At 48.7% G+C, this 274,737-nt stretch overlaps 6 protein-coding genes and 1 long non-coding RNA gene across 24 annotated transcripts; 3 read left to right on the top strand and 4 right to left on the bottom strand.

Annotated features, from left to right (window-relative positions):
- Positions 1-4,673: 4,673 nt before the first annotated feature.
- On the top strand, positions 4,674-68,735 carry LOC115650868. Of its 3 annotated transcripts, XM_030561381.1 has the most exons (9): positions 4,674-7,634; positions 7,749-7,842; positions 54,795-55,307; positions 57,788-58,255; positions 58,991-59,109; positions 59,714-59,808; positions 61,715-61,836; positions 65,092-65,189; positions 68,364-68,735. In XM_030561381.1, exons 3-8 carry the CDS (start codon positions 55,024-55,026, stop codon positions 65,186-65,188), a joined length of 1,185 nt encoding a protein of 394 aa, XP_030417241.1. In that variant the 5' UTR covers positions 4,674-7,634; positions 7,749-7,842; positions 54,795-55,023; the 3' UTR covers position 65,189; positions 68,364-68,735. The 3 variants fall into 3 exon arrangements, with proteins under 3 accessions (XP_030417241.1, XP_030417243.1, XP_030417240.1); XM_030561383.1 differs by having other exon boundaries at positions 4,674-7,842; positions 57,791-58,255; XM_030561380.1 differs by having other exon boundaries at positions 4,674-7,842.
- Positions 11,353-50,140, bottom strand: BAK1 (BCL2 antagonist/killer 1). Of its 7 annotated transcripts, none has more exons than XR_004000235.1 (7): positions 49,968-50,140; positions 38,660-38,767; positions 25,001-25,136; positions 24,703-24,846; positions 21,383-21,563; positions 14,717-19,564; positions 11,353-13,022 (listed from the first exon to the last, which is right to left on the bottom strand). XR_004000235.1 is itself a non-coding variant. In XM_030561384.1 (6 exons), the coding sequence occupies exons 2-6, from the start codon at positions 38,727-38,729 to the stop codon at positions 19,460-19,462; spliced, it is 636 nt and encodes a 211-aa protein (XP_030417244.1). In that variant the 5' UTR covers positions 38,730-38,767; positions 49,968-50,140; the 3' UTR covers positions 13,237-19,459. The 7 variants fall into 7 exon arrangements, 2 of the variants coding, with proteins under 2 accessions (XP_030417244.1, XP_030417245.1); XR_004000238.1 differs by having other exon boundaries at positions 18,929-19,564; XR_004000237.1 differs by lacking the exon at positions 11,353-13,022 and adding an exon at positions 13,237-13,897.
- A 25,234-nt stretch (positions 68,736-93,969) lies between the features above and the next one.
- Positions 93,970-179,168, top strand: ITPR3 (inositol 1,4,5-trisphosphate receptor type 3). 3 transcript variants are annotated; one of them, XM_030561376.1, is made up of 58 exons: positions 93,972-94,384; positions 110,363-110,433; positions 123,220-123,341; positions 128,654-128,740; positions 129,975-130,133; positions 130,770-130,868; positions 131,044-131,127; positions 131,582-131,728; positions 132,486-132,581; positions 133,564-133,614; positions 134,746-134,888; positions 135,488-135,587; positions 136,021-136,181; positions 138,005-138,146; positions 138,977-139,138; positions 140,052-140,224; positions 141,158-141,277; positions 142,213-142,395; positions 143,181-143,432; positions 143,971-144,115; positions 144,396-144,543; positions 145,420-145,616; positions 145,868-145,997; positions 146,820-146,877; positions 147,137-147,302; positions 147,917-148,081; positions 149,669-149,737; positions 150,972-151,097; positions 151,861-151,983; positions 152,766-152,966; positions 153,642-153,893; positions 154,444-154,569; positions 155,093-155,218; positions 156,120-156,240; positions 157,154-157,338; positions 157,890-158,038; positions 158,249-158,357; positions 158,724-158,814; positions 159,376-159,545; positions 160,801-160,975; positions 161,287-161,468; positions 161,918-162,118; positions 163,487-163,597; positions 164,158-164,253; positions 165,000-165,101; positions 166,355-166,441; positions 167,160-167,270; positions 167,940-168,132; positions 170,127-170,252; positions 171,124-171,296; positions 171,576-171,740; positions 172,272-172,464; positions 173,184-173,279; positions 174,035-174,159; positions 174,620-174,785; positions 175,742-175,902; positions 176,478-176,639; positions 177,440-179,168. In XM_030561376.1, the coding sequence occupies exons 1-58, from the start codon at positions 94,296-94,298 to the stop codon at positions 177,506-177,508; spliced, it is 7,992 nt and encodes a 2,663-aa protein (XP_030417236.1). In that variant the 5' UTR covers positions 93,972-94,295; the 3' UTR covers positions 177,509-179,168. The 3 variants fall into 3 exon arrangements, with proteins under 3 accessions (XP_030417238.1, XP_030417236.1, XP_030417237.1); XM_030561377.1 differs by lacking the exons at positions 93,972-94,384; positions 123,220-123,341 and having other exon boundaries at positions 110,380-110,433; XM_030561378.1 differs by lacking the exons at positions 173,184-173,279; positions 174,035-174,159; positions 174,620-174,785; ... (1 more) ...; positions 176,478-176,639; positions 177,440-179,168 and having other exon boundaries at positions 93,970-94,384; positions 171,576-171,745; positions 172,272-172,379.
- Positions 179,169-179,281: 113 nt separating this feature from the next.
- LOC115650866 (ubiquinol-cytochrome-c reductase complex assembly factor 2) lies at positions 179,282-188,380 on the bottom strand. Its single transcript, XM_030561379.1, has 4 exons — positions 188,201-188,380; positions 180,775-180,849; positions 180,283-180,352; positions 179,282-179,460 (listed from the first exon to the last, which is right to left on the bottom strand). Exons 1-4 carry the CDS (start codon positions 188,336-188,338, stop codon positions 179,363-179,365), a joined length of 381 nt encoding a protein of 126 aa, XP_030417239.1. The 5' UTR covers positions 188,339-188,380; the 3' UTR covers positions 179,282-179,362.
- LOC115650867 lies at positions 185,442-187,274 on the top strand. Its single transcript, XR_004000234.1, has 3 exons — positions 185,442-185,777; positions 186,700-186,811; positions 187,120-187,274. It is a non-coding gene; the product is annotated as an uncharacterized LOC115650867 (long non-coding RNA).
- A 2,855-nt stretch (positions 188,381-191,235) lies between the features above and the next one.
- Positions 191,236-225,465, bottom strand: IP6K3 (inositol hexakisphosphate kinase 3). Of its 2 annotated transcripts, none has more exons than XM_030561374.1 (6): positions 225,147-225,465; positions 209,176-209,597; positions 196,791-196,998; positions 195,198-195,376; positions 194,325-194,500; positions 191,236-193,148 (listed from the first exon to the last, which is right to left on the bottom strand). In XM_030561374.1, the coding sequence occupies exons 2-6, from the start codon at positions 209,372-209,374 to the stop codon at positions 192,672-192,674; spliced, it is 1,239 nt and encodes a 412-aa protein (XP_030417234.1). In that variant the 5' UTR covers positions 209,375-209,597; positions 225,147-225,465; the 3' UTR covers positions 191,236-192,671. The 2 variants fall into 2 exon arrangements, with proteins under 2 accessions (XP_030417234.1, XP_030417235.1); XM_030561375.1 differs by lacking the exon at positions 225,147-225,465 and adding an exon at positions 222,692-222,753.
- Positions 225,466-254,309: 28,844 nt separating this feature from the next.
- On the bottom strand, positions 254,310-268,300 carry LEMD2 (LEM domain containing 2). 7 transcript variants are annotated; one of them, XM_030561368.1, is made up of 10 exons: positions 267,200-268,296; positions 266,781-267,163; positions 265,734-265,774; positions 264,827-264,902; positions 263,389-263,465; positions 262,640-262,719; positions 259,624-259,769; positions 258,227-258,328; positions 258,028-258,130; positions 254,310-256,513 (listed from the first exon to the last, which is right to left on the bottom strand). In XM_030561368.1, exons 1-10 carry the CDS (start codon positions 268,225-268,227, stop codon positions 256,363-256,365), a joined length of 2,187 nt encoding a protein of 728 aa, XP_030417228.1. In that variant the 5' UTR covers positions 268,228-268,296; the 3' UTR covers positions 254,310-256,362. The 7 variants fall into 7 exon arrangements, with proteins under 7 accessions (XP_030417228.1, XP_030417227.1, XP_030417232.1 ...); XM_030561367.1 differs by having other exon boundaries at positions 266,781-267,238; positions 267,275-268,296; XM_030561372.1 differs by having other exon boundaries at positions 266,781-267,376; positions 267,416-268,296.
- Between the last annotated feature and the right edge of the window lie 6,437 nt (positions 268,301-274,737).

Here is a 274,737-nt window from a genome sequence, read left to right as displayed (position 1 = left end):
ATAGAGGTATGCTGATTTACACTAGCTCAGAAGCTGGCCTGGTGCAAGTATGTCTTCTCTGTGTGCAACAGTGTGTGAGTGAGAAAGAGAACATGCTGTCTCTGTGTGAATGGGTGTCTGCAATTTTAATGATCCATGTGGTGCATATCAGAACATTTATTAACCAGAGGCTCTCTGTGATCTCCTGTCCACTTCCCTCTTAGCCAAAATTGGCAAAAGCCTCTTGAATCTAAAGTAAAGACATTACAAATGCATGTTAAATGGCAGATGGAGGGCGGAACAGACCTAGAAATCAATTTCCATTAAGAGGCTGTCTACAAGGGATGGAGAATTAAACACTAATTCACTTTTGCTATGGGTCATTACCTGAATTTCATGGTCTGAAGCAAGGTTGATGTCCCTTGGGGGAGTGTAATATTTCCATTATAACACAGACCCAGTCAGATCCTTTAATTTTATTGCGCTCAGAAAGAGCAGAAAAAAATTACTGTTTTGTGAAGAGTGGGGAGAAACCCATATTCTTAGAGTACATCTACACTGCAATAAAAAACCCGCCGCAGTGAGTGCTTGGCTACACTGGAGAGTTACAGCGCTGGTGGTGGCTTTACAGCACTGTAACTTACTCCTCATCCACGCTGGCAAGGCTCCTACAACGCTGTATCTCCCTGGCTACAGCGCTGGTTGTACTCCACATGGACGAGAGGAATAAAGAGAACAGGGCTGGTGCTGCAGCACTGGAGTGCCAGTGTAAACAGTGATTAATCTTACTACGCTGTAACTGACCTCCGGAATTTTCCCATAATGCTTTTAACTAAAGAACTCTCTTTGTTTTGTTGGGAACTCGGGGCTCCCGGAGCGGCTTATCTAAAAAACAAACACAGCAATTGTCTGCTGGAGCAGAGGCAGACAGGGAATGTCCACAGCTAGTGTTTGCTTGAGGAGAGAAACAGCATGGCTGGTGGGGGAGGGAGTCCGTCAGAGCAGCTGCTTGTCTGGTCTGAAGGCTATTTGCATTTAAGAGTGAATGAGAGAGGGGTGGGGGAAGAGGTCGGAATTTGCAAGGCAGGGAGCTGACACAGTGTCGGCTCCAAAAATCCACTCTCTCTCTCTCTCCCCCACGCTCTCTGTCACACTCCATCCCACCCCCTCTTTTGAAAAGCACGTTGCAGCCACTTGAATGCTGGGATAACGGCCCATAATGCACCACTCCCAACACCGCTGCAACTGTGGCCACACTGCAGCGCTTTCCCTACACAGCTGTATGAAGACAGCTTTAACTCCCAGCGCTGTACAGCTGCAAGTGTAGCCAAACCCTCAGTCTCAAAGACCAGGTCAGATGACTCAGGCTTATGAGGCTCAGGCTGCAAGGCTAAAAATAGCTGTGTAGATGTTCAGGCTTGGGCTGGAGTCTGGGTTTTGAAACACTCTCCTCTCACAGGGACTCAGAGCCCGGGCTCCAGCCTGAGACCAAATGTCTACATTGCAATTTGATAGCCCTGGAGCCCAAGCCCAGTGAATCTGAGTCAGCAGACCTGGGCCAGAGGCAGCGGCACCTCGGGTCTTTTATCTCAGTGTAGTCATTTCCTTAACTGCTGTAAATCAGCGTAGCTCCATTGAAGGGATGTGTTTCTGTAGTGTAATTATCACTGTAAAATAAGAGATACAACACATGCATTAATTGAACAATAGCTATTTGCATCTCATTGTGAAGCCCACCCCTCTGAAAACCTTGCAAATGGAAAAGCCCATCATTCAACAATGCTGCTATTGTGCATGACAGAGCAGTTTCTAATGTGATCAGCCGGTTGGCTGCTGATGTTCCATTGGAATAGTAATAATGCAGAGCACTGACTAATGCTTCCTTCATGACTACATTGGGAAGTAACCTGTCAACAATTTTTAGCAGCTAGTATTTCCTTTCCATGGATAGGGTACAAAAAGATCATTGTTCAGAATAATTCTCTGCTTGATGGATTTCTGTATAACCCAGATCAGGGGCAGGCAACCTGTGGCATCGGTGCTGAAGGTGGCACATGAGCTGATTTTCACTGGCACTCACACTGCCCAGGTCCTGGCCACCGGTCCAGGGGGGATTCTGCATTTTAATTTAATTTTAAATGAAGCTTCTTAAACATTTTAAAAACCTTAGTTACTTTACAGACAACAATAGTTTAGTTATATATTATAGATTTATAGAAAGAGACCTTTGAAAAACATTAAAATGTATTACTGGCATGCAAAACCTTAAATTAGAGTGACTAAATGAAGACTCAGCACATCACTTCTGAAAGATTGCTAGCCCCTGACCCAGATCATACCTAGGCCTGGTCTGTCAAATTCCTAGCCCACTTTACAGATTAGGATGCTGGTGAAATTAAATATTTGATCTCAAAAATTAATGGCCCAGTTCATGAGAGCCCTGGCTTCGCTGGCACAGGAGCTATAAAACCTCTATAACTGGCCATGGAGAATTTCCCTGTGTAGGCACATAACTGGCGTAATGGCACTATGCGACTCACCCAGCAGCTGCCCATGTAGGGGTCATTTTGGGGACATTTCTATAGAAAAGCAGCATGCACTGCCACACTTCAGCTACCTCTGACTCCTGAAATAGCCCCTAGGATCCACAGGCAGCTGGGTAGACATAAGGACAGCCCCTGAGACTGCTTTGTCTTCATCGGGGATTGGGCCAATCCCAGAATCAGAGAAAATTTCAAGCAATTATTAGGCAGTTTTTCCAGAGCGGGAATTGTGAATTTGTAAAATACAAGTGTAACACATCCTGCTACAATGTAGTGCTGTCTCCTTTCATAGAGGTTTATGAGCCCATTACTGGGTTTGTGCTAACAGAGTTGGATCTTTTAGCTCAGGCAGGACAGGCTCATGCTTTTAGATCCAGACCTCCAAGGTTCAATCCCCATCCAGGAGCATCGGGTCATGTTACACAGGTATTCACCTTGACTATCTGATACAAAGAGTTATGCGCATACAATCAAAAAAGAGGAAGACACCATGTAATCATTCAAAATGTTCTAAATTTTAAATGCTCCCAAGAAGCCACCTGCAAATCAGCAACACAGCAAGAATTAGTCAGGGACACTGTTCAGAGAATGATAAATAAACTGAGAAAAACATGATCTGCTTTACGGATGGTTCATTAGGAGGAAAAGCAAAATTGGTCTAATAAATAATCTTTTAAGAATTATTCTCCCAGCTCTATCACTAATGCACTGTTGCTATAGGGTACATTAGGGATCTTTACTGTGAATCATTGAGGAATGCAATATTCCCATTTCTCCTGAGAGATCAAAGTCCATTTATCTCAGTGCTCCCAGTTCCCAGGGGATCATAGGTATCAGAGACAGGAAAGAAGTATGAGGTTGGTGAATCCATTGATGTGCATGAGAGAGGGAGCAGGCACTAGATATTTACACTGAATCTCAGCCAAAATGCTGGGGGTTTTCCAGGCAGGTGACAAAACTACAAGTGTCAAGCAAAGAAAACTCATCCTATTGCTATTAAATAAAATAATGATGACAATAAAAATCAGTGCAGCATCCTAGGCTCATGTCAGCTCGTTTCACTTCCCAGTAACTAACCAGAAAAGCCCACAGACTTTGACCTGTGACAGTGCCTAGATACGAATGGCTGGGGGCTGAGAAGAGCACATTTCCAAATGTCATGCCCAGGGACTATCTTTCCACGCTCCTCACTGGGTCTTTGGAACAACCAGAGAAGGGACAATTGTAAGAAAATTCTGACCATGATTTACATGGAGCCTGGTGCTGGCTAAGAAAGGACTTTGAGAGCCAGATCCTCAGCTGGTGTAAATCAGTGTAACCCTACTGAAGTCAATGGAGTTGCATAGGTTTACACAAGTTGAGGATCTGGCCTCAAGAGCATAGTGAGTGCTGTGTGGATACTCAAGCACAATCAGTCATGCTCAGAGTCACGCACCTCACTGTCAAGTCTCAGTGCTTTGATTCAAGGAACCTAGGGACAAAACAGGGCCTTTACTAGTGGAAGTCATGTTGTGATGCTACGCATCATGCAGAACCAGCGTCATTTAGAGCTTGACTGTAACCACTTTGCCCATTGCTGCCAGTCCATTCCTCACCTCCACATTTGGCACGGATTTTGTTTCCGGAGGAAGCAGGTAGCCTCCAGTCTGCAGCAGTTTGCCTGACTCTGTGGTTTCTGTCAGTGTAACTGTTCTTGGCCATTTCTCATTCAGAACAGCCCGTGGAATTAAAAGTCTCTCTGAAGGGTAGAGTCTAGTGGTTAAAACAGGGGGCACTGAAAAACCAGACTCCTGGGTTCACGTCCTGGCTCTATTATTATTTGTACTGCTGTAAGGCTCAGGGCCCCTAGTAAACAGACCAGAACACCATTGTGCCAGGCACTGCACAGTAGAACCTCAGCGTTACGAACACCTTGGGAATGGAGGTTGTTTGCAACTCTGAAATGTTCATAACTGTGAACAAAACGTTCTGGTTGTTCTTTCAGAAGTTTACAACATTGACTTAACACAGCTTTGAAACTTTACTATGCAGAAGAAAAATGTTGCATTTAACCATCGTAATTTAAATGAAAGAAGCACAGAAACAGTTTCCTTACCACGTCAAATCTTTTTTTAAACTTCCACTTTACTTTTTTAGTAATTTACATTTAACACCGTACTGTATTTCCTTGTTTGTTTGGTTTTTTTGTGTTTGCTGCTCCCTGATTGTGAGGTGCGTGGTTGAGTGGTCTGTTCGTAACTTTGAGGTTCTGCTGTATAAACACAGTCCCTGCCCCAGGGGTCTAGGAGCATTATCTAGTGGTTATAGCAAGAGACTGTGAGTCAGAGGACCGGTTTTATTCCCATCTCTCTCATGGACTCCCTTTGTGACTTTGGGCAAATCACATTTCTTCTCTGTGCCTCAGTTTCACCCGCTTCAAAATGGGTGCAATAAGTACCCACTTCCCAGAGGGTTGCCATGGCTAACTAATGAATGGCTGTAGGATGAAAGGCATTACAGAAGGGCAAAGTGTTTAATTTTTGCTAAGCAAGGAAAAAAAGAAACAGGTTCAGGTTTCTTTTCTTTATTATGATGAATGTTAACTGTTTAGTTGGGATTTTATTGAGAGCATCGTTTTTTCTGAACTGCTGTTTTGACGTCTGTTTATTTTCTTTCCATCTGAGCCCAGCACTGACCAATGAAGTCATTGTTACAATGCACACATAGTGTAAGTTCTATACTTTGGTCTAAATATCTTCTCTTCCTGCTTAACCCAGTTATCTATCTAATCTAGCTACTTAACCTAACTACCTACTTCTGTTTACGCATCTCCTCTGTCTACCTGCCTGTGTACATACGCAGTCCAGCACCCGCTTACCCAAACTATCTACTGAACCTAGCTACCTACTTAATCTGTTTAACCTAATTTAATCTAGCTACCTAGCTATTCTGTCTACATGCTTCTTTACACAACCCCAACTAATCCCTGCCTACCTACCCACTTAACCTATGTACCTACTTAATCTACTTCCCTGCCTACCTTTATACCTAATTATCTATTTACTTCCCTATTTAATACTATTTACCTACCTGCTCTGTCTACATAACCTATCTAGCTAATCTACCTACCTAATCTATTCTAGGCATTTATAATGTGCCCATCACTGTAGCATCTAGGCAGCAATATCTGTATATGCCAATTTAAGTTATACCTGAAGCACTGCGTACTTTCTCCCTGTTGCCCCATGCCAAGGGGGAGACGGTTTTCACTGTCCAGCATGCACCAGCCTGAAATCATTTCTCTGTGCTAATGAGCGTTAAGCTGCAGTTTTTCCTTTTGCATAGTACATCTGACCTGCTGAGATCCAAAGATGCCATTTCCAGCGAGAGATGGGTCTGAGCAGCAGTAGTTCAGATCTGGGATCCGAACAGCCTCAAAACTCAGGGCAGCTCAGATCCAGAGGTTTAGTTTGGCCCATGATAGAGACAAGCCACCAGTCACAACACCCAGATCTGGGTTCAGACTTGCCCAGCATTCATGGTTCTTGGATCTTGAATTCTGGCCCAGGCCACTGTCTGTTTAAATTATCAAAAAAAAAAAAAAGTTTAAAATTATGTGGCCTTTTATTTCTGTTGGTTACTTAATTAGGAGCAAGAGAAGAAACCCAAGCTAGTGTTAGAAGCAGGAGGCAGGATGGATTACAGAGATAGTTGACTTTTTTATTAGTGCAATTTATCTTTTGTAAAATTTAACCTTCCCCTGAACAAAAAGTGAGTGGTGGCAGGGTAGCATGTGTATACTAAACATGTCAGCTAAGTCAGTCATTCAGAATGAGATTGCATGACCAGGAATGCATTGTAACCTCACTTGGTTTTCACTGTTGGCAGCTCTGCGATAAAGGTATTTATAGAAGATGGGACCAGGGGCTGGGGGATATTGTAACCACTAGGTTTCTGTGGTTTAATTTACCGCTGTTAGTGGGGAGGAGCCTGAGCCCCACTTCTCTGCACCAGCAATTGTTAAGTGGAGCCCAGAGCCCCCTGATTCCCAGAGATTCATTCTGTGCTTCACCGGCAGAGGGGATTGGCTTTCTCACCTGCCGTACCGCCTCACACTCTGTTCCTTCAGCAGCACACAGTCTTTATCCCCTACTTTTATTACAGGGTTTCCAGAGGTAGGATCCCTAAATCCAGGCTCCAGTAATATGTCTCAGTGGAGGCTGGAGTGAACAGGCTTTGATGCTACAGTGATGGGTGCTATAGAAAACCCAGAGACAGAGAGAGACCCTTACAGGGTCCTGGGGGTGGGGCCTAACAGGGGATGGGGATCTGTTGAGCAGCTCTGATTCACAGCTAACCGAGCGAGAGGATGGTGGGCTTTGTTTTATATTCAGGCTAGGCGGTGGCATCTGTCCCCAGTGCCCAAAGCTGCGAGTTACACGCTTCAGTCACGCCCACCATACCCTGGCGTAGTGCACTATAAGGCCAGCTTCCGATTTGGTGACTGTATTAATTGTGTGTTCTCCCCACTAAGCGTGTGTGTGTGTGTGTGCGTGCGTGCGTGCGTGCGTGCGTGGGGGGGGGGGGAGGGAATACAAAAGACTGAACAGTCCTGCTACTGGAGCAGAGAAACAATCCCACTAGCCATGCAGAGCTTGGAGAAGAGTTGATAGCGGAGCTCAGTACAGGCGTGGCAGGAATGTCCTACAGCTGGCACCAGGGAACAGCGTTTGCTGCAGAGACCCAGATCCTCAACTGGTGTAAATCAGCGTCTCTCTTTTGAACGCAGTGGAGCTATGCCAATTTACACCACTTGAGGATCTGGCCCCATATATAAGTACAGGATGAGAGCCAGGAGAAAGTTGTTTCTGGCACAATGGCCAGGCTGCATTTGCGATCACTCCTGGCCATGCATCTGGAACCACTCGTCTGAACTTCTATGCGCCCTAATTCCCCACCCTGACTCAGCAGCGCGATATTACCAGCCTGGTACAAAGTCCTCCCATAGGCTGCTTTCGCTGACTCGGTCACCCCTCTGAAGCTGTAAGGCCACTGGCTGCAGCATATTGCACTGGTGTGCATGAGCCAGACACAGGCTCTCTGCCGTTGCACCAATAATCTCACAGCCAGGATGTAAGCCAGCCCTGGGAAGGCTGCTCCCCAGGATTATCAATCCAGCAGCACGTGTGCACAGTTCAGCTAATTGACTCTTACTCTGCCCTCTCTCATTTTCTCCCTTGCTTCAAGGCCTTGAGACGAAGTATGTGGACATCTTGAGATTCCAGGCCCCAGGGAGTGGCTCTCCAGTGACCAGAATCTCTTCCGCCCCTCACTGTAACAGGTGAGTATTAGGTCTGCTGAAGAGAGGTGATTTGTAAAGTACTTCTAGCGGCTGCTGGGCTGGGAGCAGTCTCCTTGTACTGAAAGCACTTCTGCCCCATTCCTTACAGCAACTACGACTGAGGGAGGCAGGGACCGTGGTACTGACGAGTTTCCCCTCCTAGCCTGTATCCCCCACTGGGAGATACAGGCTGGGACTGGTGTATCTGGAGGCACATACCAGCCGAAGTTCTAAGGACCCATGAACGCAGATCAGGAGACTTGCACTCCATAGCCACGTGGAAATCACTGGTGCAAAAACAGATCCATATGGATGGGGCTGGGAAGCAGCTTCCTCCATCTCAGAACCCACTATAATGGGCATAAGTAGTGGTTCTGTGACTGTTCCGTATCAAAGGGACGTGGTGGCTGCTATGACCCGGACAAGCCAGAAAGCTAGAGCTAAAGCAGTGCCAGTGATGGAACATCTAGAAAAAGGGCTGGGGTGCCAAAGAGTCAGTGCAGAGCTAGCACCAGGCCTTCAGCTTCAATGATCCCACCTCGCTGAGTGACACTGAGAGAGCTGTGTTTTTTCCCTTCCAAAATCCCCCACAAGCTCTTTGAGCAGCTACAGATGCTGCCAGATCCAAATAGCATCAGTTGGAACGACTGGCGCAAGCTGACATCCAGGCTGGGCATGTGCAGGATGAAAATCAGATAACTTGAAGGTAGGACCAGGTCTCAGTGAGGGCAAGTACAGTACAGCACTCCTGCGTTTGTGTTAACAGGAAGGCAAAGGCCCTGTATTTGAATGCTGTTCTGTGGTAGTTTAATACTAAAAGGAGAGGTAGGGAAGGGGGCAGAACTAAACAGGAGGAGCCGAGAGAGCTGGATTTGATATTCAGGAAAAATAATGGGGAAGGCTGTGTATAGTAAATAGTTAAAGTACTTTACAAGCGCTAAGTACCATAATTACAGTCTCCTGTGACCAGGACCGGCGCTAGGGGTTTGAGCGCCCTAGGCAGACAGCAATTTTGCCGCCCTGCGCGCTGGTCCCGCGGCTCCGGTCGAGCTGCCGCAGTGGTGCCTGCGGAGGGTCCGGTGCTCCGTGGCTCTGGTGGAGCTGCCGCAGTGATGCCTGCGGGCGGTCCACCGGAGCCGCACGAGCAGCCGACCTTCCGCAGGCACGACTGCGGCAGCTCGACCGGAGCCGCGGAGCACCGGACCCTCCGCAGGCAGCACTGTGGCAGCTCCACCGGAGCCGCCTGCCATCCCCTCTGGCAAAACAGCGCCCACCATTTATTCTGGCGCCCTAGGCGATTGCCTAAATGGTAGCGTCGGCCCTGCCTGTAACCTAGTCCATCCCACCTCCCTTCACTCAACCCCACCATGCAACCCCTCTCTCCATCATTTCACACCTATCAGCTACTCGTAGGTATTATTGCCAACCAGGCTATCTCTTCACCAGGAAGCCAGTGGCAGCTCTGGGTCTTGCATGTGTTGGAAAAGTCCCTGCATGGCCTGCCGCCAATAACACTGGCCACTTGGAATTATACCCCCTTGTGTTCCTCTGTCATTGGTTTTCACCTGCAATTTCCCTTGATTGTCTTCAGACAGCAAAGTGTGGTCCTCTCAGAGATAAGATCCCCATCCTGACAGTAGGTAGAGCTGAGGGGGTGATCATACAGCACATACTTATGCAGCTGTCCTTGGTCCAGCCCTGCAGAGTGTGATTATAGGGCAATGGGAACCATGGAGGCTGGTGCACCAGATCTCTGCCAGACAGGAATTGGGCCCAGAGGACATCTCCATCTGTCTCATTCTAGGCTTCAGTAATTACTGGAATCCAGATTTCCGATGGGGCCGAGCACCTGCAGCTCCAGTGGAAGCCAAAGGTAGCTGTGGGTGCTCAGCACTATTCAACATCAGGTCCTATATAACAAGTCTGGGAACAAGAGTTCTGATATTCTGAAAAGGCAGGCAGAGCCTGAGACGCTGCCCTTACAGTGAGATGATGGGATTACGCTGTGGCTCCTTCACACTGCATTGCTGGGATTCAGGTGGCACAGAGTCCAGCTGAAAGGCCATTCAGGGCAAGCAACCAAGGGAGGAGGGGCCCCTACCTGGGCATACTCTGACATCTGGGTCCCTCATCTATAGGGCTCTGTAGTCTAGTCTTGCTGAGGGCACCAGCAGCTCCATAGTCGACCCTGATGTTAAAGGATGTAGAGAGAGAGAACATGCTCCTGGAGTGATAGGTGAATTCAGGGGCTGATTCAGGTCTCTTACTGGTGTGTGTTCAGCAGCTCTGAGAACCTAGTGGAGGTTAAGCATCCAAAACCAGAGGAACATAGAATCATTGACCACTCTTAGAAAATGTGGCGGTTTGTGCCAGGACCTCTAAATATTCACTCTTTGTAGGTTGGGACAGAATTTGCCCCCTCCCCAGACCAGCTTGGGGGGGATTTCGTCTGCAGCTGTGGGTCACTTTCCAGGATTTGCTCTCTCTCCATCATTTTCTTGCCATTGCAAGGCCTTGAGCACTGGTGCACCTCAGCCCCTCCCATTCTCTGCCTGTGGAACAGAACAGCCTAGTCTCCTCAGAGCTGTAGTACTTTGGTCTAACGTCTGTGGTTGGGTTTGGTGTGTGGGTGCTGGGTGATGATGGTGGCCAGTGATGTACAGGTCAGACATGATGTTCTGGTGCTCCCTTCTGGCCTTAAGCACTATGGATTTCAATAAACACTTTTTCCAGACAACAGGCAGAATGGTGAAGACATCGACTGAAATAGCTACTGCTTCAAGCTGGGTGGAATGTTAATGATGAAATCTGCTTCTCCCAGCAAAAGCTGTGGCAGAGTTTTTCAAGGCAGTCTAGGGGCCTTAAACTTGGTTTTATTTAATGAATGTGTCTAAATCCCCTTTGAAAATCTCAGGCCATGTTTTGTCCTGTGCAGGCTTTGCATCTGTTTCCTGTGATTATTCAGACTAGTTCAGAGTCTCAGCTAACTTGGGCAGCTAGGATTCTCCATGGAAAGTCAGCCTGTTAAACAACACTCGCCATAAACCTGAACTATGAACTGACGGATCCTCCACGGCCTGATTCTCAGAAAACAAGTGAAGAGATGCACCAGAGAAATAGGATTTTGCAAGGATCTTCAGTTAATAATTATTCCCCCCCGTGGACTTGCCTGTTGGCTTCTTCACTTTTCGTCTGCTTTTCTGTCAGCCTTATGGACGACTGGTTATACTCTAGATTTCAGCTAGCTGACTCGAGGCTGTGGGGAGAGGCTAGACTTACCACTCCAGTGCCCTGAGTGGTTACCCTTCTGAGTGGAGGTTCCCTTGTGGTGGGAGAGGAATTTGATCTCCACTGATCAGCTCCAATGCCCATTGACAATGGGAGGTTTGGCACTGACTGCAAAAGGCTGTTGGATCAGGCCCCATGTTCCCATTCACTGCTGGGCTACGCAAACACACAACCACTCGCCTCCCCACTTGGACCGTTGTACAGAAAGAATGACATCCTTGGTCAAATTGCCATGGGAGAAAAGTTTTGGCTCAGAAATGAATCTCTCCCCTGTTTAATTTTAGCCTCTTGTGATATGAACAGTTCACACTTGTATAGAGCTCAGAGTGCTTTGTAAGGGCAGGAGAGGGTTATTTATCCCCGTTTTATAAATGAGGATACTGAGTCACTATGGGGATGCGACCTGCCCAAAGACAGAGGGAGTCAGTGGTAGAGCTGGGAGTGGAATTCAGGTTGCTTGAGTCCCAGTCCTGCACTACCCCATCTCCATTTGAGCCTTGTAATTCCCCACTGTCTCCCCTATTCCACTTGGTCCAAATGCAGTCGTGTAGGAAGGCTGGCTGCTCTGACTGGTCTTCCTTTCCGCAGGTATTTTGCATGCCAGCAAAGCCCAGTGGCTGCCATCTTAGAGGTCTTAGAAGAGCAGAACGGGAGCCTGAGGGATCTCTACAACATCATGGTGGCCATGGGCAGATTGGACTGCACCTTGGACGGAACAAGCAGAGGGCACTGTTGCAACCTGGCCGCCAGTGCCCCCAGCCAGGCAGGCATAGAGAGTCCTTGGAACATGAATGGCAAGAGCACGGGCAGCCCACAGCCTGTTCCCCTGGAAAAAGGAGCCTGCCGTCAAGAGCTTATGAAAACCAGGGGCTTGAGCTGCAGTGGCTGGTGCTCCCCAATCTGCACTGGCTCTCCCCTCCACTTGAATTCTGGAGGCAGGTTGCATAGTTACTAAGGGGGACTCTGGAGTGAGCTGGAAGATTCTCACCTCTGCACCATTGGGAGCAACAGGAGCACAGATTGCCCTACAATTCCCTCCATGTTGGCTGGACTCAGCTTCTCCAAGCGTGGATGCTTGCACCACGTTACTGCCTGTGGTCACTTCCCAGCCATCCTGGTTCTTCCCTGACCTCGGGGAAGCCTCGTGTTCTCTCCCGCCATATGGTTAGTGAGGAAGCGTGGTTAATGAGGCTCATCAGTGAAGCAAAGTGTCCAAGGGAGAAGACAAGGGAGGGCACCAGACTCCTGCTTCCAGGCAGCAGAGGGGGATACATAGAGGGCAATCTCTGTCTGTCAAGGGCATGTTGTCATTCTGCTTAAAGCTCTTGTGTTTTGGGGACAGCGTAGGACTAAGCATTCTCTGAGCTGGAACTCTTCCTCAATGGGTATGGGTATGCATCTCCCTTGTGTCCTAGCTCTGCTCCTGTTAATGGAAACAAGAATGCTCCTCCTAGCTTGCCCAAGGCAGCCCCTTAATTTGACAGCACTGCCCTGTTGGGAGTGGCTCATGACATTGTAACTGCGACAGCTCCAGAGCATCAACTATGCAGCTTTGGATTTTTTTTAGAAAGCTGGTACTTTGTGCAAGGGTCTCTCCCTCAGTGAGCTCACGGACTTGCTGTGGAGCTTAGGAGATGACATAAGGGCATGGGCAGCCATCCTAGCCCATGCAGCAAGTGTAGGGAATGGAAAGGGTCTGGCTCTAGTACACACGGCATTCCAGAACCCTCGCTGCAGGTGGCCCATGTCCAGTTCACAAGCTGCAACTGCCTTGCTCAACCAGGCATCCTTAGGTCTTCGTAGGCTTGGTTAGGCCAGACTTGCAACCATGATGAATTCCTCCTCAGCGCACCCCCACGGAGGGAGGGAGAATCATTATCTCCCGTCTACAGCTGGAACAACAAGCAGAGAGATTAAAGGAGAATCTGTAGGAGAGTAGGGAACTGAACCTAAGTCACAGGCTAACACCCTAACCACAAGGGCATCCCTCCTCCCACTCTGAGTTGGCAAGAGCTGCAGAAGTGGAATAGAACTCCAAGAAAAGCCTCAGTATACATACGTACCTATGAGATGCGTGCATACACACCAGTATGAGGGAGAGAGAACTGCAAGTGCACATAACTTTTATTTTGGAAAAAAAAATGTTTTTTAAGGACTATTTGCAAGGAAATAGTTTTCCAGGAAAACAACCCAGTGCGTTCCAGACACCTCTTGCCCCTGAGCTATTATTAAAGATGGTTTACATACATGGGAGGGATCAAAAGGGGATTACCCATGTCTTCTTCAGGGGTACAACCACCACCATACTGAGAGAAGATACTTAAGAAGTTTGGCCCCCTCGTCATTTGAGGCGGCATGATGTGTGTCTTACTGCTCCCCATATACTGTGTCCCCATATCCCTTCACTGGAGGTCCCCTGCTGCCCCCAGTCATATTGGGGCAGTCAGGAATCACTGGAGGGCTCAGAGGAAGTGATCTGTGGAACAACAGGCTTTCCGGAAAACATTAATAAAGCAAAACAGTCGGATAATAGCTACAGTATGGCTTTCAAGTATACATGTAACCCCTCCCACCATCCCTCACGCATAAAGTTTCACAGAGGGCCGCCACCAGTCTTGATTGTCAAGGGACAAGTCCCCCTCTAGGACAATGTTGAGCCCTTCCCCGCTCTGCAAGCCAGAAGGGCAGGACATTACAAGCTTCCTCCTGAAATCTGTCCGTCACCGCACTTGCCCCCATTCTTGGCCGTCTGGAATTGGGGATGTGGCTGCAAGGAATGGGTGAGTCAGGCATGATTCTGTAGCTCAAGCTAATGCCCTTGAACTCCTGACCCTCTTCACACATCACACTGAATGCTCTGATTTCGGTTTCACCTCTCCCTGCTTTTCTATTTTTGTTTCCACTCCAATCAAGAATTCAGATGCCTAGTGCCACTCCGCTCCCTTAAGACCCTTCCTCGGGAGTCCTCAGCAGCCACAGAGCCACGTCAGGGACAGGAAAGGGGAGTGAGGCGAGCATGGTAGCTCTGACAATCCCCAGCTGATGCATGGCTTCTAGGGGACCAGAGCCAGCTGGCAGGGTCTGGGGGGGCTGCTGTAAACTGCTCTGGGACCAAGGCAGAGAATCAGGGAGCTATAACTGGCTTCCTGCCAGCCACCTGTCTGCTGCCACTGAGACTTACCGCTTATGCTGGGCCCTGTGATGGCTGGACATTCAGCAGGAAGGGGCGACAGATGGGAACCCTGTGGGCATGCCGTACTAAGGAGTCCATTAGAAGCATCCGGGGAGGGCAGATTACTGAGCACAGCCCCCTGGGAGAATCAACCCCTGCCTAACCCCCAACAGTCAGTAAAACCTCATGGTCCCTGGTACCAACAATTGGGGCTAGAACTGAAGCTGGGAAGCGGGGATTGTTCCTCATCCACATCCCTTGCTTCAGTCGATCTCCTAGTCAAATACCTTTCCCCTCTATAGCTGGCTGCCAGTTCAGAACCTGAACAACACCCAGCAATCTGTATTAATCCCTCCCCTCTCACTCCCGTGTAAGAACTAGATCACTGCCAAACATTCCTCTTCCAGCACCCACCTGTCTCCTCCTGAGCACCTCACTCGGGTCCACAATTCTGTCTGTCCCCACTGTGGGGACAAGCATGCCATACGAGGTGTCGCTTTTGTAGTGGTTTGGCCACATCTACCCACAAGTTAGTACCATGTGGCTAGGAGTATTACAGTAGAACTCTGCAGGGAAACCCCTGCTGTTCAGTGCAGCAAACACCCACATTTTCTTAACAGGAACAAGGAGGAGTTAGTGACAAGGCAGGCTGTTAGCCTCTAGCGTACACTCTGTTAAGGACTCCAGTCAACTTCATCACCACCCGCAACAGGCATCTTTACACGCTGGCTGCTTTCACCGCAGTTTGGTGGTTTGGGATTATTACAAGGACTGTAACCCCCTTCGTAGGGCTTTCATTTCCTTAAAGCAAAGAGGGCTCCTTCCAAGGAAAAAAAAGGGGGGGGAGGGGGAAATTGGTGGCATTGCTTAACCCAGAGACTGAAATGCTCTGTGCACAGCACAGGCAGCCAGGGGTGTCATTTGCTGTGGGGCAGGCGGGGCAGTTGCCTCCCCTCCCCCAGATTTTTCATAGGTCTGTATGTCGCACACACACACCAATCTTCCCAGCTTTGCAGGCTAGAATATAATCACATATAATGTTCTATATGCCAACACAACTTTGCTCCATTGCTTGCCTCTTCCCCCCAACAGTTTTCTGAAATAACACCCCTGCAGACAGCCCCACTTCAAGCTTCCTCTGCTGACACAGCTAATAAGGGCCAATGGTAATGGAGATTAAGGTAGACACCCGTCCACAGCTCTCTGGACTGAGCTCACCCACTTGTTCTACACAGTTTTTTTGGTCCTCTCTCTCTCCCGCGCTGGTGTCGAACCTGCAGGGCCAAGGAGAAAAGGCTTTCCTTGCCCATTCCCAACCCTGTCCCCAAAAGCATCCAGTGCCTCCCTGACCAGCAGCCCAATTAAAAACAGATGAAAACGACAGCTCAGAACACAGACCCTAAGGCAGCTCCTAATGAGTGCTGGGTTTAGCAGATGAAACGTGGGGCCAGCTGGACCAATGTAAGATACTGTTAAAAATCACACAGCAGCTTTCCCCACTGGATTCTATCCCTCTTTCAAGGTAGGTTCCAAATAGACTTAAAACTTAAGATATCCCTCCTACTTGTGCAACAGTGCCAGCCAGAGACTGAATACAGTACTGCAGATCAGCAATTCATTTAGCAGCACATATTTGTCTCATCTCCCAGTTGAAACCTGCCTTTTGTCCACTTAGAAATTAGTGCTAGCAACAGGGATGATTTTCTAGTAAGGTTACGGGGGTAACAAGCAAATGCCCCAATACGGTCCTTGCAGTGGGTTGAGTTTGACGGTGCCCTGTTGAATATTTTTGGAGGTGGCAGAGAATAAAAGCGGTAAACAAAGCAAAGGTTCAAGTTTTAAAGATTCCCTTCTTGGGTCCCATATCACTGACTCCACTGGGACTTGATCACTTACCATAAAGCATCTTATTAAAAAAAAAATCTACTAGCCTTGAATCTGGTTTCTGGGAAATTGATTGAAACAAAAAACAGATAATTCACACATCTGGCAGATTCACAGATTACAAGGGCAGAAAGGATCATTGTGGTCATCTTGTCTGACCTCCTGGATAGCCCAGGCCACAGAACTACTCCAAAATAATTTCTAGAGCAGATATTCTAGAAAAAAACATCAAATCATGATTAAAAATGGTCACTGATGGAGAATCCAGCATGGCCCTTGGTAAACTGTTCTGGATCAAAATGATAAGTCAGCATGGTTCTTACAAAGGAAAATCATGTCTCACTAATCTACAAGTGCTTGGAACATATCAATAGAGCCTGTTGTCATAATTTATTTAGACTTTCCAAAGGCCTCTGACAAGGTCTTGCACAAGAGGCTATTAAAGAAACTAATTAGTCATGAAGAATCCCTGGCATGGGTCAACAAGATTAACAGCAGATGCCTCCAGGTGCTGTACTAGGTCTGGAGTTCAGTGTCATCTGGAAGAGAGGGTAAGCGCTGCAGTGGCAAAATTTGCAGCTAATACCCAGTTATTTAGGTTAGGCGAGACCAGAGAGAACACCGAAGAACTCCAGAGGGACCTAATCAAGCCAGATGAACTGGCAACAAGATGGGAAGTGATGCTTAGTGTTGATCACTGCAACGTAATGCACACTGAAGGGGGGAGGGGAAAGAGCTCATATAGCGTACAGGGTTCCAAATTAACTGTATCAACTCAGGAGACGGGCCTGGATGTCACAGCTCAGTGAGACCTTCACTCACTGTGTAGCTGGTGAAAAACAGCAAACAAGATGGCAGGATGTATAAGGAGTCAGATGCAGCACGCTATGGAAAATATTCTAATGTCTTTAAAAATCTGTGGTTTGCAGATACTGTGTGTAGTACCGGGAACCCCATTTCCAAAAGGATATTGCATAACAGGAGGAGGTTCAGAGACGGGTGAAGAGAATGGTCAAGGGCCTGGAAGAACACTCATAGGAGGGGAAGTTTGCTACCATTTTACCTTAGAAAGGAGAAAAATAGAAGAGAACAAGTATATCAAATACTGAATGGTCTAGAGAAGGGGAGCTAATGTTCTTTCCTGAGCAAGGAGACATTCAATCAACAAAAGCTGGGTCATTCTAACCGCTAAAAGGAAATACCATATAGACTATAATTAGATAGAGGAACCAGTGCAGATGTTGCTGAGGATTAGCATTTAGCAGGATTCAAAGAGGGCGTGGGAATTTAGATGGATAACAGGAATAGACCAAATTACCACATTTAATGCTAATACAAATTTCAGAAGGGATATTAAACGTCATGCTTTGAGGTTAAAGCCAATCTCTTAACTATTAGGGATTAGGATGAGGCCTTCATGGGGGCAGATTACCCCACGTTTTCCTACGGCGGGCTTCCTTTTTCCTCTGAAGCACCAGGCCACCGTCTGAGCCAGGTTACCAGACTAGACAAGGCACGGGTCTGATGCACTCTGGCAATCCCTACGAGATCCACCACTGCAACTGCCTAGAAGAGTAATCACAGCATCCCTTTACCAGCCATCCCAGCTGCCTTCTCCCATCCTACTCCAGTAAACTGTGCACTGCAGCCAGCAAAGGTTCACGACACAGGCAAGAACGGAAAAATCCCTGATAACGCTTGAGATACTTTTAGTCTTAGTGTTGATGGTGCTTCTATCCAGTCTCCAGTATAAAATTAAGTAGCTTTGGCCCTAGCTACAGTAGCCTTTAGACAGGAGCCATGTCCTCAGCTTCAGGGCACTGAAGCCATATATTAGCTGATAACTGGCTCTCCCACTCTCCTTTGACCAGAAGATAGTTTGGCTCCCTCCCCACTGTCTGGCCGAAAAAGTGCTAGAAACGGAGTTAGCAGGAATTGAGTCTAAACCCAGTCTGAGGCCCAGGTGGACACAGCCTAAATCCAGTCACAGTTTGCAAGCTTTACAAAGTAACCTGAAGTGGGAAGCACAGATGAACCCAAGCCTCAGATCCAGATTTAGAAACTCCACGCCCACTGACAAAAGCTCAGAGGATTTCAAAGCGGGGGCTCTGCTTTGCCATCACTCTGAATAACTGCCAACAGGGAGCGGTTTACAATCTCCAATCACGGACAGAAATACAGGAGTCAAATGAGAGGGGCCCCGCCAGACGGATTCTCCATAGAAAGGTTTGTGGATGAAGACCATCATCTGCTGTGCCTGTAAGCCAAACACTGCAGACTTGGGATGGTGCATTACAACCCAAAACGTTCACTCTTGATTTACCCCAGGATTTTTAACCTGACCATATTTTAGTGTTTGAAAACCAGCCGTTCCCTTATACACCTGCTGCCACCCTGAAGTTCAGGCTTCTGCGTTCCCCAAGGAAGGGCTGGCAACCAGGACCACTAGCACAGTCCTAGCATGCTGCTCTGTTAGGTGTCTGCGATGTCCCTGGGAGGAAAAGCAGATCTCCAAATTCAGATCCTGACAGGATCAGTCTGTCATTTTGTCTGGGGGCAACTGGATTTTTAGTCATGATTGTCACATACCAAACAGTGTATTTGTTTAGAGGTGGACACAGAGGTTCTTTTAAAGTAACCGGAAAACTAAGAAACTGGGTTTGGTAGGCTGGAAGCAAGAGAAGGTAAGAGCAAAACCCCCCTGGACTCTCCAGCACTGGCTGACCCCCTCCAATGACTTACAGGCAGAGACTAACGGCAGTGGCTATAATCCTGTTATGCGAAGGCAGGAGAGATCTGGGCTGAGATCCATTAGCGGATGTTCTGTGCCTTTCCCTGGGAGGGCTCTTGAGAATGCTACTGAGTGGATGCGGGAGACACGTGCATTACTTTAACAATGTTTGTTCCTCTAATGGGCCTTCTCCAGTTTCTGTACAGTGCAGGAGCCTGTAACCCTCGCCCATCGCTGCATGCTGGGAATGTCATCATGCTGATGTTCCTGACTGCTGCATTCAACCTTTGGATGAGATAATTCAATCCCTCCCCACCCCCCCAAAATCCCCCCATTAACGCCTCTCTGTGTAGTCCTTGGCAGTCTCCCCACGGATGGCAGTCTCTCCGTGGATGGTGCTGTCTCCGAAGAGGAGTCATCATTTCCAATCTGCTCTCCCTTGTTTGTTCCCTGAGCCCCTCTCTCTCAGTAAATGTCTTTATGACGGAGTGGAATATTGAGAGAGAGTTTGGCCAGATCGCCGGCCTCGGCCTCCACTCCAGTCATGGGCTGAAGAAGCGTCGTACCACCAAATGACCCAGCAGGACCACGACCAACACCCCCATCATGTACAATACGTAAACATTATCCAACTCCAGTGCTGCCACCTAGAAGGAGAGAGAATTCGTAGGTGAAAGACACAGCAACAGGATGATCTAATTGCACTAGTGTTTCTGGCATGCCTGGCACTCAGACATCACCTGGGTTGCTTTTTGCACAAACTTGGCAGCACTGGCTTCATTAAAATATGCTCATGCTCCACCCTGCAACTTAATGAGTCAGATTCTGATCCCCCTTTACACCATGGTAAACCCACAGAAACTTCAGATCTTCATCATCCGTGAATAAGCGTTTTCATCCATCAGCCAGCTCTAGGGTACACACAATAGGCATGCCTGCTGCAGCTAAGGGGTCCCATCAGCCCTTTACTTTCAGTACAGCAATTTCAATATAAAAACATAAGAACGGCCAGACTGGCTCAGACCAATGGTCCCTCTAGCCCAGTATTCTGTCTTGTGACAGTGGCCAGTGCCAGATGCTTCAGAAGGACTGAACAGAACAGGTAGTGATCCATCCCCTGTCATCCACTCCTAGCTTCTGGCAGTCAGAGCTAGGGACATCCAGAGCATGGGGTTGCATCCCTGCCCATCTTGGCTAATAGCCATTGATGGATCTATCTTCTATGAACTTATATAATTTTTTTTTGAGTCCCATTATAGTTTTGGCCTTCACAAAATCCCCCTGGCAAGGAATTCCACAGATGGACTGTGCATGATGTGAAGAAGTACTTCCTTTTGTTTGTGTTAAAACTGCTGCCTACTAATTTCATTTGCCCCTTCTCATAACACAAGAATTAGATTCTCTGTTTCTTGTGTTATGAGAAGGGGTAAATGACACTTCCCTATTCACTTTCTCCACACCATCCATGATTTTTACAGGCCTCTATCTTATTCCCCCCACCCACCCCCACAGCTGTCTCTTTTACAAGCTGAAAAGTCCCTGTTTTTTTAATCTCTCCTCATATGTTAGTTGCCCTTCTCTGTACCTTTTCCATTTCTAATACATCTTTTTTGAAATGGGGTGACCAGAACCCCATGCTGGTGTGGGTGAACCATGGATTTACATAGTGGCATTATGATATTTTCCGTCTTATTATCTATCCCTTTCCTAAGGGGATATAGCTCTCATCTCTTCTGTTATCGGACACTCACTAACATGGCGGGAGAAGGACCTCACTCAGAGCTACACTTTCTACGCTGCCCTCAAATTTGGAGTGCCTCATTTTTCAGATGTCCAGCTTTAAACAACCAGGGCCTGATTTGCTGAGCACATTCAACTCCCACTGGAGAGAACAGGAGCTGTGGGCGCCTAGACTTCCTGAGAACTGAGTTGGTTGTACACACAGGGAGGGTGCTTAGGGTACTAGACATGGGCTGGGGAAACCCCGGTTCAATTCCCTGCTCTGCCACAGGCTCCCTGTGTGACCTTAGGCAAGTCCTTTAGCCTCTGTGTGCATCAGTTTCCCACCCGTACACTGGAGATAATACTACTGGCCTGCTACACAGAGGTGTTGCAAAGGTAAATATGGAAAAGTTTGTGAGGTGCCCAAATATCATGGAGATGGAGGCCATGTAAGTACCGTAGATAAACAGATACTGGTGTTTAAGTGTGGATTAAGTACCTAATTTTAGGTTCCAAGTTTGAACATTTTGGCCTAACTCCTGAAGCATCTCCGCAGCTGGCTGCATTCTGATGCCTCCCACTCTGCGTCACAGCACCCCTAACTGGTCAGAGCTCAGCTGCAAGCTCCTCTGACCCAATTTGACCAGCAACACTGCTCACAAGCCCACCTAAGCGAGGAATCGTGCTGACCCGAGCCTGGCCCAGCTGCCCTGCAGATAAAAAAAAAAGCCAGGCTCACTTACCCATCCTCCTTGGTCAGCAATCCACTGGGCGATGCGGTTGCGGAGCACGAATTCTGCCACGTAGCGAGCAATGCTCCGGAGGAAGCCGGTCACCCCGTGCTGGTACACATGAATCGCCATCCGGTAACCGAACCCCAGCAGCGCAATCACCCTGCCCCAGTTAATGCCGCTGTCAAACAAGCTATAACAGAACCAAACCTCCTGGTTACAAAAAAAACACACAACACGCTGGTTCTGGTGCTTTGCCGCCCCCTGTTGGGCTGCTCCGTCCACTCACATTACCCTGCAGCTGGTGGACAGGGGTTCACAGGTGTATCCTATGCACCCCCGGAGCACTCTCAGCCCTCAAGCTACATCCTACCCTGACAAATTTAGTAACAGCGTAGTGGTGAAAAACAAACACAACTAACTGCGCAGTTCTGCTCTCCCACACACTCAGCCACAACCACTAACAGTTTGTGCTCTGTGAGCTGTAGCTATCCTGGAAGGAACATACTCGCCCTGGGGCTTTATCTATGCAACAGAGATTTGCAGGTTTAAACAAGACTGGCCCAGGCATATTAGGACATGATTTTTTCTTCGCCTGGATGCATGAAAATTAAATACCTCCCACGGGGCTGGATTCTGATCTCACTTTAGCCTGCCAGCTCTTTAGGGCAAGGATGGACTTCCAACATATATCTGTGCAGCATCAACCCAACAGGGTCCCAGTCCTGATCTGAGCTTCCAGGTGCATACAACAGCTGTTTACATGGGGTTTCGCATCAGTGTCACTATACTAAGTTACTCCTGATTTACATCAGAGTATGTGGGACGAGAATCAGGCCCCAGGTTTTAACCTGGGTGTCTGTCATGGCTATTTCTGTTCGCACCACTGCAGAGAAACTGTTCTAATGCAGGTATCTGTCCTGCCCCACAGCATAAAGATGAGGATCTTCATAGTGCAGATGGGGGCCTTCCAGAGCATCATGGAAAGAGACGAGTTAGTGGAGATGGAGGAAGGAACAACACTGAAAAGGCAGGATGGAGAGTGAGTGACAGAGATTAATTTACCTGTTTGCTGTGCGTTAACTGCCTCAGGATGGCAAAGCGTGGCTTCCCGAAGAAAGGGAGCAGGAAGAAAGGACAGAAGAGACAGTTAGGCAATGTACAGCGTGTGCCCGAGGGCAAGGCGAGGAGAGGAGTGTTGGCGTGGAGCCTGTCAGTGTCAAGAAACTGCCTCCCCTTCCCAGCATTGCCGTGACACAGAGCTAGCATTTGTACAAGGCCTGGCCTAACAAGGGAGGAAGTGGATAGGGAATTAGACTGGGCCTCAAGGTTTAATCCCCAGCTCAACCTGAGGCAAATTGCTTCATCTTCTCTGTGCCTCTGATCCCCAGCTGTGACAGAGAGCTAAGCCTTCCCCGCATCACAGAGGGCCTGCAGGGATAGAATCCATTGGTGGTTGTGAGGTGCTCAGATACCATGGTGATGCAGGGCATGAGAGTACTCAGGCAGAATGAGGCCTCTAGGGGCTATCACACAATTGGGGAGATAGCCGAGGGGCAAGTGGGAAGGGAACCAGTGTCTCCTCAGGGGCCTTTGGGTTCACCAGACATGCCTGCTGTCTTCCCCTTCACCCAGGGATAAGCCACCTTACCTGTGGCCAGGCAAGCAGTAGCAGCAGAGGGGTGAAGTGCTTTCCTCTATCTCCTCTCTGATATGGGAGGGACAGCTAAAGGACACGTGGGGCCACTGGACTGTACGAAATCCAGCACTCTAGGAAGCTGTCCTGATCCCCCTGCATCTCTGCAGCCACTTCAACACAGCAAGCATTAGTCAACGCGCCAAGTCCGTCGGGCTGCTCTTGAAATCGAAAGGTTTCCGGACACCACAAGTCCATTGCTCTGTTTTAGACACAGACAGCAATCTTCTCCCCTGCATCCAAGCTATTCTCAGTGCAAGGGGCACCAGGAAACCGATGAGAAAGTCTATTAGGGTGACCAGATGTCCCAATTGTATAGGGACAGTCCCAATTTTAGGGTCTTTTTCTTATATAGGCTCCTATTACCCCCCACCCCATACCAATTTTTCACACTTGCTGTCTGATCACCCTAGAGTCTATGCCAGTCCCGGTGTGAGTTACAACAGCCTGGGAGACTGAGGACTGGTGTAACGAAGTGGAGCTCTGCCCTTCCCCCTTCTCAGGGGTGGAACATGCCTAGCCCAGGAGCCAGCACCATCAGCTTTATGCCAGCTCAGAGTTCACACAGGGATGGTTAGTTACAGCCAGAATCCAGACCCTTTTGCATAGCTCAAGGAGCTGGGAGGATCACATGGGAAGATCTAGCCCTGTGCATTTTCTGCACTACCAGAACAGGCTCCCTCTCCAACCACTGACCTCTAAGAAAGACTCTCCTCCCACTGCAGAGAGCAACCTAGATGATCAGAGTCCCAACTCCTCAGACTCTTTGCTTTCACTTTTCAACCCCCACCCTCACTCCCGGCCCCGCAACAGCAGGGCAGGAGGACTGTGGAGTAATGAGGTCTGCGTGGTACCTAAGATCAAAGGCTAGACTGAGCTGGTTCAAGGCATCTGATTGTCAGAGGCACTGAGGCCTGCAGGGCCCACTGCCTGAAGCTGTGTTTGTTTAGCACCAACTGGAAATCAGGCCCTGCGCTTTTAACCGTCAAGCCTTTCTGATTGTGAAGAAAAACTTTCCCAATGGGGGCTGACGCAGGGCTGCCCAAGAATGAAACAGTGACTATATTCCCCTCTTGTGCTAGTTTTACACCAGTGTAACTCCAGACATCGGTAAAATCCCTCCTGATGTCACAGAGAGGAGAGTCAAGCCCCACAGCTCTGCCAGCTCAACTCGTGTTTTGTTGTCATGATAAGGCTTGAGAGTGATGGGGCAGATTTTCACCACAGGAAGCCAGCAGGCCATCCATCCTTCTGCATGCTCACTAGCATGTGCAAAGACTGCCAGTGCATTTGCAAACGGGACTGAAGACCCATTTACACACTGCCAACATCTGACATGGATGTATGATGACAGGCGCAAAAGCAGACAGGCGGAAAATGCGGGCATATTTCAGACACTGCTTCATGAAATGCCAGCCTTCCATTGTGAAGTAGTTCACGGCTGATACCAGCTTCTCCGGGACTGTGGGCTGGGGTTAGGGGGGAATTTGAGTGCCAGTTATCCTGGTATTGTGGGCAAAGCTTGGGTAAAACAATGCCAATTTTCTCTCCTTTGATTTTCACCCTGCGTGCCAGTCGGACCCTCTCTGTGACATCACCAGCGTTCCTTGGGAGTGCTGGGAGCTGGCTGCCTTACCTGGAGGCTATCTTAGTGAAGTACTCGTAGGCATTGTCCTTTGTGGGCTGCAGGGTCTTCAGCATGTTCCGGAACTCTGCGTCATACCGCATGTTGATGTCATCTCCGATGATGGCCAGGCGCCTGCCCACCTGGTTACTGGTGCTGCCAAGAGGATGGAAAGCATTAGAGATGGGCCCAACTTCCATGCAGGGCCAGGAGGATGCAGGTGCAGGCCACAAATAGGGTGTAAATCCCACCCTGAACATGGATTGTGTTGGGTGATGTACGATTCAGTCTGTAATTGGAAGAGCTTTACCTGCCCGGCTCCTGCTGGATCTCTGCAATCTCGGGGTCCATCGGCACCTCCCCTCCGCCCTCTTCCCTCTCCTGCTGGTAGCGGTAGAAAGCATAGCTCCGGAACACCTCCTCGGTCTCCTGGGCCACCTGATCTTCTGAGGGGGAGACAATGATTGGCAGGGTCAGGCACGCAGCTCCTCCAGGGTGCGCAGGAGTGAGGAAACTCCTCCTTATCCTCATGCTCTTATAAAACTGGGGAAACTGCGGCCTCTCCCATATCCTTTGAGACAGTGTGTCCCCATGGCACTAACCCCTGCGCTGCTGCATTCTCTGTCGTTCTGATGGACCAAATGACCATCGTGCTCCTTAGATAGCAAGCCCTTCGCACCAGGGACTGGCTCTTCAGATTGGTCTGCACGGATCTGCTGTGATTTGGGGGCTCTAGAAACCAGCAGAAGAGTCCTCTGAGGCTTGAAGCACTGTCAGATGCCATGTGAAACACCTGGCCTTGCCCTCTATGCAGAGCTGCACCAGTGTGATTAAATTAAACCAGTGCCAAAGGCGGTCTGGGTGCCCTTATTCTGGCTTGACCTAGTGTTGTTTCAGTTCAGCTGAAGTCAGTTAGAAAGGCGTTTAAAATTAACTGAAATTATAATACTCAGATATGCTTTTCATCTCTGTCTCTCATACAGAGGTCAGTATCATCATCTCTGTTTTACAGATGGGAAAACTGAGGCACAGAGTAGGGATGTCACTTGCCCAGGTTCACCCAGCAGGCCACTGTCTCCTGAGTCCCTGTTCAGTGCTCTCTCCACTGCCCCACACTGCCTCCCATAATAAAGCCACTCAAACTGAAATAAGCATTTCCACACATGACTTTGTACCGATATAACTAAATCAGTTTAACTAAACCAGTGCAATTTTTTAGTTAGACACGGCCTTAGGACCAAGCCTCGCTACAGGATCAAATGAGAACTGAACTTGGACCTTGGAGGGAGCATATCAGTGGCAAATAGGGTAAGAAAATTAGAGATGTTCAAGACAAAACAAGTCAAGGGCTAACTGGGAGACCGTTTAAAAACACAAGGATTCCCATATCAAAGATACAATCACAGACCATGGGGCTCCCACCCCAAGTTACATGCAGAGAGCACGCTCCAGAAGGAGAGGAATTCAAACAGATGTGATGCAGTCACATCTGGGATAGCCTCTGTTTTCTGGAAGCTCGACTTGAGTCTTGGATTTTTCAGAAGTGCTGAGAACCCACAGCTTGCTCGCACTGATTTCAACTGCAGCTGCAGGCGCTCAGCACCTCTGAAAATCCAAGCCCCAAGGTGTCCAAAATCAGGCACTGAAAAAAGCCCTAGAGGCTGCCAAAAAAATCAGTGGTCAAATTCAAAGGTGTTAGCTTTATGTTTTATTGCTTTTAAACAAACATGCACCCACACAAACAAACCAAAGAAAACTTTCTTATGAGTGGCTTTCTAAAAATGAGGTGTACAGAAGAATTTTTATCCCCGAGAAGCAATGCCAATTCTCATGATTTTATCACAGGTTTCACAATAGTTGATATCATTCTTAAAGACCCAGCTGCTGGAGTCAGGTGATTATGTACAAAAAAATAGTTTCTGGCCTTTGTGTTTGTGGAGAAAAGCTTGAAAATGCAGATTCCTAACTGTTTCAGAGAGTTAGTCAGGGAGTTTATGGCCAAATGGGAATGTTAGATCATGCAGTCTGATCTCCTTTGTAGTACAGGCCACCAACACACCCTGCACCCGCACACTGACCAGACAACTGAAATGAGACCAAAGTATTACAGCTCCCAGGAGACAAGACTATTATGAGCCACAGGCAGAGAACAGGAGGGACAGAGGTATATCAATGCCCAAGGCCTCGACAAAGGCCATGGCTACACTGGCACTTTACAGCGCTGCAACTTTCACGCTCAGGGGTGTGAAAAAACACCCCCCTGAGCGCTGCAAGATACAGCGCTGTAAAGCCTCAGTGTAATCAGTACTGCAGCGCTGGGAGCGCGGCTCCCAGCGCTGTAAGCTACACCCGTAAGAGATGTGGTTTACGTGCAGCGCTGGGAGAGCTCTCTCCCAGCGCTGGCGCTCTGACTACACTCACACTTCAAAGCACTGCCGTGGCAGCGCTCCCGCAGCACTGCCGCGGCAGCGCTTTGAAATTTCAAGTGTAGTCATACCCAAAGGCAAGGAAAGATTGAGAGATGCCCAGATAATCCTGGCATGTGATCTGTGCCCCAGGTGAAAAAAAAAACAACCCAAGTTCACTACCAAGCTGACCTGGGGAGAAATTCCTTCCTGACCCCACATATGGCAATCGGTTAGACCCTGAGCCTCAGTTTGCTCATGGCCTGTTTATGTCCACTTGTTCTTGTCCCAAAAACGTCCTTCCGCTTAAATAACTGCACCCTCCCTGGTATTTATAGAGAGTAATCCTAGCCCCATCACCTGCTTTATTGCTACATTAAAAAAGCCAAGCTCTTCCAGTCTTCTCTCATAAACTAGCCCCTCCATTCCCCTGATCATCCTAGTAGCTCTTCTTTGCACCTGTTCTGGTTTGAATTCATCTTTCTTGAACTCAAACTGTATGCAAGATTCCAGATGAGGTCTTACCAGTGCCTCCTACAAGGGCATTAATCCTTCTCCTCATATAGCTTACGGTCCAAAAAGACCATTAGATCACCTAGCCTGACCTGCATGTCACAGGCCATTTCATTTCACCCAGGTACTGCTGTAAAGAGCCCAATAACGAGTTAAATTAAAACATTTCAGTCCTCTGAAGTCTAAACCATTATGTGCCACCAGCATAGAACAGCAAAGACTGAGGTGCATCAATATAGCAGCCCATTGTAATGGCAGGGATTGATTAGGTGAGATGGGTCAAGTTCAAACACCGGGAGGCAAATGAAAAGAATTCAATATTGATTAGTTTTAAAAATCTCATTCTGTGATTTTTTTTTTTGGAGGGCAGTGGCCTAGCACAATTGGGTCCGGGTCCAGGACTAAGACTTCATGCCAATAATAATTTTTGAACACTCGAGGTTGGCCCTACTGCCCATATATATGCCTTGTTGTTTGTAAGTGCGAATGTCTCAATGTGAATTGTTACTGGAATCATAGACGGCTATAAATATCTGGCGAGCGGGAGCCAACCCATCAACCCAGCTCAGCATCTCTCTGCAGCCACTGCAGGATTGTTCCCTACAAGGTATTTACTAACAATACATCTGGTCTAGTTATAAATAGCCCAAGCGATGGGGCTGCCACCGCTTTCCCTGCGAGGATTCTTGTACAGCTGTATAGATCCGCCGGGTGAGTGTGGACAATGAAGGCTTGCCTAAGCCATTTTCGTGCCGTCCCTTCCTATTTGATCGCTTGCTATCTGAGCTCACTTACACCAGTTTGTCTGGCAGCTACAAATGTCATCTGGGTTTCTGTGTCCTTTGCGTGACCTGGTGACGACAAACGGAAGAAAGCCGTGCTCTCACACAGCATTGCTTCAGATGCTTTAACCACTCAATTCCACATACATACTCACACCATGTGGCTTCAGCAGCATTCCTAGCATCAAACCAGGGGCAAAGAATGTTTCCTTTCTATTGCTGAAATGTCTCTCTGGAGCACTCGAGCCTTGATCCCTCTGCATAGAGGTGAATTTTAGCATGACTTCAGGCCAGTCACTTGACTCCCAAAGCCCCAGATAATTGGGCTGCTGCAAAACAGGAACCTCGCTAAAACCCAGGTGATGCATCTGAAGCCGAGCTGCCCTGCAGAAAGGCTGCTGCTCGCCCTTCCAAACATCCCTACCCCTGCTCTGCACCAGCGGGTATCCAAACCCTCTGCTTTGATAACAAAGACAGAGGAGAGATAAGTCACTAGTACAGCAGGATAGGTCTGAGGCTCAGCCGGACGTAGGGGGCAGGGGGTGTTTTGGATAAGCCTGTGATTATTTCTGGACACAGCCGCTTCTTCTCCAGAATCACGATTGTAAACAGTCTGGGCTTGGAATGCCAGGTATTCTGGGCTCAAAGCATAACATGCAGAGCAGTAATGTCACCTGGCTGACTGTGCGAGGAAAAAACAAAGCAGGCCCCCACACACGCTCAGGAAGTGAGCCAGCAGGGTAAAGGTGGCTGGATCCATGGAACAAAGGCTGGGATAGAGTTTCCCTGTTGTTATTATGGTGGTGCAGACAGGCATTCTCGACATTGGCAGCTCCCACGCTGGAAGGAAAAATCTAGTGGACATGAGGCCTGTGTTAGGGCTTGTCTCCATTTGGAAATTTACCATAACAGCTATTCCAGAATCAGAATGTCCACATGTAGGGAATCCCCAGCTAAGCATGGCAGCTCTTAAGAACCAATGGTAATAGACACCTCATAACGCCCAGTATTACATAGATCAGGGTCCCTATGGTTGACCCCAACCAACTAATTTGTGCTAAGTTACAAATTGCCTTGTCTATACTATGGTTAAACATGTTAAACAGCACACCTTGCCTAGTGAAGACAAAGGTATTGGCTTAATTAAGACTATTCACCTGCTTAAATATAAAGTACATGCATAAGCATTTGTAGAAAGAGAGTCTGAGGTAATGGCTACACTGGCACTTTACAGCGCTGCAACTTTCGCGCTCGGGGTGTGAAAAAACAGCTGTAAAGACAGCGCTGTAAAGCCTCAGTGTAATCAGTGCCGCAGCACTGGGAGCGCGGCTCCCAGCGCTGCAAGCTACACCCATAAGGGACGTGGTTTACGTGCAGCGCTGGGAGAGCTCTCTCCCAGCGCTGGCGCTGTGACCACACTCCGCTTTGAAATTTCAAGTGTAGCCGTACCCTAAATGCCAACACAAGGTGCAAAGCAGTGGAGTACGGGGCCCATATACATTTAAACTCAGGTCTGGGCATGGGCCATTCATATGCATTTCAGAGGGGCCAAGCACTTGCAGTTCCCATTGACTTCAGGCGGATTTGTGGGTCCTTAGCAAGTCTGAGAAATCAAGCCAAGATCACTCCAATAACACAATTATGGCTAGGAAATAGATAACTGGGTAACTGACAAATGGATAGACGGATGCAGACAGTGAGTCAGAGACACTGTGAGGTTACACAAAATTTAGGTTGTGTAAATAAAGGGACAGGGGGGGTGGGATGATAAACACACACACCCCAACTCTCCCCGCCGATACTTTCTGAGGTTGTTTTTGATTCAGCGAGAACAGATTTATTTGGATGTAAACAATTCCCGGACTGTGGCAACCCGGAAGGCAAGGGTGTAGTGCTGGCCAAAGGGGAACCACAAAACGAAACTGACTGACTCATAGTTTCAATGAAACACAGAAGAGTAAATAAACAGCATGAAAAACAAAGAGGAGATAGGCTGAAAAAAACAAAAAAACAAAAACCACTTTCTGTTTTAATAACCCCAGATGTTATTACTAGTAACACAGGGGCAGAAGTATTCTGGGACAGGGCCCGTCTTTTTGTTCTGTGTTTGTACAGCCCCTAGGGGGTCCTGGTCCAGGACTGAGATCCTAGGTGATCCAACAATATAAATAATAATCTTTTTGAAATATATATTTTTCAAATGCTACCTGACATCAGTGTAACATCAGCAGGTCTATAATTGAGAAATCTCCTCAACACTTAAAAAAAAAAGATATGCCGTGTCATGACCAGCTCCCAGTACATTCTGAGTCAGATTCTTGGCATGCAGTTGCTCTGCACAGCATGCTGCTTAGAGGGGGATTGTGCAAAGGTAGCTTAGAACTCAGCTCCCCTTTGGCTCTGCACTAGAAGGGGATAGTGCAATGTGCTTTACTTCAGCTGGCTACCTGTGGATCAAACTGCAGCCAGGGATCAATGTGGCGTGGGGGCATCTTGGCCACATCCCTTTCCCGGTAGCCAAGCCCCCTTTTCCCTGCTATGCCAGCAATGGGGAGAGGGAGCATCATAAAAGCCCCTACCGTGGCTCTACACCCCCCCATCTTGCACCGGGGTGATTCTCTGGGGCACCTTCAAGGCTACAGTCTCCCTGCAGAGTGGTGCAAAACAGATACTCTGTGAGGAAGAATCGAACCCATTGTCTTTTAGGCTATGTCTACACGACAGACCGGACAGCGGCACAACTGTACCGCTGCAGCTGAGCCACTGTAAGGTCCCCCGTGTAGCTGCTCTACGCCGGCAGGAGAGGGCTCTCCGATGGCATAATTAAACCACCCCTAACAAGCAGCGGTAGCAATGTCGGCAGGTGAGCGTCTCCTGCCCACATGACGCTGTCACCAGTGCTTTTGTCGGTGAAACTTATGGCGGCCGGGTGTGTGTGTGGTTTTTTCACACCCTTGACCTACAAAAGTGCTAGTGTAGACAAAGCCTCAGATTGTTAACTCCTCAGGGCAATGACCTCATCTGGTATGGCCACAAGAACGCCATCAGCATATAAACAAATGACCTACTCCGAGGGTGTCTTTTCAAATGTTGGGAGACATCAGTCAAGAACAGCCCTAATGCACTAAAAGGTGCATTTGTTTATACAAAGGCTGTTATCAGAGGGCAGCTACAGACCAAACTGTACCTGCTGCAGCTTCCCGCCTCCCCCCCCCCGGCCCCCCAGTGGATGCATGGATGCAACACAATCAGGACTAGGACTCAGGAGCGCTTGGTCTGATTCTCAACTCTGCCAGTAGCCTACAGGGTGGCCCTGGTAAAGTCACCCCACCGCTCCATGCCTCAGTTTCCCCATCGTTAAATTGGGGACAATGATGCTGACCTCCTTTGTAAAGTGCTTTGAGAGCTACTGATGAAAAGTCCTATGCATTATTATTAATAACCCTGGTTTAAACGAAATCAGAAGTGGGCCAGCAGTTTCATTCGACATCATGTCAAATACATCTCAGGGGGGGACCGAGTAAGAATCTGGCAGCTATACAGTGGAAGGGGTTTCCCTTTCAATGTACTACATGGAATGGTCTCTTCTGGCCTACCTATGTTAGTGAGCGAATGCCAGATTGTCTTTGCCACAAGGGGAAATTTCCCCTGTATGCTGGCTCTCCCTTGGTGGTGCAGCAGAAGTTGGGACAATATTTGCTGCATCTTGATTTCTTTAAATCATCGCTGTGATTTTCAAACTCCGCTTTTTAGAAATCTGCGCAACACCAAGGGAACTAGATAGCTCAGGGGGCTGGAAATGTAATGTGGAGGTGAAAGATTGACTCTAGCCCACATTAACAGTAATTTAAAGTAGCTGCCAACTGATAGATGTGCGATGGTCTACGTGAAATGAATTTGGTGGTTCTCAGTTCAGTTCCCAGTGGACAAGCGTCCCTATCATAAAACCCACCACCCACCAGGGAGACTAGTTGAGTCCGGATCAGGGGCAATTTCAGCAGAGGCCAAGGACTGAATAAGCCATGGGGACTGATCCATCTTCTCACCCTAGAGGAGATTCCTCTAGGCCAGAGTCATGCTGGCATGGCAATGCGGGACAATCTTGCACAAGGGATGACTGGAGGTCATCCTTCTCCAGAGCTGTCAGGCTGGCACAGAACTGCACAGCGAGGAGTAAGCAAAGCCCTGGGGCTGCAGTCCGAAGACTCACCTTGCTCTGCTCAACATTTGATTTCAGTTTTGGGTGGATATTTTTCAGTCCTCACGCGGCCTCTGACTCAGGCAGGTCACTTCCCCTTGCGCTGAGGTAAGTGCTAAGTGTTTACTCATTTGCCTCTGCCAGTGAGTTCACCGCAGAACAAACCGACACAGGAAACAGCATGCATTAATATTGCTGCAGAGCGCTTGGACGTAGAGTGGGGTGCACAGCCTGGGGGAGGGGGGAAATTGGTTGTATTACTGCACGGTAGTAGATGGGCCCCGTAAATCTTGCCTGGACATACTCTTCCCCTATTGACAGGACAGAAATAACTTGCTTTCTTGTGCCTCAGAGAGCTGGGAGGCGGGGGGAAGGGATAGCTAGCTCCACAGTGCTGATACTTTGGCCAGATCTCTCTCCTTTGCCCAGCAACAGCCCTCCATCCACTCCAGAGGGTGCTGCAAGAGAGCACCATGCAGCGACCTATTTTGCTATCCTTCACAGGCTAAGAGAAAGAAGGGACCATCAGAGGGCTCATAAATAAGGCTGCGAGTCTGTTACAGAAGTCACGGATTCCATGACTTTCCGGGAACTCCATGACCGCTGCAGCGACCAGTGTGGCTGACCCCAGGGCCGTCCCGGGGCCAGCCACCCTGGGGCCAGCCGCCGGGGCAGCTGGAGTGGTCCTGGAGGCTGCCTGAGCAGTGGTCTCTGGGGGACTTGGAGCAGCGGGTGGCCAAGGGTAATCATCCCCCACCGCCAGAGCAGGGGCCAGCTGTTGCCCCCCTGAGCAGCTAAGATTTAGTCAGGGATATTTATAGTAAAAGTCATGGACAGGTCACAGGCCGTGAATTTTTGTTTATAGCCCATGGCTTGTCCATGACTTTTATTAAAAATACCATGACTAAATCTTAGCCTTACGCATAAGCAGGATCACTGCCCTGAAGCTGGTTTCCACAGCATGGTCACGCGAAGGATAGGTATTTGGGGTATTTTCCAGCCACTTGTAAATGGTCTTTCTAGACCCAGGTATGACATGGGTAGGCTTCAACCACCACAACTGAAGCATCAGGTCTTGGCTATTCCTGGAGGTAGGATGCCAGACTAGATAAGAATAGCCCCTTCCATACAAGGATCCCAAACGGTGTTACAGACATTCATGATTTATGCCTCACTTCTCCCAATGGTTTGCATATTACCTTCATTTTACAGATGGGAAAACTGAGGCACAAAGAGGTCAAGTGATTTGCCTAAGGCCATACAGCAATTTGGTAGCAAAGCCATGGCCAGAACCCAGAAGTCCTAACTGTCAGCCCTGTGCTGTATCCACAACATGGTGCTTCCAGGTGGATCTATGGCTGATCAGATCTCTGATCAATCATTCCGACCTCTAAGGAAAAACATTTAGATTATACTGACCGTTGGCTGGCATTTTCGCCTTTGCAAGGTGACTAGTTCATTCCCAAACCCTGTGTCCCACTCGACAGCCACAAGCAGTGCAAGCTCAGCCTGTCTCACAGTCACAAAAATGACCAGATAGGAACAGACCTAGCCAGCCTGGCCTCTTCCTGCATTTTCCATTGCTTTCTATAGGAGCCAACAGCTTTCATTAAAAAAGTACCCAGCTCCCATTCCCACCTCCTTCCATGGTGGGGTGTCCTGTGAATTGGGGAACAGTCTATAGTTTAGACTGGACTTTTTCTGCCCTGTGCTGCTCACTCCAACCCGCTCCCTCCCCCTTAGCCTCATACCACACCTGCCCCTCTTACCCTCTTTTCCCCTGTCCTATCCTCTTTACCCCTCTCCCTTCCTTTTCTTTCCATTTAGCTGGTCTCCTCCTAAGGGTATGTCTACATCTACAATTTTGCAGCGATGGTTGTTACAGCTGTATTAGTACAGCTGTATAGGGCCAGCGCTGCAGAGTGGCCACACTTACAGCAACCAGCGCTGCAAGTGGTGTTAGATGTGGCCACACTGCAGCGCTGTTGGGCGGCTTCAAGGGGGGTTCGGGGAAGGCGAGAGCAAACCGGGGAAGGAGACCAGCTTCGCCGCGGTTTGCTCTCGCGTTCCCCGAACCCCCCTGCAAACCGCAGGGAAGGAGACCTGCTTGCACGGAGGTTCGGGGAACGCGAGAGCAAACCGGGGAAGGAGACCAGCTTCGCCGCGGTTTGCTCTCGCGTTCCCCGAACCCCCCTGCAAACCGCAGGGAAGGAGACCTGCTTGCACGGGGGTTCGGGGAACGCAAGAGCAAACCGGGGAAGGAGACCAGCTTCGCCGCGGTTTGCTCTCGCGTTCCCCGAACCCCCCTGCAAACCGCAGGGAAGGAGACCTGCTTGCTCGGGGGTTCGGGGAACGCGAGAGCAAACCGGGGAAGGAGACCTGGTTGATTACCAGAGGCTTCCTCAGGTATGCTGGGATACCTGCTTATTCCATGGAGGTCAAGAAAAGCGCTGGTAAGTGTCTACACTTGATTACCAGCGCTGGATCACCAGCGCTGGATCCTCTACACCCGAGACAAAACGGGAGTACAGCCAGCGCTGCAAACAGGGAGTTGCAGCGCTGGTGATGCCCTGCAGATGTGTACACCTCCTAAGTTGCAGCGCTGTAACCCCCTAACCAGCGCTGCAACTTTGTGATGTAGACAAGCCCTAAGTATCCCCCCACTCCAATGGAATTAACATGCCATTTGCTGCCATCACATGGTTCTGCTTGTGTGTTCTGCCTGTTCGCCCACCTGTCTGTTGTGTCTGCTTAGACTGTAAACCAGGGAGAACAGGGACTGTCTGCTACTCTGTTTCTAGAGCTCCTAGCACAATGGGACCCCCCCTGTTCTTGGCTGATCCTTAGGCACTAGCATAATAAACATGATTAATAGTAATATTCATGACCTAGTCACCCAGCCTCCCTCTAGCTAAGTTATAGCTGTATCTACAGAAAAGCCATCTCTAGCCCCAATTGCTCTAACAAGGCGCTAATGTCAAAGGCTCCCTGGGTACATTTAAATGCAGATTTGACAAACACCTCTGGTCAAGGGGAAAAGCCACCCCTTGCACAGAGCTGTGACTTGTTCAGGGCCCCACAGGGATTTGGTAGCGTCCTGGTTTAACCCCTGGACACCAGTGCCTCCCCAGACCTTAACTATTGATACAGATTGCTGCACCAATTGTGTATTATGGGCTGCTGTGGTGCTCCCAACCCCAAAATCTAAGGTGATACTTTAGCCATGGGACTGCAGAAGCCCTTTGAGCCAAGGTCAGAGCTTTGATCTTCCACAATGCTGCCTGATGGTGCATCAACTGAATTGATTCATTTTAGGATATATTCCTCATTTCATTTGCCTTCCGACAGGTTATATCTATGGAGTATAAATATAACTTGGTGGTAAAATCCTACAGAACATCCTATTTTGTGTGTCAGCAATCTGATTTGCAGGGCCGGAAGAAACAGACAGAAAATCCTGTTTGGGTTTTTGTCCCAAGCCTATAGAATTCAGGAGAATATTAACCCTGAGTTGAACACCAGGTCATCCTCTCTTTCTGCAGGTGGCCTTGTAAATGGAGAAGTCATTGAGTCATTGCAAGTCTGACAACAATGCCACGATAACAACTATTTATACAGATCATTTCACACTCAGTGCAAGGTCCTATTGCCAAAAAACTTAAAAAGCATATAAATGAAGGACCCAATCCTGCAATCATTATTATATGTATATTACTGAGCTAGTATTAAAATAGACAGACATAAATTAGGAACTTTGGACAGTTTGAGATTAAACAATTCCCACTTTGTCTAGATGGGGTCCAGCAAATTGCATAGCGGATAATGATATTTACCTTCTTTGGTAAAGTGCTTTGAGAACTCCATACAGGAGCTCAATAATACTATACAAACAACGTTTTCTTCAATCATTTCCTTAGGGGAATTGAAAGAAAAGAGAGGAGAGAAAAAAGACATGAGAGTAAGAAGAGTGCACATATAATCCTCCCAAGGCCACACACAAACAGTGCTAGTTCATCTATCTCAGCCACTATTACCATAATATCTGGGCACCTCACAGTTTTTACTGTATTTATCCTAGCAACAGCCCTCTGAGGTAGGCAAGTGCTACTGTGTTAGGATTACCCGATTATGATACAGAGGGACAAGATACTTTTCAAAAAGTCCAGGCAAGGCAGGCAATGAAACCTAGGTCTCTGGACTCCTAGGTTAATGCCTTGACCACCGGACCATCCCTTTTCTCTGGTACGATACCTTGCTCCCATTTACACAGGATCCTTTCCATATTTCCTAGCTTGTTTCTCTTCTGTAGCGAATTCAGTTCTTTTGCCTTTTTTAAGCAACCAGTGATGCTTTAACAACATAGGGGACCTGCCAGGAGCAACCCAGGATAGGCAAAGATGCTGGAGCCCTATTCATGCCCTAAGAGACATTTGGTAGTACAGGAATAATTCAGAATGATCCTCTGGGGGGAGAATTATTTTTTTTCTGAGCAGCAGATAAATCCCTTAGCTCCCTACCAACAGCAAAAGAAAAATGGACAAAGAACCATGAGGAAAATCAAACCCCAGAGAATTTAATCAAACCAGTCGCTAAAGGTTTCATTCACCCAGCAACCCCACAGCATGTCTCTGAGGGAGACACACAGCTCCATTTCCAGGGACATCAATGCAATTTTCGCCTGAGACGGGAACTTAGGTTAACTTCAAACACTAAGTTATATCTGGATGCACATAGAGACAGAGCTTCCGCTTAACTTCACTGGGAGCAGAGCAAGGCCAACACTGAATCCCACAGAGAGGGGGAGAGAGAGAGAGAGAGAGAGAAAGAGAGAGAGAGAGTGTGTGTGTGTGTGTGCATGCACGCGTACACGTACAGCCTGATTCTACAATTGTTCCTCAAGCAAAATCCCATGGGCTCCAATGCAGGCTCTGCACAAGGACTGCCCTGATTTTATTTTAATACCTCACAAGCTTCAGTAAGGCAGGGACTATCTTATTATGCATTTGTCCAGCACGCAGAACAATGGGGTTCTGAACCTAGCTGGGCCTCCAGATGCTACCGCACTGCAAATAATAATATAATTGTGACAGTGAAACAGCTCTGAACTGGCTGTGAACTGCATAAACAGTTAGGTGTCATTACTGAAGTGGTGTTATTGATACAGCTGCAGTGACTCATGCTCATGTACAAGTCTACCTGTAAAACAAAGTAAAGAGTCACCCATGCTTAAAAGATTGCAGCGCAGAGGAATTCTGTCCATTTGGGACATAAATGAGGAGCAGATCCTTTCGATTTGTTTTGGACTTTGTTCTCAGAACATTTTCAATGTTTTGCCCCATAAATCTGCTACTGTGGATATGACAAGCCACATTTTGGAAAATCATCAGGGTTCAGTTTTACCCAACAGTTACGTTCTCAGATTCAACTCAACTGCGCTGCCATTAAGCATTGCCTGGCCTGGCTTGGGTCTCTTTAACATGGAGTACATTTGCCTACATGGATGGGAGGAGATAATGGCAAGGACGCTAGGCAAGTGCTGTGCAAGCTTCCCATCCATCACTCTGCCATTGCACCTCAATCCTCTGTGTCCCACTGCTATTGCAGTCTTCCCCCTCACCCTCCCCCCACACCCCGAACTCCACCAACGCACTTCAGTCCTGACCTGCTGCAACTCCCTTTGCTATTCCAGACCTGGACGCCCTCCTCCATACACACATACACTGCTCTGCCAGTGCATCTCACTTCTGTCATGCAGCCCTCTGGTATTCCAGACCTGGGCGGGCAACAGGCAGATAGAGCCACACACACACGCACTCCACCAGTGCACCTCAGTCCTGATCTGCAGCACTAGATACTAACTCAGTGCTGAGCATCTCCTGAGCAAAGACTTGACCGGTGTTGCCACAGACTTGAAACCAAGTCCCCAGAGATTAAACCTTGACCGGCCCATGTACCTCTCCCCCTCCCCTTTTTAAAGGAACCGGACAGGATACAAATATTATAATCAAAACAGAAAGGAATTTAAAAGAGAGATACATTAAGCCCCAGTTCATAATAAGAAACCTTGTTACCCGAATTGAGCCTCTCACTGGTCCTGCGTCGATGACGGTCTGGTGGGTCGCTGCTGTTCCCAGAGGCCATGGCGGAGGGGAGCTTGAGGAGAGGGGATCCGCTTTACCCTGCAGAGGGAGAAACAGGAGTAGGCAGGGTGAACTGGGCGGGACACTGAACCAGATTGCTCAGTGAAGGGCTCTGGGGAGCGGCAAGCTGTGACCAGTCAGTCTGGTGATCCCAGAGGAGACAACTGGAGACTCAAGGTCTGTTCTTTGGCCTTGGATCCTTATACACCTCCAGGGACAGTCTTAGGCCCCAAGATAATTCTATAATTCACCTAGAGTTTCTCCTCTGAGCACTTTGCCTCCTGCCTTTCTTTATCTCTGCACATCTGACAGCCTCCTGGCTCCTCCCCCTCCCATCCCACTCTCAAATCCCCACCCACACCCACACCAAGGTTCTTCGATCTCTCCGGCTGGATAGCATTAGTTCCCTAAAACACATCCTCAGGCTCCTCCTCCATCTACAGGATCACTCCCATGCCCACGAGGGCTGCAGGACAGAAGTGAGATGCACTGGCAGAGCAGTGTATGTGTGTATGGGGGAGGGAGTCCAGGTCTGGAATACCAGAGGGCTGCAGGACAGAAGTGAGAGTCTGGCAGCTCTCCCTACCTGGCCTTGTCTCACGAGGAAAATTTATCACGCTCAGGACAATGAGGTCCCCCCTAGTACTCTTATGAAGCACCTCATGACCACACACAAAGGTGCTCCTCCACGAGCTTATGCTCACCCGATACCATCTGGACTGAACTTGCCTTCAGCGAGGCTAGTTACCATTCCAGTCTGTACCATTTAGTCCCAGTGTGGATGAAGGTCAATGGTGTTGTACCACAACTGGTTTCAACAGTCCTACTTCTAGCGCACTGGCGACCTTTCAAAATCTGCTGCAATACATTGCTTTTGGGGAGCTGTGCCGCAGAAACTGGGGGACAGATTGCCAGAAGGCACTGCAACCATGACAATTTAGAGCGGTGCGAGCACAGATGCAGAGCAAGCTCTTAAAATGGTTCCACACAACCAGCTCGGATGCACTGAACTGGTGTAGCGTAGAGATGGCCATTGTATCCCCAGGAGAGGTTTTGAACTGTTTTCGTCTCTCAAGTGCACCCAAACAGTAGGCCCATTCTGGGTCTTCTTAGTTCCCCATTTCTCTTTATTCCGGAACTACTATTTCCTCCTGTTCATCATCTCACAGATCCCCTTAAAAAATACTATGATTAAAAATTCATTAGAACCCAAATCCCCGAAAACCCAGTCATCCTAAACCCAGGCCCAAATTTTACAGCTAGTGCAAATCTCTAACCACAATGCTTAGCATGTATACAGCTCTTTATCAATACTTCATGAACCTGCCTGCCAGGAGGGTATTCGCTCAGCTTTTGCAGTGGGAGAAACTGAGTCACAGGGAGCGCTTGCCTGAACTTGCATGATGAGTCGATTTCAGGGCTGGGAAGAAAACACAGCTAGTTCCTAGTCACCTGCTCAGTGCAGGGGTTCCCAAACTGTGGTCCATATACCACTGGTGGCATGTGAGCTTGTTGGAACTGGTACATTGTATCAGGGCTGTCAGTCCCTGGAAGCGGTACTGGGACAGAGCCAGAGGCCTGTTCCATGATATGGCCCCCTTTAGGCAAGATATTCAGGAGAGTGGCAGACTAATTGAGGAGGGGAGGGGAAGGTATTGATCAGGTGTCCACCTCAACATGATAAAACCCAGGTGTTAGGTGACCCCCCAGGAGGAGAGAGGCAGTCGGCCTGAAGAGGAGAATTACAGGGGAGCATCAGGTCAGGAGAGAGGCTCCCTGGGATGGGAACTAGAACAGAACAGAGACTAGTGGGCTGGGGAAGCCTGCCTGAGTCACAGCCCACCCCAAGGAGGCAGGTTGTGGAATTCCTTAACCAAGAGGAAAGAGTTGTGAGTTCACAGCAGAAGGCCTGTAGGAAAGATTCTTCTAAGAGGCCAGGGTGTTTAGTGGGACTGGCAAAGCTCCTTGGGCAGGGAACTGGGAGTCTTCCCAAGATTCCCCCAGCTCCCTAAATCCCCTCTGAGGCTTTGTCTACACTGGCACTTTGTTGGCAAAACTTTTGTCGTTCAGGGTGTTAAAAAAACATCCCCCCCCAGAACGACAAAAGTTTTACTGACGAAAAGCGCCCTTGTTCGTCGACAGGAGCACTCTCCTGCCAAGACAGGCGCTGATGCTCATGGGAGTGTGTGTGGAAGTGTTTTGTCAGCAGCTAGCTCTCTCCTGCTGACAAACAGCAGCTACACTGCATGCCTTTTAGCAGCAGAGCCATGTCACTAAAAACCTTGTAGTGTAGCCATGGCCTAAGCCTTCCCTGCCCATTTATTTACACACACTCTCTCTCTCTCACCTGACCCTAGGGTGACCAGATAGAAAGTGTGAAAAATTGGGACAGGAGGTAGGGGGTAAAAGGCACCTATATAAGAAAAAGCCCCAAATATCGGGACTGTCCCTATAAAATCAGGACATCTGGTCACCCTACCTAACCCTAACCTCATTAGACCTGGGCAAGAAGTGTTTTTTCTATCTTTCCAGGATTTCAAAACTTTCCACCAGACAAACTGAAATTGTTTGCAAAATAACAAATACAGTACATAAATAAAAATGACTCACCTGCCCTAAAACAGCCAACAGCACAGTGGTTAGGGCACTCACTGGGCCATGGGCAATCCTATTCAAGTTTGTGATTCCCCATCCCCATCCTCCTCTCATCCCCGCTCCCTAATTTTATCAGAAATTCCATCCTAGACCTAGAAACTTCTATGTTGCTGTGACAAGTCTTGGGTTTGACACATTTTTGGTAGAAAATGTCACAGCGTTTCAGTGAAAAACCCCCACCCTGTCTAAACCTCACATCTTCTAATCCTCCCAAAGGGACTCCCCTAGCCAAACGCCCATCTCTTCTAATTCCCCCAGGCAGATCTTCACCAGCCACATACAAAACTTATTTGACTAGGTGTCTCTAAATATCTTAATTAACCCTATTAAGACCTAAACCAAGAGGGCACAAAAAGGATAAATGTGCACGTGGTACTTCAAACATCAGTTCTTCACGAAGGTGTCACGTGAACAATAAACTCTGAACTACAGCACTAGTACACACTTCTGGGCTAGATTCTCAGTGGCTGTAAATCAGAGTTGCAGTGTTGTCAATGGAGCTACCGAGGCATCTTTAAGGTGCCACCGGACTCCTCGTTGTTTTTGTGGCTACAGACTAACACGGCTACCCCCCAATACTTGAGGTATACAGTAGCTGAAGAGAAACATTTGGGAAGGCAGTGTGGCCTAGTGTAAGTTGTACCTAAGTTAATAATATATTGGTTCTTTCTGTCTGGTATTGGTTAGCCATGTTGGATAACGATGCACTGCCACAATAGACGCTGTGCAGCGTAGCAGTTCAGGGCTATGACCCAGTTTTCCAACCCTTACAGAAGGAGAAGTCCAACAATAGAGGTGTGAAATACAGTCCATCATTCACCTCAACGAGGTGGCAATGGGGGGAGCAAGGGACTAAGGGAATGCAAAGCTTACTTATCAACAGGGCTTAGGAAATTGCCGAATGCTCATTTGCATCTCAATGCTCAGAAGACAATGCCGGCTGACAGGTACTCCTTGCTAGGTGCCTTGGGAACAAACAGAAGGCTTGGACTGTGCCGGTAGGTGATGGTTTTTCCTATACTCCATCCCCATCCCCTTCTCTGCTACCCCCTCCACCTCAACTTCAAATGTGCAGCGAGGGTGGTTCAGTTGTGACCCATGGGTTCCTCTTGCAGCACGTCTCCAAGAGGGCTAGGGAGAAGGGAAAGGCTGCGTAGGGCAGTGGCTCTCAAACTTTTGACTGGTGACCCCTTTCACACAGCAAGCCTGAGTGCGACCCCCCCCATAGACATTAAAAACACTTTTTTAATATATTTAACACCATCATAAATGTTGGAGGCAAAGCGGGGTTTGGGGTGGAGGCTGACAGCTCGCGACCCCCCATGTAATAACCTCACAACCCCCAAGGGGTCCCGCCCCCCAGTTTGAGAACTCCTGGTATAGGGGATGGGAGGGTTAGAGCTGGGGTTCAGAGTACAGCATGGAAGGAGGGCTAGCCTCACCACCGCCACATGAGGACTAGTCTCCCTAACCCTCTGCCACCTGGCTGCAATTCTCAATGACTAACCTCCCCCTGCTGGTTTCTGCTCTGGAGCTTGGGTGGAAATGAAGCAAGCTGCCTTTGAATTTAGAGTCCCCATCTTCTGAGTGAGGAAACCCCTCAGTGACCTCCCTCACGCCCCAGCCAGTTCTACGGAGGTTTATAAGGGGTTTAATAGAGCTTTTTCATATGAAGGGCTCAAAATGTTTCACAAGGGCACAGTGAGAATAATTTCCCCTCTTTTATAGATGGGGAAGCTTAGGCACAGAGACTGGAAGTGATTTGCCCAAGGTCACAGAGTGGCTCTGGCAGAATGAGGAATAGAAGCCAGCAGTCCTGACTCCCTGGCTCTAGTCTAGACCAGCAGTTGCCAACCAGGGGTAAGCGCACCCCTGGGCGTACTCAGAGGTCTTCCGGGGTACATCAACTCACCCAGGTATTTGCCTAGTTTTACAACAAGCTACAGAAAAAGCCCTAGCGAAGTCAGTACAAAGGAAAATTTCATACAGGCAATGAGTTGTTTATCCTGCTCTATGTGCTATACACTGAAATATAAGTGCAATATTTATATTCCAAGTGGTTTATTTTATAATTATATGCTACACAGGAGAAAGGCAGCAATGTTGCAATACTAGAGGCTGTGACACTTTTGTATCTTTATGTCTGATTTTGTAAGTGAGTAGTTTCTAAGTGAGGTGAAACCTGGGGGGATACAAGACAAAATCAGCCTCCTGAAAGGGGGACAGTCGTCTGGGAACGCTGAGAGCCACTAGTCCAGACCTTGCTCCTTCCCCTCCTGGAAAAGGGCAGGAAGGAGAACTTCCTGCATGGGTCTCAGCTAACACTGCTCCCTGAATGGGTAACTTGTTTCATCTCTCCAAACGGAGTTAGCTTAGGGCAGGTCTACGCTTAAAACGCGGCACTGATGCAGCTGCATCGCTGTAGCACTTGAATGAAGCCGCGCTACGCTGACGGGAGAGAGCTCTGCCATTGGTGTAGTTAATCCACCTCTGCGCGAGGCGCTAGCTGTGTTGGCGAGAGATCTGCCACCAACACCACACTGTCTACACTGCTGCTTAGGTGGGGATAACGGCATCGCTCAAGAGGTGTGGATTTTTCACATCCCCGAGCGACATAGTTATACCAAAGTAATTCTATAGTGTAGACCTGCCCTCAGTGCTAATGGGGGACACAGCCTGATGGACTTGGAGAGTGGAAAACCCCAGGCTGGGCTGCAGCTTGTGCCTGCCCCTTGGCAGACTGCTGCTGAGCTAGTGCTGAGTGTCAGGGCAATTCTACCATGCTGGTATCGACGGACACTCTCTTCTATTCCTCCCATTGATTCATGCATCATTAGTTGCTGCTTGGATGCTGCTCCAAAACATGCACCCCCTGAAGGACCTCAGTTTAAAGCAGTGATACTCAGACATTAGTGGTTCAGGAGCCAAATTAGCTATCAGTGTTACCCAAAAGAGCCACAGTATTGTGAATTCATTGTTTCTTTTACTATAGTACTATATATCCATATCTAAACAGTATGACGGGAAATAGTTATATATCATTCTCACAGCAAAATGACTCACAAAGTATTATTACACCTTTACCCCAATATAACGTAGTCCTCGGGAGCACAAAATCTTACCGTGTTATAGGTGAAACTGCATTATATCGAACTTGCTTTGATCCACCAGAGTGCGGAGCCCCGCGCACCCCTCTCTGAGTGCTGCTTTACCGCGTTATATCAAATTCATGTTATATCGGGTCACGTTATATCAGAGTAGAGGTGTATTTCATCAACTGCAACTGGTTAACAACATAGTAAAAGGATCCTGATTGGTTAATCATTAAATCACTAGGTGTTTTAATATCATGTGCTGCAAAGAGCTGCGGGAGACGCATTAAAGAACCACGTGCGGCCCGCGAGCCTCATTCGGAGTCTCACTGGTTTAAAGGTTCCATAGGTCACAGGATACATGAAACACCCAATGCACAGGAGAGGCAGGGAGGAGGCCGGGTACACTGGACAAAGCACAGAACTAGGAGACTTGTGTTCTATCCCACACTCAGCCACAGATTCACCTTGGGCAAGTTATGTCCCCTCTCCGTGCCGGAGATTCCCCATCTGTAAAAAGTGATAATGAAACTGACCTCCTTTGTGCATTGTTTTGAGATCTGTACCAGCAGTTTAGATCCAATTGCAGAATGGGAAAAAATTTCCTAACTGTCAGGGTGGTGGTTAAGCACTGGAATAAATTGCCTAGGGAGGTTGTGGAATCTCCATCATTGGAGGTTTTTAAGAGCAGACTGTCAGGGATGGTCTAGATAATACTTAATCCTATCTTGAGTACAGAGGACTGGACTAGAAGACCTCTCGAGGTCCCTTCCAGTCCAATGATTTTATGGGGAGACGGAGATTGTAAGGGCTTGTGTACATGAGAAACTGAGCAGTAAAACCAGGCCAGTTTAATTACACTGCTGTAGTTATATTGGTAATTCCCCAGTGGACTCTCTTAATTCCAGAGTAATTATGTGTCTTTTTCTGGTATAGCTTAAGCTGCTTCCAAAGCGACATAAGTTAAATCAGAAAAAGCCACTCTTATTCCAGAATTAGACTGTCGCCATGTGGAGTTTTGCCAGTTTAACTATAGGGGTGTAAATTCACACCGTATCTTACACGGGCATAACTTCCCGTGTAGATATGCTCTAAATTCCCTGCTCCATGTAGCAGGGATCAGCTGAACAAAGCACACACTTAATGCTCAATCCATGATCATAGTATAGCTTGATCAGAGAGCAGAATTTTACCTGGAGTTTATAAAGCACGTTGGCACCTGTGTGATGACCGGGGCTTCTTAAAACCAAGTTTAATATTAAACAGTAACAAAAACTGAGGGGAAATTCCTCAACCATCTTTTTGCTCTGTGTTTGTACCGCACTTAGCAGAATGGGGTTCTAGACCATGACTCAGCCTTCTAGGGACCCTGTGGTAATAAAAATAACAGGACTTGGAAAGAACAAAGGACCAGATCATCAGCTGGTACAAACCTGTGTAGGCCAATTGAAGTCAATAATTGAACCCAATGGACACCCAACGGCTGCACTCACTCCAGATTGGTTTAACTTTAAATATAGACTCACAGAAAAGCAGAGCTGGCGTCATTCTGGTTCAGGTGCAAGAGTAGGGGAGAACACAGAGTTGGTTGGTGGATCTGGCCACATTCGAAGAATGACCCACCACTGGTAACACCTGCAGCTTGTTTGGTGCAGGTCTTAACCATAGATTCTAGCCCAGTCCTGAACACTCGTCATCCTTGTCCACCCTTGCAGCTCAGTTGTGTTTAATATCGGTCCAGCTGCACTCATTGCCAACACCCTCTACTGGCAAGGGGGAATTCTTCTAGCGTAGAGTAGGTTTTTGCATCTGAAAGATTCCTAGTCTCAGCTTGTCCTCGCTGATGCTATTTCTGCATTCATGACGCAGTTGTTTGCTCTTATTTTTCATGTTTACCCTTTGCAAAACCTATAAGGAAGTGAGCCCTTTTTGTCAGGCTGGTTCCTCTTCTGCGTATCATTTCTAAGAAGGGAAAATTTCAGTTTCTTTTCTTTTTTTTTTCCTCCCTTGGCTTTTTCCCATCACATCGCATTTCTTATGCAGATCTCTTCTCTACCACAATAAAGTCATTCACAGGTGTGTAAGTCACATTCCTCGAACGCATTGGGAACTACCAACTGCCACTCATACTTTTGGAACAACAATCCACAGCCAACTGCTGCTAATACGCATCTTCCCCAGTGGCAACAAAGAGGGATGAACTAAGATCTGAACAAAATCTTAGGCTGACCAGGGTTCCAAGCACCAGAAGAGCCTCCTCTCCTCCCAAGTTTGACCATTTCGAAGCTAATCTGGAGTTGGACCAATCTAATGGGGACCAATCCCTATGGCCCTGAGAAAGAGTAGTGGAGGACCTGCCACCCACGTTGTCAAGAGGTCCCTGGGCTCCCGGGAACAAGGGCTTCAGACACCTTGTGGCCCAAAGAGTATGGCCAGGAACGAGCTGGGGGAGGGAGGCCTGAGAGTACAATTCCTCCAGCATCTATGAGCGCCAGGCTTGTATAATTTTTGGTGGGGCCCAGACGCAGAGCCATCCCATCCATGGGACTGACTGGGGCAACACCCCCCGCCCAGGCCCTGCGCTTTGGTGGGCCCTGTGCTTCAGGGGGATGCAAGGTACAGGGTAGCCTGGAGGGTTAGCAGGGGGCCTGGAACCAGCAGCAGCAAGTGACTCGGCCTCAGCCCGCCCTGCCCTGCCAGCTCCCAGCATTGCTCGGGGAATGGGAGTGGAAGCCGGAAAGAGGCAAGGCAGGGGGAGGGGCTTGGCGAAAGGGGTGGAATGGGGGTAGGGAAGAGGGGTCGGGCTGGGGCTGTGTCGCTTGCTGCTGCTGGCACCAGGCCTCCTGTTAAACTCCCAGGCTGCCCTGGACCCCATGTCCCCCAGAAGCAGGGGGCATCCCAAAGCGCAGGACCTGGGGTGGTTGCCCTGGTCCATCCTATGGATGGGACGGCTCTGATTAACTAAACATTGGTGGAGCCGGGCCCACATTCCTGATTATTGGTGGAGCACGGGCATCACGGGCCCATATAACTCGCCGCCTATTCCAGCATCCCCAGGATTTTGGTTTGCTAGGAGCTGTGTTTAGCCTTCACTTGCTACCGAGGTATTAATTACCTCCCAGCTCAACAGCCCTAACTTTCACGAAGGGTTAAAGCCACAGTGACATGTGGGCGTAGCAGCACTTCAGAGATGGCAAAGCAGCTTATCTTTATTGGTGAGTAAAACAGACCTTTGCCTTGAGTGCATTTCCCCTCCCGCTCCTCCATTTTGCGTAAAGGTTTCGGTGAGTTTCCTGTTCTTCCTGGATCATATGTCCCTTGCTTGCCTCCCCATCCGCCAAACCCATTCAGGACCTTTCCCCTAGACCAAATCCCGGCTGAGGCTTCCCCACCCACCTCAATAAAAGGTGATGTGGAAATTCAGCCACTGGCCCTGCACTGAGGAGAAAGGCCAGCATGGCGGCTGGAAACCATTGCATATCACAGGTAAGGGGGGGATCCACAGAAGCACAGAAGGGGAAGGAGAGGCAGAGAGACTTTCTGAATAGAAACTGCAGCTCTGAACAGAAGCCGGCTCACCCTCTTCTGTGGGAGCAATAAAACTGCCATTGGTGCGTCGTACAGTCTGATGCTTTTTCAGGAAGTGCACACATATCTCTCGAAGGAAACATGTTCTAGGCAAGGCCCTTCGCCCACACAAAGGAACTTGGGGCTGATTCCACCACTGGATGCATAGTAGACAGAAGGGTAACTAAACACTTGCCTGCAGTGTGTGTACAGTGTCTAACACCCTAGGCCTTGGGGCAATGCTGCATTACAAATGAATACTCCTACTGCTAATATTATCCTAGGAAGCACAACTCACAGCCACAGGGCTGGCAAACTAGGGTCACCAGTCACCACAGCTCCTGACTCTAGAGAAGTAGCCACTCCAACAGCTTCTCCATTCCCATTTAGGACCTGCTCTGACAGAAAGCCACACATCTGCCCCCTCTGCTCCCTTCCTGTCTGCACGCTCAGGCCAAACAGAGAGCGTGCTGGCCCATGCAGCTAGGGGGCCCCCTGCACTGCCACATGGGAAGGTGCTGAAATGTTTCATTAATTTCAAAACTATACACGTGATTGGTTATGTCTGGTAACTCAGCGTGGGAAGACAGTGCCCGCGGCTACAGAGACACAGAGAGTCAGGGGACTGCAGATTTCTGCAGCATTAACCCAGAAATGCATCCCAATCCAAATTTAAAAATAATTTGGGTGTATTTAAGCCTTTAATCCACCTTTATTTACTTGTTTTATAAGAAAGCACTGCAGGGCTGTCCCGATTCCCTGCTGTAGGTTGTCATGTTTTGGCATGACTATAAAACACTGCAGAATATATTTTAACAAAAGGGTTCCACGCCCCCTCTTTCAGCAGTCAATTTACAGTGAAATTGTTGGCCCTGATCCTGCAAATACTTATTCACACATCTAAAAGTAAGCACTTGAATGGTATTAACTCATCTGCTCATATGCCTAATTCACGCACGTGCAGTTGGTATTTTGTTAACCTCTGAGGCTAGGACAAGAAGCAATGGGCCTAAATTGCAGCAAAGGCAGTTTAGGTTGGACATTAGGAAAAACTTCCTAACTGTCAAGATGGTTAAGCACTGGAATAAATTGCCTAGGGAGGTTGTGGAATCCCCATCCTTGGAGGGTTTTAAGAACAAGTTAGACAAACACCTGTCAGGAATGGTCTAATTATTACATATTCTGGCCTTGAGTGCAGGGGACTTGACTAGATGATTTCCTGAGGTCGCTTTCAGTCCTACACTTGTATGATTCCATGACCAAGGCCCTTGATTGTCCTGACCAGTTACACAAGACTATACATTCCCAAGCACTTTCTAGTTAACCCTGACAACACCAGGGCATTAGCCCCATTTTATAGGTGGGGAAATGGAGGCTGGGAGACTCACCCATAGTGACACGCTATCCCTGCGGCATACGTGTTCCCTGTGCTAATCACTTCTCCTCCACACCCCCAAACAAAACCAAGATGACAGCGATGCCCCCAGAGCTGTCACTGGCCTGAGTGGCACCCCCACGGTGGAGCCCTGCACCCTTGCCACGCAAGCTCCTAGGCACCAGTGGCTGGATCCCTACAGATTGCAGCTGTTGCTTTATTCCTGTGTCGTCCCGCCGGTAAAACAGGCCAATCCTCCGCTCCCGGGCCCCAGCCCCAGCCCGGTAGCTCCGGTGTCCCAACCCAGCGCCCGAGCCAGGCCCGGCGCCCTCCCAGAGCAGCAACCCCCTGCTCAGGCTGGGGCTCTCCGAGCAGTGGGCGCCCCGGGGCAGCTTCCCAAGCCCCACCGGCTTCCCCCGGGGACGCACCGGGCCACCCGCCAGCTGGCTGGACCCCTCCCTTCCCCTTTGTCCAGCGCGCGGCTGGGATGCTGCATCCCGAGGCGCTGGGCTGGGAAAGGGGAGGAAGCGTCCGCAAGGTTCGTACTCACCCTCTGCCGCCTCCCGTCTGCACCGGGGCTTTTCAGCGCTCGGGGTAGGGGGTGCGGCTGGAGCTGCCCCTGTGCCCTACTTCATCATCCCCGGCTTCCTCGCCTGCTTCTGCATCGGCTTCCTTACCCTAGGAGTGGGGGGCGCCGATTGCATGCGAAAGGAAGGAGTGGAGATAACGAATTGACCATAGATGCAAATAAGGAGACAGCTTCAGCTCCCTCTAGAGGCTCCTTCTAGCCCAAGCTGCTCACGGTGCCTTTCTAAAGCTTCTTCCACAGTGGCTGGGAGCTGGGGCCATGCGGATTTGCGATATGTGACGTGAAGGGGGCTGAATCAGCCACTGCCTTCCCAGGAGGAACCTTTCTGGGAAATAGCTTTCTTCAGGGAAAAGCAAACACAACGGTGTCATGCATCAAGACACCAGAAGCAATTCTTCTGCTCTACTCTGTGCTGATTATGCCTCCGCTGGAGTATTGTGTCCATTTCTGGGCGCCACATTTCAGGAAGGATGTGGACAAATTGGAGAAAGTCCAGAGGAGAGCAACAAAAATGATTAAAGGGCTAGAAAATGCGACCTACAAGGAAAGAGCAAAAAAAAAAAATAGGGTTTGTTTTGTTTGAAGAGGAGACAACTGAGGGGGGAGGTGGTAACCCTTTTCAAGTATGTAAAAGGTTGTTCCAAGGAGGAAGGTGAGAAATTGTTCTCATTAATCTCTGAGGATAGGACAAGAAACAATGGGTTTAAATTGCAACAAGAGAGGTTTAGGTTGGACATTAGGAAAAACTACCTTGCCAAGGGAGGTTGTGGATTCTCTATCATTGGAGGTTTTTAAAAGCAGGTTAGAGGAGCGGTTCTCTGAGTCAGGACCCAAAATTGAGTTGCAACCTCATTTTAATGGGGTGGACAGGGCCAGTATTAGACTTGCTGGGACCCAGGGCTGAAGCTGAAACCCAAGCTCCACCCCAACCCAGGGTGGCAGGCTTGGTCTGCTGCCCCCCACTCCCAGGGGCATGTCATAACTTTGTGGTCAGAAGGGGCTTACGGAGCAATGAAGTTGGGGAACCCCTGGGTTAGACAAACAGCTGTCAGGAATGGTCTAGTTATTACTTAGGCTACCTCTACACATACAGCGTTGCAGTGGCAAGGGATGAAGATGCTCTGTGCCAACAGGAGAGCTCTCCCATCAGCATGAAGAAACCACTTGCACAGACAGCAGAAGCTCCCAGAGAAGATCCCCTGCCAACATAGCACTGTGCACATGAGTGCTTATGTCAGTGTAATTTATGTCACTCGGGGGGTGGTGTATTCATACCGCCGAGCAATATAAGCTATGCCAACAGAAGCTATATTGTAGACATAGCCTACATCCTGCCTTGAGTGCAGGGGTCTGCATTAGATGACCTATTGAGTCATTCCAGTCCTACACTTCTGTGATTCCTATCCTGGCTCCGCATGGGCTTCCTGGGACCACCCTTTCCTCGGGGTGCGAGACTGTGCTAATGGACAAGAATGCAAGTGACTGGAGGAGGTGACAAGAAAAGGGGGACCGGACAGCACCAGTGAGAGTGACCCCAGCTGTGGATGGGGAGGAGGTAGAGAATAAAGGAGCAGAGAGTAGGGGAGTTGAAATCTTGGAGGATGAGTTTGCTGTGAAGCTGAGGAATATTAGGAAGCTGCTGAAAGGGACAGAGTTTGGGGAGCGATATGGTTGCTAGACTTTTTCCCACTATATATTTGTAGGCACCTAGCATAACAGGGCCCTGGATCAGGGTTCGGGCCTCTAGGTCACTGGTTCTCAACCAGGGGTAGACACGTGCCCCTTCCAGGGGGTACATCGACTCGTCTAAATATTTGCCTAGTTTTACAACATGCTAGAGAAACAGCACTAGCAAAGTCAGGACAAACTAAAATTTCATACAGACAATGATTTGTTTATACTGCTGTATATACTATACACTGAAATGTAAGTATAATAGTTATATTCCAAATGATTTGTTTTATAATTATATGGTAAAAATGAGAAAGGCAGCAATTTTTTAGTACTAGTGTGCTGTGACCCTTTTGTATTTTTATGTCTGATTTTGTAAACAAGGACTGTAGTTTTTAAATGAGGTGAAAGAAATCAGACTCTTGGAAGGGGTACAGCAGTCTGGAAAGATTGAGAGCCACTGTTTTAGGTGCTACCTCAATACAAATAGCTAATAGCTAAAAGCCTGTACAGTGGCTGTGACAGGGCAACTTCCTGCAATAACTTGGGGAGACCATATTGTATTAAGTGTATGAGCGGTTTATGTATCATGGTGGGCCACAGCTGCCCCACCAAGTGAAAACAGTAGGGGATGATTCAGGCAAATCACTGAGATTTTAACACCCCAGAGAGGTACTTCCTCCTAAGAAGCCTCATATATTCTGGTTCAAACTGGGTTCTCCAGGGACCACCAGGTAAAGAAAGGACTTTTGGGTAAATAGCCTGAGCTTAAACTAACCTAGGGCTTCGTTCTGTTTCCTGATCTAAAGACTGAGACGAACTTTTAACTACAGGGAAAACCCATTTGTGGGGTTTGAAGGACTGACACCCACCACCAGGGCCCTCGGTTGGATTTGGGGCTGATCTCTGGTAGGCTTTTATCATGCGTGTAGCTTCTTCTCTTGTTTTTAGATGTTTTTTCTGTAATGCTTCCACCTTAACAACAAATGTGTTTGCACAGAAGGAGCTGTGTGGTTCCTTGTAACTGCAGGCAATACATTGGTCACAGGAACGCACAGGTGCTGGCCTCTTTCAGCAGACCGGCTTGCTGGGGATATTACACTGTAGAAGACAGGGACCTGTGCAGCCTTAAAAACCCAGGTCCGGAGGGAGTGAGACACAGGTCCCTGTCCAACAGGGGTGATGGCTGGGAGCCAGAAACCTTTAACCCGATGCCCTCGAGAGGGGCCACAGAAGGGAAATACAGGGGCGGTTAGCCTGAAACGGTGACAGTGGCATGGGTGTAGTCCATAAAGTCATGTGTGTGTGTTTGAGAAAAAGCAAGGCAAAGCTGAAAATGGCTGAGAACTTAAAGATGGGATGGCAACAGACTGCAAACGCCAGCGATGATTGAACCTGGTGACGTTCTGTACAAAAAGAGCTCTCAGCCACTCTTATTGCTTCCTCCCTTCACACTGACTCGGACATTCTAGGCTCCAGAATGATATTGAGGGTTATTGTGTGTGCTGGCTCTGTGGGTGTGTTGATCGGTGTGTGGATTGGGTTGTGCTGGGAGAGTTGTGTGGATTTGTGCAGGTGGCAAATGAGGGATGTGTGCTGGAAGCAGGGGCTATGAGTATTTGGGAGAGTGTCTGCTGGTTGTGGTGTGATGTGGGCGGTTGTGTTGACTTGCATCTGGGGGTGTTGTGCTGGGAAATTTGTGCTCATTTGGACAGTTGGCAGCTGAGTGCACGGGTATGGCTTAGGGCCAAGTAATCCACCCTCTATGCATTCTCCCTCAAACAACCATTGAATTGTTGCATGCAAATTAGCTGTAGAGTAAGGGTGACCAGTTGTTACCTTTGTACAATTGTCTCTAGATGTCTTGGCATGTTATAGATCCATGCATTACTGTAGCTGTATGCCACACGGGTGTAATTCATAACGTCAGAATGGCTGTGAACTTAAAAACTGGGTGGTAACAGACCGTGGAAACCAGGGATGATTGAACGTGGTGATATGCTAAGGAAAAAGAGCTCTCAGCCATGCTTGTAGCTGCTTCCTGCACTTCTCACTGACCCAACAGACGTTTGAGGCTTCAGATTGACACACACAGCAACACTCCTAGAATCGTCTACAGATAAAGGAAATAAATGGAGGGCAAAACTAGAGTAATAAGTCACTTCGGGGAGATTTTGCCAAGAGCTCAGGTCAGATTTCCACCTGCAATAGGGGCTAGATCTTCACCCAGAATCTTCCTTTTGTTACACTAAATTGCTAGATGTTTTTGGTTCCTAAATGAGAGCTGAGCCCTTTTGAAAATTCTAGCCATAAGGGCTGGGGGGAGGGAGAATAAATTAATAAAAATCTAGCAAAAAAAAATCAAAAATACCAACTCTAGCCCAAGCAGCAGTTTCACCCCAAAAGGGAGCAGTCCAAGAAAGTCCATGGAATCTACTAGGGATTTCGCTATTAATTTTACATGGACAGTGCGTGGAGGAGCAGTATGAACAGTGACAAATAATAATAATTGATTCCTATATATTATTATCGTTTATTAGAGTCACACCAAGGAACCCAGTCATGGCTCAGTATCCCATTGTGCGAGGTGCTGTACAGACATGGAATAAAAAGATGGTCCCTGCCCTTACAATCTAAGCAGGGCCGGCTCCAGGGGTTTTGCCGCCCCAAGCGGCGGGGAAAAAATAAAAAGCCATGATCGCTATTGGCAGCAGCTCCACTGTGCCACTTTCTTCTTCAGCAGCAATTAGGTAGCAGGTCCTTCCCTCCAAGAGGGAGTGAGGGACCAGCCACCGAATTGCCGCCGAAGAGTCCAACGTGCCGCCCCTTCCCCTTGGCCGCCCCAAGCACTTGCTTGCTGAGCTAGTGCCTGGATCCGGCCCTGAATTTAAGTGATATAATAGTCGTTACCGATAGATTAGCTGCATCCCTCCCCTCCCCCGTGGAACTCTAGAACTCCTGGGAACTGTTGCCGGGGACGGGGGATGTTTGAATTTGAATCCTTGGTTCTAAACTGTTGAGAAACCTCAGCCCAGTTGCCTTTGTGATCCCCCCAGATCTCCTCACCCCGGGGCTGAGAGAAATGCATCCTCTGACCATTCCCCCTGTTTCCAGCAGGCTCTCGGTGCGCCAGCTCTTCAGGAATCTCTTTGGGCTCAGGCAGAGCGCGCAGGAGGGCCCAGAAACCAGAGCAGACGCACAAGAGCAGGGGAACGTCGGGGACCTAGAAGAAAACAGCTCCCTGGTGCCTGCTGGGGCTGAGTCTGAGACCGGCGAGCCAGCAGGCAAAGAGCTAACAGGCAACCACCCGACCAATGAGCTCTGTGGAGATGCAACGGGCGACCGTATGGGGGAGATCCTTGGAGAGCTGAAGGATATCAGTCTTGGGGGCACCCCTTCCAGCCATGGCAGGAGATCCTCTCCTATGCTGAACCCCACTGGCATGGAGATGGGAGACTCTGGTGACTGGGCCTTGTCAGACCTCTCTGAGAGCTGTAGCTGCATTGACACCAGCGTGGATGAGGAGGAGAAGCAGAGCATGGGAAGTGGAGCAACAGGAGAGCCGCGTGGGCAATGCTCTGAGACAGGAGATGCAGGAGGAGCATCTGCTGAGAGATGGCCCCTGGGGAGGTAAGGCATTGATCATACAGGTGGCTGATGGGAGGCAGGGAGTAGGGATGGGGCGGCAGATCACACAGTAGTGAATGAAAGACTCTGAAGCACTATGGGCAAAGTATCAGAGGGGTAGCCGTGCTAGTCTGGATCTGTAAAAGCAGCAAAAAATCCTGTGGCACCTTATAGACTAACAGACGTTTTGGAGCATGAGCTTTCGGGGGTGAATACCCACTTCGTCGGATGGGCAAAGTGTAACTCCAGTGGCGTGAGTGGACCGAATCCAACCACTTCTGTTTGTAATTAGTCATAAGAATATTCAAGGTCATGTGGGGACAACTTTGCCGCAGCTACTTCCTGGGCACTAGTGCCATGTAATAGCATTGCATTAACATGTTGATTTAACTGTTCAGTGAGTTCACTTTCTATTTCCTGGTTTCAAAGGTTTGAGTGCAGCTGACCTTGACGTGCTGGAAGGGCACAAGGCAGCTCCAAGAAATCTTATTTCTGCATGAGCAAGTTTGTTGTCTGTGGCTCAGTCTAGCTAATGGCAGATCTGAGTTTTAGACCTGAATTTTTTTCCTCTTAAAACGGCCCATCGCTGCATTAACACTGGTGCTGCCCTGCTAGTGGGCACTGGCTGCTGGTGTCTAACCACTCTGCTGTCCAGACCTGCTCTGAGCAGCTATGCTAGCATCTCCACCACTGAAGCAAGGGGGACAGATGTTAAGATAAATACCAGTCTAGATACAGCCTTATAGAAAACATACTTATTGCTCAGTTACAATCCTACATTTCTCTTGTGCGGCTATCCTTAATCCAGTTCAGTGGCTGGAAACAAGGAGGAGAACTCACATCAACTGATCATCCAGCTCTTCATGGGCCATCAGAACCTGCCCCTTGGTCCACAGAAGAGTTGTGAGAGACTCTGCTCTAAGCCTATGAGCTTCCCAGTAATTCCACCCCAGGGGAAAGCTACGATTCAAACAAGCGTCTCCTCTCACTAGTAACATGATACATCTGCAAATGGGTGTAGCTGGAGTGTGTGTCAGAGAGAGGGGGGGAAAGAGAGAGGTATCCAGGACGAGAGGAAAAGGGTTTGGAAGTGTTAAGTATGAAGGGGGGAGAGGTACTAATACCACTGGGAGATGGTGTTAACAGCTGAAGGTAATTGAGATCATCAGGTCTTTGAGATCCCATCTCTTCTGTATCGATTGTGAAGGGGGATCCATGTACAATGCAATGCTTTGCTGACATGGTGAAGGCCCAGTTTGGTCATGCAGTGCGATGGCACTGAACTCTGCTGGAGCTCAGCAACGTCCAAGGTCGTTGCATGATTCAGGAACTTGGTGCTAATGCTGCTTGGTCTTATCTTCATAGCAAGACTGAGCTGTCTTTTAACTGCCTCAGAGCAATTCCGTATTGTAACAGAGATCCCCCACGCACCCTGGCCCTGGTTCTCCATTGCCCTGGCTTTGCAGAGGCACGTATGCCAGTGCAAAGAGGGTGGCAGATGCTCCCAGATCAGAATGGCAGTGTTTTATACCCACTGTGGACTGGTGTAAATGGTGGGGTGTGGGACTGTGGAGAGTAAGGGTCCCTGATTGTCATGATGCAGAGGGGACCTTAGAGCTGATGTGGAAAAATGTCACCCTGCAAAAAGCAGCCTGCACAACAACTGAGAACTAAGACCAGGTCTCCATTAGAGAAGGTTTGCTGGTGTAGCTACACTGACAAGCGTTCCTAGTGTAGATGCAGCTCATACTAGCAAAAAAATCACAAACCCTACTCACCGTTTCCCCTCCTATGCTGGATCCCGGTGGCTTGGAGATGGGAGACTCTGGTGGTTTTGTCAACACTGCTGTGAGCCAGTGTGAACCAGCAAATGTTTCTAATGTTGACCTGGCCAAACTCATCGGTGAAACTGTAAAACCATCAGAAATGGGACTACTTTCTTTGTTTTCTTATTATTGTTGCAAGGAATGAATTATCTCCCAGTGGCCAGTGGAGTTGCTTCCTTTTAGACTATTTGCTCTAACAATACCTACAGCAAAAGTAATATTTTTAGCTTCCTTATTTAACCAGTATCCCTTTTTAGAGCAATTTGCCCACATATCTACTGACCTTTCTTTTCCTTCCATCTTGTTGTAAGAGTTCAGAGTGAAGAGCCTTCAAATCAATGCCAGATGACAGGGGTGGGGAGGGGGAATTCCAATAAATAAGTCATCTTGCTATGACCGAATGTTTCGTGAGCGCCCACCATTTCTCTGGTTGCTCCATTCTTGCATAGCATCTCAGCTCAATTGGCCTTCCGCCTCCCCCGCAGAACTCTGGAACTCCTGGGCAGTTCTGAATTCTGGAGGTGGCCATATTTCAATTTGAATCTCTGGTTCTAAACTGTTGAGAAACCTCAGCCTAGCTGTCGGGGTGTCCTCACCAGATCCCCTCCTGCAAAGGCTGCGAGAGATGTATACTCTGACCGTTGCCCTTGTTTCCAGCAGACCCTCGCTGTTCCAGCTTGTTAGGAACCTCTTTGGGCTCAGGCAGAGTGTGCAGGAGGGCCCAGAAACCAGAGAAGATGCTCAAGAGAGGGAGGACTTCAGGGACCTACAAGAAAACAGCTCCCTGGAGCCTGCTGGGGCTGAATCTGAGACCAGCGAGCCAGAGGTCAAAGAGCTAACGGGCGACCACACAACCGATGAGCCCCGTGGAGATGCAACAGGCAACCGCATGGAGGAGATCCTGGGAGAACTGAAGAATATCAGTCTTGGGGGTGCCCCTTCCAGCCATGGCAGGAGATTCCCTCCTATGCTGCACCCCAGTGGCATGGAGATAGGAGACTCCGGTGGCTTTGTCAACACTGCTGTGGACAAAGATAAAACAGCCCAGAATCCGTGCAGCGGAATCTCTGGCAGGGAGGCAGAGAGGATGGGAGAAGCGTCTGGTGACACAGGAACATGGGGAAAGTGAGTTTGATTGTTAGCGACACAAGGTCGGATCCTGGCCTCACTGAGATAGGTGACCAAACTCCCAGTCCCCTTCCCACATAGATCTGGGGGACTATTAAATGGGACAAGCATTCAGCCTTTAGATAGTGGAGAGGTTTGTGGGTTGCCTCGGGGTACATATGAATTTGTTGTTGGCCCTATTGACAACTGGAAGCCTGTCGGATCCTGGGCAATGGTCTCTTTATAGGGGGCCACTAGTTTGGGCTTTACAGAAGATCACTAAGCAAGCAGAATCTTATTTGCTGTTCACCCACTGCAATAGGCTGTCAGCTCCAGCACAGACTAGCTGGGCTATAGAAATATCCTGAGATGTACAGTCGCCGGGCTCCACTCCTGACATTGTGAGTGAAAGGCCCGGTTCTGCTTCCAGCTATGCCAGTATAAATGTGGAGTAACTCCATTGTAAATCTGGACTAACACCACTGATGTTCATGGAGTTGCTTTGCACTTAACCTGGTGTACATGAGCGATCAGCGTTGTGGCCCCTTCCAGTCCTTGGCCTCTTTAGGTCAAGGCCTTCAACAAGTGGGACAATTAGTGCCGGTTGTGCTGGTGTTTTAAATGTGATCCTCCTCTTCACTTTGAACTGCGCAAAGGCCTTGTTCTCGTGGTTGGAGTGAGTGAGCATGTGGTCACTTGAGTGCCATCCTGTTCATGAGCACCCAACCATGCGTAACTGTGTTCTGGGTTCAGGGCTGGGACCTCCCAGGTTCTGCATGCTGACAACGAAGGAATCACACTGACTGCAGGACCCCTGGCAATGACCCCCAAGGACTTCCATGCCAAGAAGGAGCGAGAGCGCCTCCTGAAAGGTGAGGAATCGTAGAGAGGCTTCAGGGAAAGGGAATCCCTCCTGATCCATTTGGAAATTACATCTCTTGAGAATTGTCAGGTATTCTGGTAGGTAGATGAGGTTTCCAGATACCTCTGTCTATTCCTTCATATCCACGCTGATCCCTGAATCTTGAGAACTCAGTTACTCTAGGCACTCTGTGCTGTATTGGGAAAGTCTCTGGACTCAGTCCAGTGGACATGGAAAGCAGGTCTCAGCATTGAGGAGGAGAAGCCACTGTGGCTGGGTCAGAAGCAGAGTAGAAGCCCTTTCCATAGCCATGAAGAATCCAGCTGAGACCTTGATCTGAGTACATTTATGATCCTTATCACCACAGTACATGGCCACCTTTATAACTCATTTTAGTTAATTTTATATGCCGTCATCCGTTTAAATATGAGGGGCTGAGCTCTCCACTGGCCTCACACCGTTCACTTCACTGGAGATATGCCAGCAAAGAGGTTGGCCCTTGGTCAAATACTGTATCTGGGACATATATTACCCTTCCATATAGGACAGCGTAAGGATATACGATGAGACCGCTCAGAGGATTCACTGCTTTATTTGTGGGGTTTTGTAAACAGAGGATCTAAATGGAGGATCTCCAAAGGCAGAGCTGTCTCCATGGAACAAACTCATCAACATGTACAAGCAGGGACGGAAGCTTCCTGTTCCTAAGGTTGGTTATATAATACAGAGCAGTGGGCTAAACTAGCCGTGAGGTACTTTCACTTTTACTTTACAAGCAGGAATAAGCAATCACCCGTATGGAAAAGGGACTGTTAAAAGGACAGCCTGGGGTTCTCCTTTATTCCCTCGTGCTGATCCCAGATATCATTTCCTCTGCTTCCAAATTCAAATCAGTGATTTTTACATTATATTTTCACAACTGCTAATGCTATAAACCCAACTGGGATCAGATAATCCTGCTGGATCCTCTCTGCCTCTTTCATCCTTGCCCCTAACTGAGATTCTGCTCTGAGGACCTAGCAATATTTCTAGATTATGCCCCTGAAGTTCCTGCTAGAGATGACCTAAAGCCTCTGCTGGGTTATGTAACTGCAAGATGAGTGGTCCTCACAACACAGCTGGCCTTCCTGATTGCAAGAGGGAGGTGCCTTGAAAAAATGAATGCTAAAACTGAAGTAGTGCAGTGTAGTGGTTAGAGTAGGGAACTGGTATTCAGGGCTTTTGGGTTTTATTCTCAGATCTGGTACTGACCCTCAGTGACCATGGTCATTTAACTTCTCAAGGCATCTGTAAGATAAAGATACATATATACATACATACATTCCAAACAGTGCAAGGGGAGACACAACAACTCAATCTGATCCTTCTCTGAGGCCTTCAGTTCAAAGGGTGGCCAAATTCATAGCACTGGACGCTGTACAGTTCCCACCATTGGGCATTACCTCCATTAAATGTCATTGCAAGGCAGTTTGAGTGACACCAAAAGGGGTTCTGAGATGGAGGCGAGTGGTTTGGTCTCACCCAGATAGACTATAACTGGGTCCAACTGAGCCCCATTTCTCTACTGCAAGGAGTGCTACATTTGACCCTCAAGGCCCCACTCTTTCTCAGACACTCAAATATGCACATCTCTGTCTGACTAGATTTCTAGGTGCTGTCTTCAGCACTTATATGGCCCCTTTATCATAATATCTGGGCACCTCGCAGCACCCCTGTAAGGCAGAGCAGTGCTACTACTCCCTTTTTATAGGTGGGAAACTGAGGCACAGCGCGATGAAGTGACTTGGCCAGGGTCATAGAGGAAGTCTGTAGCAGAATGAGGACTTAAACCCAGGTCTCCTCAGTCCTGGGTCAGTCCTCTAGACACTGGACCATCCATTCTTTGCTGCTGCTTTCCTCAATACAGTCTGCAGTACAATATGTTTGTTCAGCCAAGAGATTTTGTCACTTTAAAGCTGACACAGGAACTGGTAGAGCTTCAGGAAGTGAACTCAGGGTAGCTGAGGAGTTAGCAATTCAGTAAAGCAGTTGTGTTTGAGTGTTTCTCTGCCTGGGTGTGGAAATGTCATAGCATTTGGGTACAAGACAATGAAGAAGTCAGGCCCCATCTCTGCTGCATAGCAGGTTGTATTAAGACACCATCTTCAAGAAGTGATCTGTTGTCCATTGCCACACAGCATGGACAGGGGCAAGGTTTTTAAAATGGTGCAGAGAAAATGTCATAGATCAAAGGATTTTTTATAGGTTTCCCCTGCCCACATCAGCCAGCAGAACCACCTTATGGGGTCTGAAACTGTTTGACAAACTGGGGGAGATAGGAATTTCCAGTGGTGAGAACAGGGGACTGGGAGTCAGAAGACTTGGCTTCTGTTCTGAGGTCTGTGCCTCAGTTTCCCCATCTGTAACAGAGATAATAATTTATTCTACAAGATAAACTATATTGAGATCCTTTGATAGGAATCTCAATATAGAAAGACAATGTGTTTCAAGGTCAGCTCCTGAAAATAGTTTCCTGACTTGATCCAAACTGCAGTGTAGATAGTGCCTTGATACAATTCCCTTTTCTCTATTCTCACCTGTCCTCAACCTCCATTTTCCTGCACTTCCACCTCCAGGAAAACCCAGTGCAGCTGGAAATGGAAGAGGGATCCACTCTGAATCTAACTGTTTATGAATTTGCAACATCCGAGCCTCGTCTCATCTCTTCAAAATCCTCCAGTACTGCTCTGATCTGCAGGTGAGATCCATGATGCTCTTCAACAAAGAAAGCAAGCATAAACACAACCCCAATCAGACATTGTCCAAATTCTGTCTAGTTTCACAAAGTCGAACCGTATTTAAGGATTTTTTCAGGACAAGCAATGCAGTTACCTATGCAGTTGAGAGAGTGTGCTGAACTGGAAGCCGAAGTATGGTTATACTTTCTCTGACCACTAGATAGCACCATCTGACTTAAAAAAAACATCCAGAGATGGGCTAGAAATGTCTTTAGTACAGATGAGTGGTGTAAATTTGAACAGGTTCCATTAGAGAGGGGGAAATTGATCTTCAAACTCACAAGGGCCAAATAATCTATTTCCCAAAATAGGCTGAATAAATATTTCCCCATGTACATTAGTGAATAAGCTATCCTGGTGTTCAAAAACACTGAGTACAAGACACTGTAATATAAAACATTGTGATGCTGGCCTGGCTAGCTGTTTGGAATTTGTTGTCAACAACAGGGCTAAAGGGAAATCACAAACTGAGAGTAGTAGGGATCCTGACGCAGTCATGAGCAGTTCCCATTCCATCCAGTAGAGGGCAGCAGTTTACACACACACTCACCCGCACACACTTGTCTCTATGGCAAGGGTGGCCAACCTGGGGCTCCGGAGCCACATGCAACTTTTAGAAGTTAATATGTGGCTCCTTGTACAGGCACCATCTCCAGGGTTTTAGCTACAGGCACCAACTTTCCAGTGTGCCGGGGGTGCTCACTGCTCAACCCCTGGCTCTGCCACAGGCCCTGCCCCTATTCCACCCCTTCCCATGCCCTTCCCTGAGCCTGTTGTGCCCTCGCTCCTCCCCCTCTCCCCCCCAGAGCCTCCTGCATGCCACAAAACAGCTGATCAGGAGGTGCGGGGAAGGAGTGGAAGACACTGATCGGTGGGGCTGCCGGTGGGTGGGAGGCGCTGGGAGCAGGGTGGGGAAGCTGATGGGGGACTGCTGACATATTACTGTGGCTCTTTGGCAATGTACATTGGTAAATTCTGGCTCCTTCTCAGGCTCAGGTTGGCCACCCCTGCTCTATGGGAAGCAACCTAGAGGTAAATATGTGAAAATTTCTCTGCAGCTTCCCATATCACTCTAAGCTATAATAAAAACACTGATCTCATACAGTGGGCAGCATATTAACCATGTGTTTGTATTTTGGGGCTGGAAATGCCTCTGTTCTGAATCTGTACAGCACTTGGTACAGTGGGGTCCTGGTTCGTTACTGGGGCTCTAGGTGCTACTGCAGTACAAATAATAAAATAATTAAGATGTTATTGCAAAAAAAAACAGTGCTTTACCAGGCTGCACATGTTTAATTCCCCTTTACCATCAGCCGTGGTCAGACCATAGGTATTTCTGTCCTGTGCAGGGTGCTTCTTGATAAGGATTCATTTCAGACGATGGGTGAGGCAGAACAGACTCTAGCTCACTTTCCTATAACTGCATCTGCAGGAAGAAAGGACAGTTTGTGTCAGTCAAGTCACATGATCTGACTTGATGATGCACAGGGAGTTGATACCATTATTAAGAAGGTGCTGTTTTTAAAGTCACTGATGACAAGTGCTTTAGGAGGAGTCCGGCTGTATGTCATTCCCAGATCTCCGGCTCTGAAATGAACTAGTTGGTCTTAGACATCCAAAATATATAAACCATGAGCTCATGCACATCCTGGCATTCTAAGCAGAGAGGCCAAGGAATAAGTGGGCCAGGGAGGGCAAAATCCCTTTTTGTCGATGGTGGGAATCTCAAAGTTGAAGTTATAATTGCTGTGCTGTATCTAGGCTCTGGCTGAAGAGAGGAAATCAGTCTCCAGGCCCAGCACTTTTCACTTACACTAAATTTGCCTAATCAGTTAAAAACACAACAGACCCAGGCCTCCCTCCTATAATAGCTGTACTCTATTAGTCAAGTGATCTCTTTGCCCATGTCCAAAGAATCCATCCGAAGCCAGGCTGTGCTTTTCAGGCATTTGGAGAGCATCACTATTACCTGGTTAGAACAAAAGAATTTATAAATACGCTTTGTGATATTCTGTTGTACAAACAAGGGAACAAAGTGGGGGTGTCTGCTGCCACGTGCATCTATTGTGTGGCAGCTAAAGCCATGTACATTCCAAGTGTCCAAGTCCTGTAGAAGTTCTTTGTACAGCCACACAACAACTGGGTCTGGAAAAGGCCTGCTGGATCATTTATCATCTCCTTTCCTCTCACCTCTCAATGCAAAATTGTTTGCTATAGTCTATTCCCCAGGGCTTTTATCTGTTTTGAAATGTCCCAAATATGGGTCTCCCACCCCTTCCTTTGAGGGATGAACCTAACATCTAATGGAGTTTCCTTTAAATCAAGCTAAAGCATGAACTGCTACGTCTTTGTGGGCTGAGAATGAAGGCTGATTTGGGAACCACGTAAAACTGCTCCCTAGACTCCTGCAGACACACAAACAGAACTCTAGGCTCCTCAGCATAGGCAGCCTTCGGGGAGACGTCCTACAGGCCAGTAATTTGGGAATCTCTTTACTGAGCTAACGACCCATTAGCTCCTGACCGCCCTTGCTGATGCAGGCAAGGTAGTTAGTGCCTTCAGTTGCTCTCAGGCTGTGGGACAGTCTGACCTTACTGTTTAGTAGGTGTATTGTCTGTTAAGTGTCGTTTTATCTATGGCCATTGTCAGAGAGCTGGAGCCTGCCCAGACACTGACTCTAGGGAGCTTGTTTCTAGGTCTGCTAGCTGGCAGCAAGATTATAAAGTCTGAAGGTGTAGAATGGGTATGGGAATTACCCACTTGTCAATGGAGGAGAAACATACCAATACACAGACAATGGGCCCAATTCCGTTCTGGGTTACAGCAGTGCACATCTAGAGTAACTCGCTGGACTGCAGTGGGGAGGTTCTGGTTCTCACTGCTCAAGATCAAAATTTGGCTCTGTTCCTCTTCTAATTCAGCACATTCAATAGCTGTCATGTTTATTGCTGGAGGCAGCATGTTCTAATGACTGGGAGGAAAGAGAGAGTCAGGAATCCTGGGTTCTAATCCCAACTCTGCTACTGAGTCACTTTCTTTTAACCTCGTCTGTAAACAGGGGATAATATTTAGTTTGCAGAGGATTTGTGAGACTTCATCCACTAAGTGTTTGGACAATGCTAGATAAGTGCAAAGCATTATTCCTATTTTCTTTAGAACGTGTAGGGTAAATTCCAGTGATTGTTTCTCCTGATGCACTTATTTCTCCAATCCAGGTTTCCTGATGGCAGCACTGGGGAAGCTGTTGGCCACTTCGGGAGAGCCCAGGTAGACCTGAGGACAAATGGACTGGGAGCTCCTGAAGAAGACTGAGGTCAGTCAGGAACAGAAGGGCATTCTGGACTGAGTCACTGAGTTACAGCCCCCAGGAGCGCTGTGAGATTGTGCGCTGGTGCCCTACACATTCCCTTTTCTCACGGGGCTGCTGTTTGTCAATCCAAGTTACACTCTGGTGGTAAACAGCTCTTCTGTATGTGGCATTTTGAGCGTGCAAAATGCCAGCCCCATGCCTAGATCTCATAGGCTGGGTCTACACTGCACATTGCTGGCAGCGTGGTGTAAGTTACGTGTGGCTACATGCCACAGTGAAAAGCAGGCTGCGTCCGCACTGTGGCATGTCAGTATATGCATCAGTGAAAGGCTCTGGCAGAGGCAAGACAGTGGGAAAAGGCTCCTTTCCCCTCCGCCTCCCCTCTGCCAGAGCCTTTCCCCACTGTGGGAGCCTTTTCCTGCAGCAGGAGCTGTCATAAACAGATAGCTAAAAGTTAATGTCTCTTTCACCTGGAAAGGAGTAACCTGAAACACCTGACCAGAGGACCAATCAGGAAACAAGACTTTTTCAAATCTGGGTGGAGGGAAGTTTGAGTGTGAGTTATTTGTCCTTTGTCTTGGGTCTGACCCTCTCGGCCCTGCAGCGGGGGCAGACTCCAGCAGCAGGGAGGCCGCGGGACGCTACACTACTAAATATAGCAGTGTAGATGGGGGAAGCACTGCTTGGCTTGTAGAGGGCCACTTAGGGTACATACCGTAAGGTTCAGGCATGTCTTTACTCACCTAAGCCATGCTGTTGAGAGCCATGCTGGGCAGCTGCTGAGGTGTTACTCTGCACGCTGCCATAAGGAATGTGCAGGGAGATGCACTCTTAGAGCTTAAGGGCGGAAGAAACCATTAGATCGTCTAGTCTGACCTCTTCAGGCCATTGTATTGCACCGGTTACCCCGGGGAAGCCCCAAAACTTGGGTTAAACTAAAGCATTTCAGTCCTCAGCAGACTGCATTGTTGCATGCAACAGGCAGAGAAGAGGAGAGAGCGAGGTGCTACCAGTGGAATGGCGAGGGATTGATTAGGTGGGATTGTCCAGACAGCGTATGCTCTTCTGGTTACATCAGCTGACGAGGAGGCAGGACTCCTGGGTTCTATTCCTGCCTCTGCTGCTGTTGACTGTGTGACCAAGACTGAGTCGTGATGGCCAAGGCTTTCAAAAAAGGGAACCTCGAGTTAGGCTGTAATTATATACTTAGGGACCCAAGTAAATGAGCTGATTTTCAATGGTGCTGAATGCCCAGAAGCTCCCACTGAAGTCCATAAGAGCTCAGCACTTTTGAAAATCAGGCCACTTATTTAGGTGACTAAGCGTTGAACTCAGGAGCCTAAGTTTAGGCCTCCATTTATTAAAATCTAGACCTCAACTACCCATGCCTCAGTTTCCCCATCTCTGCAATGGGATATATAACAGTTGTTCTTGTCGGGCGTGTTGCTGGAGTTAGTGCAGTGTTTATAAAACACCTAGAGATCCTGGGAGGAAGTTCAGCATGCTATAAAATGATTGGTGAAAGAAAGCAGCAGTCCCCAGGAGGAGGAAGTGCGGTGAGTTTTCAAATATCAGTCTAAAAACGGCACCGTGCTTCTGGTTCAATATCACTCCAATAGCCAGAGTCCAGCGGTGGGGCGAGACCGCAGCAGGTAGGGATCAGCAAGCTCCCTTACAAAGCGAGGACGGCTGGGAGCGGGAACAAAGCTACTTCCTCCCTACCCCACGTGGGAAAAGCCCATCTAGAATGCAGTAAAGCATAGGGCAGCAAAGCTGGGCTCCTGTGCCCAATGCTGGGCCCTGTGCGGGTGGGTGGGTGTGGAATTCTTTGGAGGATTTTGTTTCTCGATCAAAGTGCAATTGTTCGTCTTTTCTCTGGTAGCTGCGCTGGGGGGGAAGGGAAGTGCCCAATTATCATTTTAAAAAGCTAGTGCGGAGGCGGCTGCTTTGCCTTGTCTCATCCAGAACGTGGCATTTAGGTTTTTTTCCCGCACACGAGCCTTGACGCGGCTGGCTCGCTGTGTGATGCGCGGGCAGCGGCAGTTTGCATAAGAGCTTGTGATGGCACCTGGGGACTTACTGCTAAGGACGATTATAGCTCTGTCTGCCCCTCCCCTGCCTCAGCCAATCAATGCTCTTCCTCCCCCCCCATCTAAACTGTGTTCCAGGAGTGCGGGTGTGGTCCTGACGCTGTGCGCAGCCACAGCACCTGTCCTCTGAGGCTCTCAGAGGGCTCTGTACATAGTAATTAAGCCAGTGACATGGATAGGTGTGATCCTCATGTGCAGATGGTAAACTGAGGCACAGAGGTTAAGGGCTGGGTTTCCAGGGGCCCAGAAGCCAGCAGGGACCCGTCAATGTTGGTATTTCTGAAAGTGAGGCTATGTAGCAACTACGGCAACAAACAGTCAGTGGGACTAGAACCCAGAGCCCTTCCATGCCCGTTTTCACCATCAAGGGCGGAGCCGGGGGCAAGTGCAGAAGGGGATGAGCGTGAGCACCAGACCAACCTGAGGGAGAGGAATCCTTTGGCCTTGTCAATGCTAGTAACTGTCCAGCCCATTGTTTAGCACTGGTGCTAGCAGTGGGACATGCCAGTAAAGTCCAGGCTCCGCACCCTTTTCTGGCCACAGTCTCAGGGCCCAGTGCTGGGAATGCCTGAGCCCAGTCTACACCGACACTCATGCCCCTGCTCATAAATGGCAACGAAGCGAAATGGCAACGAATGGAGGGGGAAGTGAAGAGCCACAGAGAAGGGGAGCGACTCTTCAGCTGGGGGCTGGAACGAGCTGGAGGCAGTGAGGTTCAGGGGAGCTGGTCCACATGGCTGGACATGGAGAGGAGAAGGCTCTTGCACGATTGTGGGAGGGGAGTGAGGAGGCCATTGGCTGGTGAGCAGAAGGGGAAAGGGAGAGACTACAGATTCGTAGACTTCCAGGCCAGAAAGAACTAGTGTGACCATCTCAGCTGACCTACTGCAAACTATAGAACCTACTTCAGTAGAGACTGACCATCCCTATTCATACACATGAAACTGGCCCTAGGAGAAGGAGTCACTTCTCAGTTCCCTTGTGTGCCAGGGGCTGGTGGGATTGGGCAGCAGGCTTAGCTATTGGTCAGACAGCTCTGCATTTGCCAGTGTGATTCGGTAACACACTTTCTCTCTGCCCTGGCCAGAGCCTTTCTCCTAGAAGAGATGGGACAGTGGCCCCAAGACCAAGCTTATGTTTTGAGTCTGCAAGCCCCCTTCATCTGGCAGATGAAGATGAAGAAAGAAGATTGAGACCTGTTCTTTGGTCCCCACCAGGCTGGTGTCTGGGACAAGGCCTGTTAGCTGCAAGCTTGTTCCTGTTTCCTCTTTCAGTGTCTATGCCTTCCCCCTTTGAATGTTTATCCCCTTGATTCTCCCATCTCTGCCACCTGAGGGATGACCCTATCTGTACTAGGCTGGAATCCACTGTATTTTTAGAGTAAGTGTTTTACATTGATTGATTGTTCTCAGTACCCCCTAAACTCACAGACTCCACCCTCCTTATTAAATGCAGTTCTGTGTTGAATTAATTTCCTTCTTGTTTTTTTTTCCTGGTTCTTTGTATACTCTGTGCTCAAAAAATCATTTAGAAAATTGCAGGGAGCATAAAGATGGACAAATCTCTCCTGCCTTCCCCACTCATGGCCAAGTTTAGAGAGGAGAAAGATCTATTGTTAGGTTATCAGGTCCATTTCCTTACCAAAGTAGGATTGACTAGGGTTACAGAGCATCTTCCATTCACTTTGAGAGAGTGAACAGGGAACTCCTCTGTTTGCTTTGGGGGATCTCCCCCAATTGCAGAGTGAGAAATGAGATCTCCTCTTCCCTGACTCTGTCACTCACTGAAGAGAGAGGTATCCCACCTCCTCCATTTGCTGATGGGTAGCCCGGGTATTAGGGAATGACAGAAATCCATCCCTCTTGTTGTGGGGACCCCTGCTCTGTGCTGGTGTGGAGTCATTGCACCATCAGCAGTGTGCCACCATTGCCAGTCAGACACCTTTATGCACAGGTCACTGTGACTAATGGTGTCAACAGACCGCAAGCCTGGGAGGTGGCAGCTGACCTCGCTTCATCCTGCACTTCCACCTCATGTTTTAGCAGCACTGGGTGCTTCAACCAGTGACCTCAGGCAAGTGTTCTCCAAACTCTGCCTCAGACTCCTAACTGGGCCAATCTCTGGCTCTTCCGGACAGGCTGCGTGAACTCAGCTGCAGCAGCTGTTGGCAGCCCAAGGCCCGTGCTAATCTGGGAATTCTATGACAGGAAGCACACGCCCAGCCAACCTGCCAGAAGACAAAGCCTGCAATGTACACATCAGCTCCCAAGGGTGTTCCTGTGCAGAGCTGCGGCTATTTTTGAACATTTCCCAGCCCTAGTGCCATGCTGGTTTATTTCCAGGGGCTCCATGGAGGCTAGGGTACGAGGCAACCATGCACCTGATTTTGCCATGTAGCTAGGATGCAGGACTGTTGTGCTCCGGCATGGACAAGGCACCCAGATGGCTCTCCATTTCTATCAACCCCTGCCCCTAAAACAGGGCCCCATATATTCTATGATGCTGCTGAATTTCCCACAGACACCCTCCCTCACCGCAGAATCATGCTCCACCATCTAAACTTTCAATGGTTTCAAAATATCTTACTTAGTTGTTAGGGCCACAAGGAACCTTCTAAATGTGCATGTCATTCCTGAACCTGGCAACAGCCTGAAACAATAGCTTTGAGAGGTGTGAACTATCCCCCTTCACCTACAGGGGGCGTTTACTCCAAAACCAGGGACAGCAGTTTAAACGGCAACCTGGTTCATTATTTCACTGCTGCTCATTTCCGCAGAACTATCCAGCCAGCATGAAACATCTCATGTTCCCAGCCTGCCTCCCGGGGTGCCAAAAGCCCCAGGTAACATCTTGCTACCTGTCAGAACCTCCAGCCAATGCTTCCAGAGCAGTTACGTGCCATCAGTGCAACAATCCGCAGCGCATGGAAAACTAGCGATTGAAGGATAGAGACCAGAAATTGAATTTGACAGAAACATAAGTCACTTCTACCCTGCTTGTACTTTGGGCTGGTAAACACCCCCAGTTTGTAATTGACCTGGACTTCCAGCGTGCTACATCAGAGTGCTAGAGAATCCAGGTGCAGAATGCTGCGGTGACCACAGGCCCTTAACCCTAAGGTAACCTTTAGGGAGCGACACTATGTGCTCCCACAATGCTTTCTCTGGGATACAGCTGGGTTTAAGGCCTGGCCTAGCTTTATCTCCAAGGAATCTACCTCCCATGTTGTGAAACCATTTTGTGGCCACCCGGCTATTTGGTTGGAGGCAGAAGTGTAACATCCTCCAAGATCCGCACTGACCCTTCTGTCTTGGAGAGACACCTCGCTAGTCCCAAGAGCCCTCTGTGCACAGAAGGATGGGGCTGGGATTCATTGCTGCAGCAATAGCTCTCTTACTGTCAAGTGGTAAATGCAGTGGTACTTAAATGGGAGCCTAAGGTGATCGGCTAAGATTGATGGCAAAGGGAAACGGTATGGCTTCATGGAATCCATCTGGAGGAAACTCTGGTGTTTACCTTGTATGACTCTGACTTCTAGCTCAGGCTTATGCAATGAATAGAGCATTCCCTCAGGAGCATCTCAGGGCTGGGAAGTGAAGCTCTGTGCTTACCTGAAGGCCCTGTCCTGATCTTTACTTATGCGGCAGTAAATCTGGAGTAGCTCCAATCCAGAAAGTGAGGTTAGTCTGAATTTACATTTGCCTAACCAAGATCAGAATAGATGGCATTTTAATGGTAATACCTAGCTTGCCCAAGGTCACTCAGCAGGACCCATGGCCAGGGGCGACTCTATGTTTTTTGCCACCCCAAGCACAGCAGTCAGGCACCTTCGGTGGTGTTTCTGAGGGAGGTCTGCTGGTCCCGCGGATTCGGCAGCGGTTCTGTGGGTGATCTGCCGGTCCTACGCCTTTGGCATACTCACAGCCGAATTGCCGCCGAAGCCGTGGGACCAGCGGACCTCCCACAGAAACGCCACCGAAGGCTGCCTGACTGCTGCCCTCACAGCGACTGGCAGCCCGCCCCTTGCAGCTTGCCGCCCCAGATATGCACTTGCTGCGCTGGTGTCTGGAGCCGCCCCTGCCCATGGCAGAGCCAGAAATAGACCTCAGGTTTCCTGAATTCCAGTCCAGTCCTCTATCTCTGTCAAACCTTAGTCCCAGATTTGGACCTTAGCGTCCAAAATATGGGGGTTAGCATGAAAACCTCCAAGCTTAGTTACCAGCTTGGACCTGGTACTTGCTGCCACCACCCAAAAAATTAGAGTGTTTTGGGGCACTCTGGTCCCCCCGAAACCCTTCCCTGGGGACCTCAAGACCCAAACCCTTGAGTCTCACAACAAAGGGAAATAAATCTTTTCCCTTCCCCCCTCCAGGTGCTCCTGGAGAGATACACAGACACAAGCTCTGTGAATCTAAACAGAGGGAGTCCACGCTTTGTAATTCCAATCCTGGAAACAAAAGCACTTTCCTCTTCACCCAGAGGGAATGCAAAATCAGACTAGTAAATCTAACACACACAGATCTCCCTCTGACTTCTTCCTCCCACCAATTCCCTGGTGAGTACAGACTCAATTTCCCTGAAGTTTCCCAGAAAAGAAAAATGCCAACAGGTCTCAAAAAGAAAGCTTTATATAAAAAAGAAAGAAAAATACATACAAATGGTCTCTCTGTATTAAGGTGACAAATACAGGGTCAATTGCTTAAAAGAATATTGAATAAACAGCCTTATTCAAAAAGAATACAATTCAAAGCACTCCAGCAACTATAGACATGTAAATACCAAAGAAAAGAAACCACATAACTCACTATTTGATCTCTTTGTCCTTACACTTGGAAACAGAAGATTAGAAAACAGAAATCACTTCTCAAAGCTGAGAGAAAAGCAGGCAGACAGACAAAGACTCAGACACAAACTTCCCTCCACCCAGAGTTGAAAAAAAAAATCCTGTTTCCTGATTGGTCCTCTGGTCAGGTGCTTCAGGTGAAAGAGACATTAACCCTTAGCTATCTGTTTATGACAATCTCAAACTGCCTTTTAGCCTGACATAAGGCCCACCTCTGTGGTCCTTACTTGGGCATAACTCTCCTTGCCTTCAGCAAGCCTTTAGCAAAGTCTCTCACAAGAGGCTATTGAAGGAATCAAAGCACCACAGGTGAAAAGCAAAGCACCGTCATTGATTAGAAAATGTCTAAAGACAGCATTGGAATAACACTTGTCAAGACAAAAGCTGGCTTCCACTCTCGGGCTGATGAAGTTTGGTATATCTGTTAATGGCCTGGATAAGGGGCGAGCAGTGAGATGGCAGAGTTTGGAAAGGACACGCTGTTATGTAGATCAAAGCCAGAGGAGCCGGCGAGGAACGTCAGAAGGTCTAAATAAAGCCAGGTGAATGGACAAGCTGATGGCAGATGCATGGTAAAGCAGATTGCAGTGAAAAACTTGAGTTCATTTCAACAAGATGTCATTGAGGCTAAGAGCTCAAAAAAGGATTGGACATTTATATGGCCAATGAGAACAGTCCTGGCTATCTTACATGGGTTTAAATTTATAAAGGATAGATGGATTTATAACAAAAAGGCAGTATTGCTTAGTGGCTTCAGCACCAGACTAGGATTTGGGAGACCTTTGTTCTATTTCTGTGGCTCACTTGCTGGAAGATTGTAGGCAAGTCACTTCCCTGTTCTGTGCTTCAGTTTCCCCATCTGTGAAATGCGAATATTGACACTGAACTCCTTTGAAAAGTGCTTTGAGAGCTACTGACAAAAAGTGCTAGGTAAGAGCTAGGGTTTATTTCAAATCCTCCTGCACTGGGATATAAACCAACAAGAAAGATTTTCCTGTGAACAGATTCCTCTATAATGATTCACTACAGGGGTTCATGCACCTTCCTGTGAAGCAGATGCTGTTGGTCGCTCTCAGATGGGATGCTGGACTAGATGGACCTCGAGTCTGATCCTTTCCTGATGGGAATCTTTCCTGACAAAAGACAGTAGGATTTGACCTGTGAACTTTACAATATAATACCTTGCTCTTATCACTAGATCTCCCAGTGCTTTACAAAGTATCATTAATCCCATTTCACAGATAGAGAAACTGAGGCACTCAGGGGACGGTCACTTGCACAAGGTCACCCAGCAGGCCCAGACCAAGACAGACCTGGGAACTGATTCCAAATCAACTGCGCTAGCCACTAGGTTATGCTCCCTTCCAGTGAAATTTAGACTTTGAAAGGAATGGTTGTGGAATGTAATTCTCCATTTAACAGTCCCTTCTGCACTCTGCTCACCTGAGAGTCTGAAGGCGCTTGTCATTAACAAAGTGGTGACAATGTTTGCTTTGCAAGTAATTGTGTGTCAACTAGTATGAATGTCAAGGTTTGGCACTCTTGAGCCATATGTTCCTATGGGTGTTAATTGGAAGTAAATGTACTGAGTTACTCCAAATTATTCCACCACGAGTGAGATCAGAATCTGGCCCATCTACTTCACAAGAAGCTGTAAGATCACATAGCAATCCTACATTCTGTAAAATCTATTTTAAGAACTTGTTGTTTACAAACATACATGTGACACTTGAGAGCAAATCTGGGACATAAACAAATGCTATGTAATATACAGCCCTCTGTAAACCTCATTTGTTTCATGTGTTGACATAACTAGATTATCAAATGCTGGAGCACATAAAACACATGTAACATCTTATTGAGAAGATCCATGCTGCAGTGGTAGGTGCCACCCTGAGACATAGGAGAACTGGGTTTAAATCCCTTTACTACCATAGAATTCTTACATGACCTAATGTCATGAAACATTCAGTCTCTTTGGCCAGGTCCTCAAAAGTACATAGGTACCTAACTCCCATTGAATTCATCAAAATACCTGTGTGTCCCTGGAATGTGTCAGGGTTCAATCCAGACCAGTGAGGAGTTGTCACCCCTGCCACTCTCAGGGCGTCTCAAGTGTTATTCTGCTGCCGTTCATAGTCCTGACACATGCAGCCACATATAAGTCACATGCTGGCTTGCACCGCCCAGTTACATTTTGCAAAGTGACCCCAATACCTGCCTGTCTCAAATTTTCCCCAAACTGTCTCCCTGCAGAATTCAGCCCTCCCACTGAACGCTCAGAAATCCATTGCTCTTTTAAAGAGACAAAGTAATAAACTGCAGTGTATTAACTGGGGTTTGACAAACATTCTTATTTCAATCACAGCACTGGATTGGTTTATAGTGTAAAAAATAAAACAAGTTTTATTAAACAAAAAGTTAAGTGATACCAAGTATAAGGAGTAAGGATACAAATGGTTACAAAGAAAAGTAAAAATAAGTATCTAAGACTAAAATGTAACATCAGCCTGTTACAATCTTTGCTTATGCAGGTTTCTCATCTATATTTGATTCCCAGATGTTTAAGCCCCATTGGTTGAAGGACCCAACGGTCTGTGATTTCAAGACCTCTGGCCTCTTGAATCCCCCAAGTGATGGACCTCCATGGGGTTCTCTTCCCTGTCTGTTTATACTCCGTCAACCTTTGTAATGTATTCTTTGAAAAGCCAGCCCAGACCAAGCTTCTCTCTCTTGCTGAGGTGTAGATACCCTGCTGTCGCCCCAAAGCTCATTGGCCCTGCTTCAAGAGGTAGGAAGGCTCCTAGGGGTGCAGTCTCCATCCCCCTATATTCAATTGGGGCTTCTATTGTTTCAATTTCTCTCAGCTTAATTGACATTGGAGACAGGTAAATAGCTGCCTTTACTCCTGTCTGGGAGAAAACCTATTGCTCTCTGTGTTTGCTCGCAGACTTTAAAGCATAATATCAGTGAGTAGCCATAATTTATAGTGTTAATGCAACATTTCACAATGATATTTAATCCCCAGTGTGTCACATAAAAGACATTGCGTTGCGTAATACAGTAACATTGTATAGAATTAGTTGATTCAACTGCTTATCAGTTGAGGTCCAGACCCCCCTGTTTAAATAGCTAAGAGGCTATCTCCCCCATTCATTAGTTTGATGGCTTTGTTTAGCTTGTTTATAGATGTACCTTCATTGTCACTTCATTGATGATCAGGCTGGTACAGACAAGCAAATACACATTTCTTTGTCCAGGGCAGACTGGGCTTATTCATTGCTCACCAAGCACATTTTAAGAACATAATTCTAACAGGTATTTATAACTCTGTGCACACCCCCTACATATACCTTGCAAGAATATTAATGATCAGTGAGTTATTAGTTTTCAAGTGCTATATTATTGGACCTTTTGGGGATATACTATAACAACAATGTGTTAGGTGTGGTGAGTATATCAAGCCCCACAAGAATTCCTGACACAGAGTAGTGAACCACCAATTGACCTCTGTGTCACAGTCTCACACAAGAACAAATTTACAACAGCTGAGTATCTGGCCCAATATTTTCCAGTAACATTCCTACTTTTCTATGTGTACACCCCAGATTTCCTCTTTCCAAGGCATTCATGCAGAAATAAAATCTTCAGATTCAGTTCAGATGTGCACCTGATGATGTCCCAACCTTGATCGGTAGCATGACAACTGGCTGCTGTGGAACTGGGTGTAATTTAACCAACAAAAGATTCTTAGGAAAATAATGGGGAAAATAATGAGCAGATGCACTGTTGAGAAAAAGATCCTGTTTTCAGGCAAATTCTTCATGTCGTGCTTGAAATGAAAAGTCATGCAAATGCTGGAGGCAAGCTGCAAAAGAAAACAGACATTGTTCAGTAAGAGCGGAAGAGCTCAGTTCGTCTACATAAGTGAGCTTGTAAAATATGCACCATGGCCCTTCTATAGTCTTTTCCACATGGGATAATAGCCTACTACTGCGGCAGGCTAATGACACTACTTCTTTAGAGCAAAAAGCAGAAGTATGTGCTTTCATGCTAAAGGCGCTGAATTTAAACCCTGTTGTGGTGGGGCACATTACACTAACACACTCTGTTTTATTCCAAATTTAAATCCACACCTCCACCAACAAGATATTGACTGATAACATCCACAAGAACATGAGGCAAAAGCATGACAGCACCAAAATGTTCCCATTGGCTGAACATATCCTGAGGGCTGGACATTTGCACCTAGCAACTTCAGAGAGCTGCGTATGCAGGCCACTTGGGTAATAAGAGGAGGATGGGAAACAGACATGAAGTTTAACCCTTGGAGGGCTGAATCTGAGCCATCTCAATTCCAGCCGATTAGCATCTCACTTCCTATCATTTGGCATCAGTCCTGGCTGTCTTCCTGCTCCACCCCTGAACAAAAGGAGAGTCTTCCTTTCTCTTCCCAGATGAAGGCCTTGGATTCTCCTAGTGTGGGATCTTGCAAACATAACTCCTATGCCCTCAGGTGGGTCATCAGAAACAGGGATCAAACCCGGGAACTGTGGATCTCAATGTCTGAGCCACTACTGCCTGAACTGAAAGAGCCGGCTCTTAGGCTGGGTCTGCACTCATGGCAGCACGCACAGTGCAGGTATGACACATATAGCTCCATGTCACAGTGAAGGCTGGCTGTGTCCACACTTGTCACTGTGCAGAGCAGCTACACTGCCAGAGCCTTTCCTTGCCGTAGTGAAAGGCTCTGGCAGGTGGAAGGCAGTGGGGAAAGGATCTGGCAGTGGTGAGAACTTCTTGGGCATGTAGAGAGCCCTTCTAGGATATGTACTCTGAGAGTACAGCCATGTAAGACACTTTACTCACCTAAGCCATGCCTCACCATCTACACTGCTGTTTATACCCGTGCTAGCTGGGCATGCAGTGTTTGTACTCTAATGCCACAGTAAGTGTAGCTGTTCCTTTAGCCATGGTTCTGGCAGGTATATCAACCTCCATGTGGCTTAGCCCCACTAGAGGGGGACAGAGTGCCATACCGAGTAGGTATAGCGCACATAAACTAAGCAAGATTGGGTCTGCTCGATATTTGCATGGGAGATGGCCAAGGAAAATCCAATGTGCTGCTACGGTGCGTGTTTAAAGCCCTAACAACATCTTTTCTATATTCCTGACCAGAACTGTGGAACAACCAAAGGACCAGCCCCCTGAAAATCCATCCCAGGTTTTATAATAAGCGCAGTGCAGGGTGGGAGAGGACCGTGGGAATTTAATCGTTGCCAGATGCATGGCCAAGCAGTCGGACAGGATCAATGAACCTCAGTTATTCACCCCTCAATCCATATTTTTACACTGCATTCATCACCCTAGCAGAACACCTGCTGTGGACTAATGATACCTCACCAGCAAGTGCTGTGGCTTGGATTGGAGCAGTTCCCAGTAATCTGAGACACAACTGTGTTGTCTCTCTGAATTAATAATGAGCTAATGTCCCAGCACAGTGCTAGGGTTTGCGGTGCTACCAGAGGCCTTCAGATGAGATGTTAATGGTAGTCCTGACTGCTTGGGGCCATTAGAGAGAACATGGTGCTTTACAACTCGGTGTGATTCATGTCCCAGTTTGATATTCCAGTTGGGGCAATTGCGTTCTGCCACCACACAGCCTGACACCAATAACCGTGCTTCACTTCCTGTTCTAAAGAGTTGTGAGTGCTGCTGGATACCTTTCAAACAGCTGGTGCCCCCTGCCCAGCTGAGGCCAGATTTTCAGGATTTCGGCAATCCACAATTAGAGCCAGCTTTTCTAAACAATTTTCTGCACCCAGCATGCTGGGCTCTGAGCCCTTCTGAGAAGTCTGCCCAAACTGCTGTACCTTAATGGTAAGTGAAGGGATCTTTATCTAGTGTTGTTTTCAAAATACTTTTGGATCTGGTGGGCTGGAAGGTGCTGTATAATATGTAACATTAATCCATTACCCACAATCCAGTTTTAAAAGCCATCCGTGGTTCTTTAAATAAAAAACTCCATATTTCCTTTTCTAATAGTCTCTGAAACATGCATGGGAAGCTACTGTTCCTTCTGTTAGCTTGGGACTGTCTCCTATGGTTTACAACAGTGATATTCAGACCTCAGTGGTTCAGGAGCCAAATTAGGGATCAACATTATCCCCAAAGAGCCACAGTCATGTAAATTCACTGTTTCATTTACTCTATTATTCTCACAGCAAATTGACTGACCAAGTTATTATTTTATCAACTGCAGTGGATTAATAACATAGTAAAAGCATCCTGATTGGTTAATCATTAAATCACAGTGTTTTAATATCATGTGCTGCAAAGAGCCACAGGAGACACATGAGCCTCAGTCTGAGTATGGCTGGTTTATAGCATCTTCAGAACTTCCTTTGATTGACACATGGGTCAGTAAACAGTCGCTCTCTCCTCCTATTCCATGCTGGGCTCTAGGGCTGGTTAGCGACTCGGCAGTTGGGGAATAATAGCATGGCTAACTGTTCCTTATGCATTAAGGATATGGTTTTAAAAAATGTTCATAGGATTCTTTTATGGGGAGTTAGATTACGAGCTGGAGCCAGGGCATGGACATCAGGACTCCTGAGTTCTATTGTCAGCCTGATTGTGATGACAAGCAGTGCCTCCATTTACCTGTTGGTACAAGGATACATACTGTTCAGGCATAGGTGCTGGAACTGGGGGTGTGCTGGCTTGAAGTAGTCATTACAACACAAACACATGGTTTCTGCCTTCGGTACTCCCCCCCCCCATTCAAATGGTTTCAGCACCACTGTGCTCAGAGATGCTGGGAGGCTTAGTAAACTGGAAAGCACTGGAAGACCTTTGGACAAAAGAGGCTGTCACTGTGTAGACACAGTAGTGCCAAGCCATGAGTCAGACCCCAACAAATCATGAGAATGATTTAAAATCATAAGACTGAAAAAATAATAATTTTGAGGTTCTTTTAGTTCACCTTATTGTTTTCGAGCCTTTAAATTACACTTGGGGCCTTCAAGCTTTTTTCTACAGCCACAAGGACTCTAGAAAATGGAAGTTGAGGCTCACTCCTAATCACTGGGCTCTAGGAGGCAGTGCTTTAAAAACAACAACAAAAATCACAAGAGTGATTAAATCACCGGAGCTGGCAACATCGCGGCTTCTCTGCTTGGGGACTGGATATGGATCGGTTTGGTTTCCAGTTCACAGCTTGGCCATACAACAGCCTGGTCCAACTAGGAGATAGGATTGTAGGATTAACAGCACCTGTGCTTGATTAACTTGCATTCTCATTATAAAGCAGGCAGGTTTCCAGCTTGAGCTGAAGGGAATTCTCAGCTCATATCTTTGTGTCTGCTAAGCTGAGTTTAAAGCACCCTCAAGCCTGGGTTAGAGGTTCTTCTGTGTGGATGGAAGCAGGGGGGAAGGAGCAATGGTGGGCTATAGTCCAGGTTAATGTTGTAGTGAAGATATACCTTAGGAGGCAGGGCATAGCCCTTAGCACCACCAAAGCTAGCATCTCCCTTGCTAACTTATGAAACATGCATTGCCCTGGTACAGCATGATGTCTGCTATCAAGTGGGGCAGATGGGGAGCAGGGGCCACCACAGATCTGAACTAGGATCTTCACACTTCCCCTTTCCTCAAGTTCTCCTGCTTCTCTCTTTGTTGAACAGGCTCCAGGTGGGAAAAAGAGCCCCTGAGTACATTGATTCAGCCCCGCTTAATTAGGTGGGATGAGGCCTTTAAAGTAGTCCATCTGTCATTCTGCCTGAAAGGGGAGGGGCTACTTCCTGTGGGAGCCAGCTGTGGGGCTTTGTCTCACTAGCCAGCAGCCTATGCCACCCCCTGTCAAGAAAATGCAACAAGTAAGTGCCCTGACTCAAGGCCAGCCTGGTTACACAGCATGGACTCTCTGCCCCAGAGAGATGAACAGGTGAGACCCACTGAGCTAATGTGCACAGCTGTGAGTACTTTGGTCCCTCAGCCTGCTCCCTTTGTGGGGCTCAGACCATTGCAGGGTTTTGGGGTATGCATGCCCTTGCTAAATGGCTGATGCACATATGTGTGGGGGAAGCGTTTATCTGGGGAAGAGGTCTGAGCAGCATTTGTGCTTCAATATTGCATGTGGTGCTTTGAAAACTGACCCCTACCCTGCTTATTTAACTTGTGTGTAGGGCTGGGCTGTGTGTAGGGCTGGGCTCTGATGTATCTTAATGTTTTTCTAACCAGAGCCTGAGCAATAAACAGCATAGGATTCTCCTCAAGGTGACCTCAGAAGGACCAGATGTAAATGCACCAGCTCCTTTCATGAAGGACTGTCGGTGTATTGTTCTAATGCTCTCTATTCCTTACTGCGAATGGCCAAATCTTTTCCCATGCTTTCCAAAGTAAGGAGCCACTCACCAGGAGAGGATGGTGATCCCCAGGTGGCTGCTATGGAAGACAGGGACTGATATTTAGTGGCCTGCTGTAGAGATTCTTGTCCTAGACCCATTAATAACAGGACAGAGAGAGGGTCCTGGCTTGTACTAGCCAAAAATTCACCTCTCAGGGGCTGCTGTGTGCATCTAGCTATTGGCCTGAGGGATAGCTCAGTAGCTTGAGCAGTGGCCTGGTAAACCAAGGGTTGTGAGTTCCATCCTTCAGGGGGCCACTTAGGGATGTAGGGAAAAAGCAGTACTAGGTCCTGCTACTGAGCATAGGGGGCTGGACTGAATGACTTTTTAAGGTCCCTTCCTGTTCATAGGTGTATCTCCAGTTAATTTTCCACAAGCTAAATATGAGTCAACAGTGTGATGCTGTTGCAAAAAAAGGGAATGTGATTCTGGGATGCAATAACAGGTGTGTTGTGAGCCAGACATGAGAAGTCATTCTTCCGCTCTACTCTGTGCTGGTTAGGCCTCAACTGGTGTATTGTGTCCAGTTCTGGGCACCACATTGCAAGAAAGATGTGGAGAAATTGGAGAGGGTCCAGAGAAGAGCAACAAGAATGATTAAAGGTCTTGAGAACATGACCTATGAAGGAAGGCTGAAAGAATTGGGTTTATTTAGTTTGGAAAAGAGAAGACTGAGAGGGGACATGATAGCAGTTTTCAGGTATCTAAAAGGGTGTAATAAGTAGGAGAGAGAAAACTTGTTCATCTTAGCCTCTAAGGATAGAACAAAAAGCAATGGGCTTAAACTGAAGCAAGGGAGGTTTAGGTTGGACATTAGGAAAAAGTTCCTAACTGTCAGAGTGGTTAAACACTGGAATAAATTGCCTGGGGAGGTTGTGGAATCTCCATCTCTGGAGATATTTAAGAGTAGGTTAGATAAATGTCTATCAGGGATGGTCTAGACAGTATTTGGTCCTGCCATGAGGGCAGGGGACTGGACTCAATGACCTCTCGAGGTCCCTTTCAGTCCTAGGATCTATAAATATCATCTAGGCATGTCTGACTGTAGCACCATGTGAATCTCATGCAGGGTTCTCCCTGCCAGCAGGTGCAGGATCTTTCCAGTCTCTTGCTCCTTGGTAACAGTTTGTGCCCTTTTGGGAGTACCTTAGGTGATCATAAATTGACCGCAGTGGGAATTAGCAATAATGTACAGTATGTCATGCTCTTGTGCATGCTCAGTATGTCATGCTCTTCAAAGTCTTGTGCAAGACTGAGTGAATTAATTAGTCCTCACAACCTCCTTGTGAGGTGAGTGGTGTTAGCCTAGTTTTATCATTGGGGAAACTGAGGCACAAAATGAAGAGACTGGGTATGACCTGACAGAGCTGGGACTAGAAGTCAGGTCTGTCTGACTCCTAGCCCTGTGCTTGTTCCTTCAGACCATGCTGTGGGAGCTCAGCTGGGTGAGGTCAGGCTCCAGGGGGTCCTCAAGAATCATGCAAGTGGGATGCAGTGTTCCAAAAGTGCTACGGGGGTCCAGCTAGGGTTCCATGAAATCCCATGGCAAAAGTCCTCCAGCTACACTAGCACCAGGATCTCTTCCTAAGGCCTTGTCTACGCTGGAGATTTGTCCCATGTCAGCTGTCAGGGTGGGTGCAGCAGTGCTTCATTTGTAATGAAAGAGGTCCAGGGGCTCAAGCAATTTTTTTTTTTAAACTTTCATATCTGATGCAGAAAGCCCGGAGGCACCGGGGCTCTGAACGGCCGGGCCCGGGGGTGCCGGGGTTCTGACCTGACACAAATTAAGCCCTGGGTTGCAGTGACACACACCCCTGTGGTAGACCAAGCAAGCCATGACTCTCAGCAGAGTGGCTACCCCTGCTGGAAATGGCAGTGAGTTCTTCCAATGCAAGTGTCCTTGTTTGCACTAGTGAGATGGAGGCATATCCCCAGAGTATGCAAGGCCTGTGCATAACTCCTATGCCTCTCAATCCCACCCGGCAGTATACTACTCCCACACAGTGAGCCAATGCTCCTTTTTCCCCTGATGTGACTCCAATTTACACAGAGCCGCTCTGTGGAGCCCAATGCCATAAAACAGCTGCATCAGCCCATTCATTCCCACAGTGCATTTCCTTTCATCCCCACATCAAAGAGGCTCATAAAACCAATCCCAAATGCAAACCTTGGAGGCCGTGCTTCCCACGGGGCTACTTAACCACCCTTGTTCCTGGCACCTTGCTGCCTGTGGAAAGCTGAGCTGAGAGGCAGTATCTTTTTCCTTGAGCTCCCGCATCTTACCTGCTTTCCCCAGGGAGTGAGTGAGTGGCTCAGCCTGCTGGGGGGAAGCCTGACCCTAGGCCCGTGGAGCAGTAACCCAAGCTACTCAGTAGCAGAGCATGTGGTTATACCAAGGCTGTAATTTCAAGTTTGTTTGGCAGTCACGAGTATAAAAGTTACCAGGAGAAGGGATGAATCTAAAACTGGGTATTCTAGATGAAGTTTTAAGGCCAGAGAGAAGGGAGGAAATTGAGACCTCCCAGGGCTTGTCCACACTTGAAATGCTATCCCTGCAGCAGGTCAGTGTAGATCAGGGGTTGGCAACCTTTCAGGAGTGGTGTGCCAAGTTTTTATTTATTCACTCTAATTTAAGGTTTCGTGTGCCAGTAATACATTCTAACATTTTTAGAAGGTCTTTCTCTAAGTCTATAATATATAACTAAACTATTGTTGTCTGTAACGTAAATAAGGTTTTTTTAAAGGTTTAAGAAGCTTCACTTAAAATTAAATTAAAATGCAGAGCCCCTCGGACCGGTGGCCAGGACCTGGGCAGCGTGAGTGCCACTGAAAATCAGCATGCGTGCCATAGGTTGCCTACCCCTGTTGTAGATTCCTTCCTGTCAGCATAGGTAGATTCTTCCATCAGCATAGGTCGGGGTAGGCAACCTTTGGCACACGGCTCGCCAGGGTAAGCACCCTGGCTGGCCAGACCAGTTCGTTTACCTGCCGCGTGGCCAGGTTCGGCCGATCGCTGCTCCCACTGGCCACGGTTCGCCACTCCAGGCCAATGGGGGTGGCGGGAAGTGCTGCAGGCTGAGGGACATACTGGCTGTGGTTTCCCGCCACCCCCATTGGCCTGGGACAGAGAACCACGGCCAGTGGGAGCCATGATCAGCCAAACCTGCCAACGCGGCAGGTAAACAAACTGGCCCAGCCCACCAGGGTGCTTACCCTGGCATAGGTAATCCACCTCAGTGTGGATTTTTCACACCCCTGAGTGATAGAGTTAAGCAGACTTAATTTTCTAATGTAGACCAGACCTTCACTTTCCCTCTCTTCTTAGGCCTGGTCTATATTAGAAAATTAGGTTGGTTAAAGGATGTTGGTCAGGGTGTGAAAAATTCACACCCTTGAGCGGTGTAGTTAAACTGACCTAACCCCCAGTGTAGCCAGCAGAAGAATTCAGAACAGCTCCTTCCTGAGCTCTGAAGCCGTGAGATTGGAACGCATGCTTTCACTGGAACTCTCCCACCTGTTATGGTGCCCACGACCTGCACTTAGCACTTTGAGTGCACTTCCCATTCACTCCTCCGATAAGAAGCGTTTTCATTGCTGTATGCTGAGTGCAGTCCAGGCGATGGGGCCGGTGCTGGCCCCTGGGATATAGAGGAAATGCTAATTGACTCAGTAATCAATCTCTCCGTGCTCACGGGAGAGCTGTTGAGAGAAGCAGTGTTATTTTACCCTCCAAGCTGGCCCTGTTCAGTGTGGCGCTCCGTCATTTTCTTCTTGGGAATAAATTATGTTGATCTAGAAATGGCAGGTTTTCAAGAGAGCTCAGCTCCCACTTAGGCTCCATAATAAGTAGCCAAGTTGGCAGCAATGCTCAGCTTGTTGAGAACTGGGCACTTCTGAAAATCTGGCCATAAATGTCTAATGAGTGTAAAACCATCAGGTTTCAGGGCATGAGCCGACGGGCCGGGGTGAGGAAGACACTCTCTTTCTGAGCAGGTTGTTATGTAATTTTCAAGCTTGCAGGTATCTTGCCTTCTAGTGAAGCATCTGATCCTGTCAGCCATCAAGGACAGGATACGGGCCTATATGGACCCCTGGTCTGATCAAGAATGGCAGTTCTTCTGTTACTACCACTGTCATTTTATATTTGCATTACAAGAGCACCCCACAGGCCCCAAATAAGCCTGGGCACTGTGCAGTTTGTGCCTCGGAGGGCTTGTAGTCTGAAGACAAATGACTTGTGAAGAGTGAGAGGAGAGGGTACAATCAAACCCATGCAATTCTTACCTGTGTGCTTGCAATCTGTGTGTGTTTGTGTGGTGGGAGAGCTAGGATGGAGTGGGGTGAGGGGAGTGTCACTGGAGGACAGGAGGAGGTGGTAGAAGAGGCAGTGGGAAATATGGGGGTGGGATGGAGGTAGGATATGCAGAGGCTGACAAAGGAGAGGATGTGGAAGAGAAGTAGGAAGGAAGGGGGACAGGAAGGGCTCAGGGTTGTTAAAGGGAGATCTTGATTAGGGTACAGGTCCGTGAATGTAAAGCAAATACGTTAGATGGGGAGCCAGTCAAGTAATCGGTGAATCAATTAAACAGGAGCCAATGAAATGGCCAGTGATCAACAAATCAGGCAGTTAGGCGCAAAGTAGTTAGGCGTGTCCGCATTGGCCCTGGCTCCCATTGGCAATCAAATCAGGCAATTAACTTAGAGCGATCTGCTGACTGTCAGCCAGTGGAAGAAGTGTGCTGAGAAGAAAGTTACCAGGGGAAGTGTCAATGGTGGGGTCGGCAGGCTGAGGGGTGAAAGGTGGGTGGAGGGGCAAAGAGAGGAGGGTTGAGTGATTTCCCTTGTCATCCTGTCCCTGCTGCTGGCTGCTCCCTGGTTAATAGGGGAAGGGCATATGTCAGTTCTCCACCCCATTGGAGAGCTCAGATTGTATTCACCTACCAAGGAAGTTACACACACACACAAGCAAATCGTTCTTGGACATGTTTGCTTTTGATAACAATGCTACCAAATTTACATGCCGATTATGTGTGGCTGCCCAGCTCCGGGCAAGCTGCCCGCAGGACCTTGGTGGTTCCAAGCCTAGAATTCCCTGGTCCAATCACCAGACCCGGCCCAACCAGGGAGTGAGACCCTCTGTGCCAAAAGAAGCTGGCTATGATTTCCGATAGCCGCTTTTTAATGCTTCCCCCAGCCTCATCCCTTTCCACCCAGCTGCTGCGCCCGTCCCAGGGCTGACCCAGTGTCGCTAATGGCAGATGCTAATTGTTTTTTTCTGTTCCATACTATATTTAATTTCCCACTATTATTTTTGCCACTTTTAATCATACAAAAGCCTAAATTTCCCCAGGGAAGGTTATTGGTTCAACTATGGAAATTTACCTGCAACTTGCATAGAGCTAAGCCGACAGGGGATTGAGTATATTTTTAAACCCAAGTACAAAGTGTCATCAGTACTGAATTCAATTAACCCTTCACAGCGTGGGAAGATGAGAATTCTGGTTCATGGTTTCTCTTCTTCTGCTCATCAGTGGCTAGGAGGTGACACTTCATAAACACAGCTCTTCCCCCTCTCATAATTTCCTCACTTGGCCTGACCCCCTTCCTCCCCAGGGCTGATCTACCTCTCCCGATTGCAGCTAGATCATCTGATTCCCAATTCCCAGCTTCCGGGCACATGTTCCCAGCCAAGCTACATTCTGGACATGGTGTTTGTAAACTGCCAAAGGGAATGAAGTTAGCTGGTGTGTGTGTGTATGTGTGACATGCTTGTGTACTGTATGTATTGTGCCCCCTCCAGTAGCTAGTCTGCTCAGAGCATAACAGCTTTCTGTGGCCACCTAATGAAGTTACTGCTTTAGCTCAAGTGGCAGAGGGCTGTGCTCTGGTGAGGTTTGCACCCTGCTGATGACTAGTGGGAGGGGCTATTGTTCATGGCCATAGAGATCAGTGCAAAATCGGGATAGTTCAGGGGCTGATCCCGACAAAAGTTCTGAGCAGCAAATGAGTGACAGGGCTGGATAATCTTCCTGGATTCCTGACAAAGCATCCCCTATCTGCAATATCCCTAAAACACAAGCGTCTACCAGCAGGAAACAGCCATAAATTAAGAAATGGACCTGTTGGAAGCTTGAGGGACTTTCTGGGTGAAATTGACAGGAGAGAAGAACTTGAATAAGAGAGCAGTGTGCTTTGCCAGGAAATGTGTGTTTTCTCTGCACCATACTGATATCTGGGTCTGAACTAGCGCTCCCTCTCTGCCAGCCTGACTTCTCCTCCTGCCTTAACCAGCTGATCAGATGACTTTGTCCCCCAGGATATTTCATCAGGGTATGTTGCCATGCAAAAGACCCCTTAGGATGCTACAAATCCTACATTATGAGTGAGCAGAAGGAGCAGATGGGATGGTTGGGAGGAAAGTGGCCTTTGTTTAGATGATTAATCAAGTGACCACAGGGGATTATTAAACTCTGCACAAGGAAACATTGATGATTTCCCCCCCTCATACCCTTTTTTTAAAAGGAAAACTATATTTGGTTTCTCCAGTGTGCAGCATTGTAGAAGTTCAGATCAACCCCCTTGATGGGATGGCTAGCAGGGATCACACCTGCAACCTTCAGCATTGACAGTAGCAATTCCATTAGATGGAAGTTGCAGTGAACTTTTATCCTCTGTACTGGAGCAGCCCACTAGAGGGATGCAATGCACCTTTGCCAGGAGGTTTCATAACCCATTTATGTGTGTTCATGCCCACAATAGATCTGCTGCAACAGATTTCTTGGACCTTTCCTATCCTCCCCTCCCATCTTCCTCCACTCCAGCTGGGCCACCTCTTTGTCTCTTCAGATAGCATCACTACTGATGGCGCGAGAGCCTTCTTCCATGCAGCTCCTCAGTGTGTGCAACAGCCTTCCCTGACTCTTTCTCTCTTACTGTCTCTCCTAATTCCCAGGTGGGATCAGAAGGGAATGAGGCTAAAATAAACCTCTGGATCCAAGTAGCTATGAACTTTGCGCCAGTCTGGATCTGTCTCTTCTCCCGCCCTCCACTGTTCTCTGAGAAGTGTTTTGGGGTGGGAGGGCAGACACTGCTTGCGTGAAAGCTGCCACACAGAGCCCTGCCTGATTTCACTGTATGTCTGGGCAGCAGCTGAGCTCAGAACGTAGCCAAAGCCAGTGGAGTGGGAGAGAAACTTGTCTCGCAGCCGAAGAATCCCGCTTTTATGTGCTCTTATTGCCAGAGAATTCCTTCCTCTCTGACTCTGATACGGATACAAGGGCCCCAGTGTCTCTTCCTGAAACAAAGGAGGCTGCAGTTACTTTCTATTTCCTATTGTGAGCTGCTTGGCTCTTCCAGTGCCCAGCAGTTGCTGGCTGAGTGACTTCAAGTTATTTGTTATACATTCAACCCTGACTTATTGCACCAAATGGCTAGAGCCAGGGCATTGGCCTGTGTGCTGAATTGTCCCAGGCGAGCTTAGGAAGACCTTATACCTCAGGTGGGCATTTATCTATACCATCTCCTAGCACATGCCTGCACTGGCTCGGTTTCGTCTGTGGTCCCTTTGGAGTGGCTAGTGGCCCAGTGTGATGCTATCGGGGAGCAGTCTCTGCACAAGTCCTGTTCAGAGGTTGCAGTTTGTTCCTGTTTCCTGTGAGGGCTGGCACATTATGGACTGGACCAGTGATCTCCAGAGCTAAAAGCATGATCTGCTCCTGCTTGAGATAAAAAGTCAAGGCTCCAGAGCTGGGGCTATTGCTGACTCCTGCCCTCAGAGGGCTGAGTACAGATGAGGAGCTGTAACACACGCTGACTAGGGGGAAGGTTATTTGGCCCCAATCACCCCGCTCCCTCTTTGGTCTCTAGAGGTATGTCTACGCTGCAGCTAGGAGCAAGGCCCCCAGCCTGGGTAGACACTCATCCTAGCTCACTAAAATTAGACACATGGATGGTGGCAGAGCCGAGGCTAGCTTGCAGTCCAGGGGGTGAGCTTGACAGCCTGAGCCACAATGTCCGTGCTGCTGTTTTCAGTGCATTAGCTCAAGCAGAGCTAGCAGGAATCTGTCTGGGCTGGGCAGCTTCATCCCTGCTGCAGCGTTGACATACCCAACTAGTTCCTTCGCTTTCCCCTGTAAAACTATAGATCCATCTGCTCATCATCTCTTTCCTGAGCACCACACACTGGCTCTAGGTGTTAAGGGCACAATGGCTTTGGATGACAAATACCCATTTTGGTTATTTAGTGCTGTGAAGGACCATTTCCAATAGGCCCCCCCTTGCCCTAAGGGCTCATGTTAAGGTATCGCTGTGTGGTCTGGAATGCAGTTTTGTTCCATATTCAAAGACCCACCTCTGCTTGGCAACCCGCTTTCACTGTCCCTTCAGACAGGTGGCCCCCTGTCATGTTCCCATCCTACAGCCTTGCCCCACCAGTGAGCGCTTCCCCCTTGTTCCCTCCCCGACTCTTTGCTCCTGCTGCTTTGACTACACAGCGCAGCCCATCACGGACTGGAGGCAATGGACAGCCTGGCTGTGGTCCCAGGCCTTTAAAAGGTTTTTTAGCTCCAAAGTGGTCCTCCATGGCCACCTCTTCCCCTCGCCTGTGTGGGAACATGTTGGATGAAAAGTGTCTGTGGCTGAGTCCATGCAGATGCTGGCGGCAGGAGCAGGGAAGGCGCCTGGCTACACAAGGCAGTGGTGTGAGAAGTGACCAGCTTAGCAGGGCATGCGGGTGGACGGAGAGAAGCCTCTGCCAAAGGAGCCTCTGGGGCGCTGGGCGAGGCGGGAAGGACCCGGTGCTGAAGCAGCGGCCCATGGAGGGGTGGATTGCACCACAGGAAAGGAATGTGTCTGCAACTGTGCCAGTCATGGAGACCACACCTTGGAGCTGGGGGATGACTCTGCTGTTACTGCACTGAGTCACCAGCCTCGCATCCACAGCCGTTTCCTTTCCGGGAGGGAGAAACTCCGTGCTATATATCATGTGGCGTAAAGGGGGAGGAAGGAAACTCTTATTTATAACTGCCCTATCTCCCCCAGCCATGGGGCCTGGGGCCCAAAGAATGGCGGGAGTGGGGAGAGAGCGCTGCTGGCAGCAGGAAGGCAGGCAGGGCATCCCGTGGTGTCCTGTGCCAAGGGGCTGCTCTGCTTTGGTGCTCCTGGCCTAGTTTGCTAGAGGTGCTGGCCATCTGCAGCTCCCATTGACTTCAGCTGGAGCTGTGGGTACTCCGTGCCTCTGAAAACCAGGCCTGTAGAGTGAAGGAGTGCAGAGGTGAGACAGGGCAGGGGGCCCAGAGGTGGCCCAAACAATGGCAGGTTTGTGTCCTGCCTCTTGTCTTCTCCTCCTCCTTTCTATTCTTCCTTCACGCCCCGCCTCTTCCACCAATAGCCCCTGTGCACTCGCTCCCTGGTCGCTCTTCTAGAAGCAAATTGAGCCCCCCATCCTCCCCGCAAGAATAGTGGTTCCTTTTAAAACACAAAATGAGAAACTAGACCCCTATGATGAGGCTACTTTCCTCACCGCTACCCAGCGCCAACCACAGCCCCATCAACTTCTTAGCCCGAGCCAGGCCACGGAGGTTTGAACTATCAAGCTGTTGGGTCTGAACCCAGGGTCCGCAGTGCTAGAAGCATGAGTCATTACAGCATGAGTTAAAGAGCTGGGCTCTGGCGTGGGGAGCAGCAACGTACCCCCGCTCTCTTGGACTGGGGACACACAACCCATGCGTCCAGTGGCTCACACCTCCACTTGGCCGCTCATCTGTCTGACCAAGGAGCTAACTTCTATTCAGACCCAAAGGGCTTAAGGCCTGCCCTCGGTCTACCTGGCTATGGAGTAATGGGCCCGAACCTGGCCCTTTCCTTAGCCCAAACTCCTGCTGAAGTCAGTCAGTAGGGCCTAAGCATCCATTGGGAGCCCTGGGTCCTCTACTATGCTCTGTGCATACAGTACATCCTCTGCTCTTGTCTCCTGCATTTAATCCCGTATCTTAAACTGAGACCCGAGGGGTGCAAAACCCACCCAATTTCATATTCCCCCAGCAAACTGGCATAAAAATCCATCAGTCTGAAAGTGAATAAGCAGAGATTCATTAGGCAAGAGTCACATGACAGGCAATGCCTTTCTGAGTGATTGATAGCATGTCTGGGGTGGTGGTTATGATGCAGAGGGCTGATGGCTCAGCTCCTGAACCAACAGACAAATACAGTGATCTCCTAGAAACTGCCTGCCCGCAGTGCTGGATTCTTGTTTCAAATAGTTTATTAGTGGCTGTTGAGGCCCTCCATTACTGAATGTCATGGGATGAATATGTTTGTATCCAGTACTGACATATGTGAAGCTTAAGATTTGCACCAGCAGAGCTTGAAGAGGTTTAACCCCATGGGGTGGGGAGGCTGAGACTGTGTAGCTTTGGATTTTGTGGATCTGATCTGTCCTACTGTTGAGGGGGATGTGGGGTGACTAGAATCCTAGGTTTTGATTGAGGATAATCTTTGCTCCATAGATTAACCATTTAACTGGAGAGCTGCCCTCTAGGATGCAACATGGCCCAATTGTTAGAACATCAAGTTGGAGAAGCAGAGGATTTGGGGTTTACCCATAGCAGAGCTGGGAAGAACACTGTGTTGTGTTGGATAAGTCATGTCACCTGCATCAGAGCCACAGTTTCCCTATCTGTACAATGGGTATAATGAGCCTTTCACAGCATTGTAAAGGGCATTGATTGTAAGTGCCGGGTGTCTGAACCTGTTCTTTGATGCTGTGAACAAGACTGTGCTAGAAATGGGGTATGACTGTCTGAGCTTGATCTTATTTATAATATTTTAAATGGTTTCTGCTTCATGTCCCCTATTCTCTTGGTGAGCAGAAATCAGGCCAGCTTTGCATTGGTTCAGTACAATATTTTGCACTTCTGAAGTGAGTTTCACGTAGAGATCTCAAAAGCACATTGCAAATGCTGATTAACCAAACCCTATGTGAGTGACTAACGTCATGAACCCCATTTTGCTGAGGCATGGAGAGATCACGACTGGCCCAAGGTTACACAGCAAAAGAGTGATGGGGCGAGGAAGAGAATCCAGGAGTCCTGTGCTCTAAACCCTAGAACAATATATTCCACCTGACATGATGTCTGAGAGGCTCTTTCCCCTTCTTATCAGAGCAGTTGAGTATTTGTGGGCAAGCTTTCAGTGTCTGATTTCTGGAGGTATTTTCTCTGAGCCCATGTTGAGAAAATTTCACTGCAGCTAAAGCCAGGTAAGTTTCTCTCTGATACTCACCTCCACCACCCTGGGATAGGGGATGCTAAATTCGTCCTGTGCTGAAAAGGCAGCTAATCCTGCTGGACCTGAACTCACAGCTTCCCTGTAGGAATTGCACTAGATTTTCCCTGTTCTGCCAGGGGATTTGTCTGTTTCCTAGCAGAAGAAAACAGCATTTTAGGGCAAGATTTAGATTTCAGAAGTTGTGTGTTTGTTGGCAAGGAAGGGCTGGGGGAAATGAATCACAAAAGCATGAGACTCTTCTTAAAAAAAATGTTGCTGATAGTGGAAAAAGCGAGCATCACATTTAAATGTATGGAACTGGAATGACTATAATGTCCATAAGGTGCTCTGAGGATATCGTGCTGTTCCACTGACACTTGATCGGGAACAAAGTTGCTGCCAGATGGGTCAGACTTGTGATCCCTCTAGTCCAGGAACCTGGCTCTAACCAGCAGCAGATGCTTCAGTGGAAGGTCCAGGAACCCTGCAGTAGGCAGATGTGGGATATTCTGCCCCCATAAGGTCTCCTCCTAATCCTTTTTCTTGCATGGGCTCCATGGCTCAGATTCTTGGCCGTGTTGTGTGCAGTGAGATGTATTGTGCCAATAAGACCCAGCCAAGCTCTGGGGATGGCTCCCCTGCCCAGGTCTCCAGAAGGTGTTCTAGGGTAGTAAGACTGCTTCTCAAAGCACCTTGCTATGCATGGGCCAGATTAAAGCCCCATGCCAAACCTCCTCCCAGTGTGCTGAACCTGGCACGGTCCTTGCCACAACTGGCCAATTCCACCTCCCCCAAAGCCCTCAGGAGTTGCAAGGGTAGCTGGGCCCTGCCTCACATGTGGGTGGGGACCAACCTGGCCCTAAATGAGGCTTTATCATCACTGTTTGTAGGCTGCGGAGGCAAAGGATCTCTTATCCCCTAGGGCCAGACTGCAGGGCACAGGGAGGGCTGGGGATGGATGAGCTGAGGGTGGAGAGAGGTAAAGATCTCTGAGGCAGGCTGGCGCAAGCCCGCAGAGAGCTTTGCAACCAATCAGAAGTGACTAGCTCCAGGGATTCCCATGTGCAGTGAATGCTGAATTTCTCCCCCACCCCACCGCACTCCCATCAAGTCCCAAAGAAAACGGAGAGAACGCTGTGGGTCAAAATCTCCCTTTTTACTAAACCCTCACAGGCGTCTCCAGCAGTGTGTGAAAGAGCCGTTCTCTCCTGAACACGCTGCTCTTCCTCCCAAATGTTCCTTCCAGTGGGAAACTTCTCATCCTTAATCTGAGCACCCAGAAATCAGAGCAAGGAGACCGGGAGTCAGGACTCAGGGGTGTTCAGTTCCTAGCTTGGGAAGGGGGGGGTCTAGTGGATTAGAGAAGGGTAGGCTGCGAGTCAGGACTCCCACATCTAGGAGGGAAAAGCGGACTGGGAGCTGGCACCCTGGGGTTGTTCCCAGCTCTGTGATGGGAGGGGAGTGCGTGGGTTAGAACAGAGGAGAAGCTGGGAGGGCAGAGTCCTGGGTTCAGCTCTCAGCTCTGAGAGAGTGGGGTTGGAGCAGGGGGACTAGGAGTCCGGATTCCTGGCTTTTGTAGGGAGTGGGGAGGGCAGGGGGCTGCAAAGCCCCATTGCACAGTTTACCCCTCTTTCCTAGTGGCCTCCCTGAGATCTGGTGCAGGACCAACATGCAAATACATCAGCTGGGGTGAAATCGCCCTGGTGCCTGTGCCAGCCAGTGGCTGCTAGTTAAACTCGAGGGGAAGGCAGAGAACCTGCCCCCAAGGCTTTCGCCAGCTGGTTGCCCCACCTAGGCACACACAGGACAGAGGTGCTGGAACTGGGGGTGCTGCCACCTTCCCCCCCCCAGCTTGAAGCGATGTCCATCATATCCAGGGGTTAGTTTGGTTCAATGGCTCTCAGCCGCCCCTCCCCACACACACTATACAAACTGTTCCTGCACCGAGTACAGGAAGCGACAAGCGCAGCGTGACCGCCCGGGCTGCACGAAGCGGAGCAGCTTTCGCTCTCCTGTGTGAACGGGCGCGGTGGGAGCGAGCCCCGGCGACCTGGGTGTGTGTGTCAACCCCCCCACCCCGCTGCATGGGGATCCTGGGCGCACGGGAGCCGCTCCGGGGCAGCAAGCAGTTCCCCCAGTTGGAGGGAGAAGGGGTGGGGCCTGGGACGGCGGGGCACCCCATGCAGGCGAAATTTGCATGCTCGGGTTCAGCAGGACTTCCTGGTCGGTTGTCATTGGCTGCAGGTAGCAAACTATGCCGGAGCCCTCATGCAAATCTGTAATTGATTCCCCCCCTCCCTCCAAGCCCAGCTCCAGCGCTGCCTGTTTGCGCGCTCCTGCACTGGGGAGCACATGTAACCCCCCCTCCCCTCCTGGCTCCGCTCCGGGGGTGGGGAAGGATCCTTTGGACCGCGGGTTCCGGGGCGCCCACGTGGTGGTGGAACTGGGCTGAGGACCGCGACTCCGGGAAGCAGGGCGCCGCCGGGGACAGGTCGTGGGAATCATGAATGAGATGTCCAGCTTCTTGCACATCGGGGACATCGTCTCCCTTTACGCCGAAGGGTCGGTCAATGGCTTCATCAGCACGCTGGGGTGAGTGGACCAGCGCCTGGGGGGGCTGCACCGGAGGGGGGGCTGCACCGGAGGGGGGGCTTCTGCTAAGTGAGCTGGATTATTTTCATTTATGTTAAAAAAAGGAAGTGCCGGTGTGGCTCGGTAGAGGCTGAAAGGGCTGGCTGGCTGCCTCGGGTCAAAGGCGCTAGAGAGAACTAGAGAGGTCAGGGGGAGGCGGATTCTGCCGTAAGGTTACTTGCACTTTTCTGAGAAGCAGCTGTTGGAGGCAAGATCCTGGACTGAGTGGCCCTGGACTCTGCTCCAGTGTGACAATTGCTGCCCGCCTGAAGCCCCGTCCCCTCGCGTGTGCCAATTGCGCTTCCCCCCTGCCTGTTGCTGGGGTGGGAATTGGGATCTGTTTCCCTGCCCCTGGGGAGTAGGGGTGAGGTGCACCGGGACATGCTAGCAAGGTTCCGTGGCAGATCATGGGCAAGGCTAATATTGAAGCATTGGGTCCGTTAAATACCCAATGGTCCCAGTGCTTCATTTGTGCCAGGGCTGAGCAGTTCGAAGCTCCAGCACCTCTGGGCCGCTTGCTGCATCAGTTAAGAAAGTTAAATTGCTTGAGCCCTGGCACCTCTTTCATTCCAAACTAAGCACTGTTTTGGTCCTTGCTCCGGGGCAGTGCAGGGAGGCTGTATCCTGCACCTGTGAGGGTCTGTGCTGATGCTTTGGTAGGTCGTTCCCATATTGAACTTGTATGATTCCCCTGCGTGGTGTTTGAACCATGCGCACTGGGAGAGGCAGGAGAAGGCTATATCCTTAACCCTGGGACTCTGCAGACTATTCTCTCTGCGGTTTTTTTTGGGTGACGTTAAGGCAGCTCTGGGCCAGAGGACACACCCTCTGACACCCTGCTTTGGGCAACTTCTTGTTGATCTTTCCCCCAAGTAAGCCACTCTAGTGAAGTGGTGCCAGGAAATCCATGATACAACTTGGGGACTGGCTGGGTAGTGCATGACTTTGTGTCCCGGGTGTTAAAGGTTCCCCTCCATTTACACTAGTTTCTTTTCCTCCCCAACTACCCCACAGGAGTCTTTTGTCCCCTGGAGAGGCTCAGAGGATTCCCCTGTGGCATAGTGAGGAGGCAGGCCTGGGCTGTGTTGCATGCAAAGAGGATTCTTTATTCAGGCTGCTGGACATGAACACACCCTATGGTTCTCTGTGACTGAGTCCCTGCTGACACACACAGAGCTGCAGTGTAGCTGTAGCTGTCTCAGTCCCAGGATAATAGAGAGACAAGGCAGATGAGGGAATCTTTTATTGGACCAACTTCTGCTGATGAGAGAAGATTTCGAGCGACATAGAAAAGTTTTTCTCTCTCTCGCCAACAGAATTTGATCCCATAAGATGTCATCTCACGCACCTTGATGCACACACACGGCTCCACACGCTTGCCTATGGACAGCCACAGGTGTAAATATACACAGCGATGGCAGATACGGACACATGCACGTGTCCACACAAAACACACTTACAATCATGCACCCAAGTTTATAAATACGTACATGAACACACGGTACAATGTGCTCATAGAGTTTAAAGCCAGAGGCAGCCACCAGATAATCCAGTCTGCTCTCCTGTACATCACAGGCCACCAACCCCCCCCCACTCCCTAAACTCAACAACTGAAATGAGACTCATGTATTATAGCCCATGAGAGACTAAGCTAGTACTGTGCTACAGGCAGAGAATAGGAGGGACCGAGATGCACCAAGACCCTTCAATGGCAGAATCCTTGCAAATGACCCACACTTAGATGCTGGAAAGGAAGTTGAAACCACCCCCAATTGCCTGCTAATCTGACCAGGGGGAACTTCCTTCCCGACCCCACATAAATTTTCACACATATAAACAGACCCACTGCACGCAAACTTACACATACATATGCAGACATGCAAGTACTGTGCATGGCCCTGAACTAGCGGGGAAAACGTTCCCAAGGTCATTTTGGTGAGATCTCCTCTACGCTGGCCACCTGGCTCCATGCTAAAGCTGTCCCGGTCACTGACGCAGACTCTCTTTAACCTCCACAGTTCTGCTCTGAGTAGCCTGTATGCCAGATTGGTGACATTATGTCTGACACAGGCCTATTGGACCTTCTGGGCCCTCCCAGGCCGATGCAGCATTGTCCCCTATGGTCAGTTCTCCAGGTCTCTCTTCCCCATGGTTGGTTTGTTCAGTCTTGTTGGCAGTGACTCAAGCAATGGGGTTTCCACTCCTTCCCTTGGGAGATGATTCCACACGCTAACAGATCTCCCTATTGGGACATTGTATTTGGACTGAGATCTTTTCCTTTGCTCATTGTTATCCCAGTTACACCCCTGCTGTAACCAGGGCATGAAATCCTTGTACTTGATGCTAGGAACTGCAAAATCACACTTTAAATCATTGCTGTGATAAAGAAGTGGAGTTACTTGCTGAGAGTGCATCTCCCGAGCTCTCTTCACGGTGTGCATCTTGTTTAAGCTATTTGACTAGCAAATGAACTAGCTAGCCCTGGCCTTTGCACTTCAAACTCAGCTGAGCAGGGTACCGGAAACTCCCCATCCGTCTGTGTTGACATCCTCCCTAGCAGCAGCCAGAGAGCAGAGAGGAAAGTAAGCTGCAGTCCTGGAAGGTGAACTGCTGACACAGAGAATCTGAAGTGTGATCCTTTTGGTTAGCTGGAGTGTCTTGAATGACAGAAGCTGGTTCTAGGTGCCAAGCGACCATAATGAGTGGAAGCGTTATGTAGCATAGGCTACGGGTAGGACTGTATCTGAAACAGTTTACCCATGTGATGGGCCCAGTTACTCCTCTCACTGTCATGGGGCTTACGACAGTGCCGTTCCATGGACATCACTGGGGTTCTGGCAGATTGGCACCTGTGTGAGCGAAATCGGAACTTGGCCCAGAGGCATATGTAGGAAAAATAAAACCAGCACTCACAGGGGACATTGAGAGGCCTTTCTGAAGATCTCTTTGGTGTTGGATGGCTGGATACACCTGGTGAAATGGAACTTACATCTCCTCCTCCAGAGAATTTCTCTGGTGGCTGTAATGGGGCAGAACACTAACCAGGATTAGTAGTTGCTCGAGTCATTTAAAAGGAGACTGGTAGAACTCATACGAATAGTGTATAAGGAACAATCCTCAAAGGCATGCAGGGGAATGAACTTGATTTAACTATTTAGATTGGAAGCTTTTTGGGCAGGGGCAGTCGTCTTGTTTTGTGTTTTGCACAATGACTGGAATTCCAGATGCTGTGGTAATACAAATAATTTTTACAAACGGTCTATGAAGTGGGAATTGCTCTGGCTGAAGTTCTGTGATTTTTTTTGCTGTCTGTGATGAGCCATCTACCTAGGGGTAGTCTTAAACTGTGGGACTTGTTCTCTTGTTAGTACATGAAGCTGAAGCATCCCCCTGCTACAGCTCAGAGCCTCTGGTGGGATGGAAGGCACAGGGCCAACTTCTGCCCTTGGACAATAGCATGATTTGTTAGTGGAGGCAATGGGAAGGGGTGTGGGTGTGTGTGTGCGTTTCTAAGGGGAGAATATAATCCCAACTATACATATAAAATGATGGGGTATAAATTAGCTGTTAACACTCGAGAGAGATCTTGGAGTCATTGTGGATAGTTCTCTGAAAACATTTACTCAATGTGCAGCGGCCGTCAAAAAAGAGAACACAATGTTGGGAATCATTTAAGAAAGGGATAGATAATAAGATAAAATATCATATTGCCGCTATATAAATCCATGGTACACCCACATCTTGAATACTGTGTGCAGATGTGGTCACCCCATTTCAAAAAAGTTATATTGGAATTGGGAAAAGGTTCAGAATGGGCAACAAAAATAATTAGGGGTACAGAATGGCTGCCATATGCAGAGAGAGTAATAAGACTGGGACTTTACAGTTTGGAAAAGAGACGACTAAGGGGGGATATGAAATCATCAGTCATAAAATCATGACTGATGTGGAGAAAGTGAATAAGGAAGTGTTATTGACTCTTCATAACACAAGAACTAGGGATCATCAAATGAAATTAATAGGCAGCAGGTTTAAAACAAACAAAAGTTTTGTTGTTTGGTTTGTTTTGTTTTTTCCCCACACAACACACAGTCTGTGCAACTCCTTGCCAGAGGATGTTGTTAAGGCCAAGACTATAACCGGGTTCAAAAAAGAACTGGATAAGTTCACGGAGGAGAGGTCCATCCATGGCTATTAGCCAGGATGGGCAGGGATGGTGTCCCTAGCCTCTGTTTGCCAGAAGATGGGAATGGCAACAGGGGATGGATTGCTTGATGATTCCCTGTTCTGTTCATTCCCTCTGGGGCACCTGGCATTGGCCACTGTCATAAGACAGGATACTGGGCTGGATGGACCTTTGGTCTGACCCAGTATGGCTGATCTTGTGTTCTAATTTGACCAGAATATGGCCAAAGGGCATCTTGAACAGTTAATGGTCATTATCAAGCTTTTGCCACCGAAATAGACTGAGCTATCAGTTATGGCATGCAGTGGCCAAGGAACCTATTGGCGAACTAATCTCTAAGCTTATATCCTACATAAACACACATGAGTGCAAGTTATATTGCTACCTTGCAAGGGAACCCTATTCAATTTTTGTTGTGGCAGCATGAAGGCTTGTGTGAGCTTATATTCTTGGAGTCTGTTGTGTCAATGAATGAAGACCCTTGTTAAGAGTAAACACCATCACTTTGCAGTTCTCATGGGAAGATCTCCAAGCACTTTAGCCTGATTCCGATAGCTTTATCCATGCTGTATATTTCTTTATTCTTCAAACAACCTCACTGAGATCAGTGGACCCTCTGTGGAGTAAGGCTATCAGAATCTGGTCCTTTGTTAATGTTAATTAAGCCTCACAACCCCAGCCTGTCTGGGGAGGGTATCATTCACCCCATCATACAGATAGGGAAATTGAGGCATAGAGCAGGGAAGAAACTTGACTAAGGGCACTCAGTGACAGAACCGGAAATAGAACTCAAGAGCCTAACACCCAGGGTTGAGTTTTGCAGTATGCTGAGCCTCCTCAAACCCCACTGACTTCCATGGGAGTTGAGGGCACTCAGAGCTTCAGTCTCCTGCTTTAACCCCTAGACAAGGTGTTCCCCCAAGTCACATGTGGTGTCATGGTCTCAGTCTAGAACAGCCTTTAGGCATCTTCATACCTGAATAGTCCTGCTGCAGTGAATGGGACTGCTCGCTTTCTTAACGCGATGCAGGTGCTTAAGCACTTTGCTGGTCTGGAGCATAAAACTAGCCAGAATGCTGAAATCAGAAGAAATGACAAAGTATGAACAAATAGAGGAGATAATTAAAGACTCCCTGGAGAAATGAAAGGGTGATCTCCAAAGATTTAAGATAGTGGCAGTGACTAGATGTGTGGGGAGAATTATCCTAGGGCCAACCAACAGCGCCAGTTACACCCTTTAACAATAGTGTTAGTGTTTTAGAGGTTTCCCATTAACTCAGTGGAGGAAAAGGGTGGGGGTGGGGGAAGAAGCATTAATGGTGCCAGACCTTGCGGTAGTTTTTATCTGGCTGTACGCCCTCCAGGAGCTCATTTGATGGAGAAACCCGAACCCTGATCTCAATCCGCCCCCCAGACCTGATTAGAAGCGACTTATGCACTGAGGGGAACGGCTGCTGCATGACTTGGCTGAAAGTCGTTTGGCTGCTGCCCACAAAAGATGTCTAAAGAAACGGGAGTTTCAAACAGCTCAGGACAAAAAGGTCATGGAGTTGCATGTCACACGCTTTGCTAAGCAAAGGGTTTGGGAGAGAAAAGCTTTAGTCAATTCATTGGTGCCTTAGTCCTCCTAACGTAGGAGATGTATAGGTTCGCCACTTAGGAAATGTTTCTAATTTATATACTTTCATTTCTTGTCCTACGTCTACAGATCACTTCAGGGTGAGATTTATAAAGGCAAAATGGGTAGCTAAGCATCCACCTCCTTTTGACTTTCAGCATCTAAGTCCCCTTTCTGCCTCAGCAAATCTCCCTCTGTAGTATTAATGCTTCTCTCAGACAGCACCTTGCAAGTGGAAATCTCAGAAGTCTTTACAGACACTAACGAAGAAAACCTCCCAACCCCCATGTTACGGTGAGGCAGTGATCTTTGTTATTGCCGCTGTTACAGGTGACGCACGGTTACACAGCAAGTCGGTGGCTGAGGAGAGAGAAAGGAACCCAGGAATCCTGCCTCTCAGTTTCCTATTCTGAGCTTTGAGCACGTCCTCCGTCCAGAGCTGGAAATGGAACCCAGGAGTCCTGACAGTTGCTGCGGTCTAACCACTAAGGCCCCCTCCCAGTGCCTGACATATTAAGTGTTAAGTAATAATGCCATTAAAAGCATCCCATGCAGAGTGATGGGGGGAGCATTTAACTGCTGGAACTCATCAGAGGCCAATGCCACCTCTATCCCCAAGTGACCTATTTCTCCTTGCGGGGGAAAATGCTTCCAGGAAAGAGACACAAAGCACTAAAAGACGACAGTGGGATGGCGTGAAAGCTGACCTGTTTCCTGGAGTGCCGCCTTAAGGCAACTTTTGGAAGCAGGGACACATAAGCCATGCCCTCCCATCAGCCAAAGTCTACACAGGGACATCTGGTGCTAGGGCCAGGTCTGGTCAGTTCTGTGAAGCTGCTTATACTGCCATCAGCGCTGGAGCATCTGAGCACCTACCACCAGTGCGGCTCGTTCGCACAGTCTCACCCTCCCCACAATCCTGGTTTGTGGTTATTGTTTAGCTGCTTGAAACCAAGCATGGAGCCTTGATCACGAGGTACAGAATTCTGAGCTTTATGGACCCTCCCTGCCCAGGTACCTTGCCTGGCAGCGACTAGAGGCATAAAGCCTGGCACTGGGCTCACTGCAAAACCTGGGAAGGAGTCTGTGGAGGATAGTGTCTTCTTCGGTGGTTTCAAAATCCTGGTGAGGAATCTGGAGAGGTGTCCCCAAGATATGACAGATCCCCTGGTGTTATTGCTGGTAGTAAGTAATACTAGGTACTGAGAGAGGTTTTTCCATCTAAGGATTTCAAACTGCTTTACAAAACTGACAACTATTATCTGCATTTATAGATGGGGAAACTGAGGCACAAAGGCTTGGGTTGTTTTTTTTAATGTGATCACACTGCAAGTCCAGGGCCAAATAGGGACTAGAGCCCATGCTTTAATCACTTCCTGCCTCTTTGCTGTTTGCCATCTCACTTCCAACCTTGAGTTCTAATGGCCAAAGCAGAATAAATGGAACCCGGGCTGTGGAGAAGTGCATTTTGGGCTCAGTTTCTCACGGCAAGTAGCGTTAGAGCTGATTCAGGCCACACCCATTAGCAAGCCCTTTCAGGGGTCTCCAGGGAATACAATGCCTGGGGCTGGACAGCTAAGTCACTTGAAGAATAGTGCTCATGGACTGTAGGGCAAGCAGCAGGTGTGCATGAGTCACTGGGCATGCATATTGCATATTCTGGGCCTCGCAGAAGGGAAGGGCTGTGTGTAAACATACGTGAATAAGTGTCTGTTGTTTAGTTTGAAATCACGCCTTTGATAATTGTTATTGTGATTGCAGGTGGATTGAAGAGGTGGGGCAGTTCAGGGAAATGGAGCTGGATAAAGGGTAACTGTGCCTCCGGGTCCAAGAGAGCGTGCCTCCTGGCAATTAGGAGAAGAGAGGGACACTGAGGAAGTGTATTTTCCTCCTGCCGGTGGTGCTCTGAGATTGGCTCAGTCAAACAGCCCCATTTTTGTAGCTGCCACGGTCGTGATTCTACATGTCCCTCTCGGAAGGGGTTGTAGACAGAGTGGTGTAGTCCTCAGTGGGACGAGAGAGAGGCCGATGGGGGACTGGCTGGCTTGGGGGCTGGTAAAGGGATACAGAGACTTTCGCTTTCAACAGGCTGGCTTGAATCCAGCCGTGCCTGGAAAAGACCAATAGTTAACTTCAGCTGGTGACTGTGACCTGTGGGAGAGGCATTGCTGGTTTTGGGCCAGAGCTTAGAGTACAGTTATCCATGTGACAGAACCAGCACTAATCCAGTGCCGTTACCAGCAGCCTCTGCAGAGAGGCTAAGGTCAGAACAGGGCTCCCAAAGGTGGGATGAAGAAGCATCTGTGCTGTCTCTGCTCTGTGAAGGGAGGACGTTCATCTTCGGAGTTGTGCAGCAGGTCCCTGTCCTCAGCACTACATTCGCTTCATGGTGGTTGGTTTTTAAAGGGCTCCAGAAGAGTTGAGCTAACCCTGCTTAATCCCCAATTCAGTGCCATAAGAAATACAGCCACCAACTCAGTACTTCCCTGCAACCGGACAGCTGGAAGCACTTCAGTAACTTAGAGCTCACGGGATGTGATGAGTGCACCGTTCTAATGCTGCTGCCAGGATCCATTCCAATGCATGTGCAGGCCCCATCCCAGGGAGATAGTCTCATGCAGGGTATTGGTGAGTAAGCTGCAACTTACTCACACAGTTATTTTGGGCACTTAAGAAAACTGGCTGCTAGACGGTCAATTAGTCTCCACCTTAACTAGCGCAATGCTACTGCCCTACTGTACTTTGGCTTGCAAGCTTGGATTGTCCATCTCTGCTGCATTGCAGCAAGCTTGAATTCATGGGGCTCAAATCTGCTTTCAAAAGCACTGGTGCTACTGCAGGGAACTAAGAGCAGAATTTGGCCCCCTTTTCTCTAAACCCATCCAGCCCAATGCACCTCTGTTGAAGGCTACAACTGTTCTCCTGATGTGGTGACACTTCATCTTCCCAAGGAATCTAGTTCTGCTGGCCAAATGGTTCTAAAAGTTATTAAGCTTTTTCCTAAGAGCTAGTGTCATTATATATGGCTGATTTCCCCTGGGAAAAAGTTAGGGACCTATCAAATGTGTTTCAAGTGCTGAAATTTGCTGCTTCCACTGAACTATCCATTAAAAGCCTGATCCTGCAACGGACAAATATGCTGGCCCCGATCCTGCCAGGCACTTAAGCATGTACTTAACTTGAAGTGTTCGAGTAGTCCCATTAATATCAACAGGAGTACTTAAAGTTAATCAGATGCTTATGTGCCTTGCTGGATGGAGGGCATTAAACTACAGGACACAGCATCAGGCCCTACATTGGTTAAGGTCCCAAAGGGTGAAATTTACAAAAAGGTGGCATGATTTGTTTATTTCACAAACACATTGGGCTGCTGCTTCTCAATGTATCTTCCTCAGATGCTTAAACATTGAAGGCCTGATTCTCATTTATAGACCAACTTTAGCAACTATCTTAGCACCCCAGTGCCCTGCCAGCAGCTTTCCAAATCCAGAATGTAAATTGGCTTCCACATCTCCATACTCTTCTGCTAGGAGGGGCAGCTCTACCTGTGTGAGCTTTCGCACACCAAAAAGTGGCATCTAATACCAGGCATGAGTTGAGTCATGTCTGCCTCTGCGCTATTATGGATGACTCATGTCAACAGCATTAGGAGCCTTTGTTTTCAGGTGTTTTATGGGAGAATGTTATTCCAGGGTATCAGTTTAATAAAAATAAGACTCTGCATTCCTATAGAGCTTGTAATCCCAGGATCAAAGGATCTGAATCCCCTTTGTGATCATTTAATGAATTTAGACTTGCAGCGAGCTGGGTCTGTGTTGTTAACCCTGTGTTAGGGAGTGGTAAATGCAGGTGAAAAGCCATTCAGGCCCAAATTTTGGAACTTGGCTGGAGTCGGCGGAAGCTGGGGGTGCTTGGATCTGCAGTTGATCAGGCCACTTTTATTTAGGCACCTAAAAGTGCAGCTGGACACCTGCTGGGATTTGAAAAGCTCCAAAGAAGGTTAGAGTCAGAGATTCTGTGGCCAGAAGGGACCATTGTGATCATCTGGTCTGACCACCTGCAGAGCACAGCCATAGAATTTCCTCAAAAGAATTCCTAGAGCAAATCCTTTAGACAAAGACACCTAACTCTTGTGGAAATGAATGGGAATTAGGGGCCAACCTTACCCAGGTGCTTTAGGAGCTGCATCTTTAAGCACCTAAGTACCTTTGAAATCTGGCTTTAGTTAAGGACTGAGTGGCCTAAGGGCATCAGACATCCAATACCCATTGAAAGTCCTTGGGCGACTGACTGAACCCCATCAGCTCTGTCCAAAATCCCAGCCCTAAATTTGAAAACTGTGGCCGAAGGGACTTGCCCAAGGACAGGCAGTGAGTCCGTAGCAGAGCTAGTAAACTCCCAGTTTATCAGCGCACAATCCAGATTACAGTACGGGGAGGGAGGGAGACAAGTGCGTCTGCTTGGAGCTTTTTGATGAAGTTAGATGTACAAAAGAGCAAGGACAATTTCTGCAGGCCCCGCCTGGGTCCCTGCTGAGTATCTATATAATTCTGGCTGCTCTCATTTAAGGACGTCTCCTCCGTTCCACTTCTCGCTGAGCTATCTGCACGTGGCTGCAGGGGCAGTGGAGGCTTTTCCCGTTCCAGAGATAAAGTCCTACATCGCTCCCTCGGGATTTACTCCGGCTGAGCCCACGCTGAAGTCCACGCTCGTTCTGCCAGGAGTATAACCTGCCCAAGGGCCTCTCGACCAGGCTCTGTGTGTGTTCCACATACCCGCGTTCCTGGCGTGCATGTAGCCAGCTGGGAGGGCAGAGTACAGGCACTCTCCCTTCTCGCGTATCTCTAGCTTCCTCCTAGTGCTACAGCTGGGGAACGGCAAGGCAGGAGGGGAGACCGTAATTAGCTGCTTTAGAGGAAGTGTGTACACATAGGAAGCCTGGGCTACAGATAAGGGGGGAACCCCCCTAATTTGCTTGCAGTCTAACTGCTCCCATTTGACTACAGTCAAGGTTTGTTTGAGCAATCTGCCCCCTTGGGTAATAAAACCTCAAGCCTGATTGAAGCATTGCACTTGCGCTGCCCCTGTGCATGCTGTGCAAAATGCAGCTTCCCTCCCTGCCCCACTTCACTGTATATGGCTCTCTCTTCCTCTCTGCTCCCTTCTTTCCCCTCCCTTTCTGGCCTGTGCCCACCCCCTGGAGACTCTAGCATTGCCACGCTCTTCTGATGTCAGGTTAGACTCTAGCAGCACACCCTTACTTCTAGCAGCGCACTGCAGACAGTATGCTGGTCTTGGGCAAAGTGTCTCTGTTATCCTCTCACCTTCTCATCCACGCTACTTGCAACTCCATGTGTTCAAAAATCATGAGTCAGCCTCCCTCACCATCCCCTGTCATGAAATGGACTTAAGATTGTGAGATTTGAAAATAATACACATTGGGTGGAGGGGAAGGGTTAATTTACTTTTTTGGTTTTTGAACCTTTAAGTTTTTCTCTGCAACCAGAGGGCTAGGGACTTGCTTTTCTTTTTAAATGAAAGCTGAGAGTCTTGGATTATCCCATGACTCCAGGAGCTGGTGCCTGAAGAAAACCACCAAGACTCACAAAGCCCTGTGATGATAGCCTGGGAGCTGACAACAGGTGAATGCACTTCTGATGTCATTTACAACTCCAGCAGCACAATCGTCCTCCTTACGGTGCAACACTGGTTCACAGACATTGCACTGGTTCAGTACAAGGCCCAACCCATCCCCCATCCTCTCCTCCAAAGCCTAGTGTAGTCACCTGGAGTCTTTCTCATGGGTTTCATGGACTTCGTATCAGGCTCCCAGTTTAGGGGATCTGTCTGTAACCCACGTCCTGGCAGTGGTTACTGGATAGAGCTATGTGTGACCAATTCCCAATAAACTCAACTACTGGAGGGTCGTGCTTCTCCAACCTGCTGCTGAGTAGCTTGGTGAGAATGGGGAGAGGGCCAGGCAGAATCAGTGTGGCAGATAAAACTTTATTACTATTAATTTAGGCCCCTGTTGTGCCCGGTGCTGTACTGATGTCTAAGGCGCCTGAGAGTTTCTGTTGCAATATCATTAAAAGACATCCAACGGAATTAAACAGGAGACTCTGCGTCCATGTCCCAGGCTTCCAGCAAACAGGGAATGAAGAGGGAGAGGTCAGAGGTCACTTGAAGGAGGTGTTGGTAAAACCTTGGGCCAGATTCTGACCTCTGAGACACATGGGTGTCAATCCAGAGTAACCCCACTGGCTTCTGGATTTATACCAGTATATCCTGGCTCTCTCTCTTATAACCACCTCTTCTCTGGTCACCGCTTGCCCAGGCCTCCTGTTTCAAGGATGCCGTGTCATTTTCCTCTCTTTGGGGTCTCAGGTTGTCCCCGTGAGTTAGAGCAAAGTCCAAATTCCTCTGGATGGAGCAATCGAAAGGAATTTTCCCCACAGCCAGAGCGCTGCTGATGGAGAGCTGCTCAGACGAGGAGGAAGAGGGAAGTTGTGTGCAAACAGAATATCTATTTTGTTTGCAGACAGCGCAGAATGTCAGTGTATAAGCGCAGGCCCAAGCACTGCTCAGTCCTTTCAGTTTGTTCCCAGGAGCTCGGATGTGAATGTTGCTAGGTAGCTGGAGTGGTTTTTCCAGCTCAGGGGAGCAAGCTGGAAGGTCTGAGCTGCGCTTGCGGATGTGCTGGGTGGTGCTATCCTGGGTGCCCTGAAAGGCAGAGTGCTGGGAAACTTTCCCTCCTTGTATTCTACCTGCCATCATTAGATTGGGCCATGCTGCTCCATGGCATAATCCCATTGATCGCAGTGGGATTACTGCAGAGAGGGGGCTGGCCCTTGGTCATGTAGTGAGGACAGAATTTAGTGGGGGTGAGAGCAGAGTCTCTTTATGCCCAAACCAAGTTCAGCTCAGGCAATGGCAGCCTGTGGTTCGTTCTGCAACCTTACTAAGGTGTCTCCACGCCGAGCTGGAGCAGCAGCCTCTAGGGGACAAGAGAGGAGTATAGAGCAATCCTCCGCCTGGGCAAGCCAGTTAGTGTCTTAAGCAGCCTGTGGCGGGGGGGAACAGCCTCTGATTTCTCTGAAAACATCTGCTCTGTGTGCAGCAGCAGCAATAAAAAAAGTGAACAGAATGTCAAGAACTGTTAGGAAACGGATAGATAAGACAGAAAATATCATTATGCCTCTTCATAAATCTGTGGTTCACTCACACCCTGAACACTGCATGCAGATCTGGTTGCCCTATCTCAAAAAAAGGGATATTAGAATTGGAAAAGGTGTACAGAGAAGGGCAACAAAAATGATGAGAGGAATGGGACAGCTTCCGTATGAGGAGATTAAAGAAGACTGGGACTTTTCAGCTCGGAAGAGAGGTAACTGGGGGAGGGGGTATGAGAGAGGCTGTAACATCATGAATGAGGTGGACAAAGCGAGTAAGGAAGTGTTATTTACCCCTTCACAGAACACCTGAACCAGGGGTCACCCAATGAAATTAATAGGCAGCAGGTTTAAAACAAACACAAGAAAGTACTTCTTCACACGATGCACAGGTCAACCTGTGGAACTCCTTGCCAGAGGATGTTGTGAATGCCAAAACTATAACAGGGTTAAAAAAAAACCTAGATAAATTCATGGAGGATAGGTCCATTGATGACTGTTAACAGGGTTGGGCAGAAATGCAACCCCATGCTCTGAGCGTCCCTAGCCTCTATTTGCCAGAAGCTAGGCATGGACAACAAGGTGGATCACTCAATGATTGCCTGTTCTGTTCATTCCCTCTGTAGCACCTGGCATTGGCTACTGTTACAAGACAGGATACTGGGCTAGACGGACTGTTGGTCTGACCCAGTATGGCTGCTCTTATGTTGCCCATAGGCAGACAGGTGCTTACCAGAGCATGCAGTTTCCTGCAGCATGTCTCTCCCAATGGCCAGGATGGAAGGATGAAGTAGCATAGCAGGTGTGTCTTGCCTCACTGGAGGAGCTTGTTTCTCAATTATGCCTGGTCCTCCTTGCAGGGCCTGGGGGAGATCCTGACACCTATAAGGTGTTGTGTTTAGATAGGGTGTGAGGCATGTGGAGCAGCAGTTGAGTAACCTTAGATGAGAGAGGGGCAAAACAGGGTGTGGCTTTGCTTTTGCAAGCCCTCGTCTGTCAAGCTATTTTGTTTGGCAGAACAGAATCTGGGCATGTTCTGGATCAGGTATCATGGGGAGGGAGGTATGGCTTTGGTCTGTTGTTTGGCAAAGCAAAGCCCTACACTCAACAGGCTGGCATTTCTCTGTCTATCTGGAGCACAATAACATCTAAACACCATATCCGATCAATGCCAAAATGTCAGGGAAAGTTCTAGACATCAAAGGGCAGAACTCTATGGATTTTCCTGAAAATCAGCAAAGCACCAAAGAAGGAAATAGGGGGAACATGGAGCCCCGGGCATTTGGTTAGCAGACCTATCATCTTTAATGAGGTCTGTAATTGTCTATAGATCAAAGCGTCGGTTGATGTCATCTATTAATGGCTTCCTGCATAATATCCTCATTTCATCTCTGCCCATTATCTACATGGAGTTTTAAATATTGACATCCTGAATGACTTATCTCCCAGGCAGAAAGAAAAGACTTATTTCAACAATTTAGAAATTATACAAGCTTAACTAACTACTGACGTTTTTACGTATGCCCCTAAAACTGAGGGGACATACCCAGAGCCCCGGGAATGAGAATGGGGGGACATGCAGAGACCTGGGCATGAGGGAAGTGGTATTGGGGTCCCTGAAATAGAGAGGGATGGAAGGGGAGCACACAGCGACCTAGTGAAGAAAATGGAAGGATGTGCGTCCCTGTTGTGTGCAGTGAGCTTAGCTGACAGAAGCACCGAAGTGTGTGATCCCCTAGTTTTTAGTATCAACTATTCATCCATAATAGCACTGGCTTGAAGTGGTTTCCATTATATATAGGATTTACAGTTTGGTTCAATCCCTCTCAGCACCCTCACTATAAAAATTGTTCCAGCACCTCTGCATAACAGTATTGCCATTGCATTCTCTTCCCCAGTAATAATATCTGATCGTTAGCTTGGAAATAAGAGGAGTGGTGGCTCTTGGAGGACCCACCGAAAGCATGAAGGAAAGGTGGCTGTAACATAGAATTGCAAGGCCCAAGGAGCATGGAGTGGCACATTTAATAAGACGGGAATGCTTGCCTAGCAAGTTATGTGATCCTGAATTATCATATCAGGGCGGAATAATTACATACAAAGGGCTAGAGCCGTGCAGGCTAAAACAAGGGGATGGTTCAACTGGTTTGGAGAAGATGAGAACTGAGCTCAAAACTCCCTTCAGAATAGTTCAGTTAACTGGATGTGTTTTACAGAGAGGCCCAGGGCAAAGCGGGTCCAAATGTTCCCAAACTTTTGAGAAAGCTCCACTCTGGAGCCCATCTTTCTGTCCCATGCTTTCCTCTTGCACAGTTGGTTCATATTTTTTTTCCCCACCAAGTTGTGCTGGGGTTAGAAGCAGAAGCTCCAAAATACTGCCGGGAACCCTACAGTTATTCCAGGAGGCATGATGTCTGTTACTAAGCCACCTATTTCTGTGCCATACTTAGTGTGGAGAGACTCTGGTGCCAAGTATGGGATTCCCTTTTAATAGCCCCGTCAGGATTTATGTGTGAGATTTTGCAGCCTGGGTTGGTGAATAAGTCATGGAGGAGACGTGCCCGGAGTTCTAGTGGGGGCATTCTCAAGAGAGAACATCAGAAGCTTTGCCAGCAAGGCATATCTGCAGTGGTTCATCCTAGTGGACTAATAAATGGGCAAGTGTGCAACCCATAACACTGGACAGTGAAAAACCCAGGAGGATCCTGATATGTGTAGGTTGATTGAGGACCTAACTGCTATGGTGATAGGTATTATAGAGTCCAATATCTAGGTAGACAACACAGGAAGTCATCTTGTGGATCGAGCCTTGTGTAACGTTAGTGATGTTTAGACTAGAAACATATGACAATAGCGCAGCTTTTTTTGCAGCTCTGTGGTTTGTGGCGAAGCTGCTTAGCTAGCTGAAGTCTGGGCTGTAATGTGATTGTCTCTAAAATGTTGTTTGCTTGCTTGTTTTCCAGGCTGGTGGATGATCGATGCGTGGTGGAGCCGGCAGCTGGCGATCTGGATAATCCACCCAAGAAGTTCCGGGGTAAGAGGCCATGTGGTGCCTGAGGAGCTGCTACTGTTGTGTTCCTTATGAAACCTACTACTGGGGCACGCTACCTTCTGCTGCAGAATGTGGGCACCAGCTTGCTCTCTTCTATTATAGCAGTAGTACAGGCATCAATATTGCAAATCCGCCCCTCCTCCTCTGTGTTAATTGGTGCCAGTATTGGCAGCCTGAGCAGAGAGGCCAGGGACTGAATGGCCTGTAGGTCCTTGGCGCCTCTCTAAATTAGGGTGGAATGCCATTTGTGCACCAGTGTCGAGGAAGCTTGCCCTGCTGCCACACATGCTCTGGATTGACAGAGTTGTCAAGTCTCCAGGACTGTCAAGCTGGGAAATAATCATCCTGCACCCTCGTAGCCTTTCCGACTTCTTAAACTCTAAGGTCAGAAGGGACCATCATGATCATCTAGTCTGACCTCCTGCACATCACAGGCCACAGGACCTTGTCCACCCACTCCTGTAATAGACCCCTAACCTCTGGCTGAGTTACTGAAGTCCTCAAATCATGATTTAAAGACTTCAAATTACAGAGAATCTGCCATTTCCACTAGTTTAAACCTGCAAGTGACCCGTGCCTCATGCTGCAGAGGAAGGCAAAAACTCCTCAAGGTCTCTGCCAGTCCTACCCAACCTCAAATATGGTGATCAGCTGGATCCTGAGCATGTGGGCAAGACCCACCAGGCAGACACCTGGGAAAGAATTCTCTGTAATAACTAAGAGCCCTATCCCATCTGGTGTCCCATCACTGGCCATTGGAGATACCTGCGAGTGCTAGCAGCAGATTTGCTACATATCATCATAGGCAGTCCCATCGACCATCCCCTCCATAAACTTATCAAGCTCAGTCTTGAAGCCAGTTAGGTTTTTTGCCCCACTGCTCCCCTTGGAAGGCTGTTTCAGAACTTCACTCCTCTGATGGTTAGAAACCTTCCTCTAATTCCAAGCCTGAACTTGTTGATGGCCAGTTTGTATCCATTTGTTCTTGTGTCCACGCTGGAGCTTAACTTAAATAACTCCTTTCCCTCCCCGGTGATGTATTTATAGAGAGCAATCATATCTCCCCTCAGGCTTCTAAACAAGCCAAGCTCTTTGCATCTCATCTCAGAAGATAGGTTTTCCATTCCTCAGATCATCCTGGTAGCCCTTCTCTGCACCTGTTCCAGTTTGAATTCATCTTCCTTAACCATGGGAGGCCAGAATATTGTTCTTGATTCCTCCAGTGGCCACTGGCTTTATGACTTGGAGAAACTGACTCTTACAGTGCCTGGGCTTTGCTGTGAAGGAAAAGGAGAATTTGTACTCCTCCCTCCCCAGATCTGGTTCCTTAATGGCTAGAGATGATGGTTTTCGTTTCTATTAGAATAGCATGTGAAGTCAGGGCTCCATTGTACTAGGTGAGGACAGTCCCTGCCTAAAGAGCTTGTGATCTGAATAGACCAGACAGATGATGAAATGGTCTATTAGCCCTGTGGAGAAGCAAGGCCCAGGGAGTCAGAGCCAGAGCAGGCAATTGAATCCAGTCTCTGGAGTCCCAATCCAGTGCCTTCACCACAATCCATCCTTCCTCTCTGAAGGTCAGCCTGATATGAGGCATGTTCTTTGCTGTGCCTGCATTCATGTATCCTGGCTGTTGGTGGAGCAAAACCCTTCGGAGGAGGAAGGGATGTGTAACTGGGAGGGATGCAGAGACGGCAACAAGCCTCTGTGCTGTGGCAGGATTTTTGGCTCTAGGAACTAACTGTGCCAGAGGCCTAGTGCTTGCCCTGCTTAGCTGCACCTCTTGGGGAGAGATTAAGCCGCTCTTTCATGAGGCAGGCAGGCAGGATTTAGGAAGATGCATTAAATCCCCATCCGTCCTTAGCTGTCACATTCCAGCCACCCCACCCCATCCTGGTGCAAGCCTCAGTCATTATTTCCCGTCTCAATGAGATGCAGCCGCTGCAGAGCTTCCCTTTGTGAGCTGGCTTTCTGGAGTCCCGATCCAAATGGAAAAGGTGATGAATCAAGCGAGGAGCAGGGCGGCTCCTGGCTTGTGGAAATGGGCTGGTGAAGCCAGAACTTTCCTCTCTCTTTCCTGGACACCTTCCATTTTCTAGCCCCTCTGTGTCCAATCCTCAGCTGCCAGCTCCTCTCCGGGTTGGGACTTGGGTCAAGAGTCAGGTCTCTGACCCAGTTCTTCCAGCCCCTAAGCCTGTGAGCTGAGGAGAGCAATAGACACTCGCTTCCTCTTCACTCCTTTTGGGCATGGCTCCACTGCTTTCTGTGGTGTAAGCAGAGGTGGCAAGACGAGTGAGCAGGGATTCTCAGCCACTGGGATCTGCGACTCCCTCCTTGGACTTGGCCTTCAAGGCACTTCAAGCTCAGCCATATTGCTCTTGAAGGAATTTGGCTTTCCGGGGCTGCCTTCCCTCCCACACACGGCATAGCGGAACGGAAAAGCGGACACTATTACTTGTCTTGTGGGTTGTGCCTAGGTGCCCCAGTCATGGCCCTTGGCCCCTTTGTGCCAGGCACCATACAGACATGGAACAAAAATGAGAGGCCCTCCCCCAAAAGCTTCCAGTCTAAGAACAGAGCAAGAGATGCTAGGTAGATGCAGACAAACCGATGGAGGAAGCACAAGGAGCAGCGAAGGCAGAGGTCATGGCACCACCATTGCCAAGCTGATTGGAGGCACTACAGCAGAGAAGAGGGGTTTGAAGGAGGACAGCGAGAAGGTCTTGCAGATGCTTGTGTTCGGCTGGAAGATGTGGTCCCATTATGATATATATACGGTGCCTAGCACAGTGGAGCCTCGACTTGGTGGAGGACTCCAGGTGCGACTGTAGTTTAAATGTTAAATAATAATTAACGACACGACACTCAAACATCATCAGCTTATCCAGACTGCCCCTAAGTGGAGCTGAAGTAGCTGTATTCTCTCAGGGACTGAACTTTCCCTCCCCACCACAGAACCTAATACTGTGCTAACAGGTGGAGAATGGGAAGAATCCTTCCGCCGATTCCGCCTCAAAGAAGTCTTTCACAACAGGGCCGAGACCATGCACAATTGCCACATCCCCACTGGTAAACACTAGAAAAAAGAATCGTCCGACTTGACATCGCAAGCGGATGAAACCACAGTCTTGTTCATGACACTGATTGCTTCAGGAAAAAAACAGACTGTGAAGTCCTTAACAAACATCGCATCCACCATAGTCTCTCCACTGCCGAGAGGACAGCTATACAGTCCCTGAATTCTAGCCACTAGATAATGATCAACCCAGCAGACAAAGGGGACACCACCATAGTCCTCAACTGTAATAACGACATAAACAAGGTCTACTGACAACTCTCTGACACCACCTACTATAAAGAACTCAGAGACAACCCCACACCGCAATTTACCCAGGAATTTAAGAATATCATCAAATCCTTCCCAAAACAGCTCCAAGACCTACCAACTCATTCCCCATTAAACCACCTCAGAGACCTTCTAACTGCTTCCCAAGATACACAAACAGGGGAACCCAGGCAAACCCATCCTATTTGGCCACAGCACTCTTACTGAAGGAATACTGGGACTCATAGAAATCATCTTCAAACCACTTAGTGCACAAAGGGCTAACTTCCTCCACAACAGAACCGACTTCTTCCACAAAGTCTGCAACGTTAACAACCTCCCATGGAGGTCACTTCACTATCCACCAACATCCCTCACAATGACGACATAGCTGCCTGCCCCAAATATTTACAAGACAATGGACAACGTTCAGATATCCACCCCAAACACATCATTAAACTCATCCATTTCATCCTCACCCATAATAATTTTACCTTCAACAGCAAACGCTTTGTCCAAACCATGGGAACAGTCTACTAGGACGGCTCCCCAATATGCCAACCTCTTCATGGGCCAACTTGAAGAATTTCTGGACAAATGCACCACCAAACCTATGAAATACATGGGATACATTAATGATATTTTCATCCTCTGGACAGACGACTTAAACTCCCTCCTAGATTTCCACCACAACTTCAACACCACCATCCATTTATTAAACTCTCTCTGGAACACTACCACACTAGCATCAACTTCCTGGACACCATGATCAGTGTCAGCAATGGATCCATTCAGCAGTGCCACCCAGAATGGGGGGACAAGTGGGGCAATTTTCCCCAGGACTCACAGGGACCTCCATAAGAATATAGTATTCTGTAGTATTGCAACTTTTTTTAATGGAAGGGGCCCCCGAAATTGCTTTGCCCCGGGCCCCCTGAATCCTCTGGGCAGCCCTCCCCTTCAGATAACAATATACAAGAGACCCTAGATCAGCACACTTACCTTCACGGATCCAGTAACTATCCCAAGCACACCAAGAAATCTGCTATCTACAGCCAGGAACTCAGATACCACAGAACATGTTCCAAGGAGAAAGTCCAGGATATGCACCTTAACACGCTTAAAACCGCTGTCGCCAAACAAGGACAGTCCACCAGAAAAGTAGATCACATTGTGGAACAGGCCACACAAATACCCTGAGAGAACCTGCTTCAATACAGAAATAAAACCCCTTCTAACTGCACACCACTAGTTGTCACCTACCACTGCATACTGGAACCCATATGGGTTATCATCAAATGACTACAGTTCAAACTTGATGGGGACCCCAGCTTAAACCCCCCCCCCCACACACCTCTCCAAGTTCATCATTTGAAGCAAGCTCACCACAGACCAGGACACACCAACTCAAAGCGGCACCAGAGCCTGCCAGAGCAACAGATGCAAAACCTGCAAACATATCTCCACTGATACAATGATCAGTGCCCACCACTAAGTGGGTGAAACCAGACCATCAATACACCCTCGAATGAACTTCCGCAGGAAAGACAAAAACACCATATTACCTGTGGGTGAAGACTTTTCACAAAGGGATTGCTCCGTATCTGACCTCTCAGTCATCCTCAAAGGAAACCTGCATGACACTTGCAAAAGACAAGCCTGGGAGCTTAAATTCATAACTTTGCTAGACACTGAAAATCATGGTCTGAATGAAGACATAGGATTTAGACATATGACTGCAGGAGTGTGAACGGGCCACTTTGCCTTGAGGGGACCTTTAGAATATGTGCTCACTACTTTTACACTTAACTCTCTGTTTGCTCTTGTATTTAGCTATGATACTCTCCCTATCTTTCCCAGACCTGAAGAAGAGCTCTATGTAGCTCAGAAGCTCATCTCTTTCACCATCAGAAGTTGGTCCAATAAAAGATATTACCTCACCCGCCTTGTCTCTCTAATATCCTGACCGACACGGCTACATCAACACTACCTACAAGTAATAATGCAAACATTTCCCATTTTGCCCATGTCTGGGTAATTTGTGCACCCCTTGTCACCCCCTGAGGCTGCCAGAGGGCAGTACTGGGATGGCCCAAAACCCAAGCCAAATGCATCTGAGGAAGGTATAAACATGCCTCCCCCACAATACACCTCCTTGTGCATTATTAGTGTTTATGGCATGCATCTAAGGTGCTTGGCGCTGTGCAAAATATAAAGGAAGCAGCAGTCCCTACTCCAAAGAGCTTCTGTTTTAATTTGATTAGATGGTGTAGTCCAGATGCAGAATATACCAGGCACTCTACAGCATGGTGTACACTGCAAGTAATGCAGATAGGATGCAATACCACAGTGTCCCAGGGGGAGAGAAATTTTCCTCAGCTGCAGGTTATATTCTTGATGATGAATGTTGTTATTATTTGTGTCTCTTTTATCCTGGCTATGGTAACTTCCAGTGCTGTGTGCCTAATCTTTCAGATCTTAGCTGTTTGCTTTAATAGTGTCTTACAGCAGTGAGTTCCACAGCCATCATTACATGTTGCAGTAGGAGTTTCTCCTTGTATCCAATTGAAATAGAAAGTGATGGGCATTGCTTTCTGCTGCAGGACAGCTGCCATTTTGTGTGTTTGGGTTGATTAAGCGTGATCTGGGACACACCACACACTTTCTATCTCTCTTTCTCTGTGTTCTCACGTGCAGGTTTTACTCTGGTCCTCACTTAGTTTCCCTTGCTCTGACCCAGAGTAAAAGTGAGCAGTTTGCTTTGGGTATGGAAAGATATGTAATGGGGACAAAAGCTCCTGAGCTTGGGGTGCAACTCTTCCCCCTCGACTCTTAACCTTGTGTCCTGTGACTTTGGTAGGCTTTCTAGGTGGAACAGACCTTGCAAGTATGTGGTTCTGCTTTGCCATCCTGAGGCTGCAAACATTTGACTCTGAGAGCAAAAGCCAGCGAGCTTTATGCAGCACCAGGACACCATCCTGCTCTCCTGATGCCAGTGGTGCTCTTGTCTTTGACTTGAATGGGAGCAGCCTAAGGTGATCGCGGTGAAACCTGTGCTAGCAGTTAAGGAGTCATGGTTCCTTGTCCTAACAGCCAGGAGACTCTCCTCCCTAGAGATGGGCCTGGATCAAAATCCTGGATCCAGACTCCTCCAGAGTTTGAAGGTTCAGTTCCGGCCCAGCTCTTTTCAGTTAATCAGACTCTAGTGTTCAGCCCCTTGTTATAATGGCTAGGAAAGTAGCAGTCACATACATTTCCCTGTGAAAGAGGAGGGGAAAAAAACCCAAACAATGATCCTGATTGTGTGTTCCTCCATTGTCACTCTTGGGCAAGGGACAGACGGGGGCTTAAGGTGACTTTAAGCCTTCTTTGAATTCTCTGCCTTTTGTGGCTGTGCAGGGCCCTGCCTGGTGTAAGTTAGAATAATCTCAGGGCTGCTCTAACTCAGTGGTTCTCAACCGGGGGTACACGTACCTGTGGGGGTACACAGAGGCCTTCCAGGGGGTACATCAACTCATCCTAGACATTTGCCTAGTTTTACAACAGGCTACATAAAAAGCACTAGCAAAGTCAGTACAAACTAAAATGTCATTCAGACAGTCACTTGTTTATACAGCTCTAGATACTGTACACTGAAATGCAAGTACAATATTTATATTCCGACCGATTTATTGTCTAATTATATGGTAAAAAGGAAAAAGGCAGCAATGTTTCAGTAATAGTGGCTGTGACACTCTTGTGTGTTTGTTTCTGATTTTGTAAGCAAGTAGTTTTTAAGTGAGGTGAAAGTTGGGGGTACGCAAGACAAATCATCCTCCTGAAAGGGGTACAGTAGCCTTGAAAGGTTGAGAACCTCTGCTCTAAATTATGCCCTGCTTCCCATAGCTCCTAGGGGCCCCAGGAAGCTGAGTGTAGCCATAAAGCACTGCATTCTGGCCATGGACTGATCCAACCCCTATGCTGGGGTGCAGTGCTGGTATAGACCCCTTACACCACACAGGGATTCTCAAGGAGCTGTTTCTGCCCCCTTTAAGGCCCCTTGCTGCTGCCAGAGCAGCCTAAAGGGGATGTCATGCAAGTGAGAATCTGCCCAATGATTTGAAAAATACCTTGGGAGTCTATCCCTCTAGCTGCCCCGAGGCTAGAAAGGCAGAGTTCAGCTGTGTAGTGCCTGGGCTGGCCAGGGCAACACATCCTTCTGAACGGAGCCCGGCAGGCCCTGTTCGCTTGCCTTTTTGTGGTTTTCCCCCAGGCTCCTGTGAAAGGCACAGCCCCACGCTGAGGCATGTTGGGAGAAAGCAAACAAGGCGTTTAACTCCTCCATGGTGTTGGGCAGATGACAGCGTGTGATTTTTTTTTTAATGGACTTTTGTGTGTGGGGTGTAACAGACAGCGTAATTGCTGTGTGTGAGTATATGGATCAAGGACATGTGGGGAGTGATTCTGCCCGGTGCTGAGTACCACCTGTCAGGTGCTGTGCACATTCAGCATTCTGCAGGGGCTTAGCACCTAGCTGGATTGGCCAGGCCTGAAACATTTCAGCAATGTATTTGCTCCTGTGCTCAACCTTTGCACTGGAAGATTCTAGTTCCTGCACCTCAGGGGGTTTCTCCAGGTGTTTAAATTCGGTTCAGTTTAACCCCTGCCATGATCTACTTGAGCACAGGTGTGCTGCCCTGGGTTTGCTCCAAGGAGTGCAGTGGTGAAACTAACCTAATGCTGTCTGAGAACTTCCCCCAGCCTGCCACTATTAACTCTTCCCTCGCAGAGGGTTGGTGGGTGAAACAGTGGTTAGAGCACAGGGCTGGGAGTCAAATCCTGCCTTTGCTACAGGCTTTCTGGTTTCTGTGTGACGGTGCGCAAGGCACTGTATCTCTGTGCTTTGGTGGCCCTGTCTGCAAAATGGGGATAATACTAAGATGGGCATGAGCTGCCATGTTTAGGAGAGCTGGGTGGGAAACTGTTTTCCTGGCCTGGGAATATTTTCAAGAGTTTTGCCCATCTCAAATTGGGATGGAAAGTTGAAATCTCAAATAGTCACAAACTGAAAAACTGGTTGGTTGGTTTGTTTGGGTCAATCAAAATGTTTGTTCCTATTTTTTTTCATTTTAAAACTTTTTTTAGTCTTATTAAGTTTAATTTCAAAACATAAACCTGTTTTCCACTGGACAGCTTGGGAAGCAGCTTGGGAAGCATTGACAGTTTGGCGAATGATTTTGGTCTCGGTAAATTGGCATTTTTCGATGCAAAATCATTTTGCAAAAATATTCCCAGCCAGCTCTAATGCTCAGCTCTGGATTGCAAATCCCCAGAGGTTGAGGAGTGGTTTGGATCTCTTAATAGCTCACGAGGCTCCTTTGCAACCTAATTAACAAATTAATGAAAGCATTCTGAAATCCTTGGATAAAAGCTGCTGCAGGCTAACAGTGTTTCTATCAGTAACCCTGGTAAACCACCACATTGTGGGGGAATGTAGGAAAACACCAACGTAACTCCAGGTCTGCATAGGAGGCAGCAACACAGACCTCTGGTCTGGACTCACTCCCTGGCCATCTCCCTTAGAGTGGTATTTGGGCCCGGACTTAAACCCAGTAGCCACCATGAGGGTAGGATAGAGCCACCCCGGAGTCCCATTCTAGTGATACAGCATCACAAGGGTTCCTAGGCACAGGATATGCCGTTGTTAGCAAACAGACCTGTGAAATGAGACATGAAACCTGGCCTCCCTCCAGAGGCACAGAGAACTATGCCCTGTGCCTCTTTGTTTGTCACTCCCAGGTAAATAAATACATGCTCAACAGCAACTTGGGACGGGTGCCAAGAATGGAAAATGATTTTCTTTTGTCTAAAGTTTCTGGGCTGCTCTTTCAGGAGCAATTAAGGAGATTGAGGCCTGTGATCTCTTCCTCCTCCAGCCCCTTCTGACCCCGATCAAAAATGCAGCCTCTGAGGCTGTTTCCCATAGGTATGACCTCGCTTTCCGATTCACAAAGCACGAAGTAGGGTGTCTGGATCATTCCGTGGTCCCTTCCGTCGCAAAAAAAGTCTCAAGACTGACCAGCATAGGTGAAGTGGGCAGACTGGAACAATCTGGTAGGCTGTAATGCATCTATCTATGGCAGAGGATAGGTAATGTTGTCAGACAATTCACACATTTGGAGAGGCAGGGTTAGAGCCCTTGAACTTTGGCTCCCGACACACAGGCCTTTACCCAATGAGCTTAAAGAGCATTTTTGTAGCTACTGGTACCAGTAGTAAGTCTATTATCCTCTCCATGAGTATTCACTAGAGAGTAGCATTGCACTTACTCACACTAAGGGCTTGTCTACATCAGAAAGTTGCAGCGCTGGTGAGGGAGTTACAGCGCTGCAACTTTGAAGGTGTACACATCTGCAGGGCACCACCAGCGCTGCAACTCCCTGTTTGCAGCGCTGGCCGTACTCCCGTTTTGTCTCGGGTGTAGAGGATCCAGCGCTGGTGATCCAGCGCTGGTAATCCAATGTAGACAGTTACCAGCGCTTTTCTTGACCTCCGTGGAAGGAGGAAGCCTCTGGTAATCAAGCTGGTTTCCTTTCCCGGTTTGCTCTCTCGGTCCCGGAGCCACCCAGCAAACCGCAGGGAAGGAGACCTGCTTGCTCGGGGTTCCGGGACCGAGAGAGCAAACCGGGAAAGGAAACCAGCTTCGCCGCGGTTTGCTCTCGCGTTCCCGGAGCCACCCAGCAAACCGCAGGGAAGGAGACCTGCTTGCTCGGGGTTCCGGGACCGAGAGAGCAAACCGGGAAAGGAAACCAGCTTCGCCGCGGTTTGCTCTCTCGGTCCCGGAACCCCGAGCAAGCAGGTCTCCTTCCCTGCGGTTTGCTGGCTGGCTCCGGGACCGAGAGAGCAAACCACGGCGTTCCCGGTTTGCTCTCTCGGTCCCGGAACCCCGAGCAAGCAGGTCTCCTTCCCTGCGGTTTGCTGGCTGGCTCCGGGACCGAGAGAGCAAACCGCGGGGAAGCTGGTTTCCTTTCCCGGTTTGCTCTCTCGTCCCGGAACCCCCCTTGAAGCCGCCCAACAGCGCTGCAGTGTGGCCACATCTAACACCACTTGCAGCGCTGGTTGCTGTAAGTGTGGCCACTCTGCAGCGCTGGCCCTATACAGCTGTACTAATACAGCTGTAACAACCAGCGCTGCAAAATTTTAGATGTAGACATGGCCTAAGACAGCATTTTACATGACTAAAAGACACCCACTAAAAGAGTAATAAGCTCCCACAGCTTCTGTGTCCAGGTGTTCTTCCTGCACGGTATACCCAACCGAAGAGAGATGTTGCTGCACTTCATGGACCGAATGTTCAGTCACTCAGAATCCTGGGGGATTTCCTGGTGAATTCAGAGAACAGTTGAAGTGATCGTCTTAACTGTTGTTTTACTGCCAGTTTCTCTTGTTCTTTATTCCAAATACAACAGAGGGGAAGAACCCAATTGTTTAGAACATTTCACATATGGTCTTCGTTAATATTCTGGGGACTGCAGCTCTCAAGCTTTGGGCTGGATTCTGCTGTTGGTTTCACTAGAGTAAATTCTGTGACACTCCACATAATAGAAAGGAGTTATTCTAGATTGTGCTGCTGTAAACAAAATCACAATCTCCTCTTTGGTGTTTGACTTGGCTCAGCATGTGTGCAGACCATGTGTTGGCGTAGCCAGAAGAGGTAGTAACTATGTGCAGATAGAACCTGTTTCAGGCAAGTGTCAAAGTTTTAAGTAACTGAACCTGTATTCCCTGTCTGTGGTCCACCAAGGGCACCAGCTTAAAGGTTTCCATCTCCCAGCTGTCACCTCTCCTGGGCAGAGACCTGCATCTCCCTCCCTCCTGACTGGGTTTTTTCCAGGCTGCACAGTTCCCTCCCTACTCTGTGATATCCCTAGCAAGCCAGACTGGCTAAAAGTCCAGCATCTACACATTGCTTTCCCAGTGCACTGCCTACAGTATAAGTTACCACATAGCTCTTGCTAAGCAAGCACATTTATTCTTAAGGTGAAAACATCACAGAGGAAATGTATTAAAAACAATAAAAGAAGCTGCATACATGCTAATGAACTTAGCAGAGGTCATCCCAGCACCAGCCTCAGGCTTCAGTCGGTGTCAGTCCTTCAAACCCCACAACTGAGTTTTCCCCATGGTTACAGATTCATAACTATCTCAGATTCAGTACCAGAACCAGGCAGAACAGTTCAGCCATTTCTTTATACAGCTTGGGTCTTTGATCTTGTCTCCAGAACCAGATAATCAGCAGACAATGACCCTGTCCTGAGGGTGTCCCTTCCAAAGGCAGGCTTTGTGCATAATCAGAGTAGGGGAATTTGCATTCACTTCCCCTGAGGTATTCTTCAGGAAATCCACTTAACAGTTATTGTCCCAGAGTCCATTCTTGCCTTGCACATTTTCAATATGGTCCTTTGAACTCTCAGGTCTCACATTACATCTCCCACCTAGACAGGTCACCTACAATCCTGGCCCATGTTAGTGAAGAAACTTTGCATTTAATTCAATGTATCCCAAAGAGAATTAAACTTAATTCAGTAAGGTCTCCCCAAGGAAATGCAGGAAATTGCCGTATCTGTCACAGCATGTACCTGGACTATCACCGCAGAACACCCAGGTTGAAAATCGTTCCAGTTTGTGTAGTAATTTCTGATGAGAGCAAATAGATCTGAAAGTTGGGGAGCAAGTTAAACCACTGATTCATCTCTCCAGTGACTCTCAACTTTTCCAGACAACTGTATCATTTTGGGGAGTCCGATTTGTCTTGCGTGCCCCCAAGTTTCACCTCAATTAAAATCTACTTTCTTAGAAAATCAGACATGAAAATACAAAAGTGTGTCAGCACACTAGTACTGAAAAATTGCTGACTTGCTCATTTTTACCATATTATAAAATAAATCAGTTGGAATATAAATATTGTACTTGCATTTCAGTGTATAGTATATAGAGCCATATAAACAAGCCATTGTCTGTATGACATTTTAGTTTGTACTGATTTTGCTAGTGCTTTTTATGTAGCCTGTTGTAAAACTAGGTAAATCTCTAGATGAGTTGATGTACTCCTGGAAGACATCTATATACCCCCAGGGATACGTGTAACCCTGGCTGAGGACCATTCCTCTATACTTATCAGATGTGAAGCTGAGGCCCAGATACTCAGCTGGTGTAAACTGACTTTCACCAGCTGAGGGTGTGGCCTCCGGAAATGGAATGTAGTGCCCTTGACTCATTGCAAGACCAGGGTCTTCGCTCAGACCTGAAATGGGGACAGTGTCCCTACAGGCTTTGAACGTGACTAGCCTTCTTCCCCATTGCCCAGCCACAGATGTAGGTCCCCATGGGGGATGTGCCACTAACTGAACTGAGCACGCCCTTATAATGACACACTGTAACCCTTTGGCCTTCTGTCATTCTAGACTGTCTCTTCAAAGTATGTCCCATGAACCGCTACTCCGCCCAGAAGCAATACTGGAAGGCCAAGCAAACCAAGCAGGACAAGGACAAGATTGCTGATGTGGTGCTGCTACAGAAACTCCAGGTGAGGCAAGCTCGGCCAGTGAGTGCCGTTGAAATTCCAGGCAACAATCCTCACAGTAGGTCGTGAAGTTTTTAGAGGTACTGGCTGAGGACTTGCCAACCTTTCCCCCAACACAAGACCTGACACATTGTCTTTGCCTGTGGCAGGCTCCTGGGAGGACAGAGCCCTCTTTTGGAAATCTCTGTAGCTGTGAGCACATGTCTCTTCTCACTTCTACCTGTCCCTGTCTAGCAACCTCCTCCTGCAATGTTCCATCATCAGCATGGACCTCGGTCCCTTGAGCTAGAGCAGTAACTCCATTAGGAGGTAGCAGTAGTAGGCTCTTATGTATCTTATATCTGTAAAATGGAGTTATCAGTATTTACCTGCGTTTGTAAAGCACTTCACGATCTACAAATGACATGCTAGGTAAGAGCTGAGTATGATTATTATATAGTCCAGGTACTAGAGGGGGACATATAACACAGGTTGAACTGGTAGGTTATACTTGCATGACACACCCTTTGTGCAGGCTTTTGTGTACTGCTGCTCCCTTCCCAGTAATGAGATAAACTAGCCTTGGATCTTCTGTGGCTTTCATTGCATGTCAGCTTCTCCACCCTTGGCAGAAAGGGATGCCCCGGAACTGTGACCTTGCCATGCCAGAGCCACTCTTTGACAGTGGAATCGGGGAACTGATGACAGGTTTATTGCTTCCACTGCCGTTAGAAATATCTTGGGCCAAATTCACTACTCTACTGGTCCGTGCAGCTCCAGAGGCTTCTGTGAAATGAGGAACCAGTGAGGAATTTGGCCCAATAGCTTATATCTTTCCAGCTAATTTTCTGCCAAGGTAAAACACTGTTCTGGGAGCCACCGATCCATGCCCGTAACAGAAGAAAGTCATAGATTTTAAGGCAGAAAGGGACCATGGTGATAATCTAGTCTGACCTACTGCATAACACAGGCTAGAGAATAGCATAGGCCACTGTGTACGAGGGAGACTGTGTTTGTATCAGTTACAGACTTGTACTGATCCTGATTTCTTAGGTTGCTCACACGCAACCCCTACATACTCCTTGGAAAAAATACAAAATGGCTGCCCTGCTGTTTGTCTGACTGAGCTGGATGTGATCAGCGGGACAGGCCTATAGGTCAAGAAGTTTCCAGTTTCTCATGGAATCTAGACAGTGCCACAGCAACGGCCTTTGAGTGGGAGGGCCCTGCTGAAGTCACAAACAACTTTAAAAGCCTGGTAGCTACATGAGCTTACCAGCCCTTCCAAGCTAAGGAGTGTCAGGGCAGGACAGTATTCTCCAGGGGAAGTCCAAGAGAGAAGTGGTACTAGGTGATTCAGTAGCTGGCAATCTTCCCTCTTATTGTGTCATGCTGCTCTGCACTGTTAAATACCTGCCTCCTTCCACCCTAGTGGTGAGTGATAGACTTACTTTCAGGAGGTTGGATAGTGGCAAGTCTGCAGGAGATCAGAGACATCATCCTGTTCGGGATCCTTGCAACTGGAGTTATCCACTTCACTTCTCTGGGTTCGTGTCTTGGCATTTCACTTCTCTGGACTTGCTCCCCTTTAAGTCAACGGCAAAAACGCTGTTGATTCAGCGGGCAGAGGATGGGGTGACGTGACTGCAAATCCAGATAGCCGTTATGGAAACGTAAGAAGGATGATTAATAAAATGACTCGCTGTCTTTAAGTGTTGAACAACTAAACTAGTGCAAGATAGATGGAGTGAATGGGCTGAACCATTGAGAGAACCTTAGTGACCGCAGGTCCACTTACTGCAGTCCATGGCTGGCAGGGACTGCCCTTGAAATATAGCAAGTGCCATCTTAGATACATAAGGTTGCCCCACAGTATTAGGATCAAAGCAACCTGGGAAATACTGCAAATAGGACTAACCCAAAACCCAGTGAAGTCAGACTGCTGTTGACTTTGGATAAGGCCCATACTAAACATTGCCGGTTGTGTTAGATGACTGTGTAAATTTGTAAGGATGATTAAAAGATTTTTAACACCAGAAGGGACCATTAGATCATCTAGTCTGACCTCCTGTGTAACACAGGCCAGAGAATTTCACCCAGTTACCCCTGTTTTGAACCCAATAACTTGTGTTTCGCTAAAACGTGTCTTCTAGAAAGGCATCCACTCTTGATCTGAAGACATCAAGAGATGATCACTTTGTTCTTCCTCATCTGTGCTGATAACATTATCTTGTGAATAGACACCCTCTCTTTTCCTGTGTAGGTTAGAAAACAGCTTCTAATATCAACAAATATGCTTGCCGTTAATGAAATCAAATTAGCAACTGAATATAGTGAGAGCACTGGCAGAGTGTGTGTTGGGGCTGGGGAGAGATGTCCTCTGTTAAATGTTTCTGATTTGAGTCCTCATCTCATTAGTACTAAAGAACTTATACAACTTCTTGCTCCTCCCTTTCTGCCCTCTCAGCTGTGTGTGTGTGTGTACACCATTTTAAATTTGTAAGCCAGTAGGTAGCCCCTGGACTGGGAAGGAGTTTTATGCAATGTACTACCCACACTGGCCCCAGGTTGAAGCCCCTTGTAGATCCCAGGACGGTGCTGGTATTCAAGGTTGTATTTATCCATGTCCCCAGCTAGTTTTAAACCATCTTTCAACCAGAGGAAATAATTTCCTGAAATAGTAGCACCCAGAAATAAAGAGCGGAAATCCAGGCCTGGCGTTTTGTCTGCGGCGGTCTGAAATGTGCTTAATTTAGTTGCCAGATGTAGGCGCCTTTTGTACTTCTTTTGGTGGAGGTTTTTGATATTTATAAGTGTCTCACTTTGCTGGTAGCAACTAGAGTCATGAGGCACAGACAGGTGCTATGCACGATTTCCCTTCTGCAGCTGTGCTGATGCTCCTCCATCCTGCCCTGCAGCTCCCTGCTATTCCAGTCCCACTATCTCCCTCCCCTCAGCGAAGACTTGTCATGTCCCTACTGATACCCCTCCAAGAAGAGGCTGTCAGGGCTTGCCTACACTTAAAACGCTACAGTTGCACCAATGCATCCCCTCAGTGTAGATACTACTTCTCGTCGCCGTAGCTAATCTTCTTCCTTGAGGGGCAGGAGCTAGGTTGATGGAAAAATTCTTCCATCAACCTAGTGCTGCCTACACAGGGACTTGGGTTGGCTTAACTACACTGCTCGGGGTGTGTGTGTGTGGATTTTTCACACCCCCGACCAACGTCGTTAAATCGACCTAATTGTCTTGTGTTGACCAGGCTTCAGTCTCACCTGGTGGTTTTGTGACATGGACAAATACTTTGTAAGAAACCAGTTGGGAGCATCAACTCCTTTCTCATCTGGGAGCTCTTTGCACTGGAGACACACTGGAGCCAGACCCCCAGATCTGAACTGCCTGGGCTTCATGGGGGGGATTGGAAATTGGATTTAGTGCCACACGGTGCTGCAGACAGTGAGCTCTCAGAAGCAGCGCTGGTGCAATGGATCGTAACTTTTTCTATTTCTTGCATCCCTGGTCCCGTTTCAATGGGTTGCTCTTTTCCAAGCTGCCTGTAAATCCACCCTGGGGGCTGCTGGGTGTGGTCAGCTGCTTATTTTCCTTACAGTTCCTTTTTGCAACGCTGGTTTCTGCCGAGCCGTGGGGTCCCTTCCAAGCTGGGCGTGCTCAGGCTCCCGCTCCCCTGTTGCTGGAGTGGAAACAGAGGCAAATGTTTATCCAAGATTCTGAGGGATTAGTGATTAATTAAAGAAAAGTAGCAGCAATGTTTTAAAGAGCTTTTAATTGTCAGTGAAGCATACTGAAAGCAGCAGCATCTGCCAAGGCCGATTTGCAGTTGTGGCCCTGCCTGCTTGGGCAGCTATTCTCAACTTTTGCTTTTAAGGGACTAACTCATCGATAATTGTTTTAAACTGTTTCTTTAAAGGGATTGACTCATGGCAAGGGAGGTTTCTAGCCCTGGATCTTCTGTCTGTTCCATTCTCAGCAGCTTGGGGCTCCTTTTCCCCTTCCCACAGCTTCCTTCCTGTCCTTTGCCAGGAGGATACCGATGTGAACTGCAGTCTCACTAGCATTCATTTCCCCTCTCCCCTGAATGACCCGGGGAGAAGGTGGAGACCCACTGGGCTGAGGGTGTTGTGCAGTCTGGTTTAGGAGTAGAAGAGTAGATGGGAAAGGCAGAGGTTCTTCCATCCCCCTTACTCTCCTGCAGTTGCAGGATTTCAGTTGAGTGTGTCTTGAACCCAATGAGCCACTCGCAAAATCACCCTGTAGCAATCCACAGCTACCCAGAACTTTATGGACGTTGGCTGTGAGTCATCTGAATAGACTTCATAGCCATATGTTAGGAACCTTTTACTATCCAAAACACCGGCTGTAAGCGTAGCCTCTGCTAGAACAATCCTGGCTAACTGGTATGCTTAGGGCACATGTAGGTCTTGTAAGCTGCACTGGGCTGGACAGTTTGACAGCCTGGCATTCAATCCCAGAGAGACGCTGTTGATGTAGTTGGACCCCGATACTCCCTGTATCAATATGCCCTGTAGGAGAATTCATTCCTCGCGCCATATATTCAACAGCAACAACTGTCCTGTTTAACACGCCATGCAGAGGCATGGATAACACGTGGTTTTGGAGAGAGAGGCTGGCTGGCCTGTTGCAAGGCATCTCAGAGCAGCTGGCCACTCCAGAATCTCTCTCCAAGCTTCCTGGTTACTCCATGGCCATCTCTTTCTCCAGCTGGCAAGTCAGAATGTGCAGCCTCCTGTGTGCAGTAACCGCCAGTGTTTCGAGGAGAGCTGGCCCTGGTAACTGCTAGGGACCTCCCGAGTCCTGGGACCTCCCTGCACCAGCAAGGTTTCAAGTAGAGGCAGTTTACACAGTCCTGTGCAAAGTCATGCGCTCCCTTGTTTTCATGTTCACAGTAAGACCTGGGGCCAACCTGCCCAGAAGACTGGGGCCAACTTTTTTCCAAGGTGCCCTCCGATTTGGGGTGCATCGGTTTCTGGGTGTCCAGTTGGAGTCCCCTAGGCCCTGATTCTCAGAGCTGCTGAGAACCCTTCTCAGAGCGGCCAGAGCAGCTCTGCTTGTTGTCTCAGGTTGAGCACTCAGACACCAAGACAGCCCGAATCCCAGGCTGCTTTATGAAATGTGGCCCCAAGCCTGGGAGCTTGCCCATGGCTGTGGAGGGGGAGGGGATCCAGAAATAGATCGCAAAGCCTGCCCTCCCCTGTAGCTGGCGTGAAGATGCCCTTGTTACCCCATGCTCCTCCCCCACACACCCTGATGGGAGGCAGCTGTGGCTCACCGAGCCCTGCTCTGTGTTTTGTGGACAGCATGCGGCGCAGATGGAGCAGAAGCAGAACGATACGGAGAATAAGAAGGTGCACGGGGATGTAGTGAAGTACGGCAGCGTCATCCAGGTATGGGCCACGAGCGCTCCCCTCCGTTGGGCTCACCATCGCCCGCAGCTCTGAGCTGTAGCTCGTGGCGTGGCCTCTTATCTGCTCCCAGGACATCCAGGAATAGGGACTGCAGCCACCTACACAGCCGCCTGGTTGCTTCTCCTGTGAACTCAAGTGTTTGTTTTAGTAGGAGCATCTAGGCAATAGCTAATGGAGGGTATGTCCACACAGCAGGGAAACACCTGCAGCTGGCTCTGAGACCCCGGGAGGGGGAGGGTCCCAGAGCCTGGGCCTCCAGCCAAAGCCCCAAACATCAAGCTAACTGCAAGTGTTTTATTGCAGTGTAGCCCCAGAGTTACCTGGCCTCAAGTATGAGAGCAGAGGGGCCTACATGGACAGTAAGGGAAGGGACGAGGCTCTGTCCCAGACCAGTAGAGCATCTGAGCAGTAAACCGTCGGTATCTAGATTCAGTCCCCAGCTGGGGTGTAGCTAAAGATGGGTCCATTCCCTGCCTGTTGGTCGATGCGAAGGGGTTTGGGTGGCTGGTGGTGAATTGCTAAGACCCTGCAGGCTGTGGGTTAGCGGACGGGCGCACTGGGATGTGACAAAGCACTGGAGTAAATTCTCACCCATCGGTGGACTCCATTGAATGAGCAGCTGGAAATGCATCCCTTTGAATGCAGGGGGCCCTATGCAGTGCTGCGGCTTCTATAACAGCAGCCCAGTCCGGCCTGCTTGCGTGGGAAGTGAAGGTGCAGGCAACTATTAGCAGACAAGGGAAACAATTGCTTTGGCTGCCAAAGGAGTGTACAATGCCTTGGCCCTGCACCCATGGGACCCTGTGTTCGTTTGTCACCTGGCAGTTACCTTTGTTTGAGGGCTGCTGCTGGCAGGTTAGATTTTGGGGTACAACTACTCAGCTTCATAAGACCTGAAAGCCTCAGACCACCCCGTAACTTGGGCTGCCACACAGAACCAAGGCAGCGAGCCAGGCTGGAGGACTAGGCAAAAGCCAAAGGCAATGTGGGCAGACCAGGCCTTCTTCGTGCAGTGTCCTTTGTGGTGGAGAAGAGACGGGCTCTGCAGTAGTGAACATAAAGGAGGAGGCTGCTGGACACAGACAGACCCTGTGGGTCTCTCTCCCTCCCAGCCTGTGCTGCCTGGCGTCACCATGCAGGGTCTCCTTAATTCCCTGCCTGGGCTAAGGTGCCCTAGAAGGGACTGGGGATGCCACTGTGTTTGGCTTTCCAGCTTCTCCACATGAAGAGTAACAAGTACTTGACGGTGAACAAACGTCTCCCCGCCCTGCTGGAGAAGAATGCCATGAGGGTGACACTGGATGCTACGGGCAATGAGGGCTCCTGGCTCTTCATCCAGCCCTTTTGGAAACTAAGGAGCAATGGAGATAATGTGAGTATGGTGAGGAGGTGAAAACCAAGGTGGGAAGGCTCCGGGGGGGTGTTGTACTCGGTGTTCTGTGAGGCAGCTGGGGAAACTGAGGCAGTGAGTAAGTGGTGAGTGGCAGAGCCAGGGATAGAATCCAGGAGTCCTGACTCCCGGTCTCCAGCCCTGACCACTGGACCATGCTCCCACCTGCTGCTTCAGCTCAGGTTCACTACAGGACAGGGGGGGCATGATGTCAAGTGGGTGGTAGTGGAGCTATTCAGTGTCCTCTAGGATTTAGGGGCTGGACTGTCACTCTCAAGCAGGTGAGGGTGAGGCAGAGGGGGTATGCCCTGTTCCTCACCCCCCTCACACCTTCCCAAAGGCCAGCCTGTTCATGCAACAACTCTGATGGTGTATTCCCAGATAGGGAGAGTCTCTTTTCTGCATCCCAGTTGCAGATCCCTGTGAGTAGAGAGAGGCTCGCAGAATAAAGGCAATGGGAGCTGGTGGAGGATCCTGAGGGCAGCAGGACCATGCTTAAGGGCCAGACTTCCGCATTAGCAACCACAAAAGAGACATGTAGGCAGCATGGCCAGCATGCTACAGAGTCCCCATATTCATGCTCTCACTCCTACCCTCACCTCTAATTCTCCTCCCCAGGTAGTTGTGGGAGACAAAGTGATCCTGAACCCTGTGAATGCTGGGCAGCCACTGCACGCCAGCAACTACGAACTCGCTGACAATGCTGGCTGCAAAGAGGTACCAAGAACAGGGAGGCGGGAAGGGTTCGAGTCCACTGTAGGGACTCGGTGGGAGGGCTAGTAGTCACAATGCTCATGTCTGGTTCTGTACTTCTTTAGCACTTGTTTGGAACCAATCTGTTTCGTTTCAGGCCCGTCTCTAGCATCTCAATCTCTCTGTCTTTTTTTCCCAGGTGAACTCGGTCAATTGCAATACCAGCTGGAAAATCAACCTGTTCATGCAGTTCCGGGACCACATGGAGGAAGTGCTTAAAGGGGTAACGAACGAGCATCCATTCTTCATGCCAGGGCTGCTGGATAGGGATTCCATTGTGCAAGGCGCTGTACAAACATGGTGGAGAGACGGCCAAGCCCCTGTGACTCCCGATCTGAATTTCTTTGCCAACACAGGGAGTAGCGTTTTGCTCCTTTAAGAGGGAAAACCTGCGCTTTCACCCATCGTGCCACCTAGTGAAGTGGAAGGAGGAAATGATGTGGGGCAGTAGGGCGTCTGGATGCGATTGCCCTGCTGAGCATGCCACCAGTATAAGCTTGAGGCTGCCTGAATCCCAAAGACACTCTGTGGGACAACAGCCCTGCAAGAAGGCAGATGGGCCTGATTGGCCTATGAGTGCATATATTGTCTCTGAAACTTAGGGAAGGGTGTCCACAGAACCGTGTGTCTCATGAGTACCTCCCTCGTAACCTACTCTCTGTGTCCCTGCTTGGCAGGGGGATGTGGTGAGGCTGTTCCATGCTGAGCAGGAGAAGTTTCTCACCTGCGACGAGTACAAGGCCAAAATCCACGTCTTCCTCCGCACCACCCTGAGGCAATCTGCCACGTCTGCCACCAGCTCCAATGCACTATGGGAAGTCGAGGTGAGCCCCGGGGGAGCACCTTTGTGGAAGAGCGTGTCGGCTCTCTCTCTCTAGTGGCTGGTGCGCACAGAGGATAACAGCTGATGGCAGCTCAAGTGGTAGAGGAGAAGGATGGGTCTTTTTGGTGCAGACAGTCCCAGCTTCCAGGCCTGCTGGTGACCCAGGCTGGGGTAGCTTCAGGCTGGAGTCTGGCAGCTGAAGCTGAGTTCACGCTTTCATAGCAGATGCTTTGACAGAATGAATGGCTGTTTCTGTATGTTTCCGGCCTAGACACTCTTCCTGGGCTGATCGTAAAATGCTGCCCCTTAGCAAGGCTGCCATAGCACCGGTGGCTGCGGCGCTGCCCACTGAAAAGAGGCAGTTAATCGCTGCCCAGTGCTAACGATAGGCCCAAAGCAGAGCCTGGGATCTACCACCATGAACAACTAGAGGGTTCAGATGGTTCCTGTTCCCTGCTGGAAGCCGTGTCTGCTCTGGGGTGTACCTGTCCCAGCCACCCTACCTGACTCACCAAAGAGCTGTCCTAGGAACTTCGGCTCTGAGCACCTCACTCTCTTTCCTGCATTTCCCCTCACAACGCCCCTGTGAGGCAGGGCAGGGCCATTATCCCCATTTTACAGGCAGGGAACTGAGGCACAGAGAGGCTGAGTGACTTCCCAAGGTCTGTGGCAGAGCAGAGAATTCAGTGTGGTCTCCCAAGTCCCAGGCTAGCGCCCTAATCCCTGGATTCTCCTTCCTCTCCCGGCGTGCCTTTCAGGTGGTCCATCACGATCCCTGCCGAGGTGGAGCTGGGCACTGGAACGGCCTGTACCGCTTCAAGCATCTCGCCACTGGGAACTACCTGGCTGCGGAGGTAAGAGTGGCAGAGGGGGCTGGATGGAGAGGGCCCACTCCTGCTGCCTTTGAGGTCTTGCCATCCCTTGCAAAGGGACTGCAATCTTGCCTGTAATGCAGAGCAGCGACTGCTCTCTGGAAGGCCACATTCTGCGTGGGGGCCCTGCACATTTTTCTTGGGGCTGAAGCTCACCTTAATCCAGTTTATAGGGCACTTTGAGAATTTTTCCCTGGGAGGCTCCTTGCCCTTGCTGATGGGAGGTCCGCAGCTCCCTCCCAGTTCCTCCTGGCTTACAGGAGGCGGAAATTCCAAAGTTTGGACCAGGGCCATGAACAACATTGCTGTTTGCCCATTTGCCCAGCAGAAAGCCCCCAGAGCTGGCTCTCACTTGTCAAACTTGCTCTTCATGTTTTCCCTTTCCGCTTGGCCTGCTGTCCTTTATTTACTCATCCCGGGCCAAGCTTTACTGTCAATCCTTTCACCACAACCCCATTGCTTTGACGAAAAGGAATTTGGCCAGCTGTGCTTAACTCTTTTCTGACTCCTGACCAAATTCAGCTCTTGCTCGTCCTCCAGGGCATTCACAGATTTCAGGGCCAGAATGATCATCTACTCCAGTGGTTTTCAACCTTTTAAACTTTGTAAACCACAAAAAAAATTCAAATGGAGGTGCAGACCCCTTTGGAAATCTAAGATGGAGTCTGTGGATCCCCAGGGGTCCAGGGACCACAGGTTGAAAACCACTGATCTAGACTGACCTCCATAACACAGGCCAGAACATTTCGTCCGCCCAGTCCTGCCTCAAGGCCGCATGATACGGTGAAGGCTAGAACCTATATTTTAGAGCAAGACATCCAAGAAAGATTTATCTGGCATGTCTCCGTTGAAGTCAGCAGAAGAAAGACCAGGTGACAAACTCGATGCTTGGAAAGGGTCAGAGTCAACGGCCCAACTTTTGTGTTTATATAGTTATTTATTTAATATTTCGTTCACTTTTTAGGAAAACCCAGGTTACAAAGGAGATGCCGCCGATCCCAAGGCAGGACCCACGGTGAGCTCTGAGCTGTGTTTTGCTTGGCTAGTGGCTGAGTTGCTGCTGGTCTCTGGGCCTGGAAGTAATTTCCATGCTCATCCACTGAGACTCTCACACAGGGAATCGGCACCGTAACAGAACAGGCCATTGGCCCAGTTAGGGACGGAGCAGGTGCAGTTAGATTCCGGGGAAGAGCAGCACCTAGTACTCAGGGTGACACTGGAGGGGCATTGTGCTCTGATGGATGTGGTGCTCATGGCAATGCTGGAAGGGTGCCTTGCTCAGTGTACCTGCTCCACGAGGCATCTCCATGTAGCACAGTGGCCAAATGTCCCGAGTGCACCCCCTGCAGGTATTATTACATCTGGTTGGAATCTAACTGCCTGGAGGGTTCGCACTATAGGCGCCGACTCCGTGGGTGCTCCAGGGCTGGAGCACCCACGGGGAAAAATTAGCGGGTACTCTGCATCCACTGGCAGCCAAGCTCCCTCCACCCCTGCCTCGCCTCCTCCCCATCTCGAGTGCGCCACGTCCGCACTCCTCCCCCTCCCTCCCAGTGCTTCCTGCCCTTCCTCCCCAGCCGCCTAACAGCTGTTTGGTGACACTTAGGACTTTCCTTGAGGGAGGGGGAGGAGCAGGGACGAGGCACACTCAGGGGAGGAGGTGGAGAAGAGGCAGGGCAGGGGCAGGGACTTGGGGGAAGGAGGTGGAATGGGGGCAGGGTGAGGGTAGTGCAGGGGCGGGGCCAGGGGCAGAGATGGGTCGAGCACCCACCGGGCAGAGGGGAAGTCAACGCCTATGGTTCGCACAGCCCAGAGTGTGCTGGAAGGGCATGCAGATGAGGTGGTGGTAGAAGAGAGACGACTTCCTAGCCTTGTGGCAGAGGGGTTCTTTTACTCCATTTACCAAGTACCTTTGGGAAGCCATAGAGGTGGATTTGGTCCTATAGATCCACTGGTGCATGCCAGTCCTCTCCTTATGTGTGTGTGAGACTGTTTTCGTGTTGTGAGGCCCAGCCCAGTTTCTTGGAAGCTTCTGCTGTGTCTTGAGACTGACTCGCCTTCCCCCTAGAGCACGTGTGCGTGGGGGAGCTTGGTACCACATCCAACCGCTTGGTACCATGCTCAACAGCTGCTTCCCTTGGTGCAGGGTGGGACAATTCGCTCCAGCCGGAGGAAAACAGGAGAGAAGATCAAATACCGGCTGGTGGCCGTGCCCCATGGGAATGATATCGCCTCCCTCTTTGAGTTGGACCCCACCACCCTGCAGAAGACGGATTCCTTCGTCCCTCGGTACGTGGGGATGCCCGGGTCCACTGTGAAACCTCACCGATTCAGTCAGCTTCATGGCCTGGTGGGAATTCAGAGCTAATTCGCCAGTTGGGCACAGTCTCACGGAGGCTGGGCTGCTTCAGGAGGGGGGAAGATTTGGGGTCAAGGAAGGGAGCATGGAGTAGCCATCACACAAGCTGAAAGCCTAGCACTGAAACCTGGTCCACTCTTGGCTGGGGAACCTCTAAGGAAAAGTGTAAGTGGCCCTGTTCTCTCTGAGTCAGTGCTGAGCCAGCTCACTGGTGGGAGCTGCATGGCTGGAGCTGCTGTGTGTTGGAAAAGCAGTAGCAGCACCATGGAGTCCTGGCCCGATTCCCGCTTAGGTGACTATGTCGACTCCCCTAATTCCCCTGCAGGAATTGCATTGTTTCTCTCCTGCCCCAAATCGTGTTCTATAGGCTTGCTGGTGCAGAGTGACTGTCGTGTCCCACCCCAGAGGTGGCTGCATTTCAGCACGGGGAAATTTGACGTGATTCCCATCTACACATCTGGAAAGTGCTTCCAGGCCTTTCTGGATGGAAAGAGCGATAGGAACGGAACCTTCATTGTACCGATTTCAGGAACTCCTATGTGAGGCTGCGCCACCTCTGTACGAACACTTGGATCCAGAGCACTGATGTGCCCATTGACATCGATGAAGAAAGACCCATTCGTCTCATGGTACGTCCCACGCTTGGTTACAGCTTGGCTGCAGGTTCTAATGAGCTCTTAGAATTCAGAGTTCGTGTCCCTGTAGGCTCTTGATCATCATCAGGAGGACCAAAGAAACCTAGGACCCGACCAAAGAAACCTAGGACCCAACCAAAGCAACCTAGAACTCAACTTAGCTGTCCAATGCAATAGCTGATAGTAGCCATGAGGTAGGGAGGGGGTAGGGCGGGTCATTCATCTCACCATGGATGGAGTAAATGTGCTGTGTTGGTCGTAGATAGCAGTGGGGGTGGAGTGGGAGCGGAGGGGTGTACCCAGAGCCCAGCATTGTAGTGGATAAAGTGTTGCGAAGGTGTCCATGTATATCTGACCCTGCGGCAGATGCTCTTGCTGGAGCCAAAGTGAGTTGTGGTGAGGGGAGACACTGGGTTCTCTCTTTCAGCTTGGCACCTGCCCCACCAAGGAGGACAAAGAAGCTTTTGCCATTGTTTCTGTGCCAGTGTCAGAAATCCGGGACCTGGATTTTGCCAATGATGCCAGCTCCATGCTGGCCAACGTGGTGGAGAAGATGAACGACGGCTTCATCAGCCAGAACGACCGCAGGTAACAAACCCAGTCGTGCTCCTGACTATTAGCCAAGCAAAGCCAGGCCCATGCTCAACTCAAAGGCACCTCTGTCTGTCTGTAACATGGTGACTTTTGAACATTGCATCCAGTGAGTCTCAGGGAGCATCGGAGGCTCCAGTGTGCTGAGCCCTGTGGATTTTGGTGAAACCCAGGAAAGCCTGATTTCCACTCAGATCAGCGTTTGGTCATGTCGCCTCCCAGATGGCTGTGGGAGGGGAGCAGAGTCACTCTGGTGCAGGGATGAGGCAGTGAGCACAGAGTTAGGGGGTAGAGTTAGGGGGCCAGAGATCTTCCTTTGCCTGCAGTACCAAATGAACACTCTGGGGGCCTGACTTTGGTGGAAATTATGCTGCTGGAAGCCTCTTGTCTCTCCAAGCCAGTTAGCTGGGTTCTCCAGGGAGGCTCCCTAGTCTCCATTCCAATTGAGATCACCCCTGGCAATGCATCTCAGCCCCCAACACTGGCCAGCCCCCCCCAAGTCAGGCTTCTTGCCCTCAGCTGATCCTGTCACCCCTACTGTGGCCAGGCCTTTCGCACCCCCACCCCTGTATCATGACCAAATGGTCACTCAGGATGCAGAAGGGATGTGGTGGGGGGTAGATGAGGGGCCTAGTTGGATATATAGCCTACAGTAAGCAATGACGCATGCAATCCTACTAGCTAGAGTGCAGCCTGCCCTCCAGTGCCGGGTGGCAGCAGGCAGGGTCTGTTGGCCGGGCTGTGTCCCTGTTACTCATGGCATAGCATGGCTCTCGGCCTAGAGCTTCCCTGCCGGTGGCCTGATTTCAAGCCTGCTTCTCCCCAGGGGCGCAGCAAGGAAATCAGATTGTGTCGGGCCTGTGCCAGCCCCTCCTTTGCAACAAGAGAAATAAATTAGGAACTGGGAGATGGCCCTGTGATAGCACGGGGTTAGTTAGTCGCGGTGTTATTTATAGGTGGGTGGGTTCTTGGCATTTCCTAAGCAAAACACAGCAACACAGTGATGCAGACAGATTGAGCCACTTCCCCTTTGCCACCCCTCTGCCAGAAGACAAGCTGAACCCCTTGGACTACGGCGCGCCAGAGACTTGGCTGAAGGGCTGTGTTTTGTGGAAGAGAACCAGGGTCCTGACCACTCATGATGATCAAACTCATGATTGTTCACAAGGGGAAGGATATTAGTCCTGCTGTCCAAATTCTTTATGTACTTTAGTTTGAATACACGTGAGAACATAAGAACGGCCATACTGGGTCAGACCAATGGTCCATCTAACCCAGTATCCCATCTTCTGACATTGGCCAACACCGGATGTTTCAGAGGGAATGAACAGAACAGGCCATCATCAAGGGATACATCCCCTGTTGTCCACTCCCAGCCTCTGGCAGTCAGAGGCTGACACCCAGAGCATGGGGTTGCATCCCTGACCATCTTGGCTAATAGGCATTGATGGATCTATCTTCTATGAACTTATCTAATTCTTTTTCTGGTTCTACACAATTATAAGGAGTCTAAACCCTCATATTCAGGGCATAAATCAAGCTCTAAGAGGTCAGGGAATAACTTCTCCATGGATGTTATGGGGTTTAAATTCTCTCCTGCACAGAGGCCCAATACACATTCTATACACTGTGTAAGTTGCTCAGAACCCAATTTGGGTCTCATTTGTTTTGTATGAACCACCCAACATTTGGGGGTTAGTTTGGAGATTAAGAGCATTTCTTGGCTGTTCTCTGGTTATTAACCCTCCCATTGCTGAGGTCCCAGGTGGCGTGGATGCACCTGCTGCCGATAATGATGTTGTGGGCTGCACGCTTTGCAGGTTTGTGATCCAGCTGCTGGAGGACCTAGTGTTTTTCGTCAGCGATGTTCCCAACAACGGGCAGAATGTGTTGGACATCATGGTGACCAAACCCAACCGGGAGAGGCAGAAACTCATGCGGGAGCAGAACATCCTGAAACAGGTGAGCAGGACGGGAGAGGAGGGACACCTAGGGACACGGATTTGGGTTTGAACCAAAGTGATTTAGTCACTGAACCCTCACTGAGCCGTGGGGAAAAGGTGCGCTGGGGAACAGGAATTTGGGGACAGGCTGGTCAGAGAGACACTAAAGAATTGCGGACTGTGTGTCTGTTCAGCCAGCTTGTATTCTTCAGGGCATTTTTACATAATTATTGTTAGAAGTTATTCATAGTTGGGGATGGGGCATAGCTGGTCAATTGAAAGGTCATTAAAATAAGGTGCTCTTAGAAATTGGCTAGAGGGCAGTCATCCTTGGTGCTGGTGTCATGCAAGCTGTCCTCTTCCATCACGGATGCCAATCAGTCCTGACCTGCAGCTCCCCACGACTATCAGTCTTGTGTCCCACATGCAGCTCTGCTGACATTCATCAAACTTGACCGGCAGCCCCCACTTTTATTCCAGCCTTGGGTTCCTTTGGAGCCCAATGCAATGTAGGGTGCTTTTTTGATGTCACAAAATCTCCACGCAGGCCTTAGATGGTCCAACTCATTCTGCTTGTGATCAGAGTCGAGGTCTCCAGAGGGGACCCACTGCATCCCTTGAACTACCGTGGAAGGGGCCTTCTCCAGCCTTGAGTTTGCAGCAGTGGGGGTTTAACCAAGCTCTGCCTGCAGGCACTCCCTTATCTCGCCCCCTAGGTAACGAGCACCGTAGAAATGCCTGTGACTAAATGCAGAGGACTGAGCTGCAGCTCTGAAAGCAGAGAAGGACTCTGCGGACGGCAGCTTGGAATCTGACTCCCTCCGGCTTCCCTCTTTTGTATTCAATTAGATCTTTGGAATCCTAAAAGCTCCATTCAAGGAAAAAGGAGGGGAAGGCCCCCTGGTGCGGCTGGAGGAGCTGTCGGATCAGAAGAATGCTCCCTATCAGTACATGTTCCGCCTCTGCTACCGGGTGCTGCGGCACTCCCAGGAGGACTATCGCAAGAACCAGGTGGGTCCATGTGGCAGGGTGGCCGGGTCGTCCTGGCTGCAGCTCCTGGCCCCATGTGGTACATTGTCATCTGTATTGCGGTAGCACCTTGAAGCCCTAATTGGGGACTGTGGCACCATTGTGCTAGGTTCTGTACGTCCATATCTCAAAAAAGGAGCAAGCCAGGAACCCGCTCTCCAGGAACCCACTCTCATGGGTTGCTGATTTGGCTAGCAAGCTGTGGGCTTTAGGATTCCCGTGCACTCTTGCTGCTCTAGCAGAATCACCTATACGGATAATTCCCTATCTTCCCACTGGAGTCGTCAGCTACTTGGGCCATAAAGTGACAGAGTTTCCAGGCCCCTGGCCTCCTCACCACATGCCAGCTCTGCTGTCTCCAAGGCAGGCAGGAACCTTGTCCTCTCTCTCTCTGGAGCTTGGATCTTCCTCTTGGCCACCATTTAACACTGACTGTGATGGAGAACCCCTGGGTGGGGATCCTTCTCTCCACAGCTGGCCAGATAGCAAGTAGGGCCTATTGGGTGAAGCCCTTGAAGGAGATAGGTGCCGGAAGCAGAGAGTGCCCTGAGGAGGTGACTCACGGAGGTCTGAGAGGAGGAGGCAGCAGTCGGAGCTGGATGGAGCGTGGGACCCAAGCCCACTGCCAGTGCACACCCAACCATAGTCAGCCAGTGGGGAACCTGGATTCCTTCCCCAGAGGCTGATTCTGCGGGCGCTGTGTTTCTGCATTGGTGTCAGAGCACCCCAGTTGGTGTCAGAGCAGCGATTCCAGATGTCATTCACTCTATTTGTCGCTCATGCTGGGGGTGTATTTTTGGGTCACCATTGGCACCCAGTGCTAGTCCTGGCCCTCCCTGTCCCCTGCCAGCTGCTCTGCCCCTCCCCCCAGCTGATCTGTGCCCCTCCCCTCCAGGAACATATCGCCAAGCAGTTCGGCATGATGCAGTCCCAGATTGGCTACGACATCCTGGCAGAAGACACCATCACCGCCCTCCTGCACAACAACCGCAAGCTGCTGGAGAAGCACATCACCAAGACCGAGGTGGAGACCTTCGTCAGCCTGGTGCGCAAGAACCGAGAACCCAGGTGCGTGTGTGCAATCTGGCCGCAGTCTGTGTGCACTGAGCGATGGACCCCTGGGGTCCGCCAGCCACAACCCTGTACGGAAGTTTGGGGAGCCTCTTTTTTTCCTGTTCAATTTCTCCCTCCCCCTGTGCGCTGGTGTTTGAAGACTGTAGTGTCCAACCAGCTGAATGTTGCTCTATTGCAGCCGTAAGGTTGCTGGCCAGCAGAGAGGCTGCTTGTGAACGGGGTGGTATGTTTGGTGTGTGGATAGTAGGGACTAGCAGTGCCATGGAAAGGGAGTTATGCAGGAAACATGAGGAATCCAGAGACTAGGGTAGTGGAGGGAGTAGCAGGCCTTGCAAAGTGGCCTATGCTAGAAGGGGATGGAGGGATCAGGGAGGCTAGCAGAGCCCTGCGGGGGCAGAACTCCAGAGGCCGGGGGTACTGGGGGGGGTGAAAGCACCTTCCAGGGTGTTTGTGGTGTAAGATGGCAGATATCTCCTGGGAGGATTGCAGCAGCTGGCAGTGCCCTGCTGGGTGGCTTATGCTGTCAGGAGATGGGACACTGGATGCTGTAGTTCTTGGCGAGGTAAAAACAGCGCTGTGCCGAATGGGAGCAGAGTCGTGAGGCCTGGAAAGGTGGAGACTTGGACAAAGGGCAGGTGCTGAAGGCGAGATTGCACTGAGCCTGCTGCTTACGCAGGAGGACCCTTCTCGGTGTGAATGCCAGAGCAGGGTTTCTCACCAGTGCTCTCCAGGCCTCAAAGACCTATCCCGTGCCTCAAGCCAACAGCTCCATAAGGTCTGCAACCCCGGTCCAGGTTCATGCGAAGACAATAGCTTAGAGAGAGAGGCCAGAGCATCCCCGGGGGGCGCCCTTCCCCTTCAAGTCAACCCACCCCCCACCCCCGCCCCATCTGACAGTGAGCTGTGGCTCTCTTGTGCTCACCCCAGGTTTTTAGATTACCTCTCGGACCTGTGTGTGTCCAACCACATCGCCATCCCCGTCACCCAGGAGCTGATCTGCAAGTGTGTGCTGGACCCTAAGAACAGCGACATCCTGATTAAAACAGAGTGAGTATCCCAGGGGCCGCTCGGCTCTGAGTGCTAGGCCCTTCCCAACCCCTCCATGGGGGACTGTAGTGTGTGTGGAGTGGGGAGAGTCACAGGACCTGCCCCCCATCAATCCATAGGGTGGAATAAGACTTCAGGCCCAGTTACCCCCCTCCCCCCGTTAATCTTCAGGGCCAGCGCCTCAGCTGGTGGAAATTAGCATCGCTCCATTGATTTCAGGGGAGTAGAGAAAGGATGATCTGGTGATGAAGGCCTTGGCCAGGGACTCAGGAGTCTGGGTTCCATTCCTTGGGCACATCATTGACTCTCTCTCTGCCCCAATTCCCCATCTGTCCAGTGAGGAAGGATGGGCCAGTGGCCAGGATACTCACCCAGGCTCAATTCCCTGCTCTACCACTGACACCCTGCTTGACCTCGGGTACCTCACGTAATCTACCGTGTGCCGCAGTTGCCCTTCTGTAGAATGGGGAGAATAGCCCTGCCCAGTCTCACAGCAGGGTTGTGAGGATGAACCCATTAGAGATGGTGAGGCTCTCAGATACTATAGTGATGGGGCCAACATATAGAGGGATGGATCTGGACCATTGTTCCGGGTAGCCTCCTGAAATTGACACCTAAGACACAGTATAAAATATCGGCTTTCTTCGGCTTGCCCATGCCACAATTCCCAGCATCTGGGCTCAGCATCAGTCTGGGACAGGTGGATTCTCTGAGCTCAGCCTTCTGCTCCCTTGGTTCTGCTCCCTGGTCAGCAGTCTGCCCCGTGTGAGATGGGAGGTAGTGAAGTCAAACAGTCAGAGCACAGGCCCGGGGAGTCTGGAATCCTGACTTCTTGTGTGACTTTGGGCGAGTCCCGTTGCCTCACCGTGCCTCGGTTTTCCCATCCATACAATGGGGAGTAAAGACCCCTGTTGAACATGGTGGTGTGCTTGTAGGCTGAGGCCAGTGAAGGAGATGTCCCAGACCCACGAATACCTGAGCATTGAGTACTCAGAGGAGGAGGTCTGGCTGACCTGGAGTGACAAGAACAATGACCGCCATGAGAAAAGCATCCGGCAGCTGGCGCAGGAGGCGCGGGCGGGCAATGCTCATGATGAGAACGTCCTGAGTTACTACAGGTAACACCGTGCGGCTTCCCCAACCCTCCTGGGGATCTGACGGGGACAGCGTGAGGATTGGAGTAAATCCACTGCTGGCTGAGCTAGGCTGTTAGAGGGAATTCACCAGGGACTGGAACCCAGCATCAAGGGAACCGATGCTGGGCTCTGTGAGTGCCGTCACCACCCCCTCCATGTCTCCATATGCTCAGCCACTCCTGGGCCAGCCTAATCCCCCTCCTCGGGCACTGGGATGAGTCAGGGAGGTGACCATCCGGCCCATCTCCCTGTCTGGCAATGGGGGACAAAGGCCAGCCCTGCTCTGAAGGAGCCCTGCTGAGGGGGTGTGCCCATGGGACACTGGCTGGGTGCAGGTAAAGGGGGAACAGAAGAGGAACATGTTTGTGGCCACCTCCCTCAGCCAGCCACTGTGGGGTGTGTTCTGCTGCTGGAGTCACTGGGAGTTCAGCGATGGGAGCACAGCTGGGCCTTTGTTTCCGGCCACAGAGCTCGGTCTGTGCTGTTTGAGAGCAGCCTCCTGACCCAGCCTCCTCTCTTAAACTTTCTTGCTCATCCCGGTAGGCCCTCGCCAGCTACACAAGAGGCACCAGCTGGGCATGAAGCGGGGTCTTGTTCCCTCGGCAGAGGGGAGGGATGATATCTGTCGCTTCCACAAATGATCTAATAAACAGTCCCCTCCCTCTCTTCCTCCATCTCTCCTTCTCCTTTCATCTCTTCCCCATCTCCTTCTCTGTGTCTCTTCCTCCCTGCCCTCCTGCGTTCTCACCCCCGGTCGCCCCAAACAGGTACCAGCTGAAGCTGTTTGCCCGCATGTGCCTGGACCGCCAGTACCTGGCAATCAAAGAGATCTCCAAGCAGCTGGGGGTGGATCTCATCTTCCTCTGCATGGCGGACGAGATGCTGCCCTTTGACCTCCGGGCCTCCTTCTGCCACCTCATGCTGCACGTGCATGTGGACCGGGACCCCCAGGAGCTGGTGATGCCTGTGAAGTTTGCGCGGCTGTGGACGGAGATCCCCACCGCCATCACCATCAAAGAGTGAGGCAAACGGGTGCTTCTCACTGGGAAGAGGGTGGCATGGAGGATTCCAGACCATATTGCCCTAGAGATCCCTGGCTCAGATCCAACTTGTGTCATTACTGATCGAATGGCCATTCTGAAGGCAGGCGGGGTGGGGGCACATGGGGAATGGGTCTGGCAGGTCCTAGCCAGGCCTTCTCGTGGGCAAAGCCCCCCCCATCCTTAAAAAACCCACCAGTACAACTGGCGCTGGTCAGCCGTCAAGGCCAGTGACTCAATGAGCTTTGTAGACCTAGCTTTCCTCTCTCTCTTTCAAGGCCAGGGTTATTGGGACAGTTACCGCTGCTGCTGCCCAGCCAGGGTTTTGTGGGGAGAGGACGCTGCCCTCCGGTCCTGTCCGTCTGATGCACAGAACTGCATCTGGCACAATGTACTGCCCTTCTGGAGAGCGAGGCAGGGGCTCTTCCTCCTTGGGAGAGGCACTTGAGGGGCTGGGGCATTGAGGGAGACTTGGTCCATCTCCTGCTGGCTCACTGCACCTCTCCCCCCTTCGCAGCTATGACTCCAACCTGAATGACTCCCGGGACGACAAGAAGAACAAGTTTGCCAGCACCATGGAGTTCGTGGAGGATTATCTCAACAATGTGGTGAGCGAGGCGGTGCCGTTCGCCAACGAGGAGAAGAACAAACTCACCTTTGAGGTGAGAAACCTGGGCTGGCCCTGCTGGGGAAGGGGCATTCGACAGAGCTTTGAAGCAACCCCGAGTGGGGGCATTTTAGCACAGCATGGGCCTTATTCCCTCGAAGAGGCAAGGAGGCCTCATCTCACTGCTGTACAGGAGCCCTGCAAAAACTTGGCGGCCAGTTTCTAGTCACACCGTGGGTGACCATCTTGGAACTGCCAATTCTTAGTGCAAACTGGGCCGCCATCTTGGAATGGCCAATTGCCACTGCAGATAAGTCTTTCTGTCCTTCCTGCAGGTGGTCAGTCTCGCCCACAACCTCATCTACTTTGGCTTCTACAGCTTCAGTGAGCTGCTGCGCCTGACGCGGACTCTGCTGGGTATCATAGACTGTGTCCAGAATCCTCAGCTCATGATGCAGACCATGTACAATGAGGATATGGCGGGTAAGGCTCCAGGGCTGGCCTGTAAGCATGTGCTTCTCTGAACTATCTCAGTTCATTGATGACTTCAACTGAAACTGGTGGGCCTGACTGTCTCTGGAAGTCCTCCCATCCGGGAGAGAGGGGGCAGCTACCTGGAGCTTCTCGCCTCTGCGCTCACAGCTGGGAGCAGCGGGGAAGTTGCATGGGGCTTCTCGCCTCCAAAGGATAGATGCGCACTTGGAGCCCGGTCGGCTGCCGTGCTCCCAGTGGGGAGCCGGGAGCCGGGACTGTGGTGGGCAGTAGGGCTCCCAGCGGGCAGTGGGGAGCCCAGGCGGCAGCCAAAGCTGGGAGCCTGGGTGGCAGCCTGGCTTGGAGCAGAGACCCACTGGGGAGTGGGAAGCTGGCTTTCTTGTCAATGTCTTGGCAATGAAATTGACAAGAAAGGGCAACCTTGTTCGTTGTCAAACTTGATCGACATAAGCGCTAGGCCTCTCGTGGAGATGGAGTTATGATGTTGGTGTAGTAGGGCACGTACGTTGGTGGGAGCAAGGCTGTAGTGTAGACGCTGACATCAAGCCTTATGTCGACCTAACTCTGTAGTATAGACCAAGCCTGAGAGACAGGGTTTAGCAAGAGCTTGACCCCTCTCAGGTTGTCGGGGAGGAGCTTGGAATTTGGCCAACAATAGTAAGAAAGAAATGCAAGGACATGCCAGATGAATAATCAGCCTCCCTATTTATCCTCCAATAAAATTAAAGCAGTTTCCAAGTTGGTGGAAGTTTGGGTGGGCTCTTATGCCAGCCCCAAGATGGACTTAGAAACCCAGCTCTAGCCCCCTCAGTGTATTAAATCTGGCCTCACACATTAGCCTCCTGCCAACCGCGGGTGCTTCCCTAGGGAAGAATGTGCGGAAGTCCATCCAGGGTGTTGGCCAGATGATGTCCACCATGGTCCTGAGCCGGAAGCAGTCCATCTTCAGTGGCCCAAGCCTCAGCACCGTGGCGGCCTCTGAGCCCACGGACCGGGAGAGGACCATAGAGAACGAAAACATTGTTGTGATGGAGACCAAGCTGAAGATCTTGGAGATCTTGAAGGTGGGCGCTCACGGTGGTGGAAAAGCTGGTGCATGAAGCTCAGAGGGAGGGAACAAATGAAATAAGGAAGCTGCAGGTTCCTGTGGACTTCTGCCATGGACTGGTGCCTCTGGCCTCTGGTTAATGCAGGGCTGGGGTAGTCAGAGGGGAAGATGGGGAGCAGGGGCTGGGAAGCTGCAGCAGTGTGAAGAGGGCAGTTTCCATGGTGGGCGATTCACTTCTACACTCCTTCTGCCCATACTGTTCCCCAGTTCATCCTGAACGTGCGACTGGACTACAGGATCTCCTACCTGCTCTCTGTCTTCAAGAAGGAGTTCATAGAAGTCTACCCCATGCAGGACAGCAGCGCCGACGGGACAGCTCCAGCCTTCGACTCCACAAGTAACTGTCTCTCCGTCTCTTTTGCTCTCTACCAGCAGTGCCAGTCTCTAGTGCAGATGAGATTTAAAGGGCCACATATGACATGTTAAATACAAGCTCATTATTGGGAACACCCTGAATAGCACTATATGGCTCTGATAAACTCTCTTAGCAGATGGAGAGGGATATGTGCTGCACTGAACACACTGGGTTGGAACTATTGATTGTTTGGTGCTAAGGCCCAGTAGCGGTTTGGGAGGCTTTTGCTTGGAGGAATTGGAGGTTGAAGGAAGTTAGGGGCACAGACACTTTGACTCTGGTGTTTCTAAGGTGTGGTATCTAATATCAGCTCAATAATAAAAGTCTGCATCCTCCTTCCCTGGCTTCTTTCCTTTTGCCGATTTTCTCCCCACTCCCCTTCTGTTGTTGTAAGCTGTTCCCTGTAAGCCCAAGGGTAAAGGTGGTGACCCCTCCCTCCCTGCTTCCCATATACTCCGTCCCCCCAATAAAATAGCAGCAGGACATGTGTGCATGTAGCAGTGGCCAGTGGCTCACCGTAGAACTACCGAGGAAGGTGATTAAAGGCAGGGGAGGTAAAGAATCTGTGGATACCATGGTGCATGCTCAGGTACCACGCTGATGAACAGCCTTGTGATGACCTAGAGATAGCCCAGTCCATTCGGAGTTCAGCAGGGCAGGAAACCCCTTCCCCCTCCCTGGATTGGGAGTTGAGACTGTTTCCCTAGGAGTTTCTGCCTCGCCTGGATTCGTTGTCACCTTCCATTGGTACAGGGAAGGTGTCAAACTCCCTGCTGATGGTCCCTTTGCTTTCTCTCCTTTCAGATGCAGCGATGAACCTGGAGAGGATAGGCGAGCTGGCAGAGGCCATGTTTGGGGTCGGGTAAGTGCCTCAGTCCCTTCTTTCCAGTGGAAAATTAATCTGTCCTTTGCTGTTCGCTGTAGATAAGTCCTGCTCTCCTATGAAGAGGTGGATTGCTGGAGGCTGAAAGCCATAGGGAGCAGAGAATGTGGGTGGCCTAGGGCTACCATAAAGGCTACCAGGAACCCTTATCAGCCAGAAGGAGCGCAGGGCCAGCAAAAAGCCTGAGGGAGTCCTTATTGATCGTTACTCACATCGTGGTCTTTCCCCTTGGCTTCAGGAAGTCGAGCAGCATGTTAGAGGTGGATGATGAAGGAGGGAGGATGTTTCTCCGTGTGCTGATCCACCTGACGATGCACAACTATCCCCCACTTGTCTCCGGCTCCCTCCAGCTCCTCTTCAAACACTTTAGCCAGCGGCAGGAGGTGCTGCACACCTTTAAACAGGTAACACTGCTGGGGAGCAGCCCGGATGTCCCAGATCCTCTCACAAGTCCTGGCCCGCACCTGGGGTGCAGTTGGCTGAGGGGGTTGTAAATAGGTTACACTCGGTGTGAGTCTAAATCCAGCCAGGCTGGCAGTGAGCAAAGATCAAGTCCATCTGAATGTGGTGTGAAATGAGCAGGTGAGGTCAGTCCAGCTGCTAGCTGGCGCATGTCCACAGTGTTTGGCACCAAGAAAAGGTGCCTGGTGGAATGCCCAGATCTGTGCCAGCTAAGGAAGTCCCATTGGTGCGGTTCCTTCCTTAAACTGCTCTAGTAGGGAGGCTGCAGATCCTTGCCATGCCCTGCAGGAATCAAGTCTAAGTGGTCTTGAGATCCTCATCTGTGGGAGGCGGATGCTCAGGGTTGGGTAACAGAATCACTCCCAGGCCTGATAGTGCCATAAAAGTAGCTTCTAATCAGCTGTTTCAGCCACAGCCACCCCTGTGCCTTCTGGACTTAAGGGGGAGAAGCAGAGAGCTGAGTGAGGAGAAGGCAGATGGACCCCCATGCTTGGTTTTTCATTGCACACCGGTTCCTCAGTGAGCTGGAGGGGCTGAGGTTCTCTTCGCGTTGCAGGTCCAGCTCTTGATCTCGGCTCAGGATGTTGAGAACTACAAGGTGATAAAGTCTGAGCTCGACAAGCTGCGCATGATGGTGGAGAAATCTGAACTCTGGGTGGACAAGAAGGGTAGCCCCAAGGAGGAGGACACAGGGGAAGGGCCCAAGAAGGAGAAGAAAGAGGTAAGAACCTGAGCAGCGCTCCACATTGCAGGGGAGGGGCTGGATACAGACACCTCTGTGTCTTTGGTTCAAATCCAGCTCAGGCTAGTGACTGAAGGATATGCCTCTCAGTGGCCTCTGGGTTCAGCCCCCTGTATCGGGCATGCCAGAGACGGTGTTAGTGAGGCATTCAGTGCAGTAAGGCAGCTGCTGCTGGGGAAACTGGCAGGTGTGGAACCTTGTCAGAGATTTGCTGAAAGTGCAAGTACCCTGTAGCAACTGGATCACTCTTGTCCACGTGCTTGATGACACCCTCCAAGAATTCTAATAGACTGGTGAGGGATGATTTCCCTTTACAGAAGCTGAATTGACTCTTCTCCAACATATTGTGTTCATCTCTGGGTCTGTTCTTTACTGTAGTTTCAATCAATTTGCCTGGTACTGAAGTTAGGCTTATTGGCCTGTAATTGCCAGGTTTGCCTCTGGAGCCTTTTATAAAAATTAGCGTAACATTACTCTTAATTTATCGATTTGTTCCAATACCTCTTCTATAGATACCTCAATCTGGGACAGTTCCTCAGGTTTGTTACCTAAGAAGAATGGCTTAACTGTGGGAATCTCCTCCACATCCTCTTCAGTGAATTCAGATGCAAAAAATTAATTTAGTTCTCCACAACAGCATTGTCTTCCTTGAGTGCTCCTTTAGCACTTCGATCATCCAGAGGCCCCATTGTCTGGCAGGCTTCCTGCTTCTAATGTATTTAAACATTTTCTTGCTGGTAACTTTTGTGTCTGTTGCTATTTCCTCTTCAAATGTTTTTTTTTGGCCTGCTAAATTATATTTTTACAATTGACACGCCAGCTCCTTTCTATATTCCTCAGTAGGATTTGATTTCCAATTTTTAAAGAATATCTTTTTGCCCCAACTGCCTCTTTTACTCTGTTGTTTAGCCAGGGTGGCATTTTGTTTTTGGTCCTCTTACTGTTTTTTCAATTTGAGGTATACATTTAGTTTGCGCCTCTGTTATGGTGTTTTTAAATAGTTTCCATGCAGCTTGCAGGCATTTCACTCCTGTGGCTCTTCTCTGTAATTTCCATTTAACTAGCTGCTTCTTTTTAGTGTAGTTCCCCTTTTTGAAGTTAAATGCTACTGTGATGGGGTTCTTTGGTATTTTACCCCCTACAAGAATGTTAAATTTAATTACATTCTGGTCGCTATTATTACCAAGCAGTTCAGCGATATTTGCTTCTTGGTCCAGATCCCATGCTCCACTTGGGACTAAATCGAGAATTGCCTCTCCCCTTGTGGGTTCCAGGACTAGCTGCTCCAAGAAGCCATCATTAATGGTGACTAGAAATTCTATCCCATCCTGAAGTGCCATTAGGGTGACCAGATGTCCCAATTTTATAGGGACAATCCTGATTTTTGGGTCTTTTTCTTATATAGGTTCCTATTACCCCCCACCCCCATCCTGATTTTTCACACTTGCTGTCTGGTCACCCTAGGTGCCCTATACTCAGTCCACATGAAATAGCTGAAATCCCCCTTTATTATTGGGGTGTCTCTTTTTGTACTGAGAGACGTTCCTCTCTTTCCTTCCTTTGTAGCACACTGCAGATGAGGAGGTCAGTACCCCTGAAGAGAAGAGCAGCGAGAATTACAAGATAGTCAAAGGGGTAAGTAACAGCTAATATTGTCTCTGGTAACATGACATAGCACCAGCCAGCTGTGCAGTGGGACTGCCTGAGCTAGCCAGGTCAGCAGGGAATGTTGGACTGGAGTTATCTTCATGGTGTTACATACGGCATCTTGCCCCATGGATAAGGGACTTGTGAGAAGTTAGGGGTGGAGCTGGCAGCTTGCGTGCAAAGACCTGCGAGACTCGGGCTTACACTTAAAATCTTAGTGCAGGGGGAGCCCTATGAAGTCGTCAACCCTGTGCAATAAAAGTAAAAGGCAGGACTTGTTCTAGGAGAGAGAGGTGAGGATTTGTGAATGACACACAGGACTGTTACTCTACATCAGGAAGAACACAAGGATTTCTGAATAAGACCCAGGGCTCACACTCTGCACTAGGAAGGACGCAGGGATTTGTGAATCAAACACCAGACTCAAGTTGCTGGATGTGAGGGTTTCTCAGTTGATTGAGGCCCTGTGCTAATTGTTGCTATTCTGCTTGGTGAGTTGTGCTATGGAATTGACTCTCCCTCGCCTAGTTGGACACAAAGGGGCCTGTTCTCCCCTCTGTCTCACCCATGCAACCCAATGACTTTAAGTGCGTAAGCCTGGAAGAGACTTGACCCAACATTTTGCAGGGCTTCCAGGACAATCCCAGCTGACGTTCTGCAGCCAGGGTCGTAATTGCTGGTGGAGTGACATCCTAATCTTTTCCTGCTTGAAGGGTCATGAATGTGAGACGGGGCCTGCAGCTGGGGCTGCAGATGTTGGTGCAGGGGGAAAAGCGAGATCTCAGCTGCCCATACCTAATGCGACACCTTCCGTTTGGCAACCTGGAGGATCACGGGCTGGATTCTCAGGGACGCCGATGTAAATGCAGCATGACGCCATTGTGCTCAGAGAAGCTGAGCCCAGCGTACTCAGTCAGGCAAGGCTGGCCTCCCTCTTGTGGAAGCTGGGCTCAGAGGAGGTGACAGGAGAAGAAATGTGCCTTTGATCTCTTGGGGGATGGAATGTATCTGCAAGTAGCCTGAGGCAGCGTGTTCCCAGACAGGCTGTCACTCTGATAGCTTGGCTAGAGAGCACCCAGGGTCCTAACCCTAGAATTCAGGGCTAGGATGGGCCTGTTCATGCATGCCAGCCTCACTGGGGCCAGTGTAGGGCTGCGTCCTACCGTGTGTGTTCTAACGCTCATTCTTCTTTTTTGCTTTGGGGGCGGGGTTCCCTCTCCAGATCCTGGAGCGGCTCAATAAAATGTGCGGGGTGGGTGAGCAGGTGCGCAAGAAGCAGCAACGCCTGATGAAGAACATGGATGCCCACAAAGTGATGCTGGATCTGCTCCAGATCCCCTACGAGAAGGTGGGAGAGTGGGAAGCAGGGCGGGGATGGGATGGGATGGATGGGAGTCGAAGGCAGCAGCCCCAGTGCACGTTCAAGCTGCTGGAATATCTCAGGGTGGGGGTCAGTCGCTCGGTCTATGCTGCTTTGGATTTGCCAGTGATTTCCTACATACTGGATGCCCGGAGGCAGCATGTCTAGTAGCTAGAGCAGTAAACTGGCTGCTGGGACTCCAGGGTTCTCTTCTCAGTTTGACCACTGACTCACTGCACGACCCTGGGCAAGTCACTTCATCTCCCCAGGCCTCAGTGCCCTTCTCTGTAAAATGGGACACAAAACTCTTACCCACCCTTGCAAAGTGTGTTGTGGGGAAAGGTCTGTATACGGGAATCTCAGATTATTGAATCATAGGACTGGAAGGGACCTCTAGAGGTCTTCTAAGTGTAATACAGGGTCCTATGGCGTAACGTCAGCTCTACCAGACAGGAATGGACCGAGGAGCCATCTACAGCACCGTGCCTCAGCACAGGTCCAATACACCTGTCTGCACAATAGTGCCCAGTGGGTGAGATTTCTTTCTTGACCCAGCTGCGGATGCAGAAACCTTCTTGGTGCCGTCGAACCCGATTGATTTGTTCTTTGATATGTCATAATGTAACCCTAGGAAATACCATCTTGGGAGGAATGTCCTTGTGCTTCTCATGGTTTAGGATGTCTCCTGGGTAGAATTCCTCAGGCTCCTCCCCCAAGAACTCATGTTCTTCTGTGTTCCCCCTTTGCTCAGGGTGATGCAAAGATGCTGGAGATTCTGAAATACACCCACCAGTTCCTACAGAAGTTCTGCGCTGGGAACCAAGGAAACCAGGCCCTTCTGCACAAACATCTCAACTTGTTCCTTACCCCTGGGGTAAGAGAGGAGGGGGCTCCCCTGGGAGAGCTCAACATGGGGCCAGAGGAGTGGGCTGGGGGATAGATGGGGATTCGTAGACAGTATAGATGGAAGAGACCAATTCTGATAGGTCATCTAGGCCACCCTGGTCCCTCTACCCCGCTGGCCAGTCCAGGATAGTTCACTAACATTTCACGTGATAGTGCTTGCTCTCTAGAAGGGTGGCCTTGCGATAAAGGCACTAGACTGGAGCTTAGAAACCTGGGTTCAATTCGTGGCTCAGCCCCTCACTTGCTGTATGAACTTGGGCAAGTCACTTCACCGCCCCGTGTCTGAGTTTCCCCATCTGTGAAATGGGGTTGGGGATGCATCCCTGCCTAATGGGTTTTGTGAGGCGAAGTCACTAATGTCTGGGAGGCTCAGATGCTAGGAAAGCTGATGGAAAAGCCAACAAATAAATGTGGAGATTGCTAGAGGGTGGCAAAGCACCCCCTCTCGCCTCCCCTCAACAGAACAGGGGATGAGGAAAGTTCTAACCAACCCTGCAGGATTGTTAGGGGAGTTTCTTGGGCTAAGGGCTGTGAAGGCCCAGCGGGCGGGTAGGGGGGTAGAGGTCCAGGAGAGGAGGGGTGGTGTTTGGAAAGCATGGACAAAGGAGGGAGAGACACACAGAAAGGAGGAGACATACCTGCAAGAAGGAGAGAAAATGGTGGGGCAGGGGGAGCTGGGAGTGTACCTGGGCTTTTGGTGGCTCTGCATGGCCCCACAGCCTCACGCAGGTGCTGCTCGCTCCCCGTCAGCTCCTGGAGGCCGAGACAATGCAACACATCTTCCTGAACAACTACCAGCTGTGCTCAGAGATTAACGAGACGGTGCTGCAGCACTTCGTCCACTGCTTGGCCACGCACGGCCGCCACGTGCAGTACCTCGACTTCCTGCACAGCATCATCAAGGCGGAGGGCAAGTATGTCAAGAAGTGCCAGGACATGATCATGACGGAGGTGAGAGCCCCCTCCCCTTGGTGTGGAAGAGGGGGAGGGTTGAGGTGTATGGACAGACCTAGTCAGAGAAGCAGGGCTGTCTCGGGGAGCAGGGTGGTGGCTCAGCAGATGCCTGTGCTGATCCCAGGGCCCCAGCTGACTGCGAGGGGGCACTGCGCTCTTGAAAGCACCATCCTTTGGCAGAGAAGTAGAAAGTGGGACAAGAACCCTTATAATTTCACCCCAGCCTGAACAGATGCTGTTCTTACCCGTAGAAGGCTCTGTCCACACTACATCTGAAACCATGGTAACACCCACACTCACAGTTGTTGCTTGCACCATTTCCATCATTGCAGGGGCAGGGTCACGCAGTTGAATTTTCACCTTTGAAAAATCAGGCCTAGCATGTCGCATGTTGGGCTCCCAAAGTCAGTGGCAGTCTTTAAGAATACTTGCCTTAACACCTAGTCTGTTTTTAAACTGCTTGCCTTAGTAATATCCTGCAGCAGGGAGTTCCAAAGGTTGAGATTTTCTGTTCTGTGTTGGAAAATGCCCTATCTCTATTGTAAATGTACTCTCCTTTAATCCCTCAGTGGCTCCTTTGTGGCTGTGTTTGTGGGGGAAGCTGGCTGTTGCCTTGCAAGACTTTTCCATCCCCTCTGCCACGGATCCATGACCTTTGCTCCTTCCCCACAGCTCACCAATGCTGGGGACGATGTGGTGGTCTTCTACAATGACAAGGCGTCACTGGCCACCATGCTGGAGATGATGACAGCGGCCCGGGAAGGGGTGGAGGAGAACAGCCCCCTCATGTACCACATCTCCTTGGTGGACCTGCTGGCCGCCTGTGCCGAGGGCAAGAACGTCTACACAGAGATCAAGTGCACGTCCCTGCTGCCGCTGGAGGACATTGTGCGGGTGGTGACACACGAGGACTGCATCACCGAGGTACTGGGGGCTGGGGGGAGTGGCACTGCCACTCATAGAGCCGGGAAGATGGGCAGGGTTGAGTGCGTTGGAGAGAGAAGGGGATGGTGGCGAGAGACAAGAGGAGGTGGAAGCAGAGGACTTGAGGCCTCCTAATGGTGGTATGAGGAAGGGGGAAGAATGCTGTGCTAGTGGAGGGGGAAAAGCAAGAGAACAAAAGGAGGGAGCGAGAAACACACACACACACAAGGAGGGGGGACGAGGCAGGCTGCGGAAGGAGGTCTGACTTGTGGTTTGTCCCACCTCTTGGCTGGTGGAAAGTGGGATTTGTGCTGGGGAGTTCAGAGCTCCTGCCACCTAGGTCGTGTGGGTATTCGGCTGCAGTGCTTTGAGCTGAAGCCCTCTTGTGCCCCTCCGTCCCTCGGGTGGCAGTCATCGTTCGAAGGGCAGGGGGCAGCAGACAGGCTGATTGTACCGCTGAGGGCTGTGTTTGCCTTGCTGCCCTCCACGGTCTTGTATAGGGACTGAATTCCCCCCTCTCCCCTCGTCCCGTCCCACTCTGCCCCTGCAGGTGAAGATGGCCTACGTGAACTTCGTCAACCACTGCTACGTGGACACCGAGGTGGAAATGAAGGAGATCTACACCAGCAACCACATCTGGACTCTCTTTGAGAACTTCACCCTCGACATGGCCACAGTGAGGGACGGGGCCTGGAGTGGATCCTGGGATGAGGAATGGGGTGGAGACTCCTACTGACAGTTCTCCCTTGGGAGGGTGGACACCAGGAGATGAAAGTTGCTGGATGCTCCACTAGCTTTCTCAGCAACCTAGAAGCAGCGGTGCAGGCTGGGTCCCATGGTGAGAGGAGCCGTCCAAGGAGCTGGAGATAGCTAGAGCCCATCGTGCTGTAGTACTGGGAGCAGGATAGGCATGTCTGGGACAGTGCTCCATGGCATCCGTGTTCTGCGTAACGAGCTGCTTCACGCCGTACTGTCCCTGCTGTGCCATCAGGATTGGGGGGCTGACACATCCACTCTGCAGCAGTACAGAGCCTTCTCCAGGGTACAGCTGGCTCCTGGAAGCCCAGGGAGCAGGTGCTGGGTAGGGAGTGCCCCTCAGGATGGCCTCTGCCGCATGGGTCCCCTCAGCTCTGCTGGGTGTGTGCATGTCGGTGTTGCACTTGTACCAGTGTGTGCTCCCAGTGTCTCCTTCCCTGCAGATGTGTAAGAAGCGAGAGAAGCGTCTGACGGACCCCGCCCTGGAGAAGTACGTGCTCACTGTGGTGCTGGACACCGTCAATGCCTTCTTCAGCTCCCCCTTCTCGGAGAACAGCACTTCCTTACAGGTAACTAGGGGCCTTTCCAGAATCGAGCACAACAATAGGTTGAGGGCCCGGCCGAGAGAGGTGCCATCTGTAACCTGGAAGTTGCAAATGGCTCAAGAGTCAATGACCCTCAGCATCAGCCCGAGGATCTCGCCTCTTCTGTTGCCATCAGGGATGGATGTCTCTGGATCATAGAGCCAAACCCGCCCCAGCCTACAGTGGCCGAGTGTGGCAGGGGTCTGGTCAGATCCTCCTCCTAGAGTGTCAGGAGCACTGATGTGGGGAGGAGCCCCACACTGAAGTGGGCTGGGAGACCCAGAAACCAGTTCAGAAACCTGCTGATGGGTTTCCTTCCCTTCCTGAGACACAGGCCTGGTGTGCAGAGAAGCTCAGGAAACTTAGAAACAAGCCGAGGGAGGGCAAAGGGGGCAGAGGCTGGTGGGGCTGGTGGAATTTGTGGGATGGGCAGCAGAGCTTGGGGTGGTATTGAGGGGCAGAGCTCAGTGGGGCCGAAGGGGTCTCACAGGCAGACCCCTGACTGGGTTGTGTTGATGGCTAAGGTCCCTCCCATACTAAGATTTGTAGGGGAGTGAACTGAAACCTGGTCAAACTCAGCAACTGGTGTGGTCCCTCAAACTCAAAGCAGAGCTCAGGGAGACCCCAGTGTGAACTGAAAGAGGAGGCAGGCTGCATAAGGGCCTTGGGAACCAAAACAGCCTTGCTCCGAGGCTGGACTTGGCCAGGAGGTTAACCGTGAATCCTACCAAGATAGAGGGAGAAGTGTCATCGGTTAGCACCCTCGCTAACCGCCCAGCCACTCTCCCTCTAGCAGGGGCCTGTAAGAAGCACGAGCAGCAGTGATGGGTCTGATAAGAGCACACACCATGGCCCCAGATAAGGACCTGCCTCCCGTCTCTTGCAGACCCACCAGACTATTGTCGTGCAACTCCTCCAGTCCACCATGAGGCTCCTGGAGTGCCCCTGGCTACAGCAGCACCACAAGACTTCGGTGGAGGCCTGTATCCGTACCCTGGCCATGGTTGGTAAGGTGCTAAGGGGATCGTGTGGCGATCGCTCAGTGCTCGGGACATGGGGGTTCAGTGGTTTAGTTCAGTTGTTTCAGGGGTTGATGTGATGGAGGTAGGATGTATTACCAGGGTAAGGCAGTGTTGGGAGGCAACTCCATTGATCTGGAGACTCCATCCTGCTCTGACTGTGCATGTACCAGGCAGCTGGCCAAGCAGGAGCTGGGCGAGATCTGGCAGGTGCTTCCTGGGCCTGAGGCTGCATGTCTAATAACGAGACTCTAAAAACACAGAGGTGTGGCTTGGAGAACACCCTCTAAAAGTTGGCTTCTCATCTAAGTCTCTTGGGCCCATTTAACATGGGCTGGGAACCTAAGGAGACCAGGATGTCTCAGGAGATTCCTGGTATTTCCAGCTGTTGATGGGGCCTGAAATAAAGCTGGAACTTATGCCAGTTTCCCTTAAGTCTTTGACCCTCATCCTGTCAGCTGCTGTCTAACTCTTGAGGAGGGCTGTAAATGCTGATGGGTCACAGAGGGGAGAGGCTGGTTTAGTGGCAAAGGTGCTGGGCTGGGATGTGGGGAGCTGGGAATTGAACGTGATTTTTGGACATGTTATTTAATCTCTCTGTGCCTAAGGAGGGCAATGCTATTTCCCATCCTTCTCAGGGAGATGAGGGAATAAATGTATTCGAGTTTGGGGGTCATATGGATGCAGGATGTGGGCTGAGCACTGAACTGACCTGGGGAAGCAACAGCACAGGTTACTTTGCTCTTGGTTAGGGTAATGACCAACCTAATAGCACTGGGCGTGCCAGGCACTCGGCCTGCAGAGCAGCCCAAGCCAGTGCATGTCTGGATCCACTGCACAGCAGGTGGTGTGGTGCAGAGCTCCACCCTCCGTGCTCCAGCTGAGCCTATTCTGCTTTCAGCCAAGAGCCGCTCCATTGCGCTGCCCATGGACCTCGATGCCCACGTCAGCTCCCTGCTGAACAGCAGCTCCACCAGCGCCTTGCAGCGGAGCGCTTCCAGCTACAAGACAGCCACGCGGACCTTCCCCCGCGGCTTGGCCACGCCCAACCAGTGGGACTACAAAAACATCATTGAGAAGCTGCAGGTGTGGGCTGGGGGGAGCCCTTTCCTGGGGATGGTGGGGGGGTCCTGACTTCCTGTGAAATCACTTGAGGGTGGGGCACTAATGGTACTGGGGACTCCCGATAGATTTGAACAGCAGCAGTGCCTCCTGCCCACGCCCCTAAGCTGCAGGGACCTCCCTCTGGGTCAGCCTGCCCAGCCCATTTGATTCTGGTCCTGTCGGCTGAGACTGCCACCAGCTCTTTCACGCAGGCCACGCCTGCACCCAGGTACAGTGCAGTCCCTGTCCTCTCCTGACTGCCCCTCACTTCCAAAGGGCCAGAGAGGATGCAGACCCTGTAGCTTTGCCCCCCGTGTGCCGTCTTGCAGAGGAGCCTGCATGCAGCAGCCTCCAAAAGGAGGAGGCAGTCGGTTTACCCTCTCCAGACTTAGGGCCTGGTCCATCCAGGAGTTCCCGCAAGCCGGTGCAGCTCTGTCCCGTTCCCATCACAGGCCAGTGCCTCGTGGGTCCAGTCTGGCCTAGCAGGTGCACACGAGGACTGGGCTCAACCCTGACCGTGTCGTGCTTTGTAGGACATCATCAACGCCCTGGAGGAACGGTTCAAACCCCTGGTGGAAGCTGAAGTGTCTGTCCTGGTGGATGTTCTGCACCGCCCAGAGCTGCTCTTTATGGAGGGGACCGATGCCTACCAGCGCTGCGAGAGCGGGGGCTTCCTGTCCAAGTAAGGGGGTAGGGTGGAGTGGGGGTAGCCTCGCAGCCGCCTCTAATCCCAGCATCCAGCTGGAAAGGGTTGGTCCCTCCTCTGCTGTCCCCCGTGTGTGGCAGTGGGATGTGTGTGAACCCACAGGAAGGAGGAGGAGAAGGTGGAGGCAGAGGATGGGATGGCTCAGGGTGCAGAAGGAACTGATGGGTTCTTGCTGTGTTTGGCCAGGCTGGTCCAGCACACTAAGGACCTGATGGAGAGCGAGGAGAAGCTGTGCATCCGAGTCCTGAGGACACTACAGCAGATGCTCATGAAGAGGAACAAATATGGGGACAGGGTGAGTACTGCGGTCAGGATACCCACAATAACCCCCCAGCCTGGTGCCTCTTTTCTCCACCAGCCAGCTCCTGTTTGCCTTTCCGTACAATTGTCAGACTTGCTTCCCCTCTCCCTGGCCTCGGGGTCAATCGGGAGTGACTCCGCATTACCGTCGGTGGAGTCTCATCTCTGGGTTTTGCAGACACTCTGCTTTCACCCACGCCTCAGCCTTTCACGCGACCTTATGCAGCTGGTGGGGCGGGTTGGGAGATTTGTCCCTACCCGGGAGCTTTAGCTCGCTGTCCCTAACACAGGTGATTGGTATGTGAGCGATCAGGCATCTGCCACTTCAGTGCAGACTCACAGTGTTTATTTTTCACGCCAGGGCAACACGCTGAGAAAAATGCTCGTGAGTAACTACCTGCAGAACAAGAAGTCGAGCTCCAAAGGGGAGATCGTTGACACGACTGGGGGTGGTGAGCAACTTGATGTCCTTTGTCTCCCCTCCCCTCCCTTTCTTGTCTCTACTGAGGCTCACCCACGCGCCTCGGGCCTCAGGCTTCTGCATTTCAAATCCTTAGGATAGGGGACCACATAGTTACCTGGTGTGAATCAGCCTCGCTTCCCTGAGGTCAGCCCTGACCAGAAGCAGGGTTTTGCCTGCAATTCTGTACACAGGGAAATAGACGCGGGCCCTCTGGAAGTGGAGTTTTCAGTCCCGTCCTTCCATTGATCCATTCTAGGGAGTCGTAGGACCCTGTGGCTGTAGTACAAAAGGGCTTTGCAAATGTTAATGACTCATAACTCGCCTCTGTGAGTTAGGACAGTAGCACTATCCCCATTTTGCAAATGGGGAAACTGAGGCACCGAGCAACTGAGGGGACTTTTCCAGGATCACACAGGGAATCTGTGGCAGCTCAGTGCCTCAACCCAAAGTCCACCGTCTATTCCTTAGCTTGGCTGTAGAATTCATTGCTGTGCCTGCCCAATGTTGCCACTCACTCCTGTTCTTACCTCTCATGTTCTTCCGTGCGTAGGCCAAGACCAGGACTGGTCAGTCATTGCTGCCATCCAGTGCCGGCTGGACAGAGAAGGGGCCACCAAGCTGGTGTCGGACCTTATCATGAACACCAAGAACGAGAAGATTTTCCAGGAGAGCATCCTCTTAGCCATCCGGCTGCTGGATGGAGGCAACACAGAGATACAGGTCTGGGGATAGTCCTGCATTCCCAGCGTGTGCACCAGCCCTGGGGAGAGCGGACACGGAGGACTGAGGAGAGAGGGTTCGGTTTGTGTGAATGCAAACCTTTGTCTAAAACTCTCACTGCAGTGAATGCTGCATTTGAGAGTTGGAAAAAAGCGTCTCTGTAGGATATTCGCCCATCCCTGCATTTAATGGTTCCGGCCAAGGCAGATATAATAAAATGCCACGAGACAGGCTGCTCACTCTGTGTCCCTCGGCAAACCAGAGATCGCTGGCTGATTAACATTTACAGTCTAAAGCTCCTGAGAAACTAAGGGGTGCAAGATTCCTATGACGCTATTGGAGTAAGCTTTCTAAAGCAACACTGGCGCCCTCTTCTGGGTAGTTGTTAAATACAGGATGCTGCAGCTCGCAGTCTAGTACCTATTGGGTTTCTGGGAACTGGGCGGGCAGAAGCCTGCCCATTGCTAACAGATCCTCCCACCCCCACCCCCAGCCTAAGGGGAGGATCTGCAGGACATCATAACCCAACTGATTCCGGGGGACAACTAATAAAAGAACAAGGACAGGATTGTTGATGGAAACGTGGATGCAGATTAGTGAGATCACCCAAGATGAGTCTAGGGTCCAGGACGCTGAACTGGCTACAGCTTGTGTTTTTCAGGTTCTACCTTTGGATTTCCTTGATAGTTAAAGCTCAGCATATATTAGAGGGTGGGATGAGGGAGGGAAGAAAGGGGATGTGAATTATCTATTCCCCGTACACCAAAAGGATTGTTATTTCCTGGGACTTGACTAGGGGGATTGCATGAGAATGGCCCTGCCCTTGAGATTTGACTTGGTCAGTGACCCTGATTGACATCTCAGTGATGAGAAAAGAAAGTACTGGAGCACTGGGTTTACTCAGCCAGATCACTGGTCTGTTCAGTCTGGTATCCTGCTTCCTTCAATGCCCAGTACTTCGATGTTGTTGGAGATAATTAAAACTCTTTCATAGTGTGCAAAGTTATAGGCAGGGGCAGGAATTTTTTCCTGACCCCTATGCTCAACCAGCTTGTGCCCTGATGCATGAGAAGTGGTCACCCTAACCATAGCTGTATTACTGCAGATACTATTGGTCGTGAAACTACCCATCTCTTTCAAAACTACAGGCTTAGTGGGAGAGACAAATCCCAGAGGCAGCTGGGGAAACTTCGGATTGTAATGTGGACATTTTTACTTCTTGTCTTGCTTCCTCCACTTCTCCCTCTCTGCCCAGAAATCGTTTTATAACCTGATGACGAGTGACAAGAAGTGTGAGAAGTTCTTCAAGGTGTTGCATGATCGCATGAAGAAGGCGCAGCAGGAGACCAAGTCCATCGTGTCGGTGAACATGAGTGACATTGGGAACAAGCCCCGAGAGGACAAAGACGCCCCTGACTCTGGCACCAAGGGTAAATGAGAAGGGAGGGTACAGTTGTCAGTTCTGTGGGGCAGGGACCATATCTACCTATGTGAGCTGAACCCTAGCTCCAAGTACCCTACCCATAGGAACGCTAACGCTAGGACAGGGTTACAGTGACTAGCAGTAGGATCCTGATCTAGCCAGAGGCAGGCTCTCTAGGTAGCCAACTTGAAGATGCATACAAGCTGGCCCCATCCAAGTAGCCAGCAGGGGATGTGTTTGTCCCCCTTGAGTGCTTCTCTCTGGGTAGGCAACCATAGTTCCTGGGATGACAGTAATAGAGACTGGATTTCCCTTTAGGACGAGGAACCTTCATTCTTTCTCACGCCCCATCTCGGCACCCCATGGCCATTGGGTTTCGAAAGGGCCACGACACTGGGGAGCGAAGCCAGAGCAATGAGATGGGAATGTCGATCTTGATCATGGAGCCTATTCTTCGGTTCCTGCAGTTGCTCTGCGAAAACCACAACCGGGACCTCCAGGTTCGTAAGCAGGGGTGCTAGGGGGATGTTTGGCTCACTGGGAAGTGTGGTGAGACTCAGGAGACCTGGCTGCTAGTCCTGGCTTTGCAGCTTGCCTGCTGGGTGGCTTTGGACAAACCACTTCCCCTCCCCGTGCCTCAGTTTCCCCATGATACTGACCTGCTTTGTAAATGCTTTGCGATCTACAGAAGAAAAGCACTAGATAAGCTTGTGTGTTGTTATTGTAATAGGTCCTGGTCACTGTCTGTATCTGTAGTTAAATGGCATGGGCTAGACATGCTCGATGCCCCCGTTACAGCTCTGATCACACCCATGGCCAAACGTTATGCAGGAGGCATAGTACCAAATTCTGCCCTGACCCACACCCCGCTGGCTTCCCTGGAGAAGACAGAGCCAGTGAAGGGGGGATGCAGAGACTGGAGGTTTTAGCCAGGAGGTTTGTTTTACAGAACTTCCTCCGGTGTCAGAACAATAAGACCAACTACAACCTGGTGTGTGAGACACTGCAATTCCTGGACATCATGTGCGGCAGCACCACGGGGGGGCTGGGCCTGCTGGGCCTCTACATCAATGAATGCAACGTGGCCCTTATCATCCAGACTCTGGAGACTTTGACGGAGTATTGCCAGGGACCTTGCCATGAGAACCAGGTAATCCAAACACCCCACACCATGAAGGGACAGCTCGGTTGGCTATGAGGCCAAGGGGTGAGTGGGTAGCTAGAGCCACAGCTAGAGACCTTTGCACGTTTCCCTAGATCTGGCTTGTTCCCAGGATGCCTGGGATTTTGCACCAATGGCCTAGTGTTCCCAAGGCAGCTCTGGGGACACTGCTGAGGAAGCCTGCTCAATCCTTTCCAGAGGCTGGGGACAAATAGGACCAAGGTTCTGCTGCCACTGGTTCAGCCTCCCTGATTTTGGGGTGTCAGCGGGTGCAGAATTGGTACCATTCAGAGAAGAGCAATGAAAGTTGGGGAGATTACAATCACTAACGTGTGTTGCTGAGCTAACTTGGTTGCTGTCCGTGATATCCCAGGAAGGAAGGAATTGTTCAGTCACAACTAGAAGCAATGCAATGGAATTAGGAAAGCACCATTCAGGCTGACTATCAGGAGAAATCTCCCGGCAGTAGCCACCCCAGAGGGAAGGCATGGGAGCCCCGTTGCTTAAGTTGTTTCATATTAAGCAGGGCAGAACAGTGAAGAATGGGCTGCAGGGGAGAATTCTGCATCTCTCCCTCCTGTAACTTCGGGCTTAGAGCGAAGGAGCAATGTGATTGGCCGATGGGGATTCGTAGCAGGGTAGTCATGTGACTCATTCCTGCACAGGTGGGAACTCTGTACCCACAAACAATGCTTGGAAATGGGTCGATGCTGCTCTCGCGGGCATGTGGTGGTTAGTGTTACATTTGGTCTTAAGGAATGTGTGCTAGAGGCTTTCCCCCTTGGACCTGCCCAGGGCACGGAATAACTTCCTGTCCTTTATCATTGATTTCATATGCGTTAGGGGACCAGATGTCCCAATTTCATAGGGACAATCTCGCTATTGGGGTTTTCTCTGATACAGGCGCCTATTCCCCCCCACCCCCGTCCTGATTTTTCACACTGGCTATCTGGTCATCCTGATATACATCAAAGAAAAAGATCCCATCAACATCATCAAGGCATCAGCGACTGAACATGGCTTATGCCTGACAAGGCTGTAACGATGACTGGCCAGTACAGACAAGGTCAAATAATGTGATTGAAACCTGATATAGTCTCTATGTCTGGATGTTTTTTAACCATGTATGCCTCAGTTTTGCTGTGTTATAACCTAGTTAGGCCACAGTGCTGGGAGCACGTTGGTCAAACACAGCTGATCTGATTGTGCAGAGGGGGCCTAGGGCCTCCAGCATTTCATCCCCTAAGCCTGAGCCCCTGTGAGTGTGTGGGGAGTCTGAGACGTCAGAGGGGAAAATGGAGGTCAAGAGGGCAGAAAAGAATCTGTGGCATAAACCCTGTGTGTGTCACTCCCCAGAGCTGCATTGTGACGCATGAATCTAATGGCATTGACATCATCACGGCCCTGATCCTGAATGAGATCAGTCCCCTCTGCAAGTACAGAATGGACCTTGTCCTCCAGCTGAAGGTCAGTGGGGCAGCCTGGAAGGGGGCGTGAGGATGGGATGTCTCATGTATGTTTGTGGTGCGTGGGGCATGGAGCAGGTATTGAAGAGAGTGTATGTAGTGGAAGTTCTCCGGCAGATGTTATACAGGAGGTCAGACTAGATGACCACAGTGGTCTCTTCTGGCCTTGGAATCTATGAGTCTAGCATGTCTGTAGGGCTCTGTAGTGTGTCTGTGGATCTTTAGTGGACGTCTTGAATGGGTGTGGTGTTGGCTGGGTTGTTTGTATGGGGTTTCTGTGGTGTGGGGAGGTGGTCTCTGTAAAGTGTGGGGTACTGAACGTGAGTGGGGAGGTCTCTCTCCAGCATGCATGAGCAGGTGGGCTCTGTAGCGCTGAGTTGCTTGGCAGGCTCCAGAACGTGCGTCTCTAGAGTGGGTGGGAGTGTGGCTGGGTCTCTAGCGTAGGGGAGCTATGGATGGGTGGCCGTGCTTCTGCATGGCGTGGCATGTTCACGGGCCTCAAGCAGAGGTAGAGGGTGCCTGTGACACACTGGCTTACCTAAGTGGGTGTGTCTTCACCAGGACAATGCCTCCAAACTCCTGCTGGCCCTGATGGAGAGCAGACACGACAGTGAGAATGCCGAGCGGATCCTCATCAGCCTCCGGCCTCAGGAACTGGTAAGGGTGGGCGAGCAGGGAGGGATGCTCTCGGCCTGGGCATGACTGCCTTTCGGAGACATGCAGGACTTGTTAGAGATGGGGGAAAGGTGGGAAGGGAAGAGGCAGAGGTCTGAATCATTGGGACAGACCTAAAATTCCAAGGAGCCTTCGAGCCTAGATGGTTCTCCCTCCCCATCCTACTCACCCATGCTCTTGGGACTTCCTCAGGTCAGGGCTGGGAGGTTGAGCCATGTGGTTGTGCGTGGAATCAAAATGCACATGTGCATCTAGTCTCAGTGCAGTACTGTCAAAAGTAGTTTATCTGGCCTCCACGCTATATGAGCACCTCACAATCTTTAGTGTATTTATCCTCCCTGCCCCCCCGGTGAGGTAGGGCACTGTTGTTATCCCCATTGTACAGGTGGGGAAACTGAGGCATGGCACGATTAAGCTACTTGCCCACGGCCACACAGGGAGTCTGTGACAGAGCAGGGAACTGAACCCAGGCCTCACAAGTCTCTATCACTAATCCATCCTTCCTCAGTGGATAGCTGTCTGCATCTCTCACTCTCTCAACAACAACCCCCCCCCACACACACACACACGCCCTGGAGCCTTCCTTGGTTAGGGGAAACAACAAATGGGGCAGGGAAGAGAAACAAAATATTATCGTTTCAGAGTGTCCCCAGGGCAGTGCAAAACCTTAGCCAAGTTGCTAGCTGGTGAAGTGCACAGCTGACCTCCTCCCGTGGTTGCCTTTACAGGTTGATGTCATTAAAAAAGCCTATCTCCAGGAGGAAGAGTGTGAGAACTCCGAGGTTTCCCCCCGGGAAGTCGGGCACAACATCTATATCTTGGCCTTACAGGTACTGTCTCTTCGGACATTTCTCTACCGCAGGTGCCCCTCTGCAGAAGCCTCTCCTTTCTAAGGCTGGATTCCCCCAGCTCCTCCGTCCCAGGGTGTGGTGGCCTTTCTTCATTGATTAGCATGGGATAGTCTTTCCAGGTTCCCCCCATATTTATTTAAATACTTTCTCAAGACAAATCTAGAAAGACCCAGTTCTGCTGGGATACCTGTGAAGTTCCAGTCTGGAGCCATGAGTAGAAGACTTGCTTGGGGCATAGGAAAAGAAATTGGGTTCTTTGAGTCCTGACCCGCACCTTTGCTTGGTCCTTGACACTGTAGAGGGTTCCTTTCATTCAGAGCCAGATCACTTTGTGCTGACATATCACAGGTTAATGTCACTGCTCACGTAAGCCGGGCCGGCTCCAGCTTCTCTGCTGCCCCAAATGGCAAAAAAAAAAAAAAAGCCGAGCGGCAGCACTTCAGCAGCAGCTCAGTCGCACCGCTTCTTCGGCAGCGGGTCCTCCCTCTCTTCCTCTTTGGTGGCAATTTGGCAGCAGCTCAAAGAGGAAGAGCGGGAATGAGGGACCTGCCGCCGAAGACCCGGGCGTGCTGCCCCGATACCGGACGGAGTGCCACCCCTTTGAACTGGCCATCCCAAGCACCTGCTTCCTACGCTGGTGCCTGGAGCTGGCCCTATGCGTAAGCTTGCCCCACACCATGGACTTCAATGATGTTTCATCCACTTGCGTCAATGGTAAATTTGGGTCCCCATGATCCACTATTCTGCTTATGTCCCAGCAAGTCCTGTTGCCCTAGGCATGTGAGTAGTGCTGTCCTCGGATAGATCAATGGTTCCTCTCATTTGGAATCTGGTGTCTGGCAGTGCCCAAGCCTCAGGGCATTGGCAGAACCTCCTCCACACCAACTGGGCAATTGTACATTACGATAGGGCTGAAATCCTTCCTGACCCGGAACGGTAGCCAGCTTATTCTCTGAAGCATGGGGATTGACATCCCTTGTTTAATGCTAGCTAGTGCCACTGCAGATGCTGTTCTTCCTTTTTATGTATGAAAGCTAAATCCTGATCCAAGAGAAGTCAATGGCAAAAGTTTCATTGGTTCTAGTTGGATCAGGATTTGGCACGTGTATGCCTCATCCTTCCATGGCTTTTACACATCTAGCAAAGGATCCTCACATGTTCACAGTACATTCTGCCCTGCCATGTCTGTCCCATGCTCCTATTCATTCCTCACTGCCCCTCTCTCTCTTCAGCTGTCTCGGCACAACAAGCAACTGCAGCATCTCCTGAAGCCAGTGAAGCGAATCCAGGAGGAGGAAGAGGAAGGCATCTCCTCTATGGTATGAAAGATCCATGGAGCAAATGCAGGACCTTCCCAGTGGCAGTGGGTTGCTAAGAAACTGCCCCAGGCCTGGCTAAGCAGAGGGCTCTTAGCTGCTCTGTTTTCCATCATTTAATCCTTGATCTTGTTAGACATTCCCGTGGGGACACAAAACTCACACCTCCGGTGGGGTCCGCATGGTGTTTGAGCCAAAACTACAAGCACAAGGACATGTGCTACTATTATTACCCAGCTCATAAGGGTATTTTAAGGAGCTCACGGGTGGCTGGTTCCATTCTTAAGGGTCCATGTTCTTGTGTTGCCATGGAGAAGGTCTGCTCCTATTAGCGCTGATGGGGGTTAAGCTTCCCTGCCGGTGTCAGGTTCCCACCTTGCCCCTCCCCTAGAGGTAGGAGGGTTGATCCTTTTGCTGTCATCCTGCTTTGTGTGGCCCAGTCTCAGCTCCCGAATGCTACTCGGCTGCAATGCAATTTCCCTTGGGCGTTATGGGCACTGATTTGTAATTTAGGGATTAGCCCATTTGGGAGGTAATTATGGTAGTGAGTTGAATTGCCAACCCTGGGAGACTGGGGAGAGCTCCTGGGGCCCTTTCATAAAGCTTTTGTTGATTTGCTTTTGGTAAATGATGAGGAACCATTGTTAATGCACAGTTAGAACAGAATACCTCAGGCCTTTGCCAGCTGAAGATGCCTGCTTTATTTTCCCCTGTACCCCAGCTCAGTTTAAACAATAAGCAGCTGACTCAGATGCTGAAATCAACGGCTCCCGTCCAGGAGGAAGAAGAGGACCCGCTGGCGTATTACGAGAAGCACACCTCCCAGATTGAGGTGGGACTTGTTGTTGTCCTGGTAGATTTCCCTTTCATGGACTAATGGTCGGCTAATTTAGGTCATGGGGCTTCACCTTCCTGTGTCTGCAGTTCACAGACATGTGTCATCGCTGTCGTGCCCTAGATATACAGGCTAGCACTTACCGGTAGAGCAACTTAGCGGTGCCCAGCTATTTTCCTCCTACTGCCCTTCTTGTTTGTTGAGTCTCCAGCAACACGTCTCGTCCATGCGAGCAAGGATTCCCACTGCACGAGCCTTGTGCTGGTCAGGGATGTGTTAGAGCAGGGGTTCTCAAACTGGGGGTTGGAATCCCTCAGGGGTCGTGAGGTTGTTACATGTGGGGTCGTGAGCTGTCAAGCCTCCACCCCAAACCCCACTTTGCCTCCAGCTTTTATTATGATGATAAATATATTTAAAAGTGTTTCTAATGTATAAGGGAGGTCACACTCCGAGGCTTGCTGTGTGAAAGGGGTCACCAGTACAAAAGTTGGAGAACCCCTGTGTTAGCTGGATCAATCTGTGGGCGTGGCTTAGAATGAGCTGCTGTTTATGAATCCTTCACTGAGCTGGGGTGGGGCTGGTTCCTGGTTACATGGCAGAGCAAATGAAAATGTGGTGCAGATGGAGCACAGCTAGCACCCCGCTTTCTTTGCCTGCTCTATTCAGATTGTGCGTCTGGACCGGAGCATGGAGCAGATCATCTTCCCAGTGCCCAGCATCTGCGAATTCGTCACCAGGGAGACCAAGTACCGGCTATTCACCACCACGGAACAAGACGAGCAGGGCAGCAAAGTCAGCGACTTCTTTGACCAGTCGTCCTTCCTCCACAACGAGATGGAATGGCAGAAGAAACTGCGCAGTAAGAACAAACTGGACCTCCCCTGAGAACAGCAATGCTCCAAAACAGCCATGAGCTCCCCCAGCATCCCATGCCCCTGGCTGCGTGCAGTGCCCTGAAGTCTTCCATTGACAATATGTCTATGAGACTTTCCTCACTTGTAGCTTCCTGATCCCTTGTTGACTTTGAATGAGGCAACTGGAAGCAAATAAAAAATGCAGGGCCCCTCTAGGCTGCATGCTTCTAGATGCAAAACCAGGGAGAAAGTCATTAGTGGAGTTCCTAAGTGGCCCAAAACAAACAGGGTATTGTAACATATTTAGCAAACAACACGAAGCAGAGAAAACGACACAGAGTGGAGAAGAGAGAAAGTAACTCCCCTGCCAGGAGGTGTAATGACAGCTTGTTTTCAGAAGTAGCTGCTAAGCTTGGGACCCTCTGTTTTAGGGTGCCAGGCCTCAGATACCCAGCCCTGATGTGCAGAGATGTTAAATACCCATGGAGGCAATTTAAGGCAGTTGGAGCAGTGGGTGCTCAGCGTCTCTGAAAATCACAAAGGCGGGCGCCAGTTTTGAAAATATGGGCTTAAAGGAAACAGAGTGTAGAGATGGCAATTCCCTGTGCCGATTCACAAGGAAAAAGGGGATATGAAGTGACAAACATCTTGTCTTCTTATTAAGTGGCTGACTGGACATTTGGGATCAGATGAACTTAAATGCGCTTGCCAAAGCTGCTGTTACTGTTTAACAGTTGTCAGCACACTCAATATTTGGCTCCCTCTTAGATTCCAGATGCACGTCCTGGTCCTAATCTTTAAATCCTTGAATGGACTTAGACCTAGCTCTCTTAGAGACCCTCTCACTCACTGCAAGCCACTGGGGACACTGTGACTGATGGAGCTGAGGGTATGGAGGCGGAGCACACAGCTGTGGAACTCCCTACCTCTGGGGGTCAGGATGTGACCTGTAAAACCTATTTCTGCACACAAGGCTTTCCTCAGTAATGGAGGCTGCAGCTCATGGAGGCTGTCAAGAACAATCTCACGGAAGACAGTGACATAACAAGGAAGGGCCCTTTCTGACAGATGCTAGCCTTTTGCTGATTTGTATTGCGTATAAATACAGTGAGGATTGGCACATCAGACATGCCTACATAGATACATGGATAAATGGATGCCTAGGTATAAAAGACAGGCACGCCCTGGACAAATATCCAAGCCAGGGCTGGATGAATCAGCTTAAACCAAATCAGAACTGAACCATACCTTCGTTCAACACTTGAATCCTTGAGGGTTGAAACAGTTCAGTGTGGAACCATTAGAAAGGTTATGTTCAGGAAGTCTCCCGCTGGAAATCTCCTTTCCAGAGAGCATTTAAATACAAGGAAACTGGTCTCTTGCGAGGTTTCCAGCTCACTTTTGCAGACTTGAGAGATTGGATCCATTTTAAAGTTTCATCTCGCACTTATCAGGTTGCCTTTATTCATGAATCATGAGGAGATCACATTTAAATGCCAGTAAGCAGCTAAGACCTACTATAGTAGCAGTGAAAACACTTGCAAAACCAAACAGAATTCTGTTAGCGATGAGACAGGAAGCAAGTTTTGAATTGGGATAGGAAATGGCTGGTAGTGCAGACTGTTGAGGACTCCTACGGGATGGAGAAGTGATGCCAAGAGGGCAGAGGCACCATTTTTTGAAACATGCAAATGCCAGGATGTAGGATGTAATGAGAGAAAGACAATAGGGGTGTAACACCGGAGCTGATTTTCAAGTTCCAGAGTGGGTCAAAGGTTTGAAGAATCTGAACAGTAACATTTTGAACTCACTGCCCCATTTCAGGTGAACGCTGGGGACTTCTGCTACTAGTTGGAGGAAATGGGAGGTCAGTCCCCCAGGGCATGTGTTGAATTGAGCCTCTGAAGTCTCTGGGAGAAGTTATGATCCATATCCAAGTCGCACATGATCAGCTGAGATTTACTGTGCAGTATGTCACCTCCTATCTTCCTCTTCCTAGGCATGCCACTGATGTACTGGTTCTCCCGCAGAATGACTCTCTGGGGAAGCATTTCCTTCAACCTGGCTGTCTTCATCAATATCATCATTGCTTTCTTCTACCCCTATGTTGAAGCCACCTCTATGGGTAAGTGCTCCATCCACTTCTGTTCTTAGAGACCAGAGGAAAGGGCGTTCTCATCCAAAGAGAGAATGACACACACTGACCCCTTGGCAGATACAATCTCACCAGCCCCATTCCTGGCCAAAGCTGCTCAGTATCTTCCTCTATTTCCTCTTCAGCCTCTAAAGCCTGCTGCATTTGAAAGCCTGCGACTGTGAGTCTCAGAGCCTGGCTCTACAGACTTGGGCTTGTGCTATGGCATTAAAAACAGCATTTGGGCTCAGGCTCTGAAGCCCGGGGAGGGGGTGAGCCGCAGAGCCTAAGTCCTGTCTGAGCCACGACATCTACACTGCTGTTTGTAGCCCCGTAGCATGAGTCTGTAGACCCAAGCCCTGAGACTCACTGCCGCAGTGTAGACATATCGTGAGAGGGAGAGAATGTTGTCTAAGACTGAGAGCAGGGGACTGAGAGCCAAGACTCCTGCATTCTCTTCTCAACTCTGCCACTAACTTGTTCTGTGTCCTTGCGAAACTCACTTCTCTCTGTGCGTCAGTCTCCCAGGTTATAAAATGGGGATAATAATGAGATACCTCTTGTGTTATGAAGCTTCATTTATTGGTGTTTTTAAAGAGCTCTGAGATCTCAGATGAAAGGTGCTAGAAAAGCATTAATGTTTTAATAATAAAATAATACATGTAATGAATATTAAGGACTGTCTTATTCTGTGTTACTTTTTGTACCCAGGGATGTTTCTTTTTTTTCTTTTGATGACTGGTTCTTTAGTTTTGAGAGAGAATTCCTTCTGATGTTTGCTATGGATTGACACAGTGTGACCAGTTGGTCATACGTGCTTGATTTCCATGCCCTTTAACGATGGCGTCCCTTTTCTTCCCAGGAGTGTTGGATTCCCCACTGATTTCCCTGCTCTTCTGGTTTCTAATCTGCTTCTCTGTCATGGCCCTATTTACCCGGCGCTACGGCATCAGACCGCTTCTCGTGGCGTTGATCCTGCGATCAATCTATTACTTAGGGATTGGGCTCACGCTGAACATCCTGGGAGCTCTCAATGTAAGTTACCTGGGGAAGGTTAGTGCAGCGCCCCTAAACCCAGGCTCAATCTGTCAAGTTGGGCTCCCAGCAATGAAAATCGGTGGCCACCAGAAATGTAGCTGTAGGTATATGGGTAGAATCCTGCGCTCATTAGCATTCACATGAAGTCAGTGGATTTACAGTGATGTAACTGGGAGAGCATTCACCCTCTACCGTCATTGTATATTGAGTTCACAAAGGCAAACTGTCTTAATATACAGCACTCACCCACCCTGCTTCCTTGTGATTGTTCCCTAGCTGACCAACAAGATTGTGTTCGTGGTGAGCTTCGTGGGCAACCGTGGGACATTTATCCGGGGCTACAAAGCCATGATCATGGATATGGAGTTTCTCTACCACGTGGCCTATATTGTGACCAGCATTCTGGGTCTCTTTGTACACGAACTCTTCTACAGCATCTTGGTATGGTAAACTCGATTGTTAGGGAAACGTACGTAGCACAGCCGTGCCCAATGGGGAACTGAAAGATTCCTGTCCAGTGTTATTTGTGTGGGTCAGCCTTTCTGCTTTTTGCGTGTGTATATTGTATCTGCATCTCTTTCTATTATCTACCTTTGATCTGGGTCAGCTAGGAGGTGATGTGATCTACTGGTTAGAGCAAAGGATTGCAAGCTGGGACTCCTGGGTTCTATTTCTGGCTTGACTTTTGTGTACAAGTCACTTCTGCCCAGATCCTTAAAGCTATTTAGGAACCTAACTCCCACTGATTTCAATTGGAGTTAGGAATTTACTGCCTTGTCCTCAGTCTGCTCACCAGTAAAATGGGGATGGTACTGAATGCCTGCTGGGAAATTTAGTTAGCGTTTGTCAAGTACTCTGAGATCCTAGGCTACAAGGTGCTATAGAAAGACCAGATGTTATCACAAAAAGCCCGCTGCTGTATTTCTCCCCCTGCTAATTAAACTCCACATGGGCATGCTTTGTCCATTTCAGCTCTTTGACTTGATCTACCGTGAGGAGACCTTGTTCAACGTCATCAAAAGCGTGACGCGGAACGGGCGCTCCATCCTGCTGACCGCCCTCCTGGCTCTCATCCTCGTCTACCTCTTCTCTATCGTGGGTTTCCTCTTTCTGAAAGATGACTTCATCATGGAGGTGGATCGGCTGCCTGACAACAAGTCCAAAGGTCTTTCCAGCTTGCCCGGCCACGCAGCAAGTGTGGGTTGCGGTGCGGGGCGTAGAGCGGGGGGATAGATAGCTCTGAGTTGTCTTCCAGATTCTGCCATTGACTCCCTGCATGACCTTGCTCATACGTCACTTTCCAGACTGTCCCTTCCCCATCTGTAAAATGGGGGAAATAACACCTCTTTCACAAAGGAGATGTGAGACGTAATGTTTTAAGGGTCAAAATCCTGGTCCCGCTGAGCTTCCAGGTGGTAGAGAATACAGCACTCCTGGAGACTTCAGGGAACCAGCACTGCATTCTGGGGAACCAGGAGTTTGGGGGTAAAAGGGAACATGGTACTGGTTCTGGGCAGATACAATGGAAGCTTCAGGACTGTAGCTGTCCTCTAAAGGCCCCCGCATTTGAAAACTGAGCAGGGGATTCAGGGCTGAAAAGACCCCAGGACATCCATTCACAGGTCCAGTGGAAGCCTGGGCTCAGCATATGCAGCTAGACAGTCCCGTTCTCATTGCCAGCAGGGCTTAGTGCTGTCATTGTGTCAGTGATGGGAGCTCTAGGACTGGAGTTTGGGGGGGATAAGTGGGAACCCAAAAGAACCTTTCCCAAATAGCCTTTCGAGCTGCAGCTAAGGGGCGGTGAAGGAGAGGCCCTAATCAGAGGAAACACAAGTGGTTCTCAAGCCAATACTCTGACGATGACACAGTCTCTTGTGCTTCCAGACGGCCCCTTGGGGATGCAAAAGAACATGGAGGCTTTTATGGAGTCATGCAGTGGTGACAAAATTAGCTGCTCTGCAGTACCTGATGTGCTGAGAGGTAAGTATCTTACCCTGGTAGAAACACTGAAGATAGAGCAGAGAGACTTCCCGCCTTCCCAGCCTGTGCTCCTAGGTAGGAATCCCACTGAATTAATACAGAAATGGTGGAAATCAGGACATCGATAGAGCGAGGTGGTGCCCTCTCATTTGTCCGTCAGTTGGGCAAAATCCAGCCCCTTTAACAGAGTCAGTTAGAAGCAGCCCACTACCTAACAAGTAGCTAAACTATGTCCCTTCAGAGTGAGGCTGGCCCCAGCCTAGCAAGGGTTAAAATGGCTAGCTGGAGCAGCATGGGAAAGGAGGGATTTCAGAGGGACCTCGAGTCATCAGAGCAGACAGGCTGGTTCTGCTCGACCCTTCCAGGTTGCAAGTTAATATCATAGCATCAAGGTGCTCACCAAGTTCTAGTTTCCTTCCACTGAATGAAGAGGGAATAACCATCTCCTCGTGTTGTTAATGGGCCGAGCAGCAAAATATGCTGCAAGGAGAGACCCCTCTCACTAACTAGTGTGCAAAACACAGTTGCTGGAACACTGTTAGCCAGTCGCTTTTCTCTGGACACGTTCTGCTGCTGGCTCTCGTATATACCGTGACCACCTGCTTTCAGGAGATAAACAAGTAAAAGCAGGAAAGAAAAGCCCTTAGAGAGACTCCAAAGCCAGTGACCTGAGGCTTCTCTATACTGCTTGGCTCCCTCCAGTGGGCTGATCTCCTTATCTGCTCTCTCCCGACTGGTTTATGCTTGTCTTCCAGACAATGAGGAGGATAACTCAGAGCGTGCCTGTGACACGCTGCTCATGTGCATTGTCACTGTCCTGAATCACGGCCTGAGGAACGGAGGGGGCGTGGGTGACATTCTCAGGAAGCCATCCAAGGATGTGAGTTAACTCAGCACTTTGGGCAAACTCCAGTGCAGGGCCGATTCCCTTTTCTCCTGCAGAGACCTGTCACGTTCACGGCTATATGTACGTCTCCCTCCCTCATCCTTGTACGTGCTTCTGACGCTGCCAGACCTATCACTCATCTCTCCATTTATACACTGACTTACCCCTCTAATTAATTTCTCACATTTCCTTCATTACACACCTTATGCATTATCTCTTCCATCCCCTATGCTTATGCCTCTTTCTATGCCACCATTTCCATCAATACTCCAAATTTTCTTCATGACGTGGAATTTAGATCTTAGCCCCTCAACTAGCCTCCCACTACCTTGGCCTTAAGCCATTTCTCCAGCCATTGTAAGGAAGCAGCATGATCTATGACCATTAGAGCAAGGGGCTGGACGAGAGAAGTATCATGTTTTGTTTATGGCTATTTTCCTTCTGTCCTTTGCAGGAGTCCTTGTTTCCTGCTCGGGTTATCTACGATCTCCTTTTCTTCTTCATTGTCATCATCATTGTCCTCAACCTTATCTTTGGTGTCATCATAGACACCTTTGCTGATCTGAGGAGTGAGAAGCAAAAAAAGGAAGAAATTCTTAAGACCACGTGTTTCATATGTGGTGAGTTCCAGGTCAAAAAACATCACACAAACACATGTGCTCCCCAACCAAGATCCTCGCTCGATCAAGCCCTTAACTTGTGATTTCCAGTAGCAGCTGTTTATTTTAAGAGTGTGAAGAGGGAAAAATGGGAGTTGTCCTTTTTGTGGTTCTTTATTATGTGTAAAGAAGACTTGATTTATTTTTTCACATTTGTTTGTGTTAGAATTTTGACTCTTGTCTATCCTAGAAGACTCCATGGATCACTGAAGAACTAGCAGCTTAGATAAAAGAAATGAACCTCATTAATTGAGAGAAAACAATTTTTGTAATTCAAACTGTTGGTTTTTGTTAAATAAGCACTAACCAAAACACTCAGGAGTAATGTGTCTTTGTGAAGGGTTTGTCACACCTCCAAATCCTTAAATTCTGGGCTGAGAAAGCTCTCAGACCTCATCTGAATAACCCAAGAAGTCCTCCAAAAAAAAGGGGAGAGGGAGAAAACAGAATTGACTTTCCTGGTATTACTAAGAAAAAACATGCAGGAAAAAAAACCCTTTTTCAGGCAACCTTTGTGCATCAAAAAGCAAAACAAAAAAAGGAAGCAAGCATTCCCCTTATTCTGGGGGCTGGGGGAATCAAAATGTAAATAATAAAAAAACAAGCACAACACAAACCCAATTCTTCCTTCTGTGCAGATCATGTTTAAGAGAGACCCACTGTGTGGTTTTTATGCTAAAAGTTTCGATTTGGTATACAGGAAGTGTATTTAGTAGCACTTTACCTAGCTGTGTATTTAGAACACTTCTATTTAATTTGTCTAATATAAGCTGGGATACTTACTGCATGTTAAACACCACCTAATTATTAAAAGCATCCTTTGAAATTCACACCTGGGATAGGATTCAATTATCTTTTCCTCCTTTTAAACTTTTTTTTTTTTTTTCAATTCCTCTTTTCTCCACTGCCTCTGCCAGGTCTCGAAAGGGACAAGTTTGATAATAAGACTGTGTCCTTCGAAGAGCACATTAAATATGAGCACAACATGTGGAACTACTTGTACTTCATCGTGCTGGTGCGAGTGAAGAATAAGACTGACTACACAGGGCCCGAGAGTTACGTGGCACAAATGATTAAGGTCAGTGTTGCCTAAGACAGGGTTTCACACAGTGGCAACATGTCTCCCCAAGGAAAACATTTTTGAAAACAATGACTTGTTGAGAAAACTTGTTTTCAAAAGAACACTTCGATTTTTTTTTTTTTTTTAATTTTGTAAATGCCTCTCACTTCTTCCTTGTATGATTATTTCCAATTTGGGCCCAGCTAACCAGGCGTCATCTGTTTGGTATTATTTTATATTCAACTACTGGATATTCAAAGAAGCCAGGACTTAATGAAAAGCAGAACTGGGAGCAACCTATTTATTGTGAACTCAAGGCAATGACAAAGGTTGGGGGAGGAGGGCAGGAAGATTTAGGAAAACCTTTGAATGTCCTACAGTCAAACTTACGGGATTGCTTTGTGTCTGACGTCTACAAAAAAAAAAATTGGGAAAATTAATGGGCTATTAATGAGAATCCTTAAAGGTACTGGGGAGCCCAAGCTCTTAAATGTTTCTACTAGACCCTTAGCACAGACAAGGTTGATAGGGCCAATTACCCAGTTCTTGTGAATTAGCACTTATGCTCAAATCAAGCTTCTCCATCATTTCAGAACAAGAACCTGGACTGGTTCCCTCGGATGCGAGCCATGTCGTTGGTCAGCAACGAAGGGGAAGGGGAACAGAATGAGATCCGGAGTCTTCAAGACAAGCTCAACTCCACTATGAAGCTGGTGTCTCACCTCACTTCACAGCTGAATGAGCTGAAAGAGCAGGTATTATAGTTTAAACAGGGATGCTTCAGAATGGGGATTGCTTCATGGTAGAGCACAAATCCCAAGCAGTAGAGCAGGATCCACAGTAACTGAAAGATGTTTCTAGGGTCATATTCTGGCTAGGGTAGCATGCAAAGATGGCCTGAGTCAGAATCAATGGATGCTGCCTCAGGCAGACTTCCATAATCTGCACAGCTGGGGAGGGGAAAGAAAAAGTTTTAGCAGCTCATTGGGTCAGGAGCACTTGGCCCAAGAGTTTCCCTTAACAGCTAAGTTCTCACCAGCTACATGAGGACACAGCTAGATTCCCCCTGTGTCAGGAAAGCTACATCCTAAAGCACAACTCTCTTGCCTTGGTTCTCTCATTGTCATATTCCCAAAAGAACATACATGTGTGAAGAAATACTTTTTGTTTTAAACCAGCTTGCTGTTAATTTCAGTGGGTGACCCCTGGTTCTTGTGTTATGTGAAGGGTTAAATAACACTTCCTTATATACTTTTGCCACATTATTCATGATTTTATAGACCTCAATCATATTCCCCCTTAGTGGTCTGTTTTCTAAGATGAACATCCTAGTCTTTTTAATCTCTCCTCATATGGAGGCTGTTCCATACCCCAGGATGCAGTCCAGAGTTGGGCTTTCTTTGGCACCTGCTTAGCAGCATCCCTGGGAGTTGAAAGCCCTTGGCAAGCATGTGTTTGACCCCAGCCTAAGGGATGGGCCTCTTAGTGTGGATAAAGGGGGAAAAGGAACAAGAACAGTGTTCCTGACTACATTGTGTCCTTATTTTAACTCTAGATGACAGAGCAAAGGAAGCGCAGACAGCGGATCGGTTTTGTGGATGCCCAGAACACATTGAATCACTGAGGCACACAGAAAGGATCAGCTTTGCCAACCGACTAAATACATGTTATCAGCTAGGATGTATTCACTGGAGTCTGCGCATAGATCACATCTTCAGAAGCTGGACTAAAGCCTAGAAGGTTACAGCTGTAAGGTTTCAACATGAGCCTTTTCCTTCTCCATTACATCTCCGCAAACATTTTGCCCAGCAGCAGACAGGAACCACTAACTTACCAGATTTCCTCACTGTACCTGGACCCACAATTTATCCTAATGCCCTCAAAGGAAGTTTAATTATTTGGGACTTTGGTTCCTCATTGCAATAACTTTTTATTCTGTAAAGTGAATTATCTTTATCTCCAGGCACTACATTTTGATGGCTACCCCACTCCAGAGAGGATAGCATTAATATTGTTACTAGCAATTATAGAGTTGCAATATTTAACTTATTCCAAGTAGTCAGTGTAAAGTTCATAGCAGATGTGGAACTTTGGAAGCCAGACATCTTGTTCACTGTACCTCACAACGCTGATTTTCCTCCATTTTAGGAATCCCATCTATCGCTGGGGTGCAGTAAACTCAACAAGATTTACTGATAGTACAACGTATCTGATGAGGGATGAGTAACAGCAAAGCTGTTGCTAGCATGACATAGTCTTTTATCTTCTGTGGACAGACTTTTATTTGGGCAGTAGTGGGATATTGCAGGTTTACACCAGTTCACTGTGAAGAGGTATTCTGTGTTTATTTTCATCTCTGATGTGATGTTTTACAAACTTTTTATTTTGTTGTTACTTAACTAATATGTAAATTGCCTTAACTAAGTTAACACAAAATCAAGTCATAGTAAAAGCTGAAATGAGGTCAAAGAACCTCTTCTCAACACTCTGAGAGCTGTTATGCATTAATAATATTTATAACACAGTAGCATCCAGAAGCCTCGATCCTGTTTAGGACCATATTAGGCAAGGTGCTGTGTGAATACAGGTCCCCATCCCAGAGGAAACTCAGTTCAGAGAATGGTGATGGGAGCTATAGACATACAAAGATCTCTTATTGCAGAGCTACCATAAACACCACAGCTTGTCTGCTGAAGTTTTAGACTAGATCCCACTGCAGGTTTCAAATGGTTTCAGTTCTTGCCAAGGGAAAACTGTTCAAATGCCTAACACCAAGAGGCCATTAGTTCTTCCTAGAACCAAGCATAGTGCAGGTACATGTTTTAGATTTATATTCTTCCCCCTCCAAGCAGCTTTGTAGCTGCACCCCCATAGGGCACTGCATAGACATGGAGCAGTCCTCTAGCTCCCAGAAACAGACACTGATGCTGCTACTGAAGTATGCAGTAGCTTTTGAGGATTGCAAACAGGCCACAGTACATGGAGCGATCAGATTTTTAACTTGGATCAATGACACTGAGAAGTACAGTCATTAACATCCATTCTTAAACCACAGGATGTGCAAGAGAATGGCACATGCAATAGCGCGCACACACACAAGAATTTGTGAACACCTAGTCAGAAGAGAACCACCATAACAGGACTTTAGTGGCTGTGTTATATTAAGATTATAACTAAAATCATCCTAATGGTGGTTCTGTCGCCACTACGTCCAAACAGGCACATCTGCCCTGCCCCTGACTCTCTCACCTCAGATAGTGTCTCATTTTCCATACAAACACACTGTCCCGTGCAATTAGTATATTCGTTCTGAACCAATTTTGGAGATGCCAAGTTCAGTCCCAGATTTTAGAACAACAAAATGGGGGGCCTCAGGCATAGTTCTGAATGCTATTGCTAAGAGGAATGAATGGCTTTATTCATCATGGCAATATACAGTGCTTTAGGAATATGTACAGAGGGCAGCTGGGGAGAGAGGTTATAACTTTGAGTCCTCTTCAGCATTCTTGGTAGAGAACTTCTCTCGCAGTTTTTTCCATTTACCTTTTTTCATTTCCTCCATCTGTTTCCCGCTGTCTGCAATGGGGAAAGAAGAGGGAAGGCAGAAAAGCAGATGAGATTTCTGGTCAACAGACTCCCTTGTCTGACTTCTCCAAGTTTCAGTCTAAGGAGTTTGTATTTCAGTGCCTGGAGACAAATTTATTTTCTCATCTAAACAAACGCAGGGGCAGTCCTTCCCATTCCCAACAACAGTCAAAGTTAGGAACAGGAGCAGAGCAAAGCTACAACTGCACCTGATAAATACATTGGCCGAGTATATTTGTGCATAGCAGCACTCCTTTTTCTCTAAAAGGCTCCCTGCTATTAGGGATGTTGTAAAGAGCAAAATTAAACCTTTGAGGAGATAGCTGAGAACTACTGAAACAAACTTATTGAATTTTAGCACTTTTAATACATATGGTGTGGAAGGCATAGAGTAAGTTTCTTCCCCATAGCCCTGCTTGTGAACCTTAAGTATGACCTGAAAAAAAACTATCAGTGCAGCAAACCCAGGTGTTGATCAACATTTGACCAACATGCTCATTTTACCTGTTACTTCTCCATATTTGTATGGAGGTCTCCTGAGTTTTGATAGCCATGGGCACAGTAGTAGTACTTTTCACTTAACACTACCAACCACAGGGACTCCCCAAAACTAGGTGGTAAAGAGAACTGAAATCATAAATGTATTTTTTTTTCTTTAATGGGAAGGTATTGCTTGCAAGAAGTGCCACACCAAGAGCCCTGAGGAGTGAAATTCTGAGTATCCCTCGGACCAGGTAACAGCAGTGCAAGCTATTCCTGTAAGCCTGAGTGGGGGAAGAGTAACCACAGACTAATCAAACAGAACCTGGTTACCTGTTGCTAGGACCAGCTTGCATTCTTCCACTGTCACACCAGTGAAGCTCGTATCTTTCAGGCGTGGATACTTCCCAAACAAAACAAAAAAAAATTTACTGACTCAACAGCACCTTTTCTCTTCTCCCTCCTCAAGCCAGTGCTTTGCTTATCCTTAGCCATCTGCTAAGTCCTAAGCACAACATTCCTGTTGAAATACTAGCAGTGGGAAGAGTCACAGTGCCACCTTGTGGCCTTTAGACTCATCTCCAGCAAAGCTCAAACACAAATCAATTTAGACAAGGTAAGAGCTGCTTCTGAAATGACTTTACCTTTCAAAGGTTTGTGCTGCTCAAAATGAGTTCAGCTTTGTTTTTCACAGCCAAGGTGCCAGTTAGCCCCACAGACAGCTTGTTATTAATACTTCTGTTATAGCAGCACTCAAAAGGCCCTGTCTGATTTGTGGCCCCAGGGTGCTGTACAGACACATGGTCCCTGGCCTGAAAAGCTCACCTTGTTTTTATAGAAATTGGTGTGGATTCTGACTAAACTCTCATACATTTGGTCACAGTTTGCAGGGTCAGCAATCTGAAAAGGAACATAAACATTATGAAACTGTACTCCTAACCTGCACAACAAATGCTTATCCTTGTAAGTAACAGGCCACACGCAAAAAGAGAAGAGGAGCACCTTAACAATGGAACAGAAGTGGCAGTATCCTGTAAAACTGCTACAGGTTCAAGGATAAAAACTATGTTCTCACTCCTCCTGCTGGCTGGTCCTACACAGGCTACAAAGCGTGCAACCCTCTAGTCAAAATGATAAAACTCTGCTCATAAGGATTTGCTGGATCAAATGTGAACAAAATAGTCAATGGTAAAGAAATTGAGCTGGACAGTTTTCGCCTCATGCCCATTCGCCACTACTGTAATGTGCAATAAAGGCTCCTTCACTCAAACAGTCCACCAGTCAGATTTAAAAAGGTGTCTTATTAATGAGTTACGGTAATCTGTCCATAAGAAAAATTTCATTGCTATCACAGGGTAGGTGCATATCTCGTGGTCATCATCTGGGTGAATGTAGGTGTTGTAAGTGGTGCCATTTTTCTATATCACATTGGATGACCAATAATGTTTAAACACAATGTGAAAAAAATGATAAAAAAGGGCTACAACTTGAAAAAGCATAGGCTAATTTTGACCAAAATTAGCCTAAGACTTCTAAATACAATTGCTAATGCAAAATGTCCTCAGAAAGAGCACTGTGATGGAATGCTTGGGAACTATTTAGCCCCAAGTGCTATATTTTTGTCCTTTTTTGCCTTTGGTTAAAGTAAAAGTCTGTAGTCACATGCCATCTTGTCATTATTTACAGAATGGACTGATTTGTGAATAGTTTTTCTGTCTGCTATTTTTATGACATTATGCAGATAATAAGACCCCTGGTGCCTAATTATAAAACATATTTTTTATGTTAACTGCTTGGCCAAAGTCTCAAACACACATGGTACTTTATTCAGCTTCTGCTTGTTTTCTCATTAACTTTCTGGTTAGGTCAGGTCTGTGCATGCCATGAATTCAAAGTAATAGTCATAAATTTATAAAGCCATCAACAACCAGGGACCTCCTAGCCTGTCAGATCATCTTTGATATGTGACCAAGGCTAAATGTTTCACCTTTGAAAACTGCTCACAGGGTAGGTAATGGGAGCAGGCTTATAAATAACAGCGTGCAATTAGGTTACTGACTCACCACAGCTGATACGCTGCTCTTGTTACTGGGCTAGGCTCAAATCACTTCTTTTGTACAAAGCTAGCAGGGAAAATCAGCAGTGTTCACATAGGCCATATCTTACCAGCCTTCCCATGATCTGACCAACACATAGTCCCAAACCCAATAAGCTGAGCATTAGTAGACTTCCACAGTGCTTCTGTAAAGGGGTGCTGCTGTGAGCAAGAAAAGGAATGCCAACAGGCACAAGAAACCACAGAGGCTGCAGTAACATTTCTGTTTAAAGGTAAACTATGCTAGTAGCAGGCTTTGGGTACCATTAGTGGTAAAAATTTGGGGTCCTGGTCAAGGGGTTCTTGAGATACAACTTTCCTCTCCTCCTGGCAAAGGACTTGTGTTTGTTTAATTTTAAAAAGTGCTCTAAACTGCAAGTGCAGAGCCAGATGGGCTTGAGAACTGGTATGCTAGAGCAAGACCTAGCATAATGCCTGAAGTACAATTTTGGGGTCATGGGTGGTAAGCGCCTCCCCTTTCCTCTGACCCCCTTTACCTGAGGAGAAGGGCTTTGAACAGAGAACACCCTCAATCTTTCCTCATGAAGCTTTTCCATGTAAATTCACTATTAACTGGGCCTAAGCAAGACACCAACATGAGCAGCCCAATCTAGCATGGTGGTTAGAGGCTGCTACTGGGATGGTAAAAACCCTAGTTCAATTCAACCCTCTACCTGATGGGAGCTCCCTCAAGTCTTTCCTATTGAAGCTGTTCCACTTTAATTCACTATTAACTGGGCCCAAACAAGACTCCAACATGAGCAGCCCTCTCTAGCATGGTGGTTTGGGTCTGCTACTGGGATACTAGCAAGCCTAGTTCAGTCCCCCCCTCTGCCTGCTGAGGAGATGAGAATCTGAACAGGGACCTCTCTCAATCTTGCCTATTGAGGCTGTTCCACTTTAATTAACTACTCATTGGGCCACCTAAAAAGCTAGAATCACTCTATAGTCCCATGGTTAAGACTCTCGCCCAGAATGCAGGCGATCCTGGTTTGAGTCCTCCCTCTGCCCCTTAGAAGGGGTTTGAAGAGGGTTCTCCTCTCTCCCAGGTGACTGAGGTGGGGGGTCCTTGATTTAAGTCCCCTCTCATCCATAGGAGCCATTGTCTTCCTGAGGAAGGAAGGGGCCTTGAATTAAGAACCCATCGGGCGGGCAGAGGGTGGGACTGGGTGGAGGGGTTGGGAGGGGGGGCAGAGGGTGGAGGGAGGGGGGCAGTCCCTGGGATGTGGGAGATCCAACTTCAAGTCCCCTGGCAGAGGGGGGACTGGATCTCCCACAGCCTGGGCAAGGGTCTGGGACAAGAGTGATTCATTTTTATTCCTCCTGCACCCACTTAATTAAAAAACAAAACAGCCTAGGTAGCAAACCCTTCAGCGCAAGAAGAGGGGGGGACTTGAACCAGGGCCTCCACCACCACAGCTCAGTACTATAACCACTGAACTAAGGAAGACTTCTTAGTTAGCTCTGTCTTTGGCTTAATTAAAGTGGAACAGTTTCAACAACCAATGAAGAGCAACCCACACCAAACTATACCTTACTTGAGTGATCGGGGCACTCACTTGAGAAGCAGCAGATCAGGGCTATATGTCCTTTCTCATAAGGTAGAGGAGAAACTGAACTAGGAGAGGGCCTTGGTTATACTTTATTATTTACCTAATACATTCATACAAGACATTCTACAGCCCTTCTAAGAGTCATTAGGTACTTTTTCATTGTATTCAAAGACAACCATTACAGTTTTATCATATGCGCTTTAGACTTATATCTCTGGCTGAGCAGATATGTTTTATAATTAGAGGGTAGAGGTCTTATCTGCGTAACTTCATAAAAATAGCAGACAGAAAAACCTGCATAATAATAAATTGGGAGAATTAAGAAGTGATTGGTCTTTCTCCACAGCATCAGGTAATAGTTGCTGTTGGAGGCAGGAAAATGAGATAGATAGTATCACCATACTTGATCTCCACACTATGCACATTTTGTATTCAGACCTAAAATGACCCTGCCAGTATTTAAATTACGATAGCTGCAGTAGCTATTAAAAGGGTAGCATTGCAAAACAAAAAAAAAATTAAAAAAAGGTGGCTGAAGGGGTGTGTTTGGGATGGATATAGGTGTAAGGGGCCTGGGCTGCGGTAGAGGGCAGGGGCAGTGGCTGTAGGTAGAGATGTAAGAGAAGAGGTGGCTGTAGGACTACAAGGGGTGTTTATGGGGTATAAAGGGGTGACTGGGGGTACCAGAGAGGGGATGCTGTGACTGTAGGTAGAAATGTAAGAGAAGAGGTGGCTGAAGGGGTGTGTATGGGGTACAGGTGTAAGGCGGTAACTGGGGGGGTAGGGGGCTGTGAGGGGCATGGGGGCAGTGACTGCAGGCAGAGGTGGTTGAAGGGGTGTGTACGGGGTACAGGTGTAAGGGGGTGATGGGGAGAATCGGGGGGCAGTGACTGCAGGCAGAGGTGGCTGAAGGGGTGTGTACAGGGTACAGGTGTAAGGGGGTAATGGGGGGATCGGGAGGCAGTGACTGTAGGCAGAGGTGGCTGAAGGGGTGTGTACAGGGTACAGGTGTAAGGGGGTGACGGGGGAGATCGGGGGTTGGTGGCTGAAGGGGTTTGTACAGGGTACAGGTGTAAGGGGTGACGGGGGGATCAGGGGGCAGTGACTGCAGGTAGAGGTGGCTGAAGGGGTGTGTACAGGGTACAGGTGTAAGGGGTGACGGGGGGATCGGGGGACAGTGACTGCAGGCAGAGGTGGCTGAAGGGGTGTGTACGGGGTACAGGTGTAAGGGGTGACGGGGGGATCGGGGGACAGTGACTGCAGGTAGAGGAGGCTGAAGGGGTGTGTACAAGGTACAGGTGTAAGGGGTGACGGGGGGATCGTGGGACAGTGACTGCAGGCAGAGGTGGCTGAAGGGATGTGTATGGGGTACAGGTGTAAGGGGGTGACGGGGGGATCGGGGGGGCAGTGACTGCAGGTAGAGGTGGCTGAAGGGATGTGTACAGGGTACAGGTGTAAGGGGGTGACGGGGGGATCGGGGGCAATGACTGCAGGCAGAGGTGGCTGAAGGGGTGTGTACGGGGTACAGATGTAAGGGGGTGACGGGGGGATCGGGGGGCAGTGACTGCAGGTAGAGGTGGCTGAAGGGGTGTGTACGGGGTACAGGTGTAAGGGGTGACGGGGGATCGGGGGACAGTGACTGCAGGCAGAGGTGGCTGAAGGGGTGTGTACGGGGTACAGGTGTAAGGGGGTGACGGGGGGATCGGGGGGCAGTGACTGCAGGCAGAGGTGGCTGAAGGGGTGTGTACGGGGTACAGGTGTAAGGGGGTGAAGGGAGGGATCGGGGGGCAGTGACTGCAGGCAGAGGTGGCTGAAAGGGTGTGTACAGGGTACAGGTATAAGGGGGTGACGGGGGGGGCAGTGACTGCAGGTAGAGGTGGCTGAAGGGGTGTGTACAGGGTACAGGTGGAAGGGGGTGACGGGAGGGATCGGGGGGTTAGTGACTGCAGGTAGAGGTGGCTGAAGGGGTGTGTACGGGGTACAGGTGTAAGGGGGTGACGGGGGATCGGGGGGCAGTGATTGCAGGCAGAGGTGGCTGAAGGGGTGTGTACGGGGTACAGGTGTAAGGGGGTGACGGGGGGATCGGGGGACAGTGACTGCAGGCAGAGGTGGCTGAAGGGGTGTGTACGGGGTACAGGTATAAGGGGATGACGGGGAGGATCGGGGGGCAGTGACTGCAGGTAGAGGTGGCTGAAGGGGTGTGTACAAGGTACAGGTGTAAGGGGTGACGGGGAGGATCGGGGGCAGTGACTGCAGGCAGAGGTGGCTGAAGGGGTGTGTACGGGGTACAGGTGTAAGGGGGTGACGGGGGGATCGAAGGACAGTGACTGCAGGCAGAGGTGGCTGAAGGGGTGTGTACAGGGTACAGGTATAAGGGGGTGACGGGGGAGATCGGGGGGCAGTGACTGCAGGCAGAGGTGGCTGAAGGGGTGTGTACGGGGTACAGGTGTAAGGGGTGACGGGGGGATCGGGGGACAGTGACTGCAGGTAGAGGAGGCTGAAGGGGTGTGTACAAGGTACAGATGTAAGGGGTGACGGGGGGATCGGGGGACAGTGACTGCAGGCAGAGGTGGCTGAAGGGGTGTGTACGGGGTTCAGGTGGAAGGGGGTGATGGGGGGATCGGGGGGCAGTGACTGCAGGTAGAGATGGCTGAAGGGGTGTGTACGGGGTACAGGTGTAAGGGGTGACGGGGGGATCGGGGGATCGGGGGACAGTGACTGCAGGTAGAGGCGGCTGGAGGGGTGTGTACAAGGTACAGGTGTAAGGGGTGACGGGGGGATCGTGGGACAGTGACTGCAGGCAGAGGTGGCTGAAGGGGTGTGTACGGGGTTCAGGTGGAAGGGGGTGATGGGGGGATCGGGGGGCAGTGACTGCAGGTAGAGGTGGCTGAAGGGGTGTGTACGGGATACAGGTGTAAGGGGGTGAAGGGAGGGATCAGGGGGCAGTGACTGCAGGCAGAGGTGGCTGAAGGGGTGTGTACGGGGTACAGGTGTAAGGGGGTGACGGGGAAGATCGGGGGGCAGTGACTGCAGGCAGAGGTGGCTGAAGGGGTGTGTACGGGGTACAGGTGTGATGGGGGGATCGGGGGGCAGTGACCGCAGGTAGAGGTGGCTGAAGGGGTGTGTACAGGGTACAGGTGTAAGGGGGTGACGGAGGGATCGGGGGGCAGTGACTGCAGGCAGAGGTGGCTGAAGGGGTGTGTACAGGGTACAGGTGTAAGGGGGTGACAGGGGATCGGGGGACAGTGACTGCAGGCAGAGGTGGCTGAAGGGGTGTGTACGGGGTACAGGTGTAAGGGGGTGACGGGGGGATCGGGGGGCAGTGACTGCAGGTAGAGATGGCTGAAGGGGTGTGTACGGGGTACAGGTGTAAGGGGTGACGGGGAGGATCGGGGGGTTAGTGACTGCAGGCAGAGGTGGCTGAAGGGGTGTGTACGGGGTACAGGTGTAAGGGGGTGACGGGGGGATCGGGGGGCAGTGACTGCAGGTAGAGGTGGCTGAAGGGGTGTGTACGGGATACAGGTGTAAGGGGGTGAAGGGAGGGATCGGGGGGCAGTGACTGCAGGTAGAGGTGGCTGAAGGGGTGTGTACGGGGCACAGGTATAAGGGGGTGACGGGGGGGATCGGGGGGCAGTGACTGCAGGCAGAGGTGGCTGAAGGGGTGTGTACAGGGTACAGGTGTAAGGGGGTGACGGGGGATCGGGGGGCAGTGACTGCAGGCAGAGGTGGCTGAAGGGGTGTGTACGGGGTACAGGTGTAAGGGGTGACGGGGGGATCGGGAGGCAGTGACTGCAGGTAGAGGTGGCTGAAGGGGTGTGTACGGGATACAGGTGTAAGGGGGTGAAGGGAGGGATCGGGGGGCAGTGACTGCAGGTAGAGGTGGCTGAAGGGGTGTGTACGGGGCACAGGTATAAGGGGGTGAGGGGGGGGATCGGGGGGCAGTGACTGCAGGCAGAGGTGGCTGAAGGGGTGTGTACAGGGTACAGGTGTAAGGGGGTGACGGGGGATCGGGGGGCAGTGACTGCAGGCAGAGGTGGCTGAAGGGGTGTGTACGGGGTACAGGTGTAAGGGGTGACGGGGGGATCGGGAGGCAGTGACTGCAGGTAGAGGTGGCTGAAGGGGTGTGTACGGGGCACAGGTATAAGGGGGTGACGGGGGGGATCGGGGGGCAGTGACTGCAGGCAGAGGTGGCTGAAGGGATGTGTACAGGGTACAGGTGTAAGGGGGTGACGGGGGATCGGGGGGCAGTGACTGCAGGCAGAGGTGGCTGAAGGGGTGTGTACGGGGTACAGGTGTAAGGGGGTGACGGGGGGATCGGGGGGCAGTGAGGGGCCGCGGGGGGGGGCAGGGAAGCCGCGAGGCAGTGGTTATGAGCAGAGACGTGAGGGGGGATAAGCCGGGGGTGGTTGTGGGGGCGGCAGAGGTGTGCACGGGGTGTAGGTGGCTGGGGGGGACACGGGGGGTCTGTGAGGGACTGGGGGGGTGAGGCGCGGACCGTGGCTGTCTCCCCCCCCCAGCCCCGCCCCCCCGCATTCCCGAGATCCGCGGATCCGCCCCCCCGGCCCAGCTGGGGGCGCGGCCGCTCCCGCCCCGCGGCGCTCACCTGGGTGCTCTCCCCCTCCCGGAAGGCCTGGGCCACCCGCTGCCGCAGGAAGGCGCCCAGGTCCCGGCCCCGCTTGGTCTCCTCCACCGGCCACTCCTCGCAGAGCTTCAGAAACCGTCGGTAGCGGGTGGCCGCCATCTTGGGACTGGGGCCCACGCGCACCCGCCCAGAGACAATTAACAGGTCACATGACTCCGAATTTGCGAATAAGCTCTCGAATTATTCAAAAGTACGGAGGGCGAGAGGGACCTTTCCACAGGCATGTAGAATCAGAGCGGCCGGTCGGCTCGTCAGATAGTGCATGCGCAGCATCGTCCAGCGAAGCCGTGTGCTACGGGCTGGAGTTGGGGGCAGCAGGAGGCGGCAACGCATGCGCTGAAAGGACTAGCTCCTGCTCTCCCTGTGGCCGGGAGCAGCGCGCTCCCAGAGCAGACGGTGGTGATGGAGGTGCAGAGCCTGGTGCACGGTCCTGAGCTGCCTGCAGGGAACGTGCTGGATAGGGGCAAATCTAAGAGGGGAGGGGAATGGCTCAGTGGCCGGTGCATGCTCCTGCCTGGGACCAGCACGAGACCTCAGGGATATTGTCTGCAGAGAGAACGGGGGCAGCCAGGCTCCAATGAACTCCACAGCACTTTGACCAGACCACCAAGTCTCTTGTGGAAAACATCCCTGGAATTGTTAAAGAGCAGAAGGGAATCAGGATCACCCCGTAATCTACACTCTGAAGCCTATCATCCATTGGTTTATACAGGGGTTCTCAAACGGGGGGTTGTCACCCTTTGGGGGTCACACGGTTATTACATGGGAGGTCATGAGCTGTCAGCCACCACCCCCAAACCCTGCCTCTCCTCCAGCATTTATTATAGAGTTAAATATAAAACAATGTGTTTTTAATTTATGAGGAGTCACACTCAGAAGCTTGTGTGAAAGGGGTCACCCATGCACTAGTTCATAACCTGTCATTTGAGAGAGACAAGGTAGTAGGCGAGGTCATATCTTTTAGTGGACCAGCTTCTGGTGGTGGAAGGTAAATGATTTCAAGCTATACAGAAATCTTCACTTTGTGTAGCTCGAAAGCTTGTGCCTTCCTTTCCTGTCCACCAACAGAAGTTGATTAAATAAAATGTTACCTCACCCACTTCGTCTTCCTCATATCCTGGGACTAACATGGCTATAAGAACAGTTGTGTTTTGAAAGGCTGCTGCTGAACGGTGTTGCTTTGCCCCTTCATTTATTAGCCTGCTGCCTATTCTGCCGTGTACAAGGCTTTGTGCAGCTGACAAAGAGATCTGGCTTCTGCTGTGCTGCATACGTGTCCATGCCAGGCTACCGACTGCGCCACACAGAACAGCTAGTGTCGTGCTTGCTTTCTGGCCATTTTAAAGCCTAGAAAGGCTTATCCATTTCTCCACCTCCACTCCCAGTAACAAGGTTGTACTCTAAATCAGAGGCATACCTTATGCCTGATGGAGGGCTGAATCTTGCCCTTTGCTACTGCATAGAGAGGAAAAGGGAATGTAAGGAACCTCTTTCCCCATTGCAAGTAACAATGGAGCCTATCTCCTGCTTAGAGAAATAGCTAACGCAGGGGTTTTCACAGCACGTAACCAAACTATCTTGGCCTGTTCCACCTCCTACTGGAGTCCTATTCATAGCATTTAGACACCACCGTCAGCTGCACACAGGCAGGAGCTCCTAATGCAGAGGCAGGCAACCTATGGAATGTGTTCCAAAGGCAGCACACGAGCTGATTTTCAGTGGCACTCACACTGCCCGGGTCCTGGCCACCAGTCTGGGGGCTCTGCATTTTAATTTAATTTTAAATGAAGCTTCTTAAAACATTTAAAAAGACGTATTTACTTTACATACAACAATAGTTTAGTTATAATAGACTTAAAGAAAGAGACCTTCTAAAAACGTTAAAATGTATTACTGGCACGCGAAACCTTAAATCAGAATGAATAAATGAAGACTCGGCAAACCACTTCTGAAAGGTTGCCGACCCATGCCCTAATGCATTGGAAAGCAAGGACATGGCCCTGCCTCCTCTGCAGTGTCTTGCATTTAGGGGGCTCCTGGCCGGAGCAGTCCCTACACTTCACAGTCTGCAGCTGTGCTGCTTATGGCCTCCACCCTTCTTGTACACCTACAGAGCAGTAGGGCTATAGTTTATATCCATCAGGAAGCTCTGCCAGGATGCACACTCCTTTTCAGAGGAGCAATCAAACGCCACAACCCAACCCCTCACCCTCAGCCCTTCCTGATCCCCTCCTGTGGCAGCCATGACGGGAGTTAGACCTGAGTTTGCCTCCTCACACTCTTTACTACAGCTGCAGGGTTACAGCATGCTTGAAGACTAGCACAAGGGTGCATTGATTTATCTAGGTAAACAATAAGTAATGAGGGAATATTTTCCCTTGTGGAGGGTTGTATGTCAAGATTGGCAGAATGAGGATGCTCAGAAAAGAGCTACATGTGCATCTTAGAAAAGGGCAATGTCTGGGCAAAGCCAGAAAGTGAACGTAAGAACATCTGTACTGGGTCAAACCAAAGGTCCATCTAGCCCAGTATCCTGTCTTCTGACAGTGGCCAATGCCAGGTGCCCCAGAGGGAATGAACAAAACAGATTTTCATCAAGTGATCCATTCCAAAGTGCTGCTAGGATCACATATGTACAATTTGGGCCAAAGCTGTTGGTGGTTTGGCACCTTGACTGCTCAAGTGGGGCTACTGTGGCTCTTTGTGGTCATCTGAGATTGTATGCTAGGAACATGCAGTGTTGTAAACAACTTCCAGTAAAGAACTTGATTTCATCCTGCCTAAGTAAAACATGCAAGCCAGCCAGACGATTGAATTTGCCAGCCATAATTTGTGGGTATTCACCAGCTGCATGCAATAAAGTACATGTGAACGGATTTCCCTTGCAGGAACATTTAAACCTTTAAAAGAATGATTCTTTTAAAGTGATCAGTGCTAAACACAACATAACTCCAGGCAGCCCAGGAAGGGAGGAAAAGAGGCGCACAACAATAAGCAACAGTGACCTGGACAATTTTATTTACACTTCAGCTCCCCAGTAATTGGATTCTGTATCTCTGTTCCTGACTTAAGGACATTCTACAGGTTTCCCCTCATTGCACAGGAAGGAATTGGTTATATTGTTTGTTCCGTATTCTTATCTGCCCACTAATATTGTAAACATTTTGTTAAATTTTCCCAATTTTGTGTCCTCCAAACACACACATGCACATGTACACACACACACAAAAAGATGACCCTAAGTGTCCAGTTCCTGATTCAGGGTCTGTCCAAACATGAAGTTATTCTGGAACAACTATTTTGGAATAACTACATGTGTGGACACTCTTATTCTGGAGTAATGCAGTTTGCAAGTGGATTAAGCTGAGCAAGAAAAAGGCACTCTTATTCCAGAATACAAGCACCACACACAGAGCTATTTTGGAAGAGCTAGTCCACTTTTTATTCACACCGTACCTTATTCTGGAATATCTTTCATGCACAGGCAAGCCTTATGTCACAAATTCTCTTCCATGCTACCAGGTCCTGATGAGAATCCTTTCATGACCAGTATCTGACCTAATTGGCACTCCTGACATCAGTATCGGACAGACTCAGCACTCTCTGATATATCTGGCTCCCTTCCATCCTCTCCTTCAGAAACTCCTTAGTCTGTCCCCTTATTCTTCCAGAGGATATTAAGTACTTGTATGAGTCTGTTTGCGCTTTGTAGCATCCTCACTCATGCCTTGGGACTATAAATTCCTTACAAGAAGGACCTCTTAAACATAGCACCTCTTATATAGCACCACATATACCATATATATATATTACACACACACACACACACACACACACACACACACACACACACACACACACACACACACACTGTCTTGAGGGCTTCATACATTATCACAGTCTTAAAAGTGCCAGGTGTTTGGAGCGTGACGATCAGAAAGTGCAGTTTTCTTCTGTTTGTGTCATTGAATGTCCTTGTTGAGCTTGGGTTGAAAGTAATGCGGCAACTTGTTAAGACCTGCCAACACCTCTTAATAGTCTCTCAACTCACGGTCTTTGCTTACTCTTCTTGGCTTTGCAGGTGCATATGGAGGTGAGCAGGCCCTATGTTAATTTTAAGATTCTTTCAAGTAATGCTTTCCTCTCGCTTGTAAACAAATCAAGGGCAGCAGTAAAAGAAGAAAGGAAAATAAATCTTCAGTGAGATCACAAACACGGTGGATTCTTTTCAATCTTTTGCTTTTACAGTTCGCTTCGGTAATGACTTCCTAGGAAAGCGCAGAAGATGCTATGTGCCACCAATGCTCTCATTTCAAAAAGTACACAGGATGTTCAAAAGCCATGAGGGGCTCCATGCAGTTGGCCCAATGCATAGGCAGTCCCTTCCTGGGATATCTATCACCACAAAGTCCATGCCATGTCACAGCATTTGTCATTCTCCTTCTCTAGTATTCTCAAGAATTTTGACAAGATTTTCTAGACCAAAAATATAGCCGTGGTCTGGCCCGTCGTAGATGGTGTGATTATACTTTGAACCTTTATAAGTGGTGTGAGCAAAATCTATCATGCGGATGTCAACTTTGGGGTGACCAGTCCCATGTGGCATGGTGCAATTTACGTTCTGAAAACACCCCTGAGGATGGTTGTCTAAAGTTTCTTTGTTGTCCTTGGTTTCCTGTCCATCATAGATGATGAGAAGGGAGCTGGAGTAGAATCGATAGGAGCTCTGGGTTTTGATGACTGAAAGCAGAGCCTTTAGCTGTAACAGAATGGGTTCCAAGAGGTCTGTTCTGAGGTGGTTACCATTGTGAAGGAACTGGTAGAGAGCTTGTCTGAAGCCATCGGGCAATAGTTTCCTTCCATAATACTTGTCTTTGCAGAGAAATTGGCCAGTATCTGCTTGGTAAACCTTGAATAAAAAGAACAATAATCCAGATTGTGTCTCTCTCAAATTATTGCACCTTCGAAACATCCTGCATGTAAGTAATCCAGCTAGTTCAACAGAAGGAAAAGCACGTAGTCTAGAGTTAATCTAAAATGAAAGGGTCCACAATCAAGCTGGTACATGGGATGCTTAGTTCCTCTCCAGTCTCAACAGCACATGGCAATTGATGCAGCAGGCTGCTAACTGAATCTAAAATCTTGTCTACATGGGAGGTTTAAGCTACTGCTAGCCAGCCAGCAGGATAGCTGCACTGATACAAACCCCTAGTGTAGACAGGCTGTAAGCCGCAGTTTGCACTGGTACAATTTACCCCCGCTTGAAACTGGTATAAGAAACATGAGGGGAAATAGTGATTGATAGCAATTTACTCCCATCTACATTAAGTGTTTGCAGCAAAACCAGTGTCTGAAACTGGAATAAACAACCACTCTAGACAAGCTTTAATAAAGGTGCTGTACCCACCCTCAGCTGTACAACAGTCTTATTTTCCAAAGCACAGAAATAAAGAACTGTAAGGAAATCTAGACAGGAATATTTACACGATCAAGATCTGGGAGTGGATACAGAATTAGTTTACATACCATATGTAATTTAAAGCATAATCAGTTCAGTATCAAAACACTGAAGACTGGAGAGGAACCTACTTGACGCTAGCTATTTACAGTGCTATATATGTGTTTTAATCATAATAATTATCCCGCAGACACAGCAGAGCAATGTTCTAAATCTTCTCAGAGGCATAAGTGAAACAAATTTATGCTTTCAGTATCTAGCAGGAAGGGGGTGACAATTTCATCATGAAGAGATGTAATATTTAGCACAAAAAAGGTGTCTGGTATTTGCACTGACTAGCCTAGCCAGATCCTAGAAATGAATGAGCATGGAAAGTTTATGTTCTTCTTTCTTCCAGGTTCCAGTCCTGACTAACACTGAACAGCATGGGCAGAGAATCAGGACAATGTATGTGTCTAGGGCCAGATCCTTAGCTGGTGTAAAATGGGGTAGCTCAATTGAGATGAAGACTGAAGCTATGGCCGTTTATACCAGCCGACAACCTGGCCCTTAGGGTTTATTAAGTGGTAATTTCTTGTGCTTGTTTTGAAGAACAGAAATACTGAAGGGGTCAAGAGGCCGCCCTACCTGCATTCCGCAGATGCGAACTCCAAGAGATCCAGAAGTACTCTGTTCACACTTCTTTATGTGGCGTGCTTTCTTCTCTTCTGATGCATCATCTCCATGCTGCCTGGTTCCCATCTTCAAGTCCAGAATGCAGGGATATTGATACTTTGACACCACATTTTCAAGCAACAGAAATTCTGGACACATGAGTTAAGGGAGACTAGTTATTATTAAATGTACAATTGAAATAGGTCTTAAAATCAGGGGTGGCTCTGAGCATCCTCTGAAGTTCACCATAATCATTCACAATTGTACTGAGACTTTGCAATGCACCTTCACCAGCACTCATCGTGGCTACTGGCCCCTTGTTGCCAATTTCAGTCAACTTATTCTAAGTGCAATATCACCAGTTAAACTATCAGTGGCTCAGTTCTCTAGTGTGGATGTAGCCCAGAGCTGTCAATCCAACACCTTTCATCAACACTAAAGTCACTCAAGTCTGTTGGTGGTGGGGTTAAGCTGCATTTATCACGTGACCGGTGATCAAATGACGTGTCTGACGAAGGAGAAGAGCTGTTGCTGCTTTGATCCCTTTATGTGAAGGACTCCCTTGACTTTGGATGGACATCCTCTGATGTGGAGTTTCTTTTAAACACAGATAGAGAGGATCAGAATGCAGTTAAATACATTGTATTCATGCCCAAGGGTTTTGGGGCCTGTTATAACCTACACATTAAAATGTTTCATTGATTACGATTGTGATCCATTATTAGCAGCCAATATAAATACTATCAACTCTCCATCAGAAGGTTGGTCTCCCCCCACGCAGCATCACCGCTATGAAATAAGCAATAAGCAAAGTGCAACAAGAACGGCTGGAATAAAAAAGGATACGATGTAGTTTGTTCTCATCAAGTTTGGAGGACATGCGGTTCAGATGCAGCTGGTGGCAGTGCAGTCCCCAGGGGTTATAGCTCTTTCTTTCTGGCTGGTTCCCATTTGTATCCTCCATGAGCGAAGAGACGTCCGTATGGTACTGAAGTTCCGTCCTCAGGAGTGCCTTCCCGGGGCAGCTAGACAAAATACACCAAAGAAGCAAATTTGGTTGTAAGCTCCCAGAAAAGAAGTTGGCCTTTTCCCCTCCTTTTGTAGAGTATGAAACCCGATAAGGGAAATTTTCAGGGGCCCTCGAGGAAACAAGTATTCATCCTGGCTAACCTGCAGGGATCCTTTGTTACTGAGTTAAAGTAATTTTCAGGAAGTTAGGCGGTTGCTTGGTGCCAATATTTTTTTATTGCAATTTTAAAGTGAGTTTGGCTTCTGTGAAGGGGCCCAGATCCATTGCACTGAAGCCTGGAGATCTCCATTTATCCACCTAACAGGTGCAGCACAGGCAAACTGCCTGCCAATGTGCCTTATCTCTGGGTTAGAGGGACTACCTCTGATGGGGAGAGTGGATTCATTCTCCCTGTGTATTCAACCCTTGGTTTCATCCATCTTATGGGTATGATTCCTCCTCTCTCATCGAGGTCAGTGGCAAAACTCCCACTGGCTTTAATGGGAGCTGGATCGTACTTCTAAACGATAGCTAAACTGGGTCTGTTTTGAACCAGTTAGTGATTGATCCTGCATCTCACTGAAAACATTTGAGAATTTAAAAAGTCAGGGTGGATCTCCTCTGAAGTTCTAGCAGAGCAACTGTTCAGGGCTCCATTGAGTTTTGTAGACATGAGCCAGCATTGAGGTTGGTCCAGCACTGCTCCATGCAAGGAGACTATCAGGAGGTATTCTTTTGTGCGTAAAGGCTGCACACATACCCTTTACAGCCTTCTACAGGGTGCATCTCACTATCCTCTGTGCGGCTTCTGTTGCTGTTGAGCTTCTCTGGGCAGTGATTGGGGGACAGGAGGCACAGCCATGGCCTCACTTCCTTCCTGCTGCTTTTGGGGCAGAGGAGGTGAAAAGCATCCCCTTCTCTCTCCAGAATTCAGAGGCTGCAATTCTGCCTGATGGCAAGTGGAGGTCAAATAAGAGGTGTTTGTGAAAAAGGCCCAAATCCTGGTCACAATCACCTAGGTGTCAATCTGAAGTGACTCCACTAGTTAGTGGAGTCACTCCAGATTAGCACCTGTGTAAATGACATCAGAATCTGGCCCATAGTTTTGGGAGATTGCAGGGAGAGAAGGCCACTGAAGCCAATGGCTGGTTTCTGATCTAATTTACACTGCAGTAAATCAGGAGTCACGCCACTGAAGCCAATGGAGTTACACCGTGGCAAAACCAGAGTGAGATCCGATTCCAGCCCATTATTTGTTTGGAATATTCCTATGCCAGACATAAGCATACCACCCACCTGGGCTTCGTGCCTACAAGGCACAGACTATAAATGCCATCAGTCTGTATTTGGCTCAGATTGCAAGCGGAGCTAGTGCTGCTTCAGAGCCCCTCGACTCATGCAGCCACCTCTTGCTCGCACCGGGCACTCACCTGTCTTTGATGGTCTTTGTGAAAGGTGCCTGACTCCATTTGACAAACAAGCGCTCGCTGCTGGTGGTGGACATCCGCTTGATCTCCTGACATAGCATCACCGAATGCTCCTTATCCAAGGAACTGCAGTTGTCGGTCGGCAGGCTGGGGCTGGCTATCAGGCCTAGGTTGCCCACGCTGTCCTTTCTGAGGCACACCGAGATGATACCTACAAAAGGAGGGACGATCATGTGAATGTGACAAAAATTTCCCAGGCAACAGGTTAACCTGCACTGAGCTATTACAGACCAGTCATTGCTTACATGATTAGCCAGGTGTCATCCCACTCTGTTCAAGGTGCTTGTATCAGAACTTTGATACTTAGCAGTGCACTTACCCAAGGATAGCTTAGTGCTCTAGCAACTGCTGAAATCAGATCCTCCGCCCTGTAAATGTAAGCAGTCCCTGAGCCTCTGGAAAATAGCTGACGGCTTTTTAGATGCCCCCTACTACCATTCCACCCAACCCCCACCTTGCTGCCTCACATGGAAGCTGTCCTGTATATCATGTTCTTTGCATTCTCCACTCCACTCTGGGCATTCATTCTTTCCAAGTTATGCAACAGCTGAACCAACAGGGGCCTGAAGCAGGATTCTTGAGGGCTTGGCTCGCTTACAAGGAGCCATTCAGGTCTCTCGCTCTTAAGTGGTTTTCCAGCAGCAGGGAACAAAATGAGGATGGGAAGAGAGGGAGAATCCTTGAAACAAATGTCAGTGTGCGCACAAGGTGTCTGTAATCAATGAAAGCACTGGAATTTAGAAGAGTCACGGCTACAGGAACCTTGCTGCATTGTCATAAGGAGTTTCGGTAAAGCACAGGTAAGGAAGTGCCTATTGTAGTGATTCTGTGGCCACACAGGACTTCGTGGTCATTAGCATGGACAGAACTAAGGAATTTCTGCTCCAAAATAATAGGTCTTCAGCATTAAGTCATATCCATTGCCTGTACCAGCAATAAGGTCTTGTGGTCTCCAAGGGTTCTCCAGGCAGTTGCATCTGAGCAGGTCTAACATTCTGTCCAGGAGAGGCAGATAGAACTCTGGCCTAGGAGACTGCAGTTCCAGGCCCAGCTCTGCCTTGACTCAACGTCAACTGTAGCCTCTAATTTTGGATACCTCTGTTTTTGGGAAACCCAATTTGAGACACCCTGGGCTTAATTTTCAGCAATGTCGAGCCCCTCACTTGCTGCTGAAGCCTCCCTGTGTTTCAGCTTCCCCACTTGGCAACAAGGACTCTCTTCTAAGGCACAGTGAGCTCTGCCGATGAAAAGTCCTACACAAGTGCCATGCAGAACTATTGTATATCCATGCATGAATACATTATATATTAAAATAGCTTTGTTTGCCGAAGGATTTCTCACTCATTTTTGCAGCTTTCCCCATTACTCAGAGCCAAACTCATCTCTAACATAACTCCACTGAAGTCAATCTTCAGATTTCTTATAAGTGGCCAATGGCATTTTTAATGGCTGCAAAAAAAAACCCTCTACCACTGAAAAATACAGAGGAAGACTGACTATTTAGAAAGCTGGTCTTGAATAGTTTCAGATTATAAACAAGAGCAAGTGTAACAGTATCTTAGCAGTGTGACCTATTTTATCACACTTTGCACTGTAACAAATGGACTGTTGAAGTAAACGGATACCCTGGTGAGTTAGAGCCTTCCAAATTCCAAAATGTTTGGGGTGGGGGTGGGGGGATTGTAGACAGCATCATTAAATCTATCAGTGGCCATGGAGTTAGCCAATAATGCCCCAGTTGGAGGACTTTGTTCCGATTGCAAACCAAGGAAAATACACAGGGCCAGATCTCCAAAAGCACGTGTGCGGGTCTGAAAGTGTGGCCCACAGTAATTACCTTTGTATGTATCAGCTACGCTGGCATGGGTTTGGCCTTCCAATGCACTGTATTGGTTTTTCTCTAGGAGTTAAAGACCACCAGGAATGGAAGACTGCCTCTGCAATCACTTCATATTGCCATTAGGGGGCACAGAAGAGAACACTAATTGGCTACATACCTGTCTCTTGCTTGACTTATGAGGCCGGACAGTGATACCTATTGGTGAAAGCCTGGAATGCTAAATATTAGGCATCATCCTTAAATATTCAAAACATCCCGCAGTATTTTAGCTGTGCAACTTCCATTGACTTTAATAGGCATCACATGGCTGAACCTTTCTGCAATGCAACCTTTTATGTATTTACCCCTCTCTTAGAAAAGTTTTAGTAACAGGGACCCTTGCCTCAGCGCTTCAAATGACAAATGACTCACGGGCATGGCTTGTGTATGAGGCAGCTATCACCTTTCAGGTAAAGATTGACTGCAGTGGTCCCCTTGCTAAGGACAGCCCTGATCTGACAGTGAGAACTTCTCTGTCAATTCTATCAATCACTCCTGCATTGTGAACTTCCTTACAGCAGTGCCAGTCCAGAGTCCAGCAGTGCAGGGATTTTCAGAGCATCGCCTTTTCAGTGTTAGACAGGATTCTAGCCATGTGAGCTGCTCACAGCAGTGCCCAGTCATTTCCAACTCCCACAATAGTAAGCACAGTCCAAAAGCAGCTCATAATGATGGCTTTAGGGACCTACAAAAGCCACCAAGAGCAAGAACCACACCACTTGGCAAAATATAGATCTGGTTTTCCTATCTAGAAATCACTAGGTGGAAACCTCCCCATCAGTCTTTGAAGGGAGATGTATTTTTGCAGCTTAGAAATAAGGAAATTCCATTTTCCAAAGGAAATATAATGGAACAATTATGGAAGCCCCCTTCCTTCCATTTAGCGAGAGATTACCGTCAGAAAATGACTGTGAAAATGGCAGTTTCTTACTCCACTAAACTGCCCCCCTGCTCATCTTCAAAGTCATATCTGCTGACTTTGCTGACTAAAACAAGCGCTCATGGCCTGAATTATGAAGGTGCTAAGCATCCACTTCAGATGGAGTTGTGGGTGCTCAGCATTTTCGAAAATCTGGACCTTCCTTTCCCACCCTCCTCTTGTGCCAGCATTGCAATACCAGCACAGTTTAAAGAGAGGGAGCTAGATTTTATTCTGGCTTGTGCATCACCCCCAGAATTGTAAATTAAATTCCAGTTACCAAGCCTGGATTAGAGATGATCATGCAAGAACCAGTAATACATCCATCTTGCCTCTCAGATTCCCAGTTTGAGTTTGCAGAGCCAGCAGATATGAAAACAATTTCATCTAGGCTGACTCGATGCAATCACTGTGAGACAAACGTAAGACCCCCTCAATGTTAACTCTACAGTCTGTTTTCAGAGTATATTTCTTATCAAATATATTATAGCTACATCTCAAATGCTGGGTGCAACATTCAAAAGCTGTCCCATAGCATCAGATGGTGTAAATCAGCATAATAACCCCATTGAATCATGCTGGTCTTGCCCTATACGTTCTATATAGCAGGAAACATATAGGTCTTAAATATCTTATATTAATATGAAGATTAATAGGGACATTTTTCAATGGCAGTGAGGCATCAAAATTTCAATGGAATATGGACACACTTGAAAATCCCAGCTTTAATAAATATATTTTGTTTCATGGTATATAGCACTATGGGACTGGGCTAATTTTGCTTATGTCTCATAATTGACATACTGTAAATTCACAAAACAAATATATAATACATGGTTTAAGGCAGGGCCGCCCAGAGGATTCAGGGGGCCTGGGGTCTTTGGCGGCAGGGGGCCCCTGGAATGCCTCGAAGACCCACGGCGGGGGCTCCCTGCTGCCAAATTACCGTTGAAGACCTGGCATTTCAGCAGCAGGTTCCGCTTCAGTGGTAATTCGGCTGCAGGTGGTCCTTCTGCCCTGTAAGGACCCCCGCCGCTGAAGACCCGGAGTGGAAGAGACTCTGGTGGCCCGGGCCCCTCAAGAGTTTTCCAGGGTCCCTGGAGCGAGTGAAGGACCCTGCTCCAGGGCCCCCAAAAAACTCTCATGGGGGCCCATGCAGGGCCCAGGGCAAATTGCCCCACTTCTCCCCCCCCCCCCCAGGCGGCCCTGGTTTAAAGAATATTGGCTGCTACTGTACTGCTCTTTTATTCCAACTGTGGGTTTCTTATCTGAAAGCAAAGCTTTGTTGCATTAAAGTGCTTTCCATTCCCTTCCTTTCAGTCCCACCAAAAATTCCGTCCCATTCTATACAAAGCAAGCTAGGCAGACAGACTATATTTACAGAAGCTATCTGCATGCAAGAGGCATCTCTACAATTTGTTTTGCTATGTAGCTGCTACCTCTTCTCTCGCATATTTATTTTTAAATGTAAAAGTGTGCTTATTTACTGCCATGCGCAATAGGAATCTGAACAGAAGTGGGCCTGAAAAATAAATCCATAATCCTGTAGCCAGCTCCAACCTAGACAGACAGCACTGAGAGACAGGGGGGTGGAAGGAAGGGAGAATGCTTGTCTCAAGGTCACTTGATCTGCCTGAAATGGGTAAGTGAGCTGCCAAGTCTGTGCAGATGCTCTTTAAAGAGCACTAACACGGTGTTGGATTTAAATGATGACATTTGAACAATACTGTGCACAGTGTCGTCATTACATAGTGGTCCCTGAGCCCCAAGAGGGGCTAACAATAGAGACAGGGGACATCTATACGCGCCAATTGGCGATAGAGGTCACAAGAATATTCCTTTTGACATTTAACCTTCTCTTCCTCCTTATGGGAAAATAGTTCACCTCTTTTGAATGTGCCCAGCCTTGTCTCTCCCAGCAGTGGCATGTGCAGTGGGAAGAGACAAAAACTACCTGTGCTAACACAATGGATTGGACAAGGATCACAGCTTTATTGCCACTTACTGCAAAACTCATTGAGATGTCACAGGCAAAAAGGGAAAACAAAGCAAAACAACACAACAAGGCTGTCGCCGAATCTGCAGGCGTTTGATGCCTTAACTACTCCAGGCAACACTGCACAGTTCCAGGACAAACCCCAGGGTCAGGCTCATTCAGTCCTGCATTCTGGTGAGCTACAGAAAAATGCTTAGAATGCAGGTGCTTTTCCCTGAAGCAGCTGTGTAATATTGTCACGTAAACCCACAGGTCAATGTGTAAAATAGCGATTAAGATACCAACCTCCTTTGTAGAGAGTTGTGAGAGCAATGGGTGAGAAGCACTAGAAGAGTTAGGTATTATTAATGATTATTATTATTAATTATTATTTCACACAAATTGGACAGGGAAACTAGGCTGAAACTGCATATTCATGGGTAGGTCCTTTCTTCCACCTGGGGGCATCTTAGACTTAATTGGGATTCTGCATGCATGCAGGGGGAAAGTCCATGCAGATACAGTTGCAGGATCAAGGCCTTAATTACCACAAATGACTTCAATTCTGTGGTGTCTGGGTTGCAAACAAGGCAGGGAAATGCATTCTTTCCAACACCAAGCATTCCAAAATCATGGGTCAGCCTCCCCTGCCCCCTCCCCCAAATCAGGAGATTGGTTTAAAAACCAAATAAAATAAATAAATAATAAGTTTTGGATTCTATTTATTTGTCTTCTGTTTTTTGAGCCTTTAGGGTGCATTCAGGAAACGTTTTCCAGCTTTTCTCTGCAAGTATAAGGGACATAAACTTATTCTTTTTAAAAAATGGAAGTTGAGTTTCTCACCTAATCACAGGATTCCAGGAGTTGGGGCTTTCAGAAAAACATTACATTTCCTGGGACACAATACCATAGCGAGAGTTGGCATCGCTGGGAAAATTTGAGGAGGAAAATGTAATTTAAAAAATCATGCAATGGTGGGTTACAATTAGATTTTATAGAACATTTAGACTTACGCTGAACACAGTGTATCCCTTTAAACTGCAAAGTAATGAGAGTCAGCTCATAAATCAGTTCATAACCCAAGGCATTTTGGTGAATGTTAAAATTGCATGGACGGGGTATTATGGTGGATGTTGTGCACAGAAAGAGTTTGTTGCTTATTTGGAAAACAGAGAGGGATCATTTCTGACCTCAGAAATATTAGCCTTTGACACAGCAACTGATTAGTTTGTTAGAAGATAGCTGGTGTTATTTGTCTGGTTATCTAGAGACCCTGACAATGGATCCCAGAAGAGTAGGGACTGGAGAGGGTGGAGACTTGAGTATCTTAAAAGTTTAGTCTATCCCTGCTCCGATTTCTCATTCCATCAATGTCAAACCTCAGCTGCTGGTCACCGACATCCAGTCAACAAGTGCTAGAGATAAGGGCCATATCCTCAGTTAGTGGAAATCAATGAGGCTTCATTGACTTCAGCAGAGCTATGCTGGTTTCCACCAGCAGAGGATCTGGCCTAAGGTTTGCACAGTCTTCTGTGAAGGTGTCATAAACAGATAAGTAAGAGTTAATAGAACAGAAGTACTTCATATCTCTTTTACCTGTAAAGGGTTAATGAGATCAGTGAACCTGGCTGTCACCTGACCAGAGGACCAATCAGGGGACAGGATACTTTCAAATCTTGAGGGAGGGAAGTTTTTGTGTGTGCTGTTAGTTTTTGATTGTTGTTCTCTCTGGGTTCTGAGAGTGACCAGATGTGCAATCAGGTTTCTCTCCAATCTCCCTGATACAGGTTCTTATAGATTCAAAATAGTAAGTACTAGGTGATAAGGTGAGTTAGGCTTATGTTTGTTTTCTTTATTTGCAAATGTGTATTTGGCTGGAAGGAGTTCAAATTTGTATTTTGCTGAAAAGATTTTAATTTGTACTTGTATACTTAGGCTGGGAAGGTATTCCCAGTGTCTATAGCTGAAAGACCCTGTAACATATTCCATCTTAAATTTACAAAGATAATTTTTACTGTTTTTTCTTTTTTTAATTAAAAGCTTTTCTTGTTTAAGAACCTGATTGTTTGTTTTTTTTATTCTGGTGTGAGACCCCAGGGGACGGGGTCTGGATTCACCAGGGAATTGGTGGGGAGAAAGGAGGGAAGGGGGAGAGAAAGGTTAATTTCTCTCTGTGTTAGGATTACTTTCTCTCTCAGGGAGAGTCTGGGAGGGGGAGAGAGAAGGAGGGGGGAAGGTGAATTTTCCTCTCTGTTTTAAGATTCAAGAAGTTTGAATCACAGTGATCTTCCAGGGTAACCCAGGGAGGGGAAGCCTGGGAGAGGCAACGGTGAGGGAAAGGGTTTACTTTCCTTGTGTTAAGATCCAGAGGGACTGGGTCTTGGGGGTCCCCGAGCAAGGTTTTAGGGGGACCAGAGTGTACCAGGCACTGGAATTCCTGGTTGGTGGCAGCGCTACAAGTACTAAACTGGTAATTGAGCTTAGAGGAATTCATGCTGGTACCCCATCTTTTGGACGCTAAGGTTCAGAGTGGGGGTTTATACCATGACAGAAGGTTACCAATGGCCCAGTCAGGAAGAGGGCTAAAGGACTGATAGTAGGAAGGTGATAAAGTCTTTGGAGTCTGAGATCTGTGTTTGATTGCTGGCTCTGCTACAGACTCCCTGTGCAACTTCAGGTAAATCACTATGCCTCTCTGTGCCTCAGTTCCCCATGTGTTAAAGGGAGATGGTACACTCCCCTCCCTCACAGGCAAAGGACAAAATCTGTTATTGATTGGAAGTCACTCAGCAACGATGGTGATAAGGGATAAAGCAGGAATGGGTAAACCTTGTGGAAGTTTTCCAAATCTCTCTATTAATGCTTTGGTTTCACAAAGCTAATTTAAACCATGTTTTTTTCAAGGCTAATCTAATTTTGTTTTAAAGATCTTTTTCTAGCTAATGGAAATACTGAGTCTGATTTTCAGAGATGCTGGAAACCCACAGTCTCCATTGACTTCACCTGGTGCTATAATTACTTGTCACCTCTGAAGATCAGGCGTGGGGGAATCCTCACATGTTGTACAGCCAGCTCAGTGCAAGCCTCTTCTATTTCTATCCACCTGTCCCCGAGCAGAGGAGTGTATTAGATCAGGAGAGGGCATGCCCAGAACATACAGTACTCTAGCAATCCCTACATATATAAAGACCTTCAGTGGGTTGCAACAAACCATCATAGCTTAGAGCAGCCTTGAGCTGTGTCTCTTAGCAAGATCAGTCCACATCTCCTGACTCGCACTGAAAGGGTTAATAGATGCCAGCATGCAGGAATTTAACTGAGACTATTATTCCAAAGTAGCCTTAAAAAAAACGAACACTTCCTTTATCAGTGAGAGTCTGGCCAGGCTGCAGGGGCTGACAGCCACAAACCTCCTCATTGTCCCAGGGGCACTGGGCTAGTTCTGCATTACAACCCGCAGCAGTCTCATTAACCAAAGGTCAGATTATTACTGAGTGAGGGAATGACAGCTTACAGGCCAGCCTCAGTCATTTCCTAATGAGGGATAATTAAATGCTACCTGTGTATAAAAAGAAGTCTACTTCAAGGGCTTACATCCACAAATAAACAAAGGGCATCCTCTCAGCAGGGAAACTGTTGTGTTACGGGCTGTCCCATCCACCTGGTTGACAGCTCCTCCCCAGAGATAGCTGCATCTCACTGGTTCTCTGTGCCTTGGAATCTTTCAGGACAAAAGTTACTTTAAAAATGCAATGTATTATTTTCCCCTGGCTTCTACTATATCTTGCTGGATAAACAGTTGTACAGAGCACCATTTGGCTTGGAGGTCTCCAGCTTCTACATATATTTCTCTCATTTTCTGCAAACTAGGGGATCAGAACTTGCTATTCTTACTCAGGCAAATCACACAGTACTGGGCTCTAGGAAAGGAATGAATGAGCTTCCATTTTTGTTTTTTTTTCTCCTGCTGATGATAGCTCATCTCAATTGATTGGACTCTTACAGTTGGTATGCGTACTTCCACCCTTTCATGATCTCTGTATGTATAAATATCTCCTGTCTGTGTGTTCCATTCTGTGCATCCAAAGAAGTGGGCTGTAGCCCACGAAAGCTTATGCTGAAATAAATTTGTTAGTCTCTAAGGTGCCACAAGTACTCCTGTTCTTTTTGCGGATACAGACTAACACGGCTGCTACTCTGAAACCTGTCATTTTGTTTGGCTCACTTTGAAAGTTGTTGAGGCTTCAGCGCCCTCAGATCACACAGTGAAAGCCGATGAAGAATGTGTGTGTGAGAACGGGTCCATGTGTATTAAGTGATAAGGCCTATGTAATGAGTACTAAGTTAGAAGAGAAATTATAAGGGACATGTGCTGTGTGTATGGAGAAATTATCAGCTGGGTGGGTATGGGCGTTGGGTAGGAGTGCGGACTGAGTCGGGGCAGCCAGATCAGGCTCATTTCTCCAGCACACCAAAAACAGTCTCCTGTAGAACCCACTTCCCAAGCTACTGGCAATAAAGCAACAGGCATGTGACTCATGCTGCTGACATATAATCCGTAACAATTCAGCTGCTGTGCATGTCTGTCACAGGTGTGCGCTCAGCTCAGTTAGCCAGCAGCAGGCAGATATTTGGGAGCACCATACGAGCTTGTTACAGCAAGAGACAGAAGCTCAGGGAGAATAATAATCCTTCCTCTTCAACAGGCCCAGTGGCATGATGCACCCTCCCAACCCCACTTCCCTCCCCAGGCTCAGAGTCCTCACTGTTGGGCCCTGTCAGGAAGCGCCTGTTGGCTGCAGGTACCCAGGCACCAAGCTCGCCGCAAGCTCATTAGTTCATGTTAATCTCTGCAGCAGTTCAGAAGCAAGAGAATAACGGTGCAGGGTCCTTGCTCTGCTCGCTTCCTAGTGGGGAAGATCTTCCTCCAGCTGAAGGCCCAGTGACAAGGAGGGCAGAGAACAGAAAGCTCAGCCAGGGTCTCAAGAGGGGGAAACAGGGAAGGGTGCCAGTGTATTTTTACGGAAGAGAAATTATCGGGGATAGGTGGCAGCTCAAGGCCAAGACCATACAACCCTTGGATGGATCACACACCGCCCCCACCCCCTTTGAACTTCTTATAACATAAGCAGTGCCTAGGTTGTGCTGGGCTCTCAGCACAGGGGTGACTTTGACCCTGAGGGAATGCAGGTAACTATAAACGCAGCTACTTAGTAAGGAGAAGTGGCAGGAGGTCTCTGAAACAGACGAGCTCCGCAGCCAGCCGTCGCAAGCCTAGGTTTCCATCACTCTTGTTGCGGCCAAAATAAAACCCTCCAGGAGAAAATCTTGAGGAGGAAGCTTGCTAGTCGAACAACTATTTGCTGCTGTCACAGAGGCAGCCATTTGCTCCGCTGGCTGGCAGCAACGCCCAGCGAGGAGGATGGTTTCTCCCAGGCTGGTCACTGGCATCTCAGATATGCGGATGGCACTCGAGCGCTAACATGACACTGGGCTGGCGGTGACACCGTCTCGCGTTACCAAAGCGGAACGGCTGGGTCAGGTGGGGAAAGGCTTGGCACATGAAACGAGGATGTCTTTGGATGCTCTCGTCACCACCACGTGTAAACGGGCTTCCCCCTCGTCCCCTTTTCCTTTTTCTATCTCTTCGGAAAAGATAATGAGCCCTTCCCTCCTCTTGCACCGCCTACTCCTCCACCTCTTCCTAGATCGTAATTCAGCAGCCTCATCCTCCTCCTGGCTAGACTGCTGCCACTTCGCTGATCTTGGCCCAGAGTCCTGACTGTCGCATGGGCTGAAGCTGACAGCATGACACCTGCTACAAGCGCTTGTTATCCCTCAAGCTGCTCTTACTGGGCCTGGTCTACCTGTAGCGTGGACCTGTTTAACTAAAGGTGTGAGGCTGCACCCACGTAGTTAAACTGGAGCAACTTTGTGTGTGGACACCCTTATATCAGTTTAAGCCTGGCTCACATCCACTTTGCTTGCACCTCTTAATTCACCAACATGAGCCTACTTTAAACTGGTGTAAAGTCTCCACATAGAAAGGGGAAATCTACACGGCAACATTAAGTTGACTTAAGTTACGTTGATGTACAGTCACGCCAGTAATTGAATCGGTTTTACACAACCACACTAAGTTCTTTGTGTCGGCGGTGCGTGTCCTCACCAGGAGCACTTGCACCGATTTCACTACTAGTGTGGGGCATTGTGGGGCGGTGCCTGAAAGGCAGCAACTGTGAATGAAAGCAATGCCGTGTCTACACTGACACGGCGTTGATCTAACTACATTGACTTAAGCGCTACATCTCTCACTCTTTGCATGAACAGTTAACCTTTGGAGAGCTCCCGGTGACTCACTAGCTCAAACACCACGCTCCAAAAGGGGGCATTTGGCCAGAATTCACATTTCTGTTGAGTGAGAAGCACTAACCGCTAGAGAGTCCAGCCAAAACCCTGTTATCTGCAGGAATCCTACCTGGAATTCAACAAGGGCTTTATAACTTATTCCTCTTGTTAAAATTCACTGCTTCACAGATTCAGAAGGGACCATTATGAGCCACTAGTCTGACTTCCTGCATAACACAGGCCATGCAGTGATTCCAGCATCTAGCCCAATCATGTGGTGGAGCAGGTGCTCTACCTTGTTAGAAAGACGCCCAGTCTAGACATCAGAGATGATCGGCTAGTTTTTAGAAGCTAAGATAAAAAGGCTGATCTTAGTAATCCACGCAACTTTCTGTACAATGATTGCAAGATTGAAAGAGAGTGTGTATAAGAACTATCCAGTATTGCTAAGAATGTTGAGAAAGTCTATAAAGTGTTGGAGATTCCAAAGAGCAGACCTCCTTGACACACACATTCTCAGTCGCGCTCTTCTCCCCCACCCCCCAATTTGCTCATCCTCAATGACTCCATTACAACTGAAGGACAAGAGAAACAGCCTTTTTTGAAGATGTAAGATGTTAAGATAGCATTTAATTTTTTCCCCATGTAACGCACTACTTGCTTCCAGTGGAGGCTAAGAGTTAAAATACAACAAGAAAGGATGTTCTCACATTATTTTCAGCCCCACTGGAAACAACAAGTACAAGGGAATTCAATAGATGGAACCTGATGTGAATTTCTCAGCTCAATTTTGCAAACCCAGGAAACTTAAAATAAAGGTGAAGAAAATCAGTTACATTTGTGGGTCCTGGAGTCTTATAGACAAATCCTAACATCTTCACTCAGGCAAAACACTGAAACGAATGGGAGTTTACTCCACTTTTACTCATGCAAAGGCACTCAGGGCTTGGACTATATTTTGGGAGTATGTTGACTGGCCCAGAATCTCCTCTTACACCAGGGTAAATGAGGAATGACTTCATGGAAGCCAATGGCATTAAACCCAAAGAGCCAGAAGAGAATCGGGCCCTTTGTCTCATTAAGGGAAGGAAAGGATCAATGAAATTATGGGTAGCTAACATCTTCTCTTCTGGTCATGGCTACCATTAGTAAACTCTCCCTCCCCTGCACCTGCAGCTCTCTCCTGGATCATCCAGCTCCTCCTTACCTTTGTACTGAGGCGTGAACTGCTTAATGGCCGTGGGGAGCGACTCGTAGAACCACTGCTCCTGGGAGATGAGGGGCTTGCAGATGGTGTGCTCATCATATTTCATCATGCTCATGTGGCCCCCAACCTGATGGATGAATGGCTCCAAAAGGACTGCTTTCCTGGGGTCCCTCGTGTCCAGCTTATTCTGCACCACCATGCTGTCCGGAGACCTGTGGTCCAACTTGTATTTGGGCTGAGGCGAAACACACTCCTTGACGGAAGTCTTTTTTTTTTAGTAGCAGTGAACTGGGGTCTATTGCGGAGAAGCAACCAGAAGATGGGCTTGGGTTTGTCAGCCCCAGGGGAACCTAGATCTTTGCTGCTTTACCACGTATAGGTCTTCTGTCTTCTCAATGTGCCGTAGAGAAAGTCTTTGCCAACTGAAGGATAAATACAGAATGTGAGAAAACAGGGGCAAATCACTTCCAAACACCCTCCTGCTTTTCAGTGGAGCTCTCCCCAAGGCTAAGGCTGCCTCCAATGGCTCCCTCTATGCTCCTGCATAAATCACTCTCCAGCCCAAGAGAAGCCCCCTATACATGCAGGGAGAGTTATACATTGAAGGCACATGCAAATCCCACCCTTGTAAGGTGATCTCTATACATGCACATGGCTGGGGTCCAGGGCTTGAGCTGCAGACCCAATTTAAATCTGGTAAGGGGGCAAAAAAAGTAGGAAAAGGCAATTGAAGAGAGCTGTCGGGTTAATGCAGCTCCCTCTGAGATTAGCTAGATCAGGGCATTCCTTCTGCCAGCTAACACCAAGCTATGAACGTGATGCTCCTTTTCCCTCCTAAAGGTAAACCAAGGTTAGGATAATAATACCAATCTCCTAAAATCATGTTGTTGATGAAGTTCTCAACCTTTTCTGAAGTTGTGCAAAGGTTAGGACATTCCCTGCCAGTGGCGCTATTTATAAAGACTTCTGTACTCTAGAAACCCCTGTGAAGGACATTCTCACACAAAGATGCCAGCAAAACCTACCTCCTACTCCCTATCCTCCCTCAGGAAGTCTCTCCACCTTCTACCCTCAGAGAAACCTCACACCAGGACATTCCTTGTCAATTAACATTAGGACACTTCTGCCCCTCCACACCCAAGAACATGATACAGTTCTGCAGTGACCTAGAATCCTATTTTCAACGTCTCTGACTCAAGGAATATTTCCAACACACCTCTGAACAACATACTAACACACAGAGACCTTCCTACTAACACTACAAAAAGATGGATTCTGGGTGGACTCCTCCCGAAGGTCGGAACAACAGACTTGAATTCTACATAGAGAGCTTCCACCGACATGCACCGGCTGAAATTGTGGAAAATCAGCATCACTTGCCCCATAACCTCAACCGTGCAGAACACAGTGCCATCCACAGCCTCAGAAACAACTCTGACATCATAATCAAAAAGGTTGACAAAGGAGGTGCTGTCGTCGTCATGAATTGGTTGGAATATGAACAAGAGGCTACTAGGCTGCTCTCCAACACCACATTCTACAAGCCATTACCCTCTGATCCCACTAAGGGTTACCAAAAGAAACTATACCATCTGCTCAAGAAACTCCCTGAAAAAGCACAAGAGTAAATCCGCACAGACACACCCCTAGAATCCCGAGCAGGGGTATTCTATCTGCTACACAAGATCCATAAACCTGGAAATCCTGGATGCCCCATCATCTCAGGCATTGGCACCCTGACAGCAGGATTGTCTGGCTATGTAGACTCTCTCCTCAGGCCCTACGCTACCAACACTCCTAGCTATCTTCAAGATACCACTGACTTCCTGAGGAAACTACAGTCCATTGGTGACCTTTCTAAAAACACCATCCTGGCCACTATGGATGTAGAAGCCCTCTACACCAACATTCCGCACAAAGATGGACTACAAGCCATCAGGAACCGTATCCCTGAAAATGTAACTGCAAACCTGGTGGCAGAACTTTGTGACTTTGTCCTCACCCATAACTATTTCACATTTGGGAACAACGTATACCTTCAAATCAGTGGCACTCCTATGGGTACCTGCGTGGCCCCACAGTATGCCAACATTTTTATGGCTGACTTAGAACAACACTTCCTCAGCTCTCGTCCCCTAATGCCCTTACTCTACTTGCCCTACATTGATGACATCTTCATTATCTGGACGCATAGAAAAAAAGCTCTTGAGGAATTCCACCATGATTTCAACAATTTCCACCCCACCATCAACCTCAGCCTGGACCAGTTCACACAAGCGATCCACTTCCTGGACACTACAGTGCTAATAAGTGATGGTCACATAACCACCCTATACTGGAAACCTACTGACTGCTATACTTACCTACATGCCTCCAGCTTTCATCCAGACCACACCACACGATCCATTGTCTACAGCCAAGCTCTATGATACAATCGCATTTGCTCCAACCGCTCAGACGAACACCTACAAGATCGCTATCAAGCATTCTTACAACTACAATACCCACCTGTTGAAGTGAAGAAACAGATTGACAGAGCCAGAAGTGTACCCAGAAGTCACCTACTACAGAACAGACCCAACAAAGAAAGTAACAGAAAGCCACTAGCCATCACCTTCAGCCCCCAACTAAAATCTCTTCAGCGCATCATCAAGGATCTACAACTTACCCTGAAGGATGATCCATAACTCTCACAGATCTTGGGAGACAGGCTAGTCCTTGCTTACAAACAGCCCGCCAGCCTGAAGCAAATATTCACCAGCAACCACAGACCACACAACAAAAACACTAACCCAGGAATCTATCCTTGCAACAATGCCCATTGCCAACTCTGTCCACATATCTATTTGGGGACACCATCACAGGACCTAACACATCAGCCTCACTATCAGAGGCTCGTTCACCGGCACATCTACCAATGTGATATATGCCATCATGTGCCAGCAATGCCCCTCTGCCATGTACATTGGCCAAACCGGATAGTCTCTATGTAAAAGAATAATGGACACAAATCAGATGTCAAGAATTATAACATTAAAAAACCCTGGTCACTCGATTACATACCTAAAAGTCGCAATATTACAACAAAAAAACTTCAAAAATAGAATCCAACGAGAGACTGCTGAATTGGAATTAATTGGCAAAATGGACATCATTAAATTAGGCTTGAATAAAGACTGGGAGTGGATGGGTCATTACACAAAATAAAACTATTTTCCCATGTTTATTCCCCCCCACACACACATACACTGTACCTCATAACTTCTTGTCAACTGCTGCAAATGGACCATTTTGATTAGCACTACAAAAAGTTTTTTTCTCTCCTGCTGATAATAGCTCTGTGATGCAGTAGGGACTGTCTGTGTGGGGAGTGGGAGAGCAGGGGAGGACTTTAGGGGATGGACGATGCCAGGGCCTGTAACCTGAGCTAGGTAAGGGAGGGAAAAGGTCAACACCTTTGCCCGGGAAGGGGAACAAAGGAAGGGAGCGGCAGGAGGGAAGCAGATTGAGTTTGGGCTTGGGGCTGTGTGGGCGGAATTCAGGGTATCCTAGCTAGGTTCCAAGCACCCTGAAAGCCCAGAAGGACTCGATGGAGGGGTCCTGACTGTGCTGCAAGCCCTGCTGTAACCTGTGTTCCTGTTGTCCAATAAACCTTCTGTTTTACTGGCTGGCTGAGAGTCACTGTGGGTCCCAGGAAGAGGGGTGCAGGGCCGGACTCCCCCATGCTCCGTGACAACTGGTGGCAGCGGCGGGACATACTGCACCCCGTGGATGGCGCTTCCTGCAGTAAGTGACTGGGGAGCAGTAAAACGAAGGGGTGATTAACCCCTGGGAGTGTGTGCCCAGTGAGAAGGACTTTGCAGTAACAGGGTCCCCCGGGGGATTGCAGCGAGCGGTCCCAGGGGCGGAGGAGTCTGCAGCTCGACCCTGGCAGAGAGGTGGTGACCTCACGAAGGGCTGGTGCACTAGGGGTCCCCCTGGAAACCGTGGGGAGCGGCGAGCACCCCGGCCTGTGAGTGGCCAGCAGGAAGATGTATGCCAAGCGGCGCAAGTGTGACCTGCTGGAGCTGTGCAAGCAGAGGGGGTTGCGCCCGGGGAGACGCACCAAGGACCAGCTGATTGCCCAGCTGGAGCAGGGAGACCGCATGAATGAACGGAGCCCTGTCTCTGAGGGAAGCAGCCGGGCAGATGCAGCGCAGGCACCAGTGTCTGTCCCCGCTGGGAGTGGTCTTCCGGCAGACGAGGGCTTCCCGAGACCCCCTCTTCCTAGGCGTAGGGGAAGAGCGGGGAGGAGCCCAGTGTATACCGAGGGCACCGTGACACCCCCGGCGAGCAGGGGAGCCTCACGGCGAAGCTCACCCCCCAGCAGGGGATCCTCCCGGCAACGCTCGGCATCTGTGGAGCGGAGACGGCTGGAATATGAAAGGGAGCTGAGACGGGAAGAGCTCGAGTTAAAGAGGCGAGAGCTGGAGGAGAAGGAGAAACAGCGTAAACATGAGCTGGACCTGGCCCGGCTGAGGAGCAGTGAGGCTCCGGCTGTGGTGAGTGAGGGGGGACCCAGGCCTACAAAGAGCTTTGATAAGCACTTGCTGCCCCGGCGTAAGGAGGGGGAGGACATAGATACCTTCCTGACGGCCTTTGAGAATGCCTGCGAGCTGCACAGGGTTGACCCTGCAGACAGGATCGCAGTTCTCACCCCCTTACTGGACTCCACAGCCGTGGAGGTGTACAGCCGACTGAAAGGGGCGGAGGCAGGGGACTACGAACTGTTCAAACAGGCTCTGCTCCGCGAGTTTGGGCTGACTCCTGAGATGTATCGGAAAAAGTTCCGGAGCCAGCGTAAAACCCGTGAGGTCACATACCTACAACTGGTCAACCGGGCACAGGGGTATGCCCGCAAGTGGACAGCTGGGGCCCAAACTAAAGAGGACCTGCTTGACCTATTCATACTGGAGCACCTGTACGAGCAGTGCCCGTCCGACCTGAGGCTGTGGTTGATGGACCAGAAGCCGGAGAACCCGCAGCATGCAGGCCAGCTGGCCGACCAATTTGTGGACAGTCGGGCAGGGGATGGCAGGGAGGAGTCTCGAAGGAGCAGGCCTGCCTCAACGCAGAGAGAGTCATCATGGGACCTCCCAGCGGGGTCCTATGGAGAACCCCCCCAAAAGGGGAACATCCAGCGGCAGGTCCCTCCGACCCACTCAAGGGGACCCACGAGATATGGGCTGCTATCGCTGTGGCCAACGAGGTCACATACGGGCCCAGTGCCCCAAGCTCAGGGACAGACCAAGCAGACCCAACCCGCAGAGGGTGGACTGGGTAAAAAACCAATCGGAGGAGGGGCTACATTCCCAGGAAAGGGGGGTTGGCAACATACCACCTGTGGATGCTCCAGGTTCCGGGTTTTTGGTTTACCGGGTGGGCGTGGGACTGCCCCTCCGGAAAGAGTGCATTATTTCCCTGGAAGTGGATGGGAGGAAGGTCACTGGGTACTGGGACACGGGCGCAGAGGTGACGCTGGCCCGGCCCGAGGTGGTGGCCTCAGATCGGATGGTGCCCGACACCTACCTGACCCTGATGGGCGTGGACGGGACCCCATTCAAGGTACCCGTGGCAAGAGTACACCTGAAATGGGGGGCCAAGGAGGGCCCCAAGGATGTGGGGGTACTCCAATATTTGCCCACTGACGTGTTAATGGGAGGGGACCTTGAGGACTGGCCTAGTAACACCCAGAGTGCCCTGGTCGTGACTCGTAGTCAGAGTCGGCAAATGGCACTGCTCCCCGACAACGGGGAAGGTACTTGACCTGAGGTGCAGGACCCTAACTCAGGGAGCGGGGAACGCCCAGGGGCACGGGTCAGAGAGGCTGCGGCCTCAGACCCAGCCAACAAGAAAGAGCCGGTCCCCATTCCTGTCCCAGCTGCTGAGTTCCAGGCCGAGTTGCAGAAAGATCCCTCCTTGCGGAAGCACAGGGACCGGGCTGACCTTAGTGCGGTACAGACCATGAGGAGAGGTTGCAAGGAGAGGTTCCTGTGGGAGAAGGGGTTCCTGTACCGAGAATGGGCTCCCCCAGGGGAAGTAGAGTCATGGGGGATCAGGAGGCAGCTGGTGGTTCCCCAGAAGTTCCGTCACAAGCTGTTGTACCTGGCCCATGACATCCCTCTCGCAGGGCACCAGGGAATCCGGCGCACCAGGCAGAGGCTGCTACAGAACTTTTACTGGCCTGGGGTCTTTACCCATGTCCGACAGTACTGCCAATCCTGTGACCCCTGCCAGAGGGTGGGGAAGGCCCGGGACAAGGGGAAAGCGGCTTTGAGGCCTTTACCCATCATAGAAGAACCTTTCCAGAAGGTGGCCATGGACATAGAGGGACCCCTCAGCAAGACGACCCGGTCAGGGAAGAAATACATCCTGGTGGTGGTGGATTTTGCCACTCGCTACCCCGAGGCGGTGGCCTTGTCCTCTATCGAAGCAGACACAGTGGCAGATGCGCTGCTGACAATTTTCAGCCGGGTGGGGTTCCCCAAGGAGGTCTTAACGAACCAGGGGTCCAACTTCATGTCGGCCCTGCTCCGGTCCTTATGGCAGAAATGTGGGGTCCAGCACAACTGGGCCTCAGCGTATCACCCCCAGTCCAACGGGCTGGTAGAAAGGTTCAGCGGGACACTGAAGATGATGCTAAAAACATTTATGAACCAGCATCCGCAAGATTGGGACAAGTACTTACCTCACCTGCTGTTTGCGTACAGGGAGGTACCCCAGGAATCTACCGGGTTTTCACCTTTCGAACTGTTGTATGGAAGGCGGGTGAGGGGGCCCCTAGACCTGATGAGGGACGAATGGGAGGGGAAGGCCGCTCCCGAGGGAGAGTCAATGGTGGAGTATGTCCTGACCTTCCGGGAAAGACTGGCCGAGCTCATGGGCCTGGCCAAGGAGAATCTGGCCCGAGCCCAGAGGAGGCAGAAGGTCTGGTATGACCGCACAGCACGAGCCCGTGCCTTCGCCACCGGGGATCAGGTGATGGTTCTTATCCCCGTGAGGAGAAACAAACTCCAGGCTGCCTGGGAAGGGCCCTTCAAGGTTATCAAGCAACTGAATGAGGTAAACTATGTGGTGGAGCTGTCAAACCGGGCACATCACCGTCGGGTGTAGCATGTGAACATGATGAAACCATACTATGACAGGGGGAATGTGGTGTTGGCCGTGTGTGGACATTGGGAGGGGCAGGGAGATGACCCCTTAGTGGATCTATTCCCTGAGACAAAAGCTGGTTCCCCCCTGGAGGCAATTCCCCTCTCTGAGCAACTGACCCCAGGCCAGCACACTGAGATCAGAGGGGTGCTGCATCTGTACCGACAGCTGTTTTCCAACCAGCCTGGACGCACTAATTTGACTGTCCACCGGGTGGAGACCGGGTCACATCCCCCTATAAGATGCTCCCCTTTTCGGGTCACTGGGAAAACTGCCCAGGATCTTGAAAGAGAGGTCAGGGACATGCTGGCTTTGGGGGTGATCCAGCCCTCTTCCAGCCCTTGGGCCTCGCCAGTGGTGCTAGTCCCCAAGAAGGATGGGTCAATCCGGTTCTGTGTGGACTATCGAAAGCTCAATGCCATCACCGTATCTGATGCCTACCCTATGCCCAGGCCTGACGAGCTCCTAGACAAGCTGGGAGGTGCTCGGTACCTCACCACTATGGATCTTACCAAAGGCTACTGGCAAGTACCGCTGGACGCAGATGCCAGGCTGAAATCGGCCTTTATCACCCCTCTGGGGCTCTATGAGTTTCTGACCCTGCCCTTCGGCCTCAAGGGAGCGCCGGCCACCTTCCAGCGCCTGGTGGATCAGCTACTGAGGGGGATGGAGAGTTTTGCCGTGGCATATATTGACGACATCTGCGTCTTCAGCCAGACCTGGGAGGACCACATGTCCCAGGTTAAACAAGTCCTAGACCGACTCCGAAAGGCTCGGTTAACAGTAAAGGCTGAGAAGTGCAAGGTGGGGATGGCTGAAGTATCTTACCTGGGCCATCGGGTGTGGAGCGGCTGCCTGAAGCCGGAACCAGCCAAGGTGGAGGTGATCAGAGACTGGCCTGCTCCCCAAACCAAAAAGCAGGTCCAGGCCTTTATTGGGATGGCGGGGTACTATCGAAGGTTCGTGCCCCACTTTAGTGCCATAGCCGGCCCCATCACTGAACTGTGCAAAAAGGGGAAGCCAGACAAGGTGATCTGGACTGAGCAGTGCCAGGAGGCTTTCCGGGCGCTGAAGGAGGCTCTGGTTAGTGGCCCAGTTCTGGCAAACCCAGATTTTGACAAACCCTTTATGGTGTTCACTGATGCCTCAGACACGGGACTGGGGGCAGTGTTAATGCAGGAGGATGAAAAGGGGGAGAGACACCCCATCGTGACCTGAGTAAGAAGCTGCTACCCCGGGAACAAAGCTACGCAGCCATCGAGAAGGAATGCCTGGCCATGGTGTGGGCCCTTAAGAAACTAGAGCCATATCTCTTAAGGGCGACACTTCACCGTGTACACCGACCACTCTCCCCTGACCTGGCTGCACCAGATGAAAGGAGCCAACGCCAAGCTCCTGAGGTGGAGCCTGCTCCTGCAGGACTATGACATGGACGTGGTCCATGTGAAGGGAAGTGCCAACCTAACAGCGGATGCGTTGTCCCGGAGAGGGGACCCTGAACTTCCCCAGGTCACTGGGCAGAGTGACCCCGCTCAGTTCAGTCTCGAAGGGGGGAGAGATGTGATGGAGTAGGGACTGTCTGTGTGGGGAGTGGGAGAGCAGGGGAGGACTTTAGAGGATGGACGATGCCAGGGCCTGTAACCTGAGCTAGGTAAGGGAGGGGAAAGGTCAACACCTTTGCCCGGGAAGGGGAACAAAGGAAGAGAGTGGCAGGAGGGAAGCAGATTGAGTTTGGGCTTGGGGCTGGATGGGCGGAATTCAGGGGATCCTAGCTAGGATCCAAGCACCCTGAAAGCCCAGAAGGACTCGATGGAGGGGTCCTGACTGTGCCTGCAAGCCCTGCTGTAACCTGTGTTCCTGTTGTCCAATAAACCTTCTGTTTTACTGGCTGGCTGAGAGTCACTGTGGGGCCCAGGAAGAGGGGTGCAGGGCCGGACTCCCCACACTACGTGACAGGCGGCCAGAAACTGGGACTGGGCAACAGGGGATGGATCACTCAATAAATTGCCCTGTTCTGTTCATTCCCTCTGAAGCACCTGGCCGGACTCCCCCATGCTCCGTGACAAGCTCACCTTAACTGATCACTCTCATTAGAGTGTGTATGGTAACACCCATTGTTTCTTGTTCTCTGTCTGTGTGTGTGTGTGTGTGTGTGTGTGTGTGTGTGTGTGTGTGTGTGTGTGTGTGCACCCATTGTTTCTTGTTCTCTGTGTGTGTGTGTGTGTGTGTGTGTGTGTGTGTGTGTGTGTGTATATATATATAAAATCTTCCTACTGTATTTTCCACTTCATGCATCCGATGAAGTGGGCTGTAGCCCACGAAAGCCTATGCTCAAATACATTTGTTTACTCTCTAAAGTGCCGCAAGTAGTCCTATTCTTTTTGCAGATACAGACTAACACGGCTGCTACTCTGAAACTAGGACATTAGTAAAGGTTTCCCTCCCTCTTCCTAAAGGAGGTTGGGATCAGGATATTCTAGGTCAGGATGGAACAGTAGTGACATTAACACTGACCACAATCTACAGCTAAGCTGATAAACAGCTCCCACCCCGAATCCCCCCCACCTCTCCAAGACATACTCCATTCTAGGGTAAAACATAAGGAAACCCACAACTAGTACATGCATGACACCAAAAAGCTTGATCCTGATCCCATAGGAGCTTTCCATGGACTTCCATAGAAACGGGAATTGGCCCTGGGCCTAGAATAATCAACTAGAAAATAAACACACAGCCCTGTATTTGTCCTGGTGGCCCTCTTACCCAATTTCTATTAAGCCAAATTGCACATTGATTTCATTTGGAGCAAGACTGGACTCACTTATTGGGGATAATAATAATGGGCCCAATTCACTCTGCCCCAGGGCAGCTGAACACGAGGATAGGACTTCTGCTGCCAGAAGCGCTCCACCTGCGAAGGTTTGTTTCCCCCAAGGCATGGAGAGCACCCTGCCGCAGAATGTCCCTCTGCTGAAGGGCCTGCACTGGAGTTGCACTGAAGATGAATTTGGCCCTACGAAACCAATCTACCTGAAGGAACAGTTTCCTCACAATTCCCCAGCCCCCACTCCGATGGCCAACAATGCTGGAAAACACAGAGGGAGGTTTGTTCTTTTGCATGCAGGATTGGTGAGTGAAATGGGACACTGGGAATGTAAACAAGTGCATGGGAGCGACATTCCGGGATGGTGATCTGGCCTTCCAGTAATGTGCCAGCACTTGACTATTCCAGTCAAAAGAGCACACTGAAAGGGACTGGAGAAATTCCTTTCTGTTGCCCTTCTTTTCCTCTCAGCCAAAGACACAGGTTTTGAGGCCTTGCCCCATGTTGTGTAGCACCATAGTGGACAAGAAGTGTCACGGAACTCAAGGCATAAGATACTATTCAGTGTGAATAGCAGTGTCTACCTATCTTAGGTACTCATACGGTCCTCTTTACCCCAGCATCCAAGCACATTGCTATCTTCGATGCACACATATCCCTGTGAGAGAGGGAAGAACTGTTTTGCACAGCTTGCAGATGGGGAATGGAGGCACAGAGAGATTAAATGACTTGTCCAAGGTCACGCAGGAAGCCTGTGGAAAAGCCAGGTATTGAAGATGGTCTCCCAGGCTAGTGCTCTAACCACTGGTCAATTCTCCCTCTTTGCAATGAGGCATCAAATTGAAAATAAATATTGTATGCTCTGATTTGCTTTTAGCGGCAGCAGACTCCCAATCTAACAAGTTCTCTGGCTTGAAAACACCAGGAGAGTCAAAGCTCAAGTGCTTAAACATTTTCCTCCTGTTCTCCCATTGATAATGAAATCCCTGAATAAATGAGCACTTCAGCTTGGGTGCCTGGTTTTTGCATGGAGGACTTGTTCAAGTTAGATGAACTGGACTGAGGGAACTTATACTCATCCCCATGGAGAAATGAGACAGAAAGGTTTAACAACAAGTCCTCTATGGGGGAAATTTCTTCCCCTCCACTCTGCCCAAACTGAGGTGTTTAAATTCAAACATTTCCCAGGATTTCTTCCCCCTGCCAATTTTATCATCACCCTATGCCATGGAATGGGATTTTTGCCACACAGTTGCACAGATACAGTCTATACTAGCACTTACTTCCTGAAGGCACAATGCTGAGCCATTTATAAGAGAGTTTTTCAAGCTAGGATGAATGTGTGTCTTTAGAGCCACTCCAGAACAAACAAAAGTATTTAACCTTTCTGAGTTGCATCGACTTTTACAGATTATTTTGCTCTTTAAAGTGTTTTTTGTTTGTTCGTTAATAGATTTATCATCAATCACCTTTCAAGCCAGAGAACAAAGCATGATTTCAATCCAGCATGTATTGCTTTTGAGATATTCCAAGGCTGGAAAATAATTGACACAATGTGCTTACCATCCTAGCAACCTTCACATCCCAACTGTGTGTCAGGGAAAAAACCAACTTCACAAGGCTGTTATTGTTTACACTTCAGCAAAACTCTGAACAAGAGCTGCACTAAATGAAAGTGGCTGCTTTGATTTGCTGGCATTCTGAAGCAGCTCATCCTGACCATATAAATGTTACCGTGAGCCCTCAATGAGTCACCAGTAGCGTGTCTCTGCTTGTCTCAAACAGGGGAGCCTTGAAATTAATGCCCTCTGTTGCTTAAATTGTCACAAGTGGTGAAAGATATTGAGGCCACAAAAAACATTAAGGGTTACACATCAATTTTAATCCTCCAAATTTTCTCATTAGAAATTGCAGGGATTTATTGTTTCTCCAAAGAAGGTGAGATGCAATCCATGTAGCAAAAAGTGACTCTATGGGTAGAAATAAGAGATAGTCCAAAAATAAGGAGTGGGGCATGTTTTTTAGAACTTCCCCCCTCCTCCTCTTTTTTGGACAAAATCTCAAAATGTTTGAAATTTTTGCTTGTCTGAAAAAAGAAACACATTTCGTGAATTTTCCTCCCAATTTTTTCTGTCAAAATCCCTGAACATTTTCTCAAAATTTTGCTCAAAACATTTTTCTTCAAAATGTTCACAAACTCCAAGTCAGCTCTTATGAAAACACAGAAGTACGTTTGTGTGTGTTTTGGTGATTTGCATTTCCCACATGAAATTACTAGAAGGGGGGAAACTCTACACCATTTAAAAAACACTAATGATCCCAGTTGTGTCGGAAGTCAGGTCCTATAGTCAATGTCCGCTTTAGAGGACAACAGTTGGACAGTATTGCCCAAGGCATAGGAAAGTTATAAGCAAGCAGACTCTAGCCAGCAGAGGGCTGCAGTGCACGCAGGCTTAGCTATTATGTTCCAGCAATTCAAGCAGGCCAGCTTTTAAAAGCAAAAGCAGTTGATATTATTTATTTGTGATCCTACAATACACATGCACAATAAATATATTATGGAAGCCAAATTATGAGGGCCTTACTCAGTTTCTACTAGGTTCTTCCCAATGCAAAATCTCACTGCTCAATTCTACAGTGATGGGGCAAAATAAAGATAGACAGACAGACTGTATCTGGCCTTGTACAATAGAACCTCAGAGTTACGAACACCAGAGAGATGAACTGACCAGTCAACCACACAACTCATTTGGAACCGGAAGTATACAATCAGGCAGTAGCGGAGACAAAAAAAAAATAAAAAGCAAATACAGTGTAGTACTCTGTTAAATGTAAACCGCTAAAAAATAAAGGGAAAGCAGCACAGTAAAGTTTCAAAGCTGTATTAAGTCAATGTTCAGTTGCAAACTTTTGAAAGAACAACCAGGACGTTTTGTTCAGAGTTACGAACATTTCACAGTTATGAATAACCTCCATTCCCGAGGTGTTTGTAACTCTGAAGTTCTACTGCATTTAAAATAAAAACATTAATTTAATCTAGTTAAAAACACTTTAGGAAATTGAAAGCAAAATTGTTTTTAAAGCACTGAATTTACTGCCCATCGTTTAGCCTGTTTGTTTATGTAATTGCTGCATTCAATGTAGAGGTCAAAAACAGACCAGGCGGTTCAGCGGTCAATTCCTACTCGATCCTGCTTTCCAATGCCCATGTGTTGAACACCCATGCTGCAAATTGTGGGTTATAAACATGGTAAGGGGCTTGGACAAAAAGAAATAGAAAATATCTGTCTGTCTATCGATAAATCCAGGCTCTAGAGCTGATCAAATAGACAGGCAGATTTCAGCGCAGATAGTCAGCTGGTATAAATCGGCAATGGCGCTAATGCAGTTTAGGAGCTGAGGATATGACCCATAGATTAGATAGCTACAGATTCACAGACATTTCTTCCACGTCCTATATTACCACACCATTTCCCTTTAATCTTTGGCCTCAAAACACACCAAAGCTCCTCCCTGCAGCACAGTGAGGGGGCAGATCGGTCGGGTTAAATCCCCCCTCTTTCACAGGGCTCTGGCATGTGGCACCCTGGCTGTAGCAGTGTGGGAACAGTTTGGCATAAATGCTGTCCTTGCAGTGTCCCTTCTCTTGGATCAACAGAGGCCTCCAGAGCTGACCTTGTTTCACCAGCCCTAAATTCCCCATTTTCAAATGTTATTAATCATTAACTCTCCCTTCTCTTTTGCACAGGTGGGTTTCTCATTCTAGCCCCAGACTTATTTACGAATCTGGCTCCTGGCTTCCTCGGTGGAAGGCTGCTTTCGGGCTGGATTCAACATTCATCAGAGTCAGAACAAGCCTTTTCCTGGACTTCAGATCAGGCCTTCGGTGTATTTCCATTTTCATGCACAGCCAAGCAGGTGCCACATCAGTGCTCAAGGGATTTTTAAATCCACTTTTTCTGTTCTTCCCTTGACCACGTCCAAATGGGGAAAGAATAACTGCATGTGGGGGGCGGAGTGCCAAGAATGAACCGCTCTGTTCTCTGCGAGGAGCTCTAACCATCCTCTCAGAAATCCTTAGGTACAGAAGCCCTGAGCCTTTTTATCTTGCATCTCCCTTCCTGAAAGAATCTGACGTTCATCAAGTTTATGGCTGGTGCCAACGTCCCTCATGAACATGATGCAAAGATGCACTGAAGGATTTATTCAGCTGCTTTGTACAGCAGTAGGACACAGGGAGGAAGGGTAGAAATTGCATTAGCCTGGATGGATAGGCAACTAAAAACCATATTTCCTCTGCCTGCCATTGCTGGTGCGTTTGAGATAAAGTGCAAAGTAATAGTCACTATCAGATAGCTGGGTAAATGTTCTGTATGCCTTGGCAATACTCCCCAGTCGGTGCAGTGCTGTGACGGCGAAAGACATTTGGGCATATGACAGCGCCCTGGTAGCTGAGATTACAAATGCCCTGTCCTTGCATCATCCTTTGCTTAGGTGCCTGAAATTTCATGGAGACACCCATGTCTTTTTACCCTTTTGTTCCGGTTTAGCTCCAGGTTGCTCCTCTATGGCACACTGCGCTCACCGTTCTGGGCTGATGCTAACGTAGACAGAGGAAGGCTGCTGCTCTAGCAGGGCCAGTTCTGCTAAGTCTACCTAACCCCTCGGCAGTGAAGCTCGTGGTCTGGGGTGAATAGGACACGCTCCTGTTCTCGGATGGAAAGGTTTTGCCTCCTGCTATAGCTCCCCTTTCCCAAGTGCCCTAGTTACACATAGCAGGATAGACAGGGATTTTGTTGACAGCGGTGTAAATCCAGAGTTAGCTCATCGGCACCACTGCCGTTACTCTAGATTTAGGCCACTGTAACTGCCAGAGGAATCTGCTCCACTGTAGCCAGGCAAATACTTTTGAGTCAAAGGCACAAACTGTCCCTTCATCTCCCTAGACTCCCCTGGGAGCTCCCCAAAGCCCATCTCATTTAGCAGCTCAGCGACCGCATCCTAGAGCAAATGTACAAATCGATACACAATGTGAAGGCAGAGAGGGAACCCTGATGTACCACATTCTGAGCAAGAGCTAGATTTCAGACACCCCAGCATGGGGGCGGGGGAGAGCAGGCCCATTTCTAGAGAATAATTAGCTTTGTTACAGACAGTGTTCATCAGAAATGGACCCAAACTAGCATCTTGCAGTTGGTGCATATCAGCAGAGTTCTGCTGACTTTAATGCCCCTCCACCAATCTACACCAGCTGAGGATCTTGCCCTCAGAATAATTATCCAACCCACTTCCCCCACCATCGTCGCTGAGGTCTGGATAAATTGGGATCTGGACTGGAACAGACCCTGGTTTTGAAAAGTTAATCCCCAACCAGCAAAATCTGCGAGATTCCCACATAGCCCCGGCTCTGTCCATCCCTGGGGTTTAGTCAACACAACCATCAAATCCACACTGCCATTCAACAGCCAGATGTCGTCTAGTCATGGGCATTTCCGCTCCCCTGTCTGCCTATATCGACTGGTTGTCTCTTGTCTTTGTCTTACATTTAAATGGCAAGCTCTTTGGGACTAGGACTGTCTGTTTGTTCTATGTATGTCCAGCGCCTAACACAAAGGGGTTGTGTCCGATAATACAAATACATAATGAGGAATATGTAAGAATTATGCCAGTCAGCTGCAGGATTTCCAGAGGGCCCAGAAAGGCAATTGAGAAAGGAAAGATATTAGCCTCATCTTTGCACAGCCTAATGTGCCCTTTTCGAATTTTCATTTCAGCCAGTTACCCCGCATTCTTCTTACTTTCTCTTTGCCACTTGCCAACCCACACTACCGTGGCAGGCCAAGCTCAAAGAGCTATTAATCATCTCTCTGCCTCTGTTTGCAAAAATCAAATAAGCAGTTATTAAAGGAGGCGTGTAGGGAGCCCACGACACCAACCCCACAACAAAAATACTCACCCATCAGTGCCGGCCTGGCTGATAGGTCATTTACCCCAGCAGTGAGATTTTGTACGAGTATCCCAGTTTGTCAGCGTGCTGGTCAGCCCGGTTGGCTCCCTCCGATGCAGCCTAGGCTCGAAAGCCCAGCCTTGGGACATGGAATTGGGGAGGGCAGGGAAGTGAGCTGCCATCCAGGGGGAGTCACCTGACTTTATTGGTAATTTCTTCCAGGCGTGGGTTATGTACAGCCGACAGCTGAGGCAAGTGGGCAGCGGAAGGGGGATGGGCGTTAACGGAAGAATGGAGAAAGAAAACACAAACGCAACTAGTATTAAGGAAAACAAAATGATGCCTTGGATAGGATTAAGTTGCAAAGATAAAGAGGAGCTGCATGTGACACCTCAGAGGGAGCAGTGTGTTCCTTTTCTTAGCTAGTCGCACGAGCTCCTTGCTTGGTTTTGCAATCAGAACTCCAGGAAAACAACTCTGCTTCCCGCTAATTTATTTTCAGCAACATCTTTCGCAAAAGCTTCACTGAGCTATTGTGCTTCGCCTCTCGCCTGTTTCCCTTTTAAAAGGCTCTCTGCTCCACCGGGGACAGCGTTGGCCTTTGCAAAGCTGGCTGCTATCTGTAGGGGGATATGGCCCCCTTTTGCTCACCTTTGACGTGCTGTGAAACTCAGCAGGTGTTTGCGGACAGATATTACCTAGCCAGCTACACAGCCAGCCAGGTGGTTCGAAAAACATTCTTCTGATCTGTTTATCCCACGAGCCTGGACAGATGGGTGTGTGCGTGTTAGTGCTTTTGTGCTGGAGTGAGACAGGCTGGGTGACAGACACAATGGGCTTTCACCTTCATGCACCTGTGATTTGCTAATATAAGCTCCACAAAAGCAACAGCACTAGAAAGCAGAATGGCAGAGGGGCTGCAAGCCAGCCCCAATTAGCCCTCACACAGCACTTTTCATCTATAGATCTCAAAGCACTTTGCAAAGAAAGACTGTTTATAAAGGGGAAAACAGACCCAAAGAGGGGAAAGTGACTCACCCAAGGCCACTCAGCAGCAGAATCAAGAAAAGAACTCAGGTCTCCTGACTCCCTGTCCAGTGCCCTACCCACTAGACCAGTGGCTCTCAATCTTTTCAGACTCGTGAACCCCTTTCAGGAGTCTGATTTGTCTTGTGTACCCCAAGTTTCACCTCACTTATACTACTGGCTTACAAAATCAGACATAAAAATACAGAAGTGTCACAGCCACTAGTACTAAAAAACTGCTACTTTCTCATGTTTACCATATAATTATAAATAAATCAATTGGGAAATAAATCTTGTACTTACATTTCAGTCTATAGTATATAGAGCAGTATAAGCAAGTCACTGTCTGTATGAAATTTTAGTCTGTACTGACATTACTAGGGCTTTTTATGCAGCCTGTCGTAAAACTAGTTGAAGTACCTCCTAGAAGACCTCTGTGTAGCCCCAGGGGTACGCGTACCCCTGATTGAGAACCACTGCACTAGACCACACTGCTGAAAGGTTAGCAGGGCCAGTGTAACCACTAGGCGAACTAGGCGGCTGCCTAGGCCCCAAGATTTGGGGGTGGTGCTCCCCAATTTTTTTTTCACACTGTTGCTGGAAAATGAATGAATAAAGAAAAGAGAAACGTCGTTGAACTTGCATTTTAACTTGTCATTCTTCTCTCATTCATTACAGCTATAGCCTACACCAGCTCTGCGTTGCGGTCACAAGCGTACTGCTTCACTACGGTACAATGTGGCAATGACATAATTTTTCTCATCGCGTGCAGCCGTTACCCATTCTGACAGACTGTTTATAATGCTAACTTTACTAGTTTTCAGAGGTTGTCTACTGAGGCTATTTTTGTTGAGTTGTTTCAGAGCTAAGACTCTGGCAATTGTTGTTGCATCATTTCACTAATACTTTGTGTCAATCGTGTGTGTATGTTAAGTATTTTAGTGTATCTATTTAATATGTGCGAATATGCGTGTGTTTGTTGTTGATCTTGTCAGTTGTTGTATGACAGAGTATCCGCCGTTCTAATTTTATAAATTGAATTAATAACAATAATTGGATATTCTAAAGGTAGAATAAAATGTAGTAGATTTTGATATGAAAGAATGAAGGAAGGAAGTATACGTGACTAAAAAGGGTGTATTTATTTTAATTAAATATGTAGACTAAATAATGAAATTAATCTATTTTCAAGCCGAACATATATTAATTCTAACAAACAATGCCACATTATGCAGTATTCATTTTTGAAAGTTTATAATAAGCGATGCTCTGGTGGGAGAGGAAAAGGAGGGGGGGTGTGCAAGGTGGAAGTTCGCCTAGGGCGCAAAATATCCTTGCACCAGCCCTGAAGGTTAGTGGTACAGCTGCCTAGAGAAAACTGACACAGGGCATCTTCTTTGCAAAGTGAAGGTGAGATCGTAGAACAGGAAGGCATACAGTAACAACAGTAGCTTAGACGTGGCAGAAAGGGCTAGGAACCCAAATACAAACTGGCTGGGGACCCTGGGTATATATTCAAGTTGCTAGTCCATGCCGCCATGTCTTCACTATTATTCGATAAAAGCTAACATGGGTATGCCTGTCCCTGCTCTGCAGTGAAGACATACCCACAGAATCTCCCTGTAATGTGCCTGACTCAAGAGTGAGAGATGGAAAAGCCCTGTTAGCTCATTCAGCTCCCTGCCAACACAGGATTGTTTCTTACAGTGTATGTGAGGACAACATATTAGTTCACTACTTTCCTTTCGCTGACAACTAAAAATGGAGATAGATGGCTGTATCTCAGACTGGAAATAAAACCTACGTTTTTAATGGTGAGAGTAATTAACCACTGAAACAATTTCCCAAGGGTCGTGGTGGATTCTCCATCACTGACAATTTTTAAATCAAGATAGGATGTTTCTCTAATAGTTCTTCTCTAGGAATTATTCGGGGGAAGTTCCCAGGCCTGTGTTGTACAGGAGGCCAGACTGAAGGATGACAATGGTCCCTTCTGGCCATAAAAGGTACCATGGCTACACTGGCACTTTACAGCGCTGCAACTTTCGCGCTCAGGGGTGTGAAAAAACACCCCCCTGAGCGCTGCAAGATACAGCGCTGTAAAGCCTCAGTGTAAGGGATGTGGTTTACGTGCAGCGCTGGGAGAGCTCTCTCCCAGCGCTGGCGCTCCGACTACACTCACCGCTTTGAAATTTCAAGTGTAGCCATACCCTAAAGTCTCACCTAGTGCCAGGGATGAGGGGCTGTAACCAGAACAAAGAGACATTTGTTTTTTATGCCACATGTAGTTGGCACATGTGAGGTTCTCATCAGGTGAGGTGGGGTGGAAGTAGGGTGACCAGATGTCCCAGTTTTACAGGGACAGTCCCAATTTTTGGGTCTTTTTCTTATATAGGCTCCTATCACCCCCTGCCCCGATTTTTCACATTTGCTATCTGGTCACCCTAGGCGGAGGTGAGGGCCAGGGGAGGGAGGGCAAAGCAAACGCTGCTGCTGGATTTGAAGAGAGGCTGGACAAGGCTCTGACCCTGAATAACATTTGCACTCAAGTTATGTGTGAGAGAGCGGATCACCTGCAGGGGTCAGGAATACTACCCTGCCCTCTGCAAGGCACGGTGCACTTCTCTATTATTACTCATCTGTATTAGAGCAGCAGCTGGAAGTTGAGATCGGGGCGTGCTAAGCACTGTACAGACACATGGTAAGAGACAACCTGCTGCCCTGGAGAGCTTGCAATCTAAAGGGACAAGACAGTCCCAGATAGTTTTGTTATCCTCATTTTATAGTTGAGGAAGCCAGACGGAGGGTCTATCTAGCCAGCACACCTGAATCAGCTTTGGTTGACCGGCTCATTCAAAACAGCAGTTTAGCCACAATGTCACGGGTCTGTACTCAGACAACATCTGTACTGTTCTTTTCAGTGACGTAGCTCAAAGTTGGCCAGCGCATGGTGCAGTCATCGCTCCTCATTGCAGTGTGGACATGTTCTATGTGATTTGACCACGGCCATACAGCCAGTCAGTGGCAGAGCCAGGAATTGATGAGTCCTAGCCTAATACCTTAGCCACAAACCCACCTTTCCAGAGCTCTGCAGCCACCATCCAATTCTTCCTTCCTGCGTATGATAATCACATACTGGCCGCAGAGCTGGCAAGATAATTCTGAATGGCAATGATACATATTATTGAGTGACTGCATGTCTCTCCATCCCCAAAGCCGGTGTAATCCTTTACTAGATAAAATTCGCTGGACACCTCACAGTGACAGATACTTCATTTTTTTTATTAGGGGCCAGATTCTAATCTCAATGGCACTGGCGTAAATCTGGAACCTTTTCACTGAAGTCAAGAGTTGCTCCAGATTTTACACCAGTAAATCTGCTAACAAGCCAGAAGTAGATAGTGCAGCCCTTGCTCACACTGGCAAGCGCCTACCCACAGGATTAGTCCATGGATAAGAGCTGCCTTTAGCATTTTGCTCCCAAACTGCCTCTAGAAATGAATCTTATGAGACAGGAAAGCTGGCTTCGTGATTAGGGTGCTGGCCTGGACACCAGGGTCCAATTTGCATAATCTTGGGTAAAATCACTTGATCTCTCTGGGCTTTGATCTCCTCATCTGTTCCTTCCTTTGTCTGTGTTTTCTACTTCAATTATAAATTCCTTGGGACAGGGACTGTCTCTTACTAATGTGTCTGTACAGCATCAAGCACACTGGGGCTCCAGTCTCAATTGGTGGCTTAGTTTAGGCATGACTGTAATATAACTAACACCACAATAATCCCTGTGATCACAAAGGGCACTTGTCTGCTTTCATCTCCACCTGCCTCCCCCAGGGATCCTGGGATCTGATTAATCAAACAATAACTCAGTGGATATTAGTAAATCACTGCACACAATTAAGGCCACAATGGTGGCAGTGGATAAGGAGCTGAAAAGCTTTGGATGAAAACAGCAGGGGTTTGAGAGGAAGATCTTGATGTTGAGATAACAATCTATTGATATAATAATTCCCTCTTACTGGCAGGGAAAAACAGGACCATAAAGCACTGAGAAATTGAATTGATGCTCTGGGACCGCGGCTGAGATTAAGAATGTGACAGAAGGTGATGAATCTGGAAGATGAAACAAAGGACCTGATTCTCCTCCGACTTAGGTCTGCTCACCGCAGTTTTTGTGCTTGTATAACAATTATTTACTGATATGGTACAACTACTAGAGTGGATGCAGTTACAGCAGTCTAACTTATTTCCCTTCCCAAACAGGAATAGCTATCCTGTTAAAAGCGTTTATACTGATATAACTGCACCTACATTAGAAAGGTTGTACCATATTCACTCCACTGGTTCACTTAAAGCCATGCCCTTCTTTAGTCACACAGCCTACTGTGTTACTCCAGTTTTACACCAGTGTAACTCACGCAAAGCAAAGGCAGCTGTGACTCAGTCCCCTCTGTTCTGAAAAGAGATGGCTTGCAGGTGAGAAAGAAAGGTCGGCTATAAAAAAAGACACTGAAAAATTTAGAACGATTAAACAACCTTTTCAAGTAGGATGCCTTGTTCATTCGACGGGAAAACCGATCAACCCTGCCCCTTGTCTTTCTCTCTGCATAGCCCGAGGAACCCCCCTCACCAAAATGTCATTTCTGCTTCTTTCTTAGTCCTAACATTTAGCCTATACATTTAAAAAAAAAAAACATTTTTCTTATGTGGTTTTGGAGACCTTGCTTTGAATAACTTTTCCTCGGGCTAGAGAGGCGCAGTTCCTGGGTTGGTTTAAGGGATTCTGAGGAGTCAGGCCAGCAGAGGGAAGAAGGTATGTTCAAGGCCGGGGGCTGGATGCTGATCTTGGTTATGCCCATTTAAATCTGGAGTAACTCCACTGATGTCAGTGGAATTACTTCTGGATTTGCTGCATGGATCAGAAATAGGAACCTGCCCTCTCTGATCTGTGTATGGTATTTCTAAGATGCTTATCACCTTCTTATCTAGGCACTGATCGGATCCGATTCGCAGCTATTGTCTGGCCCTTTTATGCTGCTCTGGCCTGAAAGGGGGCATATAATTCCCCCTTAGAATAGCCACCCCGCCCCCCACAACTGAAAGGCTCTGCATTGGCCCTCCTCCCAGCCCCCTGCATCAGGGTGAGGCCAGAATGCGCTGCCTATTACAGTTCTCTGCATCCCAGAGCCCAGAGGGAGCTATGGAAAGCAGATTGTAGGAGCAGCCCAGGAGCTGCTCTAATTTACATTGGGGTAGCAGGCAAGCCCCTGAAAATACAAGGAATGCAGAGGAGGCTTAAAGCATCCCTACCTTCCCATGTCTGCCTTGCACCTTGTGCTGTGATTGACAGTTGTGCAGTGTGGGGGTAACAGCCCCTTGAGAATGGCAGTGTTTCACAGCCACTTTGCATAGATGCATGCAGAGAATGACACAAGGGGCAGGCCAAGGGAAGATCCAGTTCCCCCACCCAGCTCTGTACTTTCCTAAGTGATACAATCTCTTTTTATAACTCGCTGACCAGAACAGATGGTATTTCCACAGGGAGCCTACCAGGAAACTGCATTTGATCCCCTCTCCTCTGCTGCCACATTCTTTGCGGCTTTCCATGGCTGGGTACAGAATCCAGGGAGAGACTCCAAGTCTCGGGCAAAGTTTTCCAGCATTTCTTAACCCCAGAGCTGGCCCTAGGTTTTGCAGGGATCCCCAACCTTGAGGCACCTTCGCTTACAGCCCGGGGCCCAAATCATGCAAGAGTTCTCTGCAGGGCTCCTGCCCCTGTTATGCAGGCCAGGCAGGCACGCAGCTGGGACCCTATTGACCAAGCCTGACCTCAGCTCACTTCTCCGCCTGCTGCCTTCTATCACCATGGAACATCCCTCCCACTCCTGCACCCCCCTTGTTGATCAGATTTATACAGGATCCCCACAGACGCCCTGGCTGGGCTGCTTAGCTAAGAAGCACTAATCCCAAGGCTGCCGGCAATCCTGCAGTGACATAACTGAAGCTGCTGGCGCACAAGGAAGGAAATAAACAATAAGGAGCTGCGCCGGCAGCTGTTGCATTTGATTGGCGAAGGGGAGGGGAAAAGGGAATGAGCATTTGCCAAGGGGAAGAATTCCATAGGAAATCGGGTTATCATCAGACTTCTCAGTAGACGTTATAAAGACCTTTCATGCTGACTCCTACGCTTAACGACCTGACTGCCAGCCGAACTGCACCATGAGTGGTCATTTACACCTGTGCAAGGGGATGTAAAACACTAGTGCTGTACCCCCTGTTGCACAGGGCTGGGCAAGGCATGAGCTGGGGAGAACCAGGCCCCTCGAGAACGCTTTGGATTAATGCTTGGAAGCTGGGTCTAGAACCGGGCTGTACGGGCCACGTTCACAGCTGCTCTGCAGCCCCTTTGTCACTCCAAGGCTGCTGCAAAAAGAAACCAACTCCCCCACCCCTCCCCCAGCGCACTGGACCCTATGCCAGGCACTGAGTCATCTCTGCGTCCCCTGCACAGGATCCACATGTAGGTTGCCAACCCTCCCGGTTTGGCTGGGGATCTCTGGGAATTAGGCTCTAGCTCCTAGAGTCTACTGAAGCCAAACTGGGAGACTTAATAGCAACTTCATGCCCCTCTGATCCCTCAGGCTGCCGGGACCGAATGGGTCCCCCCCAACCCAAGTTAGAGCAGCAGCGGGGCTGCTCTCACCTGCACCAGGCTGCCTATAGCCCCCCAGGGACTGGTCCAATAGGAGGGGATAGCAGGTGTACACAATGCTCTGGCCATACGCCATTCCCCAAGGAGCACACCCTCAGGGTACAATCTACACAGCGGCAGGGAGGTGTTCAGGTAGACGTACACACACTAGCTCTGCGCAAACTGGCACCTAAGAATAGCAGAGCAGCAGCTGGGGCTAGCTGCTGAGTACCTATGGAAGGGGCTGTACTGTACTCAGGCAGTGGCCTGACCCACTCTCCATGTTATGTGGCCACAGGGAGATTTTTAGACCATATATGGCCTCTGTCACAAGCAGGGGATGGTGCAGAGCCATTCGCCAGCCAGGGAAGCCCCCTCCAACCAAGGGCTGGACCCACATTGCAGTGACAAACACAGCTGGACGAGAAATTTCTGATTAAATGATTTTTTGGGGTCAGAAAATGCCGGGGTGCTGAAACCGAAACATCCGCTTCGGGCATTTTCAAAACAAAGTTGCATTTTTCGGTCTGAAGCCATGTTTCAATATGAAATTGTAGCTCGTTTGCAGAGCATAAAAGGTCAAAAGAATGCAAAGGGATCAAAATCTGAACACACTGTCGCCAAGTTATCGAAGCGAGCCGTTCCGATTAACTTGATCCAAATGCTTTCCTTCCGCTTACCTGTTCCTGGAGAGCAGAGATTTGGGCTTTTTGCTCTGATTTGGGATGGAGAACATTTTTCATCTTGAAAATTCTCTCGAGATGGGAAAACTGGTTCTTGCTCAGCTCTAGTGACAAATCAGCCCTTGTATGCAGAAGGGTCTGATTTACAAGGGAGGATTAATGTGCTTTCATATCATGTTTTGATTTGTCCTTTCCCTCCCCAATTAAAAAGCTTCCTGTTTAAGGGGAAGGTGGTTTCAGGACTGCATTGGTCAGGCGTATCTCTCGGGGTGTGTAGGGGGAGGTAATGCACCTTGACTGCAATGCAATCATCTCTGACTGCAGCTTCTAGCGCAATCATGAGAAAAGGGACTGACAGAGGTTACATCAATATTGTGCTTGGATTAAAGAAACCAGGAGATGGATCCATCTCTGGTCTAAGTTCATTGAAGCCAATAGGGAAAAACCGGGCCCAGGGAAAGAAAAATCATAGACGTTGTCCTTGGAATTAATCTCTCTCCACTCACTTTACTAAGTTCGTCCTACAACAAATCCTGGTCCTCTCTGGGAACTGGAGGAGCAAGAATTTAGGAGTTTAATTTATCTGGACCCCTCCCCTCCCCTCTCCCTGCGCAAGAGATGGGGTAAGGAGAGGCTTGTTCTCCGTGGCTGAGTCCCTGATTGCTCCCAGGTGCAGCTCTAGCTGATGCAGGGGACAGAGGAAGGTTATTTAGGGAAGGTGACAGTCACGTGAGCGACAAGAGTTGCAGCTAGTCACACATGAAGACATGCTCTGCCCTGTGCTAGGTTGTCAGACAAGGACTCTGCAGAACACACACTGGGGGGATACAGCTTACTGGGGATGTGTATGTGATGGTGGCCAAGAACACACAGGAGAGGTAAAGATACAGAGACTCCATGTGCGGCCAGAAAATGTGCCTTTAAAATACAGGTGAGTGAATGCCCATAATGTACCAGAAGGCTCTGCTAGAGCCGTCATTAATGTGATTCAGCATTAAACAAACCAGCCATTCCTTAAACTGATGGGAAACCAACAGCACAAAAGGGATGCTATTCTGAAGGCCGAAGGACTCTCTTGTTCTACTGGTGACTGATCCTGTGAGGTGCTGAAGGGGCTTGGCCCCTCACAGGATCGGGCCTCTATTTCCCAGCTACAGCAAAAGAGGAAAGAAGTATATGGTCAAAACTTAAGGTCTAAGAGGGGATAGTCAAGCAGGCCCTTCTATGACTGCTTAATCCAGGCCACATCTCAGGGAGATTGCGTGGTAATGCTAGACAGCACAGGCTGGGAGCGAAGGAGTCAGAGGGAATCACAGGGTCTGCCTGAGTCCAGCAGCCTCAATAACCAATTTCTTGAGCACTAACTGTAGACTCGAGTTCAATTCCTTGCTCTGCCACAGACGGCGCCTATGGCCTTGAGTGAGACACTCATGGTACATCTACATTGGGCTGGAAGGGTGCGATTCCCTGCTGGAGGAGACAGCTCTGCACTAGCTCTGATTGAGCTAGCACGCAAACGATAGAGAGGAGGCGTGGCAGTGCGAGCAGCGGGAGGGGCTAGCTGATCCTGTCTGAGACGATAGGTATGTATGAGAGGCAGTTAGCCCCTCCTGCCACCATGGCTACCCTGCTACTTGTAGCTCAATTAGATCAAGCAGGGGCATGCCTCCTTGAGCTGAAAATCACACCGTCAGCTCAGCATTAATGGCCACACCCCAAGTCGCTCCGTGGCTCTGTTCCCCATTATGTCACATGGGGATTCCAGCACTGCCCTGCCTCACGGGGATCTTCTGAGCACAAATACATTAAAGACTGTGAGGTGCTCAGATGCCATCGGGTAATGGGTGCCAGATAAGTCTCTGAGAGAGACAGAATCCTAGCTCTTCTCTATCGTGAGAGGCCACATGGATAGGGTGGCCAGATGTCCCAATTTTGGGGGCTTTTTCTTATATAGGCACCTATTACCCCCCAACCCCGTCCCGATTTTTCACACTTGCTGGCTGGTCACCCTACACACGGATGGCCATTGTATATCAGGATTATAACACTCTTGCCTTAAACTAGTCAAGTACCTTTTCATTAAAGGGAGGTCAAACAGACCGGGGCCAACACTTCATCCCCATAGCTGCCTAAATCTAGGCTCCCACGTCCATAACAGCTGGTCTGCTACTCACAGGTGCTGAGCAGCCACTGAGGTCAGTGTTAACCATGGGTGCTCAGCACCTCTGCGGGGATTTACGCCACTGCAGGGGATGCAGCGGGCCCAGCGTCAATCCTGTGTTGTGCCTTGGCTTTCACCGAGAAACAGCTGGTCTCCCTGAGACTAAACAGGCTGGGACTAGATCTCAGCCTCCTCAGATCAGTTTGGTGGCCGCTTCACCACTGGCACCTCAGTTGTCAGCTACAGAGGCCACCATCTCGGAGTCAATCCATGCTCACTGGAGCCTGTATCTCCCCATTCTTGCTAGGAAAGGTTGCTCCAGTGCTTCTCTTCTGGCACGTTCCCCATTGTGAGAGGCAGGGTGTGCGGCACGACAGACCAGGCAGGGAGAGCGGAATATAAATGGAGCAGAGGTTGGAGCGGGATCCATTGGATCAGCAGAGGCAAAAGCCAGTAGTAGGAGTGTCTTACTCTGGTGGTGTCCTGTGAATGGGGCCGGGCCACAATGGGGGGTGGGGTTCTTGCTGAGGCAGCTGTGCAGGTCTCAGGGACCCCAAAAGGCTAAAAGAGGCTGTGGTCGGACAGTGAGTGTGGCAGAGAACATCAGTGAGCAGGGAGGATGGCATCATTGCTGTTGGCTGTGAACTCAGAGTTGTCCCCCACCCAGAGCTGGGGGCAGGAGATGGGAGCTGTTGGCCCTGGGGAATCACCTGAAAGAAGCGCTCAGCTAGACACTTATTATGGGATGCCGCATCTCAAGCCAACTCCCTTGGGACCCTTGTGGACTGCAGGTGAGTGCCCTAAGTGGCTGTGGGATATGAAATGGGGCTCCCATACTCTCTCCTGGTGAAGCTTTGCACGGCTTTTCAACACAACTGCCGTGCTTAACATGGGTGTGCAAAGGAGCAGCTTGTTTGGGGGCTAGCTGTGCTTGGCGAAATACAGCAACCCTGGAATGTGGCACCAGCGAGGACACAATAACTCAAGCACGACTCTGCCATGTGGCTGCTTACCCCAGGGCGCTGATCACCTCATCTAAATCTGCAGTGAAGACGGATCCTCTGAGGCTGGAAGCATCCTGTGCAGCAGAACCCTGCCCTTTCCACAGGCCACAAGCAGACTGCCTGTCTTTACTGACACAGGAGGAAGTTAATTTCAGCAAGGAGCTGACCAGCCGGCCCTAGGCAGGCTCATTATTATGACTCTGGGATGTGAGGTACCAAAATTAATACCAGAGGTTCAATTTCACTCCACGTAATGATCTCCTCATCAGAGCCTCCGCCATCTCATCAGCCCACCTGCCTGTAATTATAGATTAATTTGACAGCCCATTCCTCCCTATCATATCTCCTCCCCACCTCGGGGAAAACAGGTGCACATCTGGTGCAAAGGTCAAGAGATAATTTTCCTTCTCTTGCCACCGCGGAGTCAGCCGCACGCCATGGGCTGCGAAATAACTGCACTCCCAGTGAATTATAAATTACAGCAGTAAAAGCCGGCTTCTTTCAGTCAATCTCACCTAAACCAGTAAAGGAGACTATGAGCTTTTATGCTCAGACAGCTAGAGTGCCATTAGCTCTTTGTTACAGAACGTCAGCATCCTGGAAAGGCGCCTGCAACGAGCTCATTCTATCTCCACCATCACAGCACAGATGAAAAAGCATAATTCTTCTTTTCCTTTGTCTGAGGAAGGGATGGGGGGGACTAATCTAATTTTTTCCCCTGTGAGGAACTGTCTAGTCCCTTTAGTGCTTGAGCAAACAAGATTGTGTCTTAAAGTCCCTTCTCTTTGTGATAACAGATTGTTCTGAAAGCTCCCAGAGAAGCAGCAAAGATAGATGAACTGAATTGGGGTAGATACTAGATACACTGAATAGGGATTAAGTTAATGGACAAATGTGTGAGACGCTGACCAAAAGTACCTCCTCTTGAATCGCCAGGACAACCTGATCTGGCTGCTTTGTGATGCTCCACTGGTGCAAAGCGCCATATATCCAGCAGACATACCCCTCTGGCTGTATAGGCCATTTTCAGAGACAACCCCGCATTTGGCTAGAGCAGGTGGACATTATTGCCAAATTTACTGAAGAGCTCAGGGCCAGATTTTCAAGTGCTGGGCACCCACTACTGGGGATGGATTTTCAAAAGACCTCAGCAGCCAATGTGTGTACCCTCTTTGAAAATCTGGCCTGGTTTGTGAGTGCTATGCCCTATTGAAAATCCTGGCCTATCATTTTAGCCCCCGAGAGAGAGAGAGACAATACAAATCAGAGGGACAGTTTGGCCAGCATCACTGGGGATTCCTTACTCCCAGCCTCCTCCCTGAATCTACAACATTTCTGCATGAGTTCTCCCCAAAAATCTGCGAGCTTTTCTGTGACACAGGTAAGTAATTCAGCTAGAGAGTTAACACCCCATGGAGGTGAAGGGGGTCTCACTTCTCCCAGGGCTATCATCTTAGCCTGTCTCTGCAAGCTCCTATGATCAGGGCATCAGTCTACAGACCTGGGGGAAACCTTTAAACCCCCAATACTTGGGGTCTTCTGTGCCTGCTGTTCTCAGGCATCAGAGCCCATCCCAGACAGTAGCTTGTGGAGCGATAGCTGGTCTCTGATACTGAAATTAGATCACGCATGGAGAATGCTGGCTCTTCGGCATTCCTGAGCTTATGCCCAGCTGTTAAACTGGCTTTGGGTCTATTCGCAAGGGGGTCTTTCAGTTGGGCATAAGTGCCAATCCTGCCTGAGTCGTGACAAGAAGCTACATCCATGCTTATTGTACCAGCAACGGTTGTCTTGCTTTGGAACCTATTTTTCTAATCTGCTTGAGTCCTGGGGATTCTCCATGGTGAAGACAGGCTGGTGTAGCTCTTGTCAATCAAGCTGAGCCACTAACACTCCATGTCAGAAAGCAGAGCAGGGGTTGTGGACTAATCCCAATGGGCAAGTTAATTGTCTCGGGAGGACCCGATAGAGTAGCCTGGTATTTACTTTGCACCAGCAGAGATGTGCTTGGGGCATGGGAGCTGAAGAGGCTGCTAAGGACCTTTCTGGTTCCCCTTACCTCCCCTTGTGTGAGTGACAGGGCAGTGGCTCAGCCCTTGGGCTGTCCCAAGACCATCCCAGAATTAAGGAATTGCTACGGAAGCGTCTTTGTGAGCATGTACCATCAGGACAAGTTAGCCACGGAAAGGCCATGAGTACCCTACGGTTCAGCCAAAGCAAGTTTATTCTCCTAGGGCCCAAACCAGCTCCTGTCCAAGTCAAGGGCGCAGAATCAGGAGCAGACGCCTAAGGCAGTAGCTGACTTGCCAGCGTCTAGACTTGGATCTGCTCTTTAACGTCTCTCCAACTCCAGCTATAAACTTCCTGCACCCCCCACCCCCAAAACCTCCCTGCTCTAGTCCAGTCTTGTCTGGGGGAGATGAAATACACAAGCAGACACACTGCTCCTCATCAAGTCGCCGTGCCCAGAATGGTTCCCGAGGACCCCGTGGGAGAAGAGCACCCTCCCAAGTGTCGCCTCTTACACAGCCCAGGCAGTAACTCCACTGTGACGTTACAGCCTATATGATTTTATAAAAATATGCTAATAAGTGAATATAATGTAACTAGAATATGCTTCATGCGAAAGGTCTCTTGTAAGGTATCACTACAAATCTTATAATCTACTGAGTGTGATCATCCTATTTGTATAAATGTATCACTCTTGTATCTGAAACTAGAAATATGAAATATAATTCTAAGGGCCTATTGTAATTATGCAAAGTGTGGGCCATTAATAGTGGTTTGGAATCTTGATGACTCCCATTCACCATGGCAATTGACTGGATGGCTCTGTTTGCAGGCAGGCCTTCCTGTGAGTCAGGCTCGGAGGAATGAAGGCTTGAAGTCTTGCAGTGACATGTGATCATGTTACCAGAGCTGGAATCCATCTTTAACCTGGTTTCTTTCCATTGAGGAGGAGGGGGTGGGAACCCAGAAAGGGACAAAAGGATTCCCGCCTTATGCAAAAGATATATAAAGGGGTGGCCCAGAACAAAGGGACGAGAGGAGCCATAATGAAGAATCCCCTAGCTACCACCTGAGATGGAACAAGAGCTGAACCGAGGAAAGAATTGTGCCCAGGCCTGGAAGGTGTCCAGACTGAGAAAAAACTTACTGAAGCCTCTCTGAGGGTAAGATTATCTGTATTCAGTTTGCTTAGATATAGATTTGCATGTTTTATTTTCTTTTGATTGGTGACTTACTTTGTTCTATCTGTTACTACTTGGAACCACTTAAATCCTAATTTCTGTATTTAATAAAATCTCTTTTTACTTATTAATTAACCCAGAGTATATATTAATACCTGGGAGAGCAAACGACTGTGTGTGTCTCTCTCTCAGTGTTATAGACGGCGAACAATTTATGAGTTTACCCTGCATAAGCTTTATACAGGGTAAATCAGATTTATTTGTGGTTAGACCGCATTGGGAGTTGGGCATCTGAGTGTTAAAGATAGGAACACTTCTGTTAGCTGCTTTCAGGTAAACCTGCAGTTTTGGGGCAAGTAATTCAAACCCTGGGTCTTTGTTGGAGCAGACGGGAATGTCTGGTTCAGCAAGACAGGGTGCTGGAGTCCTGAGCTGGCAGGGGCAGAGATAGTCTTGGCACATCAGTTGGCAGCTCCCATGGGGGTTTCTGTGATCCAGCCTGTCACATCCACCCTCAGCTAGCAGCCAAGAAACTCACTCGACTCACGTGCCTGCTCTCTGCCCATGGACTGCTCGCCCTAGGAGTTCTTCGCATTATGGGAGAGAGCACATCCGTCAGCTACGCAGTCACCTCATGCCCTTTGCTGCCATCACACTGTTCACTCTGCTTGGGTGTTATATCCCTTCCCCACAGCCCCACCCTACGTCCATCTTGTCTATCCAGATTGTAAACTCTTCGGGGCAGGGACCATATTCTATTCTGTGTATGTACAGCACCTCGCACAACAGGGCCCCACTCTCAGTTGGCTCTTAGGCACTGCTGTAAGAAACAGGATAATTCTTAACAATAATGTCACCTTGTTTGTGTGTGCAAAGCTCCCACCCTGCCCTAAGGTGCCACAAAGGATGGACATCAGCGGGAAATTCTTGGACACCTGACTTTGCTTATTTGCTGTAGGCGGGGAATTTGTACCTGTATCGGTGGGAGAACAACTGTGGGCTGCCTCCCATCAAGAAGCAAATAACCTTCGGCAACACAAATGTAACAGCCCAAAGCACAGCCCAAAGAAGCAAGCTGGGGAAACTTTTGAAGGCTTTTGGGTAATACAGAGCAGGCTCCATCATATCTATCATTTATTATCATTAACTAAACTTCCATCCACCCTGCTACTTCAACCCAACAGCAGCAGAGCAGGGAGCTGGTGGATGCCAGTGGTACCAAAGTGTTGAGCTTCGGCACCTAAAGGGGCAGTTAAGCACCCAAGATCCAATTTCACTCGGTACCCACTGAAAAACAAAAGTTTAAAGCTTCCTCTGAAACACCTGATATTGGCCATAGTAAGTGACCGGATACTGGGCTGGACATGGGTAACTACAGTTACTTATAGGACCCCCATTGCAGTAGCAGCTGGGCATCGCACAATCTTCCATGTGTTTGTTCTCCCACCATCCCTGTAAGGGAGGGCAGGACCGTTATCTCCATGTTATAGATAGGAAGCTGAGCCACAGAGCCGCAATCGTAGGTGGGCTCCTTACTTTCACTGAAATTAATAGAAGTGCAGAGTCTAAGCACTGTTGCGAATCTGGCCCAGATAGACTAAATGACTTGCCCAAGGTCCCATAGGAAGTTGGTGGCAGAAAAGCAAACTGAACCCTGGTCTCCCAAGGGCCAGGCTAATGACTTTACCACTGGACCAGCCTTCCTCTCCACTTGAGTAACTTCTACCTGCATAGGCAAAGCTATAGAGATGCTTCTCTGGTCACCCAGGGAAGCAGGAAAACTGGCATATGTGACATGGCACCAGAGTAAAGAGATGATCAGATTCATCCCTTTCCACAGCAAGCACCACACTCAGAGCGGCCAGTTCTCACTTTTTCATAAATCCCCTGCTCCAGGAGTTACACAAGAGTCTCCAGTTTCATTTATTCCTATGGTAAGTTCTAGCTCTCATGGTTGCAGGAAAAAAAAAGACTTGAAAACACAACCTGCCTGCACTCAAAAGGCTCTAGCGTCCAGAGGCAAAACAGAAAGTTCCCAGATTTTAAAATCTGGGAGGTTTTAAAGCCAAGTTTTTAAGGGACCTGTGCAGGGGGCGGTTTCTGGTGGCCTGCCAGCCAGGACCAATCCCTACAGACCTGCTTGAAGATTCTTGAATGCTTGGGGTTGGCAATACTGCAGCCTTGTCAGGACACCAGGGCAGACAAGGTGCTCATCTAACTTTTGCTTCACCACCACCCATGCCAAGTGCCTCAGTGCTAGGTACTAAACCCCCTGATGGGAAGAGGAAACAGCAGCCAGAAGAAGAAAAACACAAAACTTACCAGCTAAAAAAGCAGGAAATGTAGCAATCAGCAGCCTCTAGAAAATGGCCCCTGAAGGCTGCAGCTGTGTGACTGGGCCACATTTAAAGGGCCAGCCCTAGAAAAGCCTGCTGAGAAAAAAGTTCCTTTCAGAAGGGATAAAGTTAGTAACAGTCTAGGAGCTGCTCTTTTGGCAAGGGGCCAGAGGGAGTGCATTTCTTCCTGCCTCTTAAGATACATCTGTTGTTCCTTACAATGCACTGAAATGTTTCACCTAAGGAGAGATCAGTCTGAGAGGTGAAACCAGTTGTAGGCCTGGTCTACACTACGCGTTTAAACCGATTTTAGCAGCGTTAAACCAATTTAACGCTATACCCCTCCACACTGCGAGGCCCTTTATATCGATATAAAGGGCTCTTTAAATCGATTTCTGTACTCCTCCCTGACAAGAGGAGTAGCGCTAAAATCGGTATTACCATATCGGATTAGGGTTAGTGTGGCCACAAATCGATGGTATTGGCCTCCGGGCGGTATACCACAGTGCACCACTGTGACCGCTCTGGACAGCAATCTGAACTCGGATGCAGTGGCCAGGTAAACAGGAAAAGCCCTGCAAAATTTTGATTTTCATTTCCTGTTTGCCCAGTGTGGAGCTCTGCTCAGCATGGGTGGCAATGCAGTCCCAAATCCAAAAAGAGCTCCAGCATGGACCGTACAGGAGATACTGGATCTGATCGCTGTATGGAGAAAAAAAATCTGTTCTATCAGAGCTCCATTACAGAAGACAAAATGCCAAAGTGTTTGAAAAAAAAAAATCTACAGGCTACACAGTGCTGCGTGACAAGCATAACGGGAAGCCAGAGACTCAAATGGATGCTCATGGAGGGAGGAAGGGGGTACTGAAGACTCCAACTATCCCACAGTCCCCAGCAGTCTCCGAAAAGTATTTGCATTCTTGGCTGAGCTCCCAATGCCCGTAGGTTCAAACACATTGTCCAGCGTGGTTCAGGGTATAGCTCGTCAATTTACTCCCTCCCCCCACCACGTGAAAGAAAAGGGAAAGAAATCGTTTCTTGACTTCTTTCAATGTCACCCTATGTCTACTGAATGCTGGTGGTAGATGCGATGCTGCAGCAGTGAAGAGCAGTATCCGCTCTTCTCCCCTCCCCGGTGGCAGACGGTACAATATGACTGCTATCCGTCGTCACCATCAGCCCATGCTTGATAACTGCTGAATACACCTGGCAGGCCTCAGGGGGGCCTGGGTAAAAATAGGAATGATTCCCAGTCATTCCCAGTAGATGGGACAGAACAGCTGGTAACCGTCCTCATCATAGCAACTTGGGGCTGAGTCCATCAGCCCCCTCCGTTTCCTGTGTAAAGAAAAGATTCTCTACTGCCTGGACTATCATAGCAGCGGCATGCTGGGCTCCTCTCCTCCGCACCGCTTAATGTCCTGCCTGGACTGTCATAGCACCGGGAGGCTGCCTCCCCCTCATTTTATCTCACTAACAAGTCACTGTTTCTTATTCCTGCATTCTTTATAACTTCATGACACAAATGGGGGGACACTGCCACGGTAGCCCAGGAAGGTTGGGGGAGGAGGGAAGCAATGGGTGGGGTTGTTGCAGGGGCACCCCCCGTGAATGGTATGTAGCTCATCATTTCTGTGGGATCTGACACGGAGCAGCTCTGCTCTCTGATACACTGCTTCTCTAGTACATTTGCCCCATATTCTAGGTAAGACTGACTATTTTTAGAAACCATAAAGGAGGGATTGACTCGGGGAGTCATTCCCAGTTTTGCTTTTGCGCCCCTGGCCGATCTCAGCCGGGGCATCCATGATAGCAGAAGACAGCACAGAAGGACAGATAACTGTCATCTCATTGCCAGATTACACTGGCAGCAGACAGTACAGAACGACTGGTAACATCTCTGGTATCATGCAAAAGCCAATGAATACTGCTGTGTAGTGCTGGAGTATCACCTCTGTCCACGGCATCCAGTACACATACGGTGACTATAATAAAAAAGCTGAAAAGTTTCCATGGTTGCCGTGCTATGGCGTCTGCCAGGGCAATCCAGGGAAAAACGGCGCAAAATGATTGTCTGCCGCTGCTTTCCCGGAGGAAGGAATGACTGACGACATTTACCCAGAACCGCGACAATGATTTTTGCCCCATCAGCCACTGGGCTCTCAACCCAGAATTCCAAGGGGTGGGGGAGACTGCAGGAACTATGGGATAGCTACGGAATAGCTACCCACAGTGCAACGCTCCGGAAATCGACGCTAGCCTCGGACCATGGACGCACACCGCCAAATTAATGTGCTTAGTGTGGCTGCGTGCACTCAACGTTATACAGTCTGTTTTATAAAACCGGTTTATGTAAAATCGGAATTATCCCGTAGTGTAGACTTACCCGTAGTCATCTCCACAGATACCCAGTTTTGGTACTAATTCATGAGAAACAGTTGCGGAAGACAGTGATGGTTTCTTCCCTGTCTCTGCTAGCTAAGCTATCCTGTGGCCAGGGAGAAAATTTAACAAGTAAAGCAGAGGCAATGAGATTAGCTGGGCAGCACTACAAGGAATTTTCCACCTAGGAAGACATGAAGGCAGAACAAATTTGCACCACAGACTGTGGGTAGAAAGAAGTGGATGGTGGTGTGTGACAGAGAGGAAGGGAGGACTGCGGTATGAGAGGGAGAGGGAGTCTGTCCTTTAAGGGCTGAGCTTCCCAGGCAGAGAGTCTGGCTGGGGTGCTTTCAAGCTTTTGTTATGCATAGCCAAACTTGGAACCAGACATAGAATAAAGCAGAGCTCTTGCAAGCACGGAGTGATAAATGAACATCACAGGCATGACTAAAGTGAAAGGAGAACATCAGGAAAAACTTACTTTGATGAGTGTGTGGGAACAGTCCCCCCAGAGGACGAGGAGATGGTAGGATGTCCCTTAGCATGATTCACTTCAGACTAATACAACTGAAAATCACCCACAAATAGTTAAAGTGAAACTCAAGACACCTCCCAAAGAACCCTCATACCAACTCCTAGCCATGAGAAGCTATAAGGAATCTTTGTGGGACTAGGAACTTTAGAGAACTCGAAAGGTCGAGGAGACACTCATGACAAAAGCGAGATTTTTTTTTGTTTTCACATGAAACAAATCTGCCCCTAAGAGCTTGCAATGTAGACAAAGGAAGATGAGTTAGTCCCATTTTACAGATGGGGAACTGACACAGAAGAAGGTGAAGTGAGATGTCCAAGGCCCCACAGGAGGTCTGGGGCAGAGCTGGGAACTGACCCTAGGCCAATATGTTAACTAAGTAAGCCTCACTCCCAGGAAGTAGGCATCATTAGCACCTATTTTACACACCAGGCAGAGAAGTGTAAGTGACCGTTCCAAGGCCACAGAGGGTATCAGCGACGGAGCAGGCTGAGAACTCAGGGATACCTGGCTTCCAAGCCCTGACCGCTGCCCACACCCCTCACCCATAAACCCCACTCTTCTTGGATGTCAGATATATTTATAATGCACACTTTAATTGAAGAGACTTCATTTTTATGTTAGGCATATTGTCATGCCAGGTGATGTCCCTTTGCAGCTATGGTACCATATTAGACAAATATATTGACATTGATTGGATAGAAGCCTGTGAAATAGTCTGAGGTGGTAGCCTTTGCAAGGTCTCTGGGACAGTTAGCAGGGCTGATTACCTTAACTGAATGGGCCACAGAGCACCAGAGGCAATTACTCAGGTACTTAAAAAGCCAAGTGTTCTAAGGGGACATCAGCCCCTTCTCATATTAAAACTATGCTAATAAGAACTAATTATGGGCACAAAGATCATATTACCCTTGGCCGGCTCAAGGCTACAGCCGAGATTGGTCAAAGACTCTCTCTTAGCACCTTGCATTGCTGAATTAAGAGGCTCCTAGAAATGTATTTTGCGCATCCTTGGTACACACTATCCCTTTAACATTTGTCTGGTACGTGCTAACTGGATGTATGCCACAGCAACACAGGCTCAGGTACAAAGTGCTCGATTGAGGCATTTCTTTTACTCTTTAAAATGAAGTTTTTAACTATCTTTCCTTTGTTGGAACCCCTCTCGCTTTCTTACCACAGTTGGCATTCCTCCACCTCTACATACAAGCCGCTCGGTTACTGTAGGGTTGTATGTTAACCCTGGGATCCACAGACTAGCTTATTAACATAGAGGGACTTGTGCAGAGGGCAGGCAGATTTCCTGCAGGATTCTGGGCATTTCATTTTGCTATTGTCAGGTTGCTCATGAATGTTGGGCTATAGCCACTGCTCTAGTAATGTCAGGTTGTTCAACAGAAGAGAACAGTGTATACTAGTTTGTTCTCAGAGGTTTACTGTTGCGTGGTGGCCTCTGCATGCTGGTTAGTTATTGTAGGGTGTCTTGATATTGCTGCACCATGCACTCTGCTTTCTTCTTGCAGGGTCATTATGTGCACTCAGCTGCTGCCATTTAAGTGTTTCAATGTTTAAAATAAATCTCTAGTTTAGAAAAGAAAACAGCCCAAATTGTACAGACTGCTCTTGCAAACTGACAGGCAAGAGAAAAGGACACTCTACTCTCCCCACCCCCACTCCCAAGACCCACCTTGCCTGTGTGCCTTTAAATGTGTGAGGCTGCAGCCATGCCAGCAGCTGAGCTGAGCAAGTCTCTCCATGCCGTGCCAGAACATAATCGAAATCTTATTCTCTCCCAGGGTGACAGCGAAATTCATTTCCCAGCCTTTACTTAACATGGGGAATGGCTCTAGGTTGCCCTAGTTAATGATAAAATGCAAGCCTGATGCACAGCGTTAAGCAAGATACATGTCTGGAGGGAGGGGGATGAGGAACGGATCCTCTCCTGCTTCGTGTAATCCTGCTTTTCTAGGCTATCTAAACAGCGGCTGACACTGGTGTCCTGCCCCCGTGTGAACTGCAGCAGCTACTTCTCAGATTAAAGGGCTAATTTTATCTCACTCAGAGCTGGGCTGAAAATACATGAATGATCCATAGCTCAGCCATTTGGGGACGGGGTGGGGGAAAAGAGTGGATGGAAAAATCCAGACTCAGCTGGGGGGGAAAAAAGTGCCAGGGCTGGGCTAGGTAGAGATGGCTCCTCGCTAGCTGGAGCCGGAAATCACACTGAAAGGAAGTCATGCCTGAGAGCCAGCGGCAGGTTGTGCAAAAGCAAGAGCTGCTTGCTTGCTAGTCTTAAGTCAAGCACACAGCAAACCAGCACCAACAAGTGGTGAGGCCCTGCATCCCTAACCCACTACTAAGGACAGACAAGCTTTGGGGAGAATGGGGGGTGGTGGCTCTTGCCCTGTGACACCTTTGCACCAGCTTGGGGGTGTAAAGGGGCAGCTGAAAGCCCCCCAGCAGTGTACGGCAGAGATCAGTGCCCTCCAGGCACAATGGGACCCTGCTGTAGGAGCCATTGGTGCAGGGGGCATGGCCAGGGCCTTCCACATGCTCCCAGGTAGTGCAAGAGCCCATAGGGGGCCAGTGCAGCTAGGTGCAAATTAAGGTAACCCTCAGAGCTGCTCTAATCTGGGCCAGGGCCTGAACCGGCCCTGGGGAGCCCCACACAGTAGAAAAAAGTGCATTGCCTATACCCCTGGCCTATCTCCCAGGCTCAGCACCTACTGGAAGCTAACAAAGGCAGCAGTCTGCTCTGGTTTTGATCTTGTCTCCAGACCTGAAAAATTCCAGACCTGCAACTCCCCATCAATCGCTGCTGTATTAGCAGCAGCAACAGCGGAAGCACTATCCTACACTGCCACTTCCACCGCCAAACCTGCACCGGGAGTGAATCACAGGCCCCAATGTGTTAGGAGAGGCACAGCCCCTTTGTCACTGGCTCTTGCTTAAAGCGCTTGGTACAGCAGGAAACATCAGATTCCTCAGGTTGTCTGCAGCAAGAGCGTTCTTTGCATAGGGAGTTGTCTGCACAAGGAAACTAAGGGCTTGTCTACATCAGAAAGTTGCAGCGCTGGTGAGGGAGTTACAGCGCTGCAACTTTGAGAGTGTCCACATCTGCAGGGCATCACCAGCGCTGCAACTCCCTGTTTGCAGCGCTGGCCGTACTCCCGTTTTGTCTCGGGTGTAGAGGATCCAGCGCTGGTGATCCAGCGCTGGTAATGCAATGTAGACACTCACCAGCGCTTTTCTTGACCTCCGTGGAAGGAGGAAGCCTCTGGTAATCAAGCTGGTTTCCTTTCCCGGTTTGCTCTCTCGGTCCCGGAGCCAGCCAGCAAACCGCAGGGAAGGAGACCTGCTTGCTCGGGGTTCCGGGACCGAGAGAGCAAACCGGGAACACCGCGGTTTGCTCTCTCGGTCCCGGAGCCAGCCAGCAAACCGCGGGGAAGGAGACCTGCTTGCTCGGGGTTCCGGGACCGAGAGAGCAAACCGGGAACGCCGCGGTTTGCTCTCTCGGTCCCGGAGCCAGCCAGCAAACCGCGGGGAAGGAGACCTGCTTGCTCGGGGTTCCGGGACCGAGAGAGCAAACCGCGGCGAAGCTGGTTTCCTTTCCCGGTTTGCTCTCTCGGTCCCGGAACCCCGAGCAAGCAGGTCTCCTTCCCCGCGGTTTGCTGGCTGGCTCCGGGACCGAGAGAGCAAACCGCGGCGTTCCCGGTTTGCTCTCTCGGTCCCGGAACCCCGAGCAAGCAGGTCTCCTTCCCCGCGGTTTGCTGGCTGGCTCCGGGACCGAGAGAGCAAACCGCGGCGTTCCCGGTTTGCTCTCTCAGTCCCGGAACCCCGAGCAAGCAGGTCTCCTTCCCCGCGGTTTGCTGGCTGGCTCCGGGACCGAGAGAGCAAACCGCGGCGTTCCCGGTTTGCTCTCTCGGTCCCGGAACCCCGAGCAAGCAGGTCTCCTTCCCCGCGGTTTGCTGGCTGGCTCCGGGACCGAGAGAGCAAACCGCGGCGTTCCCGGTTTGCTCTCTCGGTCCCGGAACCCCCCTTGAAGCCGCCCAACAGCGCTGCAGTGTGGCCACATCTAACACCACTTGCAGCGCTGGTTGCTGTAAGTGTGGCCACTCGGCAGCGCTGGCCCTATACAGCTGTACTAATACAGCTGTAACAACCAGCGCTGCAAAATTTTAGATGTAGACATGGCCTACTCAGGAGCGTGTGATACTACTTTGTTTCCCCGGAGCATCTGATGCTACGCAGTTTCCCACTGCTGCAAGTTTCATGCAGGAGAAAGCCAACTGGCATATCTCCCCCTTGGAATTTTTTTCTTTTCCTGCAAGGATGTGCCTGCTTTTTGCAGTTACTACCAGAAGGTGGAGCTTCCTTTAGTGAGTCCCTCCCTGCTGAGGAGCACAAAGGTGTTCAAATACTCCATCTGACTTAGCATTCTCAATACCCTTACTTCTTGTAAATGAATGCAATTCAGTCTGGGCCATTTATAATCCTGCTGAATCTGCCATGCACAGGGAAGTACAATGATGGCCAGCACTTGGCATTTCCATAGGGTCTGGAGACCAGGAGGCATGAGCCCTATAGAATGATCCTTAGGAATGATGCACACAGAGTGATTTATGAGCTAACGCCCTGGCGCCAAGCTGCGGTGCCTGCTCCTTTTCTCGCTCACATGCAGACATCTCGAGGCTCAGCTTTCGGTGTGAAACTCAGAAGAGTTTTCAGAACATGCCTGGCTGTTCGATGTCGATGCACAGATGATCCCCATGTTCCACTCAGCTGGCAGAGTATATCTTAGGTACTAGGCGGGCCGTTTGAGAGCATTTTGAAAGCAGGACTGCAGAACTCCCATGTGGTGATCTGTCCACCTGGCTGAGAACAAGTCTTTCCTTCTTAGGTGGGAACATAGGGCTGGGGCTGACTTGACACCCACAGATGCTGATGTTTCATTTGCCCATGCAGAGCCATGCATATCCATGACACAGAGAGAACAATCAGGAGAGCCTCTATTTACCTACAGGATGGGAAATGCAAGGGTTGTGCAGGCAAGGCCCATGCTGCCAGTGCACTTTGCCCTGGAGCTGGAGTGAGAGGGGAGTTCAACTTCCATGGCCCAATCTAGTCTTGCCTCCTCTGCTGAGCCTAGTAACAGTGGGGCTGTCGGGTGCCAGTCATGGCACTTACCCACCCACCCTCCCAGGGTGGTGTGGGTTAATGTCAATGGAGGGTTTGATCCTTGGTCTCCAAAGCTCTGATTGGCCAACTGCGTCCTTCTGATCCTGTCACTAACCCAGAAAATTGCATATATGGGACTTTATGCCTAGGGGAAAAAACATGTAAACAAACCAACAATCACTATGCCACCGCTTGGCTTCGAGCAGGACACACTCTTAACCTGGGCTGCTTTACTGCACCGATGAGGGATGACAGCCACCTATCATCCACTCACTGTCTCCTTTCATGTCTCCACTAACCTGCTGGTACGATAGCCCCTTTTTCTGTACCATGAAATGTCCCCTCCCGACACATTCTAATTTTTCTTCTTCTAGAACCCAGTTGTTTTTCTGGAGTAGTTAGTGCTACATACACTACTAGAGTCTGGCCCTAAAGGAGATTTCCAGGAGCTAAGTGTTATTTAATGGCAAAGACACTTTCTCCCATTAGGAAAGGTGGTACTGAGAACCTCCCTATAGTCCCAGCAAAGTTGCTAGAGAATATTTAAGTATCTCCAGGGCAGCCACTCCCATTACAGTGACAGAATATGGATTCAGACCCATAGAAAAAGTTCTGTGCTTTCTAAACATGCTATAGTTAACATATACCATGAGGCATTAAACTGTCCCTACCATACTACACAGGGTGTGCATTACTTAACCACTGGGGCCTTGCTCTGGGATCTGAGCACAAAGCCAAATGCAACCCCAGCCACGCCATTCCAGCTCTGTTGGGGCTGATTGTTTAATTCTCATAAATACTTTGCCAAGTGATGTTTTGGGGAGGACTGAGAAGTCCAGAGGGGCAGGGTACAGTCTCCCAGTTCCAGCTTTTGGCACAGGGCTCTTAGGCTGCGATAGGCACTCTCAATTTGCTATAGGAGGTGGATAAACAGGTAGGTCTCATGCTGCCATCGACCTATCTGTGGCCCAGTGGGTGAGCTAAATCTACTCAGCCTAGAGCTCCTGGTGGATGAATAGTCCCAGGTTTGGCATGACAAGCTACAAGCAAAGGAGGGAAGATCTTTTAACATCAGCTGAGGGCTAACAGACCAAGCTGGAGGTACATGAGCACTAGAGGCCTGATCAAAACCACTAAACCAATGGGCATCAGTGGGCTTTGGATCAGGCCCTATCTGAACCCTCTAGGAACGGTCCGATCTGCAGCAGTCTGCCTTAAGAATAAAATTGCTCCAGAGAGGTTGATTTTTGGTGAAGCAGCATGGGCTAGTGGTTAAAGCACAGGATGGGAAACCCAGGGATCTGGCTTCTATCCCTGGCTCTATGTAGCCTTATGCAACTTGTTTTCCACCTTTTCTACCTGTCACCAGTGGCACCTGTCTCACCGTGGTGTTGAGGCTTAATTCACTGGAACATGTAAAGGCTTTTCTGATGCTTGTCCTGAAGGTACTGTACAAGTGCAAAGTGTCATTCTCTAAAGGCTGAACAAAGTTGCAGTGGAAATCCTGGAGCTGCTCGGGAGGGAGCACTTAAGAGAAGGGGGCAGCCCTTTGGAGATGGGTCCCTTTGGGCAGATTTCACTGGATGTTCTTTTTATTCTTTAGTTCATGATGCTCTTCCCAGCAGAACTGGCACTGCTCCCTAACCATGCTTCCCATAAATAAAGCACAGCATCAGCTGTCATGTCAGTGGGAGACAAAAACATTTAATATGAAAGCCTTTAAACGGAAGAAGGAAATAAAAACATAAAGGGCAAATTTTATTTTAGATTCCTTGCTGGTACTTTTTTTTTTTTTTTTTTTTTTTTGACAACAAGGGGATGTGAAGGCTTTATCAGCCCACCGTTTGAGGATTTATTCACGTAGTCTTAATGCTTACAGAGAGTGGAGGAGATTTAAAAATGATAAAGTCAGTACAAGTGGTAAGGAAAGCACTGAACAGATGAGATTGATCAAGTGGCTGAATGACCACATGGAAAATGCGGACAATTCTTCACCTTTTGTATAAGCACTCTGGGATCTATATAAAGTGCTGTACAGGTGTTCTGAATTGTCAATACAGTTTTACAGAGCAAGCAGGAACTAGGGTTCCTAATGGAGACAGATAGGAAGGATAGCCATAAATTAGTTATATAGGGTTAAAGCCCTCTTCATTTTCAAAAAGTTCTTATTACCCAAAGCTTCCCCATGCCCATTATCCAAGGGATAATTACAGGGGAGTTCTTGGCAGTTCGGTTTGAAGCAGGCAGACAGACTGCACACCTAGGTACACCAAACCCCCAGACTATTTCCTAATCCTGCATATATCCCAGCTGTAACTTAGCAACCTGTGCTGGGCACTAGCATCTAAACAGAAATGCAGTCTTGGAGGAGGCAGGTTTAACCTTTCATTACGCACCACTCCTCTTTCTACCCCCTTCTGTTCACATACCTAGCAACAACAAGAGAGGCATTTTAGAGAATATTTCCAAAACAGCAAAAGGAGTTAGGTATCCAATTCCTGTCGACTTTCAATGGGAGATGGGCAGCTAATTCTCTTTTATGCCATTGAAGATCTGCCTCTTTGTCATCAGGACATACATTATGAGATAAACAAACATATCTCACCAACCCAGAGCTTATGAGTCAGCTGTGGCCATAGACGTTAAGTGCTGATGATTCAAACTGCTCGTTTCAAGAGCCTGCTTGTGAAAGCTATACGTTAAACCCACTGTCAGCTTGTGATGCACAGTCATGCTGACCCACAGGCACTCAGCTAACAGAGATGCATTAGAAATATTTAGGTGGATGGATATTAGCAGGAACTTAGAAGGATTAATTCAGGCTTGCTAGTGTTTTTGCAAGATTTAGAAACTATTTCTACCTGGCAGACTCTTTTGAAGGATGGCTTCTCAGTTACCTAGGAAGTAGGCTGGCACTTTCTGACCTTTTCCTTTCTCCTGTCATGGCTATTTGCTCCCTGCCGTCCTTGGCAGAAGTGCTACCATGACATGAGTCTTCTACATCAGACACACAAGGGTAAAGAAAATAGTACTACCTACCACTCACACAGCCATTTCAACAGTAGGTCTCAAACTGCTTTACAAAGGAGGTCAGTATCATTATCCCATCTGTAAAATGGAGAAACAGAGGTGCGGAGAGGGGAAGTGACTTGCCCATGGTCTCCCAGCAGGCCAGTGGTGGGAATAGAATTCAGATCTCCTGAGTCCCAGTCCAGTACCATATCCACTAAGCAACACATCTGCTTCCCCGTTTTTCCTACAATAGTTCTTGGCATTTAAATAGCACTTTTCATCTGAAGATCTCATGGCACTTTGGAAAGGCAGGTGTCATCCTACTCTTAATTGAGAGACAGAAGTCAAATGACTTGTCCAAGGCATCACTGAGAGTCAGTGACAGGTTGGAATAGAACCCAGGACCACGATTTTCAGAAGTGATCAATGATTATGGCTGCCCAACCAGAGTTGCCTTAAAGAGATCTGGCTTTCAGAGAGTGGGTACATGACACTCTAAATGCATGGCACCCAAAATCAATAATCACTTTTTAATATATTACCTATCTCCTTGCTCCCACGTCTGTTGCTTTAACCACTGATGTTGTGGCCAAGTGTTGGTCAATCGGCTGTTAGAAGTTAATGTTGGTAATATTTCATTACACATAAAGCTGTCAACCCCTTTTACACAAGTGTCCACATAGGATTAATCCTTCTCAGTCTATACCTTTCATGGATATCATCATCATTTCCTCACAGAAATCAGTCTCACCTGTCTACCAAGAACCTGACAGCAGCTAGGCTCCTGGTGTGCTAAGACCACTGATTATCACGCTGACCAGTAGCGTATCACTGGTTCCTTGCGCTTGCCTGTTGGCTTGTCTTATACTTAGACAGTAGGCTCTTTGGGGCAGGGACCATCTTTTTGTTCTGTTTGTACAGCGCCTAGCACACCTGGATCTTGGACCTTGACTACTGCAATACAAACATTAATAAATAATATTAACAAATTTATTCTGCAATTAAGTGTATTGACACAAGTTAAATGTGTAATAAATAGCACCAACTCAGTGAGATTCATCCTACAAAAAAAGAATTTCATCAACAGTACAAAAGATACGTGCAGCGTTTGGCCTTTTTCGCTCTAGATCAGGTGGTTTAAAAAAATTACAAAATCTATATGTATTTTAAAAAGATATAAGACAGGAGGCACGATGGGAGTTGTCGCAAGCACCAATGGATATGAAGAGCTTGTCCTAGCACATTAAAAGAATAAATGCTGCCTTTGTTTTATCAACTGTTTTAATCAATAAGGCGTGGGAAAGATGGTTAATGTCTTGGACACAGCTGTTGAGTTTCCTCTTTTGTTCAAACACCCTGCCTATGCCATACGAGGAAACACATGGGGATAAAATTCAACTCAACATGGGATTTCTCCTACTTAACTAATAAGACCTCCTGTTGCTTTGTTTCTGGAGACTGCTTCTCTGTACTGAGTTTCTCTGACAAGCCAGCAGGATATAAAATGAATCTGAGGCAGCCAGCAGATTGCATAGGTGAAAAAGCCCCAGCAATCCTTCAATCTTCAGCGTGGCCAGCAGGGGAGGCAGAAGTGCAAGCTTCATGGTTAGAACACACTTCCATACATTAAGGAAGCAGTTCAAACCTTCCTGGGTACTTTATAAAATTACTTCTCAATGCAGTTCCATGGACAGGGAAGCCAGGATTCAGCAGCCTTGTGAAGCTTGCCTGCTGATCCCAAATGTTGAAGCAGCTCTCCATTAACATGGCCACACATTTACTATATTTAGGACATTAATGGAAATAAATTCCACTGGTTATAATGTCTCCGATCACCGCTGGCATAAGGGGGTTAAGCCAATGAGTTATGCCAGAAGTGAATTTGGTCGTGGCTGTCTGAGTGGAGATTGGGATAACAAGTTTATGATGTTGGGAAGCCTGAGAACAACAGTATCTCAGTCCTGCCTAGGTCACTACACTCTGGTGCTATTTTCTCCTCAAAACAAACACTTCTTAATTGTACATAAAACCAAACATATGTAGCCAAACAGTTGTATACACAAAATACAATGCCTGCAATGCTCATGGAGAATTGATCTCTGCTCATTAAGTGTTGTGGCATTGCCACATTAACACCCACAAACAAGCCCTCCATCAACACCGTAAGCGTATCTGCTCTCCAAAAGAATACACACACATTACAGCTGCCAGGTATAGACATGTACATTCAGCCTGGATGTTCATTCTCAAGTTCTTTTTTTGTACATACCGAGTGATCACTTTTGGCTGCAGCCATAAGAGCATGCTCCTTATGTATACCTGTGTTCTGTCATTTGCCACCTGTTCCCGGTATAAGACACAGCACAACGAAAGCAGACATACAAAGCATAGATCACCTCCTCTCCTCCAGCCCCCCCCCCCGCCCCATATCCCAAATCTTTCAAGGCACACGACACTGCCCTCACTCAATCCCACCCACCCTCTGTAAGGGCAAAACAAATACACAACTCTTCTCTGTTAAGCGTCAGTTAAATGCTTGATTCTTGGTGTGCTAGTGAGATAAAAGCATGTTTTAAACTAAAGGGTCCTAACTCCCATTCCTGATGTTTCCATGGGAAATATTAATTCTTTTAAAAAACATTTGCTGATGGGTAAAACCACTTGTTGGTCTTCCCACAGTAAAGGTCAGCTTTAAACCTTCTACCCCTTGGGCAAAGAGATCCCTTGCCCCTTTCTATTAGGTATTAAAGAGTGATTATATGTTTGTTTACTCATGGAGCTCAAACACTCACTGGACAGCTAGCTTTGGTGTGCTTCTGGCTCCTTCTCTAGCTCAAGCCCATCTTCTCACAAACCAAGATTATTGCCTCAAAAATAATCTGTTAAGCGTCTCTCAGAAACAGAGGGAAAAGGGGGTCGGGGTGATTCTAAACTGAGAAATTTAGAACTCCTGTCCATCCCTTCCCACATCCAGAGAGGGAACTGTCCTTTTGCACAGACTGAACCAATGGCTCCTCCTTTGCTCCTGGTTAGTGCTCTGAATCAGAGACGTAAGAGGGCTGAGTCCATCTCCACACCAGCATATCCTCTCCTGCTATCCGGTGTGACTCTGTCTGAATCCGTGATTCGTTCGAAGCCAGAAAGTCCACAGCTCTGTTCCAGACCCGCTTCATTTTTTTCCTGAAAGCAGAAGCAAAATGGAATAGTCATCTCTGCCTTATGTTTTCTTGCTTAGCGCACTTGTCACTGCCAACAAAGTGACTCAACCTCCTCCCGTTGCCTCTCAAGAAAGAGTAAAGGAGATCAAAGCTAACGTTCAGAGCTAAATCTGAGACAGGGCGTCAAGGCACAAACTCTTTATACACGGTTCTAATACTGTGGAAGGTGAGCCCTCTACGCTTATAGATTGCACACAATTCCAAACCTGAATTGTGGTGCAAGGAGACCGCAATTAGTAATTTTCCCCAAGGACACCTGCAATAACATTGGCAGAACTCCCTTAGATTCTAGTGAAGGCAGAGGGCGGGACTCGATGACCTTTCAAGGTCCCTTCCAGTTCTAAGAGATAGGTATATCTCCAATCATCATCATTATTATAACACAAAGTGGAACTTGCCCTGTTCTGGATCTGTGTCTAGTTATGCTCCCAACTTTCAATTCAGGATCCCATGCAGGCAAATGAGCTCAAACCTTTTTGATTAGATCAAACCACATCAGACCTTTTTCCTACCGGTAGTACTGTGACTGATTAAAGATGAGAATGATTAAGGCTTTGTACTTCATAACAGCATGTATCTCAAAGTACCCTACAAAGTAGGGATGATCTCCATTTCACCGAAGAGGAAACTGAACTTTAGAGATGAGGCAAATGGCATACTGCAGCAAAGAAAAAACCGAACCCCGTCTACTAACTCCCCATCTTGTGATCCCGCTACTCAACCATGCTGCCTCCTCGAAGAGCAACAAACCCAGCAACCTACCTGTAACTGGACAGCATCTCCCATTTACATCTGCCTAATTAGCAATTGCTTTGCTCTGGCCAGTGGGAAATGCAAATTTGATTAGTGATCTTAGTCTCACTCCTATGGTAGGCAATGGACAGAGCCATGCAGGAAAGAGCTACTCTGATGCTCTGGCTACACACTGGATGCCTCATTCTGAAAGGCACAGCACTGCAGTCCTCCTGGCCAGATGATATGACAGAGAAGTGGTGATGTTCAGGATAACATCTGATTCAAGTTTAGATGATGGAACACAAATAGAACACCCCAGCACCCAGGAAAAGCGAACAAAAGCCAATTTCTGCTTGATATGACAATGACAGTACACCTGTGAGAGTGTTCAAAACATCAGCACTAGGAGAAGAGCTCTGCGTGGCTCGAAAACTCGTCTCTCTTGTCAACAGATGTTGGTCCAACAAAAGATTATCTCACCTACCTTCTCTCTCTAATATCCTAGGACTGACATGGCTACAACTACACTGCATAGCACTAGGAGTGTCACATTTATCCCCAGTGGATTACAACAATAGTCTGGGTTATGTCAGAATCCTTTACAATCCCAAAAGCCAGACTCATTCCTCTAAAATTCCTCACACTCCGCTTCCCAAGAAGTCTGCTTCCAGTCTGTTACCCACAAAGTGCACTATGACCTGAGCTGAAGGCCCCCTTCCTAAAGGGAAAGAATTTGCTCACCTGCTTTGGGGTGGAATGAGGGTGTCTCGAACATGAAGGATGCCTACATATGGGTATCGCTCCAACCTCTGTTCCCACTCTTTGTAGTGATCCTGGACAGCATCTGTAAGAGGAAACAGAATGGGGCAAAGGGGAGTGAAATTATCTGAAATGAAGAGACCATTTTAAATTAGATGGCCAAAGTGCGGTTGGGTTCTACCTATGATTTTCTTCACCATTTCATACATGGCCTGCTCCTCTTCCTCCATCTTCCGCCAGCGATACTTCAGGAGTAACAGGATCCCCCAGAGGGCAATTAGACCTATGAGTGGACGAACAAAATGGAAGCATGTGCGCTCATATTCATGTGTTTAGTGGATGTTAGCTGCTCTATTTCCTACTCTTATCAGAGAGAGTTTTTATTCTCTGCTCTCCAGGACCTGCCCAGAACTATATCTGTGTTATTCATGTTGTTTATTGTGGCATCACAACTCAGGGGAATTCTGAAACTGACAGTGCCTGGAGTCAAACTCCCAAGGAGAGGGATTTCTTGGCAGACCTCACCTGTAGTGTTCCCTTTCTGCCAGAAAACTCAGGATGACTACTCGTCTCTACAGCATTAAAATTCAAGACATCTCACTTTGACAGAGCCTACCCCCACAATAATCCAGAAGAACAGTCAGGCTTCACTGCTCTCAAAATAAGGGGTCAGAAAGGAGAGAAAGCAAGGCCTTGTGGCTAAGGCACCGGACTGGGACTCATGATATGTAGATCTAAGTCATGACTTTGCCACTGACCCTCTTTATGACCATGAACAAGTCACTCAATCTCTCTGTGCCTCAGTTACCGATCCGTAAAATGGGAATAATGATACTTCCTTTGTCTGTCTTGTCTATTTAGATTATAGACTCTTCACAGCATGGCAGGAACTGCCTCTCACTATGTGTCTGTACAACATCCAGCAGCTGGGCCCTGATCTCAGCTGAAGCATTTGGGTACTACCACAATACAAATTGACACGGAAATACAACAATTCATTAATAGGTTTCAGAGTAGCAGCCGTGTTAGTCTGTATCCGCAAAAAGAACAAGAGTACTTGTGGCACCTCGGAGACTAACAAATCTATTTCAGCATGAGCTTTCGTGAGCTACAGCTCACTTCTTCAGATGCACAGAATGGAACACACAGAAAGGAGATATTTATACATACAGAGAACATGAAAAGATGGAAGTATGCATAGCAACAGGAAGAGTCTAATCAATTGAGATGAGCTCTCATTAACAGATGCCAGAAAACTGAATAGTGTTGTACATGGAAGGGATGAGAACAGAGTCTTTGGGCAGGTTATTAATAGACTAACTTTGCAGGCCACCACAACGAATGCTTGAGAAACAGTTAAATGAGATGGACAGCTCACGTACTTGCTGATTTGAAATAAAGGAAAAGCACTTACTGCATGACAATGGGTCTCTACAGGTCTCCTTCTATTGCTAGATCACAGGTTAATTAGGGAGAAATTAACTCACCAATTCCTTTAACATTTACCACTAGTTTAATGTGATTGTGGGAGCGTGTGTAGGGACGGGGAAAGCTCAGCTATTAAGGCTAAGGACTTACTCCAGAAGAAGATGAAAAGGTTCATAATGGCGGTGCTTACTGCCCGGCGGAAACGACAGCCTAATCCCATCCGAGGACGGGTGGATTCGAGGCACACCACCTGGTCTACACTGGTAACCGGTTCTGATGGGTCTTCCCCTTTTAACCTGATGGGGAAAAGGCAGAAAACCACCCCTGAAGAGTGCACAGACTCCAGCAACAGACTTTAATCAGGACAAGGTGAGCAAACATATTGCAGCAGCTGGTAACTCTTTCAGCACACCATGTAGAAAACACTAAAGCATTCTCACTGCTGGTCTTTCCAGAACATTTCAGCACTGGCTGCTTAGCAAGGGAGGAATATGGCTTTAGAAAAGGCAGCGGGATCAGAACTCCCACTGGTAAACTGAAGTCTCCCTCTGCAGACACTTTGACAGCACTTCTCAGTGTGCAGAAGATGAAACTTTAAATTGGATTCCCATCTCTCACCATAGAGAAATGGAAATGTTTACTGAGTCACTCATCAGCAGTTGTGCAGAGAGCAGCTGAGAGAGTGTGAACATCTGTGGTGGCTACACTGTTTTCCTTGCTACAGATGAGCATAAACAGTTTAGCTGGAAAAGTGACACCAAATCAAATATGGTTAACGTAAACCAGACAACCTTGGAAAACATTTATGGCACAGCTCATAACACATTCCCAACTTCACTCGTACATGCACTATGCAATCAGATACCCTTTGCACTTATAGCACAGATAGATAGATTAACCTACATCTAAGTTTGCTTCCTTATTGGATCTATTAAATCAGATTTTTTTTAAAGCTACCAATTCACTGTAGGGTTGTAATGAATAGCCCACTGTAGACAGGCACAGCAAATTACTTGAACCCTTAAGTCTGGCAGCATGCAAACAACAAGCCATTGGTGGGTTATAGTTGTTTAAATGAGCCTTGCTGTAACTGGAGATACCCAACTGTTTCACAACCATTTTGTCTGATTTATAGTGCAAATCTTAAATGAATGTACAGAACAGGCAGCAGAATTACCATGATCTTATTTTGTTCCGTTTTTACCAGTGCACAGTCACAATAACTTCACGTAATGTCTGTTAAAAAGCCAATAGCAGTTTTTTAGCACACTGTACATTCTTATTGAGTTTCATAATGAGCTGCCAAACACTGGATCAATTCGGTGAGCTGTTGATGAAGTTGTTAATAATGCATCTGAAGAAGTGGGTTTTTTACCCACAAAAGCTTATGCCCAAATAAATCTGCTAGTCTTTAAGGAGCCAACAGACTTTTTTTTTTTTTTTTTTAGACAACACCTGGAACATTACATTACAGCAGTAGCTGTAGGGGGCAGGTTAGGAGAAAAAAAACAATGGAATTCTACTCAAGCTATGCCCACAACTCCAGTGTTTCTGCTGAAATGAGATAAATAGCAGTGAAACAGCTAACTATGTTGACATTTAAATTATCATTACTAGACCCCAGAGTTAACACTGAATGGAGATAAGTCACATCTTTGTGAGTTATGTTAGTATGTCCACTGACTCAGGAAGACAATACCACACTAGGCTACATTCAGAATGTTATATTCAACTATAAGGGCTACAGGTTTAATGTTCTGTTTCCCTGCATCATTAAATCCTTCAGAAACTGATAGAAACATGAAATGTGCTGGCATGGCATAACAATTCACGCTAGTTCAATCTAATCTCTAATAACTGCAAATGGGGCAACTTCAGATTTCTAATATATTCCCACCTTGACAGTTCTCCAAAGAAAGTTCGCTTTCAAATAATGTATCTGCATTTTGGTGCTTTAAACTACATTTATAATGGGTCCCTGCCTACAATTAGTGGTTCTTAATATCTCCCACACAGTTCAAGAGGACATCCAAATGAGACAGGCATAGTAGCCTTTATAAATATACAGAAAGCACATATACAGCATTTTATATTTTTCAAAGGGCTGAACAAAACCTCAAGCTGATTTTCACAGGATGATGATTTCTAACTAGACGAAATTCAAGATTGTCAAACACAAATCTTCCTCACTCCCCTCTCAAGTGTTAAAATCATGGCTATGCATGAAGCATAAGAGGTAATACTCTATCTTAGACAGACCCAGCACCTAGTGAAGGTAATGGGAGACTTTCCATTGATCAGTTATTCTGTTAGTAATACATACTAATGCTGACACACTCTGAAGATACCATTCACACTTTCATTTTTTTTTAAATAGCAACCTTCATCCTCAGATCGCACAGCATTTTACTAACAGGATTGCTTCAGTCACTAATGACACTCAGTCACCTCAGCGGGGTAATGTGGCTGCACATTAGAACACCAAAGCCCCATTTTGCAGCAGAAATACTGAAGAGAGCAGTATCCAATGAAAAGAGTTGGGGAGAATTTTACAAGGCAGATTCTAATCACACAGATTTGGAACACGGGCAGGACATGTGGACTAACTTCAAAATTTTTTGCAGCACAGTTGTAGCAGGGTTGCTCCCCAGATATTAGAGACAGACAGTCAATGAGGTAATACATTTTGCTGGACTAACATCGGTTGGTAAAAGAGACAAGCTTTCGAGCTACACGGACCTGAAGTAGAGCTCTGTGCTGCTTGAAATCTTGTCTCTTTCACCAACAGAAGTTAGTCTAATAAAAGGTTTTACCTCACCCCTAAATCTTGCAGTAAGTGCCAGGGGATCTTTAATAACCACAAGAATTCAGGACCTCAGATTTATCCATCATTTGAAAGACAGCAGCTCCATGAGCACAATGCACCCTAACGCAATGCTGGGACACTGACTCACCTATCGAATCACCAATAGTTACTGCAGCACACTATTTTTAATTTGGAGGTTCTCCCATTCAAGTACTGACAACCCCAATCCTGGATTATTTTATGAGATCTAACAGGATAGGTGATATTTCAACAAGCCAATATACACTAAATATCAAATTATGTAAGAGCAGCCAGTGCTGTGAATTATAACGTGAACAGCTTGTACTGCTACTCACTCACCATATCCCTAAATCATTGTTACTGTTCAGTATCCATTGCAGGGCATCTTCAAACTTCTCTGGGGAACTGCCGGTTACATTCTACATAGAAGAATCCATAAGTAGATTAATTCTGCATTCATTTGAGAAGGTGGAACAACATTATTGCCTTGATGTAATGGAAGAAATTGCTCTACCTGCATCCCCCCTCCCCAGATTACCTCTTATCAATTTAATTAACTCGGCAAACTGGCAGAGAGGTAAACCAAATCTACACACCGGCCTGGAATCTTGACTAATTTATAACTTGGTATATCATCCATGAAGCACACTGTAAAACAATATTCTCCCTACACTTCTGCTAAATACAACATAATCTTGCTGACAATTTTCTATGAAGAAGTGGAACATTAGGTCAAAGCAGCCTGCCTTCTATCACTTTGGGGTGAGTTGGGGAAAACCTTACTGCTGCCAGTACAGTACAATACAGGGACATTTCTAGCACCAAAAGACTGACAACTAAGGAACAATCATTAGTTAGATTTACAACAGCTAAATCAGTGTTGTCAGAGAGATAGGGTAGAAGATTATTTTCTGAAAGAAATGTGGAGAACAGGACTGGCCAAAGGAACAGCTGGAAAGCCTGGAAAGACTCAGAAACGGATGAAGAAATGAACCAGATGGTACATTGTTTTATGAAGCAATAAATAACTGATAGAAAGACATTAACTACAATACACAACAATTAACACTCATTCCCATCCTACTTACCGCCACATGATCCTTTGCTTCACTAACCAGAATGCATTTACTTTTTAGCTTCTCAGGGTTTCCACACTCAAAACTACCTAGAAAACAAGTCAAGGAGATGGAAACAACCCATAAAAAATCCAAAACTTACACAATCAGGAAATGCCCTGAACGATCTGGAAGCGTTATTCTTTTAAATCAGTTTTAGTTGTAGCCAAAATGCTTACAAAGAAGATTGGAATTAAATATTCTAGCCAGATAATGTTATGACCTTTAATAAAATTTGTAGCTACTGTATATAGGCTAAGACAAGGGTTCTCAAACTGGGGGTTGACCCCCTCACAAGGTTCTTATAGGGGGGGTCATGAGCTATCAGCCTCCATCCCAAACCCCACTTTGCAGCCAGCACTTATAATGGTGTTTAATATATAAAAAGTGTTTTTAATTTATAAGGAGGGATGGCACTCAGAGGCTTTCTATGTGAAAGGGGTCACCAGTACAGAAGTTTGAGAACCACTGGCCTAAGATAAGGGCAACCAAATCTATTGCTTCAAGGTATATGCTACCCACCACAGGAGCCAAGAGGAATACTGTCATCTCACTCTACAAAACTGCGCATTTGGCCAAATGCACTAGGAACACTTTCCATCAGGTATGGTGCATGTTCAACGTGACTAATCAATGATACAGTGGGGTATACCTCCCTGCTTCAACCTTCTACTAGAACAAAGACAAATGTTGGAGGAAAGTCCACAAAAGCAGACCATGAAAACCTGACTTGAAAAGAAATCTGAACATACCTATTAAATAACTGTTACTATGCTATTGCATACAATTTTGAAAAGTGATTTAGGCACCTAGGAGCATAAGACTCACTGAACATGTAAAGGAGTTGGGCTCCTAAGTTACTAAATCCCTTTCAAAATGGAACTCAAGCACTTTTGACAATTCTACGCATTAGTACAATATTAATAAGATTTGCTTGACTGAATAATGAGAAGATATAAGCAACTTCTAACTACATTTCCTTCTCCAACATGAAACCATTAGTCATTGACCTGGGTAGCCACTTGTATTCTAATGTTTGCTTGGACTGTTTTGGCCAGTGTTCTAAGACAATGTTTTATATAAATATATGGAAAAGCTCTGCTGCTGGACTCTGGTATCTTGCAAGCATTTGAGGCACTGGGGTAAAAAAAGTTATAAAGTTGAGTATTTGCATCTCAAATTCCCAATATATGATCTGCAAATAACAGCTCCATACAAACACAGGTACCTAGGCAGTGACATAAGTGCATTAGTAAAGCACAATTCACATTCAGAAAAAACATTTTCTTCACCTTTTGCCTGCTTTCTCAGTGCCCCTCAAGTCATTTTGCACAAGGAAAATGTCCAGCCAGCTGGGAGATACAGTTTGCTGAACCCTCCTAAATGCTTTATAATGACAATCAGAACTCACCAGCTTGTACTGCCAGGTAGTTATATAATTCATACAGCATGGTCATTAAAATGTCCTTCTGTTTAGCCTGACAGAACTGAAAGTCAAAAATAAATAATAAACATCAATACATCAATAGCAACAAGCTAGCAATTAGATCAGCCAAAATACAAAAATAAAATACTAATAGAAGTGTATGTTCAGTTGCGCTCTACTTCAACTGGTAAAATTAAAATACAGTGTTACTGAGGCTAAAAGTTTCAGGGCCTAATCCCGTAAATAGCTGAGCACCTCCCGTGAAACGCAATTACTTCAAAGTCCCAAACATCACAGCCTTCTACTCCAACAGCAGCTGAGGGAGCAGTTCCTTCAAACTCAGGTATAGTAAATAGGTTTATGATAGACTTCCCCAGAACATCACAAGAGACCCACTATCAATTTACCAGCATATATCACCACTCTGAATTTGATACAGAAGTCTGTCTCTCTCAATAGTGCATTATGGAATAAATCAGGGCTGCATAAACACGTCTCAACAGAGATTAGGGATTTAGCTTTATTAAAGCTTCTATTAGAAAAGTTGACTATATAGGTAAAATCTCTGTCACAAATCAAAGTCACTTATGTTACAATTAACTAAAGAAAATAACACCAAGTGATTCAGATCTTCAGTAGTTGAAATTTACAACTTTCAGATTCTACTATACAGTCACAATCTAGTCTGGCCTAAAAACAAAACAAAAACAAACAGCCTATTAAATCTAACTCTGGTAAACCACTACATTCCTCCTGTAAAATGATACAGGCTATTTGGCAGTGATATTGACAGTAACTGATTTGTGAAATTTGCTAGAATAGTTAACTGTCTGTGAAATGGATGCCCTTACTCTATGGATTTTTAAAAAACGAACTTTAAATTTACACTTACATCATCTGTCCTTGTCTCACAATCCACAGTTAACAGTTTAACTGAGAGAGAGAAGAAAATAAGGGTTAGTCAGCTGGAAAATAAAAACTCTGACAGAGAAAATAACTAGTGATTAAAGCAGTGGTTAAAAATAGCTACTTTTAAAGCATCTGATTCTTCTACCATTCATCCCATTGAGTATTACCTTACTAGTTAAATGGTGCTTTTGAAACAACTAAAGTAGGCCATATCGAAACTTAAATTAGTAACATACACATATCAGGGCAGAAACAAGGAATTTTGTTTAGTAGGCAAATAGGCTGGAGTTTACAAACCATTTTGCAAATAATTCTAGAGAGAAATGTTTTATGCTCTTGCCATATTCAGTGACTTTGAGAAAACAGGGCAGGTGCTCACCTAGTCAATGCACAAAACACTCACGCTCGTGTTGTGTTTTGGCAACCACACTTTGCAACCTCCTTCCACATACCCTTTTCCTTCATTTTGGAACCAGGCAAACAACATTTCTGTGAATTTAATCTGCTACAGTAGGGCTATAGGGTGTCACTTTTTTTTGCATATTTAAGCTCAAATGTTCTTGGAGGTAAGCAGAAGGCAATTTCAAGTCTTGTACTTTTGAAGTGGACAAGATCAAGGACAGTGGATGACTGTGCTTTGTAGAAAATGACATTAAAACAGATGATGGGCAATTACATGGATAGTACATCATTACGATGGAGGATTATAAAATATGTCTTCAGTGCTAGATGAAAATTTAACTCCCCATAAAAATCTATGAATTTGAAGAATCTCAAGCCAAGTTCACCTGAGAGGAAAGAGGAAAAAAAGAAAAAAAAAACCCCACCCACAAGACACTTTTCCATGAGTAACAAGGTGTCCCAGGGATTGGGGAGACAAGAGGCAAAGACAACACATGAAGACAAGGAGAAGAAAAATAAATGCAGTGAAGATGGACAACAGAGGAGATGGAAACAAGAGAGGACTGCAGAGAAAGGAGAGAGGAAAAAGGGGGAAGCGATTTTAAAAAGTGTTTAATCCCCCACGTACGGTTCTCCTCTGCCCCCAGAAGCCAGCCTGGCCCGATCATCTTCACCCAGAGGATGCCCAGGAAAATCACCAACAACATCAGGGTGGCCAGGTACAGGAACCAGGACAGGTAGAACTCCAGACCCTTTCCTACTGCACCCTGCTTGGGGGCTTCCCCTGTCAACTGACTCATGGAGGTTAATCCTTCTCCCCCTGTCCTCCACGGGATTCTGCGGATTAATCCCCCTACTACTGCTGCTGTCCCCCCCTGGGTGCTGGGGGTTAACCCCCCATCTCTTGTCCACCACTGGGTGCTGGAGGTTAACTCCCCATCTCTCGTCCCACGCTGGGTGCTGGGGGTTAACCCTCCATCTCTCGTCCTCCGCTGGGTGCTGGGTGTTAGCCTCCTTTCTGTCTCCCATTGGGTGCTGGGGGTTAGCCTCCTTTCTGTCTCCCATTGGGTGCTGGGGGTTAGCCTCCTTTCTGTCTCCCATAGGGTGCTGGGGGTTAGCCTCCTTTCTGTCTCCCATAGGGTGCTGGGGGTTAAACCAACATCTCTTGTCCTCCACTGGGTGCTAGGGGTTAACCCCTTTTCTACACCTCGCTGCGTGCTGGGGGTTAACCCCACATCCCTCGTCCCTCGCTGCGTGCTGGGGGTTAACCCCACATCCCTCGTCCCTCGCTGCGTGCTGGGGGTTAACCCCACATCCCTCGTCCCCCACTGCGTGCTGGGGGTTAACCCCACATCCCTCGTCCTCCACTGGGGCCTGGGGGCTAACTCCCTCTCTGCCCCCCACTGGGGCCTGGGGGCTAACTCCCTCTCTGCCCCCCACTGGGGCCTGGGGGCTAACCTGACATCTCTGGTCCCACACTGGGAGCTGGGGTTGAACCCCCTTTCTGCCCCCCACTGAGTGCTGGGGGAAAGCTCCCCAGGGGCTACTGTCTTCCCCAGCTGGGCCCAAGGGTTTAGCCCCTCTGCTACATCCCTGCGAGGGGGCTGGTATCCATCATCTTCCTCCTCCGAGCCCTCCTCCTCCTCCTCCTCACTGTCCCCACGGCCCTGGCTATGGGCGCTGTGTGCCTGGGGGCTGGGACTGCGGAGAGGGTGGGAGGCCGAGGCCGAGGCCGGCTCAGGGCTGGAGGCGCTGCCCGTGCTCTGGCCCCTCCGGCCGGCCGCCCCCTCCGCCCGCAGGCGCCTCAGTTTCTTCACGTAGAGCTCGCGGGTGGAGTCGGTGATAGGCCCCGGCTGGAAGCCCAAGGCCCGCAGCTCCCTGCCGAGCTGGGCGTCTGACAGGCCGGCCATGCTGGGGGCTGCTGTCTTCCCCGACTGCGGCCTAGGCGCCCCCTCCGCCCGCAGGCGGCCCAGCTTCTTCACGTAGAGCTCGCGGGTGGAGTCGGTGATGGGCCCCGGCTGGAAGCCCAAGGTCCGCAGCTCCCTGCCCAGCTCCGCGTCTGACAGGCCGGCCATGCCCGGAACTGCCGCCCAAGCGGGGCCTGGGCCGGAAGCGCTCTGTGAGAGGGGAGGCGAGGACCGCCATCTTGGGAGAGGCGGAAAGGCGGCCTCTAACCTCCATAGTAGGAAGGTCAAGGAAAGCGCTATGTAGCGCCCGCCATCTTGGAAAGGTCGAATGGTCCCAGACGCCTCCCATGGACGCCATCTTGGGGAGGTCAGAGCTCCGGTCCCAAGGGCTCGCTCTCAAGCCCGTATCGTGCAGGGGCTGGGCTCGGGGGCTGTTTTCTGCCTTGCACGGGAAACAAGTTAGACACAATTGGATAGGGTGACCAGATGTCCTGATTTTAAAGGGACAGCCCAGATTTTTGGGTCTTTTTCTTATATAGGCTTCTATTACCCCGCACCCCCTGTCCCGATTTTTCACACTTGCTGTCTGGTCACCCTAAAGGGGGGCAGCGCAGCCTTTTATTTGTGATTGCTCCAGCTAGATGCCCTCGTGTCCCTGCTTCCGATGACCCATCGGTGGCACAGTGCATTGCAGGGCAGTGACACTTGGCCACCCCGTTGCACTGCAGAGGGTGACTGAAGAGATGTTGCATTGCCATGGGGCAAAGCTTTGGTGGCAGTGCCATCCTGGGGGGAGGTGGGGCTTTGGCGGCAGGCCGCCGAGTGACATAGTGGTGGCTCTTGCTGCTGCAGGGTAACAGGCGGACACTTGAATGCGCCTTGGCATTGTTATGGAACAGCCTCTTTGTACCCTATGCCATTGCTGAGCAGGTTACTCTTTTATGCCACATTTCAATACAGCAAGAAGATGTGCTTGAGGTGTCACCAGGGTGCACCAGATTTGTCCCCGAGATAAAACCCAGGCACCCTAAATTGTCTCTGTTTTAAAAGCAGTCTCTCTTGTGCCGTTTGATATTCCCAGTGAACACTTGGTTAGTGATCAAAGATAGTGAAATAGGCAGGAATGGCCCTCACTTGAGGAGACCCAGCTTTGAGAACCGCAGACTGAAAATAGTTTGACGTCAATGAATCCAGAAAAGCTTGGTAACTGTACCCCTTCCCACGCCCATAGTTGTGTGTCTTCCTGTGTTCATTGACAACTGATATCACTGGTGCAATGATAACAGTGGGGAACCTGCCAATAGTTGACATTTGTGAAGAGAAAGAGACAGCTCTTAACGCCAGATGTCCCTTCTCAATTCTCACTGGTCCACTTAACTTTCTCCTTATCGAGCCCCCTCTCAGCTTTCATCAACCCTTCTTAAATGTATTAATTTAAAGTATGAATCTGCACCACTGAAGCTGATGGGAGCAGGAGCAGGCCCCTCAGATTTATTGGAGGAAAGGGAGTTGTTTGAAGCTTATAACTTAAAAACCCAGCTTTGATTTGAAAATTAAATTTGGCATCAGTGATGTTGAGTAATTGCTTTTTGTTGTTGCATATAATAATATAATCAAAGTGGCTGAAATATTGTTTATTCCTGGAATGTTATTAAAGGTAACAAGGACCTTGTGACTAATGCACATGCACAGTGCCTACATAGGAGTTTTTATGATTAGAGCTATGAGGACCACCAACCCACCATCTGATATTAACAGCCGTGTATAACTGCCTAGCTGGGTAAAATAATTGTAGTGATCAAATGTTGCTGCTTTTCTCGAATAGAACATAACCACCTTAGAATAGATGTTATAGGCATGCATGTATATGCATGCTCACACACACATTGGGGCGTGCTCCTGCTTAGTGTCCTCACAGTTATTCTAGGTGACATCAACTTGACAGAGTGCTGGTATGTTAAAGTCTATCACAGTTGGTTCCATCAGTACAAAAATCTTCTTTCTTCTCCTCCCCTCAGTTACACAGGTTAGGTTCCCTTTTAAGTTGAGAGGAGACCTTTGAAGTGTGAAACATTTCTGTTGGATTCCACCGGGTGCAGTTGGCTGGATCAGCAGGCAGAACCATTACAGAATCATGTCATCTGATTAGAATTTGCATCTTGTACAGTTTCAGGGAGTGATTGTGCCTTTGATTTTATTTGATGTTTTAAATAAGAGGAAAAGTTGGTATGGTTGATTCTGTCTCCTAGTATCCTCCTTTCATACTCATTTTGCTGTCATCACTTATTACAATTTAGGCCATCAGATCAAGCCATTCTAGGTCTTCCTGAAGAAGGTGGTTGCAAAATACACTACAATTTAGTTAGCAAACACAAACCCTCATTTAGCAGACACCAGGCGGTCCGGTGAAGAATCACACTCCATTCTGCTGGGAAGTCTGGAAGTGCTAATCTTAGCCTCCTGTGTTCACTAACTGGAAAGCACAATTAACAGCTAATAATTTGGAGCCATGTAAATACAGAATGAGAATATTCTGCCAATGCCCCATTTCTGCAGACTCAGGGGTTTTAGCTAGTTTGGATAAACTCAGGCCACGCATGCAGACTTCAAACCCACCCAAGCATGCAAACCCAGTCCAAATACCACCCATTTTAAGGGCACCTATCCCTAGTTAAGAGACCAGGCCAAATTCATGCCTACTGCAACCTCACATGGATGTCAGTGGGGATATGCCAAGAATGAGTCTGGCCCAGCATTAGGATTCACTGGATGACTGCCTGTCTTCCGAAACCGCCCTGAAATATAGACTCATGGACTTTAAGACCAATCTTCAATCCTGCCCCCATCTATTTTAGCAGTCTATATTCTGTAAGCAACTGATTGTTTTGGTCCCGTGAGTGAACATTTAAGACAGGTTTCATTATAATTCCTCTTGGCTGTTACCTTTGCAATTGAATGGCAGCTACAGTGGGATAATTATATAGATAATTATGGGCTGGGTTGACCCATCTTTGTCAGTGAGTAGAGGGTCCCAGAACTGGCTGGTGAGGAAGTGTGTGTGTGTTGTGGGGGGGGGGCATGGATTTGTGGCTCCACCACTTCATCCCTATCGCACAGAAGGGAGGATGAGAGAGACTGGATGAGGAATGCATAGGGGCTGACCTTATGCAAGACAAGGCCTCCATCCCCTGTGTAGGACCAGGGAGGCTGTCACCCCTGCTCCTTCTGTGGAATCCAAGCCCCCCTTATAGAAAACTAGTGCACACTGAGTCTCATGGAGTGACCTGGCTGCCCACTTACCCTTGCCAAAGGTGCACAGATACCACGGTGATGAGCACCGTCTAAGATGATAGATGGCTACTTCTGTTTGAGGCTGTAGATTGGCCCATAGTACCATTACCTGCTAAGCAACTACCTGTTTTTTTCCCAGTGTCTCACCCAGAGTGCAGATTAGAGATACTGTTGGGTCTGCTAGTTGTAATTTCTACAGGCCCTTTTCTGTCACTCCTGCTCACGTTGTGCGGTACCATACTTCATGAGGAGCCCCACTGATTTTGAAGGGGTTACATGCAGAGTGAGGTGCCACCCAGTGTGCGTACAGATGGCAGAATCAGGCCCTAAGAAGTTTGCAGAGACAGGCTGAAATGTTCAAAGCCACCTAAGTTTGAACCCCCAGTTCCCATTAAAATTAATAGAAACTGGGCCTTCAGGTCCCCGTGGTGACTTTGAACATCCCTGCTTTAGTTACTGTAGGACTGACTGTGGCTGAGACTAACGTGGCCACATGGGGAGAGCAGGGAGAAGTTACTCCCCCCACAGCAGCATGACTGCATTAGATCTGCCTAGATTGTGGTAGCGGGCCAGCCGGAGCAGCTTCTCGGATGCTCCCTACCTGAACGGAGAGGAAGGTTTGAGTGAGTAGATAGATGTGGAGTCATGGATGCACCATCCCCATGCATCTCCTGGATGCAGGGGGCGGGGGAGTATCCCACATCATGAAAAGGGGTGTAGCCGAATAATTCCCACCCAGTACAAGAGGGAAGGTAGTTCCAAGCCCTGACCCAGCTCTCTCTAGTTACATGGTTAATTGGCGACACCCCTTTTTGTGGTGTGGGGTACTCTTCACTTACACTGGATACTCACAGGGTATTTGTGCCTGCCAGACACCCTATCACTCATGAGCGCCGCACAGATGCGACTGGAACTTTTATCTCTGGCCAGATTGTATGACATGTCCTGAGTCTGCCTGGCTTTCTGAGGAGGTTAAGGCCCTGTATTTAGTTCCTCTTTTTTGTTTCCCAACTCTTCAGCCTAGCTAGAGAAAAATGTGATCAGTTTCTTGAGAGGTGAGTTCACAGCTACCCACATATTGGCTTGCGGTAAGGTAATGGAGTTTGCTGCCCTGGAAACTGGATGAGCTGCTGCTAGCAAAAGGAATGATTTGAGCTGATGGTGGTAATCGAATGCTGACAATAGGAGGAAAAAGGGAAAGGAAAAGAACTGACACTTCTAAGCAGCCGGTCGGGATGCTGTGCATACAGATGGGTGTTGGGAGCCGGCTTTCTGTTTGGTTCATTACAGCGGTGCAAATCAGAGGCAGGAAGGTTGAAGGGAAACAGGAGTGTGTGTACAGAGCACCAGCAGAAAGGAGAAGGCTAGTTAAAAAGACCCTGTCAAAATAGGTCAGGCCTAGAAAGGGGCCCGTTCTGATGATGGTGAGGGTTAGAAAATTGACTGTACAGATGTCCCCTTCTTACAGCTCAGAACTGTTTCATGTGTGTATTTGAGCCAGATCAGCCAGACAGGGACAAAAGTATGTTCGCATTCTCTCTCTCTGTAACTCCTCTTAGCCCTGAAGAGCTAGTGGAGAGGGAGCTGGGTTCTACTCTGGCTTGTGCCTCAGCTGAAGAGTCATGAGCTACGTGCTGACTGGCAAAGCCATCTTCTACCCAGGTAAAAATCTGAAATGGGAGGTCGCACCCGTTAGAGCCACAACTGGATCTCATGCGTCCTGCATGGGAGACAGGGTCAGCCATGTCCATGGCACCAACCACCCCTCCCTTAGACTCCATGGAAGTCTCCTTAGGTTGTGGGCTCCACCCCTGGGGTGGTGAGATTTTGCCTCGGCCCCATTGCTCAAGTTGCTACAGCCATAGGTTCTTTTGGGGAACCTCCTCTGCACTGGGCTGTGTCCCTGCATGGGGGGAGCTCTGGGAGCATCTACCAACTGGGGAAGCCCTCCCAGGGCAGCCTCACAAAGAGCGGAGTGAAAGAGATCGGGCGGGTGCAGCCTTGTGCCCGGAGCAAGTATGAGACCCACACAGCTGTCAGGAGATCTGCAGGGCTTGGGAGCAGAACCTCATAGGTCTTCCTTCAAGAAGAGCCTCACCCAGTTTTCCTTCTCTGTCCCGTGGTTTTCCCCCCATAGGAGGGAACAGCTCAGGTTTGTAGTGAATGCACCATTAAGAATAACAGGCCAATCTCTGATCTCACTTACATTGTAAATCTGGTAAGTCAGTGAGCCAGATCCTCAACTGGTGCAAACTGGGCTAGCTCCATAGAAAGCCAAAGATCCTGCCCTATGAGACCGCACTGTTTTCATTTCAGCCTTGCTGAATGCATCACATTCATTATCTTCCCTCCTCAGATTCAATTACCAGTGATTTTATAGTGTAACCTGCCCCTTCAGCAACAATCCCTGCAAAACTCCAGCTATGTTAGCCTGATCAGTCTGTGCAGTGGAAATATGAGTTTGAATTGCATGTTAAAGTTGGTAAGCACTCCTGACTATATGTATTGTTACATGGGAGGAGATTTATCTTCTCCTAAGGAGGGACTGGCTTTCAAAACACAAAGTACAGAGCAGTTCCAATTGCATGTGTGTTATTTTGGCACTAACACTGCAGCTATTTAAATGATCCACAGTGACAGCAGAATTTATGTTAAATTGGAAGGATAAAATTGGATTGGAATTGGATACTTGTCACTCAGACATATCATTTGTCTCACTATTTCACACCTTACACATGTTAAATTCCATGGTACCTATAGAATGACTGTTCTTAATTGAGCAAAAGGCATGTAAATGCATTGTAATTAATATTACATTAAAGTGAATGTCATAAACAGATGGTTAAGGGTCAATGTCTCTTTTGCCTGTAAAGGGTTAAGAAGCTCAGTGAACCTGGCTGACACCTGACCAGAGGACCAATGAGGGGACAAGATACTTTCAAATCTTGGTGGAGGCAAGTCTTTGTTTGTGGGGTTTTTTTTGTTCGTTGTTCACTCTTGGGGCTAAGAGGGACCAGACGTACCCCCAGGTGTTCAAGCTTTCTGAATCAGTCTTTCATGTTTCAAAATTGTAAGTATAGCCAGGCAAGGCGGATTAGTCTTATGTTTGTTTTCTTAACTTGTAAATGTGTCTTTTGCTGGAAGGATTTTTACCTCTGTTTGCTGTAACTTTGAATCTCAGGCTCGGGGCGGGGAAGTCCCTCTAGTCTATATGAATCTGAGTACCCTGTAAAGCATTTTCCATTCTGATTTTACAGAGATAATTTTTACCTTTTCTTTCTTTAATTAAAAGTTTTCTTTTTAAGAACCTGATTGATTTTTTCCTTGTTTTAGAATCCAAGAGCTTGAGTCTAAACTCACCAGGGATTGGTGGGGGGAAAGGAAGAG

Source organism: Gopherus evgoodei, chromosome 4 (genome assembly GCF_007399415.2).
Source record: "Gopherus evgoodei ecotype Sinaloan lineage chromosome 4, rGopEvg1_v1.p, whole genome shotgun sequence".
Lineage (NCBI taxonomy): Eukaryota > Metazoa > Chordata > Testudines > Testudinidae > Gopherus > Gopherus evgoodei.
This window is presented reverse-complemented; position numbering and strand designations above follow the sequence as displayed.

What these genes read in the sequence shown, in the direction of transcription:
- BAK1 (XM_030561384.1), bottom strand. Translation starts at nt 38,729, where the DNA reads ATGGCCTCTGGGAACAGCAGCGACCCACCAGACCGTCATCGACGCAGG. An exon ending in ATCCAGCAGGAGCCGGGCAG is followed by an intron (nt 24,847 to 25,000) that starts GTAAAGCTCTTC and finishes TCCTCTTGGCAG; the next exon opens with CACCAGTAACCAGGTGGGCA. An exon ending in TTCACTAAGATAGCCTCCAG is followed by an intron (nt 21,564 to 24,702) that starts GTAAGGCAGCCA and finishes GTTCTGTTATAG; the next exon opens with CTTGTTTGACAGCGGCATTA.
- LOC115650868 (XM_030561381.1), top strand. Translation starts at nt 55,024, where the DNA reads ATGGGGGAGATCCTTGGAGAGCTGAAGGATATCAGTCTTGGGGGCACC. An exon ending in GAGAGATGGCCCCTGGGGAG is followed by an intron (nt 55,308 to 57,787) that starts GTAAGGCATTGA and finishes CCTTGTTTCCAG; the next exon opens with CAGACCCTCGCTGTTCCAGC. An exon ending in GCGAGAGCGCCTCCTGAAAG is followed by an intron (nt 59,110 to 59,713) that starts GTGAGGAATCGT and finishes TTTTGTAAACAG; the next exon opens with AGGATCTAAATGGAGGATCT.
- ITPR3 (XM_030561376.1), top strand. Translation starts at nt 94,296, where the DNA reads ATGAATGAGATGTCCAGCTTCTTGCACATCGGGGACATCGTCTCCCTT. An exon ending in GGAACTACCTGGCTGCGGAG is followed by an intron (nt 132,582 to 133,563) that starts GTAAGAGTGGCA and finishes TTCACTTTTTAG; the next exon opens with GAAAACCCAGGTTACAAAGG. An exon ending in ACCTTGTCCTCCAGCTGAAG is followed by an intron (nt 163,598 to 164,157) that starts GTCAGTGGGGCA and finishes TGTCTTCACCAG; the next exon opens with GACAATGCCTCCAAACTCCT.
- LOC115650866 (XM_030561379.1), bottom strand. Translation starts at nt 188,338, where the DNA reads ATGGCGGCCACCCGCTACCGACGGTTTCTGAAGCTCTGCGAGGAGTGG. An exon ending in GGGAGGGGGAGAGCACCCAG is followed by an intron (nt 180,850 to 188,200) that starts GTGAGCGCCGCG and finishes GTTCCTTTTCAG; the next exon opens with ATTGCTGACCCTGCAAACTG. An exon ending in CCAATTTCTATAAAAACAAG is followed by an intron (nt 180,353 to 180,774) that starts GTGAGCTTTTCA and finishes TTGTTTGGGAAG; the next exon opens with TATCCACGCCTGAAAGATAC.
- IP6K3 (XM_030561374.1), bottom strand. Translation starts at nt 209,374, where the DNA reads ATGGTGGTGCAGAATAAGCTGGACACGAGGGACCCCAGGAAAGCAGTC. An exon ending in TGATGAGAACAAACTACATC is followed by an intron (nt 194,501 to 195,197) that starts GTATCCTTTTTT and finishes TCATGTGTCCAG; the next exon opens with AATTTCTGTTGCTTGAAAAT. An exon ending in TTCGCATCTGCGGAATGCAG is followed by an intron (nt 193,149 to 194,324) that starts GTAGGGCGGCCT and finishes TTTTTATTCAAG; the next exon opens with GTTTACCAAGCAGATACTGG.
- LEMD2 (XM_030561366.1), bottom strand. Translation starts at nt 268,227, where the DNA reads ATGGCCGGCCTGTCAGACGCGGAGCTGGGCAGGGAGCTGCGGACCTTG. An exon ending in GTGAGACAAGGACAGATGAT is followed by an intron (nt 264,903 to 265,733) that starts GTAAGTGTAAAT and finishes TTTGACTTTCAG; the next exon opens with TTCTGTCAGGCTAAACAGAA. An exon ending in CTCATTCCACCCCAAAGCAG is followed by an intron (nt 256,514 to 258,027) that starts GTGAGCAAATTC and finishes TTCTGCTTTCAG; the next exon opens with GAAAAAAATGAAGCGGGTCT.